The sequence below is a fragment of the Equus przewalskii genome, chromosome 11 (genome assembly GCF_037783145.1).
Source record: "Equus przewalskii isolate Varuska chromosome 11, EquPr2, whole genome shotgun sequence".
Taxonomy (NCBI): domain Eukaryota; kingdom Metazoa; phylum Chordata; class Mammalia; order Perissodactyla; family Equidae; genus Equus; species Equus przewalskii.
The window spans coordinates 1,186,838-1,397,435 of NC_091841.1; the positions used below are offsets into that span (position 1 = coordinate 1,186,838).

Below are 210,598 nucleotides of genomic sequence, written 5' to 3' on the forward strand. Positions count from 1 at the left end.
AACTCTGCTGAGTCTTTGAGTTAATGAATGTGGTATATCTTCCCATTTAATCAGATCTTCTTTACTATATCTCAACATCATTTTATAATTTTCCCTGTAGAGGTCTTGTACCTGTTAAAAATAATTTATTTCTAGGTATTTAATACTATTGATGCTATTGTTTATTGTATCATTTTTCAAATTTTATCTTCTAATCGTTTTTGGTATAGAAATGCCGTTGATTTTTCTTTATTGACTTGGTATCCTAGCAACCTTGCTAAAATCTCCTATTGCCTTAATAATGTACAAGTAGATTCTTTCAAATTTTCTGTCTTTATTATATAACATGCAAATGACATTTTCTTTCTTCCTTTACAACTGCTAGTTCATTTATTTCTTTTTCTTGCTTTATTGCACCATTCAGGGCCCAGCATACCCAACAAAGTTCAGCAGAGGTTGTGGTAGGAGCTATCTTTGTCTTGTTTCCAGCCTCCACGGGAAAGAGGTCAATGATTCACTTAGCTGACTATTTGCTGGGTTTTTTTTTTTTTCAGATGCTCTTCATTAGATTAAGGAAAATTCCTCCTAATCCTAGATTAAGATTTCTTTTTAAAAAAATCATCAGTGGATATTGAATTTTATCAAGTATCAATACTTTTTGTAAAGTATTACAAAAGTAATATAAGCCCAGAATGGAACCCATTGTCTCATTTAACCATATCTTCAGCACAGGTGGATTTAGACATCAAATATGTTATCAGGACTCTGTTTCTCTCTGTCATTGTGCTCTGCTTTTCTGTCTTGCTTCCCCCTCTAGCCACCTGGGGCAAGACGACTGTAAAAAGCCATGGGACACCTTCTTCAAGCTTCAAGTTCAAGAGAATGAGGTTAGGCTTCTTTCTCTCAGCTTTCCCAGCAAAACTGTCATTATACACCACTGACTGTGAGTGGGTCATGTTTCCACCCCTAGAGCCATCACTCTGCCAGTGGAACACGTGACCTGATTGATTACGTCTTATTCACGCGTCCAGCCCTGAAGCTGTGGTGGCGTCAACTCATCTTGAAGCACGTGGATGGGGTTGGAGAGGAGGATGTAGGTGATTTCTCAGAGAAAAACTGGAGTATGCTTACCAGAATTAACACAAAATGGTGTTTCCTACACTAACCTAAATCTCTTTTTTTTTTTTAAAGATTGGCACTTGAGCTAACAACTGTTGCCAATCTTTTTTTCTTTTTTCTGATTTATCTCCCCAAATCCCCCCTGGTACATAGTTGTATATCTTAGTTCCAGGTCCCTCTAGTTGTGACATGTGGGATGCCGCGTCAATGTGGCCTGACGAACGGTGCCGTGTCTACGCCCAGGATCTGAACCAGCAAAACCCTGGGCTGCTACAGCAGAGCATGTGAACTTAACCACTCGGCCACGGGGCCGGCCCCCTAACCTCAATCTTTACTGCACCAGTACCCCTGCTACATCTATTACAGGCCAGTCTTAATTTGCGGATTTTATTTGGTTTATGTAGTTTAGTTTGGTTTAAGTGCTAGGCATTGTGCTAAGTGCTTTAGAAGAATTACTCCTATAGCTCACAACAATCCTAAGAAGTAGGTACAAATGTTACCCATATTTATAAACTGATGCCCAAGCGACACTGTGGAAGGGCCAGCACTGGGACTGGAGCTCAAATCGACAGCATTCACCTTCAGGATCTTCTTTTTTTACATTACTTAACACTACTTCTCTAATCATCTAACTCCAAAATACAAGGATATTGAAATTGGTAAATCTAATTTTCTGAATTTAAGACCCTTTATCTCATTCCAACAGAACTTTTGACGTACTATCCCTGAATGACGTTTTACAATTTAACATACCCCAGAGGAGTACACAAGTGGAAGGATTTACGATTTGTCACAGGGGATGTGTGTCAACATGGAAGCTAAGTTAAACCAGGATTAGCACCAGCTTGCCCTGTTGCCCAGCCCTTCTTCACTGGCGTGGGGCCATTTCCGAATTAGGTCCCTGTAGATCAGCCGCCTAATCCCAGAGCTTGACATTCAGGAAGCTGGAGCATTATCTGGACGGCAGCAGTGATGAGCGTAGAGGGTCCCTGGGGCCGCGTCAGTGTTCCTGCCCTCACTCTTTCCATGCTGCTGGTTGAAGGGCTGGATTTCACAGCGTCTAGTGCCTTGTAGACTCCCGTGGATTGGATCCCTCTGTCCCTGTGACCCACCTTCTGTATTCCCTGGTTTCAGCATCTGCAGGGATGCTGCCCTCCGATAACTACCGTAAGTGGAGAATGAAACTACTGCCACTCAATGATCAACGCATGGCTTCTTCCATCAAGAAAATCTTATCTAAAAAAAAGAGCCGTGTTCCAGCTAAACCGGACTATATATTTGGATTACACGTTGTTCTGCTGTATTTCTTGTCTCCAACTCATTGTTTCTGCTCGTCTCTAGCCCCAGAATGATGGGAAACTGAATTAGCTTAGGTTTGCTGGAACAAACTTTGGGAGGGTATAATTTTTGGTTTCTTTTCTTTTCTTTCTTCTTCTTCTTTTTTTGTACTGCTTTTACTGATGTGCCACGGGTGCCAAGAACTGTTCCTGGCGCATAATAGGTACTCAAAAGAAAATTAGCTGAGGTAGTGTGTTGAGTGTCACGGCTGATTTCTGTTCTGGGGCAGGCTCCTCACCCCATCCCAGATTAGCAACAAACATGCATGAACTGGCACGTGTCCGTGGCCCCCACTTCGAGTAGCCCTGATTTTGTCTGATGTTTCTCTGCGTGGTCTGCAGACCACCTACACCAGCGTCATCTGTCGTGCTTATTACAAAATGTAACCTGCTTAGCATGGGGGGCTTCAAATTGGCAAATTTTAAAGAGTCACCTGGGAGGTTTTTATGCCTGCGGATGTCTGAGCTCGCTGATCAGGGCCGAGGCCTTCATAAGAGAAGGGAGGTCACATGGTTTAGGGCACATCTGGTGGCTGCCTCTGAAGCGCTCATACCCTCTTCCTCTCTTCCCGATGGTATCCGGGGTTTTCACCGAGCATGTCGCCCACCGACAGAGAGCCCGTGTGCTTTGGAGGAAGGTGGGCAACATCCCACTCAATTTCAAGGGTGCACCCTGAATGGCATATTCAGTCCCGGGACACAGGAATTGGGTTGGGGGTAGACACATGACCCCAACTGGTCCAACCAGGGTGAATGTCAGAATTCTCATGTGGCGCGCTGGCGCTCAGACACTCTCTCTGGGCTGGTCTTCAAGCTGGAACAGCTGCAGCCATTCTGCCTCCATGAGGGAAGCCGGGACACAATAAAGGCGACAGGAGAAGGCGGATAGGACAGACAGGCAGTGATGGTGTCACTGGGCTGTGGAATCAAGCTACCCTGAGACAGGCCCTACCTATGAGCCCGCCTATCGGTTATGTGACTCACCATTTCCCTTCATTATTTAAGCCAGTTAATTTGGATTTTCTGTTATTTGCAACCAAGTATGTCCTAACAGATGTATTAAAAATGTTTAAAGCAGAGAATTTAAGAATTTCAATTCTCTGTGCTTCAGTTTTATCATCAGTAAAATTAATGGATTGAAATATGTCAGTGGTCTTTTAATCTATTTTTAGCCATGAAACCCATTTTTCAAGCAAAGTTTTTTACATGGAACATGCAAATACCTAAAATACATTTTAAGAAGTCAGTAAGTGGACTCCTCATTTAGTAAGTCCCATTATTATTGGCAAATATTTCATTGTGAAACTCGCCGAAACTTTTTGTTTCCTTGTAACAAAATTTAAAACCCGCCAGTGTAGATAATAAAATATATGTAATATATGTAAAAAAATACGTAACATGTAAATACATGTGATAGCTAACACTTATCGCCGTTACTCCATGCCAGGCATTGCACTGAATGCTTCTTTTATGCCTGTTTTTTTTTTTTTAATTCACAACTCCTTGAAATAGGTACTTGTATTTAACAAAGAGGAGTAATAAAATATACCTCCTGGGATTCTTGGGAAATTAAAGCAAGATCCTAGACTGCAGCGGGAGTGACTGAGAAGTCCCCCAAGTTCCTTGTCACTGAATTTGAACCCGGAAGGAGCCTCACCGGAACTCTTGCCTGTCCACAGACTTTCTAGTTCCAGAACCATAAATCCCCCCTTTCCGCTTATGTGAGCCTTAACTGACACAGAGTCCTTCCGAATTGTAGCCTCAATATTCTCACCAGTAAAAATGAGATTTGATCTATGTCTCCTCTTTGAAGCTGTGATATGTGTCACTCTTCTGGTGATAGGAAACAATACCATCAGCAGCAGTACTTTCAGAACAATAATAATGATATATTCATAGACACCGCAGAATGTTTGTGCTGAAGCCTTGTAGTCATGTTAATCTAAAGATGAGTCACAGAGAGGTTTACTGGCTTCCTCAAGGCACACGGCTTGTTAGAGTCTAGGGTTGAGGCAAAAACCCAGGGGGCTCTGACTCTTGGGCCAAGGCTCTTTATACCAGGTGCTGTCCCGATTCAACCTGCTGATCTTGAGCTCTAATAGCCAGGGAATTTAGCCAATAAGAAAGGAAATCTGATGGCTATTAAAAGCAGGTATGTTCTAAACTTGGATAATCAGGACTTCCAATGGCTTTGTGATGAAAAGAATATTTGTTACTGAGCTTTTCTGTGTACATAGAGTCGTGATTGTGGGATTAGCAGACATCTGGTCCACACCAAAAGGCCCTGGATATGTGGTCCTGCTCAAAATATCCACAAGCATGTTTGGTCTACACCAAATGGTTTTGGACAGGACCAAATATCCAAGCCCTTTTGGCATGCACCCGAAGTATGCACGGATGTTTTGGACAAGACCAAATGTAACCAGATGTAAAGGACATTTTGGCCTGGACCAAATGTTTGTACCCCGAAAGTTTTTACCCTTTCACCAACGTCTCCTCATCTACCCCACCCACCCACCCCTGGAAACCCCTCCACACTCTCTGATTCTATGAGTTCAACTTTTTTAGATTCCGCATATAAGTGAGATCATACAGCATTTGTCTTTCTGTGTCTGGCTTATTTCACTTAGCATAATGTCCGTCAGCTTCATCCATGTTGTTGCAAATGGCAGGATTTTCTTCTTCTTTTATAGCTGAATAATATTCCATTGTACACACACACCACATTTTCTTTATTCACTCATCTGTTGACAGACTCTTAGGTTATTTCCATATCTTGGCTATTGTGAATATTGCTGCAGTGAACTTGGGGTTGCAGATGAAGATACTGATGTCGTTTCTTGTGGATATATACATAGAAATTGGATTGCTGGATAATACGGGAGTTCTGTTTTTAATAATCTGAAGACCCTTCATAGTGTTTTCCATAACGGCTATACCAATTTACATCCCACCAATGGTGTGCAATGGTTCCCTTTTGCCACACTCTCACCAACACTTAATGCTCTTGTCTTTTTGAGAATAGCCATCCTAAAAGGTGTAAAATGATATCTCCTGGTTTTGATTTTCATTTCCCTGCTGATTAGTGATATGGATCCTATACCTGTTGGCTATTTGTATGTCTTCTTTGGAAAAAATGTCTAGTCAGGTCCTTTGCCCATTTTTAAATTGGGTTATTTGTTTTTTTGCTATTGATTTGTAGGAGTTCCTTATATATTTTGATATTAACCCCTTATTTTTATGTATTTATTTATTTAGTGTGTGAGGAAGATTGGCCCTGAGCTAACATCTGTTGCCAATCTTCCTCTTTTTTTTTCCCCTCCCTAAAGCCCCAGTACATAGTCGTATATCCTAGTTGTAAGTCATTCTAGTTCTTCTATGTGGCACGCCACCACAGCATGGCTTGATGAGCGGTGTACATGTCCGTGCCCAGGATCTGAACTGGCAAACCCTGGGCCACCAAAGCAGAGTGCATGAACTTAACCACTCGGCCACGGGGCCGGTCCCAACCCTTTATTTTTAAATTGATAACTTGAGGGGGTTGTATGGTTCCTTCCAGCTCAGCCAATTGTCCTTTGGGAGCAGTTGATTAACTAATTCCTGAAACCGTGATACTGTGAACTGGAGACAGACTAGACTATCATGTCCGTAGGGCAGGGATCACGACTATTAACTGTTGAACCCCAGTGCCTGCACATGTAGGTACTCAGTAAAAACCTGTTGAATGTTGAACTGAGGACTGATTAGCCAGCAGAATTTGATTTTCAATTCAGAGCTGGTTCTACCAACAGATCTTAAGCTATGAATCTAAAAGCTAATAATCAGTGCACACTTGGGGAAACAACAAAGGGAACTAAATTCTGCAATGAGAGCTTCCATTGACGTCAGGGGTGAGGATTCCAATACTCCAGCTTTCCTGCTACAGGTTGGATCATTTTATGACATATCCGAAGAGCATGACTTATGCTGAAAGCCCAATAAGTTGAACAAAGTTTTTTTCTCAATGGAACAGATGTCTATTGTATTGATACTGCCCTACCTAACGATAACTGACTTCTCCAGGGATCCTGACACTCTTTCCCCCCACTACCCTTAGCGTCTACCACCATTACCACTCCCATGTGCCAGTGGCAGTTTTCTGTGGGTCCAGCTATAAGATTAAGCCCCAGGAAAAATTAAGGAAAGGCAGAGGCTGTGATGTTACAGCACGATGCTTTCAAATTGACAAAGTGTGACCTCAGCTCAGTTCCCAGGAATCCAGTTTAACTGGATGTTCCATAACAAGGCTGTCCGATGGGCCAGACATGTCCCAGGAAGGGTGGGGAGAGTTACAAAAGCTATCCATGCCCTTGGTCCAACCCAGCCAGTAAGTAGCAGAGAAGATTGTTATTTCTAAACACAGTTCGTAAAATATGAGAACTTCTACCCTCAGTATTTAATAATCTTGTTTTGTCCAAAATTGCTTTTCTTTTTTAGAGCTCAAAACATTCACGCCAAGTATCTTTGAGGTTGGGCACATGTTTGCAATTGCTTAAGTTCCTAGCTAATGGAAAGTTGGGAACCATTGCTGTAATTTTCCAAGGAAGCTTTACCGTGCCTCATCATAACCATATTCTGTCTTAGATGATGTTTGGCAAGGTTAAGATTGAGAGTTCCAATATGCATGTTAATTTCTCAACAAAATAAGTCATAATTAGATATACTATCATTTTTCTTATTTATTTTTCTGATACCTGCCTTCAGAAGTGAGGTTCAACACCATGGCACTTGACTTGCATTGGCATTCAGATGAACTATGCTAACTTCCAAAGTGACTCGAACAGCTACTATTTCTGTTAGTAAACATTAAATTACAAATTTAAGAATTTTAGTATTAGTAATATTCTCAGTTCTTCTGTTTGGATGCTTTACTTAGTAGATGTGGAAATTGATTTTAAAAAGTTAAATAATTTCCTCCAGACCACATTACTGGGAGATGGCAGAAAAGACTAAAACCCAAGGAGCTTTGACTCCCAAATCAGTGTCCCTTTCTCTACACCAGTGATTCTCAAAATGTGGTCCAGAAAACCCTGTGGGCTCCCAAGGCCCTTGCGGGGGGTGAATGAGGTCAAAATTATCTTAGTAACCCCAAGATGTTATTCGGTTTTTGCACTCTCAGCCTTCCACGAGGATACAGTAGAGTTTTCCAAAAGTTACATGATGTGGTATCGCAACAGATGGAATGCCAAGGCGGGCAGGAGCACCCAGTCGTCTCCTGTGACGTCAGACATCGAAGGCTTTTCATTTAAAGCGTTCTATATCCAAGTGCATATGTACGCATAGATAAAACTAGACGGACACACGTCAAATTGATAAAAATATTAACAGTGATTATCTTGGGATGCTGGGATTTGGGGTTTTTTTTGGTTAAGTTTATATGATTATCTCTGTTTTCTAAAGCACTTGAAATGAGCATATGTGGCTTTTATAAACATGAGCAAATTAATTTCCATTTTGATTCTTTTGAAGAAAGCTTTTGGTGAGATTAAGAAATTTCTCCTCGAAAGATTTCATTTTTTTTCTTTAAGAAATAACTGGAAGTATAATTATCTGGAACTATCCCTACCCTTTAGCATTTAGCATAACAAATTAGCAGGTTTTAAAGTAAAAAAAAAAAAGGTGAGAATTCTCCACGATGTCTTGGTGCCCACCCGTTAGACAATTGCGAGGAGTTTTAAGTAGAGGTCCACCACTCAGCTCGTGTAGACGGTCCTCCCTGAAGATCCGGGTGTTGGTGAGATGGGTAGATTTGGCCTTGAGGCCGCTATCTGTGGGGAGAGCGGGACGGACACAGAACTGACCTGTCATGGAGAACGGACCGAGGCGAGGAAGTGCAGCTCCCTCAGGTCCAATCTGGGGAAATGGAGGTGTGCACAGACTCCCCGGGGGCCCAGCAGGGCGCTCGAGCTGGAGGGAAAAGCCACTCAGCAGTTTTTCTTGGGACAAAAATGTAAAACTATGCCATTGTTCTCATTAATGTTTTTGAAAATATAGTTACTCTTCATAACAACATATCATTTATGTTGACACACATTGTGCCTATTTTCATTTTAAAATAAATAAATATTATCTAAAATGTCTCGGTTGTAATTTCTAACTCTATGTGTGTGTATAAGTGTATACACATACGTAGAATTCCAACGTTAATAAAAGAAACTCTTTGGTGTCCTCAATTTAATTTTTGTAGTCTTTCAGTTTTTAGGAGTGCGAATGGGTTGTAAGATCAAAACTTTGAAAACTATGGCCTTACTCCATGCTGGCTGGACACAAGCATTGAGCGATACAGGGCTGTAATATCTCCAGAAAGTGTCCTTTACAATGCATCACATTATTTTGCCTTTTACAAGTCGGTCAGAATTCCAGCAGAAAGCAGCACACTCTCAAGGGACCAGTGAGAAATTTCCATGAAGGGACTAAACGAAAAGGGTGAGAGGGTGACGGAAACCAACAGAGGCAGAACGCCTGTGGTTGTCAGGCAGGTTTCGCCACCCCAGGGTCTGGAGGGGCAAAGAAAGAGAGTGGTGTGGAACCAGTTGGCCCTGTGGTTGTAGGAAACAGCTGAGCTGTGGCAGGCAGGGGGCGAGCCTGGGAGGAGTGGATCTAGATTTTGTGGGATCGAAAGCTTATCCAATTTGCAGCTCCTCTTTAAGGAAAAACACACAAAACTATGCATAAAAATCAATCTTTATTTACAATGGTAAAAGAAATCACAGTTTACAAACTTGGATAATCCAAGCACTATACACATCACAAAATCCTGAATGATAGCATAATGTTTTATTAACAGCCTGACGGATCTCTAAAATACTATTTTTCTACATTTTTGACTACGTACTCTTTGATCGCCTCTGTATATACCAAAAATGTCATAACTTTCAGTAGAGAGAATAGAAAGGCAATTCCGTTCCCAGTCTCAAGCATTCCTGCGCCTCTGCTCCGTGGCTGGAGGTGAGGACGCCACTTCCCGGACTCAGCCTCTTCGCTGCTGCCTTGGGTCCGTTCCCGTCTGCGAATCAGGCGTCTGTGCTCGTGTCCCTGCACTTGAGGGAGCACACATGGAGTTGTCCGAGTGGCCCAGCTGAAGTCCCTCTCACAGGCTTTATTTGTTGCTGTTTGCAACTTCCTCCTCATCACTTAACATTCACTGTTTTTAAAATTTGAAAGCGAGCGTATTTCTTCAACTCTTGATCCTTCACCATTCTCTCTATTCTATCCTTTTCTTCTGGAGAGCTTCATAAATTAGAGCCCTTTAATCTAGACTTCATTTCTCTTAGTTTTCCATTCATATTTTAATATCTTTATCAGTCTGTGCTGTATTATCAGTGAATTCTTGCACTAGCTTCCAACATTCACTAATACTCTTTGATTTTGAACAGCCTGGAGTACAGGCCATCCTTGCTTTGCCTGGTACCATGTTCACAGGAGCCTGTGCACATCAGCACTGTGTCCTCAGTAACCAAGGAGCCGTACGATGTGCGGACACAGTGCTGATGTGCATGCGTTGTGGTTAACGCCATACTCTGCGAAGCGAGGACTGTCTGTGCATCCAATTCACTATATGTTTCTATTTCCAAGACTGTTTTTTTCATCTTCAGTGTTTCTCACCAGTTCTTTCCCATGCCCATTGGTTCTTAATTTAGTTTGCCTTTTTCTTGTATTTTCTTGTCTTTTTAAAATCTGCTATTGCTTCAGTTACTTTTTTGAATTTCTAAAACGTACTTATTTTAAAGTAATTTGAGAGCGGTTTGCCAATTGCATTTTATGAGCAGGGAATTAATTTCTCTATTACTGGGTTTGTTAGGTGGATCTTTCTGTTCCTTCTCATTAGTTGCTCTGAAATTTTTATTCGCATATTTATCTTGAGTGGAAGTTTCTTCTTTCCTTTTCTCTGTGCTAAGGATATCCTGCTCAGCATCTTTGAAGCTGCCTTCCACTAGTCTCAAGACCTGCAATCCAGAACTAGGTGTGCAATTGTGAGTTCAGGGCTCCTGGCCCGCAGTGAAATTGGAGACAACAGACCCAGTCATTGGGCCAGCAGGGAGCTTGTCAGCTCCTGTCCACATGGCACTAGCGGTCTCCTCCAGCCACCACGTACACACAGTTTACACCTCCTTGGCTGTGGGCAAGCCCTGCCCCAGCTCCTGTTTCACACTGTGAGACTGGATATGATTCTCTGCTATGCGTGGGATGCTTTTGGTTCCTGTTGTCCAGCTCAACCTCTCTCCTAAAAGGACACCATCCAAGGCATTATCAAGTTGCTTGATCCAATTTTGACATAAGGAGCCCTGGATGGTGTTCAGTTCTCTCAGTTAGATCTGGATATAGCTCCACGTGGTTGAATGGATTGCTGCTAAACGACGTTTGGTCACCCCAAAACCCCAATACAGAATGGTAGAAAAGGCAAGAATAACTACAATAAAAACAGTTTAAACTCATTGAGAATAAGGCAATAATGGAAACATTGCACAGTGGCCACTGTTCCATAGCACACATATCTTAATTGGCAGGAATAACAAGATTCCTTTTTCTTGCCAGAAGTATGAGCTCCTTGGTCAGCCAATCTGGTCACCAATGGTGTATTTCCTGGAGGATACCCCTTGTCCATTGACAAATGTAGCCATATCTAAAAAGGGCTTTGGAGAGGAAGCTCTCATGGGGCTGTATCAATTACATGACCATTTTACATCTCATGGGTTTCATAGTCTGTGGATTGCCTTAATGGCTAAGTAATTGCAAGCTCTTATGGTTCACCAGGCTTGAGTTTCTCTGGAAATACACATCTCTTAAAAAAATAAGTTTTCAACCTATTTCCATCTGCTTAACTCTAAAGTCAAGTAACCAAACATTAGTCAATCTTCAACTCTACAATCCAGCCTGAGAATTTCTCTCTCCTAAAGACAGAATGATGCTTTGCCCGACCTTCGGCCTCAGTTGAGCTTGGGTTCTGCCGCCATGTTCCATCGCATGCTGTGAGGAGTAAAGGACTCTCAGAGACACAGCTGTGTCTTCTTCAGTCTGCTTTCACATGGGCCGATTTCAACTAAAGATTCTCTGTTTCTTACTGAGATTTTACTCAAGGTTACAAGACAAAAATACTACAAATAAATGCAAAAAAAAAAAAGACTAAGTGTCCAACCCAGAAGAAATAGAATAGTTCTCTCTCTTTTGATTCCTTCCTTATGCTAGAGAAGGGGGCACTAGTGAAAGAAGATTGCCTACCACTTACGTGGAGGGAATAGTCTGGGGTGAAACTATGACGAGGTTCTCAAACAGGGAAAGGGACAGGCTGTGGCCTCAGGGGGACTTAGACTGGCTTAGAATCCTGGGCCCCACTCACCAGTTGGGCAATCACCTAATCTTCGTGGAGACTCAGATATATCACCTGCCCCCTCCCAGGATACTTGGGAGGATTAAATGAATTGTGTTATGAAAAAGAACCTATCAACATCGTGGGGAACAGAGGGCACCAGTTCATCTGCTTCTCCTGATGAAGACATCTGGCACAAGTTCTATAACGAAGAATCTCTCGGTTAGAAAAGAGAATCTACCAAAATGTTTAGAAATTCCTCCTACCCCGCACTGAGTGTTCAAAGCCATGAGGCAAGGAGTCAACCCTGAGAACCCATGGGGACTCTGAGGAGATGTTTAGCCGGCTTTATGACCTGAGAGTACCCTTGCCGCTAGCCATCATTGTCAGCAGCCTCTTGGTCAGACCACCATTTTGAAGGTTTGTTTTATATTTACGTTACTAGTTCTTGCTTCTTTTTGCTCAGCCAGATCTCTTGAGCATAAAACTTGTGGCCTGTGAGACCAGCTGCCTCAAGTGAGACCGGCGAGTGGCGGCCTGTGAACGAAGCAGGTTTGCCCGGGACTTTCCCATTTTAGCCCTGAAAGTCCCGCATCCCAGGGAACTCCTCAGTCCCAGGCAAAACTGGGATGGTTGGTCTCCCCATGTGGTGGGCACATCAGCGGTGATCAGGAGAGGTAGCTGAGTCGGGCAGCAAAAGGTTGTGGAGGCCATGGCAACCAAGCGAGAGGAGGTGGCAGTTGCCATGGTGATAGTGAGGGGTCTACCAGACGAGATGCCAGGATATGCTGCTGCTGGGGGCATGGACCTGGGCTGCTGGTGAACAGTGCTGACAGCTCGAGCAGGAAGGAAGGGGTTTCCAGTTTTTCCACTGTCGCTGTAACGAGGAGATCAAAGGCTCTGGGCTAGAGGCCGGGGAGGCTAAGATTCTAGGAGCTGCGGTCACAGGACCACGCACTTCTCACCTTTCCTGTCCCCTGCATCTCTTCAGTTGTCTTTCCCCCACACGTGGGAGCAGGAAGCATTAGCTGGTTCCTTCCAGACTTCACCTGGTTTCACTGGCTTTCGGGGGCTGGAGTCACCTTTAGCTCATATCTTCATCACCATGTATCTTTTTTGCTTACGTTCCTCTTTAAAAAAAAGATCCCTGATGCTTAAAAAAGAGTCAAGTAGTTGTTTGTTTTTTTAACTTGCCAGGCAATGGAACATACCTTGGAGAAGAAATTCACTGAGTCGTTTTGTCAACAGGAAAAGTCGGGGTTGTTAACTGCTCCAAATTAAGGATTGTGTGCTGGTTTAACGGGACCTGTGGTTGGTTGGTCAGGAAGCAGTTTTCAGTTAGATTCCTGAGGGCCGGGCATGCCTGGGGCACTCACAGTTTATGTTCCTAACTGGTTGCAGCTGCTGAGGACTCGTTATGATGAAACGCAGTGTTCCGTTCTGCTATTTCCTGGGCAAGTGTTGCTCAAAGCGGACATTTTTCCAAGAGGAAAGGTCTCTTGTAGCCAGTCTTTGCTTCCTCCTCCTCTCCATTTAATCCCTGCTGCAGCCAGCACCCCGGGCCTTTGCTGGAGCAAGTAGTACTGTCCTTAGCATGTCCGAGTTGAGATCCAGTCTTGATCACTATTTTCTATTCTCTCTGATTTCTTCCTCCCTCCCTCCCTTCCTTCCGTCCTTTCTTTCCGCCCTCCCGCTCTCCCTCCTTCCTTCCTTTCTTTTTTTCCTGACCAGGCACTCTCTAATCTCCAGCAGCTCACCCATATCATTCTGGTTCCTTCTAAGCCTTCCTTCACAGCCAGGTCCCCACAGCTAAACACATCCTCAGCCAGGTCCTGTGGCTTGGAGTTCTCTCAGGGAGGCACTACCTTTTAGGACCACGAGAGAATAAAATAATAGTGCATCTACCTGTAATTATGATTTAGTCTTCCTGGTCCCGCATTAAGGAATATCTAACACCTTGGAGGGAAGGAACGTTTGCTACAAACGTTGGCTGTATGGTATGTTTCGATCTGCTTTTCATTTCCTAGACATAGTCATAAACAGATGCAAAGGCTGGCTAAAGTGGTTGGGAGTGGAGTGTCTAGACCATCTGACATGGTGTACACAGGGCTTTCCACGTGTCTGCATTCATAATTTTTCTGTTTTTTAGTTTCTACCTTTAAAAAAACGCCTTTGAAAAAAAAATACTGGCACAGAACGACTAGAACTTTGACTCTGGTTTCACAATTTATGTGGCTGATTTCATAGACTATTGTGTTTCATGTTATGTAATCTTTTCCTGACAGTTACAAATAAATTTTTTTTCATCTTTAGGGTGTCGGGCTTTCACGTTGATACGTCTGGAAGGGGCAAAGAGTGATAACATGGGAGAATATGATATAAAGAGGCCACATGCTTCTCTGATACAAGCCACACCCGTCCCCTGCCCCGGCTCAGGGCCGTGCTTCCGCCCACTGTCGAGGTTGAGTGCCTGTCCTGCAGCCTGGGGTGAGCCACTGCTGAATCCTTCTTCCCTGGGGACGCTACCTGTGGGTTCACTGGCGGAAGCGTCCTGGAGACTGCTATTTTTGGCACCTGTTGTCCGTTGTGGGCCTCCACTGCCTCAGCGCTATCCAACATCATGACGCTCTGCTGCCCTCCAGGTTTCCTCCACGATTGATTCCTCCTGTGGACACGTGGGTGTCAGCGGCTCAGACCGTTTTAAGGAAGGTGTGTTGTCACAAGTTGGATGCTCTTCCCGCACTTAATTCTCTTCAGACATCAAGACTTGTGTTGTCAGGGTTCCTGTCAGCAGAACAACATACAGAATAATCCCTAAACCTAACAGCATGATCCTACAGCCAGATAGGTCATGTTCCCAACATCACCAAAGGCTGCCACAGAAGCAGGGCCTGTTGTGAAAACAATAGCTGATGTTTACTAAACTAATAGCAACTAATGATACAGCGGTGAAAAAGTCAGAGACAAATGTTCATTGGCGGGTAATTCCTTACCTCGGGATAATCATGTAAGGTAAGCTTACAGTATGCTTTGTCAAATGACCTCAGGGTTTCATAAGTATTAATACATTAAATCTCATAATATATATAAGAATTAAGAAAATCATAGGGCCATTTCTCTGTATAGCCTGATTGTCTAACTGTGTTTATATCCTCTTACTTTTTAACTTGTCTGTGTGTCTTAAATTTTTTCTATAGAAGATCACAGGGTCCAAGGCAAAATTGTGACGTGGGTGACGTTTGAGTTCAGTGGCTTCCACTTCCTCCTCATCTTCCCTTTTCTTGTTCCTGCTCCTTCTTCACCCCCACGTGAGGCCTAAACTGGGCCCCGGCCTGGATCTCAATCAGCTACTGAGTAACTTATAAAGTATGACCTGAGAAAACGTTTATTTATTACCCCCGCAGGAAAGTATTTATTTACTTTTTGGTAAATTTTTATTTTGGTATAATATCACAAGTGCAGAAACAGCCCCAGTTCCCCTTTACCCAGCTGCAGGAGAAGTCTGCATTTGTCCTATTAGTTTTGTCGTTCAGCTGCTCTCTTTATTTGTATGTGTGTATGTACATATTTGTTCAGAACCATTTGAGAGTAATTGCAGACAGCATGCCTCTTTACCACTAAATACTTCAATATGCGCTGACTAAGAAAAAATATTCTCTTCCATAAGCACCGTACAATGATCGAAACCAGGAAATTTAACATGGATACAATATCGTTATTCATATGAAGTTTATAGTCTATATTAAATTTCATAAATTATCCCAATAATACTCCTGAAACCTTTCCCCCTATGCCAGGCCCAGTCCAGAAATATACTTCATACTGGGTTGGCAAGGCCCTTTGGCTTTCTTTAAACTGGAAGCATTCTTCAGTCTTTCTCTTTCATGATCCTGGTATTTTGAAACATGCAGGCCAGTTATTTTGGAGAATGTCCCTCAGTTTTCTTTTGCCTGATGTTTCCTTGTGGTTGGATTCCGGTTGTGCCTTTTTGGTATTAATGCCGCAGAAGCAGTGCTGTGTCCTTTCGGTCACATCAGGAGGCTCATGATGGTGGGATTATATTTCTTTTCTTTTTTTTTTTTTTTTTTAAAGATTTTATTTTTTCCTTTTTCTCCCCAAAGCCCCCCGGTACATAGTTGTGTATTCTTCGTTGTGGGTTCTTCTAGTTGTGGCATGTGGGACGCTGCCTCAGCGTGGTCTGATGAGCAGTGCCATGTCCGCGCCCAGGATTCGAACCAACGAAACACTGGGCCGCCTGCAGCGGAGCGCGCGAACTTAACCACTCGGCCACGGGGCCAGCCCCGGATTATATTTCTTTTTTAAAAGAGGACTCAAATATGAGAATGCTTTCAAATCCTAAAGAAATATATAAGTAACAGTGAAATGAAAGGTGTAACATATTTGAAGGCAGCGCTGGTGGTCTCGTGGTTAGGATTCAGCGCTCTCACTGCTGGGGCCCCAGCTGTTCCTGGTCAGGGACCCACAACACCCGTCTGTCGGTTGTCACACTGTGGCAACTGAGTGTGGCTTCGATGCTGAAAGCTATGCGACTGGGATTTCAAATACCAGCAGGGTCACCCACGGTGGACAGGTTTCCAGACTAGACAGACTAGCAAGAAGGACCTGGCCACCCACTTCTGGAAAAATCGGCCCTGAAAAACCTATGAGTAGCAGTGGATCCTTGTCTGATAGAGCGCCGGAAGGGGAGAGGATGGCGCAGAAAGACCAGGCAGGGTTCAGATCTGCTGCGCAGAGAGTTGCTAGGAGTCAAAATAGACTCCACGACGCTAACAACAAAACAGATTTGAGCGCAGGATCTTAACAAGTCCTTTAAGGGAAACACTTGCAGTGGCCAGAGGCAATCTCTTCACTACAACACAGTCTGTAGGGGTGACTACAACATGGTACCCTAACACAGAGTTTGCTGTGTTTCCTCAACAGATGTCTGGTGTTTGTAATATGGTTTATCCTGGTGTTAGTTCACCCAGCGATTCGTTCATTTCTTCATTCATTTAGTCAAATGCTGGTTGAACACCTGCTGAGCACCAGAAAACCTCCAGGTGCCGAGGACAAGCAGAAGAAATGAAAACTGAAACCCACCCTCCACTTGGAGCGTCTATTTAAGTGGCAGGAAATATACAATAAACAAGTCCGTTAGCTAGTCTGTTAGAAGGTGAGCGCCGTGGAGAAAATACAAAGCGGGGAGGTGTGACGGGGAACGCTGGAGGAGGCTGGAGCGTTAAGTGAGGGCACGGGGACGGCCCTCCTGAGAAGGCGGCAGGGCAAATCATGGGCCCGCAGGCCGGGCAATGCAGCTTTGGTACTTGGAGGAAGTAGTGGTTGAACGGGCTGGACCCTTTACAAATTCTATGAGTGAGTTATCTGTAATTTATCCACCGAGTGAGTTGTTTCACATGTCAGAGGCCAGGAGGAGAAAGCTCACGGTGGCTGCTACTCACTGGTGTTTGGAGCATTGGGTGGGACGGGACGGGACGGGACGGGACGGGAGAGAGGTCATCCCAGGGCAAGATTCCAGACAACTAAGCTGGTGTTTGCTAAGGAGACAATGAGAGAGAGATGTGGCCAGGGATGGAAATGGAGGGCCAGGAGGGATCGATGGGGCAAAATTTGAACAACTTCTCCCAGAAAGTAGGCTAGACAATAAACAGATAGTGCATATATTCTATGTTGTATTCTCAAGATTTGATATTTTAAGAAAGAAATAGACTTTTGTTTTCAGATTGCCCGAGGCAGTTGCTCTTGATGCTTGGCACCATAGGGAGAACTTTGCTTTGTCACAATGTCTCAGGACTGAGTCTGTTTGTGTCCACATGTCCAGGAGCAGGAGTTGCACAGAAGCGATGATGCAGGTCCACACATCCCCTCGCCTGGTAGTCTTTTAACGGACATGTTTTCCCAGGGATATTCATCCCACTATCTTAGAAGTCTGAGGCTCCGCTGCCCTTTGCTGTCCATGTGGAGAGACGGCTAAGGACCTGCCTCCTCCCCCTCCATCCTCGCTGCCTCTCCTCTAGTGCTCTTATCACCTCCTTTGAGTGCCCTCACTCCGACGTGGCTCTCCAGGCCTGCAGGACTCTTGTATCACAAACCCATAACCACTTCCCATTCTTTCTTTTAAACACAGTTGGGAATGTCATTTTCCTGTGCTCTTTCTCCACTGTGTGGGTATAAAACGTGGGGTCCACCGTTGGTTTACACCAGCGTGCTTCCCACAAAGCCAGGTCTGCAGGTGGGCAGGAGGTGGTGCGTGCTTTAGTTGTATGCTGAGAACGTGGGACCCGATCTGCCTGCCCTCCTGTCCACCTCGCTGCGGGCAGCACACTGTCGAAGCTGAGATGTGACCTCTGGAGCCTGGTCGGCTCCTGGTCCCGTCACTAAGCAGCTGTGTCTTTGGGAGGTTACTAACCCTTTCTGTACCTCAGTGTCCTCAGTGTAGATGAAGGCAGAGCTCATACCTTACAGGGTTGTTACCAGGATGAGAGGGGTTAGTATTGGAAGGTACCTTTAGAGTAGAGTCTGGGACACAGGAGGAGCCGTATAAATGTTTGTTAGATAAATTTAACAATCTGTGTGAGAGGACGGTTGTGTCGCACAGGAGGGTTTCGTTCAGGGCAGTTGCTAGTCCTTGTTTATCACAATGTGGCCTCTGAGTCGCACTTGCTTTGGCCAGAGGGGTTCTCTTCCCTGCAGCACACCCTGGAGGGTGGCTGTCGTGTGATCTCCTATGCAGGGTTCCTTCTATTTCCCCCACAGCTGTTCGGCCATCTAAGGGCCACGTGGGGCTCAAGAGCAATACTGAGAAATGCCAATCGCTGGCTCTCGCTGTGCACATCTCCTCTCTCAGCCAATCCTCTCAAGAACTGCTTGACCACTTGTATCATTCTCCCTTTCTTCTTTCATCATAGAATGCCCGAGTTTCACAAAGCACATGGTCACCTAGAGAGTGACTACTTTCCCCAGCTTCCTGGACAGCTGGGCAGAGCCACGTGACTAAATTCTGGCCAAGGGAAGATGAGCAGGAATGAAGCATGCCATTTCCAGGTTGTGTCCTCAGCAGGAATGGTCATGTACTCCATTTGCTCCTCTGTCCCCCTTCCCACTGGCTGGCATGGACTTGTGATTGCGTGAGCTGCAGCAGCCACCCTGGACTCAGAGAGGAAAGCCTCGTATTGAGGATGCCTGAGCTGCCTGAGTAGCCCTGTGCCTTCTAGGTCAGAGACGTCTTGTGTGAGAGAAATAAGCTTTTATCTTTTTTAAACCATGGTATCTTTTGGGTTGTTTTTGTTAGAGAGCCTTAGGTGATAAATAACACAGGTGTTAATATCTCCATTTTACAAAAGAGAAATGGAAGCTTAAAGAGATTCAGGGACCTGCTTGAGGTCACACAGTTCGTAAGTGGCCATGGTGAGATTCCCACCTAAGTGCTCTGAAGCCAGGGCTGGGACTTTCAACTGCGTCATGCTATTTTACCTCTTGAAGCCCTGCTGGTCCACGATGCGGGTTTACAGGAAAGAAGGGGAGGAGAGGACACCTGTCCCAGTCCTCCTAGTGTAGCATCCCCAGCTACGACCCATGGTTCCACCCAACATGTACATTTGATAACTATTCATTTCTCCACTGACGCATAACTGTGTAGTCTCAGTCACTACTGAATGTGTTGATTTATCTCGGAGGTTTTTGTCATTTTTTTTGGATTGTCAGAGTTAAGTAACCCATGTCTGGTTTCTGCATACAGACAAGCCCAGGGTCAAGCATAGGTGCAACACTTAACAGCATACAGAGGGAGGCAATCAAGATACCTCTGAGACAGCAGCGCTGGAAGGTAACTCCCAGCCAGGCATAGACATCCCAGTGGTTAAACATGACTGGCGGCACAGGCCTTGCAGGGGCCCAGCTGAGAGGAGGGCAAGTGGGCCAGCAGCAGGATTCGAGGCCAGCCCAAACCTAACACAGAGAGCAGAGGACATGGGAAAACTTGAAAAAGACCCCACTGCAGTTGCGAATGTTTGCTTGCTGTCCCGTCCTACTCAGGAGTCGCAACACCATGGTTAGTGAAGTCAGACTTTTAAGAAAAAATGGAAGAAGTCTCTTCAGTTTTCTGTGGTAATGGGGTGGACCACATAATGCTTCTTCCCGACACTGTACCTAATACCTATTCATCCTGCAAGGTTCTCTTGGCCATGATTTCCTTGATGAAGCCTCCCGTGACCTCTCACGTTCAGGCGAGGTGACCTTCTTAGGTACCACCAAGCAGCTGTACTTCCTTCCCAGAGCAGGAGCCCTCTTCACACGGTGTTGTTGCCTGGTTTTTGGCCTGCACCCTCTCCTTCCCTGCTCTGCCCCCAGAGCCTGGCACGCAGAGAGCCGAGGACGTGGTGGACTTTCAATAGGTGGGACGAATTCCATGGAGCGGTGGAGATGGCTGAAGATGACATGAGAGGCATTGTCCTTTCTGAAGACTCTAACGAAATATTCAATTTAGGGGCATCCAGAATCCAACTACTGACCTATCTTTAAAATTTTATCTCCAATCCACACTTTTAGTGCTGGTGAGAGTGTAAACTGGCTCAAGTGTTGCGGAAAACAATTGACAATATGCCATAAGGGACTTCAAATGTCCATATGATTTGAACCAAAAATTACTTCTAGAAATAGCTCCTAAGGAAATAAATACAAATACAGAGGAAGGATGTGCTCTATACTGTTGTTTATAGTAGGAAAAAAATTTAAGTGTTTCCACTAGGAGAATGTGTAAATAATGGAACAGTCCTTTGGTTGCATATTGTGCAGCCATGGGGGGAAGAAATCACCATTTGGAAGAATATTTAATGATTTGGGGACAATTTTATCCCATAATGTTAAGTAAAAAAAGCAAGACATAGGACACAGTTGGTGTGTCAATGTGCCAGTGAGGTTGGCAGCAAGGCGGCAGACAGGGAGTTTTCGATGTGTGAAGGGTTTCTCCAGTCGGATTCCAGAATAAGAATGTGAAACAAAGGACTTGGTGACCTCACCATCTGCACGCCTTTGTGGGGAGCATTTGTGAGGGACAAGGATTTGCATTTCAAAGAAAACTAAAGATTCAGCAAAATTACAAGAAATTGCTATAGAGGGAAAAGAAGGTTCAAACTCACACAGAAACCTCCATTCGCAGATCAATACCCTGATCATCCGAAACATCTCGGATGAGCTAAAGAGAAAAGACTCAGGAAGCAACTTAGAAAAGTTGATCAGCTTTGTTAGACTACCAAGTTTATGAGCCTTTGCCAGAAGACCAACGTAGCACTGAGCAGGCGCAGTCTGAAGAACATTGTAGAACTCACCAGGCTTAGTCTGAAGAGCATTGTAGCGCTGACCAGCCTCAGTCAGGAGAACAATGTAACAAAGAGAAAACTCCATTACTATTCCAAAGAAAAATAAAAGGAAAACATCAAATCAAAAAGCACAAGAAAAACGTGAACAGGTACAAGCTAAATGTTCTACTAAGAAGCAAGAATTTGAGAGGAAAAAACAAGAGAGAGAAGAAGCTCAAAGACTCTACAAAAGAGAAAATGGAAGTGTTCAAAATATTGAGCAAAAAGACTAAAAAGTTTCAACCAAACTTGAATTTACAAGTGAAGTAACATCTTAAAAATACAAGGAAAAAAGTTATATTGGCATTTTTTGCTTAATCAAGAGTTAAACTATCTTTTGTACAGTAATCCCCCCTTATCCGTGGTTTCGCTTTCTGCTGTTTCAGTTACCTGTGGTATGAAAATATTAAATGGAAAATTCCAGAAATAAACAATTCACAGTTTTAAATTGGTAACCATTCTGAGTAGCCTGATGCAATCTCACAGTGTCATGCTCCGTCTCGCCTGGGACATGAATCATCCCTTTGTCCCACGGATCCACACTATACACACGACCCGTCTGTTAGTCACTTAGTAGCCATGTAGGTTATCAGAGTGACTGTCACAGTATCGCAGGGCTTGTGTTCAAGCAAGCCTTATCTTACTTATAATTCTGGCAATTTGGATATGCCAAAGAGAAGCTGTGAAGTGCTTCCTCTAAGTGAAAAGGTGAAAGTTCCTGACTTAACAAGGAAAGAAAAAAATTGTACACTGAAATTGCTAAGATCTACGGTAACTTTTACTAGAGCATATTGTTATAATTGTTCTGTTCTATTATTAGTCATTGTTGTTAATCTCTTACTGGGCCTAATTTATAAATTGAACTTTATCATAGGTGTTTATGTACAGTCGTATGCTGCATAACGACATTTCAGTCAAGACGGACCACATATACGATGGTGGTCCTATAAGATTATAATGGAGCTGAAAATTTCCTATTGCCTACTGATGTCATAGTCATTGTAAGGTCAGAGTTCAATGCATTACTGATGTTTTTGTGGTGATGCTGCTGTAAAAAATCTACTGTGCTCCCAGTTATATAAAAGTACAGCATATACAGCTATGCGTAGTATATAAGACAATGATAATAAATGACCATGGTACTGCTTTATGTATTTACTCTTTTTATCTACTTTTTATCATTATTCTAGAGTGTACTCTTTCTACTAATAAAAAAAAAAGCTTACTGTAAAACCGTATGCCTGTTACGCTGGCAGCAGCCTCATCCATTTCATGCTTACTGCATCTCTTGAGTGCATCATTTTCTCTGGTGCTTGATTTAATCTCATTTTGTTTTGTTCATCATGGCCCCTAAAAGTACGAGATCTACTTCTAGTGTTGCCAGTAAGAGGCCACGTTGAGTGATTGACCTGGAAATGAAATTAAAATTGATTAAGGGCTGTTAAGGTAGAAAATCAGTGATAGCTATTGCTTGCCAGTCAGGCATGTCCCATTGCACCATAGCTATGACCTTCAAGAACAAGAACACAGCGACGGAAGGTGTAAAGGGATCTGTTTCATGGAAGGCAATGAGACTAACAAAAATTTGAGAAGGGCCCATATCAAACATGGAGAAAGTTTTAATGATCTGACTGAAGACCAGACACAGAAGTGTATCTGTCTCAGCACCATGGCGATCGCAGCCAAAGCACAGAGTTCATTTGCGATGTTGAAAGAAAAGGCTGAACATAACTACGATGTTGAATTTACTGCTCGCTCTGGGTGGTTTAAGTGACTCAAGAATCATTGTTCATCGCGCAATGTGAACGTGAGCGGTGAGTCTGCGAGTGCTGATGTGAAGGCAGCTGGAGAATTTTTGGAAACTCTAGATAAGCTGATTGTGGAGGAAAATTACTTGCCAGAGCAAATGTTCAATATGGATGAAAACTCCTTATTCTGGAAATGGATGCCTGAAAGGACTTTCATGCATAAGGAGGCCATATCAGTGCCAGGTTTCAAGGCTTATAAGGCCAGGATAACAGTCTTGCTTGGGGGGCAATGTTGCAGGCTACAAATTGAAACTCTGTGACCTGGCACAGTGGGAGCCCCCGGGCCTTCAAGCACATTGACAAGCACACACGGCCAGTGCACCCCAGGAGCAGTAAGAAGTCAGGGAGGACCCAGCTCTTCTCCCGACTTACCCTCCTGAATTGCTATGCCAGAGAAATGGAGAAGTACTGTTTGGAGAATAACAGACTTTTAAAGATTTCGCTTATTGTTGCTAATGCTCTTGGTCATCCTCCTTTTATTGGTGATCTTCCTCTCAATATCAAAGTGGTGTTTCTCCCTCCAAACACCATCTCTTTGATCCAACCAACGGATTAAGGAATTATAGCAGCTGTTAAGGCCTGATACCTGAGGAGGACCTTTGCCCAACTGCTGCAACTGAGGAAGACATTGAGAAGACACTGATGCAATTCTGGAAGGATTCCAGCATCTGTGACGACATCAAGAACCTTGCTCGGGCTTAGGGTGATGTCACCAAAGAATGTGTGAATGGCATCTGGAAGAAAACAATTAAGAAGTTTGTCTACGACTTCCAAGTTCTTGCCAAGTATGAGGAGGTTGCAAAAATCAATAAGGCTGTGGTTGAGATGGCAAACAACTTGAACCTGGGTGAGGATGAGAACAACACTGAGGGGCTCCTACAGGTGGTCCCTGAGGAGTGGACTGATAAGGAGTTGTTGGAACTGGAACAGGAACACACAGCTGAAGAAGAGGCAAGAGAAAAGGAAACTGAAGGAGAAAAAGAAGATGAATCCCCAAGAAAATTCACAGTGAAGGGTTTAGCAGAAGCTTTTTCAGACCTCAACAAGCTCCTTAAAAAGCTTGAAAACGTAGACTCCAACACCAAAAGGTTTTCATTAACAGAGAGGAATGTTCATGGTGCATTATCTGCTTACAAGCAAATCTGTGATGAAGAAAAGAAACAAACTAAGCAAACCCCCATGGACATTTTTCTGAAAAGAGTGACAGCTCCTCAAGAAGAGCCTGGGCAGGTGCTTCAGGAGGCGTTCCAGAAGAAGCATTGTTATCATGGGAGAGGACAGCTCCATGCAGGTTAGTTCTCCCCTGGAGTTCTAGCAGGACGAGCTGTGGAGTGGAAGACAGTGATATGGATGATTTTGAACTTGTGTAGGCCTAGGTTAATCTGTGTGTTCGTGTCTTAGTTTTCAACAAAAATGTTTAAAAAGTAAAAAAAAAAAAACAATTTTAAAAATTTAAAAAAACCTTATAGAATAGGGATATAAAGAAAGAAAATATTTTTGTAGAGCTGTGCAATGTGTTTGTGTTTTAAGCTGTGTTGTTACAGAAAAGTCAATTAAAAATTAAATAGTTTATACAGTAAAGAAGTTACAGTAAGGTTAATTTATGTTTGAAGAAAGAAAAACATTTGTTACAAATTTAGTGTAGCCTAAGTGCACAGTGTTGATAAAATCCAGAGCGGTGTCCAGTGACGTCCCGGCCCTCACATTCACTCACCACTCACTGCTCTCTCACCGACCCCCCCAGAGCAACGTCCAGTCCTGCAAGCTCCATTCGTGGGAAGTGCCCCACACAGGTGCACCACTGTTTATCTTTTATATTGTATTTTTACCGTACCTTTTCTGTGTTCAGATATATTTAAACAAACAGATACTTACCATCGTGCTGCAATTGCCTACAGTATTCAGCACAGTAACATACTCTACAGGCTTCTAGCCTAGGAGCCATAGGCTACAGCACACAGCCTGGGTATGTGGTAGGCTGCACCATCCAGGTTTGTGTAAGTGTCCTCTGTGAGGTTCACACAGTGATGAAATTGCCTAATGACGCATTTCTCAGAACGTGTCCTTGTCGTTCAGTGACACTTGACTGCATAGGAAAAAATATAGTACATGTAAGGGTTCAGCATATTCGAGGTTTCGGGCATCCACCAGGGGTCTCAGAATATGACCCCTCAGATAAGGGGGCACTACTCTATGCTCTATGTGTATGATTTGTTTCTTGTTTATTTGCCTCTGAAGGAAAGTAGTCCTGGAGAATGGAAAGAACCTTCTTGTGGGTGACAGGTTCAAGTATGTGGTACCATATGAAATTCAGGTGAAATAAAATGTTTCGAAAATTTAAAAAAAGCAGGACACAAAATTATATATTCTATATGATCCATTATAAACCTCTCTCTTTCACACACACACACACACATTACATACACATGAGAGAAAATATTGGTGTGAAAGCTATCTATTTATTACCACCTATAGATGATTGTTCATTTTATATGTTATTCTGTATTTTCCAAGTTTCCATTAGTAAGCATATGTTAATTTTAAAATCAGAAAAAAAAAGTTAAAGTAATAACAAATTCCAAATTCTTGTTTCTATTTCCTTTTTCTCAAACACCCAGATCAACAGCATGGTGTTTGGGGCCTGGGGGAGAAAAGGCACATGGATATTTATCCCCTCAGGATAGTTCCAACTATGGCCATCACCAGACCTAAGGGACATCTGGGCCACCTCCTCCTAAGTAATTGTTCTTGTTAAAGCAGGACTAAGACGTGCTGAAGCAACATAGGCAGATCAGGGGGTCCGTGCTACTCTCACAATGAAACCCACTGTCCTCTTGAGCGCACATTCCGCGTCCTTCTCTTGCCTGCTCAGGCTGGTCCCCGGTGGGTTGGAGTCACGCAGCTGTGCTGGTGCTCACCGCCCTTCCCTCAAAGGGCAACCTGGACTGCAACATACCTCTTCTCTTTCTCCTTCTCTTCTTTCCCCTCTTCCTACTCCTGAGGTTACCGCACAAGGCCATTGTGAAGAGAGTGAAATGGAAACATCTCAGTCTGTCAGAGGGTGGTGGAATCAGCACAGAAACAAATAATTATCTTGATTTCTATTACTCCTCACACTCCTTTGCATTGACCTGTCATCCAACAAGACAGTTCATTCTCTCCATTCTTTTCCTCCAAACACTAATGGAACTTATCTATAAGGTTCCTAGGTGGGTGCTCAACCTTTCCCCTCGAACATTTATAATATGGTGTACTTCACAAGCTTGGAGGTAGATTTGATTCTAACAGGATTAACAACATTATGGTTTGCGCAGATACCTTTTATTTAATTGGGTTCTGAACAATCAGAGATCAGCATTTTATAAACAACAGTTTTATTCAATACCAACAAAAATACTCACGTGTTTATATTAGTAAAATATAAAAATCAGGACAAAATTTGTTTACCGAGCAAATCATTTGGAATTACCTTTAGGGGTCAAACGGATTTGGTTTAAGGTATTTTTAAACTGAGGCTGATTTTTAGAAGTAGGTTCACTTAAATTACAGTTAAATTATAGTCATAAAGCCAATGAGTAGAATTCTGCCCATGTAGGCAATATAAATTTGCTGTCATTACCTGTAAGCACGCTCCTTACTTTAAGAGGCAACATATGACACGACCTGGAAGTGTCTTGTTTCTCCATTTCTCTCTCACTGGGAACAGTTCCTTAGGAATCTAAACCAACAGTAAGGAAAACAGAAAAAAACCCCGAAACATAGGACAATGTCTACATAAAGAGCAAAGCTTAACATATGACTCCAGGTTTCTTTTCATTAATTTTGTTACTACTTTTTTTTAGCTAATGAAGAAAACAATTAGTTTGAATCTTTTAACATTTATTTATTCAACAAAGCATGGGCTCGGGAGATAAATGGACGAGGCTGGAATCTTGGCTCTGTCCCTTAATAATTGTGTAACCTGGGACAAGTTGTTTACTTAATTTCTCTGTGTCTCAGTTTCAGCAGAGCTTCCAGACTGGGAAGGAGGGCCTGGCCACCCACTTCTGAGAAAAATGGCCATGAAAACCCTGTGAATAGCAGCAGAGTGTTGTCTGATACAGCGCTGAAAGGTGAGAGGAGAGCACAGAAAGAGCAGGCAGGGTTCCGCTCTGCTGTCCATAGGGTCACTAGGAATTGGAATTGACTTGATGGAACTAACAAAAATGCCTCATTTTCCTAATCTGCAAGACAAGGATAATATTAGCACCTAATTCATAGGGTTATCAGGAGGGTTAACTAACCAAATGCACACAAAAAGCTTAGAGCAGTCTCTGGTACAGAGTAAGTGCTTAGTAAATTCTAGGTGTGCAGGAATACGACAGAGAGCAAGTCAAACGTGGTCCCTGACTCATGGAGTTCACACTCTGCTGAAGGTGTGGATGGAGCGGGCAGTGCAAGATGTCACACAGACCACACAGGTATCAGCATCTCTACAACCGTGTCAAGTGTAACGAAGGAAAACCACAGGGCGCTAAAGATCGAGTTGTCGGCTGCTTTTGCAATGAGCTGCAGCAATCAAACTTCTGTGACAGATTCTTGCACTTTCGTAAAATCAAGACTATCTGAAATTTCCACTGTTGTATATCCACCCATTCATTATATGTAGTTTTACTGAAAAAAATCAGACTTAAAAGTTGAGAGCTTTTAATTGGAAGATGATGGTATATTTATTCATATCACGATGTTTAAACGTAAACCCTAGCACCTGAGGGGAAAAAGTCATTCAATCCATTTGACTACAATGACTAACTGGTCCGCAACTTATGAAATATTTTACTTTTCAACATGGCTCTTTCATAACACAGAGTTTTTCAAAATTCTTAGAGTTTTAAAAGTTTCTTACTCTTCAAAAGGCAGGAGGGCATAGTGGTTCAGGGCGCAAACTTTGAAATAAGACAAAGGACCTAGGCTCTGACCTTTGGCTAGCTTTTAAGTTTCGGCCAGTTCCTCCACTTCTCTTAAGCTGCAGTTTCTTCATATTTAAAATGGGGATGATGAAACTTTTATCTCGAGATTGTTGTGAAGATTAACTCACAAAGTCTGGCAAACATCTAGCAGCATCTGGGGCATGGGAGACACTCACAGAACGGGAGGGGCCGAGCCAAAAGGGAGCAGAAAAGACCGAACTTTCTTCCTATGGATTTTAGACGATTAAGACCATTAAGAACTTGTCCATGTTTCATTTTTCTGTGTTACTAGAAAAGGTACGTTTTCCTGTACATACAGTCTGTGATAAGAAAACTAGTGCAACATTTGAGAGTAAGATCACTGGTTAAGACAATTGCAGAATCAGTGTTTGTGTTTATTCCAAATTCCCGTGAATCCTTCAGTTGCAAACAATGCTAACATTCGGAGGTGTCAAAACTTCATTTTGCACAGAGGAATGCAACCCAAGGTTTCTGACTTTTTAAAAGCTGAGAGCACATTTACAGAGCTCGAAGCCTCACCCAACAGGGCCTAAGCGTTTGCTCAGGGTAACTGGCAGGTCACCAACCGCCGCGGCCCGGGCCCGCCCGAGGATGCCGATAACAGGAGGCGAGAGTCACGCCCCGTACTGCGGGCCCACCCTGGGTTCCCTAACCCCGGGGTTTGGGGGTCTGAGGGCAGGCTCCCCTTCTCACCCCCCACCCCAGCCTCTCCCAGCCCTCGGCCCGCCTCCCTCCGGGAGCCACCTCCCCCCACCCCCCAACGGCCCCATTTGGCTTCCAATCCCGTCCCGCCCGGCGCGCGGGCGGCCAGTCAGCGGCGCCCTCCGAGGGGCGGGGCTGGGGCGGAGCCGATCGTCAGAGCCCGACTCGCCTATTTCAGGGGCTGTGGACGCGATCTCCGCCGCGGGTGCAGACGCGGAAGCGGGGCCGCTCGGACTTGGGGCGCTCGTGGGACAGCATGGGGGACAGCCGGGACCCAGCCACCGACCAGATGAAGCACTGGAAGGAGCAGCGGGCCGCGCAGGTACACGCGGCGCCCGAGGCTCCGCGTCGAGAGCTGGGCACCCCGGGCGCAGCAGCACCCAGGGCGGGCGCGGGCCTTGGAGTCCCGGGGGACCGCTGCAGGCGGGGGCGGCGGGGGCTCCGAGCTCTGCGCTTCTGCCCGCTGGGCCGGAGAGAGGAGGGTGGAGGGAGGGCGCGTGGGGAGAGGCAGGGAGCCCAGGCTGCGAGAGGGGAAGCGAGGGAGAAGTGCAGCGGGCTCCGGCCCGGCCTTCCACAGACGGTCACTGCAAGGCCTTCGTGTTCACGGGGGACCGTGGGAGCAGGACCGTGTGCATCATCTCCATGTCCCCAGCACCAATCACCGTGACTGATACTTAGTACGCACAGCCTTGAACGGCGAAATAAAAGCATCTTTACGTCTATTATTCCATTTGCACTTAAAAACATCAAGCCTAGCATTTTAGAGCTAGAAGCTGGTGAGGGGTCGGTGAGTGCACTTATTTACACGTCTTCTCTGAGAGCCTGCACGTGCGAGGTGCTGTGCCGGGAGGAGTGTCCGAATCCCACTGGAGCTAGAACTGCACCGCTGAGAAGCTGAGTCTAGCTAGGAAAGACAGACAAACAGACGATTACTGTCCAGCGTGGCGAGGGCCCTCGGCATCTATTTGTAAAATGTAAAGGGAGTGACGTCGCGCTGGCAAGCTTCCCGAAGCAGGTGACATCTGAACGAGCTTTAAAGATGAGTAGCATCTTGGCCCGGGGGTGGGCCAGGCTCTCCTGACCTGTACGGGGGCAGAGTCCTAAAGGGCATCTTGGAGGAGGCTGGATTAGATGAGAGCACATCTGGTCTGAGTCTTTGGTCACATTGGCGCAGGGAGTCCAGGGGCCGTGCCCAGTTCCCATGGTGCCTGGTTCATGGCACAGAGAGGTCAAGAGCCGCGCTTTTCCTCATCTTGCCCCGTGCTCTTTCCTCAACACCAGGTTAGTATTCATGCGCCGGGGTATTAATGCTCAGTGTCCACGGATGGCTTTATAGGTCCCTGCTTAGGAGAGGGCTCCCATTCTCCTCCAAGGGCCCAGAAAAATCTCTCTTCTTGTCCTGTCCTTTATTATATGCCATTAGGTGGCACAGTGTTTGATGAGCTCTTAATCAAAGTGAACCAGAGAGACCTAGAGTCCTATTAATCAAGGACGTGCAGCTCGTTAGTGGCAGAGTCAAGATTAGACTCAGCATCTGGAGGCCAGGACTCTTTTCATATCCAGTGGTTGTTAAATCCTGGTTCTTACTGAAGTTTTCATGCATACTTGGTGAATTGAGAAAAATATGGACAATGTAGTGAATTTTTCATAAAACAAAATTTGTTCATTGTTAAAGGACTCCCCTTTATCCTGAGGCTAGCTTGCCTTGTCATAGTTTCATTGTAAAAGACTCCCCTTTATCCTGAGGCTAGCTTGCCTTGTCATAGTTTGCAAGAGTCATTCACTGTTGTTAAATCATGGAGACTCTGCTGGCGATGCACCCTACCTGGATGCCTCTGCGAGAAGCAGCTGGCCCACAGAGCACGTGGGTAATTGGAGGACTCATCGTTGACGTCCTGCTGTCTTCTCTGCCCGTGGCCTCTTAGTGCACTTGCACGCTGTCCTAATTGGCAGTCAGATTGATGTCTCCTTATTCCTCACTTTTAACTGCTCTGAGTGAAAACTGCTTATTTCTTTGAGGTGAACCCCCTGGGACCCTCCAAAAGAAATTTTGCATATCACATAGACTGTATAATTTTCCAATGCTTTGTTATGAGAAGTTTCAAACATTCAGAAAAGTTGAAAGAATTGTGCACTGTGTACCCGTATATCCACCATCCAGATTCTGCAGTAAGTGTTTTGCTCCATATCCTTTATTACGTGTTATTCCATCTGTCCGTCCCTTCAAACACCCATTAACCCATTTTTTGGGGGGGCACATTTCAGAGTAAGTTGTAGACATCAGTAGATTTTTACCCTTAAACACTAAGCATGCAAATGAACAGAGTTCAACGTTTATTTATGTTTTTAAGGTAATACGTACAGTAGTGAAATACACAAATGTTAAGAGGACTGTTTCATGATATATACCCCTGGGAATCCTGTTTCCCTATCAAGATACAGAGGATAATCATCACCCTGGAAAGTTCCCTCGTGCTGTTTCCCAGTCGTTTCTTGCAACCCCTGCAATCTTGCCCTGGGAAACCACTGTTGATTTTCTTTTCTAACCATTGATTTATATACTTGTTTGTGTAATGCCACTTTCATTCAACAAAAATGTTTTAAGATAAAAAAAATGTTTTGAGATTCATTCATGTTGTTGCATGTATCACTACTTTAAAAAATTTTTTTTTCATTGCTGAGGAGTATTGCATTGTATGAATATACCACCATCTGTTTATCCTGTCGCTGAACACCTGGGCTGTTTCCAATGTGTAGCTATTGTGAATAAACTGCTATGAAAAGTCTCATACAAGTCTTTTTTGTGTACATATGCTTTCATTTCCCTTAGGAAATACCTAGGAGTAGAATTGCTGGGTCATAGGGTATGCAAATGTTTTATGAGAAACTGTTAAGCCTTTTTCCAAAGTAGTTACACCGTTTTCTCCTTCCATCAACAATGTATGAGAGTTCCATTTGCTCCACATCCTGACCCCTTTTGGTGTTGTCAGTCTTTTAATTTTAGCCATTTTGTTCGGTGTAAAGTGGTAGCTCATTGCAGTTTTAATTTGCATTGCTCTGATGATCATTGGTGCTGAGCATCTTTCTATGTGCTTGTCGACATTGGTATATGTTCCTTGGAAGTATCTGTTCAGATTGTTTGTCCTTTAAAAATTAGATTGTCTTTTTATTACTGATTCATAGCCCATGTTTTAAGTTAAATCATGTATGGGCTAAGTGTTGTAATACTAGATCCCCCAATGTATAATGGTGTAAAAATATTGGAAATGTATTTCTCTGTTATGTGCTGGACCAAAGTGGTTTGAAGTTGGAGAGGGAATGAGTACTCTGCTGCCCCACAGATACTGAGGGCTCCTGGCTGAAGGAGCCTCCCCTTTATCAACACATGACTGTTAAGGTTGCCCTGGGCATCACTGTCCAGCCTCAGCAGGTTAAGAGCATGGAGGAGCATATGTGGGAGGTCTGGGGGCCAGGCTGGAAGTGGTGTAGGTCACTTCTACTCACATTCCTTTGGCTAGAGTTCTGTCACCCACCCACGCCTACCTGTGAGGGGAAATGTAGTCTACCTGTGTCTGGGTAGCTGACCCTTCTATAATCGTGGGGGAGGCTGGGAAATGTAGTCTACCTGTGTCTGGGTAGCTGACCTTTCTACAGTCATGGGGGAAGCTGGGAAATGTGGTCTACCTGTGCCAGGTAGCTGACCCTTCTGCAATCATGGGGGAGGCTGGGAAATGTGGTCTACCTGTGCCAGGTAGCTGACCCTACTGCAGTCATGCGTCACTCCACGACAGGGGTGCGTTCTGAGAAATGTGTCATTAGGCAATTTTATTGTTGTGCAAATGTCATAGAGTGCACTTACACAAAGCTACATGGTCTAGCCCACTACACACCTAGGCTCTGTGGTCCTAATCTTAGGGGGCCACCGTCATGTATGCAGTCTGCCATATGTGGTGCATGACTGTACCTTAGCCAAACTATAAATTTCATGTTTGCTGAAAATCTATCCAGCCATTTTCTTGTGATGTGGTGATGGGCAAACAGATATAATCTCTTTTTAAAGATTATGTCCTTTTTACTTTTTGACATTAAAATATTCTTTCTGTTAGAAAATTGTGACAGTAACAGATTAAAAAAAAAAAAATCTCCCCTTGCTTGACAAATGCTTCTATGTAAGTGGGCAGCTCTGTATCAGTATCCTGCTTCCCACCTCCCAGTTTACTGGCCTGTGAAAGCTTTCAAAGGAGGGCACCCTGTGGTCTCCTGACCCTCCAGAACCAGATGTGGAACGCCACGCTGGGTTTATCCTCCTCTGGAACCACAGTGTCAGCCAATGTGAGAGCAGTTTATTGGGCGTCTCTCCTTATGGTCAGTTTTTGTTGCTGACAAGTGAATTGGGAGCTTTGTCAATTGTAATAAGCGAGCATTGAATCAAATATGTTCAAAGGTATGACTTGGATCTTCTTAAAAATATTTATTTCTCTTTCTGTCAAAATACGCTGAGGGGAGGGAGTTGGTTCTGTCAGCATTCCCAGTCACTTTGGACGGAATTTAAATGGGAACTTTGTTGCTCAATGCTTAGAATGCCGTGAGCTCTTCCTGTTGGATGCCTGGGCTTAATTAGTAGCCTCTGATCCCTTAAAAACTGGAGAATTTGAACATTTCAAGCCTTACTTTTTTTAAGTCCCTTCATGATGTGGGAGAGAGGTCGGTCTTAGCCCGCCTGTTTCTGTCAGTGAGTCAGAAGACAGAACCTGTGAGGGTCTGTGTGTTTTTTAAGATAACTTGATAGTAACGGCATTGCTGTAACGCTGCCGACACGTGGATGGAGGGGGTGACTGATAACTCTGTGTGCCCACGTGTATTTGTTTCTCTTGGGAACCACCTGGGAGTGGAATTGCTGAGTCATAGTGTGGCAGCAGAAGAGACAGGAGAAGTGGAATCAAAATTTCTAAGCTTTTATTTCTTTTACCCAATATTTAGACCACTTCATATTTTTCTCCAGGTAAGAAGAGAGAGGCTGATTGCAAGATGTAAAACTAGCAAATTTTTATTTTCTCCTCATTTTTGGTCTTTATTTTCTTTCTGAGTACTGTGACTGCTGTGGTTTCTAATACAAAGAGTAAGGGAATCTTTCACGTTTGTGGATCAATTATCTTTCATTTTTCGAGTCTGTCTTTTTCTTTTCCTCTTATTCCCTACTTTTTTGAAAGACTTCTTAGTGCTCCCACTTAAGACAGTTTCAGGACAGAGAAAACTTCTTTTGCAATAGCTATTATTCTGTATGTTTTATTCTTGATAGGATTATTTTAAATATTTGCTGATCATCGAAAACTGGTAGCAACGTTTTGACCATTTCTTGCTGGAAACATTTGACAACTCACCAAGAAGAGAGGAAAGAAACATTAGCAACTATTTTGACGTGCTTACTCTGGTACAAAATAATATGAAACAGCTGTGCTTGAAAAACAGCTACTTCCCATTTGGGTGAAGGGGGAGGTGTGTTCAGTCAGTCCCAGCTCAGAGGTCCAGCCATGTGACCTTGAAGGCCGACATTTATTGTCCTTGTGAAAGGCAACTTTCATTTTCTCTGGAATTAAAACTACCCACCACTTCTCTTCCCTGGGATCCTTGGAATCATTTTTGATTTTCTTCTGTCGCTTGCCTCCCGTCCCCACCGCCCCACAGCTCAACACTGAGGACAGGCAGTTCTTTCCTTGCCTGACAGATCTTGTTCCTTGCTCAGTGCTTTGTTGTTAGCAGAGGCCATAAACATTGCGTGTGCAGTGGCGGTTCGCACACTGCTGTAGACACCTCCACTGCGCTTTGTTTAGTATGCTGGGAACCATTTATGATCCTTATCAAGAATACAATGTGATTTTTTCGTACTCTTACTGAGTTTCACTTTTTTTTTTTTTTTAAGATTTTATTTTTTCCTTTTTCTCCCCAAAGCCCCCCGGTACATAGTTGTATATTCTTTGTTGTGGGTCCTTCTAGCTGTGGCATGTGGGACGCTGCCTCAGCGTGGTTTGATGAGCAGTGTCATGTCCGCGCCCAGGATTCGAACCAACGAAACAGTGGGCCGCCTGCAGCGGAGCGCGTGAACTCAACCGCTCGGCCACGGGGCCAGCCCCTGAGTTTCACTTTTTGCCTTAGATATTATTTAATATTTTATTGAGTGGCAGTGCCCTAGGCAGAGGGTATAGTGAAGACTCATTCTTTCCTCTTGAGCGTAGAATGACTGATTGGCACTGACTTGCACGAGGTGCCTGGTGGCTTATCCATGGTGAAGTCACCTTACAGGGTCAAGGGCAGCCCCGTGATGAAGTCTCTGCTTATAGCCCAGAAAGCATAATTTTCAGTCTTTAAGGCAATCAGAAAACTTCCCACGGTTGTTAATTCATTTATTTTGTGCTTAAGGGTCCCTCTAGTGTGCTGTGGATTAAGGTGGGCACCCTCTGATGCTTAGAATGTTTTAAGATTAAGAACAAAAACCACATCAGCCTGAATCCAGACTTCAGTGGGACTAGATGACCTACGCGGGAGTTAGGGTTTTCCACTCTTCCTGGTGATGACAGGTCCTCTGGGCAGGAGCCCGTGTTGCTCATCTGGTCCGTTGCCCGAAGTCTATTTTCTGTCTAGTGCTGAATTCTGCTCTTGGTCCAGACTGGACATGTTAATGTGGGAAAGTGCTGAATACAGAGCGTGGTCGGAATTCACGCTCGCAGGCGAGCATCATCGACGAGCTCTCTCCTGCTCTCCCTTGCTTCACCTTCTCGCTTCTTTCTTTTATTAGACATTTCTCTTTGATTCTTCATTAAAACACATACACAGAGCTTTATATTATGGAAAATGTCAGACGAGAACTGAAGTAGGGAGGACAGTGCCCCTCCAGTGCGTGTCCCTCGGCTTCACAAGTGACCCCGTTTCGTTTCTCTCTCACCCACTGCCCCCTCCACTTTTTGAAGCCGATATTTCAGGGCGTATCTCCAAAAGGTAGGGCCTCTTTAATCCTACCATTATCTCATCTACAAAACGGACAGTGATGCCTACATGTCCTCAGAGCAGGTCGGTGTGCCCTGGGCCCCGGCGGGTGGCCCGACCTTGGCTTTCGGGAGGGCTCCCCGACCCCGGCTGAGCGAGCGGCTGACGCCTGGGCTGGTGGCACGAGCGGTGCGCTGTGTGCGGACACCCGCTTTCCTTCTGGGAGTCAGAGGTGCCTGGTGTCAGCTCGTGGCACGGGCCCTGGGCGCCAAGTCTCGGGGAGCCCCAGGTCTCCCGCCCGAGTCCTGGGAGGGGACACTTTCCTGACTGGGCAGTTTGGGAAAAGGCTCCAGGCCTGTACGGGGTCCCCACTGCTCTCGGCTTCTTCCTGCTCCCCCTAGAAAGGGGCAGACTCAGAGTCTGAACCCAAACAGACTGGCTCAAGAGCCCAAACTCTGAACCCCGACCCTGGAGCCCCTCTTACGTCCGCGCAGCTGACATACCCCGCACACGTTCCAGTGCTGGGTACCCATCCCGCCAACCTGGCCCAGCAGGGCGCCAATGTCTGCAACAGTTTTCCAAACTTTGTCTAAAGGCGTTTGATCAGAATTTGAAGTTAGAAATTCAGATGTTTCCCTTGTAACTTTTGGGGGGAGAGGTGGGAGAGGGGCAGACTGTTGTTGCTTCCTCTTCCTACTTAGAAATAATCTTCCTTGGCCATTTCATATTGGTCCATAGCTTAATTTATCAAATGTTGAGTCCACAAGCGCTTGTTGGTAACTGAACGTCGTATCTGGCGTCAGGGATGCAGGTGGAGAAGGAGAGTACTGTCTAGAGAGGAAACAGTGAAGTAAACAGGCAACGATCATGTTTTATTCTATGGAGCAAAGAAGATGCCCTTCACCCAGCTTGAGGGGCCGTGTGGGGTGGGGGCGGGAAGAGCCGTGCAGGAGAAGCCTGCATGAAGGTCAGGAATGAGGAGCAGCCAGAAAGATGGAAACATGTCAACATGGGCAAATGCTGCTTTTCCAGAGACGGAGCTCTTAGAATTGCTTAGCCACAGAAAAGCTTTTCTGTCTTTAAGAAATTCCAGATCTAAAGTGATCTTTCACAGAGTTGAGAAAAACAATAATCAGCAAATCGGAAGAAATATCTTTGCCCATCTGTACTTGTTATACGTAACAGCTACATCTGTGCTGCCACAGTGACGCCTGTGTAGAGTAACTTATACTCTGAGCGCACAGCTTCCCCTGTGAAATGGGACTCATGGCTTTTATCTCCTGGGCGATTGGGAGGCTTAAGTGAGATAACCAGTGGGAAGGTGCCGAGTGAAGACTTGCATACAGCAGGTGCTCCAGAAATGGTAGTTAAAAAGGGAAATTAGAAACCATGTATAGTTTAGTCAAGTGCCTTGATTCTGCCTTTGTCCTTTTCGGTTAGCTTTGGACCAGAAATAGCCGCTCTCCGTCATATCTCTAGAGGAAGCTCAGAGCTGGCATCATGGGATGTTGTTTCTTTTGTCCATTGTTTGTTAAAAAGCAGGGTGCAGGCTACAGGGCAGGACTGTGACGTGTTTTCCCAGCGCTCACCATCCCGCAGGAGCGCTCTGTGCCCCCTCCTTCAGGTTGTGTTTGCAGAGCCGAGGGATGTCTCTTGCCAGGCTCTGTGGTCCATGGGGACGGAGGGACAGGGAACCAGGCCTGGTGAACCAATGAGCGAGTGTTGGAATAAGCATGCCAGAGGGGCCCTTGTTCTAGCCGCTGCCCCCGGACCCTACCATCCAGTCTGCGGAGGGGGCCACCTTAGGATTGTGGAACTTCTAATGTGACCCAGGTGCTGCTCTTTGAGTCCTTGACCTGCAGACAAGCTCCGCCTTACTTCTCCCTCAGCCGTCTCTCTCTCGGCCCGGCCTCGGTTGACATCTGCCTTCTGGCTGCTCACTTCACCATTCCAGGGGGTTGCTGCCTCTGCTGCTGTGGGCTTTTCATCTTCCCCCTTCTCTCCTTTCTTTCCCACCTGTCACCTCTGCCCTCTCAGCTTGTGCAGGGAGTGACTTCCTCTGACTGTCCCCAGCTAATCAGGTATCACCTTCCAAGTCTGTCTTTTCCTGCTTATTTTTGTTGTCGCTTGTAGCCCTGGAGGTCTGGTTCCACTGCTTCCTACCTACTAGTCCAAAAGTATTCTAAATGCTTGAGATTGCTAGAAGTTTGACCTAAAAAACCCCAAACCGGATTGTATTTACACTGGGGTTGATGGCAGCGCTCACTGCACAGAGCCGACTGTGGAATTAGGCCACAGGGCGCTGGCTGCCTTCTTTCTGGAACACCACTGCTCTCTTCCTGTGATTACCAGCAGCGTTCGCCAGAGAGACTATATTCATGACCTCTGCTCCCCTCCCTCCTGTTCATCCTTAGCCTACTCTGTCTACACCTCCAGCGTCACTGATTTAAAGTCAGAGGGTCCGGCTCTGTGGCTGAGTGGTTAAGTTCGCTTGCTCTGCTGTGGTGGCCCAGGGTTCGGATCTTGGACGTGGACATGGCACTGCTCGTCAGGCCATGGTGAGGAGGCGTCCCACATCCCACAACTAGGAGGACCTGCAACTAAGGTATACAACTGTGTACCGGGGGGGTTTGGGGAGATAAAGCAGAAAAAAAAAAAAAAAAAAAGATTGGCAACAGTTGTTAGCCCAGGTGCCAATCCTTAAAAAAAACAAAGGAAGATTGGCAACAGTTGTTAGCCTAGGTGCCAATCTTAAAAAAATAAATAAAAATAAAGTCAGAGAAAATTTTTACAAGTCTTTATGATAGGACCTCAGATGCACCCAGTTGGCATGATGTTATCCCTTGGTTCAGGTCACACAGGTCACCACTGGTCTATGTCTGTCTCTCATTTTATTTACCATCAAAACTGTCCTGGAACTGTCACCAGAGACGCCCTCCTCACCGCACCACCAGGTGTCTAGGTTTCTCTGTCCACGACAAGCTTCTGTTTTTCCTGCCTCCCTCAAATGCTGCTTTTCCTTTGCTGCGTCTTCTTTCCGGTGCATGGAGGCACTGCTCTTCTTGGGTGCTCTGTCCTTGGGCCTCTCTGTCTCCTTCTGTGCCTCTTCCAGGTCAGTCTCCCTCATGGTCACAGGAGCACCACCCCCATCAGTGTTGAGTGACCACAGTTTCAGTGTATCAATCCTGAAAAAAGAATTTGCACACTAAATGTAGTCATTTTGAGTTAGACTTTTTTGAAATTGTGCTTTCCCAGCCTTAAGCCAACTATCACATTTCACTGGATCCGAGGTGCAATGCGCTGTAAAATGCACACCGTTGTAGACACTACTAAGAAAGAGGGACGCTGCCCATCGAAACCGTGATCCATTGCTGAGATTCCACAGGTTGTAGGACTTGCTCCAACTTCAGAGATCTGAAATTATGAAACATTGCTTATGTTACCATTGATGAAATACAGTTGTTTCCATTTATTTAAGAGTCTGTGCGCAACAGTGGCTCATTCTCTGAAGGACTTTCCCTGTGAATTGTAAATGTTTCTTAAGTAGGAGAGTGAGAAAGAGGAGTGTTGTGTAGGGACGTCCCTCTTAAAAATGATTATGTATGTATCTCTGTTCTGTTTTTTATGAAGGCATTTTAAGCTGAGGATGTAGTGTGTAACTTCAAATAAAAATTTCACTTGTCTCTAAATTTGTACAGGCAAGTGAAAACTAAGCATAGTCTAGTTTTTAGACTAAGCATAGCATAGTTTTTAGAAAGTAATTAGCAAAGTGATTACGAGGGACCTTTGCAGTGATGTAGTATATTCATTAAAAATGTTTTTAGGAACTTTATCTGTTTATTACATGCATATGATTCACATAGCCTTCATTAAGTCAATATAAAAATAGAAATAATTTGAAAAACTTCTGATATTTAATTAGATGTAGAAAAAGACTTGCTGACTGAAAATTTATTTTTAGGAAAGAAAATAGAAGGAAATCTAAAGAAAATTAAAATGACCTGTAATGATACCACATAAATGTTATAATAGTGTCATTGTTAATAAAATTTTTCTGTGTGTAAAACTTTTAATGGTGGTGGTACTTCATCTTGTGGATGTGCCATTATTAATTGTGCCTTTATTTTTGGACATTTAAGCTGTCTCTAAGCTTCTGATACTATAAATAATAGAACAGTTAACATCCTCAATAGAATGTAAGCTCCTTGAGGCAGGAATTTGATGTTTGCTGCTGTAATCCTCAGGGCCTAACATACAGTAGACACCCCGTAAATATGCTTTGAATGTTGTTGGGTGAATTTAGTCTAAATCTTAATCTACACTTTCTTCCTGTCTCTCAATACCCCTAGAAAGTGAGAGAGGAGTAGCTAGTTTAGGGGAGGAAGACTGATTCCTCTACCCCTGAGATTCTTCTGGCTGATCTAAAATTAAGTTGACATGAGACAGAATAACAGGAGAAAGTCACACAAAGTTTAATAACATGTCTACATGAGAGAAACCCAGGAAATCTGGGTAACTGGCCAAAATGGCCAAAGCCACCACCTTAAATACCATCTTCAGCTAAAGACAAAGAAGGATATTGGGGGTAGTGGTTTGGGACTTCCAAGGGGAGGATTGCAATTCACAGGGAGATGGAAAAGCAAATGTTGGGTAAACAAATGTTTGCTGGGCCTTCTTTGATAAAAATGTGCCTCACCAGGTGCCTTTCTGTTGACCACACCTGGAGTTATCTATGGTGATAGATCCTTCTTGGAACAGGCCTTTAATCTTAGATTCTTTTAGGCAGTTAGGGGGAAGGTCAAAGTTTCTTTCTGAGTTTTTTCTTCTTAAAAACAATCAAGAGCCAGCCCTGATGGCCTCGTGGTTAAAGTTCGGTGCTCTCACCACTTCGGCAGCCCAGGTTTGGTTCCTGGTTGCAGAACCACACCACTTGTCTCTCAGTTGCCTTGCTGTGGAGGTGGCTCACATGGAAAAACTAGAAGGACTTATAACTGGGATTTACAACCACGCACTGGGGCTTTGGGGAGAAAAGAAAAAAGTGGGAGAGTGGCAACAGATGTTAGCACCTTCCCTGCAAAAAAAAGAACAAAAACAAAAATCAAGTCAAAGAAACACATTTTGGGGTGGCAAATTGTGGTCCCCACAGTCCCATCTTTGGAACTTCAAGAAGTTTCACAGTCCAGGGGCCGGCCTGGTGGCGCAGCAGTTAAGTGCACATGTTCCACTTTGGCGGCCTGGGGTTTGCCAGTTCGGATCCTGGGTGTGGACATAGCACTGCTTGGCAAGCCATGCTGTGGTAGGCATCCCACATATAAAGTAGAGGAAGATGGACACGATGTTAGCTCAGGGCCAGTCTTCCTTAAAAAAAAAAAAAAAGAAAAGTTTCACAGTCCAGAAGCTGAGTTGGTAGGTTGTTCCGTCTCACTGGACACCAGTCAGTCTCTCAGTCCTGACAATAGGTCCGTCCAGTTAAATTCACTTCAGGAGGTGGGGTGCAGGTGGCCTCCCAAAGTTAGGCCTATATTGTGTAAACAAGCAATCAGGTCTTTAATAGAAGGGATTTCTATGGAAACCAAAAGAAAAACAAGGTTAATGGTTGGAGCAAATGATAAACCAATTTCTGAGCCCAAGGGACAGCCAGTCAAGCAGATTTCTAGATGTCAGGGTTGAAGCATCTTTTGCGATTTGAGATGTCTCTGATGATGCCATCGGGTGTTCAGGTATCCTTTTGAGTGGCTTATACAGCAGTAGACGTGAAGATTGTTTAAACGTGGGCTGTCATGATGATGTCTCTCACATTTATATCAGGTTGTTCAACTTCAGTTGTCAGGTTTTAGTTCAATGATTCTGAATAAAAAGGTTGGAGAAAATTGAAAACATTAATTTGGAGATTTGTAGCCAGATATTTGAGGAAACTAGAAGCATTTAGGATCCAGTCCAGTTTACAGGTAGAAAACAGAAACTTCAAAGACAAGCAACATAACTAGAATCTAATATCCACAAATGCATATTATAGTTTTCTACTGAAACGTGATTTTCCTCTCTAAAATCACTCTCATTTTTACCTAAGGTAGCCAAATTGACTGATTGCTGTGCAAAATAAGTCTACCTTCAATAAACTTGTCCCAATTATTTACATAAGCACAGCAAGAATAATGATCATATAGGCTCTTTTAGACCTACTTTACTGGAACTTTTCATAAGGAATCTCAGATTGAACTTTAAAAGCCTCTTGAGGCCAGGAAAGCAAAGCCAACAACTTGTCATCATGCTCTGCCTGCAACAACTTAGATTTGGGTGAATTCCTCTCTTCTCAAGGTCCCCCAAATATCCTGAGGTTCTCTGTGCCTCCCAGGAAGTAATTTACTCACCAGCTAAGGTTGCTGGGAACCCTGTAAGCAAGGTACCAGGCCAATATTTTCGAGTAGTTTTATTTGTTTTATAAAGTCAATCCTTGTTGCTTAAAGCTGTATGGTCATATCCAAGTCTGCATTTCTGTCCCAAATATGACATTTCAGTCAAAGCCTTGGTAATATAATCAATGTTTTCTAATTGTGCCCTGTTATAAGGAGAACAGATTTTTATTGAACTTGTGCAAATAACTATATTGCCATAGAAATAAGAATATTTACTCATTGAGAGTTTCTAAATTCTGGAGGGATAAAGTAGGGAGAAAAAGAGAAATGTTTCAATTCTGCTTACAAAAGTACAATTTACCCAGTTGCCATAAGTCATAGTTAGCTTAAGAGAAAAGACAAAAAGATTTCCTTAAATATGTAAAAAACAAGACATAAAAAAAGCAGTAATTCAAACAAAAGTCATAAAACTTATAATCGTTCTCATCAGTTTATTCAGGTACATGTAATCAACTCTTAATCTTTGTTAGCAGTTTCATGAGGTCATCAGTTTCTCTGTTAGAGTTTTATGTTTTCTTACTCAGTTCAGTTTTATGATCTGAAAGTTCATCAGAAACCTGTATTCTAGATTGAGTGTTAAGGTTGTCTCCATGAAGATGAAACATATTTGCAAAAAGCACCAGAGGACAACAATAACTGTCTGTAAATGACAGAAGACTTCAAATAGGATATAGGTCACTGTGAACCAATGCTTAGTCAGATATCCATCGAACCAGCCGGACAACAGAGGATGTTTAAGGCAAACATAGAGTTCAAAAAAACCCTTAGTTTGCTTAATAGACCTCAGCCTTTGTGAACATAGGAAATGATTTTGACAAAACATGGAATTTCTTTTATGTAGACTTACTCAAAGGTAAAGAAAAACGTTTTATAATTTCTTGATCAAGAGCAGACCAAAAGTTTAAGAAAATTATTCTTTTAAGGAGAGAAAACCAAATTTTAATTTTGCACCAGCTTACTTTTCATAGTAAAACTCAATTAAATTCATTTCAATCTTAGCCAACTTGACTATGCACAAAACTCTTTTCTAGAGTTTTTTTTTTGTTTTGTGAGGAAGATTGGCCCTGAGCTGACATCTGTGCGAATCTTCCTCCACTCTATGTGGGGTGCTGCCGCAGCATGGCTTGGTGAGCAGTGCTGGGTCTGCATCTGGGATCCGAACTTATGAACCCTGGGCTGCCAGAGTGGAACACACGAATTTAACCACTATGCTACTGGGCCAGCCCCCAAGAGTTTTTAAGAATAAACCTTCTATAACCATTTTAACAAATATGTTTATTTCTTATACCTTCTTTACTGAAAACAAATATCTTACCTTCCTTGATACAAAGATGTTTTCCTTATTAATTTTTAGTGGCTTGGCAAATTTATAAATACTTTTTAGAAACATGTTATGTCATAGTATAATCTTTTAATAGAGCACAAGAGATGTTTACTAATAGACTCAAACATCTTTTAGTTTCTCTGTAGTAAGACAAAAGTAGGTAAACTTAGACATATTTAATAATTAATGTTTCAGTATTTTATCTTATTTGAAAATGACCTAGATATTCAATGAATTTTTTTATTATTTAATTTTACCTAGTAATATAAATGCCATAAAATATAAGTATTGCTAACAGTTTATCTATAAACTTCTATCTCACTTATATCTAAATTATTTGCCCCAACAATTATGTTTAGATTACCCACGAAAACTTCATGAGACATTAGACAAAATTAGCTATCATTCTAAGTTATTATTTTTGCTGACAAATGTCGTAACAGAGATAACATTAGCTGATTTGACTAATAACCCAGGTAGAAAAATATCTTGCATTTACAACATATACATATAGACATACATGAACATACAGGTAGACGCAGACAGAGACCTTAGTTTCCATTAAATTTTTTTTTTTTTAGACTTTATTTTTTCCTTTTTCTCCCCAGAGTCCCCCAGTACATAGTTGTATATTCTTCGTTGTGGGTCCTTCTAGTTGTGGCATGTGGGACGCTGCCTCAGCATGGCTTGATGAGCAGTGCCATGTCCGTGCCCAGGATTCGAACCAACAAAACACTGGGCCACCTGCAGCAGAGTGCGTGAACTTAACCACTCGGCCACTGGGCCAGCCCCTCCATTAAATTTTTGCCATGAATCAGGTACAAACAAAACTCACTGGTTTATAAAATAGTTCGATCCATATGTTGTTTTGGCTGTTGGAAAGGTTAAGTTTAACTGCTAGAATGGTTAAGGCCTTTTTTTTTTTTTTTCTGATGAGAAACTTTGCATTTTAAAGAATGCTCTTAGGTCCTAGAGAAGACTGGAGCAGAAAACCTACATCACAGAGGTGCAGAGAAAATATTGAGGTTTTCTCCAAGATGGAGTTTCTGGGGCATATTTGCATTATCAGTTTCCAATGTCCCAATGTCTACGAGCATTTTGAGAGGAATAGGGGGGCGTTTGGGGATTGGCAGAAGGACAAGTGAACTCTGAGCTGCTTCCAAGAGCCATGCCTCTGGCCCAGCAGGCATTTGTGAGACAAAGATGGTGCCTTCAGGCCCCCAAAGAACTGGATTATGGTCTGAATGATAAAAGACATTGACCCAGCTACATTTTTCCAATTGCTTTTTATATGAGGGAGATTTTTAGCTAAGAGGTAAATGAAAAGATTTTAATGTTCTAAAACTTTAGAACAATGTATCACACCTTTAAAATCTGTACAAAACATTTAACAAAGGCCCTCTGTGTACAATTCAACCCTAGATCAATTTACCCTGGGTTGGCGAGCTCTCATTATCTTTTTTATTAGCACCTGCTATCAGCTTCTCGTTTTTATTTTATTGTATGGGCCATTGTATGGGCTCCGGCAACCCTGTTGACTTCCTTTAGCATGTTTAATTAACATTGTCTGAAGGATGGATTTATTTGCTGTTTTACAGTATCTGGCAGGGGAAATGTTCCCCAGCGAGAAAATATGTGTATCCCCACCGTACAATCTGTAATACGGTCGGGCAAAAGAGATGCAATCACTTCACCTACAGTCCATTTAAATATACCAATTCTCCTATAAAATTTTACCCATTTCTGTGTAAACGGCTTTGAGGCCCCAGCGTCAGGTTGAGCCGAGGGACCCTGGCCCTTCTGTTCTTCTTTTACTTGGTTAAGAGGCCTAATGGTGGCCCTAAGTGCAAGTTTTTCATTGTGATCGCTGCCTTCTGGGTTTTTAAATTTTTCCAAACTAGGTAAGTAGGGGAGACCTGTTTGGGGCCCTATCAGTGTTGGGGGGACGAGTAGAGTGTCCCTTTGGCCCACCCAACCTTAGGCAGTGCTGAATTAAACCTTTGTTTTCATCCCATTAATGTCCGTTTTATTTATCCCACTTTTTAAAGTAACGGTCTGCAGACTTCCCTCCTGGGGAGATGAGTCTCGTGACTGTCCCCTCTTGGATTCTGCTGTTTTTTTCCCTTTTAATATTTGCTTTATTTACCTTATTTCCTAAAAACTCTTTTAAAAGTTTCTACCTTGTTGAGTCCCTTGACTGTCTCATCTGCTGTTTGTATTTTTTTCTTAGTTAATGCTTTCATTGGCATCTGTAAGACTATGAGGAAACAAAGATCCCAGATTCGATTCGATTTTAGGGCTCGTCATTATTTCTTTGTGTTTTGTTTTTAATTTGGTTTTTTCATAGATACCAATAAAACAGCTGTTTATGATGAGAGCTCTCTCAAAATTTTTCCAATTTAACTGATCCATTGTCTGGCCATGATGAGTAGGATCTTAATAGTGACTCAAACCAATAGGGGTTTTGTAACCAGAGGGCCAGGAACAGAATCTGCCACCCCAAAATATGCCTCTTTGGCATAAGGGCTGTTTTGAGCTGATGATTATTAAAAAATGCTAGACATAGGAAAAGCTCTGAACAGTGAGTTGAAGTTACCCTTTTGTAGGGGAAATTTACATTTGTTAGAGAAGTCTCCATTTGTGAGGGTGCCTCCCTCTCTGTGCCAGGAAGGGGAGGATGACTCTAAATCTGCAGAAACTTTTATTAATGGAGAAGGCAATGACTTAAGTCTACATAACAACTTCATCCTTGTTTACTGTGCTTTTCCCGGTAACCTTCGATAACTGACCCCCATCTTAACAACAAGATCTTAAAGCTATTTTTCAGGGGTCATGAGCCAGCCGGGAGCATGTACAGAAGAGAAAATTTTGATCTGCCAATTGAAACTCATCCTGCCCGTGCTTCTGCAGACCAGCCTGCCCGCCCCGATCCCCAACCCTTATCTCATACTTTGGACCCATGAGACAGATTCGAGAACCTGGCCTTCTGTCTCCTTGCCAGTCGATTGCACAATAAAGCATTTCTTCTCTCAAAGGCTGCGTGCCACGGTGTCAGCTTCTGTGCGCATCGGGAGGCAAGCCCTTGCTCGCTAACGCTTTTATGGCTTAACCATGGACATATGAGACGTCCCCAAAAGAGAGTGCAAAAGAAGCCACCCTCACCAGATCCAGAATGTTTGCTCCCAAAAATGGTCTAAGATAAGCAGAGGCTTTTGTTGCACAGGTGCTGCAATAACAAGCAATGCAGGTTGAGATGACAAAGGCCCTGATGGACTGGGACCCCTGATGACAAACTCCCCTGAGAGCTGAGACAGCCAGACAAAGAGAGCGTGTCTCGGAACCCGTCTGTTCAACTGGCTGCCAAGATGCATGCTAGTGCACGCGTCCTCCCGATGGCAGAGACCAGAAAGGTCACAAAGCCAAGCTCTCAAGATACGGAACAAGACAAAAGAGAAAAACCTCATCTTATATGCACATGGACAGCTTTAGCTAAGCCTTGGGTCTCCTGGAGCCAGAATAATACCTAGGAGAGAGGTTCTGTGGGCTTAGGGAGTGTGTGTTGTTTTACAACTCTTGCTGCATGGGAATTTTCTTGAGGCTGGCAGGAAACCTGTGTCATCTACCCCGTTCCTTGACCAACTTATCCTATTACAGGAGACTTCTTGAGGTGGCGAGCGCCCTAATGGCTCTTAACTGCTCCACCCGTGTCCACCAAATTTGCACCCTCTTTGGCTTCCAAGATGCCCCTTAGCAACAGCTTTCCCCTCCCGTGCATATTAACCCACAGCCAAGTTCACTGTGGGCTGGCCCAGACAACAGGCTTGTAGAGATGCCTGCATCTTGCCCCGTGGTTTTTCCTTTTTATGCCACATGACAAACAAAAAAGACAGAGACAAGGAAAAATAGTGACCATCTCTGGGTGGAGAAGGATCAATGAACCAATGAGGACCCAAACCAAATTTCCCAGAGTCACTCAGTACAAGAAGCTAGCTTCACCAATATTTTCTCCTGCTAGTCTAAATTGAGACAAGGAAACAAAACTCACCACTCTTGCTTCCACTGGACCCTGCAGGCAGAGATCTGGGAGACTGACGTGGTAAGAACTCTTGTCTCCTGCTGGCTCTTCTTAGGGATCCAGGATCTCTGAGCTGCAGTAGTCCAGGAGCAAGCAGCATCCAGCCAGTGAAGTTTTATCCCATCCTCATTGCCAAACTGTGGGGGAGGAAGAGCTAGTCCTTACCCTCTAGGTTCTTCTGGCTGGTTCAAGAATTAAATTGACATGAGACAGAATAACAGGAGAAAATCAAACAAAGCTTTATAACATGCACACATGGGAGAGACTCAGGAAAACTAAGTAGCTCGCCAAAATTGCCAAAGGCGCCACCTTAAATACCGTCTTTAGCTAAAGACAAAGAAGGATGTTGGGGGTAGTGGTTTGGGACTTCCAAAGGGAGGATGGCAATTCACAGGGAGATGGAAAAGCAAATGTTCGATAACAAATCTTTGCTGGGCCTTCTTACTTTGATAAAATTGTGCCTCACCAGGTGCTTTTCTGTCGACCACACCTGGAGTTATCTATGGTGAGAGCTCCTTCTTGGAACAGGCCTTTAATCTTAGATTCTTTTAGGTAGTTACAGGGAAGGTCAAAGTTTCTTAGTATTTTGTTCTTAAAAACAAGCCAAAGAGACACGTTTTGGGGTAGCAAATTCTGATCCCTCACACAAGGGAGATGATTAAGTTGTCTATTTTGTCATATTTTGGGAGATGTGGTTAGAATGTAGCTTCCCTCAAGGCAAGCAGATGCATTGAGTAACTGCTTCTCATTCCTTTTTGTCTTGAGTACGTTGAGGAAGAAGCCTTAACTCAGAGTCCATGCTTGCGTGCCTGTCACATGAAAATGTTTCTGAGGTCAGAGGCAATATGAGGCAGTTCCTCTTTCCACCTTGGGACCTCGTTATCTTGTAGAACCTTGTCTAACGCCTCATACTTTTTTCAGAAATGATTTGTAAAAATTTGCTGTCTGCAGTCTATTCCCCTCCCCCGCCATTTTATTTAATAAAGCTTCACTGCATAACTCTTTGCATCTTGACAAATGTGCTGCGCCCTCCTCCTCACCTTGTAATAAACACTTTCTTACCTTTCGTTTGGGTCAGTTTCTCGGATCTAATGTCGCCTTAAACATCCCCTGAGGTCGGGATCTTTCCTTTCTGGCCTCTGCCCACTGGCCTCCCTGTTGTGTTGCTGAGGCCGTGGAAGGCTTTCCTGCCACACTTGTTTTGAAGGCAAAGTGCAGATAGAATAGCTTGTGTGAGGAAAGCTGTTAAAAATGAGAACAGCTGATCTCTTAGAAGAGGGAATTAGAAGAGGTGCTGAATGCTACATTTGTAACTGTAAGCCCAGGTTTCCTTTCTTAATGGGATTGGTGCAATGGAGGAGATGCCCGTGTTGGGTGGGAGGCAGGCCCAATGGTGGCAAAATTCAGGTGAGACCATCTCATTCTTTAGCTCTTCAGCCATCCATTCACTTATCCAGTTTCCTCTGCTTCTCCCTCCTTTGGGCATAGTTTTTAATCTTGACCATATCACCCTGACCTGGTCATCAGGAGGGGACATGTGGTGTGGTCTCCTCTCTCTTTTAGTGGCAGCTCCTTGCCTGCCTTAGGGATGCAGGGATGTAGACACTGACCTTAGGTTGCCCTTCCTTTGGCTGAGCTTCTCGGCACCCTTTCTCCTGCTCTTCTCCTTTATGAGATGGCCTCTTTATTGCTTTTTAGGCTTCCTTTGGTGCCTTGTTTATATGATGAAAACAGCATATAAAGAGGGAACAGATTTAGTTTGCTTAGACTCTTATTATTTTAATTTTGGATTATCCAAAAGCTTTAAGTCAGTGGCTCTCACACCTGGCTTCCCTTTGGAATCACCCGGGGAGCTCAAAAAAACCCCGACCCTCAGGCCTCCCACAGACTAATTGTATCAGAAATCTCCCGGAGGATGACCCAGGCACCACTATGCTTTAAAAAGCTCCCCAGGTGGTTCCAGTGGCAGCGAGGCTGACAGTCAGGTTTCAGGTTTAAACTGAAGATGAAGTTGTGCAAGTTTACTGTCCTTTTTCTGATTCGTTTTCTACTTTAAATTTAAAAGTATGCAGTGTCACATGGATCAGCGCATGTGTGTCTCCCAAAGAGAGTGGCGTGCTTGGGTGGTGACCTTTGACTGGACTTACACTTCCTTGCAGTCAGGAAGAGGTTGCTGCTGGAGGGTGAGGGGTGGGGTGAGAGTGTGGACCCAGGCCCGCACATCCGCCCAGTTACTGGAAAATACGACCTGAAATGCTTGGCTTCTGCCATCAGGTCACTTTCTCACAGCTGGTGAGTGGTGTGGCCCATATTTTACATAAATTTAGCTCTTTTAATCTGTGTAATCCGTGTATCAACTCTGGGAAGTAGTTACTTTTTGTCCATTTTGCAGATGAAAAATTGAGACTCAGAAAATAGTAAGTAACTTGCTGGTAACTACACATGGGGTGATTGACAGAGCTGGAGGGGAAGGGTCTGTGGTGGCAGCACGCACGATTCTTCACGGGGCTTGTGGGCCTCTTCCCATTCCAGTGTGAGCAGGACGCCGGTGGGCAAGGGGCATGTACTAGTGTGTGAGTCTTGTTTACTAATTTTGCAAACTCCAAGATCTCCTTTATTCAGTGCATTTTCCCAAAGAGCTCACACAGTACTTTTATAGTACTTAAAAGTGCCCCCCTCCGACCCCCCGTATCCCGTTCCAGAAAAGAGGCAGGCAGCAACTTTATTTTAATATTCAGGACAGACGTGCATGGAGAATAGAAGTTATATACTCTGCTCCAGGTTTGTGGAAACTCTGAGCTTAATGCTTTTCTGGGTTTGTGAAGCTGGTAGCATTGACTTTGGTCAGGAGGCCTCTTGAGTTATTCTCCCAGGATGGAGGCAGCTTAGCTTTCTGCACCCACACTCTCCCCTCATCTCCCAGGCACCAGGGGGGACGTTAGGGAGGAGGTATCTGTGGCCAAAAGTAGAGTGTGTGACCATGGAACCAGACGGGAGATGCAGGGAAGAGCTGCCCAGAATCATGAGGCTTGAAAAAGCACTGCTCGCACCCTAGAGAAGGGACAGCCCAGAGGCTTCGGATGTAGCCAAAACTGGAGAATTGGGTGGATTAAAGCGAGTTCTATCCATTTCAGAGACATTTGACATGTTTAGAAAATTGACGCCATAATTTTCAGTGACAATAAAAGCCATTGATCTTTTGTTTTGGGAATTGAAAAGAGGTGTTGCAGATAGCTGGGATCCACTGAGGATCCACAGAGAAAATGCACTCTGCCAGCGCCCACCTTAACATCCGCCACGGTACAAAGCATCTGTAAGTTCTGAGTAAGGCGTTAACTAGCGTAGCTTCTGCAGAGACCGTCTCCTCCCTATTCGTTTGGACGTGAAGCACGATTGATCCGTTTTTGGGGATCTCTACCTGGGGCTTCCTGGGCGGAGCCGCTGGCTGTATGCAGAGCAGATGCTGAGCACGTTGGCTGAGTATTTTGCTATCTTTCTGCCCTTATAGCAGATCTCTTAGCAGATTAGTTTGGGATTCATCTGGGATTTCTGAGACCTGACTATAAATTTCAGGAAACAGCATATCTGTAGTATTTTAGTGCCTTGGACACAGGAAGTTTAAAAAGAATTTGGGCAGAAGGTATAAAAATTGCAAAGCAGTGTAGCCTATGACAGTGTCAAGTAGGAGTTTGATCGTGCTGACTCTCCTGCCCTTTTTCCTTTGGTGTTCTCTTAGCAGCCTGATGTTCTGACCACCGGGGCTGGTATCCCAATAGGAGACAAACTCAATATTATGACGGCAGGGCCCCGAGGGCCCCTCCTTGTTCAGGATGTGGTTTTCACTGATGAGATGGCTCACTTTGACCGGGAGAGAATTCCTGAGAGAGTCGTGCATGCTAAAGGAGCAGGTGAGAGCTCTGTTTATTTGTTGCAGAAGGATTGTTTCATAGCACTTGGGTTAAAAATTATTTCTCAGAAGGCTGGAGCTCTTTTAATAGAAGGGCCAAAATCTCCTTTCCTGGGAGAAAGGAAAACACGTCCGTCAGCAGAGGAGTTAGAAATGAAATGATGGTTATTTCCCTGGATTGAACATTATATATAAACATACTTTATTTTACTAAAAATAAGAGTAATCTTCCTTTTCTTCCATCATACAGTTTAGTGAAGAAGTAAGAATATGGAAATACAGACCCAGATGTCCTGTAATTGTAACACGATTTAGATGGTGCACTAGCTGGATAGATACTGGAATGAGCTGTGCAAAATTGAGGATAGTTGTGTTAGGGTGGTGGGTTTGTGGTGATTTTTCCTTTTGGGTCAAGACATCTGTAAAATTTTTATCTTGCTTTTATTACGGAGATAAAAGATGAGGGTGGTGTTTCAAAGAAAGCTAAAAACTCAGTAGGAAAAAGAAAGCTTGATAGAAAGGAGGAGAAAGTTGTTCTCTTAGCTGCCCCCTTGCAGTCCCTGTGAGGACTTCCTGGTCTCATCCCCTCTTCTTCCAGCTCCTCCAATGTTCTTTGTGTGGCTTTTCCGTTGTGGCTTTGGTTTGCTGTTCGGTGTGTGGTGTGGCTCTGTGGCGTCCTTTCTAAGTGTTTGTTCTTTCTCTCTCTGTGTTTTCTCCTTCTCCCCATTCTTCTCTTTCTCTCCTGAGTCCCACGTGGAGTTCCAGGCCCTCTCAGACCCTGCGTGATGAGCGGCTTCCAGCCTTGCCCATCTCCTCCTCTTGGCTCCAGCTGTGTAGCCCTCCGCTTAGCACTGAACGATAACAGGGGTTTGCATTCTGCTCTTTGCACTTGCATTCGGACATCTCCCCTTCTCCCATCATATTGGAAGCTCCCAGAAGGCCAGTGCTAAACCATCAGTTTCTCTAGTCACCCAGATGTCCATTGAGGGCCTGATGGTTTGAGTGATGGTCTCCAGGATGAGATTTCTGTGTCTTTCTTGTTAGGGGCTTTTGGCTACTTTGAGGTCACGCATGACATCACCAGATACTCCAAGGCAAAGGTGTTTGACCAGATTGGCAAGAGGACTCCCATTGCGGTTCGATTCTCTACCGTTGGTAAGTCAGTCTGTTCGCAAGATTGTGTTGCTGGACTCAGCCCTGCATCTTATTTGGGGCATTTATAACTTAATTTCAAGAAAAACTTGTAGGACAATAGGAAATAAGCACTTCTCCAAATTATGCAAGGTTTTACAGTGGAAAAATAGGTAAGACACGTAGGAAGTTACTTATAACTCTGTTGAGGTCTTAGGAAATCACAGTTTACAGAGCTGCCTCTGCAGTTCTGTGACACTTGGAAAGAACTTTTCTATGAGTGGTTGCCTCACACGGAAGTATGGAGTGAGGACCTTATTCAGTAACCATGGTAACAGCTGCCCTTTATTGAGAATTTACTCTGCCAACCATGGGTAGATGCTTTACCAACATTATTCCTAATCCATAGGTTTACTTTGCAAGGTGAGATTATTTCTATTTCAGAGTTTTTCTCATGGTACAGGGTAGTAAGAATGAGATCTATCATACTACATCTCAACACACCACAATGCATGATTAATTCTGTTTCTGTGTGAGTCTGTGTTTGTGCATTTAAAAAATACTGTGGAATGCAAAAATAAATGAAATTAAGAATAAACCTATATTTTAACTCATTTTCTTAATATCAGTCTCATTTTGATGACTCACTTATTTGCTTTATTCACCACCTTAATGTTTATAATTATTCTCTTCCCTTATTTTAATCACCTTTGGACAAAGCCACCTTATTATCTTAAATGGATAATCTCTTCAGCTGTTATTACATGTACTCTCTTATTACTCTCAATTAATTCATTTATTTAATTTGTTGACCAAATTAGCTGGTAGGTGGTAGAAATAATAACCTGGGTACTTAAATATCTAATTTACTTTTAGGAAATGGATTGGAACAGTTAGATCCTAATGTTTCTTTATGCCTTCAGGCTTCTTGGATGCAAAGAGCTCTGGCTTAGGCTTCCTTTTTCCCATTTGAATCTTCTAGCTGGAGAATCAGGCTCAGCTGACACAGTTCGTGACCCTCGTGGGTTTGCGGTGAAATTTTACACTGAAGATGGTAATTGGGATCTTGTTGGAAATAATACCCCCATTTTCTTCATCAGGGATGCCATGTTGGTAAGCCATAGAGTATTTTGCACTCTACCAATATTGGTTGATTTAAATTGATTTCAGATACTCCGTATAGAATGGCATTTGAGGAGAGGCCCTCGGAAAGGCAGAAAGAAGAGAATTTAGGTTGGCTGCATTGCCTTTTTAAACACATTTTTTTCATATTTAGTATCTTTTTATAGTATCAAATAACAACAGTTATCACTGGTCTTAGATTTGCAGTTTCAAGATTCCCCGACTTAATGGAAATAGTCCAGTTTTCCTTGCAGAGCATGGAAGATTAATAGAAAAAGGTGCTTTGCCCTAGAAACAGTAGAGGGTAAATTTCATTTTAGGGTTTGCAGTTTAAAATTCTAGGATTATATTGTTCAGAACTATAATCCATAAACCTAGCAATGTGATGTATAATGTCAGGCACCATAATTCCTGTTAACTTAGTTTTTCTTTTTTTTTTCCCATTTAGTTTCCGTCCTTTATCCACAGCCAAAAGAGAAACCCTCAAACGCACCTGAAGGATCCGGATATGGTCTGGGATTTCTGGAGTCTGCGTCCTGAGTCTCTGCATCAGGTGGGAGCATTCTTTTTTCACTCTGTTATCATATGTCACCTGGGATGGAACTGGTAATTATGCCTCATAATGTCCTTCTCCAGGTTGGGCTCTTTGATTAGAATTGGCTTCTGACCTTTTTTGGGAGGCTCTCTCAGATTTCTTCACCCTGAAGACTTTTATAGTGACTGATTTTGTCGATCTTCTTCCATTCGTAGACCTTATGTGGTGCTAAAGACATTATCCCTTGATACTTCGCAATATTAAGGATTAAAGTCTCAAGCCTGTCGTAAACTTCTTTGTATTAGGGAAAGGAGGGGAAAGGAGTACCAAATGAATTTGCTATTTAAATCAATTTTGAATAATAAGTTAGGCTAGTTTTCAGATTTGCTTTAACTTTTGTTTATAGAATTTTGAGCCATGAGTTCAATAATTTATATATCATTCTGCTTTAAAATTCTTCTGTTTGTTATTTATTATAGATGTAAATATGGTAACCCTTCCTTGGGTACTTGGCTGTGTCATTAAGGGGTTTCTAGAAACTTAGGAATGTCTTAAAAATCTAGGATGTTTTGATTTAAATTGAAAAGTTTTAGGCTTTATTTTTTTCTTCCTTAGGTTTCTTTCCTGTTCAGTGATCGAGGCATTCCGGATGGACATAGGCACATGAATGGATATGGATCACATACTTTCAAGCTGGTTAATGCGAAGGGAGAGGTAGTTTATTGCAAATTCCATTATAAGGTACGTGTTGCCTATGGGGCAGGGGGTACAAGGCTCCTGCCACCGACGTCTCCTTACTTCTCCTGAGGACTAGGCAAAGATCAAGACCTCCCCTACCTTTCCCTTACCTCCTCCACCCCGAAGGATGAGAAGTACTGATCTAGTTGCTCAGTACCATGAATATTTTGTTGACCACTGCCTGAGTGAGTAGATTCTCGCAGCCCAATTAGAAGAACTGTGTGTGGGCTCTTTGGTCTCTTCTTTTCATGTGGCCAGAGGGCAAGAGCACATGGCCGTTGTCAATAGTCAAGCTTTCGTCTCCTGGACCCTGGGGACCCTGCCATAAATAGGTGGAAAAACGCTCCTTTGTGCTGCCTCTCTGGTTTAATGTTTCTGGTGCTGGCAGGTGCACATTGAAATTCTTTCTCCCTGGAGTGAGAAGGTTTAAAGTTTGGTGTGGGCCCAAAGGTAAGGAGATAATACAGGCCTCCAGGATAGGCAAAAGATTTCTACCTGTAACCTAGGTTTCTAGAGTTCCTTGTTGGAGTTTGGAGGTAAGACTTAGCAAGCGGTGAATTGTTCTGTTGCTTCGCCTTTCCTGGCCCTGAGTCAGTGCTCTGAGCATAGCTATCTTTCGAAGCCCAGGAGGGGGCACTGAGGCAGAGTTGGGGCATTCCCGTCTGTGAAATACCAGTCTCACCACCACTTTCAACATCTGATGCTGGCTTTCCAAAAACATTTCTCCTAACTTTTTAATTCATCTATCCACTTATTTACCATTTATTAAGGGTATACTATGAACAGGGCAAGTGAATTACAAATGTCAGAAAACAAAAATTTTCTTTTTTTGGTTTGCTTTCATACAATCAGGTCAAATCAGTTACCTTTGGGGAAGCCTTTGAGAACCTTTTAAATAACTGAAGTGTTTTAAAGGGCTCTCTTTTAGTGTGAGCTTGGCATTTGTTAGAATAAGCCATATTCCAGAGAACTCTAGAAGGTTCTTAAAAAACCTCTAGTTGCCCAAGAGCTTATTTCCCAACACTGCTGCTAAAATAAGCAGAGACAGGAGTGGACTCATGAAAAATGCCATCTCCCTCTTAATGACATCCCACAGACCTGTTTTCTTCTGTCCTGTCTTAATCTTTATGTGAACCATGAACGTAGGTATAGCAGACAGGGAAACTGTCACCTCTCTTTTTGCTATGGCTTGGGTATGTGATCTTTGGCAAGGAACAACTTAAGAAACAGTTGACCCATTGGCTTGTAATTGCCAAAAGGAGCAGTGTGGTGTCATGTAGGGCAGGACTAAGAAGTGATTCTATCTGGGACAGCTAGCATGGTTGGTGGCTCTGCGGTTAGACCAATCTGAACTCAGGTCTTCCCTCTTACAGATAACTGTGGCTTGGGAATATTGTTAGAAGTCACTGAGCTCCAGGTTTGTCACTGTAAAACTGGGATGATAGTACCAGCTGTCCATGGTCTGGGAAAGACTGGATTGCTTATGGGTCTGTTCAGCAGACAGCCCTTCATCAGTCTGGATTATTCTGACCAGAGATTATTCTTTTCTAAACCCAAGAGATTCGATTAAAATCAGAAAGATGTTGCAATATTATTGCACAATGTAGTGTATTAGCTCTCTGGGTGATCTACAGATGGTGACCTCCATTTTTGAATCCTGACGGTGGCTTTACTTCTGGTCTGATAGTAAGAAGGTTCAAATCTTGCCACTGGCCAGAGAGCGTTGAGATTTCTGTGGTAGAAATGGACTCGCCTTTCAGAGTTGACTTTTGCTAAGGAAATCTTTCCATGGTGCTTAGCTTGTTGGGGATCTTTCAGAATAAGATAGAGGTGGGGGATCTGTTAAAGGGCAGTATTGCCATTCTGCTCTGGGAACAGCTGTGAAAGTGACTTAACTTCTGTGGGTCTTAATGGCTTGTTTGGAAAGTCAGAATACTAACTTTGCCTGCTGAGAATCAGAGAACTGGTTCCGAGAGGCTGTCCTGCAGTTCTTCTGAGCTCTGTGAGCTATGACTCTATGGTTTGTTTAAAATAAAAAAGGAGGAGAGTAGGGGTGGAGGGCTGCTAGCTGAGCACAAGCTCACTAATTGATTCGAGCTGTTATAAAACAGGGAATTAAAAAAACTACTTCATGCAAAAAAGAGAAGCCATTTAATTTTATTAATCATTTGTTTATTTTTTAAATATATTTTGATTTTGTTTTCTGATTCAAAAAGTAAAATGAGTATACAAATTCAAATAATAGACACTCTGGAAAACAGTTTTGAAATTCCTCAAGATATTAAATGTAGGATTACCATATGACCCAGCAACTCCATTTTGAGATATAGACTCAAAAAATCCACTGAGTGGTTACTTTAAAATGGTAAATTTTATGTTATGTATATTTTATGCCAAAATGTTTTGGGGTTTGTCTGAAGACAGTCATGCAGCATTCTTTATATGGGTGAAAAATTGAAAATAAAGTATATGTCAATAATTAAAAAATTTAGATATAGTCATGCTTTGCTTAATCATGGGGATGTGTTCTGAGAAATGCATTGTTAGGTGATTTTATCATTGTGTGAACATCATAGAGTGTGCTTGCACAAACCTAGAGCTTGCAGCCCCCTACACACCTAGGCTACAAGAAACTAATCTTATGGGACCACTGTGGTATATGTGGTCCATTGTTGACAGAAACATCATTATGCCTTTCATGACTGTAATATAGAATGCATAAAGGAAAGATAGAACTAATCTTAAGTATGAAATGCATAGACAGATTCCCTGGATATTAAAGGAATCAGTCTAATCCAGTAGAATTTCTCATTGATAAATTTATATTTGTATCATTCTTGAACAGTGGAATTATGGTACAAGGAAAATCCAATCTTTGAGTAGCCTTACTCATAATCCTTCAATGAATTACTAATTAAAGTTCCATAACTTTGCCAATAAGTTTCAGTTTGTGCTTCCTTCTTTCATTCCGTAGACTGACCAGGGCATCAAAAACCTTTCTGTTGAAGATGCAGCAAGACTCTCCCAGGAAGACCCTGACTACGGCCTCCGGGACCTTTTTAACGCCATTGCCACAGGCAACTACCCATCCTGGACCTTGTACATCCAGGTCATGACATTTGATCAGGCAGAAACTTTTCCATTTAACCCATTTGATCTTACCAAGGTGAGTTAGTTAACAACTCGATAGTTTTAGTTGTTAACCTAATTTTGGAACATTTGCAGTCAAGTGTTCATAAGGGAAGTCGTACGAATACAGTGGTACCACTTTAGAGTTCCTCTCTTGTGAATGAGTCCTCACCTCATCTCACTTCAGCTCCTGTTTGATAAGTTCTTTGCATTTATCTGGGTGGCTCCATATAGCGTTCTTAGCAATTTTGAAAAGCTGATGTGCCTTTGCACAGGGAAAGTGTCGCTATTTACTGTTCACTGTTACGAAAGACTCAACCAAATGTACTCACCTTAAGTTATCATTTTATTGGATTAAAAAATTGTTATTTTCAGTTATTATCATTGGCTTCATTATGCTTGAAAGCGTAATTTTTATGGGTACTTTAGTTTCCTTCAGTTGGTTGTCTGGTAATTGTGACTATGACATTATTTTTAGGTTTGGCCTCACAAGGACTACCCTCTTATCCCAGTTGGTAAGCTGGTCTTAAACCGGAACCCAGTTAATTATTTTGCTGAGGTTGAACAGTTGGCCTTTGACCCAAACAACATGCCACCTGGCATTGAGCCCAGCCCGGACAAAATGCTTCAGGTAAACCTGATGAATTGAGATGTTCTGAGGCAGGAGTGCGCGCGTGACACACACACTGTGTAATTTGGCACAATCTTTATACAAAGAATTAACTAGAACATCACTTAGACTTTAATCGGGGTCCTTAGTTCCTGTGGACTGACTGAAACATCCTTAGATGGCATTACAATATAAACCAAATTTCATTGTAAAACCCCTCAATATGTTAAGACTTTGATATTTAGTCTTTTAATTTAAAAAAAGTTATGTTAGAGATGCCTAGTGTTTACAGAGTAAAGCACTGTTTGTTGAGTCTGTAACTGGTGGGAGGGAATATTGTTAATTGATTGTAACACCATGGTCAGCGTAACTTTATTTACTTCCTCTTCCGTGGTGATGTTTGAATTTTACCATCTGTAAAAAGAGATCTGGAGATTATTTTTATGAACTAAGGCAATGGGTTAATTTAGCCGTTCGTTTGTCTTGTTAATGTTTTGGGCAATCAGTATTTTTTTTATCACTCTCCAAAATGCTCTTTCAAGAGTACGAAGAGTGAAACATTCTTTGGACCAGAAATCAGTAGAAAATAATTGGCTTCATAATTATTGAGTTAATTGATTGATCTTTTGTGTTTTTGGACTATGACCATGAAACACAGATTAATGATTACATCTTAGATAAGGCCAAAGTGACCTACGGCCACTTCTTATGTAAGCGTCTGATTCCAGTTCAGGTGTCACTGTCCCGGGAGGCAAGCTAAGGTTCCCTTGTTTTTTTTAATAATAACTTTTTTGCTTTGACATTGGGAACATCTGAGGCTTTTATAGAAAATAAGTTTTTCATTAGTTTTTAGTTCAGTTTAATGTAACTGGAATACTTATCTACTGTGTGTGATAGAGTGTCCTGGGTACTGTAACAGACGTTAAAACACAGGATAACTATGATACAGAAGAATGCTATGGTGAATTGGAGGAGAAATCTTGTCTGATAGGACAATGGCAAAGTTTCCAGAATAAGGTAGCATTTGAGATGGTTTTTTAAGAATAGATAGGATTTTTTTTTAAAGATTTTGTTTTTCTTTTTTCTTCCCAAAGCCCCCCAGTACATAGTTGCATATTTTTAGTTGTGGGTCCTTCTGGTTGTGCTATGTGGGACACCGCCTCAGCTTGGCCTGATGAGCGGTGCCATGTCCGCACCCAGGATTTGAACTGGTGAAACCCTGGGCCGCAGAAGCGGAGTGTGTGAACTTAACCACTTGGCCATGGGACCGGCCCAGGGATTTTGTTTTTTAATAGAGATAAGTGAGACAGGAGAGGGAGAGGAGTGTAGGCGCAAAGGCAGACCCTGTTGGGTGTATTTAAACTGTAAACAGTGACTCTTTCCTGCGTTAGAAGAAATAAGATTGGACAGGTACGTTGAGCATATGTCAGAGGGGACCTGAATGCTTGAGTAGAAGTTTATGCTACAGTTGTTGCTTCTAGGAAGAGAAAAGTTTTCTTCAGTTTTGAGAACTTTGATCTGGTACATAGCAAGCAGAATCACTCCTGTTGGTTATAAATAGAACAGAGGGAGCTGGGGGTTGGCAATAGAAAGGGAAGTGACATGGATAGGATTACAGAGGGTGGGCAGAACTGCTTGCCCTGAACTGGGGAGCAGAGGAAGCCAAGACAACGTGACCCTTGGCCCTGAGCCTCCCCTGCCTGGCGGCTGGAGGGAGCTGAACTGTGTGAAGCAGAGGTTAACGGGATTTGCCAAGGCTGGGAATCGTCGAGGGTACAGCTAAGGCTGCGTAGTCTTGGTATTGAGGGCACAGGTTGAGGAATACAAGATTCTTTCATGAGAATCTAGGTCGCCATGAGTCTCTGGACCACACGGAGACCTGGAGGCGGTTAGCAACACTAACTCATACAGTTAGAAGGGTGCCGATGCCCTGGATGGCGGCCTAGGCCCCCATAGGAAAAGGACCGCATAGCAAATGCATATTCTCTACAACAACAACAAAAAACAAAGGTGTCAGGCATGGCATTGAAACTGTGGGAAAGAGAGTCCTGAAAAAGGATGATAAATGGAAATCATATAATTCCATTAGTGAATTGAATTATATGAATTAGAAAGATTAATCATATAATTCCTATCAGTGTTAATTTCAGTTATGGCAAACATATTTTAAATGTAATATGCTGTCTTTACAGTTTTTTAAAATGAGTTTACGAAAGTGTGTGAAAGACCCTTATTGGGTTCAGTCAAAATATCAGTTCCCAGCCTAGTTTTTCCTACAACTGCTTGGGATATTTAGCTGTGAATCCTGACACCAGGGAGCATGTTAGGAGCCACATGGCAGGCAGGGCTGTCGTCCTTCTTTTGGCATTTGGCGAGCAGTGAGGAGTAAAGGTTTCTGGGCAGGAGACAGGATCCATGCAGGGCCTCAGGAAGATTCTTTTGGGCTACATCCAGGAGCTCCATTATGTCGTCTATCCTGTGGGTAAAGTTAGAACATAACTTAGTCTATTTTAAGCCAAAGGAGGCAACCAGCTTCTAGACAATGTGTCGGGTGGTGTTTTGGAGGAGGGACTGGAAGTGGAGAGCCAGTAAGGAGGATTAGAAATCCTAAGTGATAAGCCAGACCACGGTGAGAAGGACAGAGCAGGACAGTGCCCGTCTCAGAGAGACTGTCCCCGGTCCCTGATGAAGCTGGTGCCTCCTTTCCTGACTGCCAGGCTCTGCAGTTGGCAGGAGTGGGGAAGTCGCCCGGTTCCTGGAGTGGAGAGCCTTGTTCTGCCTTTCACCCACGTCCCCAGGGAGCTCAGCCACAGGGCCTTGGGTGAAGCCTGGATTCAAGTTGGTGTCAGCGTCTGGCCTGGCTGTGCCCATTTCCCAACCTTGACTTTATGGGTCTCCACCCACAGGTAGGGAGGGCAGCCTTATAAACATAAGGTGACACAAAACCAGAAGGACGTGCTGGAGGCTACATCCAGGAGCTCCATTATGTCGTCTATCCTGTGGGTAAAGTTAGAACATAACTTAGTCTATTTTAAGCCAAAGGAGGCAACCAGCTTCTAGACAATAGGCTCTTAGTCATGGCTGCACGACAGTCATCTAAGTATTACCTTGGATGTTTGAAATAAGGTGGGAGGTAGAGTCACTCAGCCAAGAGCAAATGATTGACAGAATGCTGAGATTGAACTAAGCATGTTGGTATGACTGGTTTGGTACAAAATAATTGCATAAGTTGCCCTATTCAACTTGATTTTTATTTCGGCTCATAGAATTAGGAGTATAATAATAATCTTTCAGATTCAAGGCCAATGATAAAGTCAATGCAAGAAAACTGCTCATAGAGTAGAGCTTTGAATAATGAGAATATATAAATAATTGATACCAAAATTAATGCAGAGTTAGTCATAAAGCATTTTGTTTCAACACTAACTGAAAGAGATTGCAAAAAGGTTACCATCCTGCCTTGGTAAATATGTAATAACCTAGTTTAATCTTTGCTTCTGGACTTTGGCATTATACGGCCATCATTCTGAACCATAGTTTTCTTCGTGTAGTATTTTATTTATATCTAGAAAGGCTCAGAGCTCAGAGTGATACTGATACAATTCAGAATGCAACATGGGAGGTGCTTTTCTAAACAATTTCCCATACGGTTGGTTTTGTAGAAATCTGCTTCATTTTGTTGAGAGCGGATGGTCGATCCCTCCCCTGGAGTCGGGGAACGGGGAAGAATGGAATCAGCTCGTGATTCCAGTTCGTTGGGTTCTTGCAAATCGATTTTAGAATGTGACACATCCTTGGGAATGGGAAATAATGCGGGATGGCACTAACTTGTTATCTGAGAAAAAAAGGAGTTGTTGTCCAGAACGAATGTGAAGATGTGTGGATATTTGGCCATATGGCGTGAAGATTAAGGACCGTTCATGGGCGAGCAGAGCTCTGCTCTTCAGGAGGGCGTGGGGCGTGGGGCGGGAGGCGGGAGGCAGGTTCTGTGCTCACCCCACGTCCGGAGTGCTTTGCCCTTGAAACTTGAGAATGACGTTTACAGATCGTTCCTATTTGATACGTCAGGTGCACAGTCATCATCTTCTTTATAACTGTAGGGCCGCCTTTTTGCCTATCCTGACACCCACCGCCACCGCCTGGGACCCAACTATCTTCAGATACCCGTGAACTGTCCCTTCCGCACTCGAGTGGCCAACTACCAACGCGACGGCCCCATGTGCATGTTCGACAACCAGGGTAGGTGAGGCAGCGGCTCGCCCAGGGCGGAGGGCCTGCTGCACAGAGAGGGCGGGATGCTGGCCAGGCCCCTGGGTTTCAGTCTGGCCCCACGGGTCTTCCGGCTCTGTGCAGATGCGCCACCCGTGATCCTGCCAACCGCGTCCTTTCTGCCCAGCAATGCAGGTTTAAACTGCCTGAGGACCCGCCCTGCATTCGTCTGTTTTATGTGGTGAGAGCGCCCCTCTCAGCTTTGACTAGCTGGTCCATCCAGTGCAGAAAGCGGGGGGAGGAAGCCCTCTCACCCTGACTCTTGCGGAGCAGCATCTGGCTGGGGGGTTAGGCTGCAAAGACTCTTCCCGAGCTGGACGGACTCAAATCACTCTTCAATCGCCAGGACTTCCACTCTTGGAAGTGCAAAGAGCTTGTGTTTGTCTCTCTGCCCTTTGATGGGGCTGTGGGGGAGCAGGTCTAGCTAGCATGTGGAGGGGGAGCCAAGGTTAGGGTGGGGAGACAGCAAATCGGGTGTTCGCCACCACCTTTTTTCTAAGTGAATGTAGCCGAACTCATGCAGATCAACTGGTGAGAGGAGACTCCACTGCATTTTGTTTTTTGGTCGTTTATCAAATTTATGGTGTTTTTCTTTTAACTACTCCTTTTTGGTGCCATGTACAAATAGCCTCTCTTTCTGATTACTTTCTCTAATTAGAGCATGTTTGGTTAATGTTTTTTTCCTTTTAGTATTCCACAGTTTCATACAGATCTTAGGGTTTTTTCCTCTTCCTATTTAGGACACTATTTACGAATAGGCTGCTTACACTGATCCCTTCAGAAATCTCCATGATGGTTTATATTTATAGCCATGGATGTCTATATTCAAACAACGTTCATTTTTCTATGATAAAAATAATATATGTGCCCTAAAGGAAATTTGGAAAATGTAAGGGAAGGGAGAGAAGGGAGAAGAAAAACCCGCTTATAGTCCCAACACGCAAAAGCCATAACTGTTGCATTTGGCTAGATTTCTTGCCAGTCTTTTCTGTGAAGATGTTTTTATATGCTTAAGATTATTTTATATATATAATTTTGTGCCTTGCATTTATTATAATTATCGCTAAGCCTTTTCCATGTATTTGATAAGTTTACACGCTCACTAACCAGTTATATTAGGTGGTTGCAATATTTCTGTTCTCTGAGGTTCACAGAGGTGTGAGGTGTGTTATTGCCCCAAATCATTGATACTTTCTGTGTCTGTCTTCTGCGTTTTTATTCTAAAGTGACTTTTTTCATTCGTGTTCCTCAGTCCTTCTGTTACCGGGACTGGCTGTATCAGGTTCCAGTGTATTTTGAAACTTTATTAATAAGTAATTGCTTCCTGTTTGCCATTCTTGTTTCTCACTGTAGTGACATATACATGAAAAAACTACTTAAGGATGTATTTTAAAACGCACCTTTGCCTAGTTTTATAAGCAGAGTATTTGGGGGCCAGCTGCGGGGGGCTGGTGGTTTAGGGCCGTGTGTTCTGCGTTGGCGGCCCGGGTTCCGTTCTAGGCGTGGACTTAGACCACACTGTTAGCAGCCATGCTGTGCTGGTGGCCCACACGCTAAAAACAGAGGAAGATTGGCATGGATGTTAGCTCAGGGTGAATCTTCCTCAGCAAAAAAAAAAAACCCAAAAGACAAAGTAGAGCATTTGGACTGTGCCCTTGGAGTTCGATAAACAGGCTTCATTATTTCCAGTAGTCAGTGACTTGCGGACAGCTCCCTCTTTGAGCAAAGGTCAGAGCTTGTTTGGAAAGAGAATTTAAAAATTCCTCAGATAGGCACATTTCAAAGAGCTTATTCTTAACTCAGAAAACCACTGTGGTGGCCGTTTGTGGGAGCACCTAGCTTTTCATATAGATGTGGCTGACCTAGAATGAATTTCTTGGGCTAAACATTGGGCCCCATGATAGTGTGGTGTCCTCACTCTCCCTACATGCACTTGGTGCTCTGATCCGTGTGCTACGTATGTGCCTCTTGGTTATCCACTCTGGATAACCTCTTCTGGCAGTGAGCTGGGTCAAGCTGCAGCCCCAGACCAGTTTGTTCAAACCCCTTAATATGTTCCCAGGCCACTCCTTCTGTTTCGGCAGAGTGTGCTCAGATAATTCAAGCTCTGCTAATATCAGCCAAAGCAGAGTTATAGTTAGAAAAATAAATATGCCAACATGAAAAAAAAAAAGCCTCATAATTTATTCCAAAAGTCATAAAAAATGTTTTGATTGTATTTGTCATTTGTTCTCATAGTCCAGATAAATGAGAGCTGACATACTAGAAATATCAAATTTTAAAAATCCTTTTTTATTTATCCGTGGAGGGAAGTGGAAGTCAAGCTAGAATTGCATAAAGTGATGGTCAGTAAAGGAAAGATACCTCAAGAATCTTAAAAACCTTTAAGGAATAGCAAAGCAGAGCACTGTAACGCAGATGTAGTATGTGCTGGAATGGCACAGACAAAAACCCAGAGCTCAGATGGACCCCTGACGGCCGTGGGCCCTGGCAGCAGCCCGTTAGCACCTCAGGGCTCAGTCGATGTGTCTGTAGCTGGAAGGGGCGCAGCTGGGACTCTACTGCTCCCGTGGGTTCTGTGACTCATTGTTTGAATTGAGCCCAAGCCCAATAAAACCCTCAACTTTGAGACATGTCTTTGGGTCTCATCTTCCATGGGGGCCAAATCAAACCTGTATAAATATATTTGTACTGGGAAGCATCAGAAGATTTTAGAGATGAAGTCAGTTGAAGTATTCAAAGGGAGTTTGAAATGTCCTCATTAACACTCGGAGTGAGACAGCCCATGGGAGCCTTTGGGAGATGGCAGCATTCTCTAAGAAGCTGTGGCCTGCCTGTAGCTAAATCTCGGACCTTAAAAATAATATGCTCGTGGCATGTACGTGTATGTGTGTGTATACATGTGTGTATAGACATGTGCATATACATATATATATACTCGCCACTTGAATTTATTTCATATCACATTGACTGCAGACTTGCTTCGTTTTTCATCTCCCTGAGTAAATCCTTGTGGTTTTCCTGTAAAGGTGGCGCTCCGAATTACTACCCCAATAGCTTCAGTGCTCCGGAGCAACAGCCTTCTGCCCTGGAACGTAAAAGCCAGTGCTCTCCAGACGTGCAGCGTTTCAACAGTGCCAACGAGGACAACGTCACTCAGGTAATGGCTTCTCTGTCTGCCCTGGGAGTGGCTTGATCATGCTCCTTGTCCACGTCTGCATATTTTCCCCTTTTAAAGTGTCTAATATGTCTTAAATGGAATTCAGGGAAGACGTCTCTGGTCATCAGTCAGTCCCCTTAGTCGATGGAGTTGTGTTACTGTGCTCTTTCAGTGCAGGGTCTGGAGGCTCGTCTCTGTTCCCTCGAAGTTTGTAGACGGGATACAGGTGGGGACCGCTGGGGAAGCAGTGAGCTCATAGAAATCTAAGAAATGGGCAAATGGAGCTTACGTACAGCCCAATCTAAGAATCTGGGCAGGAGAGCCCGGATTTAAAGGGCCAGACCTCCATTCGGAGCAGCTCTTTCCTTACAGGGCGCATTATCTATGTGACCCCCCCTCCGCCTGCCGGCTTCTGCTTTCCAGTCCCAACTGCTTATCCTTACCATGTCCTCCTGTTTTTCTCCTCTTTGCCTCATAGCTTCTGTTTGAACTTTGCTGTGGCTTTACTATGACCATGGCTAACTCTTCTTTATGGCTTTTTTCTCCATGTATTACTCTTTTTTTTTTTTTTTGGACCATTTTTCTCTCTTTCTCTCAACACTTCTGTATGAGATTCTGGAGAGAGGAAATCGGATTGATTTGACTAATCTTGTCACTCTTGGTTGCATCCTTGGCCTTTGGCCGGCCTATAGTGAACTGCCCCGGGTCAAGTGCCACCCTCTTTCCAGTCACCCGAGGCTGCCTGAGGGCTGTCTGTCAGTAGATGGATGCAGTGAAAGAGGCCCTTTAACTTTGAGGGGCAGCCACCTCGTTAATGTGTCCAGTCCACACGCAAGAGAAGAATAAAGCTAAAAAGTGTCGTCGTCCTGGAGGTCTGCTTGGGTAGTTGGTGTTAAGCTTAGTACTCACACTAGAATGGGACCTATTTCTAGTGCCTCAACTTGTAAATGTGGCTTCCAAGTAAAATAGACTTAAATACGTGAATTAATTCACTGTGGAGAGATCTTTATTTGAAAGGCACGCGTGTGTATATGTATATTTGTGTCTATAAAAAGGAAATTATTGTAGGATGTAAACCATATTTAGATGAGATTAAACATCCTGGAAGCCTTTCATAGTAACTGCATTATTCCTGGTGGTACAAGTATGTTAGAATCCAATCTCTGCCTCTCAAAGAATTGTGCCTGCATGAGGTTATTCTGGTGTTAAACTAGCTAATACATCCTCTGCAAAATTTAACTTAGATAATGAGGCTATTGCTTACACATTGAAATTTAAAATTTGTTTGATCATTCTTATTTTATTGATTTTCTTATCACTGTAAAGAACTCATGTTTTTAAGCAGTCATGATACTGCTTATAGGTTCATAGCACTATCCAGTAACTGTAAGAGTGACCTGGAAAATAAGTAAGAAGGTCCAGATTTATACTCTTAAAACAGTTAACTGGGACTTCCACTTCTGGCTTATGGCCGGCCAGCTTGTATCAGCCCTGTCCTCTCGGAGAAGACTGGAAATCTAGATAAACTACAGAGAGCCTTGTTTGAAGGCTGGAGAGCTAATAAGGCAGCAAGTATGTGCAGGGCCGACGTCTTGGACAGAAAAGAAGTGCAGAGATGTGAGCTTGACGTTTGGTGTCCTTTCCTCATGAGGTGATTATTACCTTGTAAGCATTGGCCAAGATGCTGAGCAGAGTTTATAGCATGTTTCTGGGTCTGGAGGGATAAAAATTGGAGTTCAGGGCCTGCTAAGGAGGTGGCCTTTAGTTAGCATCCTAAGCATTGAGTTGGAATCCCGGAAGGGCCACGCCTAGGAATAAGGGCTAACCTGCAGTAAACTTTCCCTGCAAAAACTGAGACACGGTTTTGCATCAGCTCAGCCTCAGATCACCTGGATTAAGGCGATCTCCCTCTATCTTAACTGTCTAGCAGAAGCAAACGTAAATCTTTGGAGGAAAATAGAGTCTCAAATTATCTCTATATTTTTTCATATTCAGATGTCCAGCATTTAATAATAAGTTATCAGGCATACTTAACACATAAGACTTTATGACTGAAAACCATGAGGGGAAAAACCCCTCCTAATAGAAACAAACCTGTTAGAGATCCAGATAAGGGAATTGTCAGATAAAGATCTTAAAACAACTGTGATTAATATTTTCAAGAAAATAGATGACGGCATGGAGAATTTACTAAGAGAAGTTTAATTTATGACAGAAGAGTTGAATGGATATGCTGAACTGGCAAATGCTACAACTTAGATTAGGAATTTAGTAAATGGGTTTAAAAGGCTTCACATGTTGCAGAAGCGAGACGTGAGCTCCAGTCGTAATGATGAGAACCAGGAACCAGCTCTCCCTTGGGAAAGCTACCCACCAGGCCAAGGATGCAGCTTGAAAGCATGTGGACTGTAGATGGGAGTAATCAATCCTGAGAAATTGGGGGCCCCTCTCCTGTGCTGTGCTCGGGTGACGTCCCTGCATTCTTGTTCCACTTAAGACCACATGGAAGCCCTGAACCGAGAAACAAGTGAATCAGTGAGCTCTGTTAGGCCTCTGCAGAGATGACCAAAAGGACCACCATGTATGACACTGTCACAGCTCGGACACGTGGTAATTCTGCAGAGGATAACTCCTGTGGGAGATGGGCCACAGGGCAAAATTACAATACATACAAGGGAGTCCAGTGCCCTGAGAAACTGCACATGCATTAGATGGAAGAGTCATACACAGGATAGAATAATCCAGAAGGGGCTTTAAAATAAGCGTGTACACAGCATTCAAAGACATACAGAAAGGAATATTATCTCTAAGACAAGAATAGGATGTGAGAAAACAAAAACCGATAGATTTGAAAAAGAACCAAATGGAAATATCTAGAAACAAAAACAATCTTTGAAATAAAAATGCAGCAGACAATCTGTGAAATAAAAATCCAGCAGATATAGTGGCTCAGTGGATGTTTAAACACTATGTTGGATACAGCTGAAGAGAAGGCTAGTACGTTGCAGGTAGATCTGAGGAAATCCCCATAATGCAGTGCTCTGATTGCACTGTGTTAATGTGGAAAGTCTGACTTTTAAACATTGGTATCAGATTTAAACTGTGCTCAAAAGTTTTTAAAAAAGGTTAATATAGTCTGATATTTGCTAATTTACTTAGAAAAGCTATGAATATCTCTATTTTATGAATTTCATTCTTTGGATATTTGGGGGCTTTATAAACATTAATAGGACAGTACATAGAACAGTGCCTGGTACACTGAGGTGCTCAATAAAGAAGTACTTGTTGAATGAGTGAATGAAATGTTAGATTAAATTATAGCTGTAATCTAGAAACGGCTGATTTCAGAAGTGAGCAGCGGCTGATAGGACTCACATGCCTGATTCTAAGCTCCTATCTTTCATTTTAGTCTGTGGATAGCCTAGTGAGATTGATTTAAAGGTAAAATCATTCAGAGGTAAAATTAGCAAAATCGCTATTAACATCTGTCTTCTCCAGGAATCCTGGCTTCCGAATAACTGAGGACATATATTAATGAATTCGAGTGTCTTTCTTCTGTGGCTCTGGGTGAACTGAACAAAGGTTGTAGTGGGCCCAGTTTACATCCGATAACAGTTTGCGCATTCTGGAGTTGTCGGTATATTAAGGTGTGGTGGGAGTTTTAATTGTAGGCTGTCCTGCCTTCTATTTGTAAGATATTTATAAGCAGTGACTACAAAGGACGTTATTACAAAGCGGTTATGAGCTACTATCAGCAACCGAATTCTTCCTGTTTTGCTTTAAATAAAATGGAAAGTGGGGAACTCAACACAAATGACAGTTTCAACTCTAATTTTAAATTATTTTCGAGTTCTAAAAAGTTTTTCACTCTCATGCCAGTAAGAAATCTCGCTTTTTCATTGCCAAAGTGGCATGTGGGTGAGTTCTGCTGGTGATAAGCTGGATGCTCTCTGTTTTCAACGAGCAGGTGCGCGCCTTCTACTTGCACGTGCTGGATGAAGAGCACAGGAAGCGCCTGTGCCAGAACATTGCCGGCCATCTGAAGGACGCGCAGCTTTTCATCCAGAAGAAAGCGGTGAGTGGGGCTTTGTGAGCTGAAGGGGACCTCTGCCGGCAGGAGGCGAGAGTGCAGCTGGGTGAGAGAACCTTGGAAATGAGAAGGTGCATTTCTATTTCACTTGAGCTACGTGGACTTAAAAAAAATTAGTGCTAATCCCCAATCAACCTCTGATACTTTCTGTCCAGGATTTGTTTCCGATGACTTTAGCATATACAGTGACCCTTAGCTCTTTGTCCAATGTGTCATAAATTAGTTGAGTTCAGGGTGAACTCTCTCCTAGGCTGTTTAATTTGACTACAGCCAAGGTCTGTGCAGGAGAACCATGTCCAATATCAAAATGTGGGTCCTGCCACGATTTTGCTTAGACTTTAGGAGATAAGAAATACAGATTACATTGTTGTGGTTTGAAGCATGCCTAACCACTGGAGGTCATGACACCTGACCCTCCTTCAGAAGCAACTAGAAACTCGCACATTTTCTGGGGTGAGAACTGAGCTGCTTCCAAAAGTCAGGCTGAACTTTGGAGCTAAGGTGCCAGGGTGTTTCTGGTGGCAGCTCGTTGTGCCATGTGAAGCCTGGTCTCCTGGCCTGCCACAGGGGCAGACTTCGGGTGAGTTAGGGAACCTGCTATTTCCTTGTCTCTTGGTTGCCGCATCTCTGTTCAAAGGGGTACCTAGGATAACAGCTGTCTGCCATGTGTCCCAAGGCTTAGAGACAAGTACCAGCAGGCTGGGCACTTTCTCTGGAGCCAACGTTCTGTATCTATAACTGTCTTCCATGTGTGTGGTGTGAAAAATAATCCTTTAAATCCCCACGGCACTGTTTCCTATTGCTCACCCCAGCAGAGAGCCTGACACTTGCTCTGTGAAATAGACGGGGCAGGTTTCCTCTCATCTCACTGATGAGAATGAGTCAGACAGCTCGGAGGTGGCAGAACTTGGCTTAGACCCTTGGCGTGTTCTCTCACGTATGCTGGAGCTGTGAGCGCTGTGGGGGTTCACGATGCCCCACCTCCTCCCGCGGTCTGCTCGGCATCAGCCACGGTCAGGAATTCCTGCTGAGTGTGTGGAGCTGCCCAGCAGGGCCAGCGTCTTTGTACACCGCACTCTGAATTCGGGTAGCGTCTGGGCCTGTTTCTTAGTACAAATCTCTAGACCTTGTTGAGTCACTCTGGGGTCAGCTCTTTACATGCAGTGAATGGAGCTCACCTCATATGTGCTTTTCTCACAATATTCTATGGGGTAGGCTCAATTATTTCTCTCATTTTATGGGGAGTGGACACCGAAGCTCAGATGAATGACTTATTGGAGGTTGCTCAGCCAGTATATGTCAGGTTTTCATCGGGGCCCCGGTCTTACCCCGTGTTGCTCTTCCACTCGCTGTGTGGTTCTGCCTCCCGTGGGAGCATCCTCTCTCGCCTGTAGAGCAAACCCGGGGACAGACGCGGGGCCCTCGCCTCGTAGGGGGCTGGGGTGTGCTTACATTATTTTCACTTGGTTTCAGGTCAAGAACTTCAGTGATGTCCATCCTGACTACGGGGCCCGCGTCCAGGCTCTTTTGGACAAATACAATGCTGAGAAACCTAAGGTGAGTCTGGAGCAGCCGCGGATGGCTGTGACAGAGGAGGTGTGTCCTGGGTTAGACGAGGCAGAGTTTGCTTTCCTTTCGTGATCCTCCTCAGGGACAACTATCCCATTTCTTAAGCAGCTGTTCAGAAACGCCCTCGAGATGTAAAGAATTCACCTGCAGAACACACGCTGTTCATTTTAGCTCTGGACAATTTAAACTAGTTTAAGGTGAATGGATTCTGAATTGTTATTATTTTCATTTGAGCACAAATTAAAGCTAAGATGAATGCCGAGTTGCTGCCGCTGAGTGAGTTCATTAACACGCTGGTCTTGTTCTTTTCCAACAGAACGCGATTCACACCTTTGTGCAGTCTGGGTCCCACTTGTCTGCGACGGAAAAAGCTAATCTGTGAGGGCCAGGGGCCCTGGTCCTGCACCAAGCTGCTCCCCACCTGGGGAGCAACGCAGGTGTTCCCACACGCAGCCCGCTCAGCACTGGAAGGAAGATTCTCTGTGTTAGATGCGCAAATGCAAGCTCATGTCTTTAAATGATAATCCACGTCTCTACAGCAAATAATGTAATAATGATCTTTAATGCTGTTTCCCTTGGGGAAAATGAAGGTTAGGCCCTAGCCGTCATTTAAAAGAAACATGTATTTGCTTTTGACAGTTGCTTGAATTATTCACTTAAAATGACTGGAATGAAAGTTTTTAGCAAAAATATGATCTTATTTGATAAGAAACAATTCTGGTGAAATTACTATGTTTACGTATCATCTCATAGCCTATTATATAGAAATATGGCTGTAATTATATAAGAAGAAAAGATAAAGATAATTCGTTTAGAAATTTTAAATTTTCTAAGTTCCTTATATGAAAAACACACTCAATGCATTGGTGTCTCTTGAAAATGACTTCAGCACCATCATGTCTTAATGCTTATTCCTGTTTGGAACTGATGAGATTTTTAAAAAATCTTGGAATTACATTTATGCTAATACAGCACTGATTTTGCAACAGACTGATTTGTGATTGCTTACATTTTTACAATAAAATAATCTGTACATAAGAATAAAAGAATGATGTTTGATTCCTTTTGGCTCCATGTATAACCTGGAATGTCCCACTGATATCAGTTCCCTTCCATCACGGGGTTAAAACCAAAAGCACTCATATGTAAATGTCTGTCTCTTTAACCTTTGACTCCCTGAGCTTTACAACCAAATAGAAGGTACACGTTGTTAAAGCCCACGTGGGCTCAGCTGGGCTCACACTGAAGTTCTGACTAATCACAGGTCCTTGAAGTTTATTACAAGGAAATTGATGTCCAGAGAATATCAAGAAACCACAGCTTCGCAGAGCTTTCTGGCATGGGATCCACAGAGACAGACAACCAAGGACAGAAACCTATGGAATTCCTTATCCCCCCTCTCTGCAAGCAGCCACATTTCTCACAAACCTTTAAAACCCCTCGCCTCCCAGCTTTCAGGGAGATGATGAGACAATATGAGACAAATTTGAGGGGCCATTCTTGTCTCCTGGCTGACATCACCCAAAATAAAAACTCTTTCCTTCCCGTAAGCTGGCGTTCCAGTTTTTATTTGGCCCCTCTTATGTGGCAGGTAAAGAACCTATGTTTATAGCCGGTAACACCACCAGACTCTTAATCTGAATATCACCTGTTATCAGAGGCTTACCCTTAAAATAGAAAATGCCAGTATCGTGAGGATACTACGTTCTTGGTTAAACGAACAGCCTTTTAGACAGAGCTGTCGGAGATACTGGGGACAGACCTTTGATTGCGCTGGGAGAATAGCAGACTTCCCAACTGTGAAAATGCTTAGATCTCTTGTTCATCAGCTCACTTCCTTATCTGATTATGAATTTTTAAAATAAGACCTCAGAACTTTAAGCTGTTTTCTTTTTTTAAACCCATATTTGCCTATCATGCTTGAAAATCACATGGAACAATTTCACAGTGAATTCTGAATACCAATGAAAACATATTTTCCTTGGAAATCCTTATTCCCTTCATCTAGATCTTCAATACCTGTTTGTCCTCACTCTCAGGAATTCCCTGAGATTTTGGGCTTCCAGAAACCGTAGGACCACTTATAGACACAAACTCTTGATCTTTTAGCTCAAACCTCTTTATTCTCCTGTCAAACTCTCTTTCCTGAATTCCTCCTATATTTGAGTGTGCTTGGAAACTTATATTTGTAGATACAGAAAATAAATTTATTCATTTGTACCCAGTGATGAATACTTTCAATATAGTAACTTTACTATAGTTATATCTCTTTATGTATTCAATATATAAGATAAACTCATACAAATTAGTAAAATATGACAATGAGAAGGGGTTTATTTTTTGAATATTGGATGTAAAAACAAAGAGTTTTTGAGATAATTTGCGGCTTTGTTCTATTCTGTAGTCTAAAAATAAGTGTAGTTAAAATCACATGTATCGGGGCCAGCCCGGTGGCACAGTGGTTAAGTGTGCACGTTCCACTTTGGCAGACTTGGGTTCGCTGGTTCGGATCCTGGGTGTGGACATGGCACCGCTTGTCAAGCCATGCTGTGGGAGGCATCCCACATATAAAGGAGAGGAAGACAGGCACGGATGTTAGCACAGGGCCAGTCTTCCTCAGCAAAAGGAGGAGGATTGGCAGCAATTAGCTCAGGGCTAATCTTCCTCAAAAAAAAAAAAAAATCACAGGTATCTAACATGTTTCCTGTATGTAAAAATCTGATACACGGAAGTGTCTCCAGTTTTGCTCTGGAGACCTGTAATTGTAATTGTCAAAGATAAATATTGTTGAGGTCAACTTCCCCCAGTTGGGTTTTACTTCCTGGGAGGTACTATCTAATATATTCCTTCAAGGTGACATTAAGATATGTCCTAAGAGTTCCTGAGCCAAATTGGTAAGTAGGATAAAATTGGGGAGGCATGTTATAGTGGCTTTAGAACCAGACGCACCTAGATTCGCATCCAAGCTTTGCCACTTCCTACCTGTGGACATTTGAGCAAGTTGCTTCACCCCCTGAGTATTAGTTCCTTTCTCTCTATGGGACCAATAATTGTTCTTATCTCCCCAGGGTTGGGTGATGATTATTAAGTATATTTGACCTTGACCACCACATCTTTCCAGCTAAATGCCCCTAGGATCCTATCTTGGTCAGCTTTTGCTTGTAACAAACCACCTCAAAACTCAGTGGCTTAAAACAGTGATCGCATGTCACTCATGTGTCCAAGTTGGCTAAGGAGTGGCTGACCTAGTTTGGGCTCAGCTGGGGCGATTGGCTGGTGTGGCTCTGTGCCATGTCTCTCATCCTTCTGGGACCCATGGTGATGGCTAGCCCATAGTGAAGTGCAAGAATGCAAGAAAAGGAAACCTATTATTTTTCCTTTCTCAGGAAATTGGGATCGCAAGAGTGCTACCCCAATTGCACAGGTCTGTCCCAAGCCTTTGTTCATCATGCCCGCTAATATTTCATTGGCCAAAGCAAGTCACATGGCTAAGCCCAAAGTCCAAGGGTGAGGCAGTGTCCTCCACTGTGGAGGTGACTGTGTGTGTGTCTGACTAGACCAGAACGGTAATCTGATTTACCGTAGACTTCCCCTCCCATCAGTTCCTCAACATTTCTAGAACCTTCAGTTCATTGACCCTCCTCTTTTTCACTGGTCATCACCCTCTTCCTGTCCGTACTTCCCTTCTACTCTGTTCAGATTTTATGTAGTTGAAAATAATTACTCCAGAACCCGGCCTTGGTGAAGGACGCACTGCCTGCACCGGAAATGACACGGCTGGAGTGAAATACAACCCTCTGGCTGGGCTTTTAAAAATGTGACCCCAAACCTCAAGTGGGCCCTCAGCACTGCCTGGAAATCTGTCTTTCTTTTCTCCCTCCGTAAACTCTCCTCCTCGTCTCTCCCCTTCCCTCTCAGCTCCTGGATAGGATAACTTCGTTATCTTCTCCTCCGCCCAAACCCTCCAACTTGCCAGCATCAACGTCTGTGTGCTCACTTTTCCTTCCTGTTGAGAGATGAGCTCTGCTCATACTGAAGGTCAGTCGCCCCCATGTGCGCTGACCCCACGGGCTCCTGCCTGCTCTGGGATTATCCCTGGCCCCTCTGCATCGCCAGTCCTTCCCTGTCTCTGCACCTTTCCTTTCAGCATGCAAACCTGCTGTTCCAAGTGTCCTCAACTCCTCTCTTCTCGTAAGCCTCTCTTGTTATTGCCCCCTTTATTGAAAAAGATCTTAAAGAGTTGCCTTTCCGTGCTATCCCCATGGTCTTCTGTGCTTTCTGGAACCTACTCCAATCAGGCCGTCCTTGCCAAGGTCACCAATGACTTTCACGCCACTAAAGTCCGACGGTACCATCCAGCAATCCCACATCTAGGAAAATATCAAGCAGAAGTGAAAGCAGGGACCCGAAGAGATGTGTGTCCCCCCATGTTCACAGCACTCTTCACAATGGCCAAGGGTGGAAACAACCGGTGTCCACTGACAGATGAATGGACAAACAAAACGTGGTCTACCCACACAATGGAGTATCATTTGGCCTTAAAAAGGAAGGAAGGGCCGGCCCCATGGCCAAGTGGTTAAGTTCGTGAGCTCTGCTTCAGTGGTCTGGGGTTTCGTGGGTTCAAATCCTGGGTGCTGACATGGTGTCGCTCATGAGGCCACGCTGAGGTGGTGTCCCACATGCCACAACCAGAGGCACTCACAACTAGGATATACAACTATGTACTGGGGGGCATTGGGGAGAAGAAGAAGGGAAGAAAAAAGAAGATTGGCAACAGATGTTAGCTTAGGGCCAATCTTTAAGGAAAAAAAAGTGAAAAATAAAGGAAGGAATTCTGACATGTGCTGCAACATGGATGAACCTTGAAGACATTATGCTAAGTGGGGTTCGTCAGACACAGGAGGACAAATACGGTCTGATTCCATTTACATGAGGTGCCTAGAACAGGCAAATTTATAGACACAGAAAGCAGAATAGTGGCTGCCAGGGGCTGTGAAGGGGAAAATGGGGAATTATTATTTAATGGTTGCAAGAATTTCAGTTTGGGAAGATAAGAAAGTCCTGGAGATGGATGGGGGTGATGGTTGCACAAAAGCATGAATGTATTTAATGCCACTGAACTGTAGAGTTAAAAATGGTTAAAATGCTGAATTTTGTGTTGTTTACCACACAGAAAAAACCCCAATGGTCCATCCTCATTCCTTTTCTGATGCGGCCTCTCAGGGGGGTGTGACACAGTTGATCACTGGCACTTTCTTTAAAAAAGAACAGCTTTTCTGAGATATAATTTACATACTATAGAACTCACCATTTAAAGTGTACGATTCAATTGTTTTTAGTATACGCACAGAATTGTGTAACTATCACCACAATCAATTTTAAAACATTTCTGTCACCCCCACAAAAACCTCTGTACCCATGAGCACCATTTCCACCAACTGAATCCTGCCCCAACTGTGAGCCATCGTGAATCTGCTCTCTGTGTGTAGGCGTGCCTGCTGTGCACACTCCGCTGGAGTGGAATGGCGCGCTGTGTTGTCAAGGTCCTCACACGTTGCAGTGTGTATCAGTCCTTCATTTCCTTTTATTGCCTAGTGACAGTCCATTGTATGAGTATGCTGTGTTTTATTTATCCATTCTTCAGTTGGTGGACATTTGGGTGGGTTCCACCTTTTGACTATTGTGAATATCGCCACTGTGAACACTTGTCTGTGTGTTTTTTACAGGCACATTTTCGTTTCTCACAGCCTCGCCTTCCTTCCCTCTGGCACATTCTGAAGTTCGGGTCTGGGTATTTTAAAGTCTGCTACTTGCTGTTCTGAAAGGAGGCCTTGGTCTGGGCTTGCAGGATCACCTTCAAATTCAATGTCAGAATTTTGGTTTAAAAACACATTGATTTTTTTCTTTCCCTGATAAACGGTCATTGCTCCACTTTGCAATCTCTGCTAAGGAAATGAGTTTTAAGAACTTCCTAACGCTTGCTTCTCTGAGAGGAAAGCAACAGGCAAGCTGCTTGGGCCATCTCTTTGTGTCTTAGTTCACAGTGTCACCAAAAGGCAAACGGCAGAGTTCCACTGAAATGATCTGAGAAGCCAAACTGAAGGCTTGCAAATCTTATCAGAGCTTTTAGAGACATGGCCAGGCGGAGGAAGAGGAGGTGGCGGAAGGGGAGGTGGGGCAGGATTCCAGGGCCTCGAAAGCGTGAGAAGGGCTGGGTTGTCTTTAGTCTGCAAATAGCAGGAAAGCTTCGGAGGGTTTACTCAGAGGGGTGACACAGTCTCAACGTTTCCAAAGAGCCTCATGGACGGCTAGTAGACGTGAACTTGAAAAGTCCTGCATACTTTTGAATTTTTGAGAATTTTAACAATCCCATATTAGCATACCGAAAGTTTGCTATAGAAAGTTCCATTGTGCTCCTTTTTATGAAGCAGATGCTTATTCCCTCATTTCGCTATTTGATAAGGGAATTTGACGTCGTCTGTTTTTATTGTTCGTTGTTTTGCTTTGGTATCGTTTGTTTCAAGTGTGGTATTTTAAACAGTCCGTTGTATTTTCTGGTCTTGAATGAACTGTGTCATGCAGCTGTACACTAGAGTAACACTCACATTTCAGAGAGTGTGGCGGGTTGAGTGACGGCCCCACACCCTTAGGTGTCCACATCCTCATCTCTGGGCCCTGTGAAGGTGACCTTATTTGGAAAAAAAGTCTTTGCAGGTGTCATTAATTTAAGGATCTCGAGATGAAATCATCCTGGATTATCCAGTTGGGCCGTAAATCCAGTAAGTGTCCTCCTAAGAGACAGAAGGGAGCAGGAGGGGCAGGCCATGAAGATGGAGGTGCCGACCGGAATGCTACAGCCACAAGCTAGGAAACACCTGGAGCCCCCAGGGGCTGGAGGAGGCAGGAGGAGTTCTTCCCTGGAGCCCGTGGAGGGAGCGCGGCTCTGCCGACACCTCGACCTCAGACCTCCGGCCTCGGGAACTGTGAGAGAATGCGTTTCCGTCTTTTTGAGCCACCAAGCGTGGTGATTTGTCCTGGGCAGGCCTAGGAAACTCACACGAAGAAGACGCTGGTTTAACAGTTTTAAAAACGGAAAACTTCTTGAGTCGCAGAAGGATTTGTTTTTTCCTCTCTGACTTGCTTGCTGCCCCTGTGGAGTTGGAGGCAGCGTCTCTTAGTGGGTGCCATGTCACTCCTCGGTCCCGTGCCCTCAGTCCCTGCTGTCCCCCTGAGCTTCCGGGCTCTGCTTCTCCTTCAAGGCCAAGCTCTTTGCCTTCAAGCTGCCAGTTCCCCTCCTGCCAGGTCGTTTCCAATCTCCTGGACAATCTCTTCTTCCAGCCAGACTATGGGCTTGGATCCAGCCTGCTGACATGGTACTCACTGCTGCAGATGGCCAGCACAGGGGTCCAAGATCCAAAATATGCAAGCATTCTGAAAGTATGAAGAAAATGGCAGTGCAAGAACAAAGTGGACTGGGCGCTGACGACCCACATACCCGTGGTGACCAAATCTCTGCCCTTAGGGGCAGCTTCTGCTCACCTCCAGGCACTGAGAGACTGGTGTTACCAGATCTGGTTTCTTAAAAGAAGCTGGAAATCTGGGGTTTTCTGTATCTCTGATTTCTTTTTGTTTGGTGAGGAAGATTGTTCCTGAACAATCTTGTATGTGGGACTCTGCCACAGCATGGCCTAAGGAGTGGTGTGTAGGTCTGCACCCAGGATCCAAACCAGAGAACCCAGGCCGCCAAGGCAGAGCACGTGAACTTGATCACTACGCCACCAAGCCAGCACCCTGATTTTTAAATAAGGCAACTAATTTAGAGTAAGAAACAAAACAAAACCTCAAAACAACAAGCACAATAAATGATTTTTTGTGTGTGCCCCAAAGAGAAACGTATCTGTGGGGCCCCGGGGGCCCATGCGCTCCATTCTGAGAGGGCACTGCTGTCTTACGCTGCAAAGGTGGTGGGTAGCATCATTCCATAGATTTCTTGCTTCTTTTGAGGCTCTTTAAAACTCCGCATCTCCTAAATGCTAGGAAATGGAAGGTCATCAAAGGATTTACAGGTTGTTAGCACTTGGCTGAATTTAACAATACAGAGACAGTTTAACACATTAAATATTTTATTCACATAGTTTACAAACTATATCTGCCTGGAAAACACACGAATCCAAAAATAGATTAGTTTACAGTAATTCACATTTTTAAAAACAAGTTACTTTTGGAGTTAGGCTCTCGGCACGGGGGTGCTCAGCCTGTGTGGCGGTTCAGCGCCTGTCTCACGGGGCTTCTTGCTCTGGGGAAGCGGACGTCCCAGGGGCAGTCCACTGACTCCAGGCCGTGCAAGGCTCCCTACCAGTGACGGATGGGAAATGTCCGTGCAGGCTTTACCCATGAGCTTTACTGGTGTAATTCACTGCCGCTATTTTTGTCAAGGAAATATGTGTTTTAGAGCTTGAGTACACATCAGGTAGGAAGACAAAACAAAAGAGACTCATAATTTAATTGGCCTTTACAGAGTTGTCAGGACATTTCCAGTTCTTCAAAGGTTTCATATCTTGGCCACAGAAAGAATCAATAAATTACGATTTTATTGTGTTGACGGCTTGAGTCATAGAAACTTTGGTGATTTGGAAAGTGAGGGGAGTGTCTGTCGACTAACTCTGCATACCTGAGGCCCCCCCACCAGTAGGAGAAGATGGGGATGACCTCAGCAAGAGTTAGTAGTGTGCCTAATTTCAAGTGTGTTACTCTAGAAGGATGGCGGTGGGAGTTTTGCTGAGCGGCCAAAAACAGGTTCCGGTGAAGAAATTTACTATTAACCGATGCTAAATCCAGCTATGTCCCACCTTGAGGGCTTGTCTCTTTTACTAATTAAGAGACTTTTCTATGGAATTTAACCTTAATTTGAAATCTACAGTTGTCTTACTCATGTCTCACCCCCTCCCACTCTATGAATTACAAACTATCACTTTTTCTTCCTTTGTGAGCTGCCGAAGTTAAATACGTGAAAACTTTCGAGCCTTTGGGACGGGAGCAGCGGATGAGTCTCCGAGGGCAGACCTGGAGCCTTCTTCTCTGGGCAGCACCAGTGGCACCGGCTGCTGTGGGTCTGCAGCTCTTATTAGGGAAGTAACGTTTGCTCAAGGAACCACAAAAGGTCATCCCCTCCTCCCTCAGGTGGAAGAAAAAGAACTTCTGAAGGGTTGCTGCCACCGCCCCAAGCAGATAACAGCAACTCTGGATCCAAATGTAAGCTGAGATGTGGGGAAACTTTATCAGCATGTATTACAGGTTTTAAAAAAAAACAACAAAGACTTTCAAATGTCTATTGCAATTTGATTGTTTTAAAGGACAGAAATCCATAAAACGAGCTTGATGACGGAGCAGATCATAGCTTGTCCTCCTGCCACCCGTGTGCATTCTTTCCAAACTTGTACACTAACCTCCGGTCGACCCGCTCCAGAATCCCCGTTTTGTAGTAGTACCTGTGAAGGATAGCAGAAGAGAAAGGGGGAGGGTTTGCACCCTGGGAAAACAGCAGAGTACAAACCCTCTCCTCATTCCTCTCAGGTGACAAGGCTGGTCTCTGGTTACCCTGGTATTTTCACACCCCGATACCAACTTACACTGCAGCCTTTCCCAGACAGCTTGGAGACGGCACCTCACCACAGTCAGTTCAAAGCGTGTTCTGTGTGTGTGTGTGTGACGTGGCCTGGGTTCGGAGCGATCCCGGGGACACCGCCAAGAATGGAAAGGGCGGCGTGTCAATTTACAAGCCATAATCCCCTCTGTGACTAAGAACCAGCATGTTGTCTCATAACCTTTCCATTATCGAGTGAAAAGCTGCAAAGATAGGTCAGTTTCTACCGCTGGCCCTTTTGTGCGACTCCACCTGAAGGGTCCACGCTGCAACTCACCGCAGGGCTCTGCTCAGCTTTTCGTACGTCATTCTGTCGTTTTTCTTCCTCTGTCCCCACATCTTTGCCAGGGCTTCTGATTTAACGACCCGAAAAATACCTTGCTCCCTATCTTCCCATTCGAGAATGCCACAGTTTTCTTCAGGAGATAGAAGCAGGTCTCGCACAAATTCCCATAGATGAGAACTTTGGAGGCCTTTGGAGAAGGAAAAAAAATTATTTAATTTCTTTTTTTTTTAATTTTAAGAGGAGAGTTGCACAACTTCTTATGAATCCCTGAGAATTACTGCTTTAAAGGGTTATTTCCCAGAGTTATGACCAGGTGCTCCCCTTGGAACCTTACCGAGCTGTGAAATGTGTGTTTCTAGTAAAGCGAGTACATAACACAGATACAGAGACGCCAAATTTCCCCTGACTAACACCACCGTGGCTCACGGAGCTTCCTCGCTCTCAGGAGCTATGGACTAATTCTCACGGAATTAACGAAATGAGTGTCAAATGACCTTCTCCTTCTTTCAGGCAGGCAGCAGGGGTTGTGCTCGGAGCCCACAGCCACAACTGTCAGGGCGGGGGGAGCAACCCTACAGTTATGTTTTTCATGAAAAGCTGGCATTTCTCTTGTTCCATTCTATGGTGTTAAGACTAGTTCTGAAGTCCAACAGCCTGGGTTTGGGTCCTGAATTCTCCTCTTGCTAGCTCTGTAACCGTTATCTATGGAGTCAAATGGGTTACTAAGAGTGCCCCCTCACAGCAGGGGTTAGGGGATTCTGACTCAGTACTCATCACGTGCTTAGAGCCTTGCTTGGCAGGCGTGGTTCTGCCCCGGTTGGACCTGTCTCAGTGCCGGGAAAGGCTAACAGAGTAGCCGTCTTGTGAGGTGTCTGCACAATAGTTCCTGAGCTCTTCAGCGAGCAGGACCCCCAGTAGACTAGGAGAAACAGACTCTTATTCAGAAAGTCAGCATGGTGAGAAAATGCCTTCACTGCCTCACTTTAGCTCTTACAAGACCATTTCCAAGTAAAAAGAAATACATCGCATTTTGATTACGCTTATAAAAGCAATCATCAGTTTCTCTACTACATTCTTTGGGAAACAACGAGTCCACTCAAACATTCAGTTTTGAAGCTTATGAGAGTAGACTCCTTTGTCTCATGAACCTTTCAGGAAATTAGGAATGACAGTGGTGTCTCCCGCTTACTTGCTCGACTGTGGCTGGGACAGTCCTGACCTTTGATGCCACTTGTTTTCAAGCAGTTGGAATCAGCACCTGAAACAGAATGAGTTACAGCAGTAGAAAGGAATCGAGAGGCCACATTCTGACCTCTGATCACACCAAAGTGAGCAAATGTTAACTGAACCCCTTTTTGGTAGAATTCCCGGGCTGGGTGCCCAGGGTAGTTATAGGCGCCGGGCAAGTCCGCCTAAGACTGGGGTTTGCCTTTAAGGAGTGTTTGTGTTCAACGCTCTGCCGGCTTCTGGGCTCTGTGCTGGGAAGACAAGAGTGCACAGACAGACTGGGTCCTGCTCCCGCGGGATCTGAGGACTCACGGGCAAGGTGAAACACAACGGAAACAAACAAACGGCCCAGCGTTGTGTGACGAAGGAAGCAAGCCGTGAGACAGAGGACGAAGGCGGAGAAAGCCCCTCGTAGGCCGGGTGGCCGGGAAGCCTCATGAAGAGCAGGCTTAGCTGAGACAATGGCGAGGGGCCGGTGCGGGGTGGGACGGAGCATCTCAGAGGGAAGGAGCAGGCCGTGCGAGGGGCCAGCACCCATGGCGTGCCCAGGGCGGAGAGCACGCGGGGAAGCAGGTGGCCTGGGGCCTTCCTGCGGGCTGCGCAGGACTCGGGATTTCCCTCAAAGCATACAGCGAAGACTTGGGAGTTTGACAAGATCCACATTTTAAAAAGATCCCCCTGGCTAGTGTGTGGAGAACAGACTGGACGGGGCACAAGGAAAAGCCAAGAGATGGGAGCTTACGAAGAGCAGAAAGCCGGCGCGGCTCAGGCCCTGCGGGTGAGAAGGTGCCAGCACCAGCACCACCGCGGGGGGCGATGCTCCGGGAGGCGGTGCCGACCCGCCCGCCCTCCAGCCCCGGCCTCGCCCACGCTGGCTCCCTCAAACTCGAACTCGGCAGTCGGGTGGGCTGCACGCGCTCCCCTTCGCCCGGGGCTCTGCTCTTGCAGACCTTGGGGTCCCGCCCTCCTCTCGGTCTTTGCTGTCACCTTCCCGGCGAGCCCTTCTCTGACTGCCTGCGTTGGGGTCGCACACACTCACCCCGACCAGCTTTCCACATCTACTTCCCTTATTTTATTTTGTGCTGTACCACTGATCGCCATCGAACATGCTCTGTCATGTATTTATTTGTTTAGCTCACCGTCTGTCTAATCCCCTGAGGGCAGGGACGTGTGTATCCCCCGGCACCTGGCACAGTGCCTGACACAGGAGGTGCTCAGGGAGTACTCTGGAGTGCCTGGGGTGCTGTACGCGCTGCACCACTAAGCAGCCCGACTACAGTCTGGGTCTGTATTCTCTCTGCTGAGTGAAAGACAAGCACATGCCGCGGGGAGGAACGGCGTCCTGTGTGCACTCCGCTGCCCAGGGTGGCCTCTCTCAGTGCCATTGGGTCCGGTCACGCCCTGCTTAACATCCATCCCACAGTGGTTCCCTGTGGTCTGCAGGATGTAGGCTGCCATGTTAGGCCCGCCTTTCACAAACTGACCCCCGCCCCCCAGCCCTCCAGCCTCATCTCGTACTGCTCCCAGTTTTTCTCTTCTCTTAGGTCAGACAATCCCAGTGGGCCGAGGCTTCTCCTGCCTCAGTGCCTTTGCGCAGCTTCCCCACTTCCACCCAGCTGACTCTCCTTCTCACAAAACCTCTTCAGGAAGGCTTCTCTGAACTGGCCCTCTGGGTTAGGTCCCTCTCTGTCCTGTGGACCTGTGTGCTCCTGGTTCCTCCATCTCGTCTCTTTCACTAGCTGATATTTATGGAGCACTTACTGAGTACTTGTTAAGGGCTTCACAGACAGCACCTCATTTAATCTCTGCAATGACCCCGTGTGGTCTTACTGCTATTTCCACTTTATTGAGGAGGAAATTGAAGCCGAGAGTTTCCGAATTTATCCAGAGTGGTGGAGCCAGGACTCCGGCCCCAGGGCAGTTCCATTCCAAAGCTAACATTCACAGCCACTGCTTTGTCATTACCGCGCCTCGCCTCCGCAGCAGGCATTCCTGGGTGCCTGAGGAATAATTAGCTAAGTTTGTTGAGCGGTTGCTATTGCTGTGCGCTCACTCAGTGTCACCCGCCCTTGTGATGTTCATTGGTGCTGTCCCCATTCTACTGACCGGGAGACGGAGGCATGGAGAGGTTGGGCAGCCCACTGCGGGTCATTTGCTCCCTCATTCGCAAGTGCTGAGCTGCAGTGTGCCCACTGTGCCAGGCACGGGGGTACAGCATGTACGAGTCTAGTCTCTCCTCCCGGGGGGCCTTGCAGCCAGGTGGGCAGGGACAGCCAACGAACACGCAAATACGGGCCATTTCAGTGGGTGGTGAATGCGACGGGGAATAATGAAGCAGGGTGGGAGGAGAGGAGGCGACGCGAAGGGGCGAGCAAAGCTGCAGTTTCAGCCAGAGACAGCAGAGAAGGCTGTCTGACCAGGAGCTATGCAGAGCAGGAGAGGAGCGAGCCTGGGGGCGCTTGGGGGGCGTGCGCCAGGTCAAGCGTCAGGCCCGCGGTGGAGCTGAAATCGCGTCCAAACATGCTGACGGCCGAGCCTCGGCTCTGACGCCCACAGGGCATCGCTCCCTGGGCTGGTCACCAGAGTGAGCGCACACCTCACGCTCAGGCCCCCAGGCCTCTTCTCCACCCTCATACGTCACAGTCTGCAATTGCTCAGATGTGAAAGAACAGGCCCACCACACAGGCCGGTGCCCGCAAACCACAGACGAAGCCCAGGGGAAATCGGCTGAATCCGGAGGCACCGCCAGGTGGAGGGAGGGGAAGGCAGGAGGGCCGGGCTGACAGCTGACCCACCAGGGCCAAGAAAGAGCTCTGCCCCCGTCTGATGGAACGCCATGCCGCCCGGCGTCTCCTGCCATGCAGACTGGTCACTGTTCTCACGTAGTCTTTCAGGAAGAGAGAAGACAAATGGAGCGGCCAAGAGAAACAGAGGGGAATTGTTAAGTGATGGATAGACAACAAGCTTTCACTGAAATGCCAAAATGGCAAGAAGACGGAGGAAAAAGTCACCCTTCTAATTGTTATGATTTCTTCCACATGCTTCAGTGAAGCCATTTGGCTTGAGAGGATGGACACAGGAGAGGTGGGCGTGAGGCGGTTATGGGGACACTGGGACCTCCTCCTTGGGGGTCTTGCCGGAGATGATCCTGTTTTGTCTGTTCTTGTTCTCAGGGGTGGCTTTGCAGGTCCTCACGGGTCGACTGGACTGGAGGCCCTAGCCTGGCTGGTGGGGACTCTCCCTGTCTCAACTGTCCCCATCTCGAATGTGTCCCTGATGTGGGCTGGGGGGTGCACGGTCCTGGCTCTCTGCTGCCTGTGGGCTTTGGAAAGTTTGGTTGCCTTGAAACTGGAGACAGTTTAAATGTGGCCAAAAGGTATATTCTCAGCCGTTGATTGAAATCACGGTCAACTGTCCTCCAGAAGCTGACATGGGGCTGGAGTGGCAGAGTTCCCCAGACAAGCTTATCATGTCCCCACCACACTCAGGGTGCCACAGAGCCTGCACCCCACACCCGGAGGGCGTGGAAAAGCTCAGCCTCAGCGGCAGCGGGAGCCCAACAGTGAACGCAGGCCCGCAGCAGGCTTTGTTCACCGGCATCTCTGCGGTGGAGGTGGGGGAGGAGAGCGGGGAGAGAAGAGACAAGTGCAGAGGGGCCGGGGCCTCACCCGGGCCAGCGCTGATGGTTTCCTAGCTTACTGGGCCTGGGCCCTTCAGCAGGTGCTAAGGCGAAAATCATCCTGCGCTCTGAATTGCTGTGGAATTGGGCCCAGACCCAGAGGAGTCCTGGGCCTCAGGGCTCCGCTGAGTGGGCAGCAGACTGAAGACAAGGGTATGGGGGTGTGTGCATCTGTGTGTGTGCGTGTGTGCGTGCAGTGAATGGCACCCCATCTAAGAGCACAGACTCGGAGAGAACGAGTTAGAACCTCCGCTCTGCGTCTACTCGCAAGTTAGCACTCCTCCGGTTTCCTCGGAGGCAGACAAGGGTCACAGGACTAGCGAGCGAGCTGCCCCGAGGAGTAAAGGAGTGACCATGTGCAGGATACACGGCGGGCACCGCACCTGCCAGAGAGCAAGCGTTTCGCCATGGCAATGAGAGCCACTAATCCTCGCCGGAGACCGACCGAACATCGCTTAAAGCCCCGGGATGCCACTTTGTCCCAGGGGGCCAGGCTTGGACCCAGGCATGGCACATGTCCTTTCCGGGTCAGGGGGTGTCCGAGACCGTGACACATCACCTGAGCCCCAGGCACCGTGACCGTAGGCCCTGCACCTTCCTAGAACAGGCCAGTTGTAGAACCCCCAGCCTGTCGTCTTCCCGCCTGCCCTCGCGCCTATCAAATATGCATTAGGGGTTCTGTTTTGGGAAAGGGTGGTCGTCAGGGCTGTGGGGGAGCCAGAGACGGGCCTCGGGGCCCAGCGGGAAGGCCGCGGGGTCCTGGCTGTGGCAGGGGAGGCTGTCCGGCGGCAGAGCCTGTGGCGCTGGTTTTCAGGAGCTCTCACCGGACTCCTCAAGCCTGAGTTCAGTCTGGAAAGCGTGCCTCTTGGGGCAGGCCGGGCAGGGCCCACGCCGGGCAGAGCCTGGGGCAGCGCGAGCCATGGAGGGCTGTTCCATGAACCTGTGCTCCAGGGACGCCAGCTTGGAGCCCTTGCCTTGCCCCCTCGACCTCCAGAAACTTCTCTCCACCCCGTGCCGTCTCCTGCTTCCGGCCGCCATCCTCCTCGCTTGGACTGCAGATTCCTGGCTGGGCTCCTTTCTGAGACACGCAGCCCAGGGATCTTCTTGCAGGGTAGCGGGAGCCATCGTCGCCATGCCTCAGTGCCTCCCAGCCTGCTCAGAATGAACTGCAAACCCCACTGCCCACAAAGCTGCCCCTGACCTGCCCCTGCCTTGCTCGGGGACTTGGCTCCCACCCCTCCCTGCGCTGATCCTGCTGATGCTCTACCAACGTGCTGTCCAAGAGAACTTTCCGTGAGGATGGAAATCTGAGCAGTCCAGTATGGTAGCTACCAGTTCCTTATGACTATTGAGCACTTGAAACGTGGCTAGTGTGGCTGAGGAGGTGAATTTTAACTTTAATTTTAATTAAATTTAATAGGCATATGTGGCTAGTGGCTACTTTATTGAACCACCTAGTGCTAAACCTTCCAGCCTTTTGTTCCTGCCACTGGGCCTTTGCACTTGCCATTCATTCCCTGTAACCTTTTCTTCCTTCTTTTCCTGGCTAACTTCTGCTCATCCTTTAGGCCTAATTTAAATATCTCTTCCTTCAGGAAGTCTTCCCTGGTCCCTAATTTAACGCGATCTTTCCTCCGTTACACACAAAGCACCTTGCACTTTTCCTCTGTAATATCATCATGATTATCAGTTACATATTTATTATTGGGATTATTTGTTTAATGTCTCTCTCCTTCCCTTGTTCCAGGAGGGCAAGACCTAAGTTGTGCTTATCACTGCAGCCACAGTGCCTAGCTCTGGGCCTGGCACAAAGTAGGTGTTAATAAATGTTTGTTGAATGAATGCACGAATGAAAAAGGAAAGAAAGAAATGGATGAGGGGAGAAAGGGGTTAAGAGCTCTGGATTTCGACACGCTAGGGTGATCTGTCACCTTCTAACCTTGTCCCCTTTAACCTCTAAGCTTCAGTTGCCACCCCTTTAAAAAGGCTTCGGTACTAGGACTCGTCTTAAAGGGTACTGGAAAGATTACCTGAGACAACGTCTATCGAGATTCCAGCATGGGGTGTGGCTCATAGCGAGCCCTCCGCGCATGCTGGCTGCCATGATGATGATGATGATGATAGCATTGACTCTAACTGGGGCTGCTTCTATTGGGGCTGGTTCCATTTTCAGGTAACTTACGGGACACTCTCTTCCTGGCCCATCATCGTCTGTGCTGGGAGGAAGGCGGGCTGGCAAAAAGATGCCCATTTATAGGTGGAGACCCTGACCCTGAGGAAGGGTAGTCAGGTCAGACTCACCGCTGCTTCGAGAGCAGAGCAAGCGCCCGCCCTGGGCTCAGGCCTTTGGAGACAGACCCCGTCATGCCCCTGGGCCTCGGTGGGCTCGTTTCTTCCAGGGGCTTTGCCTGGAGCGGGCCTGGGGTGGAAGCTGGGCTTTGCAGCCCTGCTGCTGCAGATGGACGAGAGGGGATTCGACCGAGCGGGAAGCTCTGCGGGAGCTTCGGCCCCGGGAGGAGGAGACGCTCTGGCCCGCGCCTGGTGGGAGCCCTCGGGGAAGACATCACTGCTCTGGAGGGCAGCCGGGGCCCCGCGGGCTCGCCTGCTTCAGCGGGCGGTGCGTGGACCTGGCTGTTCCTGCGCCACGCTCTGAACAAAACCCTTCCTTAACCGAGTCACTGAGGCCTCAGGTGATTGTTTGGGACTTTAAGGAGGGAAAAAGAAATCATAAGAAACCGGCCCTCTGTGTTTGTCGTCGGCTCGCACTCTCAGAGGCCTTTGGAGTGACTGTGAGCCCTGGCCTCTCTCTGCAGGGGAAAGAGCTGAGGTCCACGGAGCACGGGGCCCGCCAGGACCCACATGTTCTCCTGGGCCCCCCAGTAACCAATGGCAATCATCGTCATCCTCATCTCTAAAAAATACAAGCTCCAAGAGTCCCTTTCCTAAACCTTCTCCATCTGCAAAAGTGGAAGAGGGAAGGTTAATTTCCAGAATCAACAGGCCATTTGAGACCCTCCATCGCCCGTAACTCTGACTGCACCTGCTGTGTGAGCTCAGATTCCCTGTAGGCTCTATCAACCACAAGGCCTCTAAGGGTTAGTAACAGCGATTATTATTGCCACCGGATACCGGTCTCTGGAGCCCCCATGCTGCTGGCACATGCCAGGCACTTCCTGTGTACGGCTTCTTGAACTCACGACACCCATTTTATAGGCAGAGAAACTGACGCCACGGACCCCAGCCCCATGTTCTGTCCACCACGTTCCTCCTGCTGTCTTCTCTAGTCTGTGGTTGTTTCAGGTCATTCACCCTTCCGTGTAGTCCTAAACAACGGTCAAGCCCAACAGCGGCCTTGGCGCGGCCTGGGGTGGCTTGAACTCGGTACTTACAGTCTCTGATGGCGGCCTTGGTCTCTTCAGTGTCGTTAAAAAAGGAGTAACCTGGGAAAGAAAGAGAAATCCACAAACCGTACATGCCATCCTGGTGTCCCTGGCCAGGCCGGGGCGGAGGTGCTGGGAGAAGGGGAGGGACTCTCCCCTCGGCGGGGCAGTTTTGTTTCAGAAGGAGCTTGGAGACCACCTGGCTCTTATGGGACCCCCGTGAAGCCAACCCTGGGAGGTGACAATCTCCTGGTTTCTAAGTGCCACCCAGAGAGAGCTCCAGGGCCAGGCATTCCAGCAGCCTCTAGAATTTTCCAAGCAGGCACTGGGGAGTGAGTCCCAGCACGGGACCAGGAGGCCTGGGCTCTGAGCCGGGCTGTGCCGCTGACCTGTGCGGCCTTGCCCGGTCACTCAGTATTCGGGCTCGTGTTGCTCACCGAGCTGCCCTTTGGCTCGAAGAGTCTGTGATCTCTGACCTGGCCTCTGATCCCTTGGAGATCTGAACACCTGTCATGAGCTGGTCAAAGGGGAAAAGGGGCACAGGGGGCCACAAGAAGTGCGAAACCCGAGTGAGGGGTCCATGAGGATTGGGGCAGCCGTGTGGGCCTTGGTCAGCTCCTCTGAAGAATGGGGAGAGTTAGGGGTTGGGATCGTGTTTTCTGTAGCAGCACAGGTCACAAGACACCTGCTTTCTAGCTCGGTGTCCACTGCGAGCCCTGATTTCATTCACTAAGGAGACTGAGACAGGGCACATTGGTGACAGTTTACTCCTAGTGTTATTTTCCAAGTGGTTCTGGGCAGACACGGCCCCTCAGTTCACTCTGCCCAAAGGGCCACCCGAGAACAGGATGGGGGCTGCCAAAGGGGCCCACTTCTCACCTACGCTGTGGAAGCCAGCTGCCGCCTCCACCCTTCCCGGACACCTCGCCTTCCAGTGGCCAGCATCCCAAGTTTCTGGGCCCTGGAATCCTGCTGAACTATCTCCTGAGCCAGCCAGCACGCCGGGCCCTGGAGCCCCAGCTCCTCTCCCGGCCCAGACTGACTTGTTCTGTCCTCGCCTGCAGAGCCCTGATCTATGGAGTAATGAAAGGCCTAACTAGGTAATAACCGGTTTGCCACATAATTCATCGTCCACATGAGAAGCTCCTGAGAACGGACGACAGTGCTAAGAGCAACTATTCCAGGATAACAATGGTGAAATCATTCCAGGTGGAAACAGTGTGTCCCGGGCACACTGGGACACTGTCACTTGGTCACACTGCCTGTATCTCCACACACGAGCCACACTCCCACGTCAGGAAGAGTTAAGGAGGAGTCAGAGTGGGGCGGGCGGTGGAGCACACGGTTCACTGCCCAGCGCGGTGGCTGCCCTGGCCTGTCGGTGCCCGACACTCCTCCACTGGAGGTGGCTTCCGGGCTCCAGGGGTTCCTCGGAAGAAGAGGCAACCTGTGGCCTGCTTTGAAACAGCTCGTTTTTAGCGTATTCGTCCGGACAGCCCCTGAGGCAACAGGACCAGGGACACAGATTTTGGGGGAACAAGTGCCAGGGAGGGAAGGGAGGTGCTGTCAGGGGCTGCGGGGCCTGCACGCAAACTTGACTCACTTGACGTCTGGCTACTGCTGGCAACGCCAAGCTGCATCCTCTTCCCGGATGGAACACCTCCCTCTCCGTGGCCCTGGGATTCTTGGGCAAGGCTGCTCCCTCGGGAGGGCTCTGAACGGAGCCTGAGCCCCTCCCGAGCCCCTGTGACTTGCTCAGACTTGCCCCTTTTCAGGGAGGGCCCACTCTAAGCATAGGTCACTGTCCCTGGCTGTAATTAAGCAGACGCTGGACAACAATGGACAGCAGGTCTGTTTGTCCCTTCCTTGCCTCTGGTGGGCCGTGGCTCCCATGGCAGAAGCTGAACAGTGCCCCCCCGCCCCCCCGACCATCCTCAGCTTTCCTGCCCTCAGGCACTCGTGATGGGGGGATCAAGGGGAGGAACAGAGTCCTAGAGCTGGAAACTCATCTACGGTGTTCTGCCCAAACAGGAATCCCTGCCACAGCATCCCCACCAATCAGAGGGCTCTTAGACTGCTTGATTATCTCCAGTGATGGGGAGCTTCCTACCTTAGGTACCTTCTGAAGCTGCCTTTCCAGAAGAAGGTAGTAACTATTAGAAAGGCCTTTCTTAAAATGGAGCTGAGATATCTTTCCTTTATTTTTAAAATTTCTGCCTCTTGGTTACATTCATGATGACAAAAATGCTGCCATTTACTGCATTTGTGCCCTCATAGGCTGTGCAGGTAATATTCCACTGGACCCTTCAAGAAGCCTGTGGAGATGTGGATCATTATCCCACCGCACAGACGAGGCAGTGGAGGTTCAGCCCTTGCCAGAAGTCTTCTGGCTCCGAAGACGTGGAGCCCGTGTTAGAACGCAGCTATTTCTGATTTCAAAGCCCCTGCTTTGCCCTGACTTTCCACCGTCGACCCTGTGTCTGTGTGACCTGAAGTTACTTAACTGCTCGGGACCTTAGTTCCTGTATCTGTGACGAGGGGATACAGAACTCCAGGTCCTCAAAAGCCTGTCCCTCGGCACTCTCCTCCCGCCCCGTGCGGACCTCCACTCAGGCTCCTGGCGCCACCTCGCGGCCGCTCGGTCCTTGCTCACCCAGAGAGCGGCAGGAGGAAGTGCCAAGCCGCTGGCCTCCTCCGGAAACGCGGAGGGAGAGGCTCCGGGCGGTCTCCTCTCCTCCTGCTTGTGGAGCGTCAAGCACACCGCTCTTTTGTCCACCTTTTACGGCTGCAAATCTTTATGAACATAATGCATTATCTCGCTGTGTCAGCCTGGGTCCTGGGCGAGCCCTGAATGTGGCTTTAGCTTTTCTTTTCTTTTGAAAAATGGACCAAACTCGCTTCCTTGTAACTTGCTCCCTTTTACCTACAGTCTCCAATTCTGGCAAACTCGAGCTTCCCGGTGTGAGGGGTTTGGTCAACAGGGGACTGTGGTTAACAGAGAACTCCGGCTGACCACCCTGCTGTGTGAGTCCCAGGGCGGGGAAGGGCCTCGCGAGGTCCCTTGGTCCCACCCCGGGCCCCGGCCCCCTGGACACCGACCTTGCGCGCGGATGTTCTGGAGGATAAAGTACAGGTACTCCCCGCAGACGCCGGCCGCCTCTCTGAACTCCTCCTGTGTCATGCTGCACAGCTGCAGGCCGCTGACGTTGAAGTGGCAGAAGGAGATGCCGCTGGCGTCCAGCCTGTACTGCTCGCAGCAGAACTGGAGCCACTCCCAGACGTGGCGCTTCGTCCAGTACTCGGGGTGCACCGACGTCCAGTAGGGGTCACCGGCTACACCAGAGGAGAGAGAAGTGAGGGACAACGGCCCAGGAGAGCCTCGGGAAGAAGCCCGAAGGAGGCTCTGCTTGTGTGACCATCCCCACCGCTGGTCCACCGAGCAGAAAGGGCCTGCTGCCCTGGGGGGTCCTGCTGGGGCCCCCCTCACCTTCCACTGCACAGCAAACCTGAGGGACTGGATCCCACGGGGGACTTCGGGGCAGGACAGGGAACGCGCTCTCGCCCGTCACCGCCCGGGAGCACCCACGCCCGGTTCTGGCGCTCGGAGGAGGGGAGCCCGTGGGGAGGGGAGAGCAGGGCCTTTCAGGCATCAAGAGGACAGGCTTTGGAGGCTGCAAGCCTGGCTCACACCCTCGCGCTGCGGCTTTCCACTTGGCAGGGTCCACAGTCATGGAAGCCTCAGTTTCCTCATCTGTACAATGGGTGTAGTATGTCCAGCTCACGGGGCCATTATGCAGTTTGGGTTAGCTACTGTCTATAGGCCATGTGGTGCCTAGAAAATCATCAGTCAATTCAGGAGTTGTTAAATGCCTGCTGCGTGTCGGGCACCACTGGCCACCGACTCGACTCCTTCTGCCCTGTGGACAGCTGCCAGCACTAGCCGTTGGTCTGTGCGCCGTCTTGGCCGTCTCATGCTGAGGGCCTTGAGGTGGTGAGACTTTGCCCAGAGGCTGGCAGACCGTGGATCACCACAGTGGGCTCTCCTGAAGGAAGGGGGTGCGGGGGAGTTGGTTGTATTGTTGTTTTCGTGGTTTCGGTGGTGTTTTGAAGAATTTCTATCCTGAGACCAGCACCCCTTCACCCACACAGAGGTGGGTGCCTTCTGGTCTGGGGGGCTGGCCATACCTGGCCCAGGGTAGAGATTTGGGGCTCAAGGGCTCGGTCCCAATGCCAGGAGAAACAGGAAAGGTGGTGACAGGGTACAGAAGAGGTGAGGTACCAGGTACATGGTCAGGCTCTGTGACATAAATCATTCTTGCACCTGACATGGTACTCATTCATTCATTCAATGTCAGCCCCAGTTCCTCACTGCTAAGGTGGGGACAACGACAGCACCCCTATCATAGAGTTGTTCTGCAGATTCAATGAGTTCATACATGTAAAAGTACTTAGAACACAGCCTGGAAAATTTTAATGCTATTAGGAAGGTTGTCCTTCAATACCTAGTGTATGTGAAGCAACAAATTTGCACTAAGGATTCATGGTGAAGGAGAGGTTTGGTCCCTGTCCCTCAGGAGATCACAAACGAGGAACCTGAGGGTCACGGAGGACTTGCCCAGGATCCCACAGCCAGTGTGTGGCAGAGCTGGGATTAGAACCCCACTCTGAACTTGAAAGCCGTTGCAGTTCCTGTTCCATCATTCTGGTCCTCAGAGCATCATCACAGGGAAGAGAGGAACCGTGGAGAGAGAGGTGGAGGCAGACAGAGAGCTGGAGCGAGGCTAAGGCCTGTGGAGCAAGGCAGAGAGCAGAGTACGGCATAGGTGACTGGCTCAGGCTGTGTGGACGACAGATAGGGTCACTCGTGACTTAGTCTCCACAGCGAATGGCAACGAGGCGGTTCGGATCCCCCTTTTACATGCTGCATTTGCTGCCTCTGCCCCCCGTGGAGCTATGGAGCTTCCAGTCCCAGGCAGGAGATGGGTCCTCTGCCCCGGCAGCTGTTCGCTCTCTGAGCACCCCGTGCGTCAGCTTCTCAAGTTCTCGAATCCTCCCAAATAGGTACAATCGGGCTGTTTCACCAAGGAGGAAACTGAGGTTCCCCCTAAAACCCAGAGCGCTTCCAGAAATCTCTTTTCCCACCATGGAGTGGATTGAGGGGTGGTCAAACAAACAAAAGATTTGTCTTGATTTATTTTAAATTTTTAATCAGAATTCTATACGCATGTGGATCGAGGAGCTGGTATTCTGCCAGGATGGCTGAGGCTGATATGATCGCCTCTCCTTGGTGGATGAGGACAGCAAGGGCTGGGGAGGCCAACGCCTCTCTTCTTGCTCCCTGGCCGCTGGCTGGAGCAGGCCCACCAGCCTGTGGGGACCCTCATGGCCAGTGGGGTCTCCTGGGAACAGGGTGGCTGTTCCCGCCTGATCTGTTCACTCGTCCATTGACTTCTGGCTCAAGCAGACCTGGGGCCTTGACTTTCCTGGTGCTCTGGTGAGAGATGTCTGTGAGCCTTGAAATTCTCCCGTGGGGTCCTGAGCGGAGCCCCTGGGGATGGCATCGTGCAGGGCAGGTGGACGACACAACTTACTTCTTTTCATGGAAAGCGTTGGCCAAGTCTCCATCTCACTCCCTCTCCACCTCCACCCCCTCCTTATTTTCTTTGGCACTTGAAGAGGGTCACGTTGTTTCTGGAAGCCAAGAGGGCCTAAAGGATTCGGAGAAATGCTGGGTGTGGGGTGGCACTGACACCAGGAAGGTGTCGCCGGGCGGGCTCCCTCCGTCGAAGCTTACCCACAGAGCAGGCTTTGTGTGGCTCTGGCCCCCGGAGGGAGGCCAGGGCCAGAGCCAAGCATGGCGGCCTCTCCTTACCAGGAAAGTCCTTCCCACAGCCCCGGAGCTGAGAGGAAAATGGCTGTCCGCAGTGACACGGACGCCAAGGAGCCAGCACGCGGGGCGCTTTTCAGTCCACAGAGGCGAGGCTGGCGGGGGAGAAGGGCCTGCTTGATCCGGCCCCAACTTCCCCATCACTGCCTCAGGATTGCCTCCCGGGTCAGCCTCTTCCCACGGGCCATTCCCTTGGCCCGGACGAGGGAGTGAGGTGAAGGGACCATCTGTCTCCTCACTAACTCCTGCTCTCCCTCAAGATCACAGCTCACTCGCCCCTCAGGGAGTCTCCTGTCCCTCCGCAGCCCCCCTTGAGCTCCGTGAGGTGGGGCCAGCTCTGCTCTGTTCCCCTGAGTCAGGAGGGCTTGGAGCCCAGCCTGGCCCACTGGGGGTGCTCAGCAAGGGTGACTGACTGGCTGAATGACCGATGATTATAATCTCCGCTTTACAGATGAGGAAGCTGAAGTTCTGGGAGCTGACGTGACTCTGCTAAGGTCACACGGCTGGTCAGTAAAGAGTTGGGCCCCACACCAATTCTACTGTCTTTGGATGTGGGAATTTCAAGTCATAATCATCTCTCACTATTCTTGGTTGAGGAGGACCAAGTTGGGCACATGTCTGGAAGACTGAGTGAAAACGATTTGGATGAAGGCAGACATAAATATATATATATATACAATCTGGTTTTGAAAAATTAGAAAAAGAATGGAGAGACTGGTGATGACAGCATTAGCAACCTCAGTGAATGACAGAAGAAGACCCTTTGGCTACTTGGAAGAGATGATCTCAGGGCAAATAAAAGAAAGGGTGCCACACCCACAGAATATGTTATCTTTAATAGGTTGTATTGTCTGGAAATGTAAGTGTTTTCCTCAAACACCATTCAAAAACGAATCTGAACTTTCTGGAGAAGCTGAGCTGTGAGGCCGTCTGCCTACGTCTACCAGCTGGGGACAGATGGGATCCTGTGCCTGCTAGACTTCACAGAAATGTCCACAGGCCACTATTAAGCAGCAGGCTTGGCCCGCTCCTTTGAAGTCAGAAGTAGGTCAAGACACTTGTTTAAGAGCCATCTGCCCTGGGAAGAAAAACTGAGGTGCTAAAGGGAGTTTTCAGCAATCCTGGAACAACTCTCACAAGTAATGTTATAACCTGGGATGTGTTTAAATTCGGAGGGAGGGCTTAAGCTCTTAGAGCTGGGCTGGTGCACTCAAATGCCACAGGGTCACAGGCAATGTCCAAGCCTGAAGTGGCCCTGGTGAGGACAGTGGGAATTGCTTCATGCCAAGTGGGCAGTGGCTGCCCAGCTCCAACTGGCCATTGCCGTGTGGGAGGATGGGCCCTGTGTTGCCACGCCCAGACTGTTACGTGAAATCTCATGATTTTTTAAGTGCTGGCAAGTTATTTAAGTTTTACAAACCACTCTGAGGGCCAAGCTCCTACTCCTCCAGTCACTTTGTGATGGAGAATTTCACATGCGTTTGGCAGTTGTCTCCTTTGAGATTATTGTTTCGAGTGGCATGCTGAGACTTCTAATGTTTTTAGTTGGAAAGTATTTTCTTTAAATTAAAACTCTGGAAAAAAGCAGCCCTGCTCTGCTGGGAGTTGAGGTAAAGGTACGAGATGGTCTCCTCTCCTTAGCTCCAGCAGTCTCCTTGAAAATCACTGTTCTAGAATCTGAGACCAGGGTTCCTGTTATTAGGATTCCTCCTAAAAGTTGAAAGGGTCTGTGGTTTCACACTTAGTGGTCCTGCTTCCTTGGGACTCGTCTGCGACATGGGCATAAGAGGACTGACCTGCTGGTGCTGTTGAAAGGATGGAGTGAGTGGACGTGTGGAGGTGCTCAGGGCAGGCAGGGCACGGCACGGTGCTCCTTACAACCATCCGTCTGCACTGGTTACTCCTGGGGCTGCCCGTCCCTCTGCTTACTCGAATTTCTGCAAATACTGCCAATATGTGTGTGTCGGTCTCTGCAAATACTGCCAACAAGTTTTGTGTGTGTAGGTCTCTGCAAATACTGCCAACAAGTTTTGTGTGTGTAGGTCTCTGCAAATACTGCCAATATGTTTTGTGTGGGTCTCTGTAAATACTGCCAATATGTTGTGTGTGTGTCTTTGTAAATACTGCCAATATGTTGTGTGTGTGTCTCTGCAAATACTGCCAATATGTTTGTGTGTGTGTCTCTGCAAATATTGCCAATAGGTTTTGTGTGGGTCTCTGCAAATACTGCCAATATGTTTTGTGTGGGTCTCTGTAAATACTGCCAATATGTTGTGTGTGTGTCTCTGCAAATACTGCCAATATGTTTGTGTGTGTGTCTCTGCAAATACTGCCAATATGTTGTGTGTGTGTCTCTGCAAATACTGCGAATTTGTTTGTGTGTGTGTCTCTGCAAATACTGCCAACATGTTTTGTGTGTGTGTGTCTCTGCAAATACTGCCAGTATGTTGTGTGTGTGGGTCAGTAGCTTTCTTCCTTCCCAGAGCTTTGGATTTATTTTCTTAAGGAAAATTAGGAAATTATATTATTAACCATGCTCATTTGTCCTTGAATTGCCAGCATGAGTTAGGTGGCCAATGCTGTTCAAAATATGGGGACACAGGGAGCTGGCCCCGTGGCCGAGTGGTTAAGTTCGTGCGCTCCGCTGCAGGCGGCCCAGTGTTTCGTTGGTTCGAATCCTGGGAGCGGACATGGCACTGCTCATCAAACCACGCTGAGGCAGCGTCCCACATGCCACAACTAGAAGGACCCACAACAAAGAATATACAACTATGTACCAGGGGGCTTTGGGGAGAAAAAAAAAAGGAAAAAAAAAATCTTAAAAAAAAAAAAATATGGGGACACAGGTGAGTCTGTGTGACTTTGTAAAATGCTGGATATCAGGACACACACCAGACCTGTGCTTCTGACACTGGGGTGGAGGGGCAGGGGTGAAGTCCCCAGGGTGGACAGAAGGTGCTGGGGTAACTGAGGCCACCTGATAACACCTGTACGTCTTCAGTAGAAAGGCCAGAGGGGTCCTTTAATCCCCTACCTCCATTCTTGGTTACAGACATCTGTGTCTTCTCAGTGTTATGCAAAGTGCTCTTAAAAAGCATTCCCAGGCAAGTCCCTTTCCCATCTCTTCCAACTGGATTGCTGCCCACCAGCCCTTCCTAGATAGAAATTCTGGAGCCAACACTGTTCATTTTCTTGGAGCCTCACTTGAAGCAAGAGTTTGGGGGATGATGTTGACTTTTTAAAAATGATAATAAAAGAGATATTCAGCAGAATGCAAAATCTGCAGACTGCAAACGTACTTTGGGATACTAGCTTTGCATTACGTCTCCAGACCCTCTGGGGGAGAACTTGAGGCTTCTCTGCTGATCGGGGAGCATGGATGGGAAAGTGACACTGGGTGAACCTGCCAGCTGCAGGGACTCAGTCAGACTCGTGTTCCCATCCTCCACTCTAGGGTTCTGTCAACTGACCCGGCGTTGGGGGAACCCTCCAATGGGAGCTGTGGGATTGTGGGGAGTAGCTGAGCTTGGACTGTGGAGACAGACCACGCTGATTTGAAGTCCTGGCTCTTCAACTTATTAGCTGTGCAATCTGAACAAAGTTTCCTAACCTCTCTGGATCTCAGCTTCCTTCATCTGTAAAACGGGAATAATAATAGTGTCCACCTCTTGGGAAGTTTGCTGTGAAAAGGAAAAGGAAAGATGCACATAAGGAACGAGCCCAGTTCCCTGGGCGACAGTTAAGCTTTGATATCCGTCACCTGTCATTAGCTATTATTTTGAGATTGCATTTGTTCCCAGAGAAATGAGGCCTTGCCCACCAGGGCCTCAGTCTCGCTAAGGGACAGCAGAGCAAAGCCAGCCAGGGCCCGGAGGGGAGGCAGGCGGTCTGGGTCAGAGGTGGCTGGGGTCAGACGGCCTGGCCATGACCAGCAGGAGTCCCCAGTGCAGGGGGTCGGGAGGTTTCTGCCTGGGGCCGTGCAGAAGAGAGCTGGCGGGGGGACTGGGTAGCATGGGCACCACCAACTGTGGCTTTGTCACTGAAAGAAGGACTTTACGAGGAGAAACCAGAAATGATCAATTGCTTCCAGTTTTCCTCTCGGGGCCGGTCGGGCCGCGGCCGATGGTCCTTCATGGCTTTCCTTCCTGGGCTGTGGAATGATTTAGACCAAGAGAAGGAGAAAAAGCTGGAGCAGCGGAAGAAACTGGATAGAGAAAAGACAGGAGGGCCGGCTGGGTGTGGGCAGAGCCGCGGCCCGGGCGCCTGCAGCTGCGAGGGCAGGTGCGCCAATCCCTGAGCAGTGCTGGGGCCACCGCTGCCTGTATGGACAGCCGGGAGGTGGCCAGTGGGAGGCCTCTCCTGGGCGTGACCTAGGGTGTGACTGCTGCTCCAGGGCTCACGCAGCCTCTCAGAGGATTTTTTATTTATCTATTTTGATTTGGACATTCTTAGACTCTTGGTCTTGCGTCTGCTCTCAAACTTCTATACTCAGCACACGAGTCCAGCTCAGAAAAGCCCGTGTGGGATGCAGCTCCTCGTTCCCAGCTCTCCCGGATGCTGACACCCAACATAGGGGGTTTTGCACTTTTTTTTTAAGGTTCTTTCTTCAGTTGAAGCCTCCTGTTGTGTAATGACAGCTGACACACTTGTTGACAGTACGTGCCAGTTACCACACTACACCTTTCGTGTTTTCTCAGGTTGTCCTCCACACAATGCCATGCTCACATTGCCCATTTTACAAAATAAATGGAGAAAATGAGGCACAGACAGTGAAATCCCTTTCTTGAGGTCACACAGCGAGGGAGGGGCAGAGCGAGGAGTGGGTCGTGTCGGCGCAGCGTTCCTGCAACCCCGCTATAACAGCCGCCACGCTGTCCTGTCTTCAGGAGCCTTGCTTGGGGTGGGAGCGGGAGCCTGGCTTTCTCAGCTGCCACCCCAGGTCCCTGGGTCCCCTAGAGCTGCCCCAACCTAGAAATCTCTGCTGCAGACAAAGCATAAACAGGCTTCCAAAGCAAAAGGGGCGCTCCTGGGGGCGTGGCCGGTGTGGCAGTCAGGGGAGGGTGTGTGGGTGTGCAGAGGCTCAGGCCCCAGTTCCAGAAAGAAGTGGGGGCGGCCAGGATTCTCCGTGACTTGTCAGACGTGGGGCTAGCAGAGCTTGATTGGAGAAATAATCTTTAAAAAATATCGTAAGCTTGTGAAATACATGCAGCCCCCTTCCACACTTCAATAAATTTTTCCAGTATTTTTAGCTTTTTATTTTAAAAGAACCAAAGGGGAGGCCAGGGTGAGCTAATGAAATTCGAGAGTAGTTTGCAGTCTGTGGCTGACCCCCAGCCCGCAGGGTGGCCAAGCAGAAGTCCTGCTCCCAGGGCAGGCTGCCCCTGGGCCGTTAGTGCACAGGGGCGCCGGTCAGCTGCCCTCTGCTGGAGCCACTGAGAAAGGTCGTGAGACAGCTGGTTTCCCCAGCTGGGTTGAGTATTCCTCCTAGACATCACTTGTCTAGTGGGCACATCGCTTCTCTCTCTCTTTCCCTCCCTTTGGTCTCAAAGGAGCTAAGTTGACAAAAATTCTGAATTGGAAAGCTTGAGATGGAGACCTGCGTTGCTCTCGTCCAGTATGAAAAATGAAGACAAGAGCAGGCTGTTTTCCCCCGGACTGTAAATCGTGCAGTGTTCCTGGCCACGGTGAGTGCCTACTGTGTGCCAGGAGCTGGGCTAAACGTTGTACGTGTGGAAGCTCCGTCATTCCTCGACTCCAGGAGGCAGACACTGTGTCAGCGGAGGAAAGCCCATCTCAGAGAAGTTAGAAAAACCTGCCTAAGGTCACGGGGTGGTTAAGTGGCAGAGCCAGCCTCCCAACCTAGACTCGAACAGGAAGCTGCCACTGGGCCAACCCTGAATTCGAGATGCAACTTCTCGTGAGGCAGGAGATGTCTCAGAGCCGGCTGGCCACTGAGCATGCGCACCGTGAGGAGCAGTGCCCAGAGGCAAACCTGGCTGTCCCCCGACACATCCCTCTCTGAGAGGGCTCTGCAGACACAGACCGATGCGTTGCCTTGCTGGGTGAGAAAAAGACTGAAGGCACCACCGGGCAGTCGTCCCACAGGTGGGGCTCTGAGGACAGCAAGGGCCTGAGGCTCACCTGGTGCCCAGGTGCTTGCTCGAGACTTAACTTTTCACGCCTAAGTTTGACCTTCAGGAAGTGAGACACACTCAGCTCCTTCTGAAATCCAGAGGGCCAGATGGCAAGTCAAAAGCTGGCTCCTCTGGGGCCGGCCCAGTGGCGCAGTGGTTAAGTCCGCATGCTCTGCTTCAGTGGCTCCGGGGGGTCACTGGTTGGGATCCTGGGCACGGACCTACGTACCGCTTATCAAACCATAGTGCAGCAGGTATCCCACACATGAATTAGAGAGGGAGATGGGCAGGGATGTTAGCTCAGGGCCAATCTTCCTCAGTAAAAAGATGAGGATGGTGGTGGATGTTAGCTCAGGGCTAATCTTCCTCAAAAAAAAAAGAAAAAAGCTGGCTCCCCCCTCAGGGACTGTTAGGAAGCTGGACCACTCCTGGAGGATATTGTATTTCATTGGCTTCAAGCCTTGGCAGGAATTTCTATTCTCTCAATGAATGGGTGATGGGGGGAAAAGGCTACATCTGAGATATTGCCTGATTCAGGAATCAGAGAAGCTTCTGGAAGGGATCCTAACAATGACCTGGGTCAACCCTTCATTACACTGATGGAAATGCAGAGGCCTCAGACAGGAGAAAGCTGTGTTTGTATATCTAAGACTGTTAGATTTAAGCAACGTTGGCAATCCTAGTGGTGATCGCTTCTGTTAACTCTTCATTTTTTTTATTGTGATAAAATACGCATAACATAAAATTGACTATTTTAACCCTTTTTAAGTGTATAGTCCAGTGGCATTAAGCACATTCACACTGTTTTGCAACCATCACCACCATCCATCTCTGGAACTTTTTCATCTTCTAAAACTGAAACTCATTCTTCATTGTTAAACGCTTGTGTGCCTGCCACGTGCCTGACCATGTCCCAAACACTTCGCACACATGAACTCATTTCACCCTCACAACAGCTCTACGAGGCAGGCATTGTTACTATTTCCATTGTACAGATGAGAAAACTGAGGCATGAGAGGTTAAGATGGCACAGTATCAAAGGTCAAAGCCAGACTGCATTTAGGACACCCGGTGCCAAAGTCTGAGCTGCTGTTCCAACGCCTGGGACACTGTGTGGGACAGGTGGGTGGGGCCATCCCGTCCCTCCACCGCCCAGCAGAACCGACAGGAAGAGGGACCCCAGGATGGCGTGGGTGGAGAGAAGGACCAGGAGCTGGGCCCCACCATCGTGGGACACACAAGGGAGGGGACAGGCGGTGAAAGCCTTCATTTTCCTCCTTCAAATTTAGCTTCTTAACCAAACTTAAAGGGAGGGGGTCGAGTACATCTCTCAATGTCTTTCTGGAAAATGAAGTGCTTTCTAGGCTTCAAGGAGAATTATAATATGTATGTGGATGACTCAAGTGCAGATGCGTTTCTCTGAACCCTAAGATGAGGGTGAGAGACGTCATGTGTGCATGTATGTGCCTGGGGGATGGGAGTGGGTCCAGGACTGAATGACATCCGCAAGTGCCCCAGTCTGTCTGTGCAGCCCTGGTCTCTGGCCGGAGGTAGGGCCTTGCTTGGGGTAGTGGACAGTTGGCAGCATCCTCGGAGGCTCGGCCTCTCCTGGACGCTGCCTGCATCCTGCCTCCTGCCAGCCTGGGGTGCACTGGGTGAAGGCTCAGGAGGAGTGACAGCTTGATTAGCACTTGCATCGCCACCCCGCGGGGCATGCACCCGCCTTGCAGCAGTTGGCCAGGCCTGCTGTGAGGGGCAGTGGTCCTCAGCCCTCAGGGGGCCGCTGGGGCAAAGCTCAGCAGGCTTCCCTTTGGCATGGGATTTGCACAGGCCCTGTGCTCCCTTCTCAGATGGAAGAAACTGGCCCAAGAGAGGAGGAAAGGTGGGGAGGGTGGCCGGGGGGACAGTCAGGGGACTCATGTTTACTAAGCATTTACTCCGTGCCAGGCTATATATTTTACACATTTTGGCACCCTTAATCCTCACGGTAATTCCCATCATTCCTGCTTAAGGGATAAGGAGAGAGACTCTCAGAGAACAATGTGCATCAATACCAGTAAGCACAGCATTACATCATTTGTGAGATGACCACGTAGGACAGCTAAGAAGACAGGTGCTCAAGTCAACTTGCATGAAACTTAACTAACCATGAGACCTTGGGCAAGTCACCACCTCTCTGTGCCTCAGTTTCTTCATCTATAAAATGGGAATAATAATTGTCCATTTCTCATAAAGACGAGATGGACATGTGGCACATAGTCTGGCATATAGCGAGTATTCAGCAAATGTTAGCTAAAACTGTGCTGATCGAGCCACCACAGCAGACGAGGCTCTGGACTAAGGATTTCTTCCCATTACATGGTTTAAATATAATAACTCCGAGAGATTGGCGTTATCATCTCCATTTTACTTGTTAGCAAAGTGAGGCTCAGAGAGGTTAGCGGAGTTCCCTAAGACCGGAAAGCTGGGAAGAGGTTGGGGCAAGGATTCCAGTGCTCTCCTCTCTGCCGGGACTGCCCTCCCTATTGTCTGGACCTCCCCTGGTCCTCTGCCCTAAACACTGGTGACAGTTGGCATTTTCAGGCCCCCAGCATGGCCTTGTTGTCCGCCCAAGCCCAGCACCACCTCCTGCCCCAGCCCGTCCCAGCTCAGATGGGCCCCTCCAGACGTACACACCTGTCTGATGCTCAAAGGCAGGATAATACTCTTCACTGCTGAACAGATCAGTCCAGGACATCAGGGGGTCGCAGAAGGACGCATTGGGCAGGAAGGTGCTGTGTGTCACTGAGTCCAACATCATCCTGCAATGGTAGGAGAGGCTGTGAGGAGGTGGGTGACGGCTCCTGGGAGCCACACCGTACAGGAGCCCCCAGCAGAGCCACGCTTGCTTGTTAATAATGATGGCAAACACTGACACGCAGTCCCCTACGAGCCAGGCAGCCCTCTCAATGCTTCCCAGGATGACATTATTTAATCCTTGCCGCATCCCGTGAGGTTTGGACGTCTATCCCATTTTATAGATGAGCAAACTAAGGCAGAGGGCTTGAGACAATTGCCCGAGTGACATGGTCAGTAAGTGGCAAAGCTGGGGTTTGAGGATGGAGGGTCTTACTATGCGATATGCCTTTTTCTCTACTGTTTCTATTCACTCACATCTGACCTTAACATCCGACAACGTGCTCCTGAAAATAGGCCAACAATCGCCATAAACGGATATACTACAGACCCTTATCCACAATTCTCCAATCCGAAAGCTCTGAAACTGAAAGTATATGTGTGTGTTTGTTGCAAACTTATCTTATTCAAACAAGTCCTGAATTGATGTCATACAGTTTTATATATGTTACATGTATGTTACACACACATAAACTATATATATACAGTTTTGTCACTATAATTGTAATCGTAATTGTTGTACTTGGTGAATGCTCACAGGATACACTGCAGAAATGTAACATGTTGAGCAGCCCAGCAGAGAGTGTCTGGGGCGAGTACTCTGTGTTCTGCAGTGTGCACACTGTGTAACCTCCCTGAGCCCTGGAGGATTCTGGGGTCTGCAGCACATTTAGCAGCAGGATCTTGGAAAAGAGAGCGGGGACCTGTGGTGACGGTAGCGAACCTCTGGGCTCTGTGCTGAGCACCTTAGTTCTTTCCATTTATGATTCGAGGTCTCCCCAGAACCACCACTCTGGGAAGGTTCTGGCGGTGGCTCCGTTTTACAGACGAGGGAAGGATGCTCAGGCAACACGCCCCCTGGCGGGCAGGGGCTGGAATTTGGGTGGCAACTCAGGGCTGTCTGTTTAAAAAGCCCACAACCCTAGTCCCTGCTCTACCCCCGCGCACGTGGCTGAGTGGGAAGCTTGGGAGAAGGTGTCTGGTGGGGCTGGAAAGTGGGCAGAAGAGGATGGACCCGGGGCCCCCACTGGCAAGCATTCTGGCCCATGCCAGTCTCATCTTTCAAGTTTCTCTTTGCTGCTTCCCACAGTCCCACAATTCTGGAAAAACATCCATGTTTGGCAGAATAGAAAAATCTGTTCACCGCACTTCTCTTTTCCGATTTTCGAAATAGGGCTGATGAGACAGGTTGGTTCCACCCGCATTTTGTACGGGGGATCCAGCAGCTGCAGATCACACGGCTGGTGAGTATCGGCGCACAGGCTAGATGCCGCGTCTGGGGACGTTAAGCTCACGGAGCTTTAAGCTGGTCAGGAGCTTATCGATCATCTAGTCCAGTGTTGCCCAAACTTTGGTCATTTGCCCACCATGATAATTTCTTAACACATTTTAAAATATCAACTCCTTTTTTTGTTTTAACAAACTACACTTATTTAAAAGGAAAACTTTATATCATCACTATAAATGGAAAGTCAGTATTCTTTTAACATACATAAAAATGACGACATAAGCATTTAAATGAAAATTGATCCCCCACGACCCATGTGCATTGGTGGTTAGCAAACTACGACCCACAGGCCCAGTCCCGCCCGCCGTCTAACTCTGGAATGGCCCGCCTCTAAAAGTGATTTTATATTTAAAATGGTTCCACGGACCACTACAGTAGTCCCCCCTTGCCAGTGGTTTCGCTTTCTGCGGTTTCAATTACCTACGGTCAACTGCCATTCTTAAATATGAAATGGAAAATTCCAGAAATAAACAATTCATAAGTATCAAATTGCATGCTATGCTGAGTAGTGTGATGAAATCTCACGCCGTCCCACTCCGTCCCACCCAGGACTCGAATCATCCCTGTGTCCAGCATACCCATGCCGTACTGTAGGTACGTACAGGAGAAAACATTGCATATACGGGGTTTGGTGCTATCTGTGGTTCCAGGCATCCTCTGGGGGTCTTGGAACGTGTTCCCTGTGGATAAGGGGGGACTACTGTGTAAGTAACTACAAAATATCCTTGATTTTGCCGGTATGTCCACAAATCCTAGAATAGTTACTATCTGGCCCTTTAAGAAACAGTTTGCCCACTCCTGACCCGATTTACCTCCTGCATCACAAGTGGTGTGAGGACCACAGGCTGGAAAGTACTGAGTTGGTCCAGTCTTTCCCCTCATCCTGTCATTTTACGGTTGAGAAAATTAAGGCCCAGGAAATTTGCGTAACTCGCTCAAGGTCACACACAGTGGATGGCAGGGTCACCTTGCAGAGTTAAGTTTCCGACTCTCGGCCCACCTGCTTCCCTTTCTGAAAACACTCACAGGTGCATGAGCCCACAGACACAGACACATGACACATCACATAGGCCCTCGATACTGACAGGGGCAGGGGCTGTGTGATTCCAGAACCAAAGACCACTTCTTCAGGGTGTTTGCAAATCTACCATCATCATCACCATCGTACGTGCTCCTGACATAGACAAACAACCGAGTTCAAAGTCTTACACGGAGGCACCCTTTCTGGGCCATCATTGGTCCCCGGAGCCCACCAGGAAGCCTTCTTCCCGCACCCGGAGAGGGTTAACAGCGGCCGGAAGATTATCAGGCTCATGCATCTCCGGGGAGTGCCATTAGGCAGAGGTCAAGGCTGCCTTGATTTGGGCTCTGATTTTCCCACGGATTGGCTGGTTTTATAACCTGAGCGGGAGGTGGGAGGAGGAGGGATGGGGTGGGAGGTGCTGAGGGAGGGAGGGACCCCTGAAATCCAAGGCCCCTTCTGCTTTCTGGAATTGACCTCAGAAAAGTTCCCCCAAGTGAGGGCTACGGATAAACATGCCCCCTCTCCTCTGGGCCGGAGGCTCAGAAAACTGCAGAAGAGGACGGCAGAGCTCTGCCATGACCTTCACGGGGGATCTGGAGGAAGGGGAGCTCCACTCCACAGGGAGGAAATAGAAGACATTCCCTGGTCATCAATGTCAGCTAGAAATGCGCCAGATAGAAAACTCGACCGCAAGAGTACACGCTTCTCTACCTACACCTGACATGTCGCTCTCAAAAGTCATTTGGTAAATTGAATTTGATATATAACAATTAGGAACAGTTTTTATCCATAGGATCTTTTCCTCCTTGAAGGATGTTTTCCCCACCCCAGCCCATTCACGCGCTCTGCAACCCCTACCGCTGTCCGCAGCACCGGACCCAAGGCCCTTCGGTGATTCCTTCCATGGCAAATTACTTCCATTAGGTTTTCTTAAAGGGCTCTCTCAGGTATACAATATGCTATTTTTCTTTTGTAATTCTTTCTTGCTTTTAGGAAAAAAATGTCCTTTATAAAAGCAGCAGCAGATTGTGTATTTTTTTGCTAGTACAGTAGTATCGTTAACTCTGGGCTCTCCACAAAAGCCCTCGGCCGCTTAGCCAGCATGCTCTAGGTGTGAGAGGGCAGGGACAATGCTGCTTTGTATCCAGTTTCTTAGGCCCTCTAAAGTCCATGCAATAACTGAACATTTTAGCTCTTAAGATTTCTTTCATGTGGGTGGGAAAGAGCAGCTGTTTGGGGCGCCATTTCTCTGCAAGGCCATTGAGGCCCTGTGATATGTCAGCCCGGCCTGAAGTCAGACCACCCATTCCCAACGAGGGTGATCCCAGAGGGAAAAAAATGGTTCTTGGGCATCAGAAAGATCTTAGAAATTATTTTTCATGACCCTTCAAAGGGCCACAGCACATAAATGATACGCGGTATTTTTATGATATTAACTTTTCATGGGGGAGACAATTAAGAAAAAATGATCTCAAAAGGCTGCTTAGTGGGGGTGGCAATGATCAATGGGCTGCAAAGTGCTGGGTTAGACCTAGAGGCAGCAGGACAAGAGGGGATGCATAGGAGGGGCCCTGGCGTGCTGCTCTAGCCACACCTTTTTGTTTTTCAAGGGTCTCCCTGGTTTGTCATCATGGAAAGGGCCCTGGGCTGGGAGTCCTGATTCTGTCTCTTGCACCTCTCCAAGCCTCCATCCTTCATCTATGAAATGGACACAGTCACGAGGTGGCCTGCAGAGGTGCCCCAGCTCTACGATTTTCTGCTGGCACCCGCCCAACTGGGCCGACACATCGAAACGTGGGAGCGCACACACATATGCATATACCTTGGCTATACTTGGGTATTGTGGTCAAGCAAGCTCGCCAAATCGCAGTAAATCCAACCACTACAAACAGATTAAACTTGAGCTCTACAAAGGCCCCGACTTCCTCTGCCCCCTTCCCTCCCGTGCCCACTACTTTCGGCAGTGGGCTCTGGATATTCTTTGCCTGGGCTGGCCAGGCCCCTCCAGCACAGGGGACCCCCTCAGTTCCCATCAACAGACCCAAAGCTGTTGGCATCAGTTTCCCCCAAATGTAGTCACCGTCATAGCTGCCCAGGAAGCAGGAAAGAATCAAACACGACCCACAAAGGCAGAAGAGTCAGGTGGGCTCCCTTCGTCACGGGAGAAAGGCCAGCCGCAGGTCCCTTTGGGTATGAGACAATGCTGGCTTGGAAGCTGAGGTCCCCGGTGCCTCTAGGGGCTTCCTCATCCTCCTGAGAGCTGGCTCACTCACCAAGTGTGCACAGGGAGGGTCTGCACAGTCAGAGGGACAGGCCTGTGGGCTTCCTGCCCCGCCTCGAGTCAGAGGCAGCAATCGCAGGTGTGGCGCCCATGGCCTGAGCAGCCTGGCCCCTCTGCTCAGCCTTCCAGAGAGAGGAAGGAGCAAACCACCCAGCCTTGGCCAGTTTGCCAGAGGAGGAAAATTCCTCCCTGACCCTCTCAGAGATCATCAACTTCACTCTGGGCATGTGACCAAAAATCCACCCTATTAAGCATCTACACATTGGCTACTCACGCACCCAAACATCGCCAGGCCCAACGAGGCCACAAGGCTGTCAACTATGGAAAGGGAGGCCGGGAAAGGCCTCCCCTGATCCCATGAGCCGGGCAGTCTCCTCGGGAAGGAAAATGTGTTTCCTTCTCCAGAGCCTCAGCGACCCTGCAATGCTCGCCTGTCCCGAGCCCCGTGGGCAAGGCGGGGCCGTTCCCCCTTCCAGCCTCCCTGAGGAGAGTCACATGGAGGAAAGCCCAGTGGGCTATTTCGACACTTGCTGTTGAAGGGCTGAGGGCTGGGTGCTTGAGTGTTTGTTCTTCTGGGAGAAACCAGACCAGCTGTGAGAACTGACTTGCTGACGTCTTGCCAACGAACTCCTCGTTTTTCTGTAGCTTGCTTAGGGAGTTTGCTTGTTCACTTGTCTTTCGTTGTTTTTCTGAAGGTGCAGCTAAGACCCGTAGAAGGTATGTCATACGGTTTACTGTGGGCTCCCCCGCAAGGCTCATCAGTTTTGGACAAACTGGGTTCCACTGGGGTTAAATCCTGCCTCTGTGACCCACAAGGCAAGGGATGTGGGACACACTGCTTACTGCCAGCCTGCCGACATTCTCTATTTTGTTTCCTACAAGGAGCAGTAGGCAGAAACCCAGGACCCTCTCTGAGCCAAAGTCTCGAATGGAGATTTTAACACGTGATCCTCAGGGTGTCCTGAGGATTTAACAAAACCAGATAATACACGCAGAGGAACGGGCATGGTACACGAATACATTCTACCACAGAGGAGGAAAAGGCAATCGTCATCAATGTATCTGAAAGGTTGAGACTGCTGAGAAAAGCAGACACCCACACTGACCTCTGCCCCCGAGCCCACCTCGCTCAGAAAAGCATTCTGGAGGGAGCGCAGGACGGCAGAGAGCCTTCTCCCCGGGCTTTAGACTAGACTCTAACACGAAGCCCCCTCCCAAGTCACTTGCCCTTCCCAGCCTCCGTTTCCTCATCTGTGCCGTGAAGAGGTCGTATCTAACGACCTCTGCCCTCCTCTGCAGGCTGTGACCTTTGCGCATCCCAGCCGGGCCGCTTCCGCGGGACCGGGGCATGTGCCACCGGCGGCTGCCAGCAGGGGGCGAGTGCACGGACCCCACACGCCGCAGAGCGCACAGGCCTGAGAACACAGTGGAAAACCCTAACCGCCGCTTTTCTGGAAGCGTTCTATCCTGAGGGGGTGTGAGGGGGCAAAATGCATTGCTTTTAAGACGTTTTGTGCAGACTAATTCCTGAAAAATGCCGCAAACTGTAATAAAGCAGCTCTCTTTTCCGTAAGGGGGCCAGGAGCAGGCCGCTGGGGAAGGAGGAGTTCAGCCGGGGCAGGTGGGCTCTCCTGAATCGGAATATTTTCAGGCATGGAATCCAGCTCCCCTTCCTGCAGACAGGGCTTTAGGAACCTTTGGGGAGGGTAGAGAATGAGCGCCTGTATGCATTCTCTCTCAGTTCCTCTCGGCTTCAGCAAGCCATCAGGGGAGTGGGGGCGTGGCGGAGGGGCTGGGTGGCTGAGGGGCTGGGTGGCTGCGTGGCCTGCGGAGGTGAGAATGTCTCTCAGGGGGGCAGCTCAGTCCCAGTCAAACAGCTCCTGGGAGGGAGGCACGGTGACTGATGAAACTGGCAGGAGAGCCGGCGAGCTGCAGCTGGACGGATAGACAGACCGGGGCCCCAGCCTGAGCCCTGAGCCCTGACACCCCTTCCAATTCATCTAAAAGAGCAAAGAAAAGGTGCTTACGTGAGGACAGCGGAGAGTAGGTCCAAGGAGGAGGTTCTGTGGCCAGAGAAGGCAGGCGCTGCCAGCACGGTGAACAGTGGAAATAAGGGCACCTGCAGCCCTGTGTATAAGTAACACCTACAGACAGGTCCGTTTGGTTTTTCAGGTTTATGCACAGCCCCTTTGATGACGGTGACATACAGTGTGACACGCTCCTCCGAGGGGGAATGGCTCTCCCATGCAGAAAGTTTACCTTTATCCTGCCTTTGTGCCCAGCTCCCCCCCCCCCCCCCCCCCCCCCCCGCCCGGGGACTCGGTAAACAAGCCGAGAATTCCTGCGTCCCAGAGCTCTGCGGGATCTGGGTTTGCTGGGAATGCTGGTTTCTGCAGGCTGGAGGGCAGCTCCGAGAGCCAGCCCAGGCGCCCGTCCTGCAGGCTCCCTCCTGGGCTGCACTTTTATGCATCACGTCATCCTCCCTTTTTCCTGTGTGGAGGGAGTAAGGGCAGGATGGAGCAGGATGGGGCATCGAGGCTTTGCAGCTCTATCGATGGCTGTGGGTTCAAATCCCAGGTCCGTCATTTTCTAGCTGTGCCACCATAAATAGCTTGATTAGCGCATCTGAGCTTTATCACCCAACGCAAATAACAGTGCCTCTCCACTGGGGCTGCTGCGAGGGGCACGTGAAGGGACCCCGGGGCAGAGCAGAGTAAGCCCTGCATTAGGGGCACGTGAAGGAACCCCGGGGCAGAGCAGAGTAAGCCCTGCATTAGCTACTGCGGTCGTAGCATTTCCTTGACAGAGCACGTTACTCAGAAATCCCCTTCTCGACCGTTCCCCCTGACGTTGTGCCCTCGACCAGGGGAAGGAAACAGCCGGCTCGTAGACCCATTGTTGGGCCTTTCTTCTACTTTTTCCCTCAAAGCACCAACAGGCAGTGGACACATTAACTTAAGCAACTTGTAACATCTCTGCATGTAATGGTCAGGTGGTGGCTTTCGCCCTGTCCCCTCCCCCTGCAGATGGAGAAGCGACCCGATTTAGTGGCTCAGTCACAGCTACTGGGCGGGTGTGCCCACTCTCAGGTGTCTCTGGGAGAACGACCCGCTCGGTAGGACTTCCCCATGCAAGCAGGCACCCCTCCGGGTGCAGGCCAGCCTCCGGGGGCCTTGGGGCCACGGGACAGCCGCCAGAACCTGTGCCTTTCCGCACGTGCGTCCAGCTCTCGGGCGGCCAAGAAGTGTGGGCAAACTGCAGACGCCAAGCTTGAGAGTGAGAGCAGGGACTGGTTTGTTAGCTTTTCTTGGGAACGCTGGGCACGGGTACAAACACACAACTACAAACACAGTCTGGAGAAACAAAAGCCCGTTCATTAGAGAACTCAGGGTGTCATTGTGGAAAAATGGTTGAAGGAGGAGAGGGGACCGCACAGGCCGCTGAGTTGCCGTGTAACCTCAGGCAAGTCAGGTAGCTTCTCTGGGCTTCGTTTTCCCCAGTGGTAAAGGAGGAGGTCGGCTTAGAACAGTGATGTTCAAACTGTGCTCCGAGGAACCCCAGGGGTTCCCAGATCCCTTGTAAGGGCTGTTGCGGGTGAGAGGACAAGAGCCGAGGGGTCAGGCTCTGGGCCTCTCCTCCCTGGTTCGGTAAGAGCATCTCAGCTTTTACACACAGGTTCAGGTAAGATTTCATCTGAACAAAAGAATCTGCATTTAAAAAGAGCCTGCAAAGACCTGGATTAGATGGGCTTTGCATCTCCTTGAAGCTCTAAAACTCTGTGATTTGCCTCTTTCTCCTCGCTGCCCGGGGGAACAGCTTGTCCCCTCCAGCCCCCACTGCTGCCACTTGCCCACCTCGTCGCTGGTTTCTGAAGTGCTTCTCCTGTCTGTGTCTGCCCACATACGCTCTCAGTGGACGGGTCTTCATGGAAAACAGATTCCTCTGCTGTCGTTTTTAGACAAGACTCTGGGAGAAACCACATTTTTTAGGCTGTCTTGGCTCAACTATTTCAGAGTGAAACGTCTTCTGGCAGTGGGTGTGTATGACGGCAAAATGTTTGTCTCATGGTCCTGAATGTATAATACGGCATCTCTGAGTGCCCATGTGGGAGGTTGCAGGCTCCTGGACCAGCAGATAAAAGGGGCCGGCCCCGTGGCAGAGTGGTCAAGTTTGTGCGCTCCATTTCGGGTGGCCCAGGCTTTTGCTGGTTCGGATCCTGGGTGTAGACATAGCATCGCTTATCAGGCCGCGTTGAGGTGGCGTTCCACATGCCACAACGAGAAGGACCCACAACTGAAACATACAACTGTGTACTGGAAGGATTTGGGGAGAAAAAGCAGAAAATAAAAAGGTAAAACCAAAATAAAAGAGGAATTTGACGCTAATTAAGTCTCATTACCACAGTGAACCTAAATTTGATTGGAGTGGAGATCTTGAGTGATATCAAACCCTAAGCTTATAAAAACTGTACTATCAACGCCAGCTGAACACGAGAGCGGGGGGCTGGGGGTGGGGAAGGGGGGCCAGAAGAAAGGATGGAGCATTTTAGAATTTCCAGCCTGTCCTCCTCCTGGTGTCTCAGCCACACGGTGATAACAGGTGACACAAATTAGGTCACACTAATTACAAAAGCAATGTGGTGAGTAAGCCCAGACTCCAGAGGGAGGCGTCTCAGGTTTGCATCCCTGCTCTGTCCCTCGCGGACAGGGGGCCTGGGAGGCTCATTTAGCATCCGCACATCTTCTGTGAAGTGGGGAAGAAGAACTCCGCCATCTCTTACGGGTCTCTGGATGAGTTAATGAGCTGCGCCCTGGTGAGCGCGAGGGCTCCGCGATCTGGTGCAGCCTGTTCCGTTGGCGACAGTGGCGACACTGTGTGGTGCTCATGCCCGGGCTGCCCTCGCGAGCCCGAGGAGGCCTCAGCAGAGTCGATCGCAAACGCGCTCGGATCCGAGAAAAGGAAACTGAGAGAGACAACCAACCACGAACAGCCAGCTAGGCTTTCCCAACTGAGGCGCTGCTGAAGCTGGAGGCAGCCAGCGGAGTTCCTCGCTTGGCTCCTGTCTGCTCTGTAAAAACCTTTCCCCCAGCCCTAACCACCTCCAGTGTGGCGATACCCATTGGGATCGATGTTTGCTCAAAGAAACGCTTGAAAACGTTCATGTGCCTCAGCGTATCTTTTAATGCCTTCATTACATTAAATTCTCACTCTCTTTGATGAGGAGGTTACCTATTATCTCCATTTTACAGATAAAGGAACTGAGGCACAGAGAGGTTAAGGAACATGCCCATGGTCACACAGCTAACAAGTGGTAAAGTATTTTAGTCCAGGCTGCCTGCCTCCAGAGCCCATGCTCTTCACCACCATGCTAACTCATCTCTGGATGCTCCTGGGGTGGTTGTGTGGGACAGGGAGGAGGGAGTCACACATGGGTAGAGCATCTACCATGTGCAAGCATTGGCTCTCTCGCTTGTCTCATCTTGGTTATTTTTCACAACAACCCTGGGAAGTAGTTATCATTGTCTTCTTTTTAGCACAAAGAAACAGAGGTGCCAGGCTTGCTGGGCCAGCTGGGCAGTGGCCAAGCCTGGGTTGAACTCGAGGCTGCCTAGTGTTCAAACCACACGATAGACACAGGAGCTCAAGCTGGCTCTCTCCTCTTGCTCTGGCCTCAGCACTGGCCTCAGACGGGACCTTTCCCTCTCTGTGGGTTCAACATCCCTGGGTCTCTTGGTGTCGCAGCCACAGTTGTTTCTCAGTGTCAGTGCAGAGTGGAAATTCTGACCTCGCTGACTCCCTGGTGCCTAGTGTGGTTCTTGGGACAAAGAAGACACTCCATAAACACTTGGATCACGGCAGGGAATTGAAAGACAAGTCAGCTGATCGAAGGCCAGAGGCTCCTCCCCAGCTGTTTTTGCCACATATAATGAGTTCCATGCTGATCCTCGAACCTGCCCCCTTTGCCCGAGGCCAACATTTCCGTGGTTGCTTCCTCTCTCCTTCAGTCTGCCACCCTCACTACCACCCCAACAGGCAGCACAGGCTGCAAACCAAAGTGAGTCAAAAAATGCATTTAGGTAAATTCAGAGATGATGCCATGGGCAGGAGAGATCTGCAGGGTGATGGTGAAATATATGAGGTTTGTCTTAGGATTCCTGTCTCCATTATCCTGATGCTATTTCTAGAAAAGAGTCTGTTAGAGAAATTATGTTTTTCTATGCTCTTTTGGCTCAAATATTTAAGACGGAAAAGTTTTCTGTCAGTGGGGATGTGTGACAACAGGCTCCTGCCCCTGCCACGTGGAAGACATTACCTGAGGCATCAACTTTGTGGGGCCTCAGCCCCCTCATGCAGAAGTGCACCCTGCAGCCCTGGCACGGAGCGCGTTCCCACTGACGGCGACTGTGGCGGTCTGCACAGAGAAGGCAGGTGTCCACTAAGACGGCCGGCCTCTGAGCACCACCGTACCATGCATGGGAGTTCAGATACTGTCGCCCTTCTGCAAGGAATAGTCATAATCACTGCCGTTTATCCGGCCTTTACGAGGTGCCAGGAACTGTCTAGGCGTGCTACAGGTATTAAATCATTTAATCTTTACATCGTTCCTCCAAGGTAGGTATCTAAAATATACTAATGAGAAAACAGGCCTAGAGAGTTTAAGTGGCTTACTCAACACCACACAGCTCATAGAACAAAAAGCATGATGAGAGCTAGGCAGCTGGCACCAGAGTCCACACACTTCGCCATTCTGCTATCATCTGGTACTTCTGGAGGAGGCAGAATCTAAGGTGAAGAGAGACCAGTTTTCTTAGGCATCCCAGGTGGCTGGTGGAATCCTTGAGAGCAAGGACAAGGACCATATTGTCCCCTAAAACACTCAGGGTGGACGTCAGCACAGTCAGTGTTCAAGCGGTTTCTGTTTACTTCTTCTTCAGGTGTCTTTCCCAGCCTTCTGTACTCAACTCACCCTTTGGCTTCACGCTGTCCATCCTCCTGACCGGGAGCCCCAACTCAGTCCATAGCAACAGTGAGGTAGCTCCCCTGACAATCCCCCTTGACTATGAGCCTCGAGGAAGCAACGGATCTTTGTGTGATTTCCAACACAGAAGACAGCATGGAGGGTAAACAATGGCAAAGTCAACGGTTGGCAGGAACATAATGAAAATGAGGATAACAATACTGATTTTGTCAATATAAGATTGAATTATGATAATGTTTATGAAACAGCTGACACAACTGCCTGGCTATATTTCTAGTCTCCCTTCTTCCCATAAAGATACTGGATGTTGACCGAACCAAAGGCTCCATGCTTTGGGTCAGCTTGAATGAGGACGAGGAAGGGTGCCAGGAGAAATCTGCGACTGGATCCACGCAGATCCATCCTCATCAACCAACCAAGTCTCATTCCTAAGATGCTGTGGTCATAATATGTATCACTGATTTATATAATTACTTTGGGGAGAAGACACTATGTTAAATGTGCAGATGGATTATAAAGCTTATCTGGATTTCAGAAATGTTAAAATGTGAATTTGGTAAATATAGTAATTAAGAAAACATATATATATAACAGGCCAGTACTGTCAGGAACATAAAAAAGAGTAAGACCTGGTTGTGACCTTCAAGTAACAGACACCACAGCAGAGAATTCAAGAGCAAACAGCTAAAGGTAGTATACGATTCTAAGCCAAATTTCGAGCTAGCGGCTGCAGGACTTCAGCGGTAGGGAGGTCAGTAAGAGCTGGAACAGCCAGAAAAAGCATCCTGTGGGATGCGACATTTGAACTGGGCCATGAAAAACTGGAATGTGTCCCACAGCAACTGTGGGAGCAGGGGCCATTATTATCCCCATTTTACAGAAGGGGAAACTGAGGCTCAAAGAGCTTCAGTAATTTGCCCAAGTTCACACAGCTAATAAGTAGCAGAGCCAGGGTTCGATGTGAGGATTGTCTGACTCAAAGCCCTGGGATGACCAGGAGAGGCTCTTTCAAACCAGAGGCCCCTGGAGGGGGACGGGAGTGTGAATGCGTGTGGGACAGCCCAAGGGTGCACAAAGGCTGGCTCAAGTCTTACATCCGTCCCCACACCGCAGCCCTGGAGTCTGACTCGTGGTGTCCAGGGTACCAGCCCCCGTGGGCACGTGGATGGGGACCGTGAGGCCAAGGAGGCCCTGGACCCTGTCTGCTCTGCAGGGGCACATCTGTGCAGGGCAGCAAGGTGAGACACGGTCAAAACCCTTGATTTTCCTCTTACTCCTCGCTCATGTATTTTTCCGGGATCATATTGCTATTTCTTACAGAGGTTGTTGCTGGGTTTTTCTCTTCCACCAATTCTGAAATAATCTTGTTTTCTTTGCCATTGTTTCCTTGTATTCTTTTACTATCTCTCACAATTTAATTTGCCACTAAAAAGTACAGAGGTCTGAATTACATACTCAAATGTCCTGAGTTTGGTTGTGTTCAGGAATTAATTCAGAGAAACAGTCTCAGTTGTAAACACAGAATTAGCATGGGGATTTATACACTGTGCTTCGTACAAAACTCGTCTATTGCTATTATGAAGCTTTCTGATTTATCACTTTTACAGAGTTTGCCATCATATCCTAAATGAAACCCAACGATTCCTGGGACTTACAGACGTAAGGAGGGAGGTCTCAAAGTGGAGAGGCTGCCCAGCCTCACCAAGCGATCACATCAACATGGACCCGTCTGTGAACTTGCAAACCTGAGAAGGTTCCGATCAGGAACACATCCCTCCCCACAGTGCGCGTCCAGGGCCAATGTTGTGGGACACTGTCTGTGAGCTATTAGAGTTGAGAGAAGGCAAGTGTCTTCTTTGGTTCTGGACGTTACTCTTGCCTGCATTTCTTTTTATGAAATGATTTTTTTTTTATGAGGAAGAGTGGCCCTGAGCTAACATCTGTGCCAATCTTCCTCTATTTCGTATGTGGGATGCCTCCACAGCATGGCTGATAGTAGTGTAGGTCTGTGCTCGGGATCCGAACCTGTGAACCCGGGCTGTTGAAGTGGAGTGCACTGAACTTAAGCACTACGCCCTGGGGCTGGCTCCAGGATTCACTTTTATTTTGAATCAACAGCAATCCTTCTGGCTCCAAAGAGCCAGTGAGCTATGGGACACGGCTGGACGTTTTCAGCTGGTGCAATAACCACAGAGATAACACGGTGCTGCTGAGAGCAAAAGCCAGGCGAGAAGGTGCTTGAGGAAAAGCCAGGACTAGAAAGAGCACCGGGCTCCGAGGCTGAGGGATGTGGGTTTGGAGCTCGGTGCTCCTGCGTGGGAGCCAGGTGCTTATCTCCTGGAGCCTCAGCTTCCTTGTCTCAAAGCCTGGGTAAATAAATAGTTACTTCATTGGGTTCTGGTGAGGATTGAATGAGACAATATAATTTAAGAAGTGCTTAGCACAATGCCTGGCACATATTAACACTCAGTAAGCGATGGCTATGCCACTGCTACTACTAACTACTATCCTTATTAAACAACTTATCTAAGCCTTAACCAGCGAAATGAGGATAATAATAGCTACTAACTAGGTTAATTGAAATAATACAGTGTGTGCATCTGGCACGGAGAAGAAATCCATCCATCGCTTGTTGTTTTCAGCCTCTTGTTTGGTGTCCAGCAAAAGTCTATCAGCCTTGGGGGTTAGGAGAAGGCCATTCTATATGGCCAATGGTCCTTAATTATCTTAAACAGAGCAATACTTTTATAAGATGTGTATTCCCTCACTCAAACATTTTTTCTGAGCACCGCTGTGCCCTTCTGGGAGCAAACAAGCTCCAGGAATCCCAATAGCGCACTTCACAGAGTGCCCAGCAGATCTGCCACGCGGCCGTGAAGGTCCCAGCTAGCCCGCTTCACACCTTTCCACCCACGCGCTCTGTGCAGAGCTTGCACGAGTTCACCTTTCCGCGTTCCCGGGGGAGAGGGATACCAGCTGCCTCCCGGGGAAGGGCTCCGCGTTCGGGTTGTATCCTCCCCGGGATACAGCTTTGGGCACAGCTCCGGCGGCACCTCTGCATTAAGGCAGAGAGCAGACTCTGCACAAGGCCTTCTGAGGGAGCAGATATTCAACTGGGGTCAAGTGTTCCAGCTAAAGCAGTGGCAAGTTGCACAATCGGCTGGCAGACACGGCTGTGCCGAGAGAGGGCTGGTCCAGGGGCGTAATGTTGCGAGCAGATGGGGGGAGGGCAGAGATGGCCAGGCTGCCACTGTGCCTGTCCTACGGTCTCTGGGCAGTTGCTCCCCCATTGTTGTAGGGGGAACCTAGCCTCGGAGTGTCACCTGACACCCATCTGATCACTGATGTTTAACCGTTTTAAATCAGAACTGGAGACTTTATGGGGACAGTTAGTGGCTGGGCCCCACAGAGTTCATTTCTCCTGTCCAGAGCTGAGTGGACTTGACTTCAGATCAGGCCAAACGACATTCAGGAGGATGGCTACTCTTTCCAGATCCCTTGCCGCTGACAAAGTGGTTTAAGGTCATGGACATTTAAGACAAGCCAACACAGGTGTAGAGACAAGATCTGAAAATTTGGCTGACAATTAGTGGGTAAAGAGGGCACCTGCAGGTGAAATCTGTAATTAGGAACTCTCTAGGCTCCAGCTAAGTACAAATAGTGAAAAGTCTATTTTTACAGGAAAGAGTTATGACAAATTCACAGTATAGCAGAGAAACAGGAGCAATTTCAAGTCCAGTTGTGTAAACCTGAGCAAACACACACACACTGGCCATCAGTGCCACCGCATGTCCTCACATCCCTCGTGGACAAGCCCACGTGACACCTAGACACAAACCTCCCTCTTATACCCACCATGCTCTCCCCGAGACGCCCTGCCCTCCCCACAGACCAACCGCACACAGCACAGACTCTCCCCACGCCATGCACACATTATACACACAACCATCTGATAAACACAGTCTCCTTAGGAAGCTGATTAGTAAAACTATTTTATCTATAATTACACTTGACTGATAATAATGTCCTCCGAGCCTGCATGGTTAGATTGGCTCAGATTGAAACATCCAGATTAGGCCTGAACTCGCTTTGAACTCTGGCCGCACTGCTGGTCTCTCCAGCTCAGAGATTACAAGTGGCTTTAGCTGGATTCGCCCCACGGAACCAGAGGGTAAGCAGAATTCCAGCTCTCCTTGGTTCTCTTTTCTCTGCAGTGCTGTACAGATGCTATCTCCGAAAACACATGGCCCAAAGTAGGAGGAAGGCCCAAATCAAACCACTCCTCCACCCACGCTTGCAAAGCACAGTGGGTCCACTTTCAAACCCACGTCACACTCAGCCTCCAGGAAGACAGATGTGTTGCTGTCTTCAAGCCTGACACTTGAAAATAAGCAGTTTAATTCCTGGATCTTGGGCTCTTGGAGACAGGCTCCAGTGAGCCATAATTAACTCTAGAGTCTTCACAGTGCCCTGCAAATAGTAAAATAGCTGATTCTCTATGATGTAACTCTGGATGGAGGCAGCGAGGAGCCTTTTAGGCTAATTACATGTTGGAATGAGGTTAACAACATGCCACAGATTCTTTGCGCAGCTCCTCTGACATCGACAGACAGGTCACTTGGTAACACGCTGGGTAAAGACAGCAATGGCTTCTCGAGAAGGCAGGGGCTGGAGATTGAGCTAGCCGGGCCCCTGCTGTCATCCCCTAATCCAGTCCGGGCCCTAGGACCAACCCCCTCACCTCCAGGAATTAAAAGATCTTGAGTTTAAACAGGCATTCGATGCCACAGGCCTGGAGATGTGGACTGGCTCTGTGTGGTCTCAGCTCTCTCTTGAGTTTTATAGCAGCTGAATTCAGCCAAGGATGAAAGCAGAAGCCTGCTCTCTAAGGGGATGCTTTCAGGCTGAGCAAAAGGCACAAATAAGCAGGTTGTGCAGAAATAAGGGACAGCCGGATCACAGGAAAACGTTCCATACATAGAACGAGTTCTCACACCCGCCAACCCAGTGGGCTTAAGGCTACGATGATTCCGGTCCGCACCTGAGCACACCGGTGTTTCAGAATCGCACGGGGAGATCCAACAGCACTCCTCTGCCCTCCCTCTGCTCAGGGCCGGGCGTGACTTTAGTCGCCTGCAGAGCCGTCCCAAGGGCCTCCAGCCCAGACTCGAGGCGCCATGTGCTGCTCTGCGGGCTCCCCAGGGTTCCCCATCTGGAGGAAACTGGGCCAAGTGGATCTCACAGACAGACCGGAGGGGAGAGGCAGCTGGGGAAGACCACCGTGCTCCCCGAGGAGGCTGGCGGCTGGCTCAGTGTGTGTCTGGGACCTCACACGTCCTCGGCACCGGAGAGAAGGCACCCCTGCCCTGCTCTGGGAGGCCGGGGCCAGCTCTGTGCCCCGGATGCCAGCCTTTGCTCCCCGGCACGCGCAGACTCGCAGCACCCACCTCAGCTCACCCGGCCCGCCAGGCTGGGCTGGGCTCGGGTCCTCCGACGTGCTCATCACCCTGCCCAGAGAAGGCCCGGGCGGGCCGGGCCCCTGCTCGTCGGCGAGGCCGCTGCATGGCTGCCTCCGGGACGGCGCGGCCTCTTCCTGCAGGCCCGCCAGCCCCACGCGGCCGCCCGGCTGCAGCAGGGGCCCGGGCTGGCCACCAGCAGGGCCTTGCCCACCTCCGCGATGCCTGGGGGGCAGCCCCAGGTTCGGCGAGTCTCCTGTCTTGCCAGGGGGGAAGCAGAAGAGACGGAGAGAGCCGGAAGGGCCACCTGCTCGCTCGTCGCACGTGGTGGCGGGGTTGGCGTGGCGGGGCCCGGTCCCGGCCTCCTCGGAGGCGAGCCCGTGTCTGGAGGAGCCCGTGTCTGGAGGAGCCCGGAGAAGCGTGTCCGACGTGGCTTGTCTGCGCCTCCGCACTGTGCCAAGCAGTAATTACGGCGCCGCGTGCCACCCAGGAGAGGGAGGGCCATATTTTCATCCCCGTTTTATAGAAGGGCAAGTGGAGGCCCAGGGAGGCCAGACAACCGCTTTAGCCAGTCCTTCAGAGGCTAAACTTGGCCCTTAGGGGGTGACTCAGAGGTTACCCCTGGAGCTTGGGTGAAGCCCAGCCTGTGGGGACAGCACAGCTGGCCTGCCCCAGGGCAGTGGTGGGCCCCAAGGAGCCTCTGTCCTCCTCGGGGCCACCTTGTCTCGGCCACCTCTGCCTCGCCGTGGCCCTATCTGATTCTGCTTTCTATTCTGGCCCGTTTGGCATTTGTTTAGAGCACAGTGTCCCCCTGGGGCAACAGCAGTCTCCTGAAATACTGTGTGAACAAAAAGGTTCTCGGGCTGCTGAGTTAGGACAGGCTGTCCTCTGTATTCCTTGCCCGGATTCACAGAGCATGTTCGCCTGTTGAAGCTCTGAGCAGTCTGCCAGGAAAGAAACCTATTGAATTGTGCTTAACCCAGCAGTTCCCAAACTTACTGAGCAACTTTTTCTGGTAACACCCATTAGCGTCCACCCAGCTGGTGTCCCACCAGCCATGCATTGGTTGGGAAGTCCTGATGGAGACGGTCAGCTCCTCAGGAGAAGGGTCTGTGCCTCTTTCGCTGGCTGTCCCTGCAGCCGCGCTCACGGCGGGCTCGGTGGGCTGGCGGAATGGAGCGTGAAAACCTGTGGGCGTCTCCAGTCTTCCTTCCTCAGGGCCCTTGCCCGAAGCCAGCCACCGTGCCTTGTCGACCGCCCCCTCTGCCACCTTTCTCTCCTGTCTGTCCTCTTTTCTTACAGTCAGTGTCAAATGACGTACCACCTTGCAGAGAGGCCTTTCCTGACCACCCTTTTTACAATAGCACCTCCTACGGGGGTGGCCATGTTGCTGCACCCCGGGGGGTTGCTGCACCCCGGGGGGCGCCCCTTCCACAGACGGCAGCACTCATGGAGCCTGCTGGAATTACGCGGTGTGGCTGCCTGCACTCTCAGGCCCTATTTCACCTTAGTTTTCTTCGCAGGACTCTCCGCTACTTAACGTTTTATTTCCTTAGATATTTATTTGCTTACTGATCATCTCCAGGGCATCAACTAACTGCTGTGCAGGTTGCTCATTGCCCCAGAGGGCTGGCCAGGCATTATGCGTGTCTTTTTGTATGGTTCCTGGACCCACACTGAGACTGAAACCCGCGCCCATGGCAGGGGAGGAGGGGGAAATAAAGCCTGAGCTCTGCCTTCCAACCTGAGTCCTGGAAGGGCCTGCATCTCCGCAGAAGGATGCTGTCTTCAGTTTGCATGAGGGCTAACTACTTGTCCAGCTGTGCACCTGTGGGCTCCTCCACCCAGCGGGCGACACTTTGTCTGATCTACAAAAACGTGCCACATGGGCCGGCTTCATGGTCCGTTCTGTAGAATGTGAGCTCCGTGAATTGGGTGGCCATTTAATTTATTACCCAAGCCAGGGCAATTTTGAGAATAAATATTGGCACTATTTAATAATTGTGTGGAGACAACAGACCAAAATTGGAACTGTCCTGGACAGCCAGAACATAAGGTTCCTGTGTCCGTGTGGGGTAGACTTTGTTTTGTTTGTTGCTTTCTCCCTGTTGTCTAGGACAGTGTCTGGCACACTATATTTGTGGCATAAGGTTTGCAGGAATGACTCCTGCTCTGATTCCCAAACGGGGTTCCTGTTTCAAGCCTCACCGCCTCCTAGTCCATCTTACCAGATCAATCCTCCTAAAACATCACTGCATGTGCATAAACCTCCCGTTCCAGCATCTTTGAAGATTCTGCAGGTCCATTTTCCAAATTGTCTTCAAGGAAACACTAAATCCAATGTGACGTGTTTAAAGAAAATAAAGAAGAATGTCGTGGCTTAATGCTTGGGGAACATTTGGATGTGGCAGAGATAAAAGAAAAAATTACAGAAAAGTAATTTGCTAAACTTTGCTTAGCCCTGTGATCCAAAAATGCATTTGAACCTGAAATTCCTGGTTTTGACCTGGTACATCTGATGGAGGGGGATGGGAAGCACTTGGGAATACTCCTCAGGAGGCCACAGCCCTGTGCTTGAGGTTCAAAGGCAGTGACTAATGAGCCCACATATATCTCCATGTTGAGCTCCCCACAAGTTCCCCTACAGGAACCCTGGTCCATTGGTTCCTCCAGTAAATATTTTCTGATCACCTACTATATGCCAGGCCCTGTTCCAGGTGCTGGGAACGAAGGTGAACCAAGCCAGCAGGGTCCCTGTCCTAGTAGAGCTCACATCTAGATAAACGTGAAGAAAGACAGATCCTTATTTTAGCTGGACTGGTCAGGGAGGGCCTCTCTGAGGAGGTGACGTTGGAGCTGGATGTCACCTGAATGCCCTTTGGGTTAGCCAACTGGGTTGGCTCTCCGTTCCCCAAAGACATTCTATGCATTCCTGTCTGTCCCCGGACTTTAGGTCACACTCTCCTTTAAGTCTGGATTTTCCTCTCCATTTTTCTCCATTTATCTAAATCAGGTTTTCCTTCAATGGTCTCCTCCAGTCTAATTTCCTCCAACAGTCTTCTTGGAGCCCTCCTGGGTCTCCATCGACGTCTAAGCTCCTCCAACACGTGGATCCATCACGTGTTTGGCCCTCAGCACAGGCTACCTGGCATTGCCTTGTATCTCTTCTTTGTTCCTTTCCTAAAGCCACACCTAGACCAAAAACCCTTGTATACATTAGGAGCTCAATAGATGTTTGTCGATGATGAGGATTCTTTTCCAACACAGACTAGATAAGGAATGGAAAATGGCTATTTCACATGCCAAATTAGACAGATGGCTATTGCTGCCTGAGGAGCTATATTTAGAAGGATCCTGATGCTGTGTGTAAAGATTGTCACAATCTATTGGCAGTGTTTTCCTTGTGTGTGTGTGTGTGCGTGTGTGTGTGTGGCAGGCAGAGCATAGGCACATCTACTTGCCATTCCTGAGCTAGACCTTGCAGCGGTTCCACATTCCTAGCTCCGATGGGGCTAAGTGATGTCTAGGACTGAAGGAGTTCTCCAGTAGAATGCTGGGTAATATAGCCCACTCTCGGGTGCCCAGCCTCTGAGCATGGTTCCCGTCAGTGTTCCCCGTGCCAGAAAGGAGAAGGGAAGACGATAGGAAAGAGCCTTTCTTAAGGTGTCAGTCTCTGGCTCCATGTCGCCTTGGGGTGGCTGCAGAAAAGAAGCTGCTGCAGGAGGGCACCAGGGAGTGGGAGTCCATCCCTCATTTAGCCCCTGGGGGTGGAGCCCAAGCCAAGAAAACTCCACCTCCTTCCGTGCCATAATATTGGACTATGGGACGGTTTTAGCTTCCTAGCTTTAGAGGGACAATTATTTGAAGATGGGTAAAAAAAAGAAGGAAATACCTTTTAAGTGGCATCTGAAAGCTATAGTAACAAAAAATAACAAAGGAAAAATAAAAAGGAAAGAAATCATTTATAATTCCTTATCCTACTGGGCAGGTTATTCACCTCTTCAACAAATATTTACTTTGTGTCTATCATGAGTCAGGCACTAGGCCCTGGGCTAAAATAATTCACAGAGCGGTGAGTATGTGAAAACATAAGATTTCTTTTTGTTGATTATAAAGTGTAATGGGCCTAAAGGTAGCTTCCCAAAAGCCATGTCCACGTCCTCGTTCCTGGAAGCTGTGACTATTATGTTATACGTTGAAGAGCAAATAAGATGTAATTAAGTTAAGGAGGAGCTTATCCTGGATTATCCAGATTAGCCCTACGTACCATCGCATGTATCCTTATAAGAGGGAGGCAAAGGGCCTTTCGAGACAGACACACAGAGGAGGAGAAGAGATGTGAAGATGGAGGCAGAGATTGGGGTGGTGCGGGCTCAAGTCCAGGGGTGCTGGCAGCCACCTGGAGCTGGCAGAGGCAGGAATGGACCTCCTGTGGAGCTCTGCGGGGAGCATAGCCCTGCTGACACCTTCGTCCGGACTTCTGGTCTGCAGAACTGGGAGAACACACGTTTCTGTTGCTGTAAAGCAGCCAGTTTGTGGTCACTTGTCAAGACATCCGCAGGAACTGATGCTCAAAGTAACAGGTATTCTCAGCGGAATGCAGACAAAGCCGAAAAAAAGAGAAGTCACAGAGAGTGCACACTTAGTAATGCTGCAGTTAAGACACACACACATACACAAACGCAATGTCTGTGTGTTCACGATCCTGAACACCTTTCTGTGACTTGTTGCTTTTCAGCATGATTTTAATGGCTTTCATCCTATTCTGTCTTATGCATGTGCTGTAATTTATTTAATGTCCCTGTGATCGATGTTTTGGTTGTCTCCGGTTTTCCACTGTTACAAACACCATTGCAGATCTTTGTGATAGTAGCAACCGGGGCAGGGCACCTCTCCACCGCCTGGAGTGGGGTGAGCCAGCGAGCCGTTGACTGGCAGGGGAGGCCTTGACAAGCCAAGTTCATTAGCATGAGGGAGCGGCTTTAAAACCCACAATAACACTTTGTTTTTTCTTTTTTTAATGAATAAGATTAAGGAAAGATTTATGACCCAACTGAGAAGAGCAGGAGGATGTTTTCAACTTTGGATTCAGAGAAAGACTGGTGACCGGGGCAAATGTAGATTTACGGCCGTACAATGGGGTTTGCAGAGTAAGCATTGGCTGGAGGCTGCCTGTTGCTTCAGCCCTGCCCCACCCTATGGGATGCAAAGCTCAGTGAAGCTATTTCCTGCATGAAACACATCTCTCCTCAAAGAGGCCGTGGAAGGTGATGTGGCCTTCAGAAGAATTTACAGCGATCACCAACTGTCCTAGGGGGAAGAATATCCCTGGCATTTGTAATCAGGAAAAACCCATTATGTGTTTCTTTCGTATCTAGACACTGTCTCCTGCAATAGCACGTCTCCATATTTCCACCTGGGGGACAGTGACCTAAACTGAGGTGGGAACCGCAGACGCATTTGAGTTTAAAGAGGGACAGAGAGTGAAATTCTGACCCATGCTCCAACCATGAAACATGACAATGAACCTTGCTGACATGATGCTCCGGGAAATAAGCCAGTCACAAAAGGACAAAGGCTGTATGATTCCACTCACGGGCAGTACCTAGGGCAGTCAAACTCATAGAGACAGAAAGGAAAGTGGTGGTTGCCAGGGGCTGTAGGGGGACAGGGAACGAGGAGTTCTTGTTTAATGGGGCTGGAGTTTGAGATTAGGAAGATGAAAAAGTTTTGGAGATGGATGGTGGTGACGGTTGCACAACAATGTGAAGGTGCTGAATGCCACTGAACTGTACAAGTAAAAATGGCTAAAAAGGTAAATTTTATGTTATATGTATTTCAAACAAAAGAGCTCTTTTAGGAGTCCTAGACAAGAACAGAGGGTGAGACGGAGACCAAGGGCCTTGTGAACAGGACTAACAGAACGACTACCCACCCTGACGCATCAGGGCTTGGTTAAGCGTCCTGTACACCTGTCTCACGAATCGTCGCAGCAACTCTAGGAGGTAGATGACGACTTTCCCTACTTTACAGAGGCAGGAACTGAGGTTCAGTGAGGTCTGGTAGCTTTGCAAGGTGGCATGAGAGCAGAGCTGGAATTCAAACCCAGGTCTGGCAGCCCAGAATCCGCTTTCATTACACTTCTGGAGACTTGACGACTACAGCCTGTGCTTTACATATTTGTTTCACTCAATCTACATAACAACCTGGTCAATTTGTTATTATTATTATTCCATTTTATAGACAAGGAAACTAACAAGTTAAGAGGTTTGCCTAACTGTGCACAGCTGATGAGGAGCAGAGCCCCAATTTGACCTGGATTTGTAGCTCATGTGAGGTTTTCCTATGGCTTATTGGCTTCAGCCAAGCTCCGGGTCAGAGTTTCTTATCCATTCTCCTGTCAGTTCGGCTCTCGGCCACATCAGGAGGGGGCAATTACTGCTGGTGTTCTCTTATATTCAAGTTCAGTATTTTAAGATGCTCTTTGGCTGGTAGAGTCTCTTCTCCAGCTTCTTAGAAGTTGTGTGGGTCCCAGCTTTCCTGTCTTCATTACTTTTCTAAGAACTCCTGACACCAAGACAGTCTTTACTCTGAGACTCTGTGTTTGACTCATCTGTCTTGTCCACCAGATTATGGGGCTCCAGGAGGGTGTGGACTCTATCTGCTTTATCTGTTTCCTCAGTGCCCAGCACTGTGCTCCACTCAGAGGAGGGACTCATTAAATATTTGTTGAAAGAATGAATGAATTAAACCAGACAGGCCAATGAAAGTTTTTGTTTTATTTAATTAACTCTCCAATACAAGCCTTATCTGGTTCATAAATGAAATGATCTATGAAGAACAACAGTCAGATTTGCCCCCGGCCTTGGTGTTCACCCCCATTCCTCTGAGGGGTATCGATGGAGTCCTTGCTAGGTGCGTTGGGACAACAGAAATAGACATGATAAGGCCCTGACTTAAGGAGCTTACAGTCTAGAAGGGTGGCACAAAATTACTCACATATCCTGGAGTAGCGGTGACAAGGTGGAGTGGTGAGTGTCCTGAAGAGAGATGAGAGTTCTGGAGAAGGACCAGAATACAGACCTAGTTAAGTTGTGAAGACCTCAGTGTCTAGGCTGCTTACTCACTCTGTAACCCAGGCAAATTACATAAATCCTCTGAGACTCATTTTCCTCATGTTAAAAAAATGGCAGATGTCACAAGACCGCCCCCCCCCCACAAGAAATGTTCAGGAAGACCCTCACACTTGAAAAAAAAAAAGGAAAAAGGAAAGGGGTTACAAAACCCAGAGCAAAGGAGGTAAGTAGAAAGACAAAATCAGAATGTTGCATCTCTCCATCAGAACAGCTTAGCAAATGCTAAGTATAACATTAAAGATAAAAGGAAGGGAAACACCAAGAATAAATATAATCTTGTCCTTTTAACCACAAACTCACAACACAAGAAGGAAGAAAAAAAAAAGATCTGACAATAACAACCTAGAAGGGGAAGAGGAAAAGGATGGAATGGCTTAATCTAAGGAAATAAGAGGCTATCAGAAAATGGACTATCTCATCTATGAGATGTTTTATACAAACCACATGGTAATCACTAAACAAATCACAGGAATAAAGACACAAATTACCAATAAGAAGAAAGCCAATATAGAAAACTATCTCCCTGAATCAGTAGTCCAAAAATCATGGGACAAGAAACAAAGGAAATGGAAGAGAACCAGAAAACAAGTGACAAAATGGCAGCATTAGGCACCCACATTTCAATAATCACACTAAATGTAAATGGATTGAACTCTCCAATCAAAAGACACAGAGTGTCAGGATAGATTAAAGAATAAGACCCAACAATATGCTGCCTCCAGGAAACACACCTCAGCCCCAAGGACAAACACAGACTCAGAGTGAAGGGATGGAAGACGACACTCCAAGCTAATAATGAACATAAGAAAGCAGTTGTCACCATACTTATATCAGACAAAGTCTACTTCAAAGCCAAACAGATAAAGAAAGACAAAGAGGGGCAGTTTATAATGATAAAAGGGACACTCCACCAGGAAGACATAACGCTTATAAATATATATGCACCCAACACAGGAGCACCAAAGTACGTAAAGCAACTGTTAACAAAACTGAAAGGAGATATCAACAACAATATAATAATAGTAGGGGACCTCAACACCCCACTAACACCAATGGACAGATCATCCAGACAGAAAGTCAACAAGAAAATTGTAGAATTAAATGAAAACCTAGACCAGATGGACTTAATAGATATATATATAGAACACTCCATCCAAAAACAGCAGGTTGCACATTCTTCTCACGTGCGCATGGAACATTCTCAAGGATAGACCATATGTTGGGAAACAAAGCAAGCCTCAACAAATTCAAGAGGGTTGAAGTAATATCAGGCATCTTTTCCAACCATAATGCTATGAAACTAGAAATCAACTACAAGAATAAAGCTGGGAAAGGGGCAAAAATGTGGAGATTAAACAACATGCCACTGAACAACCAATGGATCATTGAAGAAATTAAATATTAGCTGGAGACAAATGAAAATGAAAACACACCATACCAACTCGTTTGAGATGCAGCAAAAGTGGTCTGAAGAGGGAAATTCATTGCAATACAGGCTCAGCTCAATAAACAAGAAAAATCTCAGATAAGCATTCTCAAACAACACCTAACAGAATTAGAAAAAGAAGAACAAACAAAGCCCAAAGTCAGTAGAAGGAGGGAAATAATAAAAATTAGAGCAGAAATAAATGAAATTGAAACAAAAAAGAGAGTAGAAAGGATCAATGAAACAAAGAGTTGTTTCTTTGAGAAAATAAACAAAATTGACAAACCCTTAGCCAGGTTCACTAAGGAAAAAGGAGAGAAGACTAAAATAAATAAAATTAGAAATGAAAGAGGAGAAATCAAAATAGATACCACAGAAATATAAAAGATTATAAAAGAATACTATGTAAAACTTTCTGCCAACAAATTGGATAACCTGGAAGAAATGGATAAATTCTTAGACTCTTACAACCTCCCAAAACTGAAGCAGGAAGAAATAGAGAATCTGAATAGACCAATCACAAGTAAAGAAATTGAAACAGTAATCCAAAACCTCCCCAAAAACAAAAGTCCAGGACCAGACGTCTTCTCTGGAGAATTCTACCAAACATTCAAAGAAGATTTAATACCTATCCTTCTCAAACTATTCCAGAACACTGAGGAAGATGGAGCACTTCCTAACACATTCTTTGAATCCAATATCACCCTGATCCCAAAAAAAGGACAAGAAAAAGAAGGAAAACTACAGGCCAATGTCACTGATGAACATAGACGCAAAAATCCTCAACAAAATTCCAGCAAAGCGAATACAGTAATATGTTAAAAAGATCATACACCATGATCAAGTGGGATTTATACCAGGGACACAGGGATGGTCCAACATCCACAAGTCAATCAACGTGATCCACTACATTAACAAAATGAGAAACAAAAACCACATGATCATCTCAATAGACGCAGAGAAAGCATTCGACAAGCTCCAACATCCATTTATGATAAAAACTCTCAATAAAATGGATATGGAAGGAAAGTACCTCAACATAATAAAGGCCATATATGACAAACCCACAGCCAACATCACACTCAATGGGCAAAAACTGAGCGCCATCCCTCTGAGAACAGGAACAAGACAAGGGTGTTCACTGTCACCACTCTTATTCAACATAGCAGTGGAGGTCCTGGCCAGAGCAATCCGGCAGGAAAAAGAAATAAAAGGAATCCAAACAGGCAATGAAGAAGTGAAATTCTCACTGTTTGCAGACGACATGATCTTATATATAGAAAACCCCAAAGAATCCACTGGAAAACTATTAGAAACAATCAACAGCTACAGCAAAGTTGCAGAGTATAAAATCAACATACATAAATCAGTAGCATTTCTATACTCTAACAACGAACTAACAGAATAAGAACTCAAGAACTCAATCCCATTCACAATTGCAACAAAAAGAATAAAATACCTTGGGATAAAATTTAACCAAGGAAGTGAAAGATCTATACAATGAAAACTACAAGACTTTCCTGAAAGAAATTGGTGACGATATAGATGGAAAGACATTCCATGCACATGGATTGGAAGAGTAAACATAGTTAAAATGTCCTTATTACCTAAAGCAATCTACAGATTCAATGCTATCCCAATCAGAATCGCAATGATGTTCTTTACAGAAATAGGACAAAGAATCCTAAAATTCGTATGGGGCAACAAAAGACCCCAAATTGCTAAAGCAATCCTGAGAAAAAAGAACAAAGCTGAAGACATCACAATCCCTGACTTCAAAACATACTACAAAGCTACAGTGATCAAAACAGCATGGTACTGGTACAAAAACAGGTGCACAGATCAATGGAACAGAATTGAAAGCCCAGAAATAAAACCACACATCTATGGACAGCTTATCTTTGACAAAGGAGCTGAGGGCCTACAATGGAGAAAAGAAAGTCTCTTCAACAAATGGTGCTGGGAAAACTGGACAGCCACATGTAAAAGAATGAAAATTGACCATTCTTTTTCACCATTCACCAAAATAAACTCAAAATGGATCAAAGACCTAAAGGTAAGACCTGAAACCATAAGGCTTCTAGAAGAAAATATAGGCAGTACACTCTTTGACATCAGTATCAAAGGGATGTTTTAGAACACCATGTCTTCTCAGACAAGGGAAACAATGGAAAGAATAAACAAAAGGGCCTTCATCAGACTAAAGAGCTTCTCCAAGGCAAGTGAAAACAGGATTGAAACAAAAAAACCTACCAATTGGGAAAAAATATTTGCAAGTCATATATCCGACAGAGGGTTAATCTCCATACTATATAAAGAACTCACCCAACTCAACAATAAAAAATCAAACAACCCAATCAAAAAATGGGCAGGGGACATTAACAGACATTTCTCCAAAGAAGATATATGGATGGCCAATAGGCACATGAAAAGATGCTTATCATCACTGATCATCAGGGAAATGCAAACCAAAACTACACTAAGATATCACCTTACACCAATTAGAATGGCAAAAATAACCAAAACAAAAAGTAACAAATGTCGGAGAGGTTGTGGAGAAAAAGGAACCCTCAGACACTGCTGGTGGGAATGCAAACTGATGCGGCCACTATGAAAAACAGTATGGAGATTTCTCAAAAAATTAAAAATAGAAATACCATATGACGCAGCCATCCCACTACTGGGTATCTATCCAAAGAGCTTGAAATCAGCAATTCTAAAAGTCCCATGCACCCCTGTGTTCATTGGAGCATTATTTACAATAGCCAAGACGTGGAAGCAACCTAAGTGCCCATCAACTGATGATTGGATAACGAAGATATAGTATATATATACAATGGAATACTACTCGGCCATAAAAAAGGATAAAATCGTCCCATTGACAACAACACGGATGGACCTTGAGGGTATTATGTTAAGTGAAATAAGCCAGATAGAGAAAGATGAACTCTGTATGACTCTACTCATAGGTGGAAGTTAAACACGTAGACAAAGAGAACAGATTAGTGGTTTCCAGGGGAAAGGGGGGCTGGGGGGTGGGCACAAAGGGTGAAGTGGTGCACCTACATCATGACTAACAATAATGTACAACTGAAATTTCACAAGGTTGTAAATTATCATAATCATAATAAAAAATAAATAAAAAATAAAAAAGAGTGGTACTTTAAATGCAAAAAAAAAAAAAAAAAAGGCAGATGTGAGTTGAATTGTGTTCCCCACAAAAGATGTTGACGTCCTCAGCCCGAGTACCTATGAATGTGACCTTATTTGAAAATAAAGTTTTGATGATGATCAAGAAGATGAGGTCCTTAGGGTGGATCCTAATCCAATATGATTCGTGTCCTTATAAAAAAAAGGGAAATTTGGAGACACAGACAGACATGTACAGAGGGGAAACAATGTGGACACACAAGGAGAATGTGGTCGACAAGCCAGGGAATGCCTGGGGCTACCAGCAGCTAGAGGAGAACCCTGCAGCAGATGCTCAGCCTTAGCCCTCAGGATGAGCCAATTTGTCCAACATCTTGGTTTCAGACTTCTGGCCTCCAGATCTGTGAGACGACAAATTTCTGTCATTGAAGCCACTTAGTTTGTGGTGCTTTGTTCCAGCAGCTTTAGCAAACTAAAACGGGGGCAATAATAGGACTTATCCTGTGGAGGTGTGCGGGTTAGATGAGATAATATGGGCAAAGTGCTTGTTGCAGTTCTTGGCACATAGCAAGTGCTGGATAATTGTAAGTAGGATACCCACCCTTGATCTGGGGCCAGCAGGCAAGGCCTCACAGACATGGTAGTAATTGGATTAAGGCACAAAGGCTGGGCAGAGTGTGGGCACTGGGAGCAGGGGTAAGAGGATGAATTCATGGAACTCTCATTTGTAATGAAATCATGGTCCCAGAAAAGATACAGCCCTAGTCCTTAGGTTTTTCCTTCTGGCTTGAGAGCAAGTAGCCATTGAGTGATATGGGGGATTCTTATTATTTTGTCTGCCCAGCATTCCTTTTCTTGTCCTCTTCCCTTGGTAATAGCTTCTCAGTTTTCCTTTGGTAAAGTCATCTGTCCTCTGCTCCAATCACGGCTCTGCCCTTCCCCGGGTTGGCCAGTTAGAGGGCTCCAGCCTCCTGGGCCTTGTGATGGGTCCAGGAGGGGGCATCTCCCCGAACGGGGCCAGTCAGCATCTCCCGGGGTGTGGGTATGGACCTGAGATGGGGGACCTCTGTTCCTCTGAGATGAGCAACACCAAGGGCAGTGAACCTGGTGCTTCGTGGGGCCGTTTTTCCTGGCTGCATGGAGGAAGCCCTCTTTGACATGAGGGAAGGAGGCTACCATGCCAACAGAAGAAATCTGAGAGTTGGAGAGTGGTGGAGATGGATGGATGGAGATAAGAGAGAGAGAGAGAGAGATCTGAAGATAGTGAGATTGTATTTGAGCTCGAAGATCCAGCATTCCCGAATCCAGGTACCCATGGACATTTAAGTTATGAAAACCAACATATGAGTTTTTCTTACACTAGTTTGTGTTGGGGTCGACCACGTGCATCTGGACGAGTCCTGACCTAGTCGTTGTCTTCAGGTGCCTGCCTTTCCCAAAGTGAAGCAGCTCCTGGGTAAGAATATTCAAGAGCGTAGTGATGGTTGTCGTGGTGGGATGGTGGTGTCCGTCACAGCTCAGTGGGTCACAGAGGACAGGAAAGACCTCCAGTGCAACTTCACACCAGGATGGGCTTCTGTCTGTGACTTCCACTCAGATGTGCTCGTCGTGCTGTGACAGATAGCTGGGGCTTCTGTTTTGCCCACAGTCCTCTCTGTGGGACAGGGCTAGCCCCGCGAGGAACCTCAGAAGTGTAGGAAGGCAGTGCTCTCCTTTCTCAAATTCAGTGGAGAATTCCGGGGGTCTGAGTTGGGAAAGCTCCAGGACCCTTGGAATGGCTGGGGAGAGGCAGCCCCTTTCTCTTGAGGTGTCAAGGAGCTAGGTCTTCTTGGCATTTATGCTCAAGCTTCATTTCTAGTACTCTTGGCATGTCTGCCTCAGGGACGATTTAGCTGTTTTTCTCATCCTAAGGGATCACGAAAAGCTCTGGGTTCTAGATTTCACTCTACTGACCTTCACCCAACTATGTGCAAATACTCATATGTAGATGGAACTCCAGTTTGTCTAAAGACCAGTCACCTCTGAATGTCTTCTGCTAATAAGCTAATATATATTTCCATTTAAACTTCGAGTCTAAAGGTGACTTGTTAATGTACAAGGTTATTGAAGAAGAACTGGACTCCTTCAAAAATGTATTACTCAGCAACTGGATCGTGTGGGAGCATCCAGTACGCACTGAATTGTAGCGCTGCCTTGACGGTTGTCCACTTTCTGCCAGGAGGCTTGAGGAAGTGATGCATACATCATGGCTGCATTTCAGCCATCCAGCTGCTGTGCTCCAAGAGCTCTTGGGGAGAATTAGGCTCTAAAACTGACGTGGACCAGGACACAGGAGCACACAGTGAGCATCTGCGAGCTTAGAGAAATAACTGTGACAGTGTCTTGACTACAGGTTCATATGAATCCTAGTTACTGATTGAGGACTATTGATGAATTCTGCCTCTGAGTACTCAAAATAGGTTTGTTTTTTATGCCTAGAACAGTGCCTGGCACGCTGGAGGCGCTCAATCCTTCTTGGTGAGGAAATGAATGAAGCGCTGGCGTGGACCCTTCTCCCCCAGTGTCCCGGCTATGCTGCCTTCTCCTTCAGTTCCTGGGACGCTCTACACTCTCCCTCTCCTCAGGTTCTTTTGCACATGCTGGTCCCACTGCCTGGAAGACTGTGCATTTATCCAACAAATATTTATTGAGTGCTAAGTTTGTGTCAGGCACTTGTACAGGTGCTGGGGGCAGCACAGTGAACAAACAGACAATGGAGCTTACATCCTAGTCGAGGGAGACAGATAATAAAGGAAAATATGTACATACAATACACGTTATGTCAGGTGAAGAAAAGAGCTATAGAGAAAAATAATGCTGAGAGGGGGAATAGGGGTGTGTGTGTGTGGGGGGGGGTCTGTTGTCACAAATTTTAAAGACAAAGTGACAGCTGACCACCTAACTCCCGCTCGTCCTCCAGGCCCGCCCTGACCCCCTGGACTGGGTGAGTGCTCCCTGTTTTAGGTCCCCGTGGCTCCTTTGTTTCCTTTGTCATTACATGCATTATAGCCGCAATTGCTTCACAAGAACTGTCTTCTCTGCTGGACTGAAGCTTCACAAAACCAGGGGCCGTTCCATCTCGTTTACGGCTCTATCCTGGCGCCTAGGACCGTGCCTTGACCGTAAGAGACGCTCTGTGAATATTTTCTGGGTGAAATGATGAGTGAAAATAGGACATTACTTAGAAAATACCCCACGTTTTCCTCTTGCTATGTATTCAATATAAATGTCTTGACTCTTTGTTCATCGTACATACTAGGAACTTTGGAAAACAAAGTATCAAATAAGTAGTGAGCCTAAAATTGGTGTAGGATATGGCTCTCAAACTTGAGTGTGCATACCTGTCACCTGCACACCATATTTTCTAGAGATGGCTCGACAAAATATCCAGCCCACATGCTCTTGTTACACTGTAACTTTGACGTTCTCCCATTGACACCTGGGGTCAGATTCTCTCCCCTTGAGTCTAGATGGGCCTATGACTATTGTGGTGACTTTTTGAAATGTTTGCTTTTGGAAATCAGCCATCATGCTGTTGAGAGACTTAATTTCAGGGTCTTTCTTGGAGCAATTGAAAAGAATTTCTCTTTTACCTGGCTTTACAAGTCTGGAGCTGCTGAGTGTCTGTCACATGGTAGAAGACTGCTCAAGAGTGAGACCCACACACAGGAAGCAGAGCTGCCAGTGAGAGACCAAATCCTGATGCTTGTTTGAACTCTTTGATCCAGCCATGCCTGAACCTCCCATACAGTTTTCAGTTAGATGAGCCAATAATTCCCCCTTTCTTTTTTGTTTTAAGCTGGTTTGAGTTGGGTTTCTGTTATGTGCATCAAAGAGTCATGACCCATATAATGGACAGTATTCTTGGCAGCACAGAATCTACAAACCTAGTCTTCAAAACTTCATTGTTGTAAAACACCGATAGTGCTAACCCTACATCCCTAAGAACATCCTTGAGGAGACTTGTTCATCAATTATTATTAATGAGCACGTTCAAAATGCTGGCCCTTTGATGGTCTAGTCACCCTCATCAGTGTTTCCGCCCTCTTCCTCCATGACCTCTGAAGTTGCCCAGGCCCTGACTCAAGGATACACACCCTACACCTGTTCTTAGCATCCCTCGCTGGGGGCAGAAGTGGCTCAACCCAGGGGAACCCCTTGGGGCTCCCGAGTGACTCATCTTGAACAGAGCTCCAGGTTTGCCTGGGGACTTCAGGGGAGTTGTGTGAGAAACTCTAGAAAACAAATGAATAAATAAGTTGGGATTCGGTGCCAATTGGAGCGATTAAAGGATCCCATGAAAGCTGAACCTCTGGAGAGATGTATACGCTTCTGTTGTATAATCCTCTAAGTTCAAAGGGGCAGAGGAGTAGCCTCTTTCCGTGCGAGCACCTGTGCACACCCACTCTTGCCCCTTGGGTTCTTGGCATTAGCAAAGCCCCTCTCATCATGGCGGCCAACCCCAGGCTCTTTCCTGTCACCCTGGGAATGCCTTCTTAAGAATTCCCCCAGAGACTTTGTTCTGGGCTGTGCTGATTGCTTTTCCTGGGTTTCGACCCGGCCCCTGGTTCTTAACAGCAGGAACGAGTTGCCAGAAGGATTAAGTTCTTTCTTCGAGGCAGGTCACTCTCCTTTCTGTTGGCAGGAAGACGTGATGTTGTCTCCCCTCCGTGCCTTTCCTCTTTCTCCAAGTCCTGGTGTCCTTCCAAGGCCGTCAGTGCCACCAGCCGTGACCCGACTCCCTCACTCAGGCCTTGGAATCTCTATAGCCTGGCGGCTTCGGGACCTTCATACAGGCTTTAGTGGTGAGCGTTTGGCACGGTGTCGGGCACAGTGCTCCGGAGGTATTTGATGGTGATGCTCCAGGATTCAGAAGCAGCTTTCTCAACTCCCATTTCTCTGAGACAACTTTTAAAAACTGCCCAGCAGAATGCGTTGGGATCCTAAGGGCTCCGGCTAATGGAAAGTCAGTGACTTACCGTCCCTCTTCGGGAGAGCAGGATGGCTGAACTCTGGAGATAAGACTCGAGGGTTGGAAACCTGCTCCAGCCCTTTCGAGCTGTGTTGAGCACATAGCTTAATTTCTCCTTGCCTCACTTTCCTCATCAGTACCATGGGGATAACGAGGAACCTACCGCTCAGCATTGCTGAGAAGAGTAAATAAAATGATCCAGGTATAGCATTTAGAACAGTGCTTGGCTCATAAGAAGAACTCAGTAACAATGAGCTGTCATTACTATGATAAATCAGTAAAAATCTATTGAATATCTAACAGGAGATAGGGTAGAGTTTCAGGTTTCAGCCTCTGAGCCTCACGTGGAATTGACTTCTTGGTGACATGAGGCAGTACTTGGACCTTGCTGTGACCCTCTGTAAGTTTTTTTTGGTCATTTGATTCGTTCACTCAACAGATATTCACTGCCCGTCTACTCCGTGTCTACCATACATGAGCTATGGCTCCCACAGTCATGTGGTGGGAACAGGAGTAATGCCAGGAAAATGTTTTGCAGCTTTGGCTGAATGATGGATTAGCATTCTAAACTACTTATTTTTTCACTAGAATTTATTTCGCCAGCTCCCAGCCCTGTGATCAGGGACAAGAGATCTTTGCTTTCCTTTAGGTGAATGCTGAGGATGAAAATAATACTCCTGTTTCTGCTATTTCTTAAACAGAGGGACGCTAAAGGAAGCTTAAGAAAGAAGCGTGTGGGTTCAGACAATGCTTTCTGGCCGGTGAGGAATGAAACCACAAGGATTAGGAGGTACACTGCACTTTTTTTTTTAAAACAGGAACAAGAAAGGGACTTAACTCTTTGCGTATTGGGCTGAAGTTCTGTATTCATAATCCACAGTCTTTGGCTAGTGGCAGTACAGTGTTCAGTAAATATGTGTATTTATATAATATATATATATTGGTCCTGCAGGTATTGTGTTCAGAATCTTAAACCCTTTGCCTGACTCTAGGTGGAGGAACATTGGTTACACGCAACACTCTGACTGTGGGATAGGATTCTGTAAACAGAACTTCCCCCCTTAAATTCTGTTTGCAGCTTAGAGTCTGGCCAATCGTTCAACGGCAAGCTCATATAAAGCTCTGGCAGGCTGTGGTTCAGCATGCAGACCATTCCATCTGCCAGCAGCTCAAGGTTGATTGCTCATAATTCTTTACCAAATCTAGGGGCTGCTAGCATTTTGGGTAGAATGATTACTTTTTTTGCGAGACTGTCCATTGCATTCCCACTCAAAGCCGGTCACACTCTCCAGTTATTACAACTGAAAATGCCTCCTCCCATTTCCAAAAGCCCCATAGGGGGACCGCCCCACCCTCTTTGAGAACTGCGAGATCATACAGCGTGTCTCTGGCAGGGCATCTAATCGGACGGACGATGGTGTGGAGATGAGCGTGGAGCTTGCCCCTTGAGACCAGAGGCTCCATGAACCCTGCACAGACCATGTCAGGTTGTATTCACTGTTGTTTTTTGGTGCTTGGGACAGGGCTAGACCCTTAGTGGATTCTTAATAGATATCTGCACCAAGCTGACGGAAAGACTATGTAGTAAGACATTAATTTTGCATAACTTAGTCAAACTGAACTGCAGAGTTTTTTGGCAAGCAAGGGCAATATTCAAAATATTTAACAATTTGAACTTGCGCAAGTGCTGACCGATAAGCACTTATCCTGGAGCGTCTGGAGGCCCCTTGCTGAACAGCAGTCTTCAGTTGTTGGCTTGTGGGGTAGTATGGGGGCGTCCCAAGAACAGGAGTCAGGGAGGCAGGGGACAATGGGGGACAGCATCTGTTTGTCAACTGAATTTTAACAGCCAGCAAGGCAGTACTAGGAGATGCTGCTGCACGTCATCGGGGGGGGGGTCACTGTGCAGAGCGCTTCAGCATGCCCGGGAGCTAGTCGTCGTTCATGACCAAACGTTGAAGTTTCTGCACAAAAGGTTCGCCTCCTGCTCCCAGGCTTCACTGTTTATTTTCCCAGAAGCCTCTATTCTGTTTGTTCAATGACAGTCGAGATGTTCAAGAAAAGAGTGAGCAAGGACATGGGGGCTCTTCTTGCAGTGCGTGGATGCACCTCGCAGACGAACGCCCGGTCCTCCGAGGCTGGCCAAGGCTCACTGCACAAGCAGCGCCCCCTCCCCCTCCGCCCCCGCCTGGAAGCCCTCCCCTTTCGTCAGGGAGACTTCTAGACTTCAAGTCTCCTTGGCTGAGCAGTTGACCCCGTGGGAAGGGAGGGGTGGTGACAAATGTTTGAACTCCAGGAGATGAAAAGACTTGGATTTTGGTCCTGCCTCTTCCTTGACCAGATGGGCCATTTTAGGCAAAGAGAGAAAAAGCACGCCCTAGTTCTGGGCCCTGTGAAGGAATCAACCAGCTTCTCCCAGTTTCATTAGCCAAAACCTAGGGGCTGGCATCGGCTGGCTCTCCAGGGCTCTCCCAGTCCAGAGTCCTTTGGTGGCATCTGCTCTGACCATCCCCGGGCTGTGGCTTGTCCCTGTTTCCACTCCATGCCCACTGTTCCGCCTGCGGCTCAGCTCTCCCCCTGGACGCCACCCATGGGAGTCGGGGCTCCGTTCACTCTCCCTTGGCCTGAGCCAAAGGGTCTTCTGGGGGGTGGGGCCTCCAGCCCTAGACCTTAGCTCAGAGGGTCTCCCGTGGGAAACTACGGCCACAACTCCTCTTCCTCCTCCTCTTCTGCCCTTGCGTGCTCTCCGTCTCTCTCTCTCTTGCTCTTTCTTTCTCTCTTCTCTCTCTCCTCCAATCTTCTTTTCTTCTTCACTGTCAGCTCTCTAGGCCTAACAGCTCACCTGTTTCAACTCCAAGGAAACCAAAATGCTCAGGCCTCATCACCGAGGCCAGACTGCCGCTTTCTTACTCTGGGTCCTTGAGAAAGTGGCTTAACCTCTCCCTGCCTCAGTTTCCTCATTTATAAATGTAAAATGCATTCCCACCCCGCAGGGTTGTTGGAACGATTCAAAGAGATTATACACGTAAAATTCTGCAGCAGTGTCTGGCAAATGGGAATTGCTCAATGTTAGGCAGTATTTCTTTTTGTCCCTGCAGCAAGTTGACTTGGCTCATTGTATGCATATGGGTGTGATAAAGTCAATTGTTAATCTGCCCTGGAAGGTTTGCATTATCTTTCCTTCTAGCACTTAAAGTCATGAGCGATTTACTTGCCAAGGTTTCTGCTTTCACTCAGCTCCTGTTCCTATTCCTGCCTACAGACACACACGCTTCAGCCTGGCTATGTGGAGCTCCCAGACTCGGTGGGCTTTCTCAACCTCCTCGTCTCTGCACTTGGCCAGCATGCCCTTTCCCCAGTCTATTGTCTTTGCCTTTGGTGGTGGTGGGACAGGTGGATCTCTTATTAATAGATGCTTCAGAAATTGGCTCACATGCCACCTCCTCCAGGAAGACTTCCTTAACCACCACCACTCCCCAAGGCAGAGTCAAGTGTTTTTTTGCGCTTTGTAGATACTGCGGGCGCGGGGCTTATACTGTGGTGGTATCATCATTTCTGTTTACTTGTCTCTCTTTCTAAACTGGTGAGCCCTTGATGACAGGGACTACGCCTTATTTTTGTCCTCAGCATCCAGCCCAGTTTTTGGGTCCATAATGTGTGCCTAGTAAGTATTAAGTGAATGAAGAGGATGGGAAAAGACCTCATAAGAATCAGGAGAGAAGTCTCAAAGTCATTACACCAAAGGGCAATCCTGTTACTAAGAGGAAACCTCTCTGTCCCTATTTCTTTCCAGACACGTGTTTCTACTTTAGGCACAATTATAAGTTTGATTTTTGGAAAATCCATAGCCTTTTAGAAAGAGCAGTTTAGAACGGGTGGGGAAGAAGCTGTTATAGATAAGACTACTGAAAACAGAATTAATACCTGGCCCTCTGATAGGCACAGGGACAGGAGAGTAACGAAGTGCACCATTGGTGCTCAAGGACGTGTGCGCTCAGAGTGTGGCGGAAGGGCTTCAGGGAGCCGGGTGCTCCTGCACATGCCAACAGCTGGCGCTCAAAAGGAGCGCCGGCTACTAGGAGGGTAAACTATACCTGCATCCTCTAAGAAAACAAAGCTTTGAAACACGTTGGGTTTTAATGGAATAGCTTCAGCCACCTGGAACAGCACAGGATTCTTCATTCAGGAAGGTGCTCCCGGGACATTTTGACACAGAAACTGTGTTGCTGGTCTGGAGACAGTCCTGAAATCTCATAACCACTTTTGGATATGGAGGGTATCTTGCCAACGAACAACAGAATGACAGACAAAACGTGTCTTAGGACATTGCTTTTCAAACACTTCTCTTTGGAGCCTGGGCATTCCTTGGTATTCTTTCAAATACAGATGCTGGGGTGGGGGAGTGTGGGAGCTGCATTCTCTCCACTTACTGTCTTTAGCCCCTTATTTTCTGTGCAACGGGTTGAGCGTCAGTGTAGGATTTTGATTGAAGAGAAGAGTATTCAGCTAAAAAAATGTGCTAAGAGTTTTTTTTTAAAGATTATTTTGTTGAGGTCACTGGTGTATAATATTGTGTAAATTTCAGGTGTACATTATTATATTTCAGCTTCTGTACAGACTGCATCTTTTTGGTCATCAATAGGCTAGTTTCCATCTGTCACCATACACATGTGCCCCTCACCCCTTTCCCCCTCTCCCCACCCCTTTCCTCTCTGGTAACCACTAATCTGTTCTCCTTATCTATGTGTTTGTTTGTTTATCTTCCACATATGAGTGAAATCATACAGTATTTGTCTTTCTCTGTCTGAGTTATTTTGCTAAGCACAATACCCTCAAGGTCCATCTATGTTGTCACAAATGGCATGATTTTGTCTTTTTTATGGCTAAGTAATATTCTGTTGTGTGTGTGTGTGTACACATATATACCACGTCTTCTTCATCCATTCATCCATTGACAAGTGCTTGAGTTACTTCCGAGTCTTGGCTGTTGCTTTATGGCAGGTAAAGCAGGCATCCAGATATAGGAGGCAGTGATTCAAAGCATCTTCTGAGGGAGTTCACGTCCTAGCTCCTGGGTTTCACCTCTCTGTATCCGAGTTTACTCATTTGTTAAATAGAGGTAATTATCGTCACTGTCTCACTGAGCTGTTGTGAGAATTAAATTAGTTAAAATATGTCGGGTGCTTAGAAAAGTGCCAGGCATAGAACACATCTATCCAAGTGTTTGCTATCTGTTATTAAGAAGCCCCTCGATCTGGCATGCCCTGTAAGAGGCCAGGTAAAGCTTTGAAAGCTGGTGCTATCTGAGCCTTGAAGGGTGAGTGGGTGTTTGCCGTGTAGACAGTGGCAGGGCATTTTAGTTGGAAGAATGAGGGTGAATGATCATGTGTTCACCCCTGACCAGGACCTAGCATGCAGGAGAGGCACCATCAACGGCAAATACGCTCTTACTAGCAGTGTCTCAGGTCAGCCAGCGTGGTCAGGGTGTGAGGACAGGAGGGAGGTGACAGGGAACGACGGGAGAGGGAATGGGAAGTGGCCCATGCCGTGGGGTGGACTACCCATCTTGTCCTCCTCCTAAGGAACCAGAACTTCATTCCTAAGGGTATCTTTGGATCTGAGTTTTCGAAAGATGCTCTGGCAGTGCTGTAGAGGACAAAGGAATTAGAAGGAGAAGAGAAGGAATCGGTCAGTGGCTGTTTTAGAGATAAAATTCAGAGGGTGGGGTGTGAAGCAGGGGAGAGGAAGAGGGAGAGGTCGAAGATGAGTCCCCTTTCCTGGTTTGGGCAACTGGGTGGATGTGGCGCTCTTCATCAAGATAGGGAGGCGGGAGGGGGAGCAGGTTTGGGTGGGGAAGATCATTACTTAATTCCTGGGGTTGAATTTGAGGTGCCTCAGGGAAGCTGCGGTGGAGACACCCAGCAGGCAGTTGGATAACTGAGTCTGGGGCTCAGAATGAAAGGGCTGGCTGGAGGTACTCATTCGGAGTTGCTGACTTACATAAACGAGAGTTAAAACTTGGGGAGCAGTGGAGTTCACTGAGAGGATGGACGTGCAGTGGGAGAGGAACAAGCATGGAACGCTGGGGAGCACGGACCACAGGGGCAGGCTGAGGAAGGGGCCAGCCCAGGACAAGCAGGGGCTGCTGTGGGATGGGTCCTTGGCCTGGGCAGACGGGATGCAGGGCCGCCTTCAGAGGTGCCCCTCCCCGGACTTGCCCGCCCGCCCAGAGAATTCATCCGAAAAGCATTTCTGCTCTCAAAGGGCAAGAAGGGATTTCTGGTGCTGGAATCAGGTTGCTTTGGGGTTGGAAAGAATGCTAGACATTTTATGATCCATTGGTTTTTTTTCAAGTGTTTAAAGCAGACAAACTTTGGAAAAAATGAAACCTCGTGCCAAATCCCCAGAGATGAGGGAGTGACAAACACAGAGCTGCCGTCACTGAAGCTGGGGCAGAGTGGCTTCTCCCCGGTGTCCTGGAGCAGCCCATGCACCCATTCATCCCACAAGTATTTATTGGGCACCAAGTGTGCAGCAGGCCCTGTGCTCGGCTCTGGCTCTCGCTGTGGACAAAGCCGTTTCTGCCCCTGGGGCTTACTGGTTCTTAATCTTGGCTGCACCTTCCAATCACCTGGGGAGCTCTGAAAAATTCCCAGTGCCCACGCCGCGCCCCACACCAGTGAAATCGGAATCCCTGGCAATGGGACCAAGTATCGGCATTTTACAAAACTCTCCAGATGATTTCCGTGCACAGCCACGTTGAGACCCAGCTGAGTACAGATGATCTAGTGCAAAAAGTATTTCCACTGAGCCAACAGCAGAAGCTGGGGCCAGCCCACGCCCTCGACTTAGCCACGATGGGCAGGAGGTAAGCTGGCCGCGGTGGACAGTGAGGGCTTGGCCTCGCGCCTCTGCATCTCGATGGCTCAGCCGATGGTCCCTCTTCCCGCACACCAGCGTGGCCTCAGCCCTCTCCGGTTGTGTGGCCCTTCACCCGGTTGGTCACCTGGCTTTGATCTGGTGAATGGTCTGCATTGTTCTCTCTTTTCACCAGCGCTGTCTTCTTTCTCTAAATGGGATATTCTTCATTCAGAGACGCACAATGGGCCTCTTTCACCCGCAATTCAGTCTCTAGTAACAGAGATCGGGGGCCTGCCAGCAATCTCCTTGTGAAACTGGCACGCACCCGGCTTCTGAAAGTGAACCGTGGGCCCAGACGCCCAGAGAAGCCCCGTGTGGTGAGTGGGGCTCCCTGAGAGCCAGGGGCTGCTCTGATGCTGGCAGGGGGAGCCGCAGGCAGTGCTCCGAGCCCGCACGGGGGTCTCCTGGAGTTGTTGACCACGAGGGGCAGCCAAAGCAGTTTTCTCTGTGAGGCTGACCCAAAGCTTGAGTCTGGCAACCGCTGTTTAAACTGGGCACAGTAGCTGTGTGACTTTGAGTTAGTGGCGTAAACTCTCTGAACCTTAGTTTCAGGCTGAAACATTGTGGGTATAGGATTGTTGTCAGGATTAAGTGATGTGATCATGCAAAATGTGAGGCACCCACGCTTGTGTGCCAAGCGCTAAGTGAATGCCCTTTTATGTATCATACGTAATTGAACCCATAGAACTCAGTCAGCAAACTGGCTGTTGTGGGTCATTATCCTCAATTTATAAATGAGGATCCTGAAGCCCAGAGAAGTGAAGAAATGTGTCCAATGTTACACAGTCCTCGAAGGAGCTGGACGCTGAGCTCAGGCCTCCCATGGGGAGAGGTCAACAGGGGTAAGCTACTAGATTTTACCTGGTGTTGCTCAGAATTCAGCCGGGAGGAGAGGAGAGACTGCCCGCGGAGAGGGAGACCTTGCCTCTTGCCGTGGATGTTGCGCTCATCGCCCTGACTCACTTAAGCCGGAAGCTGCTGGCTTCTGCTGGGAGCTGGGGGTGGGAACCAACTTTCACCGGGACCAGCTATGTGCTAGGCACTGGGCAAACCTCTTTTGTGTGCATTTGCGCCTTAGTTAATCCACAGGGGTCAGTCTCCCGTGGAGGTGTTATGGATTTTTATCTCTATTTTGGGAGTGAGGATTCAGAAGCTCAGAGAAGTTAAGCCATGTGCCCCATGTCACAGAGTGAGCGTTTAAGTTGGACTTTGAAGCAAGTCTGGTTAGCCCAGGAAGCATCTGCCCTCTTGCTCTTGTTTGGGTCTGACTGTGTCCTGTTGACCCTGAGAAATGAGGTCACCTCTGTGATTTCAGCTCACTCTCTCACCTCCTCATGGATTTCGTCCCTATGTTCCAGGTCCCGCAACAAACGGAAAGGGCGGTGTCCTAAGCTGGTTCCTTGGCAGCCACGTTGGGAGGAGAGCAGCCCTGATATTAATATTAATAATAATAAAGATAATTCTAACGAACATTGAACACTGTGTTCCTAGTGCTCAATACGTCCTGGGCGCTGTCGCAAGAGCTCAACAGACGTTATCTCATTTAATTCTCACAACACTCCTGTACGGCTGAGATGATTACTCTCCCTGTTTTTGAAGATGGGAAACTGGTACAAATCAGTTCAGCAGCTCGCCTAAGGTCACACAGCTAGTCACTGTGGAGCCAGGATTTGAACCGAGCCACCAGACCCAGAAGCCACTTGGCAGAACTCGCCGGAAGCAGGAGCTGTGGTCTTTGCACCTCCTGACTGGCTTCTGATTGGCAGCTCCCACGAGAGGTGTTCCATGGGGAGCATTCACGGGGGCCGCTTCCTTCTGAGGAGCGGCTGTTCCTGGCGTGCATAGTCTCAGAGTGAGTTTGAGAGGGCTCTCGCTCTTCTCTGCCTGGAGGTTCCCATGGATGTGGGCTTCGTCTCCCATGGCCCTGACCCGCTCGCTCGCTGGGCAGTCAGGCCCACCTGCTGCTTCCCTGCCCCCTTTAATGGCGGGGCTCCCTCTGCAGGAGGTGGCTCTCCTGGCCTTTTGCACCGTGTTCTCAGCCACACTGTCCTCTGCAGCCACCTTTGTGTCCCCAAACCTTGGATCCAGGAGCTAGACCCAAATCCCGCCCCGGGTGGCTGGAGAACGCTGGGGTGTCTCTGGCCGACTAGCCAGCAGCCCAGCTCCAGCCTGGGAGAGCTTGCCGCAGTGGGCATGGCACTCCAGCCCGGGCTCGGCGCGGTGTCGGTCGACTGCTGTGCTCCCGGGCCTTGTGTTTCAGGGAGGGGACAATCTCGTTTTCCTCTAAAGACTTTAACCCAGTCCCCTTGCTTTTGAGAGGGTGCAAGTGTAGTAGCATTCTTTCTGGGCTTCATAGTCTCTACTTGAAAACCAAACCAAACACCAGGAAACAAACTCTGCCTTAATAAGATGAGCAACAGTGACTTATCAATCATTTGCCACGTGTCGGCACTTGACAACATCATCTCAATTTAACCCTCTTAACAGTTTTGAGGAGAAGGCTTTGATTCTCCTGTTTCTGTGGTTGAACAAACAGTGTGGAGAGATTAACTTTTCAAAGGCACACAGTAAGCAGCCCAGCTGGAACTGAGCACCCGTCTGCCTGGCAGCGAAGCTCTCACCCGCTCTCCAGGCAGCTTCCCGCTTCTCTCCTCACCCTTGTTTCTTTTCGTCCTGAAGTCCAATGTGTCACATGGATGGGTGGGAACTTGGATGATTTGGGGTCAAAGGGAGCTATTCCAGTTGCTATTTTCTCCCTGCCCACACTGGGTGCCTGCAATTTCTTACACCTGGGACCAGGGGCATCTCATACAGTGTGTCTGGGGCAGAGTGTAAAGAAGTCATTTGTCTTTCTCTCTTGGCTTGGCAGGAGCAGCTCTGTCATGTGTGAATGTGTGTGTACACGTGTATGTTCCGCCCTTACTTGTCCTCCTGACGGAGAGCTGGTCCTCTGCCTGAGTTCGATACATTTCTAGTGAAAAACAACCCCGGCCTGAAGATAAGGATTCACTCAAGCAAGACTGGAGGCTGAGAAGCTGGGAGCTGGCAAAGAGTTCATTCCAACTGGTGACTGATTCCACCCAAGAGTTCTCATGGGTGGGCAGCGCGCCCAGCTCTGCGGGGGTGTGCGGGAAGCTGGGAAAGCACTGAGCTCTCCAGGAGAGCCGAGGCCTTCGCCTGCGAATTCTCAGGAGCCCAGGCCCAGGCCAGGAGCAGATGGTGGGCTGTGGTTGCCGGCGTGGGCTTCTGGGGGCCATTCGTTCCGTAGTGGGCACTTCCCATGCAGGTAGCATTTGCCCTTGGGGATACCTTTCTAGGGTTTGTGTCTGGATTCTGAGTCTTGATTTCCCGACAGCAGAGTGGACTCCTGCCTTCTCAGCACCCATTTGCAACTGAGTGGGGACTCATGACTTAGACTCCTTCAAGGAGATGCCCCAAAGCAGACTTTGATCTCGAAGGGGGTAATGTGAGGAAAGTGGCACTGTGAAGGATCCATTTTCAGGAGCAGCAGTGGTTGGGGTCCTGGAGGAGTCAGTGTGTGGCACAGGCCAGCTGTGATGTCTGTGGCCGATGGTGGTGGCAGGGGCATCTCTGCAGGAGCAGACCTGTGGCGGGGCTTGGATGGTATTCTTCTTCTTCTTGGTGGCAGAGCTTTCACATCTGACTCTCTGACCCTCCAGGAGATTTGTGAGCCACTCGACAGCCTTTAAATCGAGTGCACTTTGTTTGATGGCCCAGGATATGGTCTATCTTTGTATATGTTCCATGGGTGCTTGAAAAGAATGTGTATTCTGCTGTTGCTGGGTGGAGCATCCTACAGATGTTGGTGGTCACGTTGGGTTCTTCTGGATTCTTCTTGATAGTCTGTCTAGTTGTATCAGTTGTTGAGAGAGGAGTGTTGAACTCTCCACCTCTAATTGTGGATTTGTCTAGTTTTAGTTATCTAGTTCTTTGTCTTAGTTCTCCTTTCAAGTTGTATTGGTGATTTTTATTCACGTGTTTTCCAGATCCGTTGTTTGGTGGATACCCTTTCAGGATAGCCATGTCTTTTGTGTGGATTGGCTTTTTAAAATTATCAAGTAATGTCCTTCTCTGCCTCTGGTAATTTTCTCTGCTCTGAAATTTGCTTTGTCAGATATTAATATAGCCACCCTGCTTTCTTTCGATTAAAGTTTGCTTGACATATATTTTTCCATCCTTTTTTACTTTCAATCTACTTGTATCATTTTATTTGAAGTGAGACAGCATGTAGTTGGGTCTTGTTTTTAAATCCACTCTGACAATCTCTCTCTTTTAATCTCTGTATTTAGACCATTTACATTTAATGTAATTATTGGTATGATAGGCCATAAGTATGCCGTTTATTTTTTCTTTTCTGTTTGTTCTCTGTTTTTTGTTTCTGTGTTTTATTTTATCTGCCTTCCTGTGGGAGATTTAAATATTTCTTTAGAAGTGTATTTTGATTTATCTGTCGTACTTTTGACTGTATCTCTTTGACAGCTCTTCTGGTGGTTGCTCTAGATATTACAACATATATACATAACTTATCACAGTTTATCGGGAATGACATTTACTAGACCAAGTGAAGTGTAGAAACGCATATCTCTCTAAGTCCCTTTATCCTCCTCCATTTATAATACAGTTGCCTTAAATATTTTTCTCCAAATACATTTCGTACCACATCAGACAATCTTATAACTTTTACTTCAACCACAAAACATAATTTAGGAAACTGAAGAGGAGAAGGAAAGACTGTTGTATTTTGTATTTACTTCCAAGATTCCTTCTTTTGTCATTTCTTTCTGTTTAAAGAAATTTCTTTAGTCATTCTTTTAGGGTAGGCCTGCTGGTAACAAATTCTCTTCATCTAAGTGTGTCTTGATTTCTCATTCATTCCTGAAGGATATTTCTGCTGGATTCTGAGTTGACAGTTCTTTTCTTTAGCACTTGAACAATGTTATGCCACTCCCTCCTGGCCTCCACAGCTTCTGATGAGAAATCCACGGTAATTTAATTGTGTTTCCTTTATGGGTGAGCTGTTGTTTGTCTCAGGTGACTTTCGTTTTCAGAAGTGTGACTGTGTTGTGTCTTAGAGTGGATTTCTTTGGGTTTATCCTGTTTGGAGCTTGCTACTCAGCTTTTTAAATCTGAGGTTTATGTCTTTTGCCAAATTTGGGAAGTTTTCAGACATTCTTTGTCTGAATGCTTTTCCATCCCTGTCCTCTTTCTCCTCTCTTTCTGGAACTCGGTTGATGTGAATGTTAGATTTTTTTGTCCCTGAGACTCTCTTGATTTTTTTTCACTACAGTCGCTTTCTCTCTGTTGTTCAGACCAGGTTATTTCCATCATTCTATCTTCATGTTCACTGATTATTTTCTTTGTCCCTCTATTCCATTGTTGAGTCCACCTAGTGAGTTTTTAATTTCAGTTATTACATTTTTCAATTGTAAAATTCCATTTCGTTCTCTTTTATATATTCTATTTATTTGCTGGTATGGTCTATTTCTTTGATGAAACTTCCTGTTTTTTCACTTGTTTCAAGCATATTCATAACTGCATGTTGAAGCATTCAAATGATATCTGCTTGAAACTTCTTGTCAGATAACTCTAATGTTTCTGTCATTTTGGTGTTGGCCTCTCTTGATCATCTATTTTACATTCAAGTTGAAATTTTCTTGGTTCTTGGCATGAAGGGTTATTTTCTCTTGGAACTAGATCTTTCGGCTCTTGTGTTATGAAACTCTGGATCTTATTTCTCCCTTCTGTTTGTGCTGACTTGTTTGGACGCTGCTCTGCCAGGGGAAGGGGGAGGTACTCCCCCTTGAAGAGGTGGGGTGACAATCCAGGTTCCCCACTTTGTTGACACCGAGTGGGGAGGGGTTTCTCATCACTAGGGTGGAGGTGGGAGTTCTGGTTCCCCATTAGGCCTTTGCCGATCCCACCCTGGCTGGAAGGGGTGGGAGTGCCTAGTTACTGCTCACCACATATCCTCCCCTGACACTGCAGTAAAGGAAGGTGGCCTCATTGCCTCTGGGTGATGATGAAGTCCTGACTCTTCCCTAAGCCACCCCAACACCACCTCCGTGGTGAGAGTACAGGGCACCTCGATACTGCTAGGTGGGGTGGCAGCCCAGCTTCCCCATGACAGCTCCACTGACACCGAGGTGGGGCAGGTGCTTGTGACCATTTGGTGGGATGAAGCTCCCAGCTCCCTACTTGGCCTTCTCTGACACAACACTGGCGCGGGGCTGGGGAGCCTCGTTACAGCCTGGCCAGGGTAGAAATCCAGTTCCTCATTTTATCTTTACTGGCTTGAGTGAGGGTAGGCACAATTTTTTCTGTGATATTTGGCTGGAGTAAAGCAGTTATTGTCTAAAAGTTTCCTGTTGTGTTACCCTGCCCCTTTCCCGGTTTTTGGCTAAAGAAAGCTGGCTTTTAATGTCTGTGCTCATTTGCATTTCTGGGTTACTGGCTTCTTTACCTCCCAGGATGGGATATATGAGACAAAAGGAAAACCCAGAAAACTCACCTGCAAGTCATTCCTTGGGTCCCAAGTCTCTAGCCCGTCTGCCTTCCTGTCTCCACCTTTTACTATCTTCTTATGATTGTTTTCTACATAACGTCTATGGTTTTTAGTTGTACTTAGTTGGAGGAATGGGGAGAAGAATGTCTATTGTGTCTTCCCCAAAGTGGACGTCCCCAAATCCTTTAATAAATTCCCCTTCTGCTGAAACTGGCCATGTGGGCTGTATGGTTTGCAAAGAAGAACGCTGATGGATACATTATTCCTCTGAGAACGGCCAGGGCACAGCAGAGCTGTCCTTGAAGTGGGCATGCTGGTCTTATCAACAACTTTCGAGGATTGGTAGCCCTCTGCTGTGCCGATGAACGGTTTTCCTCTGTGTTCTCCAAACCACGCAGCTTGTCTGCTGAACACAAGCAGAAACTTTTTTTTATTAAAAAAGGAATACTTATTCTTTGTAGAAAATTTAGAAAAAATATATAAGTAAAACACCGAGGCTGTCACACCAGAGTAGCTACTGCTATGTTTACACACTGTAAACATATTTACATACCATATACATATTTACATACCATATACATATTTACATACCATATACATATTTACATACCATATATATATTTATGATGAAGATGCGACCCTGTGGTACTTGTTCTTAGTGATCTGCTTCTTTACTTAACCAGATATCTCAGTATCTTTCTACTTCAATAAGCACAGTTCAGATCATCACTTTTTAATGGTTACATAATATTCCATTGCAAGAGCATGGTTATTTGCATATCTGTTCCCTATTGTTGAACACGTAGATTGTTTTCCATTTTTTCCACTGTAAACAATTCTGTGTGGAACATCTTTACAGATAATCACTGCACACTTGTCTGGTTATCTTGAGATAACCCTCTAGGAGTGGGAGTGCTGGGCTGTAGGGAACACACATTTTCTTAAAAAGAGCTTTTGCTACACGTCTTTACATAGCCTTCCCGTCCTGCTTCTAGTTGTAGGAGCCCAGGCCACTGCTTAGCTCTTGTTCTGCTCCAGAGCTTTCTCATTCACTGAGCACTAATGGTGTCCAGCCTGTGGCCTGCCCTCTGCTTCTCTTTGTCCACTTGTGCTAGCTCGTGGCAGGATGACATGTGACAAATTAATGCACATGTTGTGACGCCCTCCATATTCCACTTGTGTACATCCGGAGGGTTTTTTTCCATTCAACATGGTGGAACTTCCAAACTGAAATGGCAAGTATTTGCATTTAAGTTCAAATGCTGAGGGTTCAAATGGAAGATTTTGGAAGTAGATGTGATCAGCTATGTCCTTCTCTCATCACTGACCTCTGACCCTTGGGGCAGACGAGAAATAGAGACGAAGTAAGAGGACTAGACTTGAGTGTGAGTGGCCCTACCTTGTGCGTCCCTCCCTCCACCTCCTGAGATGAATCTTGGGGGGTGGGCATGACAGGACCTTCCTTGAAGTCAAGAGGACCTGCCTGTGGCATGCTTCCCACTGTGCAGTCGGGGATGCTTCAGGTGAGTTCTCCATTCATCACGGAAGGGCTGCAATAGAGTGGAAATGGTATTGTGGCATGTCCAGTGGGAAGAAAGAGGTGTAGGGCAGCCTTCCAATTTTCCCAAGGCCTCAGAGTCCCAAGGGTTAGGCATCTGAATGTCCCTGTGTCATCAAGTTGTTGTATAGAGAAGGAGGAGAAAGAGGAAGAAGGAGAGGAGAGGAGAGGAGAGGCGAGGAGAGAAGAGAAGAGAGAGGCAATGAGAAATGAGAGTTGGGAGGCCTGCAAGGGCTCCTTGCCTGAATGCTTGCGGAGCCCATGGCAGAGGGTGGTGGGTGGGTCATCCTTCCAACCATCTGATGAGGACTTGGTTGCATCTCAGAGCATTTACCAGCATGGGACACAACTAAGGACCAGATGAGATGAATTGCATCTGAAGCCGGAGGCCAGCATGGGATCAAGACAGATGCAGACCACGAGGTAACATAGGGTGACATTCCTATCACACACATACATGAGCACACACACACACGTGTGCACACAAGCTGAACTAAAATGGTGACTAAAAATACTAATTTCCGGGGCCGGCTCCGTGGCCAAGTGGTTAAGTTCGTGTGCTCCACCGCGGCGGCCCGGGATTCGGATCCTGGGTGCGGACATGGCACCACTCGTCAGGCCACGTTGAGGTGGCATCCCACATCCCACAACTAGAAGGACCTGCAACTAAGATATACAACTATGTACGGGGGCGGTTTGGGGAGATAAAGCAGAAAAAAAAAAAAAAAAAAGATTGGCAACAGTTGTTAGCCCAGGTGCCAATCTTTAAAAAAAACAACAAAAAAACCCCTAATTTTAACTTAGTTTACTTGAAGGTAACTAGATTAATTATTCTACATTGGCCTGAATAGGGATTCCAGGTAGAAAGTACATCCAATTAGAGAGAGAGGGGGAAAAAAAGAAAGGAATTTTTGCAGTCCTGAGTTCACACTGACTGAAAATTCATATCAATTATACTTAGTTCTCTAAATTACCGTTGCCTAAGAAAATATACATTCCAGATTTGAATGTTTGCATATCTCCAAACCAAAGGTCCTTTTATTTGTTTCTATGTTATGTATGCACAGTGGTGATCAAACTTTTTAAAATCCCATTTTCTTCAAATGAAAATTTTCACGATGGCCAATATCATGTAAAGCAGTAAAGATCAGTTAGTGTGGTGGGGGACGATGCTTCCCATCTACCCTCTGGGGTTCATGGGAGAGCTCTATGGAACCCCTAGGAGTCAACAGATCCAGGGCTGCCATGTCTGGTTATGCAGTGTGCACACTGCGCCAAAGTGTTGACCAAGGGACCTCTTGGGAGTTGAAATGCAGCCCACGTTCCACTCGTGAAGTCTCGGGCTCTGGGACAGGCCTGTCTCCACCTGGGGATAGGGATAGCTTTTTCTTTGCATAAAGTGCAGTCTGCTCGTTAGCTGTGTGTCCGCAGAGCAGAGCGCACCCAGAGGAGCTTCCCTTTGAAACTGACTCACCCAGATAGGGCTCCTTTTGTACACAGGTGATGGTCCTGCGGGAGTGTGCTTTGACATGACAGTAAGTGTTTACTAGGACTTAGAATTTGGCTTTCGATTTTGAGTCCTCAGTTTGCTGGTAAATTTCAAAACCAGTTCAGTACGTTTCCTTGTCCCAGACTTAGGACATTCCTGCTGAAGTGTGGGCAAGGGGCCAGCAGCCTGTTGGAAGATCAGTGACTGACACGGTCGTTAAACTATGCAGAAATGTGCCACCAAGGCCTTCTCTGGGCAGAATCCCCTGTTGTGATTTTTAGGGTAACTGTAAATATCAGGACTAGGAGACCAAGGGGTCACTTCAGTGACACACACAATCAGGGAATGCTAATTCTAAGAAATTATGGCTTAGGCTCAAGGCCACAAGATTCTAGATGGTAGAGCTGGGTCTCGAACCTAAAGGCTCCTTGCCATAATCCCTGGGCTCTGGAGTTGGCTGGGAGATGGTGGGGGCCATATAACCAGAGAGCTGGTGGGTCTTCCTCACTGGCCTCCCTGCTCCAAAGACAGATATTTGCCCCTTGGAGATGCTCTAGTCAGGGTCCTACTTTGAGACAGGACGATGCCTCACACCACGTGGGAGCTCAGGGATGTGCCAACATGTGATGCCAATGCAATGGGTGGTCTCTATATCAATGGCTTCCGCAGCGTTAAAATGCTTCTTCATTCTGCCCTGGTGCTGAATCAGCCGTGGGAGTCACGCCTGCTTCCTGGCTGCAACATGGCCACCCCCAACGACAACAATAATAACAACACTAATGATGGCAAGCACCGCCATCATCTTGTTTGGTCCAGGAAGAGCACCTTTGATCTGGGGATCGCTAAGCAGGTTGCCAACACGATCTAGCAGCTAGTGTCATTATCTCCTTTTACAGACAGAGAAAATGAGGCACAGACATTTAAGCTAGAGGCTCAAGTTCACACAAGGCATCATTAATAGAGACATGTGAGGAACTCAGGTTGCTGGCTCTGAAATAAAATCTCGAGGCACTTAACAGGCTTTTGGTTAGCAATGGATACTCTTGATGAGAACTGTGTATTTTTATAAACCATGCCATAAAAGCAAATACCAATCATTAGATTTCATTTCAAGCATGTCTCTCACATCTTAAATTCTGTGAGCCGTGCAGACACTCCCCTGCTCCGAGCAGCCAGTTCCACACACTGTACTCTGTGATACTCAGGGGGGGCCCTGATGGCTCAGGAAGACGAACCTTCTCTACAAGACATGATGCAACAGAGCAACGCTGGTCAGAGTCTCAGGGAACCTCAATTTGGTTTTTTTTCCAGTTTTATTGAGGTACAGTTGACAAATAAAATTGTGTGTATTTAAAGTGTACACCACGAAGAGTTGCCATACATACACTTTGTGAAATGATTACCACAATCTTGTTAATTAAGCATCCATCGTCTCACAAAGTTACCATTATTTTGTGGCGAGAATGCTTAGGGTCTAATCTCTCGGCAGGTTTCCAGTTCACAACATGGTGTGGTTAACTCCAGCCGCCATGCTGTGTGCTCGATTCCCAGAGCCTATTCATCTTGTAAGCGAGGGCCTGCACCCTTTGCCCAGCCTCTCCCATCTCCTCTATCCCCCAAACCCCTGGTAACCACCATTCTATTCTCGCTTTTGTCTGAGTTTGACTTTTTTTTTTCAGATTCCACGCATAAACGAGATCATACAGCATTTCCTCTGTCTGGCTAATTCCACTCAGTATAAAGTCCTCTGAGTTCATCCATGTTGTTGCAAATGGCAGGATTTCATTCTTTCTCATGACTGAGTAATATTCCATTATATATGTGTACCACATCTTTGTATTCCATTCATCCGTCAACAGACGCTTAGGTTGTTTCCATATCTTGACTACTATGAATAATGCTGCAATGAGTATAGAAGACAGATATCTCTTTGAGATACTGATTTCATTTTTCCTTCGGATATGTACCTAGAAATGGGATTGCTGGATCATATGGTAGTTCTATTTTTAGTTTTTTGAGGAACCTCCACATTCTTTTTTATGATGTCTGTACCAATTTACTCTCCTACCAACTGTGCACAAGTATTCCCTTTTCCCACATCTTTTCCAACTCTTATCTGTTGTCTTTTTGATAAAAGACATCTTAACAAGTGTGAGGTGATGTCTCATTGTGGTTTTGATTTACATTTCCCTGATAACCAGTGATGTTGAGCACATTTTCATGTGCCTGTTGGTCATTTGTCTGTCTTCTTTGGAAAAATGTCTGTTCAGGTTCTTTGCTCACTTTTTTTTGTTCCTCTCCCCAAGGGCCCCCAGTACATAGTTGTATATTCTAGTTGTAGGTCCTTCTGGCTCTGCCATGTGGGATGCTGCCTCAGCATGGTTTGACGAGCAGTGCTAGGTCTGTGCCCAGGATCCAAACCGGTGAAATCCTCGGCCACTGACGTGGAGTGCGCGAACTCAGCCACTCGGCCATGGGGCTGGCTTCTCATTTTTTAATTAGACCTTTTTTTTTTTGCTATGAAGTAATAGGAGTTGCTCATATATTTTGGATATTAACCCTTGTTAGACATCTGGTTTGCAGATATTTTCTCCCATTCCAAGTGTTCCCTTTTCATTTGGTGGATGGTTTCCTTTGCTGTGCAGAAGCCTTTAGATTTGATGTAGTCCCACTCGTTCGTTTTTGCTTTTGTTGCTTGAACTTTCCGTGTCGTATCCAAGAAATCATTGCAAATAGCTTACCCCCTATGTTTTCTTCTGGGAGTTCTATGGTTTCAGGTCTTACATTTAAGTCTTTAGTCCATTTTGAGTTAATCTTTGTGAGTAGTGTACATATGAGTGGTAGGGGTCCATTTACATTCTCTTGCACTTGGATATCCAGTTTTCCCAACACCATTTGTTGAAGAGACTGTCCTGTTCCCCTTGTGTATTTTTGGTGCCATGGTCAAAGATTAGTTGACCATATATGCATGGGTTTACGTCCGGGCTCTCTATTCTGTTGCATTGGTGTATGTGTCTGTTCTTATGCCAGTACCATGCTATTTTGCTTACTATAGTAGTTTTGTAATATAGTTTGAAACCAGGAAGTGTGATGCCTCTAGCTTTGATCTCCTTTCTTAAGATTCTTTGGCTATTTGGGGTCTTTGGTAGTTCCATACAAATTTTAAGATTTTTTTTATTTCAGTGAAAAGTATCAACGGAATGTTGATAGAGATTTCATTGAATCTGTAGATTGCTTTGGGCAGTATAGACATTTCAACAATATTAATTCTTTTAATCCGTGAGCACAAGATATCTTTCCATTGATGCGTGTCTTTCTCAGTTTCTTTCAGTTTTCAGTGTACAGATTTCACCTCCTTGGTTAAATTTATTCCTAAGTATTTTGTTGTTTTCGATGCTATTGTAAATGGGATTGCTGCCTAACTTTCTCTTTCTGATAGTTCATTGTTAGCATATAGAAACACAACTGGTCTGTATATTGGTTTTGTATTCAGCAACTTTACTGAAATCATTTATTAGTTCCAACAGTTTTTTGGTGGAGCCTTTGAATTTTCTGTGTATAAGATCATGCCATCTGTAAATAGAGACAATTTTGCTTCTTCCTTTCTGATTCATATACTTTTTATTTCTTTTTCTGGCCTAATTTTCTGGCTGGGACTTCCAGTACTATGTTGAACAGAAGTGGCAAGAGGGGGCATCCATTCCTTCTTCCTGATCTTAGAGGAACAGCTTTGAGCTTTTCACCACTGAGTATGTTAGCTGTGGGCTTCTCGTATATGACCCTTATTATGTTGAGGTACATTCCTTCTATACCTTATTTGTTGAGAGTTTTTATCATGAAAAGATATTGAATTTTGTCAAATGCTTTTTCTGCATCTATTGAGATGATCATATGATTTTCATCTTTCATTCTGTTAATGCAGGGTATCACATTTACTGATTTATATATGTTGAATCATCCTTGCATCCCAGGGATAAACCCAGCTTGATCATGGTGTATGATCCTTTTAATGTGCTGTTAAACTCTGTTTGCTAGTATTTTGTTGAGGATTTTTACATTCATATTCATCGGGGATATTGGACTGTAATTTTACTTTCCTGTATTGTGCTTGTCTGACTCTGGTATCAGGGTAATGCTGGCCTCAGAAAATGAATTTGGAAGTGTTCCTTCCTGTTCAGTTTTTTGGAAGGGTTTGAGAATAATCGGTATTAATTCATTTTTAAATGTTTGGTAAAATTCACCAGCAAATTCATCAGGTTCTGGGCTTTTGTTTGTTGGGAATTTTTGATTATTGAGTCAATCTTCTTGGTCTGTTAAGATTTTCTATTTCTTCATGATTCGGTTCTGGTAGGTTGCAGGGTTTCAGGAACTTATCCATTTCTTCTAGGTCATCCAGTTTTTTGGTGTATAATTGTTCATAGAAGTCTCTTATGATCCTTTTTATTTCTGTAGTATCGGTTGTAATGTCTCTCATTTCATTTCTGATTTTATTTATTTGAGTCATCTCTTTCATTTTTGGTAAGGAAGATTGGCCCTGAGCTAACATCGGTGCCAATCTTCCTCTATTTCGTATGTGGGTCACTGCCCCAGCATGGCTTGATGATTGATGTGTAGGTCCACACCCAGGATCTGAACCAGTGAACCCCGGGTCGCTGAAGTGGAGCACACAGACTTAACCACTATGCCACTGTCCTGGCCCCTCTCTTTTTGTTTTTGCTCTAGCTAAGGTTTTTTCAATTTTTGTTTATCCTTCAAAAAACCAGCTCTTAGTTTTGTTGATTTTTTAAATTGTTTTTCTGGTCTATGTCATTTATTTCTGCTCTGATCTTTGTTATTTCCTTCATTCTACTAACTTTGGGCTTAGTTTATTCTTATTTTTCCAGCTCCTCGAGGTATAAGCTTCGATCGTTTATTTGAGATCTTTTTTATTAATGCAGGCATCTATTGCTATAAACTTCCCTCTCAGAACTGTTTTTGCAGCACCCTATAAGTTTTAGTATGTCATGTTTCCCTTTTCGTTTGTTTCAAGATTTAAAAAGTTTCCCTTTTGATTTCTTCTTTGACCCATTGGGTATTCAGAAGTGTATTGTTTAATTTCCACATATTTGTGAATTTTCCAATTTTCTCCTGTTATTGCTTTCTCGTTTCACATCATTGTGGTTGGAAAAGATACTTGTATGATTTAAATCTTCTTAAATTTGTTAAGACTTGTTTTGTGACCTAACATAAGATCTGTTCTGGATAATGTTCCATGTGCACTAGAGAAGAATGTGTATTCTGTTGCTTTTGGATGGAATATTTTGTGTATATGGGTCAGGTCCATTTGGTCTAAAGTTTAGTTCAAGTTCAACGTTTCCTTATTGACGTTTTGTCTGGATGATCTTTACGTTGTTGAAGTGGGATATGGAAGTCCTCTCCTATTATTATACTGTCTATTGCTCGCTTCAAATCTGTTAGAACTTGCTTTTGTAGGTGCTCTGATGTTGGGTGCATATATATCTACAATTACTATATTCTCCTGATGAATCAACTTCTTTATCATTATGTAATGATCTTCTTTGTCTCTCGCTTCCGTTTTTGGCTTAAAACCTATTTATCTGATAATATGTACAGTCATGTGCCACATGATGTTTCAGTCAATGACGTACTGCATATATAATAATGGTCCCACAACATTAGTACTGTATAGCCTGGGTGTGTGGTAGGTTATACCAGCTAGGTAAATACATTCTATGATGTTTGCACGATGACGAAATTGTCTGATGACACGTTTCTCAGAATGTATCCCTGCCATTAAGTGACACATGAGTGTATAGCATCCCTGCTCTGTTTTGGTTTCCGTTTGCATGGAATATCTTTTTCCATCCCTTCGGTTTGAACCTATGTGTGTCCTTAAAGTTGAAGTGAATCTCTTGTAGGCAGCATGTAGTTGCGTCTTTTTTTTTTTTTTTTAATCCATTCTGCCACTCTATGCTTTTTGATTGGAGAGTTTAATCTGTTTAGATTTAACGTAATTTTTGATAGGTAAGGACTTACTAATACCATATCTTAGAGTTTTCTGGCTGTTTCGTAGTTCCTTTGTTCCTTTCTTGCTGTCTTCCTTTGTGAATTAATCATTTTTCATAGTGGTAAGCTTTGATTCCCTTCTCTTTATCTTGTGTGTATCTACTGTAGCAAAACCTACAAAGCAAAAACATCTTATACGGTCATCCCTCAATACCCGTGGGAGATTGGTTGTAGGACCCTCCATGGATACCGAAATCCAGGAATGCTCAAGTCCCTTATTTAAAATGGTGTAGTATTTGCGTAAAACCTGTGCACATCCTCCTATATAGTTTAAATCATCTCTAGATTACTTATAATAACTAATATAGGTAAATTCTATGTAAACAGTTGTTATACAGTATTGTTTAGAGAATAATGGCAAGAAAAAAAGTCTGTATGTGTTCAGTGCAGATGCATCCATCCTCGGCTTTTGATCTGTGGTTGGTTGAATCTGTGGATGCAGAACATGGGATATGGAGGGCCAACTGTGGTTATAATAGTCTATTCTGGGCCGATAACAACTTAACTTCAAGCACATACAAAAACTCTACCCTTTTACTCCCCCTTTATTTTGATCCTGAGGTCACAATTTACATCTCTTTATATTGTGTATCCATCAACAAATTATCATAGGTATAATTATTTTTAATACTTTTGTCCTTTAACCTTTATACTAGAGTTAAGTGACTAACACATCACCATATTTCAGTATTAGAGTATTCTGAGTTTGATTATATACTTACCTTCATCAGTGTGTTTTATATTTTCATATGTTTTTATGTTACTAATTAGCATCCTTTCATTTTGGCTTGAAGAAGTCCTTTCAGCATTTCTTGTAGGTCAGGTCTAGCGGTGATGAAGTCCTTCAGCTTTTGTTTGTCTGAGAAGCTTTTACCTCTCATTCATTTCTGAAAGAGAGCTTTGCTGGGTAATGCATACTTGGTTGGCAGTTTTTCACTTTCAGCACATTACATATATCATCCCACTCTCTCCTGGATTGCAAGGTTTCTGCTGAGAGATCTGCTGATAGCCGTATAGGAGTTCCCTATATGTGTATGTGAGGAATATTTCTTTTCTTGCTGCTTTAAAAATTCTCTCTTTGTCTTTGATTTTAGACAGTTTATTATAATGTGTCTTGGAGAACACCTTTCTGGGTTGAATCTTTTTGGGGACACATGGCCTTTATGAGCTCAAATGTCCAAATCTCTCCCCACATTTGGAAAGTTCTCAGCCTTTCTTTCTTTCTTTTCTAATATTCAAGTAAAAATTTATTGATCTTCTGAGTAAAAATCCTTACATATTTAATACTGCTTCTAATTTATCATAGCAGTTACTTCCCAAAAATGTTAATCACAGCTGGATTGAAAGAGTATTTCTGAAATGTGGTAATGTTGTTTATACAAGTTTATCACATTATAAGTCTACTTGAGATCCAAAGGGATTTGCCTTTGTAGAATTTGAAACAAAAGAGCAAACAGCAAAAGCTATTGAGTTAGGTCTGGAACCTAAAAAAGAAAGAAAAGCAAAGAAAATTAGCAAGCATTTTAAATAGTAACAAAAAGCAAAGAAAATTAGCAGACATTTTAAATAGTAACAAAACCTTTTTGCTGATTTCACTTCAGTTTCTTAACAACCCACCAGAAGAAGCTCCAAGAAAGCCTGGTGTATTGCACAAGATAGTAAAAATAAGCCCCTTCCTGCCCTTGGAGTAGCTGGTGAGCTATTCAATGTTAATATTTAACTAGATGCAGCAGAAGTGAAATGAAAACCAATGATAGCATGTTACAGAAGAAAAGGAAAAGAAAAAGAAGAAGAAAGGCCAAGTGAAGAAGGAAGACAATATCCAGACCAGGGAGTCAAATGTGGACATGAGCAAGAAGAGTGTCTGTTAAACGAAAAGATCCAGGACCACATCTGAAGGCTCCAAAGTAGAGATTACTGAATCCAAAAAGCCGCCCTTAAAGAAGAAGAAAAAGTGAGAAAGAGCTGAAGCATCCATCTTACCTTTAGTCAGAACTGGGAAGAGGAAGAGATGTTGCTCTGAAGATGCAGAATACCTAACTTCCAGATGAAAAGTAAAGAAAATGGTTCAGAAAGATGACATTAAAAAGGAAGCTTCAGAAGTTTCCAAAGAAAATAAAGCTATTTCTAAGTTTAAGTTTAGGATTCGATAAATAAGATTTTCTTAATTCTTAACTTATGTCTTTTTGTCTTAACTTTATATTTAATTTTACAATTTAGAAGTCTCTGCTGAAGAGGAAAATGATACTGTAAATGTAAAAGATGGATCTCTGCTAAAAGCAAAAAGGAAGCATAAGAAAAAACATAAAGAAAGGCATAAAATGGGAGAATACCGTTCAGAGTACCATCAAAGTAAGTTGATGGTACAAATTCTATTGTTGGCAATTGACACACTCCAAGCCATTGTTTCTCGAAGTAAGCTTACTCCCTCTTTCTCCTTCTCGTCTCTTTCTGGGACTCCAATAATATGTAGATTGTTTTGCTTGTTAGTATCCCATAATTCACGTAAGCTTTCCTCACTCTGTTTCATTCTTTATTCTTTGTTCTCCTCTGACTGGATAATTTCAAGGGACTTGTCTTTGATTTCACAGATTCTTTCTTCTGCTTGATCAAGTCTGCTCTTGACGCTCTCTATTTCACTTTTCCTTCTGTTCATTACATTCTTCAGCTTCAGAATTTCTGCTTGGTTCTCCTTTATGATTTGTATTTCTCTATTAAACTTCTCATTTTGTTCATGAATTATTTTCCTGATTTCACTGAATTCTTCTCTGTGTTTTCTTATAGCTCACTGACCTTCCTTAAAACAACTATTTTGAATTCTTTATCAGGCAGATCACAGATCTCCATTTCTTCAGTGTTGGTTATTGTGTTGTTCCTTTGATGGTGTCATGTTTCTTTGTTTTTCATGTTCCTTAAAGCTTTATGTCACCGTCTTTGCATTTGAAGAAGGAGTCACCTCTTCCAGTCTTTACTGACTGGCTTTGGGAGAGAAATACCTTCTGTCAACCCTGATAGGGATTTGGAGGCTTTTCAGACCTTTTCTATGGATACGACTGCTCCATGCTTCTTGTTCCCTCCTGGTTGGGGGGAATTCTTAAGATTCTATGCCTCCTCTCGATCCTGCAAAGCCTAACCTAGCGCCGACAGCCTCCTGTTTGCTTGTCCAAGGACAGTGTTGAATGCTCAGCTTTCTCCAGGTCCTGCAGAGTTGGGCTAGCCTTCTGTGCGTGCTCACTAGGTGTCTGCGAAGGTTCCCACTCGCTGCCCTTAGGGGTGTGCACAGGGAGCCAGCCACAGGGTGTGTGGACGAGGCCCTCTGTGAAGCCCTGTGTCTCCACAGTTGTCTCAAGGGTCAGAGGAGGTGAGAAGGAATTGGGGAAAAGCCTCTGGACTCTCCACCCTTGTTTAAACCAGAGCATTCCAGGAAACAGCGAGTTTGGGAGAAGGGGTTCAGCTGTTAAAGTGAACCTCTGAAACCCTCTGACCTGGGTGATCCCTGCCATCTCTTCCCTCTGACACACCACGACCCTGAGATAGTCATGTTTGTGAAAATGCCTTAACCGTGACAGCACACTGGATTGTTATCACCATCATTTTTCATTGTGATCTTAGCTTGGATTTTGGTCAGAATAGGTTGCACTGTCAGCTTCCATAACCCCCAGAGCTCCAGCAAATTACTGAGAAGTTCATTTAAGATGAGATTGTTCAGGATAAGGTAAGAACCTCCTATCTTTCATTTTCCTAGGAAGGAGTGTATTCTTTCAATTCAACTCAATGCATTTATTACTACTACTCTGTGTAATATAGTGATAGGATGCTCTCTCTTTCTGTGTGTGCGTATCTCTGTGTCTCTATCTCTTTCTCCCTCAAAGGAAGAAAAAAGATTATCAAGACATGATATTTCAGAAGGATTTATTGATGTTTACCATTTATATAAAGTTTCAAGTCATGCAACAAATACCAAATATTGCTAATGGATACCTGAATATGTGGTAACAGTAAAAAACAGGTATTGAAATGATGAACCCTGAATTCAGGAAAATACTTAAAACAATTCAGCATCTAGGAGGCACTCATGGCATGGAGCAGGCAGTCAAACACTGTTGGGTGGATGAATGAATGAATGGCTGGTTCTCCCTGGGGAGGCTGGGGGTAAAGGATCAGGGAGGGGTGCAGAGACTTCAATTTTAACATTTTATTTCTGAGGCTGAGTGTTTGTTACTCAGGCATTTGTAATATTATATACTTTTGTATCTTTGAAATATTTCATGATTTAAAAATACTAAAGTCCTAGTGTCTGCTTTCATGGAGCTCACAATCTAGAACTAGAAATGTTACTCCTAGTGGACATGCATCCTCCCAGTCCAGGACTTTTTGCCTCTGTGTCTTGGGCAAGTCACTCACCTTCTCTGAGACAGTGTCCTCATTGCAACGTAGGGATAAAACAGTTTCTACCTCACAGAGTCCTTAAGATTCAAGGAAGCAACCAGTACAGAGCACTGAGTACCTGGAATATAGTTAGTGCTCAGAGACATGTCCACATACAGCATCTTGGATCCGCCCAGCAACACTATGAAGGAGAGGAGGCAGACTCAGGTAAGAGCTGGAAAATGATGTTGCTGGGTTGAACCCAAATCCCCCTCCCTCTTAACCAGGCTGAGTACTAGAGGAGCTGTAACATGGAATTTCCCCGCCACCTCTATGCCTCTCTTTCCTCCTGCGTCATCTCTGGACATCCAGCTGCAGGGGGACTTGACCGTGTTGGCGTCTACACTGTAGACTTCCGAGTTAGTATAGTGTTGCCCCAACTCTGCCCTGTGGCCAGCCTGTGTGCCTTACAGCTTTCTATTGTCAGAAGGGAGCTCTGCTCACCCTCCAGATCCAGCCAACAAGGGTTGCCTGCTATTCCTAGAATGCACCCGGGCAGTCAGAGGCATGGAACAACCACCTATGTGTTGAGCCTGGCAGCCATCTTGCCTGGTGTTAATCAAGAGTGATTGAGTCATCTCGTGGAGCTCAGTGCTGGAGGCTGAGGTTGTGGTTCGGAGCAGGCAGGGTCAATGCCAAGGCTACTTTGCCTCCATCTGATCCACATCCCTCACATTTCTTTCTGCAAGGCTCAGTGCAGACGAATGAGAACTGATCCTGGTACAAGAAGGCTCGGGTTTGAATCTATCTTCTCCACTTCCTCGCTGTGTGAGCTTGGACAAGTAACTTGAGTTCCCTGAGCTGACAATTCCCATCTTAAAAGGTGATGGTAATCTTCCCTTACCTTGGGGTTGTCTGGCAGCTCCGGTGATGGAATGAATTGAAAGTCTTTTGTATGATTTGTTATTCAGATGGCGTTCTATATAGACAAGGGGGTGGAAACTGGAAAGGGAAGCTTCTGAGGCTGGATTCATCCCATTCCTTGCAAACTGCCCCCTTGAGCCCCAACTCCTCTGTTGGCTCAAAGCCACTTAGGGCAAACCCGACTGATTTTCCCGGAAACCATGAACTTTGCCAACATCTCCTCCTCTTCCCAAGGCCAGCTCTGGGCTGGATTGTGGTGGACGAGGGGATGGGGAAGGCAGGCAACATTATGAATGGATGTTTTAAGAAAATCCAGAGTTCTCTTGGAAGAAGTACCATAGTGAAGTGGGATGGATGCAGACGTGGAAGTGGTGTGACTTTTGGTTAAGTGGCTTAACTTCTCTGAGCCTGATTTCCCTCATCTATAAATCAGAGAACATAATACCTTACTTGTATGACAGTTATAAGGATCAATTGAGATGGTACATGGAGAGGCAGCATGGGCTAGTGGGTAGTAAGCACTCAGTGAACAGCACCCGTTAACAGCTGGCAATCACTGAGCAGTGGGCTACCTTCATGGGAAACAGACCCACCAAGCTACTATTTGGAGCTCTCTCTGTCCATTTCTTTCTTTCTGAGACTTCTTTGGGTGTTCACTGGACCCCGATTTTTCTAGTATACAAATCTCACAGTGAGATTGGCACAAGGATAGCCTTGGGGGGCTTTTTCTAAGGGCTTGTGACTTTGAATGGTCCCCTAGTTGATGCTGACTGGTGACGGCTGGTGGATGTGAGTGTTTTAAAACGTCTGACATCGAAGGTATAGAGATCTGCACATGGCGCATTCATTCATTCAAGACGGAATTAATATTGCAGACACAGAAGCAGGGGCTGTGGGTGAAATAGTGAACCAGCCTTGGCTCCTGCCCTCATAGAGCTTACAGTCTGTGAGGGGCACAGAGAGGTCAATTCTATGGGATGAGATCTTGAATTGGGTCATAGGGCTTACAGTTCTGTAGAGGAGAGAGCTAAGCAAATTCAATAGGAGAAAAGCTCTAACTGGGTAAGTGGGCTGCCCACATCCAGGGGGTGGTAGGAAGGCTGCTGGGGTTTTGGCCCAGGCTCTGCTGTTGGCGTGACCCATTTCCCATCTGAAAGTGGGGGCTTGCTCTCCTTCATGCTGTACTCTCTGGGTCCTTTCAGCTCTTGCAAACTGTTTTCTTCTTGGTCATGTCCCAGGATTGGGAGAACAACCAGTATGCTAGTTTAAAGTGGGAATTGGATAATTTCAAAAAAGGAAGGGGTTAAAGGGGACAAGCCTGTTTCTGGGTATTTTTCATTCTTCTTTGGGAAAGTTGACATCTTTGATTGAATACTACTCCTTGGCTCGGCCAACATGGAGACTTCCCGGGGGAGTCCCACTGCCCAGACAAGTGACTAAAATGACCCTAAGAAACCAAAAGGAGAAGAAATCTTCCTTATAATCGCGGCTCCACAGATGGGCAAAGTGTCACTGCAGATGGAGAAAGTGGGTCTGGACATCCAGAGTGAGCTTAGGGGTCTTGAGAACAGACTGGCTGAGCGTGGACAGAGGGACTTCTCCAACTTCATTTGATCCTGGTCTGTATGGTCTCCTCCGAAGCGAGGCTTTTCTCATGGGCGCTTCATTTCTCCGCGAGTATTGGTGACAACACTGCACCGGAGGCCCATTTTGTCTTTACAACAACCTCGGTGGATGGAAAGTAAAATGATGAGGGTCAGTGAGAGACAGTGGCACACCCAGGGACCAGCAAGAGCGAGAAGTCGTTTCCATCCCTCGGTGGGCGACCCCAGTGAGCAGTGGAGCTCTGGGAGAGGGGCTGCCTCATGGGATCTGTGGTCATAGCTTGGGAGACGCACCCTGGCCCGGTAGAATCAGAGTCGGGGCAATAAATTCCTCCTGCTTCCAAGCCTCCTCCTGGCACCTCCTGTTGGCTGAGTGTGACTAGGAGGCAGAGGGCACAGGAGGCTGGAATGCAGTCCTCGAGGCCGGAGCAGGGCCTGATCCGCGGGAGAGAATTTGCAGGGCTGGGCAGCAGAGCAGAATCAACACCAAGCCAGAGGTTCTTCAAACTCACAGCCTTGGGACCAAGAAACCAGGTCTCTGCCGAGAAGCTGCTCCAACACATGCACCCGGCCCTCTCTTGCTCTCTCTTCCAGAGCAGCGGAAACCGAGCCACGGAGCCAGTGACTTGGCTTGGCAGAGGAGTGTCCATGCTCTAAGAGGGAGCACAGGGGAAAGCCGATTTCTTTGACCTGTCCTTCCCAGAAGAGGAGGGGCAGGCACGGGCTAGTGCTCTCCCCCGAGACAAATGTCCTTCCGTTCCTGAGAGGGCCAGGACAGACTCACATCTGTGGAGGAGTGGTCATGGTACACGTACATGTACTGGGCAAGTAGCGTAGTAGAGGACACGTAGTGGACAGGTAGGCGCTTTGCGTATGTTGCGTCTTTGAATCCTTTGGTAACTAATTCGTGAAAATCAGCAGCTCCAGAGCCAGCTGCCTTTGGAGGGAGCAGGCAAGCCCAGCTCCAGAAAACCTGATGACACTAACGAAGTTTGACAGCAAAGCCTTCTTTCTTCTCTGATTCCTGTGTGACCCACCCCACCCGCATATCTCTCCTATCAGGAGGAAATAAAATATCTGACAAATTATTCATTACAGGTGTTAGAAACTTAATGCATTACCCCTCCCAGGAGAATTTATGTTTTCCAAGACAGCCAGACAATGGGTGGTGCTGAACCCAAAGGAGTGAATCAGTAACAGTGGAATCCCAGGCATTCGAGGAGGTCATGTTTCTGGGGTGGGTTCCTTCCTGACACTGTTCGTATTGTATAAAGGTGGCAGCCACCTATTATCCCCCGAAAGGAGATTGTCCCTGTGGGGTGGTGATGGTGGAGAAGGAGGGGCATGAGCAGCCCGAAGCCAGGGTGCCTTATTTTCAAAATCAAATCTGTCCCTTTGAACGAGAGGCGGCTGAGATGCCCACGCAGCCCTGCAGTGTGGGGAAGAGCCCCGCCGCCCCCCAAAACTGGATCCCTTGCCCTGGAACACGGTGCTGTCGTTACGCAATGTCCCTGTTGGCAGAGGTGTTTGGATCCGTTGTTTCAGGTCTGTGCTGTTTCCAAGAAGGAGTGTGGCCTTTGAGTAGGACCAGGCTGCTGAATAGAGGCCCTGGTGCCAAATGAAGAGGCGAGAAAGGCAGAGCAAAGTCCTGACTTTGATGCAAAGACCGGACAGCCGCCCCTGTGGCAGCCAGATGGCAGCCCTGCTGTCCTGAGGCAGCCTTAGGGTCAGGCGGGGGCCAGAGCCAGGGTGGGGGCAGGGAGGGGACACGCCAGGCCAAGGAGGAGGGAAGGGCAAAGACTCCAGCAACCTGGTGGGAGGATGTGAGAAAAACAACTCTCGTCAGGAGCTGGAGGCGCGACATTCAAGTCCAGCAACCTGTGAATTTATAAAAGCCAGGCTCGTGGGGCGGGTGCGTGGAGGGGGGCCTGTTATGCTCAGCACATCATCAAAAACAATAATCACAACTACCGTCTACTGAACCTTTACTCCAAAGCCAGGCCCTTTACATAAGCTATTTACTTAAGTCCTTACCAAGGTCCCATTCACTCACCCAGCACATATCCGCTGAGTTCCTAGTTTGAGTCAGGCACTATTCTAGGCTCCCTGGGCAGACAAAAGTTTTGGATAGACACAACTCAGGTCCTCAAGGCAGGGCCACCACATGCAATTAACACTGCACAACTCTAGGGGGCGCCGCCACACACACAGAGGACACTTTGTGAATGGAGTGCCGTGGTGTTGCACAGCCTGGTAACTCCTCTCTGTGGAGCTCCAATTCCGGTGGACACAATGGGTACCAATGAGGTTGGTGTTATTATCCTCCTGTTACAGTTTGAGACAGAGAGGGGTCAAGTAACTTGCTGATTTTTTCAGCCAGAACTGACTGAGCCATGAATTTATACCAGAGTTAGCCTTACCTAAAGCCCTTGCAACTCACCTGTGCCATGTATGTGCCATTCTCGCCCTGGTGGTGCAGGGACGAGACGGTAGCCAGAGTGGTAGGGGCAGAGCCGGGTGGTTGGCCCAGTAGAGGCACCACAGCCTGCCTGGGTGGACTAGGACTGGCTCAGAGGTAACAGGGAATCCCTTGGGGGGCCAGCTTAGCTCTAGGAAGGCTTACTAAGACCAGCTGCTCCCTGGAAAGGTTAGGGGGACTAACATTTTATCCTCTCCAGCTGAGGACTTATTCAGAAAGCTTTACCCCTGGGTAGACCTTATGGCCTTGAAGGGCCAGAGTCAGCTACTGGTTCATCCATTTATTTATCATTTGTTATTAAAACTCCTAGCTATATTGGTGGGCAAAGCAGCAGGTCCTGGGACCTAGAGGTTTGCAAGTGTAGCCTCCAAACTTCTTTGGTTCAGAATGGAGAAGAAAGGGTCGTCTGGTGCCCTTGGGTCAGTTTCCTAAATAAAGTGAGCATGTGCAGCCAAAACAGAGATGGTGCTCCCCTCTGGTGAGCTTACCTCGCTAGGGTTGGACCAGTGCTGGTTTTCCCAGCAGTGAGCTTGAGTCTCGTCTTTGGACCAGACATGATTCTACCCCAGACGTGAAAGGGGGAGAGCTTGTCTAAGTTCTCTGCCTTTTGTCCAGGCTTCTATCTTGATGGAGGAAGAAAGGTGGTTTATGGATGTCCTTGCTCCTCCTCTCTGCTATGTCTTCCTTCTCCCGCCCCAGAGGCACCAAGTATGTAGCAGGCTTCGGAGACCTGCACAGGGCTGCAGGAGACCTAACTGCAGCAACTTTGGAAGGGCAATCATTGGGACTTTGAGGAGGAAGAGGGATTCTGAGGGACATCTCTCTACGCGGGAGAAAATCAAATGGAGCACATGTAGAATACCCTCGGGAGGCTGAGAGCTAAGTTTGGCTACACAGAGCTCACTCTTCTTCCACTGTTTGGGTCTCCCTGCTCTGCCCTTCCATCCTTGTGGGCACCTAGAGCCAAGGTCTGGGGTGAGAGAAAGGACTGTTTAGGTGAATTAGTTGTAGCTTCTTGGAGCGAGGCAATCAGCCCAGAAAAAAGCCCACATGACTTCTCTCCAGGGCCCAAAAGATGCTTCCACTCAATGTGTCTGTGGATCCTAGGAGTCTCCCCTCGGTTCTTCCAGATTCTCTGAAAGATCTTGGTGTTTGTACTTGTAACAGAGGAAGGAGTCACGGCTGGTGGGATTAAGCAGCGGGAACACTAATTTCTCTTTTCTTCAGTCAGATTCAAGGACTTCCCTTTGCCGGGGCCAGAGTTCGCTACCACTGATGGGGGAAGGGGTGAGTTCAGGGGTAAGCGTAATTCCGCCCCTCAACTCCTCCTGCTGGCTCGTGGTCCCAGTTCCAAGTCTCAGCTCCTTAGAAGGACATTTTGATTCCTGTTAAAGTGTAAACCCTTTAAATTGTTTGTTATGAGCTCCCTGGAGGAAATGGAGGGGCTGAAATATAGTGAGAGAACAGAAAGTTCTTCGGGCGCTGGTGCCTGGGAGAGGGCACGTCAGAGGGAAGCTTGGTCTGCTGAAAGCAAATTTCATCTTCTTCTCGATTTTGCCTAGACCGGTATTGCCTAGGCAGCCTCTCTTTTGGAAAAGTAATTGTCACGAGAGTTTGGGCCGGGGATGGCAAACACCTGGCACAGCTACCGCCATTCTCTTTCCCCCACCTTGGCACACATGGCACTTTTCCTGCTCACTCTGACGGTGGCCTCAGATCCTTCACAGAGCAGTATTCCGCGCAGCCTCCGTCAGTTAGCACTGACACCTGAGATGCAGTCCCTGGCTATGCCTGCTTGAAATTTTGCTGTGAATTCTTGACAGTTGTCTGTTTCTGAGACGTCCTATCTTACTGTTGTGACTTCCACAGCACTTGGAAACTCCGAGCACAATTCTGTGTTAATTGCATAACGTCCTTTGAATCCATGGCGTTCAGTGTATATTAAACTCGACTGACTCCGTCCTCCACCCACCAAGCTGGTTCTCTAGGCTCGGCAGGGGTTCTGGCTGAGACTACTCATTGCTCCATATTCTATTACTAATGAGGCGTGTTCCTTAATTACTAGGTGTTGGATATCAGAATTGGTATCTTTTGTTTCAGTGGATTTAGCAAAGGGCTCATGAATATTTCTGGTGCTTGAGATGAAGTGCCTGATTTTTCATCTCCAAGAGTGTAAAGGTCACTGAGCTGGCAATCGGAGCAAATTAAAATTAGCTGGGAACCTGCGTGAAGAGAGACTAGAAAAAGTGATCCTAGAATGTTAACAGTTGTAAAATTCGCCTCCGTTGTTGAAGTGTGCAGACCCTCTGATACAAGACCCCTGAATACTGTTGCCTCATCTACAGTGGAAAACAACCAGGACGTGGGAGGAATAGGTGCTCTAGGTAACGCAACATTCGATGAGCAGACGTTTGGTCTGTCCAAAATAGCCAGAAGACGTTGGGTCCACAAGGCCTGTGATCCACAAGACACTTGGTCTGTGCCGAGGGTCCTTGACCAAATGACTTATGGACCAAATGTCTAGCAGACATTTTAGACAGGACCAAACATCAAAGACTTTTTGGTGTGGATTGAATGGCTAATGGACACTTTGGACAGGAACAAATGTCCTAAAGGCAATATTGCAATTGACGAAAATGGAAGAAATAATGATATTAAATCGTTAATAGCCCTTACTGTAAAAAACTGTTCCAACATAGATGAGTCTAAATTTCCTACCTCAGGGTGTCCCACCTCCTGAGCAAAGCTGAGTCCTTAATGATTCAGAGTTTCAAGGCCTCAGGGTCCTAATCCTGAGCAGAGAGTGGGAGAAGTTTGCTCAAGTTTGTTGGCTGCTTATGGGATCCACTGAGAATTTGTCTTCTTTGGATTAAACTCAAGAGGTTTGTTTTTGTTGTTGTTTTTTAACCAGTTGTTTCTTTCTCATGAAATCTGAAAGGCGAAGGAAGGTAGAGGCTAGCTGGAGTGCCAGTAAATGGCCGGGATCTTTGCATCTTGGAGAAACTCTTGTCTGAGGGCAAAATGAATGTGTAGTCCTGGCGATCTGAGTTGGCCACGTTCACTGCAAATGGCCTGAGGTTGCAACGGTCATTATCATCAAAACGATCCCTGCCAACACACTCTGATCCTGGGAGGTCTCCGAACCTCTACCAGCCTCAATCTCCTCCCCTGTAAACCGTCAGGGTGGTCAGGCAAGGTGAAATACTCAACCCACCTGAGGAAAGGGTATTATTATTGCCCAGAAAAACTTGTAGAAAGATGTATTTTTATTCTATCTCACATTGGAATTTGTTTTTTAAAATAAGACGCATTGGGTTTTTAATAACCAGCTAAATATATTCCTTATACACATTTTAGAGAATACAGAAAATTAGAAATAAGAAAAAAAACCAGACAGTGTTCCGCCACCCACATAAAGGTTTTCTTAACTTTTTAGTTTATTTCCTTCTAGCTCTTTTCTTGTGCATTTTTTATTGTGGTAAAATATACATAACATAAAATTGACCATTTTAACCATTTTCAGAGGACAGTTCAGTGGCATTAAGTTCATTTACATGGCTGTACAGCCATCGCCACTTCCCATCTCTGGAAGTTTCTCATCTTCCCAAACTGAAACCCTGTCCCCGTTAGCAAGTAACGCCCCAACCCCCTCTATCCCACCCCGAGGACCACTATTCTACTTTCTGTCTCTATAGATTTGACTATTCTAGATGCCCCATGTAAATGGGATCATTTCTAGTCAGTTTTATGAATAAGGCTTCTTAAGAAAAATATGAATCGAGCCTAATAATATGGAATTCAGTGTTCTGGGTTTCTTAACATTTAACATCATAAGAACCTTTTCATATTGCTATATTCTCTATATGAATGTAATTTTTAATGGCTGAACGTTATTAAATGAGTGGATGTATCATCCGTTATTATTCTTCCATTTTTTCCAATTGTTTGCTATTTTAAAGAATGTCGTGAAAATGCAGTTTTGTGTAGAACTTTTATCATATGGAGGATCACTTTCTTTGTGCAGGTTCAATAAATCAATTACTGGCTTAAAAGGAAGGAGAACTTTTTCAGGCTCATAATCTCTATTACCAAATGGCTGGGAAAAAACCTTTCAGATGGTGCCGTTCCCAGAAGGGAGGGGCTCCCTTGGGGGTCTGTGAGGTCCTAGTCTCTAAGGATGTTGACCGCTTATAGGGTCGGTTCAAGCACTGACTATCTACGGAGGGTGGGAAGGGCAAGGGGCCTTCCAAAATTCCTATCCAGGAGAGGCTAGGGGCTTTCTTCCTAAAGGGAGACGGGCGTTTTCCCTGAAGCTGCACATGCAGAGTAAGCACTGTTTTTTCTTTAGATTGTGTGTTTATTTGGGGCAACTTGGAGGCTTGCTGGTGGGAGTTAGAGAATCTAAAGTCACCCCCCAAACCACCCTTGGCTCCTCCAGCAGAGGGAGGGTGACACCAGCGACCTTTTAAACCTCTCCTACCTCTGAGCTTTTACGATTTGAGGATTCTGTACTGTGCGGTCCACCAGCTGGACTCAACAACTTCAGCTTTCTCACATTGGTCTGGCTCATCCATACCCCTCTTTCGTTCTGCCCTAAATGTCACGGAGAGGTGAAGCCACCCCCTCCCTTCCCAGGAAAGCCCATGTTGCAATGAGCACTCCCGTGCTCCTCCCCAGCGCTTTCTTGGTAGCACAAGCTGATGACGCTGCTCCCGCTGCCCTCAGCATCTCTCCAAGAAGATGTCACAACCGTGAGAGATCCCAATCAGCCCATCTCTCCCTGTGGCACTGTGTGCTTTGGCTGCCTGGCCAGAAAGCTGGGCCTCTTTTTACCAAGCATTTTGATACTATCTTGGGGTGTAATTGGAATTGAGCTCTCAGTGTGGAAATCATTACTCAGAACACAAAGGGTTGAAGAGAGCTCGGAGGCTGAACTCCGAAAGGACTCTTGCCTGAGGCCTCTTGGCAGAGGTGGCTCTGGTTTCTTGGAGCAGTGGTATGGCCAACAGGTGGGTGTTTCCTTTGGGAGTGATTTCCTGCTTTTTCAGTAGCTATGGGCCATGGTGAACACTGCCATGTCCTGCCTTCCCTGTATTATTTGATGAATCTGAGGGCGAAATGCTCTGTGGTTTAAGTCCAATGGCAGAGCAGTTATCATTTCTTGATTCTTCTTGTCCCTGTGGGAACTTTGGTCTGCAATTCACTGTTTCCCTTGAGATGTGTGTGGGGTCCTTCAAACTGCTTCTTGCTGTCCCAGTGATGACACTTAGATGCCAACCAGATTTTAAGTCAATGGTCTCAGCCTTGAGAGCCACCTGTGTGAAAAGTTCTATCGTGTCCCCACACCGATAATATGAGCTGAGAAGTGTTTTCAAAGGACACTCACGTCAATGCTACATGACGTTTATTTCTTTTCTGAGTTTTCCCCTGCACAGCTAATGCAATGACTTTTTAAAAAGTCAGATTTGATTTTTTCCCTCTTAATTGTATTGTGTATTCTAACACAATAGCAAACAGTGGATACACATTTACCAAAGTCATGATTTCATGAAGGCGTAAAAGGGCATTCAACAATTTCTATGAAACCTGAATTTGATCATTCTTCTCCTTTCTCAACTGAGAGGTGAGTTCTGACAGTGCTCAAAAGAAAAAAATCAAGTTGTGACTCCGTTTCTTTTTTTACATTTTAACTACTTTTTATGGAACTAAAACATACGCAAAAGTTGACAGAATAACTAAAGTACCTTAGCAAACCATCTCCAAGCCTCAATAAAAATCAACTCTTAGACAATTCTGCCTCTTCCGATCCCTGGCCACTTCCAGACTCCAGGTTATGATATTGTGTGTCATTTCACACCTAAGTGGTGCACTATCTATCTCCGAAAGACAAGCAATCCCTTTGAAAGTGTGTAACTTCTTTTTAAATGAAGAAGCATTTGAGACCTTCTCAGAGAGGACTCAGAAAGGGATAAAACTATATCCCTTTAATTAAAACATTTATTAGACAGCTAATCCATGTCTGCTGTTTCTAATACAGGAACATTAGTAATAGGAACTCAATTTGTTAGATAAGCTTAAAGAGGGGCCATTAAGAAGGATATGTCATAATATTTAGTCACTTGTTGAAGCCAAGACTTTAATTCTGCAGAACACTGCTAGTAATTCAGAATTGCTTACATTGAATATCTTTCCCCAGAAGTGAGCTCAAGTCCAACCGATACGCTTTTCCGTTTGCCCAGCTATGTGGTTAGCCATGTTAATCTTGTCCAGATGAGTGGTCTCCAAGCTTTTTCAACTGCACATTTCTATCAATAAAGAGTTAAACATGTATCTGTAAAATGAATTACTTATTGACAAATTGTGTATATACCTCATTATGGTGGTAAATTAAGTATATTGTAAAACATGTAAAATAGAAACTAAAGGATGAAATGATAAGTAAAAATGAATAACAGTTCTAGTATTTTCTTCCTGCCCTCAATAGCTCTTCTTGTGTGTACCTCAATTTGGAGACCACTGGGAAAGGCTGTGGGAGGCAACATACATCACAGCGAGGTGTCAGTTGTGAAGCTGGACAGCCTGGCTTCAAAGCCCAGCTCCACTATTCCTTGGCTGTGTGGTCTTGGACACATCACTTAATCTCTGTAAATCTACCTTCTCCTCCATAACGTGAGGACATTAATACCTTATGGGGTTTTGTAAGGTAAGGTTTAATCCTTATACAGCACCTGGTACATGGTAAGCATTTGATTCCAGTTAGCTAACGATAATAACGATCATACTAAAGTGGTCCTAGAGAGTGGGGCTGGGTCTAGGTTCTTCTCACTCTTTTCACAGCGTACCACAGCGTGATGCACACACGGCACTCATTCAGGTGTTGCGGTGCTGCTGGTGCTGATGATGGTGATGCTGTAATGATAAGTACAGGGATGGTTGTGTTGGGTGTGATCAACTGTACCGTGTACATGTCATCACTCATTCAGTTGTATTCGTACTGATGATGGTGGTGATGGTATGATGATGGTTACAGGGATGGTCACATTGGGGTGATGAATATGACCGGAAGTCCCTACCAGAACTACATCACCAATACTTGAACTTGTCTTTCCTAAGAACCCTTCCCTTGACCTCCCAACAAATATGCTGACTACCTTGTTTCACCCTGTCTCCCTTCCTGGCCTCTCTGCCTTGTGGATCCTTTTCACTGCTGTGCCCTCCTCTCATGCTCCTGCATCTCTTTGGAAAGGCTGGTGCTGTGCTTGCCTGCACAGAGGCCCAAGAGATGGACCGGAGTTGTAGGGCCGTTCATCTGCCAGTGGCTATATGGTACTCATGTCAAGGAACCTGCCTCTCGACCCCTGAGGATGCTGGGCAGAATGCTAGAAACCCACAGATCATGGCCCTGTGTGACCTTATGCAAGACGTGGCCCATGTCTTTCCTGTCATGGGAGAGGCAGATGTTGTAGGGAGCAAACTCATATACTTGTGCAGATCTGGGGCAAATGCCCATAGCAGTCAGGCGGGGGCTCCTGGAGTGCACCGGTCCAGGAATCCTGCCAGTCAGCTCTTCTGCCTTCTCTTCTCAAGTGATCTCAGAGGCCCCTGGGGAGGGCTGAGTGCCCATTGGAAGGGGATGCCAAGGAAGCTGCCGAGGAAAGACTTCCTCCTTTCCAAAATCAGGACAAATGAAGGTTAGTGTTGTACCCAGTGGTGCCAAAGGGTAAGGCTGAATTAAAATAAGAATTTGCCTCAAGCTCTTTTCCTGGGGACTTGCGTTTTTTCCATTAATCTTGTCGGCTGGGCTTTATAAGAATATACCTCACCTTCTCCAGGGGTGGTTCAGATTTTATGTTTTTAAGAAATTCAAGAGTCTGAGGTTGACGCTTCAGTGTAAGCACCCCAAACTCCTTCTTTTTAGATACTGATTTGGGAATTAATCTCTTTAGCAAATTCCAACACAGTAGCACCTCATAACCTTTTCTTTTTTATTTTTCTTGCATAGACCGCTTTATATCCACCTAAGGTATTCTGAAAATGAGCAGTGACACCCTAGAATATACACTTATCCCTTCATATCAATTCTCCAACTAGGGTGTCTCAAAATTGGCTGTGTCTCAGAATTCCCTGGTTCCAGTTCCAGGGAAAGGAGTATGTGATTTTGTAGAATGAGATCACGTGTTCTTGGAATACCTAACTACACATGAATTGCATTATTATTATTATTTTTTGAGGAAGGTTAGCCCTGAGCTAACATCCATGCCCATCTCCCTCCACTTTCTGTATGTGGGACACCTGCCACAGCCTGGCTTGATAAGTGGGTGCATAGGTGCACGCCTGGGATGCGAACCGGCGAATCCTGGGCTGCTGAAGTGGAGCGCGTGAACCTATTGCTACGCCACTGGGCCGGCCCCAACACATCAATTATTTTTTAAACACAAAAATGTTCTTGTCTGGATCTGAAATACTTTATCAGTTCTATGCTTAATTCTAAATATTCTTGGAGTTAAAACCACTTATCTAATAATCAAAGAGTAGTGCTATTCCAAACAATTGGGACTGCCTTCCCAGGCAGCTTCTTGAGGTTCACTCAGCTGACTGAGAGACCTCAGGCCAGGGAAGAGGAATAAATTTCTGCTGGTGACTCTGATGGGGTGGACTACATCCTTTTGATGGTCACTCTAATAAGGCCTGATCACAGGGCTTATTTTTCAACAGAGGTGAAAAGGAAAGTCAGGCTGTTGTCTGGTTGGCAAGATGGCAGGTGCATCAATACTTAGCAGCATCGTTTTGGTTAAATATGGCAGATTTACCACTCACATTCCCAACTCCAACCCCCCACAATAGGAAAGACATAAAAAAGTCAAATATGCCCATCAACTGGTGGATGGATAAGCCAAATATGGCATTTCCCTATAATGGAATATTATTCAGCCACAAAAAGGAATGGAATACTGATACATGGATGAACCTTGAAATACCACGCTAAGTGAAAGAGGCTAGTCACAAAAGATCACGTATTATATGATTCTGTGTGTTTGAAAAATCCAAAATAGGCAAATCCATAGAGATGAAAAGCAGATGGCTGGTTCTCAGGGGCAGGGGGGAAGGAGGAAGAGGAGTGACTGCTTAATGGGGACAGGGTCTCCTTTTGGGGTGATGAACATGTTTTGGAACTAGATAGAGGTGATGGCTGCACAACATTACGAATGTGCTAATTGCCACTAAACTGTACACTTTAAAATGGTTAAAATGAATTTTATGTTATGTGAATTTTACCTCAATTTTAAAAAGAATAGAATAAAACAAAGACAAGGAGGAAAGGGGAAGAGGAGACATCACTGGGCAAGACATTTCAACACACTTTGGAACATGGAAAACACTTGGAGGAACGGAATCAACAGGAGAGCAGAGGAGGCGGGAATTAAGTGATGGCAGGGATGGGGAATGGGGTGGAGTTGGTACCAATAGAGAAATAGGCTACTTTCCTGGTCAGAACCACAGAAAGGCTGTGGTGTGGAGCTACCTGGAGATACCAAGAGCTACAGTAGGTAGCAATAAACAGGGTGGTTTGTTGAAATTCAGAATATAGAGAATTTGGATGCTAAGGTCTTTTTCCCATGCAGAGCAGCCAGCAGACTTTGTTACCTGCCTCTTTCCTCTGGGTCTGGGAGACCACAAGACATCTGAGCGCACAGTGAGACCCCATCCTGAAAATGAGGAAGAAGTGTGAGTCTACAGGCCAGACTCAGCTCCCTCATGGGACACTCCCAGCCAGGCCTGGATCAGCACCTGCGTACTACCCCAGCAGAAGACTGGGGCGTCCTTTCAGGATGCTCCCAGCCAGGCCTGGATCATCACCTGTGTACTGCCCCAGGGGAAGACTGGGCCGTTCCCTCTGGACAAACTGACTTGACCGAGAGAAAACATCAGATCCTGATTTTTGAGAGCTCCCCAGTATAAAGGCAGCTCACTATCCCATCAGCCTCCAGGGACGCCCACCAGTCCGGCCTCGCCGTGAACCCAGAGCTTCTCCTCGGTTGGAGCGTACCTCAGTCTTGATTCTGGAAGCACAGGATTGCTTTTGTGAAGCTCCCAAGATGAAAGAGAAAATAAAATAAAGAAAGAAGGAAAAAGAAACTTGGCAAAGAGCAGAGAAATATCAGGGAGAAGAAAGTAAATTAAAAAACAGAAACCTTCATATAATTATTATCCTTTGGAGAGATAAGAAAAAGATATTGCATCCCTGAGACAAGTACAGGTTGCCATGGGGACAGATTAATTAGAGAAGACGAAAGAGCTCCTGGAAATTTAAAACATGAAAGATGAAATAAAAATACAAAATTAACGTTGAAACAGTAAAACTTTATATTTAAAAAACAGCAAATGGAGAATCAACCCAGGAGGTTGTGTGTGACCAAAAGAAGTTTCAGAAGGAAAATAGAAGAAATGGAGGGAGAATTATAAGAAGAATTTCTAGAACGAAAGGCCATGGGTCTCCAGATTGAAAAGACCCACTATGTACCCAGAAAAATGGATTTTGAAAAAACCACATTGAAACCCATCCCTGTGAAACTTTAGGATGAGAAGATCTTAGAAGTTTCCAGAGGGAAAAATGGGCCACATGCAAAGGACTTGGACTCAGAGTGGCATCAGACTTCTCTATAACAATATTGGATGCGAAAAGAAAAGGAGCAATGCCTTAAAATTTCTAAGAGAAAGTGATTTTTAGCTAGAATTCTATATCCAGTTCGACCAAAAGCCTGATGTGAGGAAGGAATTAAAATATTATCAGACATATAAGGACAAAAATTTCACGTCCTCTGCACCCAAGCTCAGAATGTATTGGAAGATGCGCTCCACGAGAACAAGGACATAAATCCAGAAAGTGGAAGAAATGGGATCTGGAAGCAGGGAAGCCACACAACACACGGCTCAGCCTGAGGGGTTCCAAGAACGCCTCCAAAATGGCAAAGGAGGGGCCGCTCCAGGGGAAGAAACAAAAGGAGGATCTGATCATCTTAAGCATTTGGAAGTACTATTAAAAGTGCTTGTAAAAAATACTTGGAACATTCATAAGAAATAGTAAAAGGCGCAAAAAAAGTCAAGCAGATAAAAAGCAAACAAGGCAATTCTTACTCCCGGAAAAACATCAAAGAGCTTTCAAATAAGGAAATGCAGTGGGGCGTACTCCTCGACTAGTCAGTGAAAAATGAACATGTGTATACGCAGTCATTAAAATGCAGACATTGATTATTGGTTAACCCACAGCGGTGACGTTTGGAGGAAGCCGCGGGAACTGCGGGGTGTGAGGGAGCCGAATCCAAATCGTCATTGACCGCAATGTCTAAAATTGACATGGGAAAGAACAGTAGCAGAGGGACATTATTTAGAAATATGGATGCAAATACCAGAAGAAAACCCAAAACTGGTGAAAGTACTTGCCTCCGGGGCACGGGGCCTGGGAGGGCTTGGTAGGAGAATGGAGGCTTTCTGGTTTTGTTTCTGTTGTTGTTATTGTAAGTCTTTCAGTACCATCAATTACGCTTTCAACAATGTTGAAAATAAAAAAATAAATATTAGTTAAAAGTAAAAATTAGTTAAAATATTTGTCCACGAGAGATGGGTCAACGGCATCCATGCCGAGACTGATCGATGTGGTGACTTCCCTGTATTTATACTCCAAACGAGTGCAGATAGTTAAAATTGTTGGGGTTTGTTGGGCATTTAAGGCATGCCGTGCACTCTGTGTCATCCCCACGAGTCTTCACGGTGGCGCTGTGATGGAGACTCTGCTACAGATGGGTAACCCAGGGAGGGGAGGAGCTTGCCCAGGGTCCTGTAGCCAGCAGCTCGAGGGTGTGAAACCAGGATTCGAACCAGGTCTCGGAGACTCAACAGCTCGCGTACTTAACCTCACAGTTTCACTACCTTCCCTCTGCACCTGCCTGAAGTGTTAGTGTTTCATGGCCGGTGCCAGCCCTGGGTGCTGTGAAGGAGGATGAGACAGGCTCCCAGTGAGCCCTGACTCCCGTGGATGGGCAACGCATCAGGAATAAAGGAACGCACACATTACCTGCTGACTCAGTGCTGGGACACAATGATGCCCAGGGGAGGTGCGGAGAGCACGGGGGGCCCTGTAATTTGGGGGCCCTGAATGCTGAAGTAATTCAGGAATGAAGCGCTCCCGGGCAGGTTTGTGGGCGGAAGAAGGAGGTTCTTCTGGATCAAACATCTCCCCCGTCGCCTGATCCATCTATCACCAAGGAATCTCCTTTCTCTTCCTACAAATCTCTCCAAGCCCTGCGTTCCCATCTCTCTTCCTGTTCAAGTCTGGTATTCTTTTTTAGGTTTCAAAAAGCTGACCTTATTTTCCTCTCCTATAAAATATAAAGGTGGACTTTTTAAAAAGAAATTGAGAAGTACAGAAAAATAAAAATAAATCACTCAAACACTGTTTGCCACATCTCCTTTACTTTTTCTATTTAATTTTAGTTTTTTATTGAACGAATACCTGCTTATAGTTTAAACAGACAAATAGTAATACAGGCCTATAACGATGAAAAGCTGCCCGCGGGCTCCTTCCCTTCCCAGCTCTACACGCTAATGCTTTCAGGGGCTGCTTCCAGTCTTCAGCTTCATGTTTCAATAACACGTTTAAATGGCTTGTCTTATTTATTTACTTATTGCCACTTAAAATGAGGACTTGAATTACTCGCAGTGCCTTCCTCCAGCCGTGCCCACTCTCCCCGCCTGTACATATCACCCCTCTTCTCTGTTCTCCAGGCAGTGATATTAAAAATTTCGGTTAAGTTCGAGGTTGGTGTTATTGTGATAACTAAACAAATGCTGTTTACAGCCGAGCCACATCACGTATTAGGAGTACGTATTCTTTCTTTTACTACTACTCAACCTCCACCCCCAGCCCCTGGGGTTCACAATCACCTCATTTTTCCTTCCCTTGGTTTTCTAAATACCTACCACCAACTTTTCCCCCAGCTCTGTCCTCCCACTCTTCCCTCAGTGGGCCTCTCCCGTCAGCTAGACTGTCCCCTCGACCTTTCCCCTGCTGGCATCTCTCCCAGAGCCCTCTCCCCGGCTCGGTGGCGGTTCCTGCCGGCTGCTCCTCTGTCTTCCTGGGTTTTCCGACCTGCCCTCCACCTTCCCCGGAGTTCCAGTCTCCCATTTCCTGTGTTGGATCAGCTGTGCACTGGACCCCATGTCTTTCAGTCTTGGGTTTATGCCCTCGCTGTGATGGAACTCACGACCTGTGGACTTCCTAAGAAAGAGCAAAAGATACATTTTTGGAGTCCTGGGCTGAATTTTGAAGTCACCAGCCTGGAAGCATCACTGTGCCTTTCTTTGTACACGAGGATTCCCTTTGCACTTCCCACCCCTCGATAACCCCCCTTCTTTCTGTCTCTCCAGCTGTGGTGAACCCATCCCCCAGGACAACAGCACTGAGTGTCCCGGTCTGGCACGAGACCACCGTGCCTGCCCAGCAAGTGCCAATCAACAGCCCTTGACTTAATAACACCTTAGCCTCAACACCCAAGGTTTCAGTTGCATTAATCACCTAATAAAGAAACCTTCACAAGTGCTAATTAGTAGCCTCGTCTTCATACTAGGCCTATTTAAAGAGGTGCCATTTTAGAAGCTGTAGCACTTACAGTCACTCAACAAACATTTATTAAGTGCTTACCATATACAAGACAGCTGGCTAGAGCTTTAACATGACTTATCTGACTTCACCCCCATGGCAGTCCTCTGAAGTGGGCGTTATTGCCGTTTGTAAATGAGGAAACAGGTTCAGAAAATAAAGCTTCTTCAGCTACTCATCCAACGTATTTACTCTGCACCTACTGTGTGCTAAAGGATGAGGACACTGCAGGGGGCAGACACTCGTGTCCCTGGCGCCTGGGAGCTTCCCGTCCAGCCAAGGGCGACAGACATTTAACAAGTAATCTTACAAATAGTTTTTTAGGTACATTGGAGACAAGTGCCGTGAAAAAGAAGTCTGAGATGCTGTGGGAATGAACAAAGCGGCAGCCCGCCCCGGCCTGGGGAAGTAGAGGCAGTTTTCCTGAGGCAGGGCATTCACTCTGTAGAATTAGTGAGCGTTAGCCAGATGAAACAAGGGGTAAGGAAGGGAGAGAAGGAGGGAAGAGCCCAAGCAAAGGTTCGGAGGCAGTAAGGGGCTTCCACAGGTCAGGAACTGAGAGGCCAATGTGACCAGAACGAAGGGCAGGATGATGTGGCTTAAAGCTTGACAGGGACCAGGTCACGAAGGGCTCGTGTGCTCTGCTAAGGAACCTGCACGTTAACTCTGAGGACACAAGGAGGCAATGGAGAGTTCTGAGAATGGAATGAGATGATGAAATTATTAGGTAAAAACTCCTCCTGGTTGTTGTGGGGACACTACGTTGAAGGAGACACAGGGAAAGCCATGGGTAGGCTTCTTCAGACCTCAGAACCAAGGTGACAGCTGCTGGCATTAGCAGGATGCTGGTGGGGATGGGGAGAAATGGAGGCATCCAGGAGGCATCCAGGAGGCATTTGGCAAGAGGCTTGCTCACGGTCACATGCAGCAGAACTGGAATCTGAACCCAGCTCTCGTAGTGGCAAGGCCAGTGCTCTTTCTGATACGCGGAAGCTGCTTTTTTCTCTGTGCAAGAAGGAGCAGAGTGCCTGCGCGTGTTCCCTCCCGGTGCACCCGGTGGGGATGCAGCGTTACTACCCAACAGCTAAGAGGAAGCTCATTCTTCCCCGTGCAATGACAGAGCCCCGCCACTGTGCTGTGCAATATGTCAGTCGTTCGGGATGTAAGAAGAAATCGCCGTCATTGCCTTTTAGAGCACACAGTCTAATAGAGTCAACAGGAATGTAAACAGGGTCCCAAACTAAAATCACACATGAAGAAGTTGTAGAGGCTCTAGAATTCTGTGCAGTGCTTCAGGGCACAATTCCAGGGCTACAGTTCTTGTCTGACTACACTACATCCAGCAATATTTCTAATGATTCTGGAACTGGGGTGCATTTTCCTAAATAGACTCAAAATAACATCATGCTTAGACTGACCCACTTCTCTGTCTTGGCCAGAAAGCGTATTCCTCAGGAACAATAGCAACACACTGGAAATTATTTTATTATTTTTTAAGTCCAAATATTATCCTAAATAATCGATCTTCATAGATTCATTGGTCAACGTTTTAAAACCTTCTCATTAATGAACTTCTTGGTGATGAGGCCGGAAGGTGTAGGTTGAGAATATGACCATATGACCTAAATTTCCTACAACATTCTTGGTTTCCATGTGTAACAATCATTGTTAGAACACGGACCCAATTTTGGTTTGAAAATAGGATTTACCTCCCAGGAGGGGTATGTAGGGACCCGAGGGTGCGCCTCCAGTGGAAACTTTGGGGTTCAGTTTGAAAGGGGAGGAAGGACCTTGCAGATCTCATGGCTTCTAGGCTAGGAGTCCCTTGCGGATCCCTGGGGAACTCGGGCTGTGTTTCTTGGGGACCTTCTCTGAGCTGCCGTACGGAGCGGGCAGGGGTGATCAGCGGAAAAGAACAAATGCTTACGGCGCAGAATTTGTTCTCAAAGGTTGTACACACCTGGCCCAGGCCTCAACAAAATCGTTTGACGTACATGAAGAAAGTGGTGTTCAGTGATGTGCTGGTAAATATTTATTGACATAAAGAATGTGCAAACACAATTTACAAATAACACCAATCAAATGATACAATAGTCTTTATTGTAAATTCCTTGCAACCGATGGATTCCTACAGAACGCTTTTGTTGGTTTTTGCTCCAGGCTCTTTTATCCAGAGTATAGCCAATCTACTACTTCACTTGATAAACAAGTATAGTTCCAACGCGAATGTGGGTTGATGTTTCCCTGTATGTCAATCAGCAAGAAGAAAGCGAAACCACAAAGCTGCGTGTCGGGCCTTCAATCACTTGTCAATGACAAAAGCAACTTCTTTGCTGAACTGGATGATAGCTTTCAAATATCAGAAGAACATTTCCTCAATTTTTTGTGCTATTCGCAATGTATTGGAGATAGACACATTTTAAAATTTAATCAGAATTATTAACATTTCTCCATCATTTTTTTAAAGTCTTGACTAGGGATCAGCAAACTATGGTCCGTGGGCCAAATCCGGTCCCCCATCTGTTTTTGTGAGTAAAATTTCTTGGAACACAGCCTGACTGTTGGTTTTACATATTGTCTGTGTCTGTCCCTGCAATACAGCGGCAGAGATGAGTAGGTCAGCCAGAGACTGGAGGGGTGCAAAGCTGAAACTATTTACCATCTGGCCCTTTACAGAATAAAGTTTGCCAGCCGCAGGTCAACGGAACAATGAATCAGGCCTTGCTTGGTAGGGTTTGCTCATTCCTGCGGTGTAAATACTCCCACCACAGCTGGTGTCAATCCGCCGACGTGCCATCCCCAGACGCAGGGCTGGAAAGAGAGGGGCGGCGGCAGCCCGCTTCCCGGCCTCCTCGCTGCACAGCTGCAGGGGCGCAAACAGTAAAGTGTAGCAAAATAACTAAGAACGGATGAGTTTGAGTATCTATTACCTTTGTTTCTAAATAGAATTTATTTAATTCTAAGTTTATATAATTTAATTTTTAATAAGAGTTGTGTTTAACAAGTGGTTTTGCAAAATTTCTGAACATTTAACAATCAGTCAGGAGCCGGTACGATTGCTTTCCTGCAGTGCCTAACTTTCCTTCTCTTTATTCAGCCTGCTTTCCTATCTTCGGGAGAAAGCCCTTCCTTCTTCCCAGCCCAGCTGGTTCCCAATGTGTCCTGTGCCCTCGTAATGGTCCTCTGGCTGTGCAGGGACCCCATTTTTTTAAATCATTTTTTTTATTGAGTTCATAACAGTTTACATCATCGTGAAATTTCAGTTGTACATTATTTCTCGACTGTCACCACGCGAGTGCTCCCCTTCACCCCCTCTGCCCACCCCCTCAACCCCCTTCCTCTGGTAACCATTGATCTGTTCTCTTTGTCTGTGTATTTGTTTATATTCCACACACGAGTAAAGTCACATGGTGTTTGTCTCTGTCTGGCTTGTTTTGTTGAGCATAATTCCCTCCAGGTCCATCCATGTTGTAGCAAATGGGATGATTTTGTCTGTTTTTCTGGCCGAGGAGCATTCCATTGTATATATGTACCTCATCTTCTTTACCCGATCATCGGTGGATGGCACTTGGGCTGCTTCCATGTCTGGCTATTGTGAGCAGTGCTGCAGTGAACATCGGGGTGCGTATGTGACTTTGGGCTGTTGATTTCGAGTTGCTGGGTAGATGCCCAGTAGTGGGAGAGCTGGGACAGGGACCCCATTTTTCGACAGACTTGTCTTTGCAAAAGCCTTGTTCTCACAGGTTCCCTTTGCCTTTCCCCTCCGTCCCACCACCTCTCTCTTTGCCTTAGTGGGGTTGCTACCCACCAGCTGACAACAGTTCACAATAAGGTAGAAATTGTTAATGGTTGACTGTTTAAACGGGCCTGGGAATATTGGTATTTAAAAAAAGGGTTCTGGTCAACCCAAATGTTATAGAGTTGGAAGGATCACATTGCAGGCGGGAGTGTCTTTGGAATTCCGGGGTGCCAACACCCCTCAGCCCCAGCACGGTGGTTACTGTCTTCAACAACCTAACACCAGCCAAGCGTGCACCTTGATGATCCTCGTCTGTCCTGACGCCGCTTCCTCTTCTCTCTCAGCTTTTGCTCTTCCCCTTGCACCCCCTTTCCCCCTGCTGAAAACTCACGGCCTTGGCTGCGGCAGGGGCAGGGGTTACGTAGGTTTGGAGGGACAGGGATCCAGAGAACGTATGGCTGTTTGCACTTGACTAGAACCCTCAGCTCCTGCCTTGTGAGGTCTCAGCTGATACCTGAGCACACCTGGCGCATCGTCAGAATCAGTGTGTTCTTGGTTCCCAGTCGGCTCTACTGTCTGGCACCTCGAAGTGTTGAGATGGGTAGAACGGCCAATGAGATGATGACATAGTCATTGAGAAACTGAACCTGAAGAGAATGCTGGGAGCCTGGAAGGCGCCCCGCCACAGCCCTGAGCTGGAGTGGAAGGACACAGCGTGGTGCCCCTGGGGGTCCCAGGACTCCTTTGCCGTGGAGCAAAGCTAAGAAGAGAGAGTGAAAACGCAGTGGGAGGGAATTAGCTCAGGCTTTCCAGGGACGGCATTTACGAATGAACTGGACGGAGGGCAAAGGCAGTTGCGTTTTAACAAATATTTGTTGAGTATCTTCCATGTACCAGACCTTGTCCAGGCACTGGGCTACAGCATGGAGCAGAATGGAACGAGATGAAGCCCCTTACATTTCTACCAGCGTGGGACAGAAAGCAGCAACATGGCAGAGGGTGCAGGCAGGGGCCAGCGACAGGAGGCCAGATTAGAGAGGTGAGCAGGTAGATGATAGAGTGGCCATGAGGCAGGACGGGAGTGTCACGGAAGGTTTGGAGCAGAAGATGTTCCATTCTGACTCACGTCCTAAAGGACAATTTGGCCACTGTACAGAGAGGCCAGTCCAGAGGCTCTGGCATAGCCCAGGGGAGGCTGGGTGGGCAGCAAGGGAGTCTGTCAGAAGAGCAGATTCCAGATGCGCCATGGAGGCAGATGGACCACGGGCTCTGAGTGAAAGATAGGACTCTGGGAAGACTCTAAGGGTTTTGGAGGATTGAGATTTACACTTACTGAGATGGGAAAGGCTGTGAAAGGAGGGCTAGGGGTTGGGGAAACCAGGATTCTGGATGTGGATTTGCTGGTTTTGACACCTTAGGCCTTGAAGTGTTGAGTAGACAGCTGCATCCATGAGACTGGACTGCAGAAGGAGAGGCTAGGGTTGAGGGTATAAGTTTAGGAATCATCAATACATAGAAGGCATTTAGAGGCAGGAGACCAAATCGCCCCACTGGCAGAGGGAGACCAGATGCAGAAGAGAAGTGGTCTGAGCGTTGGTCTTTGGGCCCTGATGTTTAGAGGTGAGGACCCAGGAAGGAGGTCCTACAGTTATAAAGTGGGACGGCACGAAGAAGCCTCTTTGTCAGGGCATCTGTGACAGGGTAACTTGAAATAGTTTAGGTGGGAAGTCCGCAGAGAGCCCTCCTGATGGTCCCGGGGGCCCAGGCTGGTGGCCTCTGCTATCATGAGGACGTCTCCACGCCACTCCTGCTCAGAGGAGAGACTGTGATATTGGCAAAATTTCTCCAAGTCAATTTTAACTTAAAATGCATGTCACACGGCCTTTCAGTGTGTTCTACAGTCAAGCAAGCGACAATAGGATGCGGCAGCCACGGGAAGCCTGGGTGCCCCTGTCGTTGTCAGGCTGGAGGAACAGAGAGTGAGTGAATGCTGTCTTGCTGCTGCCCAGTGGAGAAGCCATGGAAAGGCGTGTCAGAAACACTCCCCCCTCACCTGGCCAACAGGAGGTCACGTCTCGGTGCTGTCATGGGTATCTGTGTGACCTCGGGAAAATGGTTTAACTTCTCTGAGCTCCTATTTCCTCACTGGCAATGACTAATTATTCCCACCATAGGGTTTTTGTAAAGATTAAGTAATTTTAAATGGGTTGAAGCATGCAGGGAACTACAAAGTGATACGCAAATAGGAGACGGAAATAGCTTGCCTGTAATAAGACAGCTCGACTTACACAATAATGGATTTTCATGCTTTGCCTACATAATGAGAGTTTCTATACTCAACTCACAGAACCTACTATCTTCAGGACCCAAATGTTCCACACAGGCACAGAAACACCCCTCCTATTACGTCCTATATTTCTTGCCGGTGCAGAGAGTCAGCAGGGGGAGGAGGAGAGTCAGGACAAGCTGACTCCTCAACCCTCGTCGCAATCACTGACTCCCGAGTTGAAATATGAAACACAAAACAGAATTCTCAGTCCCAGATCAGTCTGTGCTCTTTCCTCTGGTGTCTGGTCTGCCTTCTCACTAAGCCAGTTGGCAGGTGAAAACTCCCCTGGTCTTCCTTTCCCAGCTCCCATGAAGTTGATAAAAAGCAAGAGGGACCAGGCAGAACGAAAATGAGCCTGAGTTTGCTGGCCTCAATTATTGAGTCATTTTAGGTGAAAGTGTGGGGTGACTCTGTTGGTGGGGGCGGTTGTAGCGACGGAAGAGGCTGAATTATTCACATCAGGGGTCAGCAGATCTGGGTTCCAGCTTTGACCTTCACAAACCATGTCTGAACAACATTTCCATCACTCAGTAAAGGAATTGGATGCAAGCTGTAAGGACGCTTCCAGCTCTTTCTCTTGGGGATTGTGTGAAGCCCGTCTCTCTCGGTCTAGTTATTTCAACATCGTTCCACCAGGTGGCAATGTTTCCTTAACCCAAAGCAAGTTTTCCCTGCGAAAAAGCCAAGTTTATGGCCAGCTGTTGATCCCCTGAACGTGCGAAAGAGTGGCTCTCCAAAGCATGGAGGAAAGAAAGGGCGTTCCTGCTGAACAGCCGGGGCAGCTGGTGCTGTAAAAGGGCGCTCGTGAGACTCCTCTCTGCCGGGGCTGGGGCCTCCGGCTGGGCTGCTGTCTTCTGAGGTTGAGTGGAGTCAGAGCTGGGAGACGTGGGAGCTGGTGGGTCCGAGGGAGGTGTAGGGGACAGTGGAGACGTGCCAAGTCGGTGGGCCTGCACGACCCCTGCAGCAGCCGCCATGAGGGGTTCCGACGCTCAGCTTTCTTGGCCGGGCCCGACTGGGAGTTGCTGGATGCCCCCGTGAGCAGCTAAGACGGTCCCTGCGAGTCAGTGCTTTACTCACGAAGGTCGGAGACGCAAGGGAGCAGCACGTTGTCCAGCCCCTTTCTCATGGAGATGGGGAAACTGAGGCCCAGAGTGAGTCAGTTCTCCTGATTCTACGTGCTTGCCAAATTACTCTTTACTTAAACGTTTCAAACAGACTTTTCAAATGTCTTGTCCTGTGTCGTCGGCTGCACACCATGTTAAGCCTGCTGGCCTTGGGCCTGCCACGCCCCTGGCCCTGTGCATACAGGGCCTGCAGCACTGAACAAGACTCCAACAGCCGGCCAGTTTGTTCAGACAGGAAGTGGCAGACGGATCCAGGAGGGAAGAAAAGTCATTTAAGGTAATTGCTTCCTAACCGTAGAACAAATCTCATGGCAGGGTTTGTTGGTGCGTTTCTCCTTCAATAACAATATAATAAGAATGAGCGTTTACTTAGTGCTTCCCATGGACTGGGCTCCGTGTTAACAGTTGATGTCGTTGTATCATGTGGTAATCCTCCCAAGAAAGCTGTGAGGAAGCTATTACCATCAAGTTACTACAGAGGCTCAGAGAAGTTAAGTAACTCACCCAACGTTACACAGCTGGAAGGAGCAGAACCAACATTCACACCCTGATTTACCCAACTCTGAATTTGATCTTTTAACTTCCATGTTTTGCTTCATGACACTTTCTCTCACTGGTAGGATCTGATACAGAAACTTGCCAGAGTTTCTTACCGGAGCACCAATCACTATGTCATCATTTTCCTGTTGCAAAATGAAGGCTCACTGACAGCAAGCCAGCTCAGAGCCTAGAGATTGGTAACATCAGTGTCACACCTACAGGACACTCAGAACGTGGATGCACAGGATGGCGAGAGATGCTCCTAAAGAAAGCTATCAGTACCAGAATCCAAGAAACAGAAAAAATCTGTGTCGTTTTGGAAGTCTTCCCCATCTCTGCAAGGTAGGGACAAGTGCCATCCCGCGGCCCGAGGGACCACCAGTGCAGAGATGGGAGCTGGGGTGACGAGGGCCCCCTGAGCCTGCTCTGGGCGGTGTGCTGTGTGCGTGATCTCACGTAGGCCTCCTGAGGGCACGTGGCCCCAGGGACTGCTCTGTCCCCACCTCACAGGGGACAAGGTCTCAAATATAGGAAGTTGTCCTAAAGACGCTGATGCCAGATACAAATGGTCTTCAGAAATCAAGGTTCCTGTTTTCCTTCAAAAGGGTCTGCAATCGAAATATCTTAAGACATAGATGAATAAGAATCAGTGCCCAGAGCAGGAGTTACTGTCACAGAAAAGGACAAGCATTTCCAGTCTGACAGATCTGAATTCCCAGCTCAGCACCTCCCCCTTCTAACCATGGGACCTCAGGCAATTACCTAACCTCCTCTGAGTCTGGATTTCCTCATCTTCCAGCAGAGGATGATAGTTTACACGTCCCAGGGGTGCTGTATTCAAGGAGATGATGTATGTAAAGCGTCTGGCGTAGTTTCTGCAACACAGTATGTGTTCAGTAAACGCTGATGATGATGATGAAGGGGGCTGCTGTTAATGCCCTTCCAGGTAGCTGCCTATCCTTATTCCAGATCCTTCCTTAGGACCGTTGTGAGGTGCTTCAGAATCTCTGAACCCTTTTAAAGCCCAATTAGCCCGAGGGCCCTGCCCTTTCTGCCCATTGATGGCTCTGTCTCCGGGAGGAGGAGGGGACGGCCGTCGTCCTCCTCGTCCCTGTTCTGTGTGTTGCCAGACTCCAGATTCAGGTATGTAATAAATTCTCAGGACTTCAGGAGCTGTGGCCTATGGAAAGTTTACTATCTGTGCCCAATAAATGTTCAATGAATAAATGAGCCAATAAAACTATAAAACCAGGAGTAAAAATAAGCATCCTTACGTGGGCATTAGATCTTAAAAGGCCTTTATATTCAGGCTGCTCAGAATCAAACGTGTGTCTAATAAAGATTTCACAAGGAGCCTGGAGTGGCTCGACCAAAGGAGAAGGGAGGCTCCAGTGTCCATCACTGGGAGGCCAGATGGACAGATGTCATGAGTAGGCATCCTGGTTCTCTTCACAATCTCAAAGGGAACATCTTCAAAGTTTCACTTTTAAATAGATTGGTTGTTATAGGTTTCATTGTGGATACTCTTTACCAAATTATTTCAGTGCTCCTTTTTTATAGTTTCTAAGATTTTTAATAAAGAATGAATGTTGAATTTTAACAAATGCTTTTTTTCAGCTGTATGGAGATGACTATATGATTTTCTTCCCCCTTTGATCTGTTAAGGCGGCGAATTACACCAATTTTTTGGCGTTAAATCAAGATTTACGCTAGCATCCTGGACCAGGCCTGATATGGACATGATGTGTTTTCCTTTTCATATATTGCTGTCTTTGGCTTGTTAATTTTATTTAGGACTATTATAGATGTTTATGAGTAAAATTAGTCTGTAATTTTCTTTCTCATACTGTTCTTGTTGGGTTTTGGTGTTAAAATTTCTCTAGTCTCACAAAATAAAATGAGGAGTGTTCTCACTTTTTCTATTTTCTGGAAGAGTTTGTATAAAGTTGGCATTATATCTTTTTTAAACATTTCATAAAACTTGCTTGAAGCCATCAAAGACATTTTATTCATGAGGAGTTTATTTTTAATTAAAAATCAAGTATTTTAATAGTTATAGGATTATTCGGATTTTGAAATTTCTTCTTTTGTTACTTTTGGTAAGCAATGTTTTCCTAGGAATTTGCCAATTTCATCTAAATTTTCAAAATTATTGGCAGTTGTTTATAATATCCCCTTATTATCTTGCTAATGTCTGCATCACACATAATGATGTTTTCTTCGACACTGATGATTATTTGTGCCTTCCCTCTTTTTTGTCTTGACCTGTCTCAGCAGAGGTTTATCAATTTTGTTGGTCTTTTCAAAGAGCCAAATTTTGACCTTTTAATACTGTCTCTTATATTTTTTCTGTTTCATTAATTTTTGCTCTTATCTTTTTTATTTCCTCCCATATTTTGGGGAGATTATTTTGATGTTCTTTTTCAAACTTCTATTCCTGAAAAAATATGTTAAGTAGGTTCATTGTGTTCTTCTCTTCTTTATATTTCCATTGTTTTTTCTCTCTCTGCTTCATTCTAGGTAATTTCTTCTGACTGATCTTTCAGTTCACTAATTCTCTATCTTCCGGTATTGAACTCTCCCCGCTGCCGTCTCTGTCGCGTCCCCTGCTCTCTGTTGCTTCCCAGCACCTATCACAAGGCGACGTGTGTTGTGAAGGCGACGTGTGTTGTGAAGCCATCTGTTTGATTATTGTCTCCACCACTACTTTGTAAGCCCTGGGAGGGCAGGGACTGTGTTTTTGGTTATCACAATTATCTTTGGGGCCTTGAACTGTGTCTGGCACAGAGTAGACCCTCAAGAAATATTTTTGACCTAGGTGCTGTGATGATCGCTTTATACAAAATTTTAAAAAATGTTTTCCTCCAGCAGTCCTGAAAGCTTACTATGCTATTTTTGTTGCCATTTTACTAACAAGTGAAGTGAGGCTCAGAGAGGGTATTTAACATGTCCAAGGAGACACAGCTACTGAGTGATTGACCTGGGATTTGAACTCAGGCCTTTGCCTTCTAGAGCCAGCCAGGAAGGCCTCCTATATGAGGCAAATATCTACTGAGATATGCCTATAAATTTAAGTGAGGCAGATTGGGCCCCAACAGCTTGGGAAGGATGAAGAGAGACACCAAAGATGTGGGGAACACCAGGCATTTTCTTACGAGTCGGCAGCCCTCTCTGCTGGCTTTGAATGACCACCCTGATCTGAGACTGCCCCCTACTCCCACCTTAGTCTCTATCTGGCAGTTTCATTGGCCTGGCTGATTGAAACAGCAGTGTCAGCAGAACACTGACTAGACCTGTACAGCAGTGTACTAGAAACAGAGCAAAGGCAGGTCAGATGATGCAAGGCATCCAGATGTCGAGCATCCTGTGCTTGCACGCTTGCCCATTCATGTTGTTGACTTTTTCAAAGTTTGCGATAAGAACAACAGTCAGGCTGCTTCCCCCGGGGCCTTCTTGGATGGATTGTGCTGGCATCTGCTGCTTCAGGCTTTCTGATTGGTTTCAACTGGTTTGGGGCAAAACCAGAAGCTTCTGAGCCAAGTGTGGAGGTAGGAGAGCTTCCAAGAGACCACTGGGAGCCTCACCTGCCAGGATGCCTTCCTGTCATGGGCAGATTAGCAAGGGGGTCGGATGCCGTTCACTGCTCCCCTCTGCAGCTCACTGGCTCTCATTCAGGAACCAGCAGGAAGAGAACTGAGCCCCTCTGGAGAACAGGAGCAGGACTTCCCACAGAGAGCCAGCTCAGTATGGAACTGTCTCCTGGACGTCTGGAGATGAAGCAGGCTCCATTTGGGGCGGCGACATAGACAGACGAGAGCATGACTTTGGAGTTATTAGACCTTGGTTGGGATTTGGATCAGAGCTGGGTGACCCAGTGGCACTTATTTAACCTGAGTCTCACATTTCTTTTGTGTAAAATGGGAACTATAATAGCTACTTCCTGGGGTTTGTGTGAAGAGTAAATGGAACCACATACACGCAGTGTCTGGGACTAAGCCTGACAAAAAGGAGGGTGTCGTAAGTGGCACCTCTCACTGGGGATGGCAGCCTTTATTTGACTGGCCAGAAACCAACCCTCTGGTCACCTTGCTGATTGCCCCTTCTCCTCCGTGGACAATGACAACGTCTTTGTAGTGCATGGAATAGTGGCATTCAAAATTTGTTTTTCATAAAAATTATTTGGAATGTTGGTTAAAAAATACGCCTTCCCAGCACTCACTCCCAGATTTTCTGTCAGTAGGTGGGAATGGGGCCCAGGGCTCTGGGCTTTTACCAGAAACCCCTTTCCTCCCCAACATAATTCTCACTTCGAGAACTATTGTTCTAGGATTTATAGAATGCTGACAAAGGCTGGTTGGCTTAAATGCAAAATATTCTTATAAAGACCAAAATAGAAATGAATACTCCCTGGAACTCCTTTGGGTGTGCAATTTGCATAGTTATAACCCCTTTTCATCAAGTGCAAATGAGACCCAAATGAATCCTTATTTTGACCCATGAAGAATGTCTTGTGGTGAGGACTGGGGAGAGAGAGGAGCCCAAAGGCCACAGGGAGTGACCCCCAGCCCACAAGACACCTGCACTCTAGCACTTGCCCTGAGCTTCACGAGCTGTGTGACTTTGGCAAATCACTTTAGCATTTCTAGGTGTGTTCCCTCTTCTGCAAGATGAAAGTGGTACGTACTCCCTGCCCTGTCTGTGTCTAGAGATTGCGTGGGCTCAAGTGAGGTGAACAGGCTTGGCAAAGGGCAAACTCCTGGATGAGCACGGGAGACAAAGAGCTATAATATTGACCGGGCTGAAAGGAGAGGCCAGTTGCTCCCGGGTCAGTTGGAGTCTAACCAGGAGAGGAGAAAGTCACTCAGGTGTTTGCAACAGAGGGATTGAGTGCACGGAGTGGGTCCGACCAGCATCGGAAGACCTGCAAAGCCAGTAGACAATGACCAGGTAATTGAAAGGTTAGCAAAGGCAGAAAGTCACTGGTACTTACAGGCTGAAGAGAGAGAGAGGAGTTGGTGTTCCCAGAGTCCCTGATGGGCTTGTCTGGAGGGGGCTGGAGCCATGGAGGAAAAGCAGTGGCTGCTGGAGGCAAGGCCAGGTAGAGAGGGAGGGAAGAAATACTGTGACTTCTCCCTTCTTCCCTCCAATCTCTGCTGCCACCCACATCGGCTGAACCCAGGTTGAAGCTGACTGACATGGGAGCCTGAGGAACTCCTTCAGTCTCAGGGCTCAAACCTAGAGGAAGAGAGCAGAAAGGGGGCAGGGCGGGGCTGGCCGGGAGGGGAAAAGGTAGGTCATGGGTCTGAGGGCCAGAAGGAGGCAGAACTGGCCAGAATGAGCACATCTTCCGAGCTCCTGCCTGGACACAGGTCTACCCACAGATCTTTGTTAATTGAATTTGTCTTGGAGCTAAGAAAGCTACCCTACTCTGTCCTGTATCTCAACTGGACTTAATGACTCAACTCAAAAGTTAGAAAAGCTTCAAAAAATCCCAAAAGGCTAAGATTTTAGGTCAGGATCACTGCCTCCACCATGACTAAGATTCATGAGAAAAGAGGATCAACTTCGTATTTTCACGTGCGGTCAGCACTGTTTTTCACCATCCGCAGACGCAGAGCAGTGAGCACAGGGTGTCTGGCCGGCCTCTGTCTGAACCCCACCCGGCTTCCCAACAGTCACAGAGCTAACCAGGTGTTCTGGGTTTTGTAGTTTTCATATCTGCCGTGCACATACTGACTTTTTCAAGCCATTAGGATCCCATGATGTATATTCGCTTGGGAAATGGTCTTTAAATTTAGCTAATGCTTCTCTGATGAAAATGCTTCAAGAGTGCACAGGAACCACATAGGAATTTCAGGAGCCGAAAGTGCCCGTTACAGAGAGTTCTGGTTAAAGGAGTGTTGTTGAACGTGGAGGCTGCTGTCTACAGAGGTGGTGCTGTGGGCGCCTTTGGAAAACTGTGCTGGCTTACTGGGCAACATGCCCCTCCAGGGAGAGCATCACAGAAGTGAGAAATGCAAGGAAAAATGGAGCCATCCTCGGGTTTGGCTTTCTCCTCGTACATGAGAGGACTGAGTCCTACAGAGGAGAAATGCCCCTACCTGAACCCTGCCCAGAATCCGGCCGCTCCGAGACTGTCCCTGGTAAGTGATGAGTCACCAGGGACGTACGGCCCACCTAGTTTCGTAATCCAGGCGGCCCACCTAGTTTCGTAATCCAGCTTGAAATCTAACTTTAGGACGAATGATCAGATACAATGTGACTCAAAGAGCACACCCGTTGGCATCACACATTGTTCTAGGAAAAAAGCCCCTCCTTGAACCCCTTCCCAAACTGAACACTCACACTCTGAGGGTGGGGCCAGGAATATTTTTAACAAGCTTTCCCAGGCGATTCTTGGGCATATTAATATGAGCTCATGGAAATTTGTTGAATGAGAAATGAATGAAAGAATGAGCGAGACAGCGAATGTGGAGCTGTGTTTATCCATTCTCCTACTCAAGAACAGCTGCGTTGCTTCCAATTGTTCATTCGACAAACAGCGACGTGACAGAATCTGTGGGCTGTCACCTCGTGAGCCTGTATTAAAGTTTCCAGGGCTTGTATCTGGATGTGGATTTGCTGAGTCATGGGCATGTGTATCTTCCTCTTTTCTAGAATTAACACATCACTCCCTAAAGTGTTAATAACGATCCACAATCCTGAACCAGCAGTGGGTTAGAATTCCCTGCTGGGTACCTCCTGGCCAAAACTTACTGTCATCAGACTTTTTAGTTTTGCCAATTTGAAGGGTATGGGGTGGCCTTTCAGGTGTTAGTTTGTGCTTCTCTGATTATCAGTGAGTTTAAGCATCTTTTCACGTGTTTAATGATGCTTATTTTTTTTTATTGATTTTCTTCTATATTTTTTTAGCAGTGAATTTAAGTTGTAAGAATATTTCTCTCAATCTGGGACTCCTCTCAATAAAGTAATTTTTATTTGAATGAAAAAGACAGTAAGTTGTACAAACATTTGTGTTTTCTTTCTGAATTTCACTGGGGCAAAAACAGCTGCTCACCCTGGAAGGGTGAAGGCACAGGAGGGGAGTTCTTAGAAAGGCCCCACTCTGCCCTGGAAATGGTGGGTCACATCTGAAGGTGTGGGCGGTCCACCCCACCCAACTTCCTTCTGCTGTGCGTTCTGTGGATTGACCCACTGTTTTCTTTGGGTTCTTCCTGTTGCCTGAAGAGAGGGACTTTGTAACTCAGTCTTTGCCTCACCTCCAATCTTGGGGTCCCCTAGGAGTTATCCGTAGCTGCCACTAGAAGCCGCTCTGACAGATGTAGGGAAGGCACAGGAAGCGGAGGGCCTTTAGTGGACGGTGCTTCTGAAACAGAGCAGCGTTGCGTGGCTCGCTCCCAGCGGGCTTCACTCAGGCCCCGGTCGTCCTTCTGAGGTTAGTCTCTCCCTGCGCCCTCACACTGCGCTGCCCACTTGGACACCCAGGGGAGTGCCCGTGAGTGTCTCTCTTTCTTCTCTTCCATAAGGAGACCTGTCTTCTTTCTCAAACCAGTCACCAAAGTGAGAGTCATCACTCCTCACAGGAAATACCAGATAGATGAGTTGTCACCTATTGTCACACTGGGAGGTCGTCTGGGACTGGCTTCTGACTGAGCCTTCCAGCTTGGTTTTTCCTCCTCCTGGCGTGGAGCGATCACAAGGGAAGTGCAGTTTCCAGTACAATCCCCTCCTTCTACAGTCGCTTGCCCATCCTTGCCAGACCCTCATTGTATTACTTGTTTTCCCCTGGACCAGCCAAGAGCCTAGAACAGTGATAGGACAAGCAGAAGGGACAGGGGCTTTGGGGACGAAAGGGGGGCGCAGCTCCACAGCAGGGCAGGAAGGCGAGGGAGTGGAGTGAAAGCCCGTGGGTCTCTGGGAGCAGTCTTTGGGTAGAATGTAACATTGCTGAGAGAATCTGTCTGTTGTCAACTGTCTTCCTTACAGAAGTGCCCCAAGTGGGGTCCCCTGCTCTGAGAACTGGTGCCTCCTGAGCTACTGTTCTGCGTGGGTGGTGGTCTAATTCCGTCACTCAGCAACTATTTACTGAGTTCCTACTGTGTGTCGTACCACGCTGGGTAGCATGGGTAGGGGTGGAAGTAATGCAGAGGAGCTGTCACTTAGCAGAGAGCAGGACTTTGAGGGAACAAGAGGGATAAGCAAGCTTTGATCTCTGCAAAGAGAACTATCTGGAACAGGAAATGCTATGGGAGGGGTCAGAGCAGAGTGCCTTAATGACAGGAGAAAGGGCTGGATGGTCAATAGGCAACGGGTCCCCAGAGGAGGCACAGAATCAGGCGTGGAGGCTTCCTGACCAAAGCTTTTGCCTCTACTTGAAGTTTTGCCTAGAGCTGAGAAATAAAGTTGATAATGCACCAAACACAGTGCACAGTAGATGCTCGATAAAATATTATTTTTCTTTTCTCCTAATTGTTTCTCTTTTCCTTTCTCTCTCTCTCTCTTTTTTTTTTTTTTTTTTTTTTGAGGAAGATCAGCTCTGAGCTAACATCTGCTGCCAATCCTCCTCTTTTTGCTGAGGAAGACTGGCCCTGAGCTAACATCCATGCCCATCTTCCTCTACATTATACGTGGGATACCTATCACAGCATGGCTTTCCAAGTGGGTGCCATGTCCACACCGGGGATCCGAACCTGCGAACCCCACCAAGAATCAGAATGTGCGCACTTAACCTCTGCACCACCAGGCCATCCCCTCCTTTCTCTTTTATTCTTATTCCTTTCCTGTATCTAATTGGATTCCACCTCTACCTCCCTTTTCAGCATTAGTTAGAGCAGATTGGCAAACTTATCCCGCAAAGGCACAGGCAGGGAATACTTCAGGTTTTGCAGGCTGGATAGCGTCCGGCAGTGCCCCCGAGCCCTGCAGGCAGGCGGCTGTGGGCGCGTGAACGGATGATCGTGGCTGTGTTCCCATGCAAGTTCAGTTATGGGCACTGAAACGTGATTTTCGTATTTTTTTCACATGTAACTAAATATTATTCTCCTTTTGATTTTTTCAGTCATTTAAAAACAAAAGAACATTCTCAGCCCCAGGCTATACCAGAGCAGGCGGTGGACGGGATTTGGCTCAAAGGCTATCGTTGCTGATCCCTGATTTAGAGCGATAGTTCTTTAAGTTTTGGTGTTTACAACCAACTCCTCTGAGAACCCAAGGAAAGATTCACATTCATTCATTCATTCATCCTACAAGTGTTTTGAACCCTAGACACTCTGCCTGCCAAGGGATCTACAGCTTGAGTACCGCAAAGCCCTGCCCTGACGGGGCTTACATCCTAAACACTAAGTAAACAAGCAGAGCCAGACATGGGGTGGGCTGTGAAGACAAAACAGGGCGTTGTGGGGAGCTGGGGCATGGGGGATGCTGGTTCAACTAGGATGCTCCATAGGCCTCTTGGAGGTGAGGTTGGAGCTGCGCCTGAACTATGACAAGGGGCAGCCATGAGAAGGGCTGGAGGACAGGTAGAGGCAGACGGGGAACAGCCAGGCTAAGGCCCAGCTGGGCCCAGGAGGAGCCCGTGGGGCCTAGAGAGGGTGACAGGCGGCAGGCAGGGCCATCTGTGTCATGATGAGGGTGCCCCAGCCCCAGTAAAAGCAATGGCACAAACAGGAAGTGAGTAAAGGGTTTTAGGTGAGACGTGGCGAAGTCTGATTCACTTTGGCTGAGTGTGGAAGCCCATTCCTAGAAAAATGGACTTAGCGTGTGCTGCCAATCGTTTTGTGGATGGTGTGTGTTTTCAGGGTTTCATGAGTCTCCCTGGAAGTCCCTCTACGGAATTCTGAACCTCAAGTCAAAAACGCCCATGTTGAAGAAAGGAAAAAGTAGGGAGAGCCCCGCGCTCTGAAAGGACAGGGCCCTGGTGTCCCCTGGGAAGCTCTGGATGGTGGAGCACGTCCAAGTCAGCTGCTTCTCCCTGGTCTCCTTGGCAGCCCACCCGAGGTGGGGGGCTTGGTAAAAAGGGGTGTGAGGAGGTTGCTCCAACTTCTGGGGCCTGTCTCTCAGTGTGGCGCCGCTGACGGAAGCCCACGGTCAGGGTCTGTACAGAAAGCTCCCGCGGGGGGCGGAGGCGGGCTGGTGAGAGAGTCAAGCCTCTCTCTCAGGTCCTGTTTGTCATGCCCCATCCCTCCCACACACACACACACACACACACACTCACACACACACACGTTTCCAGGGGACCAGCGCCTGTGGACACTCCTCCCTGGTGCCCCTCCCAGCACCTTGCCCACTGGCGCAGTGCCAAAGCTCTTGCCTTTGCCAGCAGGCCTGTGACCCGGGGCTGTGTCTCTGGGTCCTCCCCGTCTTGGGGGCCCTGTGTCAAGTGCTCCTGCTCCAACCCAGCGGCCACCTGTGCTACTGGGGAGCTTTGGAGGCTGGGAAACCTTCAAAGAGCGGTTAATTACTAACTAGCCGGAGATAAGAGAGAGAGAAGGAAACAATGGAGAAATGCCAGCCCAGAGCCTGAGCTTCCCGCCTGTACACGCCCGGACCTCACGGCACCGAGGAGAGGGGCTCCCACCGAGCTTCTTCACCAGAGACAAGCAACATGCCAGTGGTGGTGGGGTGGGGAGGGCTGCAGCATCCCAGGACTGCGGGTCTGATAGCGGCCCCACTGGGTCCTTTCCCTCAGCCAAGCCTCAGCCCCAAGGAGAAACGGGGGCAGGTTCCCAGGGAGGGCTCCCCTTATCTCTTAGGTCAGGGTCTGGAATCCAGACTGGCCCATTTATTACACCAGGCTGTGTGGGACACGGAGTTCCAAGATAAATCAGACAGGGTCTCTGCCCTCAATGAGCTCACGGTGGGAGGCAGGAAAAGCAACAGAAACAGATGGCAGCCTTCCAGGGGTCTACCCGCTAGAAGGTGAAGCCAGGCTGGGGCGTAAGAGGACGGGCAGCCCCACCTGGGGAGGTGGGAAGGGCTCCAAGGAGGTCGCAGGGGCAGTCATCGATTGAGGGGTTGCACGGTCAGGCATTGTCCTAGGTGCTTCCTATCCTAGGCTCCTAATCCCACAAGACCCTGAGTGGGAGTGTTAGCCCCCTTTGCAGATGAGGAACTTGGGAACCTGCCCAGGGATTCACAGCTGGGAAAGGCTGGAGCTGGGACGTGAACTCAGGGCTTTCCAATCTTGAAACCAAGCGCATTCCTTCCAACTGCCCCTTCCCTTGGCTGATGTCTACAATGTTCTCAGTGGAGTGTTTCGACTTCAGCCAAAGCCTTGGATTCAGGGGAAAACATAAGTTCCGGATTTCTGCTCAAGCTGCCGACGGCCTTTCGTGCCTTAGTAGGAAGGGGGCAGACGGAAGGCACGTTTCTTGGGGTGCAGGAAAATTGCGGGGTTGCCGAGAGTAGAGAAAAAGGATCCCCCAGCCAGAGGAAAGGGAGCCAATCTTTGGGCACCTGGTTCCCAGTTTTTCCCCAAGATCCTGCTGACCTGAAAGCCCCAAAGGGTTTTTCGTGAGCGCTTCTGAGAACTGCCCTGGTAAGCAAGCCGCCTTCCTTCTGCTGAGATCAGCGTCTTTGTTACCTCCTGTCCCTTCAGGATCGTGGAGATAGAAACGCTCTGCCTCCCGAGACCTCCGAGGGGCTTTTGGAGAAGAGAGGTCCAAGGGCCTGCCAGCTGGAGCTCAGCGCTGCCTGGCAGAACTCTGCTCCACCTGCCTGCGCACACGTCCACCCGCTCCCCTGCCTCAGCTGCACGGCAGCCAGGGGAGGGAGGTTGCACTGGGCCGCTCTGACCTGATCGCTCTCTTGGCTGGGTGAGCTCATCCTTTCGGGTCTCCGGGCTGTTCAAGGATGGATGGACCGAGGTTAGCCAGATGCCAGGGAAGAACGTGCTGACTCTTCCGGGGCAGGAGACTAGGACAGAAAGCAGGAGGGCAGCCTTACTGCAAGGGAGGCTCTCCTTCTTCCTTCCAAGGACAGCCTTCATCAGAAGCCTTCATCTTCTGATGACAGCCAGTGGCTTCTGAGTGCCTAATACATGCCAGACGCCTGGCATAGTGTTTCACACACATTGACTCATCAAACCTCCCAATAACCCCATGGAGCACGCACTGTTATTTTCACATCGCCACCTCCACCTTTATAGGCAGGAAAACCGAGACACAGTAAGTGGTTCAAGCCAACATGGCTGCTAGGTAGCAGAGCTGGGCTTCGAATCCAGGTGATCTGGCTGCTGAGTGTGCTATGCCCGTTCAGGTTACGGTTCAGGTTAGGGCTGGCCGCATCAGCATCACCCAGAAGCCTGCTAGGAACACAGAAATCCAGCCCACCCCAACTCCCTGGCCAGCATGTGCATGTTAACAGATCCGCGGGTGATTCTCGCGTGCATACTGCAGTCGGGGAAGTGCTGCCCCCGCTAGGTTATATGCTCTCCTCCCAGTAGGAGAATTTGGCTCCCAAACTGTTCATTCCCAAGCTCTGGACGTTGTGCCAGGCAACTGATGGAGGCCAGGAGACAAATATCCGCATGGACCTGAGGGGCACCTGCCCTTCATCCGGCAGAGTGTGGAGTGGGTGAGTCAGTGCAGGCCAGGACGCTGGATCCAGACCCCAGCGCCGCCGCTCACAGGCAGGGAGGCCCCAGCCATCAATTCACCTTCCTGGGCCCAGGGTCCTCACCTGCGTTAAATGCCGGGGACCAGGGGCCGCCTGGGCCGTGGCTCCTCCTGTGTGCACAGAGCCAGTGCCTCAGCGAGGAGCTGCCGGAAGAGGGGAGGAGAGAACCAGCGAGCGCGTGGATCACGGTCTAGGTTTCCCGTTTGTACCACGAGGAAACAGCCCCTTGTTTCCAAATGAAGAAACGAAGCAGTCCAGGGGAGGGGGGACACTGCGACCGGCGAGGCAGGGCCTTCCCACAGCCCTCTCTCACGCCGGGGGCCCCGGGGGCCCCTCTCAGGGGTGCTCCCTCCCTTGGTTTACTTCTCTTGGGGAAATTCTGCCTCGCCTCTGTGGGTCCACTGGTAACTTTGGCCACACATCCAGGGTGGGGAGAGCGGTGAGGAAGGACTGATGGCCTCTGACTTTGGGGACCTCACACGGTCAAGGGAGTGTGGCAGATACGATGTGGACAGCACGGTGGCTGCGGCACCGTCCCCTCTCACTCTGCTCTCCCCTCCCCTCTTGTCTTCCCTGCAAACCACTTTGAGTCCCTCTTGGTTGTGTGGTTGTTTGTGTCATCAAGTGGCTTCTGTCTCCCAGCGCCCTGCGCGGCACAGCTGGGCGCTGCCCGGTCCTTTGCGCCCTCCTCTCACCTTCAGCACTCTATCAGACAGGGCTCCGCTGCCGTTCGCAGGGTTTCCATGGCCGATTTTTTCGGAAGTGAGCGGCCAGGTCCTTCTTCCTAGTCTGTCTAGTCTGGAGGCTCACTGAAACCTGTCCGCCATGGTGACTCTGCTGGAATTTGAAATCCCAGTGGTGTAGCTTCAGCCTCACAGCCACACGCAGCCACCACAGTGTGACACCCGACAGGTGGGTAGTGTGGGTCCCTGACCCAGAGACTAACCTGGGCCTCAGCAGTGAGAGCCCTGAATCCCAACCACTGGACCACCGGGGCTGGCTCCCTCTTGGTTACAAAGATAAAAACCAATCCTACGTTAATACCAGCCAGTATTTCTTTAGCTCTCCCTCCAAGCCAGTTGCTGTACGACGTGCCTTACACACGTTAGGTCACGGACTCCTTCAGACACGCTGAGGATGCGTACGAGCCATTGTTACCCCCACTTTACAGCCAGGAGCTGAGGCTCAGAGTGGCAGGGCCCCTGGCCTGAGGCCCCTCAGCCATTTCCTTGTGGTGAAGCCAGGATTTGAATCCAGGTTTGCTCAGCTCCAAAGCCTGAGTCCTAACCTCCGCGTTTCCTGCCTTGATGAGATGACTGCAGGTGGTCCCTCGACCACACAGGAGGGACTCTGAGCGGCGTTTCCAACTGAGAGTGTGGACCTCCTGCCTGGCGGACCCTCAGACCCTTGGAAGGACAGCAATGCAGCTTCCCAGGCCCTCCTCTCGGTGACTCAGGCTCAGCGAGCTACGTGTGGCTGGGCCCCTAATATTTTGGTAAATCTCCTCAGGTGCTTCTGATGCTGAGCCTGCAGGGGACCCGCTGACTGGGGAGCAAGCGGGTTCAGTGGGTCTAGACGCAACTCTTCCTCATTAAGAGAAGGAGGAGGGCATTGGCTTCCGAGAATGAAGGGTAATTAACTTTGAGGGAGCTTCCTGCCTGGCCTTCGCCCTCAGTGAAAGTGTGGAGACAGAGATAAGGGAGATAAATCTTGGTGGGTGGCGGTGGGGGGAGGAAGGCCAGGGTGTTTGCTGTCGGGCTCCGGGCTCAGCGCCTGTGGCCTCTCTCCTGGAGACCGTATGGGTGAGCCCAGCGGTGCTGGACGATGGGCAGGGGACAGCAAGGGGACAGGTGTGGGATTAATGCAAGCGTTGAGCAGGGACCCTTTGGGCTATCCTGAGTCTGGTTCTGATAAGCCAAGAGCGGGGTGGCACGGCGTGTCTGGGTCTCGAGAAGCAGAGGTGCCCTGGGCCACACTCTCACACCATGGTTCAAGTGTCCCAGACGCCAGGCGCTGGGCCGCATCTGTGACCGCTTGTCCCATCAGCCTCTTTGGTCCTTCTTTAAAGGGACTCACTGATGAAAGGATTTACGTTTATTTAAAAAGCGACCCCATCACTACCTTTAATGGAAGTTGAGCCACACACACGTAGGCGTTAACTGATAACAAACAGGACGGAAACGGAACAACGGAATTCCCTTCTCACTGGATCCCGCAGCCAGGCCTTTTGTCAAAAGAGGCTGTCGGCGGACCGAGGCCTCCTTTGAAGTCTGCGGAGGACGAAAGGGGACTGGAGAGGGTGCGAATTTCCAACTATGCAATTCAGTAGCGTTGAAGTCCAGGCCCGGGTGTCATCTGAGATCACACCGCTTATAAACTCCACAGCCCCAGAACGTGAGCTCCACGATGAAATGGAGTTTTAAAATAATCTGTTTTGCTTGTTGCGCTATCCTCGGAGCCTGCAACAGTGCCTGCAGCACAGTAGGCGCTTATGTATTTATTGAAAGCGTGGACGTGGGGCGTGTGGGCTGTCTGCTCCATCCATTATCTTCTTTCCAGACTGAGATGCAGAATATCGAAGTGGGGCAGGTGTCAGACAGGTTCTTTGATTGAGCTTGCTTAGGTCTGAGCACTCTGGGAAGCCACCCTGCAGCCTGCCCCGGCCTCAGGGTCCTCGCAGTCCTGGGCTGCTCATGCCACCCTGCATTGTGAGAACTCTGGGAAGCCGCCCTGCAGCTTGCCCTGGCCTCAGCGTCCTCGTGGTCCTCGGCTGCACGTGCCACCCTGCGTTGTGAGGATCCCATGAGATCACGGCGCGAGCGAGGCCTCGGTGCCCCAGTAAAGCCCTGTGCACAAGGGAGGAGTGAGTCTCCATAAATGGCAGGGAGACGCTGATCGCTGCCGATGACTGTGCACCCACAGCCTGACCCTCGAACATTTTCTTTGCCGTCTTCAAAGGCAACCTGCTGCTCCCCTGCTCGTCACACTGGGCATCATGCTGACGGGAGGGATGCGGTCAGACCTCACACTGTTGAGACCCGTCCGTGTCCTGCTGACTCCCGGGAAGGGTGACCTGGGGAAGCCGTGACACCATCTTCCCCGTGTCTATTTTCAGTGGAACCATTCCTATACTGCTACTAATACTGATAGTAATATTATTCCTACTAACAATGTAAGGGGACATCCTGGTCTGTAACTGAGCCAGTCCTGCCCGGGGCAGAGAAGGGCCTCCCGGCCTCCTGACCCAGTTGCAGCCCTCTGGTTCCACTATCACCTGCTGTGTAAACCTGAGGGTGTCTTGCTTTTCCTCCTAAGGAGTTGTGGTTAGAACCTGCCAGAAATTTCTCACAATACGCCTCTCAATTGTCACTGCCCTTTGTAACATATCTTGTCATTCCAGGCTTAAGATTTCCCAGACAATGGCAGCGAGGGACCGGCCCTGTGGATGAAGCCTACCTTCCAGGGCTACAAAGCTAAGTCCCATTGATGAAGTCTGATACTGTCGTCCACTGTGAGGTGCCAGCCATACCACGTCATTCCCCATTCATTAATGACGTATTTAGGGATTCCTATGATGCACCAGCCACTGTGCTTGTCCAGCCAGGGAGAGAGCCAGCAGCTCAGCCATTACACGCATGTGCAGTATGGTAAATGCTAGAGAGAGGAGGATCCGGGAGAAGGGAGCCAGCAGCTCAGGGCAGGGGAGGATGGTGGCAGGCTGAGCCGATCAGGAAGGCCCCGGAGGCAGCTGTGTTTGCATTGGGATCTGAAGAACGAGCATCAGTTCTCCAGCAAAAGGGGGAGTAAATGTGCTCTGGGCAGATGGTGCAGCATATGGAATGTTTGTGGGGTTGGTGGGGAGAGAGAGAGAGAGAAATGGGAGAAAGACCTGCCTGTTTGAGGTGCTGAATGGAGTCAGTATGTAGAATGCCAGGCTAGAAACGGCTGGAGATGAGGCTGAAGAAATAAGTAGGGGCCGGATCCCGGGGGCCTGTGAATCATGTTATGGGGGCTGTACTTTCTTCCCAAGGGCATGGGAGCCATTGAAGCGTGTTAACAAGCAGATGCGTGTTCTAGAAAGGCTTCTGAGATCTCCTCTTCTCCCTCCTGCAGCTCTGAGGACAGATCCCTAAGAGCCTCTTGGGCAGAAGTTCATGTGACATACCTAGGATGGGAGTGGTCCCACTGCCACACTGAGTTTTAGGCCTGGCTCACATACAGCTTAGAGCAAGATGGTGACAGATGACTCATCCCCAAATGACACGACGGAGCAGTCATGGGAAGGAGGCACCTGTGAGCGTCAAGCTTACCTGGTTTGCTGGTGGACCGCACGTTTAACTGTGGAACAGGATGCAAGCCTCTTGTCCTTCTAAAACCTTTTTAAATCTCTCTTCTGCATCATGCTCTCCACCTCCTCTCCACTCTGCTCGTCTCCCTTCCACTCTCAGCTTTGTTATCCAAGCCTAGGTCTTCTGGTTTCCACCGTGTGCCAGAGAAGATCTGAGCCCAGCGTCACTTGATTTTGACCAGGGAAGAAATACTGCAGGTATCAGCTGGGAGGGCTGGAAAGGCGCTGGTACTGGTGCTGGACAACCTGGGCCTCTAGTCCTGGCTCTACCAGCCTCCAGCCATCTGACATGGCGCAGAACCACTTTTCGTCTATGAGCCTGTTTCCTCATCTGTAACATGGGGCTAATCGCACGTGGATGGTGTGACAATGAACTGAGGTTTTATTTGTGAAAGTGCTTTATAAACTGCAAAGCTCTGAATCAATGTTTATTCTGGGTTATTATGCACTGCTTTGCTAGAGGATTCTACCAGAGGGATGGCAGGGATAATAACAAAGAGATCTGTTGTCTGGGGATATTTCTGTCACGTAGATATAAATATAGATAAATATACACCTGTCACAAAATTTAGACAAAGAAGGATGTGAACTTTCCTCCCAATTTTGCCCCCCAGCAGCAACTATTGATTGTTGGTTATATATTCTCCAAGATATACACAAAATACATATCTTTAAAGAAAAAATATAGTCATATCATAAGCCTTGTTCTTTAGGTTGTTTTTTTACTATATATGGACATTTTTTAATATCATAGCAGGTAGATCTAATTCTGTCTTCCTAATATTACTTCGTGGTATCAATGCAACATAGTTTAAGCATTCCCCCATCGATGAACACTAACATAATTTTCAATTTTGCATCATAAATTTCTGTGGGCTTGTGTACATAGGTCATCCACGGGAGAAATTCTGAGAAATGGGGTTGCTGAGTCAAAGGATGCAAACATTAAAGTTTTGCAGGTCCCACCAAATTGCCCTCCATAAAGATTGCGCACACATCCCCTCCCACATGCAGCGCGCCTGCCTCCCCATGCCCAGACCAACCGTGTGCGTCACCAGCTCTGCTGGGGCTTTTAAAACTAGGAGGCCTCCCCCGGCGCTGGCCAGGGGGGACTGACGAGCAGATTGTCTGTGACGGCAGTGGGCACGGGCCGTCTGAGAAACGGTGGCCCGACAAAACAGTAGGACGTATATACGTGGAAATGCGTAGAAAGCCTGCTCGAGGGTAAACGGAGGGCCCGTACTTCCAAACGCTAAGTCTAGACGCAACGGCGCAATCTACTCTGAGCACAGCGCCTGAGGCAGCACGTTATCGTCATCGGTGTTGTCATCACGATAGGAGCTTCCGACACACAGATCTTTGCTGTGTTTGGAGGGAGGAGGAAGGTGTGGAGCAGATGTGAGGTGTTAGTTTAAAAAAGCGTGACTTTGTCATTGTCAAGCTGTGACTGGTCACACGTCCTGGTCACAGCCGGGCCTTTGGTGTCACAAAATGCAAACCCCAGGGAACCAGATAGCATTTCTGTGGAAAGAGCCTGTGACCTCCGGGTGCCATGTGCAAGTGGGAGAGTGAGTGCTCTCAGAGAGGGGGCGGGGGCAGAGGGCGGGACAGAACGGGCCTCTCCTGCCCCTGAAATGCAAAACAAGGGCCCACCAGAATGCGACTACTGACAGTACAGGCCCCACTGCCGGCACGCCTGGGTTAACAAAAGACTTAAGAACCCGAGATGGGGTTGGTCACA

At 46.9% G+C, this 210,598-nt stretch overlaps 2 protein-coding genes, 3 long non-coding RNA genes and 1 pseudogene across 13 annotated transcripts; 5 read left to right on the forward strand and 1 right to left on the reverse strand.

Annotated features, from left to right (window-relative positions):
- Positions 1–3,032: 3,032 nt before the first annotated feature.
- On the forward strand, positions 3,033–21,548 carry LOC103553916 (thyroid transcription factor 1-associated protein 26-like; annotated as a pseudogene).
- Positions 14,093–72,737, forward strand: CAT (catalase). Of its 3 annotated transcripts, none has more exons than XM_070564660.1 (15): positions 14,095–14,793; positions 26,963–27,075; positions 28,814–28,957; positions 51,168–51,339; positions 52,383–52,493; positions 53,452–53,582; positions 54,040–54,144; positions 54,742–54,867; positions 57,839–58,030; positions 58,472–58,624; positions 62,704–62,842; positions 65,902–66,032; positions 70,000–70,107; positions 71,596–71,679; positions 72,008–72,737. In XM_070564660.1, exons 3-15 carry the CDS (start codon positions 28,892–28,894, stop codon positions 72,071–72,073), a joined length of 1,584 nt encoding a protein of 527 aa, XP_070420761.1. In that variant the 5' UTR covers positions 14,095–14,793; positions 26,963–27,075; positions 28,814–28,891; the 3' UTR covers positions 72,074–72,737. The 3 variants fall into 3 exon arrangements, with proteins under 3 accessions (XP_070420762.1, XP_070420761.1, XP_070420763.1); XM_070564662.1 differs by having other exon boundaries at positions 14,737–14,793; positions 51,171–51,339; XM_070564661.1 differs by lacking the exon at positions 26,963–27,075 and having other exon boundaries at positions 14,093–14,793.
- Positions 72,738–79,796: 7,059 nt separating this feature from the next.
- Positions 79,797–122,484, reverse strand: ELF5 (E74 like ETS transcription factor 5). 7 transcript variants are annotated; one of them, XM_070564663.1, is made up of 8 exons: positions 122,056–122,484; positions 121,842–121,933; positions 104,604–104,728; positions 93,006–93,239; positions 89,916–89,966; positions 82,810–82,878; positions 81,612–81,807; positions 79,797–81,179 (listed from the first exon to the last, which is right to left on the reverse strand). In XM_070564663.1, exons 1-8 carry the CDS (start codon positions 122,353–122,355, stop codon positions 81,083–81,085), a joined length of 1,164 nt encoding a protein of 387 aa, XP_070420764.1. In that variant the 5' UTR covers positions 122,356–122,484; the 3' UTR covers positions 79,797–81,082. The 7 variants fall into 7 exon arrangements, with proteins under 7 accessions (XP_070420764.1, XP_008534311.1, XP_008534313.1 ...); XM_008536089.2 differs by having other exon boundaries at positions 121,842–122,300; XM_008536091.2 differs by lacking the exons at positions 121,842–121,933; positions 122,056–122,484 and adding an exon at positions 111,443–111,847.
- Positions 122,485–145,152: 22,668 nt separating this feature from the next.
- On the forward strand, positions 145,153–146,968 carry LOC139074303 (uncharacterized). Its single transcript, XR_011523805.1, has 2 exons — positions 145,153–145,441; positions 146,853–146,968. It is a non-coding gene; the product is annotated as an uncharacterized lncRNA (long non-coding RNA).
- A 43,780-nt stretch (positions 146,969–190,748) lies between these two features.
- Positions 190,749–193,816, forward strand: LOC139074305 (uncharacterized). The gene is made up of 2 exons (XR_011523807.1): positions 190,749–191,631; positions 191,975–193,816. It is a non-coding gene; the product is annotated as an uncharacterized lncRNA (long non-coding RNA).
- Positions 193,817–201,946: 8,130 nt separating this feature from the next.
- On the forward strand, positions 201,947–209,275 carry LOC139074304 (uncharacterized). The gene is made up of 2 exons (XR_011523806.1): positions 201,947–208,156; positions 208,623–209,275. It is a non-coding gene; the product is annotated as an uncharacterized lncRNA (long non-coding RNA).
- The last annotated feature ends 1,323 nt before the right edge of the window (positions 209,276–210,598 follow it).

What these genes read in the sequence shown, in the direction of transcription:
- ELF5 (XM_070564663.1), bottom strand. Translation starts at nt 122,355, where the DNA reads ATGGCCCTCCCTCTCCTGGGTGGCACGCGGCGCCGTAATTACTGCTTG. An exon ending in GGCGGGCCGGGTGAGCTGAG is followed by an intron (nt 104,729 to 121,841) that starts GTGGGTGCTGCG and finishes CTACCATTGCAG; the next exon opens with GATGATGTTGGACTCAGTGA. An exon ending in CAAGGCCGCCATCAGAGACT is followed by an intron (nt 82,879 to 89,915) that starts GTAAGTACCGAG and finishes ATTCTGTTTCAG; the next exon opens with GTGCTGATTCCAACTGCTTG.
- CAT (XM_070564661.1), top strand. Translation starts at nt 28,892, where the DNA reads ATGGGGGACAGCCGGGACCCAGCCACCGACCAGATGAAGCACTGGAAG. An exon ending in ATTGCAAATTCCATTATAAG is followed by an intron (nt 54,868 to 57,838) that starts GTACGTGTTGCC and finishes TTCATTCCGTAG; the next exon opens with ACTGACCAGGGCATCAAAAA. An exon ending in GTGCATGTTCGACAACCAGG is followed by an intron (nt 62,843 to 65,901) that starts GTAGGTGAGGCA and finishes TTTCCTGTAAAG; the next exon opens with GTGGCGCTCCGAATTACTAC.